Consider the following 288,358-nt stretch of genomic DNA (forward strand, 5'->3'; position numbering starts at 1 on the left):
GAGCGATCGGGATCGAAAAAGATTGGATCTTGATCGGCGATCGAGCAAATTTCACAATCGGGAGCAGGGTTAGCTGGAAAATGATCGAAAATCAGATTTTAAAAATGATCCTGAAATCTCAAGATCAGCTTAACCCCAGCCGCAGCACCTTCCACGTCTGGAAGTTCGCAGTCAGGACAATATATTTTCCAAAATTCCTGTCTGTCTCCATCATTTCTCTACTTGATAGCAACATCCTGGTAGAATCTGGTCTGATAACATTGGTCACTATGTGTTGCGGCAGCTTAGATGTGATGTCTGAGATGTGGTTTTTGCTTCACAGTGCCGCTTACTTCATGGCCTACCTCCATGGGGACGTCCTTCATACTCAGACTCAGTTTCCAAGTCATCTCTTGCACTCGCATTCAGACTCAGGCATCAGCTAACACATCATCTATATAGGTTATTTTCGTTGCCTATGGAGTATGACTCTCATACACTCTGGCAGATGGGCCTGTATAGAGGTTTAATGCAAGAGGTGTAACATATGTTATTAGAAGATGCTTCACTATTCACGGAGGTGGCATAATTGTCAGTGTATGTCTTGGCATCCTTGTTGGTGGTTGCAATTTGTATGATATTACATTAAATTACATTGGCCAGAAATTTTACATTTATGGCTTAGATTAAGCAAAAAAAATATTCGACCAGTGGAGGCCAACAGGTTCAGCCACTTTCAAGGTCCGTATTGTACACTGCACAGAGCCAGAAGCAGTATATACTAAGAACATGTCATATATAAGAGATTCCTGTCCAAACCCTTTAAAAATACAAATAAATATAAAATAAGAAGCAAATAAATATATAGGGATGTAAATCCAAATGTATATATTAAGCCTACATAAAATTTGCTGTTTTCATCATATATTCTAGATACTGGCCATATTCTTTAAGAGATCTAATCCCCAGAAGAACATTTTTCAGTATTTTATTGTTTCAGTCTTTTTATTTTTATTAAAGTATTGCCATAAAAATAGAATCTATAGATAGGATTACAAAGGTAATTCAGTCTATCTCAGTAGGTTAATCAATACAGAACATTGGTAAGTTAGTATTGTTGTAACAACATAACTGCCTGGTACAAACTTTGCAGGAAAACATAAAAACATCATTTTTTAATGCGACATTGGGCAATTTACGTAAATCGGTTTTACCTTACTGTTATCTGCTACTATATAGAATTTAGCTTTATAAAGAGAACCAACACTGCCCTCATGTGGTTGCATGTAATTCTGCAAGGCAAGGGCTGAAAGACCTTGTTCACATCACATTTCTGCTATAAGATGTATACAACTGGCTCTAAAAAGAAATGTACTAGTGGAGGTCTATGGGCAAATATATATCAGAAGCAGTGGAGGAACTAACGCTGCTATGGGGCCTGCAACTTTAGGGGGCCTGGGGGGCTCTTGCTGCTATTTTTTTCATTTTTATTAGGCTGTCACCTGCTGGAGTTATTTCTACAGGTAACATGGATCCTCACTCCTGCCCACAGTATCAGTCTTCCAAGGGGCCCTGTGTATCCCATATTACGTCACTCATGCACAGGGCCCCCTGGAGGATAGACGAGGAAGCGGAGGTGGCTGTGGACAGGTAAGTAAGGCTGCAGCAAGATTTAACTGGTAAGGTTCACCTGGCATTCGAATCGAAACTGCTATTATACTCTGGGGTCTCTTAGGGAACCCTTTTTTTGGGTTCGCCACCCACAAACTATAATTATAGTCTGGGGTCTCTTCAGACCATGTAATTCAAGGTTGTGTGCCGACAGAAATGAATGGGATAGTGTGGTATTTGGGAAAAACCCGGATAGCACACTGATACATCCCATGGTCACCTGCAAGGGGCCTTACACAAATGCTGGGTATTTCCAACCTCTAAATCTGCTTGCAGGTCAATTTCCACTGGTATCCAATGCAGATTTTCTGAAAGGAAATTTAGTACAGAAATTGCAGGAGCATTCCCTGACAGAGCCAAACATCCTAGAGCATAACCTTCCCATGAAGCCAGGTTCATACCAGCAGTAGGATTAGGAGGGATTCTGTTCCCCTCTCCACTAGCGCTTTTCTTTCCGCATTTTTTGCCCTTTTCGGGCAGAAACTACATGGACCCCATTATAGCCTAAGGGGTCTGCGGGTTTTTGAGGGTATCTGCTTTTTCAAGCGGATTACGTTTCCATTCAGGGGGTCCCCGGGCAGACCACCTGAATGGGAACCCAAACACAGATGTGAACTTAGCCTGTGTCCCTTTCTCTCCCAACATATCAAGGCCTCCAATTTCAGACATGCACTGACTACTTTATGTCTTTGCATTATACTTGGTATTTTGTGTAGTTGGATCAATCACTATTTTCACTGCTACGTGTACATTTCACCCCTTCCCTCAGGAGCCATTTTTCGTTCTCCTCACCTTCTAAAAGCTTTAACTTTTTTATTTTTCAATTTAAGAGTTGTGTTAGGGTTTATTTTTTGTGGGACAGTTTGTACTTCATAGCGGTGCAATTTGATATTTCATACAAAAAACTGGGAACCTGTAAAAAATTTTTAGAATAGAGGGGATTTAGAATAAAACTGCATTTGCAGCATTTTCTTATGGGTTTTGTTTTTATACTGCTGGAGTTTCCATAGATATAACTGACCTGATGCAATTTCCAAAACTACAATGGTTTTGGAAATTGCAACATTTCGACTGCATGCATTTTTCTACAATGTGTTGATCGGATTTGCTAGAATATAACAGTAGGAGAAAGTCCAACCTTTCCAAACCTTTGCAGACTTTCTATGAAAAGCGCTGCAGGAAAAAATGCAATGCTTTGCCAAGGCAGTTTTGAGATGTAAGGAAAGGATAATGAATTAAAATTATATATATATATATATATATATATATACAGTATATATATATATATATATATATATATATATATATATATATATATATATATTTATATTTACATTTTTTAAACCTTTTTTATTTTATTCATAAACACAATAGCGGAGTTGAACCCTAGGGGTATCTGATTTCCAGTACAATATACTGCAATACCAATGTATTGCAGTATATTGAGAAATCCATTCACTTCTTTTACAGGCTGCCTATGTTTGTCATCAAGGAGTTAAACACCATGCAATGTGCTGTACTATTGGAATCAATGGACGAGGAGCTCACTGAATAAGAAATCAATGCTGCTTATTAACATTCTTGCCGAGTCATTGATGCAAGTGTTAATGCCTTGCCTGCCACCCACACAGGACAGTATGTGACATGATGACTGGTGACAGTGCTGACTGGTACTGATGCTGAACTGTAAGGCACACAAGTAAGATAATACTATCACGTCCCAATGACATAATTCATATGCACAACCGGCATCACTTATCCATTGGCTTTTTTTGTATTTCTTTAAAATTATATATAAATGTATGTGTGTGTGTATATATATATATATATATATATATATATATATATATATATATATATAAAATGTATATATATATATATATATATATATATATATATATATATATATATATATATATATATTTTGCACATCGGATGAGCACTGGCTGAAACTGATACCTCCTGCTTGACCCATGAATGTATATGAGAGTTTCCTGAACATGTCAGATTCCAAAATGATTGATCCTTTGCTCTCAGCATTATCACTGGCAGCGGCTTATTCCACTCTACCCATAGGGAACATACACATGCATGCTCAGCCTGGGTCAACATGCATATAAAATGACGCTGTCGGGAGAACTCTAAGGTTTATGGCTACCTTTGCAATGGTCTTTCCTGAGTCCTCATAACTTGAGACCACTTTAAACTTACAATGTCTCAGGCAGTGTATATCTGTGGAGCATGTGAGATGCAAGACCCCTGTTAGATGCAAGACCCCAACCCTAAAAGAGGCTGCAACTGGAGACATATAGAATAGATGAGGGGCAACACGATGGCTCAGTGGTTTGCACTGCAGCATTAGAGTCCTGGGTTCAAATCCTGCCAGAGACAACATCTGCAAGGAGTTTGTATGTTTGCGTGGATTTCCTCCCATTCCACAAAGACATACTGATAGGGAAAAATATACATTGTGAGCTCTATATGGGGCTCAAATCTACATACAAAAACCATATAGAATAGATGGCATATTACCCGGTCATCCGGTTTTAGACAAAGTGTGGCCCTGAGCAAAACTAAAAATGGGGTCTCCATATCCTTACATACCAACACCATTATATTCAGTCATTTCAGAGGTCAGGGCTGCACTTCCAGCGGCAGTGATATGCTCTCAAAAGATAAGGAATAAAAAAAAATTGTAAAGATATATATAGTTGTGAAACTGCTGTTTATGTACCGCTATACTGGGGAGAATTATTACCGCTATACAGACAATTACCAGACAATACACATCATGTATAGACCAACACCATCTATATACAAGGACCAGATGGTACACGACCTCCATACTGTGACGAACGACATTACATTGTATAGGGAATCATAAGACCATGGCCAGTGGCGTAACTAGGAATGGCGGGGCCTCATGGCGAACTTTTGACATGGGGGCCCCCCCCGACCGACGCCAAAGACCTCAACCAACTGACCCCCCCCCACACACACACACACATTTCTGTACACAGTATTATTGCTCATAGTGGCCCCAGTACACAGTATTATGCACCATAGTGGCCCCAGTACACCGTATTATGCACCATAGTGGCCCCAGTACACAGTATTATGCCCCATAGTGGCCCCTGCACACAGTATTATGCCCCATAGTGGTCCCTGCACACAGTATTATGCCCCATAGTGGCCCCTGCACATAGTATTATGCCCCATAGTGACCCCTACACACAGTATTATATCCCATAGTGACCCCTGCACACAGTATTATGCCCCATAGTGGCCCCTGCATTCAGTATTATGCACACAGTATTATGCTCCATTGTGGACACCCATGAGCAATTATTATAGTCTGGGGTCTTTTCAGACCCCAGAGTATAATAATCGGAGACCCAGGGGGGATACAAACATAAAAAAACACTGTTATTTACCTATCCCTGACTCTGCCGCTGTCGGCCATCTTCAATGACGTCCGGGACATCATGTGGATGCAGGTCCCAGTCATGTGATGTCAGGGACATCACACAAGTAGTCCTGAAGCCTGCCTGGATCCCAGAGAGGTAAGTAATACTGTTTTTTAGGTTCCCTTACCTCTCCTGGGCATCCGATCATTATACTCGGGGGTCCGAAAATACCCCCAAGTATAATAGTGCTTGTGGGGCCCGCAGCGTCACTTATCGATCCCGGCCCCTGCCAGGATCGGTAAGTAAGTAGGGCCCATTATCGGATGAAGTAACTCCAGCCAGTAATGGCCTATTAAAAAAAAACAAAAAAAAACCAAACCCACAGCAGTAGCGGCTGTCGCCGGGCCCCCTAATGTCCCGAGCCCTGTGGCAGCCACTACCGCTGCTACCTCAGTAGTTACGCCCCTGTTTGTACATGTGTTGTCTTGCTATCATGCTAAATATGTTATATTGTTCTCTCACTATACTCTATACTACATGGAGAAAAGTATTGGATTGCCTCTACATTACACCTACAGAAGCTTTTATGGCATCTCATTCTAAATCCATAGGGATTAATATAGAGACACCACCAACAGCTAAAATAGTTTCCACTCTTCTTGGAGGGCTGTCTACAAGATTTTGGAGTGTGTCTATGGAAATTTTTCCCTTTCATCCAGAAGAGATGAAATATATGAGGTCAAACACTAATGTTAAATGAAATGGCCTGGCTCACAATCTACATGCAAGACAAGCAAGCAAATACTTAAAGGGATTCTATCATTAGAATCCCATATTTCACTACTAACACAAAGGAATAGCTTTAAAGGGATTCTACCACTAAAATTTTTTTTTTTTCTATTTACCACGTCGGAATAGCCTTAAGAAAGGCTATTTGTCTCCTACCTTGCTCAGTCACCTCTGGACCGCCGTTCCGTAGAAATACCATTTTTTACCGGTATGCAAATGAGTTCTCTCGCAGCCATGGGGGCGGACCCCAGCACTCAAACGGCAATGTTCAATGCTGCCAGAGAACTCTCTCCAGCGACGCCTCCATCTTCAGCTGAATCCTCCCCTTCTCTCATTGTCTTCCGTCTGGGTCAACTCCGACGCCTGCGCAGTCGGCTCTACTTGTGTCTCACTGGCAGAGCTCACCAGGAATATCTACCAAACAGCGGCACAGAGAAGACTTCTAAAGGTAGGAGCCTTTCCTAAGGCTGTTCCTGCATATTAGTAGTAAAATATGGAATTCTAATGATTGACCTACGAGCAGTACACAATGAATACCATTGAGTTCAATGGGTTCCTTCTCACAGGTGCTACACATTGAAATCAATGAGTAAAAAAGCCTCCCATTGAGTTCAAAGTGTAGCATAAGACTGAACCCATTGAACTCAATGGTATTCAGTTTTACAGTGCTGCTTCTTTACATGAGTTTTGTGGCAAAAACAGCGCCACAAAACTCCATGTGAATGCACCTTCAAAGTCACCATGTTCTGACACCCATAACTTTTTTATACTTCCATGTACAGGGATGCATAGGGTGTCTGTTTTGCAAGACCAGTTGTGCTTTTCAGTGATACCATTTTGGGGAATTTCTATTGCTTTGATCACTTTTTATTCAAATTTTATTTAAAAAAAAGCAATTTGGCACTTTTGATTTGTTTTCCTGCTACAGCGTTTACTGTATGGGAAAAATATAAAAATATTGTTATAGATTTGTAGAGCGGGCATTTTCAGACACAGAGATACCTAATGTGTATGTGTTTCACAGTATTTAAGTACTTTTATATGTGTTCTAGGGAAAGGGGGGTGATTTAAACTTTTTTTTTTTTTACTTTTAAATTTTTTTTATGCATTTATTAAACTCCCTAGGGGCGTTGAACCCCAGGGGGTCTGATCATGAATGCAATGCATTGCAAAAAAACAGCAGTTCTATTGCAGGCTACATAGAGTAGCCTGCAATAGAATCCATTGAATGACAGGCCTGGAGGCCTTCACAAGGCTTGTGGTTATCATGACAACGGGATCCCAGCCCCAGAGCTCGCTCCGGATGCTGGGGAACACCGGGAAAATGGTGGCACCCACACGACGCTGGAAAAATGGCGTTAATGGGCACCGATGGCGGACATTAGCGTTGTGTGTATAAAACAGGGGACACCTAGCGGCTATGGCGGTCGCCCGGCTCTCGAGCAGACACCATCTTTAAACACCCAGCATCTGCCGAACTAGTATGGCGTATGTTGGGAAGCGGTTAAATAGAACCTTTCACGGCCTTCAGCTCTTTGCATTCTTTTTCAGACTCTGCTCCATGTGTGGGGTCTTGTTGCCTGCTGTCGTTCATCTTCTAGATGACACTTTGTAATGAGTGGTGTGACCCCCTTATCACTGCACCAGCCACCATCATCCTAACAGTGACGGACTACTACTACTCCCATCTTCACCCCACTTCTCCATTGAGCTGCTCATATGGGGGATAGTTACTTATCCATGTAGTTAGAGATTTATGTAGAAATGGTTAGCAAAAAATATATGTTTATGTATTTTATTTCTCGATATACTTTACTCCTGCATATGAGCATATACAAGGATATATACATAGAAATAACACAAAAAAACATCACACCCAGCATAGGACACTTGTTACTGTAAGACATTAATACTCAGCTTATGTAAAGTTTCCACAGCACTTAGTATTATATACCATGAAGAAAAGCTGCAAGTCCTTGGGTCCTTGGGAAAGTTCCTGGCAGCAGTAAAGCCACAGATAGTTTTATATACGGATGCGTCAGGATTAGGATGTGAGCGACAACAAGAACAAAATATTAATTCACGGTTCAGGACTTGGGTGTGGGTTGATAATAGATAATCCTGGAAGCCAAGTTCATTTTAGTTCACCACTGGAGTCAGATGGTTTGTGGGGTTAATGGGGAGACGCTGCTATCACAGACACAGAAGTCATCGGCTATAGACAAAATAAGTGACAAATAATATTGGTGTTTGATGAGTTTCTATAAACTGCGGGTGGTTGGGTTTATACGAGTACAGAGAATGTTACGTAGCACAGGGTTCAGGAGACTACGAAAGTAATACACCAGAAGAGGCAGACAGTTCTTCAAGAACTTCAGTGCCCTTAATGTAAAACTCCGCTCTAGGAGACATAATGCAGTAGTATTTTATATACAGGTATAGAGACCTAGCGTGCTTGCTTCAGGTCTAAGATGGTAGCCTCAATGGACACGGTGGATTTTGTTGCCTAAATCTAACTTGTCCTGAGGTGGTACCGTGATGAGGGGTCACACTGGCCCGTACTGAGCTTGGTTCTTGTACTGTATTGATGTGGTGGTTAGAGATGGGAGAACGTATCAAGATTTTTTTTTTTTTGTATTCTATCAAGAATATGTAATAATAAAAATTATTCTTGATTGAATAATATCTTCTTTGTGATATGGCCTACAAGACATGACCGCCTCAATGGTGGCAGTGATGGTAGGCACTAGGCAGTGTGGCAGGGTATAATATGATGGACCAGATCACAAGACATGTCTGAGTTAGTGGTGACAGAGGTGGTACTGGTAGCTATTTAGGAGTAGCATCAGTAGCAGAACAGTAAATGGAAGATGATGATAAAGGAAGACGATGACACCACTATTCAGAGGCATCAGTCAAAGGAGTTTGAAAATCATCAGGGAACCATGCATGATTTATTTTAATAAAAGTAATTTTTTCCATGTTACCTGTGGACAGTTTCATCATTTTAGGTGTTACAATGCCACTAGCAGCACTGAAGACACTCTCGATCATAACACTTGAGGTTGGACAAAATAGAGCTCCCATGGAAAAGTGGGCCATATCCTATCCCTACTATATTCTATTGGCCCAGAATTCCATGGGGTCAGAGTTATCTGCTGGACTATAGGTGCACTGTAAGTACAACTGTACATGTGGATGCAGTCGGTGGGTGTCAGTTGCCTGTTGTGGCTCCGGTTGGCAAAAAAATTTTGGTTTAGCAAATTTGAGATACTGTGCGGGGCCTGGCTGCTGCTTATTCTACTCCTCCTGCACATGTGGCACTGGCAGAAGAGATGGAGCACTGGTGGAGTGAAGAGGACTGAGAGCAGGCAGAGGCAAATGTTTAATGAATGTGTTATGTGTATTGAGAAGAGATGACATTATTCTATTACACTAAACAGTCAGACAACATAGATTATTACCTGGCAATGAAAGGGTTAACAGCAGTAGTGCAGACTCACTGACTGAACTTATCCTATGTCTATCTATGACCGTCTCTGTTATAGCACTGCACTACTAATCTGCCTTTGTATTATTGCTTAATAGAGATGAGCGAACACTAAAATGTTCGAGGTTCGAAATTCGATTCGAACAGCCGCTCACTGTTCGAGTGTTCGAATGGGTTTCGAACCCCATTATAGTCTATGGGGAACATATACTCGTTAAGGGGGAAACCCAAATTCATGTCTGGAGGGTCACCAAGTCCACTATGACACCCCAGGAAATGATACCAACACCCTGGAATGACACTGGGACAGCAGGGGAAGCATGTCTGGGGGCATAAAAGTCACTTTATTTCATGGAAATCCCTGTCAGTTTGCGATTTTCGCAAGCTAACTTTTCCCCATAGAAATGCATTGGCCAGTGCTGATTGGCCAGAGTACGGAACTCGACCAATCAGCGCTGGCTCTGCTGGAGGAGGCGGAGTCTAAGATCGCTCCACACCAGTCTCCATTCAGGTCCGACCTTAGACTCCGCCTCCTCCGGCAGAGCCAGCGCTGATTGGCCGAAGGCTGGCCAATGCATTCCTATGCGAATGCAGATACTTAGCAGTGCTGAGTCAGTTTTGCTCAACTACACATCTGATGCACACTCGGCACTGCTACATCAGATGTAGCAATCTGATGTAGCAGAGCCGAGGGTGCACTAGAACCCCTGTGCAAACTCAGTTCACGCTAATAGAATGCATTGGCCAGCGCTGATTGGCCAATGCATTCTATTAGCCCGATGAAGTAGAGCTGAATGTGTGTGCTAAGCACACACATTCAGCTCTACTTCATCGGGCTAATAGAATGCATTGGCCAGCGCTGATTGGCCAGAGTACGGAACTCGACCAATCAGCGCTGGCTCTGCTGGAGGAGGCGGAGTCTAAGATCGCTCCACACCAGTCTCCATTCAGGTCCGACCTTAGACTCCGCCTCCTCCAGCAGAGCCAGCGCTGATTGGCCGAATTCCGTACTCTGGCCAATCAGCACTGGCTAATGCATTGTATTGGCGTGATGAAGCAGTGCTGAATGTGTGTGCTTAGCACACACATTCAGCTCTACTTCATCGGGCTAATAGAATGCATTGGCCAATCAGCGCTGGCCAATGCATTCTATTAGCTTGATGAAGCAGAGTGTGCACAAGGGTTCAAGCGCACCCTCGGCTCTGATGTAGCAGAGCCGAGGGTGCACAAGGGTTCAAGCGCACCCTCGGCTCTGATGTAGCAGAGCCGAGGCTGCACAAGGGTTCAAGTGCACCCTCGGCTCTGCTACATCAGAGCCGAGGGTGCGCTTGAACCCTTGTGCAGCCTCGGCTCTGCTACATCAGAGCCGAGGGTGCGCTTGAACCCTTGTGCACACTCTGCTTCATCAAGCTAATAGAATGCATTGGCCAGCGCTGATTGGCCAATGCATTCTATTAGCCCGATGAAGTAGAGCTGAATGTGTGTGCTAAGCACACACATTCAGCACTGCTTCATCACGCCAATACAATGCATTAGCCAGTGCTGATTGGCCAGAGTACGGAATTCGGCCAATCAGCGCTGGCTCTGCTGGAGGAGGCGGAGTCTAAGGTCGGACCTGAATGGAGACTGGTGTGGAGCGATCTTAGACTCCGCCTCCTCCAGCAGAGCCAGCGCTGATTGGTCGAGTTCCGTACTCTGGCCAATCAGCGCTGGCCAATGCATCCCTATGGGAAAAAGTTTATCTCACAAAAATCACAATTACACACCCGATAGAGCCCCAAAAAGTTATTTTTAATAACATTCCCCCCTAAATAAAGGTTATCCCTAGCTATCCCTGCCTGTACAGCTATCCCTGTCTCATAGTCACAAAGTTCACATTCTCATATGACCCGGATTTGAAATCCACTATTCGTCTAAAATGGAGGTCACCTGATTTCGGCAGCCAATGACTTTTTCCAATTTTTTTCAATGCCCCCGGTGTCGTAGTTCCTGTCCCACCTCCCCTGCACTGTTATTGGTGCAAAAAAGGCGCCAGGGAAGGTGGGAGGGGAATCGAATTTTGGCGCACTTTACCACGCGGTGTTCGATTCGATTCGAACATAGCGAACACCCTGATATCCGATCGAACATGTGTTCGATAGAACACTGTTCGCTCATCTCTATTGCTTAATTCTCTCTATAACTATTGTGTAGCTTTCAGTTCTGACCTATAGGCTAGCTTTTAGGCGGTCAGCTGTAAAACCCATTCATAGGACATCTGTGAGATGCAACGAGATAGAACACAGATGTGTGTGTGCATGTCTACCATTACACCAACTAAAGGCTGATATCATGAGCACAAGCTTGGTTCTTGCACTGTATCGATGTGATGAGAACCTATAAGGATTTGTTTTGTATGCGGCTTGCGTTCCTGGTTAGGGTTGAGCCGATCTTGACTTTTCAGGATCGATTTTAAAATCCGATTTCCGATCATTTTTCATTCGAACCCGATCTCGATCCCAATTCCGATCCCAATGCAAGTCAATGGGATTTTTTTTATTAATCAGAGATCGGATTTTAAAAGCAATCCTATTCACTATACAGCATGGAATATAAGAATTGTTAGAATCCACGCTGTGTAGTGAATCACTAAGTAGCCAGAGGATTTCTTTTTAATCCTCTGGCTACTTAGTACCCCCTGGTGTCCACTTACCTCCAGAGATGGCTGGTCCGGTGCTCCGAGGTTCTTCTCGCTGCCGCTCCACGCTGCAGTCTTCTTCGCCTCGCTGCTCACTGCCTCCCAGGTTAGGAGAGTGTGGGCGGGTACTGGTAGGGGAAACGTCACGTCTCCCCGCCCTGTACCCGCCCACACTCTCCTAAGCTACAAGCCCCGCCTTCCTAGCTCTTTAAACACTAACCAGGGAGGTGGGGCAGTGAGTCAAAGAAGACTGCAGCGTGGAGTGGCAGCGAGAAGAACACCGGAGCAGCGGATCAGCCATCTCTGGAGGTAAGTAGCTACGAGACATGTTAGTTTAGTCTCCCTTTAGAATGAATGGAGGCAGCCAGCACGCAGGGGGTCAAGGCTGTGTGCCAGCTGCTTCCATTCATTCCTATGGAACCGCAGCGGAGCCTTCACACTGAGTATACACTACATACTCAGTGTGAAGGCTAAGGGGAAATAATCCTCGATCTCGAGCCCACCTAAATAGATCGTGTTCGGAATTCCGATCGCGATCGTGAAATTTTCTCGATCGCCGATCGGAATCCGATCTTTTCTGAACACGATCGCTCAACTCTATTCCTGGTTCATTTTTGGGGCAAATAAGTTTGGTATGAGCCACACTTTAAATTGGCTTAAAACATAGTGCAGAATACTCTTAGGGATGCTAGGAACCTATCTATGTCATTTCTAGCTCCCTAAGGCAAACACAGCCAAAGGCAAATATAGCACCGCAGGCTTCCATATCAAGAACCCATATTACCCAGTAGAAGCTCACAGGTCCTTAGCTCATAATAGCCTCACCAAAATACAGCATTATCAGAGAATTACAACATTTAGGGGGCGTTCACACTACTGCCACTGTCCACCCCAGGGTTTCTGTCCTAAACCCTGGGGAAACTGAACAGGGGACGGCTTGCCAGTGGTCAGCTTTAAAACCCATTCATTTGAATGGGTAACCGCTGGTGTCCGTATGCGGCCTCTCCACCTGGAAACCGTTTTTTTTGCACGAACACAAAGTCCTGCATGTACGACTTTGTGTCTGTGCAAAAAAAACTCTGTTTCCAGGGCAAAAAAATAAAAGTTTTAAAAGAGACAGTGCATGTGCTGGGTTTCACACCAGACACACAACTAGCAACAGAAGAACCCCTTTCTAGAGGTCTAGAAGCTCATCTGGGAAGTAAGTACCCGAAAGTACAATTTACACCATCCCTGATTATATTATATTATATACAAGTGTCTCTGTAATGAAGGGATACCAAAGTACAATATACTCCTATTGGTTTTATGAAAGCATAATGTAATGTGTTGGTTAGGGACTGCCATTTTACATGCACTAAAGTTTACTTTTTATTTTTGTACCTTTAAATATGCCCCCCTGTTTTTTGTTTATTTCTGTTTTGACTGCATAGGGAACTCTGTTGTTTATATCCCACTTGAAAAAGGGGTTAAACCCCGAAACGCTCTGACAGCGTCATGTGTGTATTTTATCGGTTTCAATAAAGCTACCTTTTCCTGAACATTCTGGCAGTAAGCGCGGTGCCTCTTTACTGGTCCAAAATCCTGTCCATTTTTCGTCCCTTGTGGATGTTAAGGGCCCCAGCAGCTACTTACTACTCCACCCTACTTCTCCACATAGTGGAATCATCTTCCAGCAGAATACAGATTTACAACTGTGCGCTCGGACCCCCCATCTGTATACAGATAGCCTGTGAAATTACCTATTGTGTTTTAGGAGCAACCTGTGATCATCAGTGTGACTGGGGGGTGCAAAGAAAACATGAAGTTTCACCAGATTATTTGGTTTACTAACCAGAATCAGAACCACCAGAGTTTTGGGATTTTTTTTTTATATACTTAACATACTGTAGAAATCTTTTAAAATATGTTTAACATAAAACCTGATTTTAAAAAATCTAGGTCATTTTATAGCGACACATTCCCTTTAAGGCAGTGCGTGCTCGAATCACAGCAAAATCGTGGTGGAAAATTTTGGCTCAATTAATGAAGCTTTTCATCTTTGACTAAATAGGGTAAAAAAGATGTCAGATTTCTCATTCAGCAGAAGCAGCTGTGATAAACACGGACATTATCGGACTGACAGCCGCCGTTGACAATGTCTATTAGTAAATGTGAACCAATGTTCTCAGGTAAAAACGTGCTTAGTGCCGTCTATTGAAAAGACTGTTTAGAATAACATTCCAAGGTCTTCATTCATTCTCCGCCATGATGCAGAACATACAAAGAGTAGATTTACCAGATAAAAAACCACAAGACAAAAAGCCACTAACACAAGGTTTATTATAAACATCAAGGCACAGACAATGGCATGTCATTTCCCTTTTGCTGGTTGTTTAGGCTTATAAAGAACACCGCACATTCATACGTTATCCAGTTCTCAGCAGGAAAAAAAAGCAAATAATACTTTTTAAACCAGAATTAAAACATCTATAATATATATCTTTCCTGTATAAAGTGCATAACATTAGAACATATACAATCTAATACACAAAATAAACTTTTTTTTTTCTTTTCGTCACAGTAGATTTTTACCCAAAAAAGTACACTTACATACAAATAGAACAGCAAATCCTTCCAGGATTGTGAGACGCGTCCTGCATTTGTAGAAATAACATGACATTGTTTGCATATAAAGTATTTTATAATAATGGCACAGGGGGGACAGTCATCTTTTTAGTATGGTGAATGCAGCACAGGAGCTGTTATATATATATTTTATATATATATATATATATATATATATATATATATATATATATATATATATGGCCTTTAGGTGAATTTTATGACACTCATTGTGAGCTGTGACTACCAATAGACACCGCAGATCTACCTATATATATGTGACGTTATTTATGTATTACATATTGGTCAATCATTGACAGATGTGTGTATGTGAGTCTGGATGTCATCTTCTATACCATCTCAGATACAGATTTACGCTGGGTTCACACTAGCATTCAGGTCTCCGTTCCCAGCTTTCCGTCTTCTGCAGAAAGCTGTCAGAGCAGGTCCGGCCGTGAGCGCCGGTGAGCGTTTTATGCTCTCTGCCGCGAAACCGTTTTTTTAAAACCGGACACAGAGTACTGCATGTCCGACTCTGTGTTCGATTTTAAAAAACCGGATTCGCAGCGGGAGCATAAAACGCTCACCACCGCTCACGGCCGGACATCTCTCTCACCCATTCAAATGAATGGGTATGAAAGAGTCCTGCAGGTTTCCGTCTCCTGCCTCTGTTTTGTGCAGGAAACGGAAACCTGCAGAACGGAGACCGGGCGCAGATGTGAACGAGCCCTTACAGGCACAATATTAAAAATAATCATGTCTGAACCTTGGTCTGCAAGTAGCGATTTATGTAGGATGACAATAAAGAAGTTACTAGCACAACAGATCCATCATATGAAGACACCTCCAAATCAGCATCTATTAAAGAGAGTCTGTCAGGTCCAAAATGTCTCCCAAACCGATAATAGCGCAGTGTATGGGATTTTATTAGGAGCAGAAACATACATATGTGACTATAACCTAGTGAAGCAAAGCAGTGATTATCATCTTTTTAAGGATATGCAAATTAAGTTCACTGGGGGGTGGGACTGATTTACCAGATTTGCATATAGACAACTTTAATCTTAAGTCACTTCCGAATACCACTTTAGGCTAAGGCCTCAGGTAGCGAGCCGCAACAAAATAGCGCTGCGGGAAAAAACGTTGCGATAAAGTGCTTTTCATAGAAAGTCCACAGAGCTTTCCTCTATAGACTTTCTGTTTCCATTATACCTATAGGGAAACTGCCAGCATTTCCGTAGGTATAATTGACATATGTCACCACAACGGTTTTGGACATAGAAGAGTGTCCACTGCGGCGTGTATTTTCCCGCAAAGTGTGGACGAGATTTCTGCCACGGCCAAACTGCTGTGTTTTCACCACGTGTTGCCCCAGACTTAGCCATGACATTTATGACTGTGTAGAAGCTGTCTGTAGGCAAATCTGGTAAATCAGGCCCCACCCCTAATGCACTTACATGCTAATTTGCATATCCATGAAATGAATATTATCTCTGTAATACTGCATTGGTTTGTGGCTCCTATTAAGGGCCATTATACCCCACTATTATTAGATTGAGAGCCAATTTAGACCTCACAGGTCTTTAAAGAAAAGGTCTATAGTTACACTTACAATTAAAGGGGTATTGCCATCTATGTCTATAGACGGTTCCTTACACCATCTTTGGCTAATGTTGCACTACCTGAGGGGAAGAGAAGACTGCACAAGCTCTTACCTAAGCTGAATTTACATGAATATGATGATAATGGACATTTCCACAGATTGCACTATGAAGAAGACCGCAGAAAACTAGGAACTTGGGTGAAGAAAAGATAGCTAGAGATGGTGCACACATATCAAGACAAAGAAATCTGTTGTTACTATTGTTCTATGTAGATACACAGTTAATGTTATGCGTGAAATTTACTGGAGCTTAACTGCACAGCTAGCTAGTGTGTCGCGGTGTCACCCAACTATCCTGTGAATCTGAGGATATCCCATTATTTGCTCCTATGCACTATCCATGGGGTAAGGATGTGTGATCTCTAGAGGTATGACCACTGGGACCTTTAGAGATCCCAACAATATGGGTCCACAATTGCCCCCTGTGAATTGAGCGGCGGTCCCTTTAATCGGATTCTTCTAGTTATTAGGATGCTCAGTGACTAAAATGTGGATTTAGGAATTCGTCTGTAGATCATTGTGTATAGACAAGGCCTACACGAAGGCACAGATGGTCGCCATGTGGCTCTGCTTTATGATATGATTATTTCCAAAAAGCAAAATACTTCCATAATACAGAATCTTCTGTAACATGCCACAATTTTCTTTCTGTGAGTTGTAAAAGTAATCTAAGAAAAAAAAAGTAAGCTATAAGAAGGTTCACTACGACTGTACAGAATTCTATAGAAGCTTCATTATGGCGACTCTGGGATTAACAGAGGTTTCTGAGAAATAAAATATCTGCGGAACAAAAAAGATCAGTCAACAGCTTCATCACAATTAGACTTAGTTCAGGTCATTATGGCCTCTATACTGTATGTTCCCATGCTCCATATGGCATACGTCTTCTGTAACTGCTTTTGTGAATGAATATCATGAGATTTGCCAGTTCACATAATCGTTGCAGGAAATATTCATTTTTAGCACAGGCAAGGTTAGATTTACAGCTAGGTGCATTAGGCTGGGTTGATATCTACGATCAATTTCAATTCGGGGAGTCCGTCCCCCCACTCAGCTTGAAAAGTCCTGAATGTAGGACTTTGTCTTCACATATTTCAGGCGGAAACTGGGAAGGAAACCCAGCAGACCCCATTACCGTCTATGGGGTCTGTGGTTTCCGCAGGTTACCACTTTTTATGCGGATTGGGTTCCCTTTTTTCGGTGGGGAAGAACGGAAACCCAGCGCAGGTGTGAACCTTAAATTTAGAGGTTCTCTTACCTTTTCATGTTGCAGCCTATACACAGAGACAGGAAAACATGAGGAATGACATTTCAGATACCTTGTAGCTTATCATTTTTGTGGAGGTATAAGCATCTTGGACATTTATGGCAAATCCACAGCATATGTCCTAACTATCCAAAAAATACAGGTCTCACCTTTGGGATCCTAACTTACATATAGCATGCATGCTCTGCTCTCTCCATTCACCAAAAAGCATGTACTATAGTGAACTGGAGCAATTCATACATATTACAGAAGTTTCCTTAATCAGAGAAGAGGAAGATTTTGATTTTTTTTTAGTTGCTATGATTCCTAGGATTTCTCTATCTGCCATGAGCTTCTATGTGTTTCTCTCTTGTTATATACTACTGTACCATCTATGAAACTGTATCACTGAAATTTCCCCATTGTGGGACTATTAAAGGAATATCTTATCTTATCTTATTTAGAACTGACGGTGTCAATTTCACTCTATTCTACTCAATATTGTGTCTTTGTAATTATTGGTTTATAAGATCTTCCAAATGATGTTACATTCTTTACAATGAACAATTAAAGGGGTATTTCCATCTCAAAGATCATATCTATACTGCTAGTTTATTTCAATTCAAGAGTTTTCCTAAGTATATTGCTTTCGGCCTGGTCTATCTATTGCTGATAAGGGCTTAAATGTAATATAAAAATGTAAAGTTGTTTTAAATGTAATATACATTTACTGTGCATATTACTTGAACTGCATTATTATAGATTTTTAGTGATTCTAAGTAATCTCTCATGGTAAAGGTAATGTCTATATCTACTAAAGTACTTCATATTGTCCTGTCCATAAACAGACAAGGCTTGCCCACCGGCTTGTTGAAGAATACAGGAAGTGAGATAAAGAGACAACAGGCAAACTACTGAGGGAGGAAAATATGAAAACCCCTTTAAGTGCCTTGTTTATTCTTTTTGATAGATAACTGGTTTTCTTATACATTTCCACATGCACATGTAGAGGTACAGTAGAGGTACTAAAGAAAATGTTATTCAGAAAAATAATGTGTGGCACATTACCGGCACACACTTCCTTATATACAGTGCAACAAGGTGTGTGTGTACTTTATGGCAGCCACAATGAATGTATAGTTGCCAATGATCCTGATTTGTGCCACCTATTCAAAAACAATCCTAGAAAATTCAGATACATCCTGGCAAAAAAGAAGCAAGGCTTGCAAAAACCTCTGCCTAAAAATGGGGGTCACATTCTGTTTTTAGTCAGGACTTAGATGCCATTTTATTACCAATTTAAATGTCGGTAAGGATTTGAATGACATTAAAAGCAGATCAGTCAGTTTAATATTCTCCCTTATGTACGGGCAGCATTTTACAGGTACAGGTCCATATTCCTACAGATATTTCCATGTTTAACATTGCTCGAATTTGGTTAAAGGGGATATGTGGTCATACAAAAATTTTTTACAGCCCATTCATGACACTGTATAAACATGCTTACCATTTAGAAGACTATGACTGTGCCCAGAAGATTAGTTTTGTGGACCACAGCAAGGGGCATACATCTCATGTAGAGATGAGCGAATATGATCGATAGAATACCTTGGCCGCATAGCTCCCGATGCAAAAACACTTCTGAGGCTTCAAATTTTTACTGCCCCTCCCACCTTCCCTGCTGCCGGGAGCTATGCGGCCAAGGTACTCTATCGAGCATATTCGCTCATCTCTAATCTCATGCCTTAGCATCCCCTGACTCCCTGTGACACCACTCTCTCTGCTTTACTCAGTCTGCAGGTCTATAAAATAGAGCAGAGTCGGTCGTGTGACCAAGTGTTTAAGGGTCAGCAGAGGAATAAGACCCACAGGAACAGATTATATTCTGAACATCATGATGGTGATGACATGCATGTTCCTAATTTCTTGCACCAGTTCTAAGTCTTATAAATTCCACTTACGTTACATCACATGAACAAGTGAAAGAAGAAATAGGTTTTATTTTACTGTCAGCTGTTCCATCTGCTGAATACTATAAACTTACCTTTATAGTATGTCGTGTGCACATCACTGAGTTAGGCCCCAAATACCCAAAAATGGAATGGACCCTATCAATAGATGAGATGAGACTGAGCTGTTCTGTAATGTGTGGCTCGATCCGACAGATCCATTCAAGACAGGGTCATGTGAATGGGGCCATACAAATGAATGGGTAGCAAACAGACCAAAAATACTGCCATGTGAATGGGGCTTAACATGTATATTTTGCCTTATGTTTTCACAGACAATTGCATTGCAAAGAGAAAAACTCCATGGCACAGTCAGAAGAAATCTGCAGCAGAATGGGCGTAGCACTGTCCCAAAAATCTGTTTATGCCCTTAAAATTGGACCGATTTATTCCATGGAGTGTCATGGGGTTTTGTAAAATCTTTTTTCACTGGCATTGTCCAACCTGAAAAATCTTCAATGTGTATACTATAAGTTCAGAAACAAAAAAAAAAATAGCCTGACCAACGTGACCAAACTGAGCAAAGTGCAAGTGTGATATACATAGAGTGACTGATAAGAGTCTGCTGATGGCTAGGGCACAAGGTTAAAGAATAACCTACAGTATATGTACTATAAACATCTGCTGTACTTCATGATCCAGGCTCTGGCTATATGGAAGCTACACGTAATGGAGGCCACTATGTATAGAGTATAGATTCAGTCTAGAAATTCACTTAGTTCTTCATTTAATGCTCATTTAAAGCCTGACACGGGGTATTGATTGACGACACCTAGCTGACACCTCTCTTCCTGCCCCACCGAAAAAAGTTAATATTAAAAAGAAACAAAAAACCTGAGCTATGACCTACCAAGAATAGTGTTATTAAACCCCGTGAGCGCTCACCATTTGTCATGTAGATAGCTGCTGTGTGAGCGTGTGCATTGTCTATACAAGGATCCTCTTATATACACAGTCTGCTGCTGAATTTTTGGGCTAAACCCATATGACTGATATACTGTGAGAGGAAATACCAAATAGATATAAAAAGAGTTGGCACTATATACTTTTTAATAATGTATCATTCTATATATACAATATTCTATTCTTCATCAGATTAAAGGTATGTTCACACATGTCAGTTTTACCTTTGCTTTGGCACACTTTTTGAACAATAACAGCAGTGAAAGTAGGTTATATGTGAATAGACCCTAAGGGCACATAGCATGCTGACACTAATACAGCAACCTGTGTATAGGGCATTCCTGTACCTCTGTAGGACTCACATTACATTAGGAGGTTTTTCCTGTTTGATTTAGTAAGAATCTGAAAGTATGTACGGCTTATGTACAGAGGGTAAATACATTATATGCAAGGTATGGGGATTGTACAGTAGCCCATCAAGTCAAGTTCTGTACTGGTATGTAAGCACTCCATACAGTCCACGCTATACTGGACTACATAAGGCTGGCTAAAAATGAAAATAGGTATATGTGAATAGACCCTACATACACTAGATAGCTCAGGCAGCCATCAGATATCCCTCTCGATCTCCACCATACACATGATTAGGAGAGATCACCTTCGCAGATGTATGGAGTCTTACAAAGCCTTTTTTGCACCACTGGGGGATTATGGGAAAATATGCAAATCTGTTTTCCAGATGTCAATAGGAAAACAGTGTCTCTGCTAGTGAAAGCCCCCTTAAACATCACGCACTAGTCTTTTTATGCTATGATGCGAGGTTTAGCCAAACCAGTTCCCAGCTGTGGACAGTGCTGTTTCAATCCGTTGGATCTCTTCAGCACAGCGTAGGGATACTGGTCTGGCAGAATGAGAGACTATAATCCAGGATTAGGGGATAATATTTCTCCTTGAGGAGAGATCACCTTCACAGGTGTATGGAGTCTTACAAGAGCATGCCACTAGAGGGCAGCGAGCAGAGGCACTGTTTTCCTATTTACATCTTGGTAAACAGATTTGCATATTTTTACCATACACATGCTCACTCAGCTCAGCAGAGCGTGAATGAGTTATGAATAGGAAGAGAGGAATAAGCTGTAGTCAAATTCCTATGGCAGTGACTTATCCCTCAGTAAAACAAAAGGATGAGCATGTTGAAATCTATATGACCAATCCTTCATCTGCCATTGCGGGAGAGTTGGCCTGTCTCTGTAAATGACTGTCTATGTGATCTCAAGTCCTACTAGTACTCAATCTGCATAAGAGTATGCGTATACTTGATATAGTGAGATATTCCTAGATCACCTTCCCATACCTCTAAATAAGGTTATTTCTGAGACATGTGTACAAACTGCATTCAATTGTATGGAATAGTTACAGAAATGTCTGCAACAAATCTGGTGTTAGTTTGTGAATTTACCTTTAGAATACATTGAAAAGTACAACCAGGATGCACAAAATTCCAATTTTACTGACAAGATTTTGTCTTTTCATGTACAAAATGTTGCATGCAGGCTGGACTCCACATTATCCAGCATCAGTACAAATGTGTCCACCCTTATCTTATCTTACCTTACGTTGAATTTGACTCCAATTTCTCCTTAAACAAATTCAATATAATATTACAATACAGTAGCAAAATTCTTGACAGGCTGCAATTCACAATATAAACACTAGGTGGCTACACAAACATATAGGATGACGGATCTCATGACGGAGTAATACAAAATCATGTTGTTTTTTAAAGCTGGTCATCCTGTGACAAATATCTCAGGAAATGTTGAACTGAGAGGAAATTTAAGGAAGGACACATCTGTAAGTCAAGCTCAAGTGTCATGTGCACAGCAGCATCTGACTATAAAAATATGAACATGGCTTTTTTTTTTAAAGGCGTATATATTAAAATATAATTATTTGCAATCTGAAAATATACATTTCTCACAATTACTTTTACACCCAATAAAATATACCAATAACCGATCTTGAAGAATGAACGCAGCAAAATTCTCAACACTCGGCAAAACATTTCTTTTCTTGAGCTGCCCAAACAGGTTTTATATTTGATAAAAGGTGTTCACATTCTGCAGATTTCTTGTAGATATTTCTGAAACTGTTAGGGTAAGTTCACACGGAGGTTTTTGGTCAGGATTTTGAGGCCGTATCCGCCTCAAAATCCTGACCAAAAAGACGGCTCCCATTGAAATCAATGGGAGCCGCTCAGGTCTTTTTTCCGGGAGCCGTTTCTTCCGGCGAGATGCTGATTCTTCAGGCCGAGTTGCCTTGTGATTCAGCCTGAAGACACTCCCTCCTCCGGACTAGGCCCATTCATTGGGCTTAATCCGGAGCAGAGTGCACGACTGGATGCCGCAGCAGTGCAACGGCTTTCAGTCGTGGCTACCCGGCCTCCGGACCGAAAAACTCTGTCTGAACCTACCCTTACATAGCTCAGCATGGATTTAAAAAACAACCCTGCGTGTGCTAGAGAAGCAACACCATTCAGATGTATAGGGCGGTGTTTGAGATTCAGAAATTTCTGCAACGTGTGAACTGCTATATAAGGAGAGAAAGCGTCATCATCTCTCGCTGAGGAAACCAGTAGACCGGGCTTCAGTAGCAAACATGTAAAACTGCCCAGATGAGAGCAGGTAGGTAGGTGTCTACACTTACATTACACACATATGGGAATATACTTTGGTTAATTATTCTCTCAATATATTTACATGTAAAGTATCATTTAAAGACTTTAAGGCTTGTACAGTCCTTCACAATTTGGCACATGCGATTGTCAAGTTTTAGATTTAGCAAACAATGGCTTGGACTCAAAAACCCCCCAAAAAGGCTAACTATAGCAAAGATGACACCTCAACATTTGCTGTCTAAAAGGCACACAGCATGGCAAAGCTTCTTACACCGGAACATTACATCGAGAGCATGGCGAGGGGACTTACCCCGTTTGGTAGCAGAATTACAGAAAGCAAGGTAACCATCCATTTTATTGTTTCCAGGTGGGTCTTAAACAGTACGCCCTATATACAACTGCATCTGGTTACCTCCTGAATCAAGACCCACAGTCATTTCCAATTGCAGAAAACATTATTAAGACCCTACTAACTTTTTACACTTTAGTATATTCACACCGCTTTTTAAGTGAAAGTCAGTTTAAGAAATTTCATTGCCAAACACCTCCAATACAAGTGGAGTGAGCTGCATACTGTGCTCGGGCTGGAAAGAGAGAAAGCGATACTGTTTGGAATGTTCCTCGTTCAGGCTGCGCAGGTCTGCCAGCTTCTGGATCATCTTCGGGTACAGGAGACGACTTCCTGGGGGTGGATGTTTGCAGAGGATGTAGGTTTGGAGGGTAGAGGAGAGGCGATCCTGGATCGCTTCAACAAGTGCTTTGTCTTGGACGCCTGGACGGTCTATAAATCACGCAGAAAAACAGTCAACATCAGTGTGAGGAATCCAAATAAATATTTCATCAGCTGAGCAAGTTTTACTGAAATACTCAACTCCACAGGTTTAGAAAGATTATTAAAACTCTTCCAAAGATTATAGCTCAGTGATGCCAGTAAGTACAGCACATGAGCACCTATCGTCACTGAGCCGCTTGTACAGGAGGGCAGTAGATCGGGGGAAGCTGAAAAGGTAAATAGTGGTTTTCGTGATTTTACAGCATTTGCTGCTCCTCTTGATTTCAGGGATTGGGAGTTATGATAACTAGACATATTGTGGGCAATTTATTAACCCCATTTACACCAGTTTTTTGGCTCCGAATAGTGTCAATGTGGTGCCTCTTTGGTGCATGGCCTCATTTTGTGTGTTGCTTTCCACTTTTTGTGAAATTGGAAAGAGCAGGGACACCTTGTCAAGCTTTCCCACAGTATATGACAACAGAATGTTGTAAATGTGATATGAAATGAGCCTTACCTGCAGTGCTATGTAAACCACTCTTAAAATATTTGGACAAGATGTCCCACAACCCCACTCAAGGGTTTCAGCTATGAGATAGTAGTCAGAGGACAATAAATGTCTAAGATAGAGAAACCCCATTATGACCAACCATATAATACAAAGACTGGTTGAGTCTATAAAAGAAGGAGCCACTCTTGTTTATGATCTCTGGTTTATTGAGTGGGTCCTCAATGATATCCATGTGTGCTAATTGTGGGCATATGGACAAGGGAAGACTTTATGACACAACCCCTTTAATATATGGGCAATGTCTACTTGGTAGTACTGACCTGGTGAAAGAATACAGATAGCCATTAACAGTACATGCTCTTCTTCATGAAGATTCAGTTTCTTCAGTCCAACCTGGAATTTCACCAGTGGCTCCAGAAGTTCCATATTATGACCAGCTATGGATGACAACATGTAAAATAGGTAGATTAGCCAGAGTTTTATCACAAAATCACCATGTATCCTTCCGTATTATGACAGAGTCCCTATACCCAGAACTTGATGTGACGTGAAGGCATTGGATTGGGGTACCTTGGCTCCACCTGATAAAATAATTCTGTAGGACTACCCTCAAAGAACCTGGACCCAACACTGCTCAACCCCAATCAACCCCCTTACCTTTTGCCCCCAAAAAACACATAAAATCAAGAAAACAGTGTCAATTACTAATAGAATGAGTGTAATCCGTATAGAATATAGAATACAGATGGCTGAGCTAGCCATTACTGGACATATTATATGACTAAGGGGAGAGAAACCCTGAATGCGATGGTTGGATAAATATACTGAACACTTATTTTATTTCAACTTGTTTTGGAGCCACAAACTATTTTTTAGCCTTAAATGGGTTATCCAGCTTCCAGAAATGATCTGCAAATACATCCACAGCAGTGCTAAGGACTGACTGTTCCCTTGTGCACCCTTTGCTTGGCTTCACTTTACTTGAGACTCCTTGTGTCTGTTACTTACATGCAGTGAATCTGTGAACACACTACATTTCCCATGATTCATCTGTCTATTCTCACTCTCACTGCAATGAAACCACAGGTAATAAATCCCTCCTAAATCTGTGCTCACATGATGCGGTGATGTTTCTTTTGCTGCTCACAGGGAGTAGGGATCGTGTAAATGAAACATCACCGCATCATGTGACTATTTAGCAGTATTTGCAGTAACTTTTAGGAAGCTGGACAACCCCTTTATATTTTTCTCTCAGTTCAAGTACATCTTGCTCAGTAAGTAAAGAAGTAATCACCACAATGATAGAAAGATGTAGCACTAGATAACGTGCATCGTATTCCCAGAAGCTTAAAGGGTATGTGTCACCAGAAAATGTAGCTGAGTGACCGACATATGTTCCCTTTGCTTATCGGCGGGCCGTGTGCTTTATTATATCTTTAGGTCTGGTAATGACGGGCAGTAGTATAAATTGGCCACTTAACAACGCAGCTCCATTACACGTATTTTCCCGCAGGGTCGAGGTTAAACTTGTACAAAGTGGCAATTACAGGAATAGGTAGAACATTTGGTTTACATCTAGTGATGAAGAAATAAGGACCTTACTATACCTTGAGTTACATCATCTACTTTGTACTTAAAGTCTGCGCTGCCGCATGTCCACGACATGTCTTCCAGGGTAAAGGATTGGTTGGACCGCAGCATTATAACTTCAATAACCGATGACTTTAGCAAGGCAATTTGGTCCTCGGCAGTAAGATCCCTAGTGGTGAAAAAGAAACAAAGCGGTAATGTTAGGCTTTTAATTGAGGATGAGGACCCTGCAGTCCCTTAACTATTACTTTTTAACATATTTTCCTGGGTTTCCTTTCAGGACTTTTCTTTCTGACAATTTTAAGTGGATTCTGCACGGCGCCACCTATGCAGGTGTGAATCCAGCCTTAGGTGCTGCCGGCAGTATTGACCACAGCATTCTGGGTGGCTAAATAGCCAAGATAACAGTTGTATCCGACCTCAGCCTGAACCGCGTTGTGCTAATAAAAGGTGTTCCAATGATTGCGAGCGCTGTACTTCTTGCCGATTACTTTAGGGAAGCTGGTCCTTTCCATCACATTACAAAATTTCTCATCTTGCCTTTTACTGACTTATGCAAACTTTTGGAAACCTTAGTGACGATTTCAAGGAAAACTACTGTCCTTATCCTGGGACTGGGTCTGTCCACGAGGCGATAACTAAAGATTACACCAGCAGTTTGTTGCTAAGCAATGTCATTGAACAATCCAAGCAGCTGCTTAGCAAACAGTGTGGCTGAAAAATGAGCCTTTAAAGGGTACAACGAACGCCACATGAAAAAGTGATCGCTTACTGCTAGGATATGTCATCATGTTAGGGTCCGACTGGGACTCCCACTGACGCTGAGAACATGTTTCGGTAAATGTTTTAATCGCACAGTAGCACTACCGTACGGTGAACTACAACACGTTCCCATTCACATGGTGCCACTGGGCAAAGAAACATTCTTAAGGGGCTGCAGCGCCCAACCATTGCTGAGTGAGGTGGTGGTGGTTCAGATTTGGAAATCACTTCATGGGATTAACCCTATAAGGAGTCACGGAGATAAGTTTGCATGAAAGCTTGAGAAATACTGTACAATGCTATAAAAGGTAAAACGTAAGCATTTATATGTTGTTCGCTTAGTTTCTACTAGTAAAAGAAGTCTTACCGGAATCCAGGTATCATCTTGGCAAATCCAATAACTTTCTGTATGCTGTAACTGACCAAATCTGCAAGGTGAGGGAGCATTGAGAGCTCAGGGGAACCTTCAGGTGAACCAGCGCTGGCAAACTGGAACAGTGAACTGGAGAAAAAGCTACTTAAAGAAGAATCTGTAAAATAAAAGAAAAGATAGATTCTGAAGACAACATAGGAAAAAAAACATAGATTGTGTAAGACCAGATAGTGACATTTTTGGTGTAGTGTGGCTTTTTGTGCCACCCTAGCACTTTTCAGAAAATGAGCAGGGCAAGGGCAGGGTCATCGCCAGCAAAAGATAAATGATTACTTACAGTCCTATGAAAAAGTTTGGGCACCCCTATTAATCTTAATCATTTTTTGTTCTAAATATTTTGGTGTTTGCAACAGCCATTTCAGTTTGATATATCTAATAACTGATGGACACAGTAATATTTCAGGATTGAAATGAGGTTTATTGTACTAACAGAAAATGCGCAATATGCATTAAACCAAAATTTGACCGGTGCAAAAGTATGGGCACCTCAACAGAAAAGTGACATTAATATTTAGTAGATCCTCCTTTTGCAAAGATAACAGCCTCTAGTCGCTTCCTGTAGCTTTTAATCAGTTCCTGGATCCTGGATAAAGGTATTTTGGACAAACAATTCAAGTTCAGTTAAGTTAGATGGTCGCCGAGCATGGACAGCCCGCTTCAAATCATCCCACAGATGTTCAATGATATTCAGGTCTGGGGACTGGGATGGCCATTCCAGAACATTGTAATTGTTCCTCTGCATGAATGCCTGAGGATTTGGAGCGGTGTTTTGGATCATTGTCTTGCTGAAATATCCATCCCCGGCGTAACTTCAACTTCGTCACTGATTCTTGAACATTATTCTCAAGAATCTGCTGATACTGAGTGGAATCCATGCGACTCTCAACTTTAACAAGATTCCCGATGCCGGCATTGGCCACACAGCCCCAAAGCATGATGGAACCTCCACCAAATTTTACAGTGGGTAGCATGTGTTTTTCTTGGAATGCTGTTTCTTTTTGGACGCCATGCATAACGCCTTTTTTTTTATAACCAAACAACTCAATTTTTGTTTCCAAAATGAAGCTGCCTTGTCCAAATGTGCTTTTTCATACCTCAGGCAACTCTATTTGTGGCGTACGTGCAGAAACGGCTTCTTTCTCATCACTCTCCCATATAGCTTCTATTTGTGCAAAGTGCGCTGTATAGTTGACCGATGCACAGTGACACCATCTGCAGCAAGATGATGCTGCAGCTCTTTGGAGGTGGTCTGTGGATTGTCCTTGACTGTTCTCACCATTCTTCTTCTCTGCCTTTCTGATATTTTTCTTGGCCTGCCACTTCTGGGCTTAACAAGAACTGTCCCTGTGGTCTTCCATTTCCTTACTATGTTCCTCACAGTGGAAACTGACAGGTTAAATCTCTGAGACAACTTTTTGTATCCTTCCCCTGAACAACTATGTTGAACAATCTTTGTTTTCAGATCATTTGAGAGTTGTTTTGAGTAGCCCATGATGCCACTCTTCAGAGGAGATTCAAATAGGAGATCAACTTGCAATTGGCCACCTTAAATACCTTTTCTTATGATTGGATACATCTGGCTATGAAGTTCAAAGCTCACTGAGGTTACAAAACCAATTTTGTGCTTCAGTAAGTCAGTAAAAAGTAGTTAGGGGAATTCAAATCAATAAAATGATAAGGGTGCCCATACTTTTGCACCGGTCAAATTTTGGTTTAATGCATATTGCACATTTTCTGTTAGTACAATAAACCTCATTTCAATCCTGAAATATTACTGTGTCCATCAGTTATTAGATATATCAAACTGAAATGGCTGTTGCAAACACCAAAATATTTAGAACAAAAAATGATTAAGATTAATAGGGGTGCCCAAACTTTTTCATAGGACTGTAAGTAATCATTTATCTTTTGCTGGCGATGACCCTGCCCTTGCCCTGCTCATTTTCTGAAAAGTGCTAGGGTGGCACAAAAAGCCACACTACACCAAAAATGTCACTATCTGGTCTTACACAATCTATGTTTTTTTTCCTATGTTGTCTTCAGAATCTATCTTTTCTTTTATTTTACAGATTCTTCTTTAAGTAGCTTTTTCTCCAGTTCACTGTTCCAGTTTGCCAGCGCTGGTTCACCTGAAGGTTCCACCTGAACAGAAAATGTGCAATATGCATTAAACCAAAATTTGACCGGTGCAAAAGTATGGGCACCCTTATCATTTTATTGATTTGAATTCCCCTAACTACTTTTTACTGACTTACTGAAGCACAAAATTGGTTTTGTAACCTCAGTGAGCTTTGAACTTCATAGCCAGATGTATCCAATCATAAGAAAAGGTATTTAAGGTGGCCAATTGCAAGTTGATCTCCTATTTGAATCTCCTCTGAAGAGTGGCATCATGGGCTACTCAAAACAACTCTCAAATGATCTGAAAACAAAGATTGTTCAACATAGTTGTTCAGGGGAAGGATACAAAAAGTTGTCTCAGAGATTTAACCTGTCAGTTTCCACTGTGAGGAACATAGTAAGGAAATGGAAGACCACAGGGACAGTTCTTGTTAAGCCCAGAAGTGGCAGGCCAAGAAAAATATCAGAAAGGCAGAGAAGAAGAATGGTGAGAACAGTCAAGGACAATCCTTAGACCACCTCCAAAGAGCTGCAGCATCATCTTGCTGCAGATGGTGTCACTGTGCATCGGTCAACTATACAGCGCACTTTGCACAAATAGAAGCTATATGGGAGAGTGATGAGAAAGAAGCCGTTTCTGCACGTACGCCACAAATAGAGTTGCCTGAGGTATGAAAAAGCACATTTGGACAAGGCAGCTTCATTTTGGAAACAAAAATTGAGTTGTTTGGTTATAAAAAAAAAGGCGTTATGCATGGCGTCCAAAAAGAAACAGCATTCCAAGAAAAACACATGCTACCCACTGTAAAATTTGGTGGAGGTTCCATCATGCTTTGGGGCTGTGTGGCCAATGCCGGCATCGGGAATCTTGTTAAAGTTGAGAGTCGCATGGATTCCACTCAGTATCAGCAGATTCTTGAGAATAATGTTCAAGAATCAGTGACGAAGTTGAAGTTACGCCGGGGATGGATATTTCAGCAAGACAATGATCCAAAACACCGCTCCAAATCCTCAGGCATTCATGCAGAGGAACAATTACAATGTTCTGGAATGGCCATCCCAGTCCCCAGACCTGAATATCATTGAACATCTGTGGGATGATTTGAAGCGGGCTGTCCATGCTCGGCGACCATCTAACTTAACTGAACTTGAATTGTTTGTCCAAAATACCTTTATCCAGGATCCAGGAACTGATTAAAAGCTACAGGAAGCGACTAGAGGCTGTTATCTTTGCAAAAGGAGGATCTACTAAATATTAATGTCACTTTTCTGTTGAGGTGCCCATACTTTTGCACCGGTCAAATTTTGGTTTAATGCATATTGCGCATTTTCTGTTAGTACAATAAACCTCATTTCAATCCTGAAATATTACTGTGTCCATCAGTTATTAGATATATCAAACTGAAATGGCTGTTATAAACACCAAAATATTTAGAACTAAAAATGATTAAGATTAATAGGGGTGCCCAAACTTTTTCATAGGACTGTATGCCACTTTTGTTGAATTTGGAAGGAGCTTGATAGATTTTCACCTAAGGGTGCATTCACAAGGAAAACGGTGAGGAATTTGGTGTGGAATTTCAGCGCTGAAAAAAAGCCTCCCATTGACTTCAATGGGTTGCTTTTTTGCTAGCGGAAAAGGAACCCATTGAAGTTAATTGGGGGCTTTTTTTTCAGCGCTGACATTCCACACCAAATTCCTCACCGTTTTCCTCCGTGTGAATGGACCCTAAGACTTCAAGAGTCAGCACCTAAGCCATGACTTTGTGCAGTCTCATCAGAAATTAAAGGGGGCCTTTCACCATATCCACCAACTGCTTTTCCTGCATGCTTTTATAGGCACTGCCCCACTGATTCTGCCACAGATGGGATTTTTTCCCTAACCCTCACCATTCCTGAGCAATCATTGAAGTTTTTTTTGGTGCCTGATATGATCAAATCAGGAGGGTGGTGTCAGGCAGGAGCTCTCTAAAACTGCTCATTCAGAGGTGGACAGTTTCGGAAACTTCAGAATCATGTTGCTTCCTTTTCCCCACCCACATGGCAGTATAGAATCCAATTAGCATATCAGACACTAAAAGTAATTGCACTGATTGCTTAGGAACAACACTTATTAAAGGATGCCAAAACCTGGAGTGTAATATTACGATCTTTATCAACCCCCCCCCCCCCCCCCCCCCGCCTCCAATGGATCCATGCTGCAGAAATTTCAGGGTCTTGTTCTAGGAAAAGTGAAGCAGTACAGAAGTCTTAGACAAGCCCATTCTGACTAGTAATACTGTAAGGCCCAGTTCACATCTGCGCATGGGTTTCCATTCAGGGAGTCTACTTGGGGACCCCCCCGAACGGAAACCTAATCCGCATAAAAAAGCAGCTACCTTCGGAAACCTACGGACTCCAAAGACTATAATGGGGTCTGTGTGGTTTCTGCTCAGTTTCCGCACCAAAAATGCAGAGGGAAAAGTGCTGCTTGCAGGGCTTTTCTCTCTGCATTTTTCATGTGGATAGGGGAACAGAATGGCCCGAACACAGATGTGAACTGGGCCTGAGCTGTAATTTGACTTAATTGTGCTGTACTGGTGTGGTGAGACATTACAAACTACTGGTCAACACTCATTGGTTCACCAGCAGAGTTGGACTGGTCCACCAGAATACCAAACAAACCCAGGCTCAAAATAATGGTCCAGCAGAAGACACCCACACTTGAAGGGCACTATGGTCTATTTCTGAGGGGTATTGGGAGACGAGCCCCATAATCATTTTATCTGGTGGCAACAGGAAAGCTTAGTCCAACACTGTTGACCAGTAGATCATAAAAGTTATCACGCGATGTAGTGGGGAACATATATATTTTTTATATATTATCTGTCAAGTTGCCAGTATGCAGTGGGAGAATATCTTGTCGTGCACAAGGGCATGTGCTATTCTCATATAGAAAACTGACCAGAGGGGAACCACTTGAAAAAACTGAGGTGGACATGGCCGTGATAACTAGTAATGGGTCTGTGTGCTGTCTAGTATATGCCTCATTATCTCATAATTCTACAATATTCGGAAACAACAGGGGTTTCTTCAGGGCTCGGAATAGTACACAGTATAATATGGTACACACTGTATAATATAGAAATACACAATTACATACACAAATTGTAATGTACTATATATTACTACAGTGTAATTATCCTGGTGATAGTAATGACTATAATGTGGGAAATCTACAAGCTGGATCTATAGTGATCCTTAAATGCCACAATCGGAATAACAAGCTAACCCATCTGGTTATGGAGTTCAGGGAACATACTGTAAATCATTAAGAAACTTTCAGCATATGGCGAGGTACAATGACAAATTGAATGATATAACCATATTACTGTAAATGGTTATTGCCGATGCATTAATGTTTATTTTTACGTATAGCTGCCTACTTCATCTTCATGTGGGGCGGCTGAAATGTCTAAAATGCATGAATCAGAATGCTGTGCCACTTATATATAGCCATGTAGTATATGAATGGAATAACCACAACTGAGCAATCTAATCTATTATTTGGAAAGCTTGGGGCATACAGTAGCAGTGTTTAGATGCTATTTGTAAAGCACTATTGTCCTGAGTATATGTAATATACCATGGCAGTAACTCCACCATTGAGGTGCTCATTGAAGAGGCACAGATTATAATGTCTGACTATGTATTCAGTATTGTTAACAACTTTGTCGGCACTGAATAGACAGGGCCAGACACCCCTCTGACAAGGAAAATAGTACCATCCGGTTCTCCATTCGTTCATATATTTCTAGAAAGAATAACACAGGCACAATGCAGAGTTCTAAAAAAAGATGCTCTACCCATTAGTATTTTACGGTGAATACAAATATTAAGGTAGTAGTCATTCACATCACGGTACATTATGCTATTGGAATCAACCTGTGTTCAGTAGTAGACATGAAGAAAACGATGATTCCAGCAACAAATCAAGATGAAAATCTTCTTGTAAATTAAGACATAGCTTTTAATAGAAAATCAAAAACACATCATGTGACCCTCCCTTACTCACTCCCGAAACACGTAGGCTGCAGTGTTTGTGGACACATGATGTGTTTTTAATTTTCTATTAAAAGCTATGTCTTAATTTACAAGGAGATTTTCATCTTGATTTGGTGCTGGAATCATCGTTTTCTTCATGTCTGTTAACTTTAAGCCTTGGTCCTTGGCACAGTCTCCTGCACCTGCATTTATCCATTGCTACATAGTGATGAGCGGTTGGAACTTTCCTGTGTTCCATAGTGGCGTGATCTAACGATTCATATGAATTGCCAGGCGCCTCCTGCTTTTATTTGAATTACAGGAGCCATCCATCAATTCAAATGAGTTGCCAGAACTCACTGCCTCCCCTAGGAAACATACAAACAATCACAGCTGTAGTAAGCTTCTAGTTGCTTGTGTGACTACTGTATGTGACTGGTTACCTTCGGTCATTCCCCTGGTTTTGAAAGTAGGTTAATGAAAACTAATAACTCATCCCATCCCAGTGCAGAGAGTGCTTTTTCAGCTGAAGGATTCCCCACAGTCTTCCATTTTCTGGTGCACAGATCACCTAAGATGAACTACAATTATTAATAATTTGGGCACATTGCAACGGATTTGTGTGCCGTAAGTAGTCTGGGATGGGTTACTTATTGTCATTTACCTATTTCTATGGTGCACCAATGAATTAGTAACCTGAACCACGTAGAGAAGCCACACAGGCCTGCTTGACTACTATATATAGCCTTGGGGAAGGGGGGGGGGCAGTCAGCACCAACAATTCAAATAAGTTGCTGGGTGGCTCCTGCCTTTACAGTCACGTTAATTGGAAACATTCCCTGAACGCATCTCACTCCCTTTGAAGTGAATGGGCGCAAACTGTGATACCAAGCAAACTGTGATACAATGTACAGAGCTGGACTCGCTTTTCTGTGAACAGGATGCAGCCTCACCTAAATGCTGATCAGGACTGATCCCATGCTGTTCTTCCATTGATGACCAAGGATAAGTCATGAACTGATAACCCTGTAACAACGGCTAGTTAATAACTTCACAGTAATAAATGTACCTGGTGAAGAGCTAAAGTTTTCTGAGTCTGAGGAATAGTTCTGGGTTTGGACTGATGAGGATCTTGTAATTCTTCTACACACATTTTCTCTGACTGGTGGCTGTGTGAAACAAAAAAAGCACAATGTTCAGAACTACAAAGAAAAAAAAAATGCTGGCCATAGTGCCAATAATACCTGTGATACAATACAATAGTGCATGAAAAAAAGAAGTAAGCAGTTCAAACAAAGCAATCTTTTGGAAAATTAAAATTTAATTAAAATGAACTCTTGAAATCTTTGATGCATTATATTTATGTGATCAGGTAGATGGAACAAGCTGGAAGGTGCCAAACGTAACACAAGTTTATTAACTAATCACTAAGAAAACACAGTCTTTTTCATATTGGGTAACAGGGGAAAGAACAAGTAGGGTTAAAGAAAATGTAACCTAGCTGCACATCTTTTATATGTGTATAAGTATTATTATTGTGTAGTATGTATGCCTGACGAAGACACCAGATTGGTGTCAAAACGCATAGCCCTTTTACTGCCATTGGACCCAATAAAATCCTTATTGCACTCAGAGGCAACGTGGTGGCTAAGTGGTTAGCATTGCAGTGATGGAGTCCTGGGTTAGAATCCCTCCAGGAACAGCATTTGCAAGGAGTTTGCATGTTCTCCCTGTGTTTGCGTGGGTTTGCTCCCATTCTACACAGACATACTGATAGGAAAAAAATGTACATTTTGATCCCTATATGGGGCTCACAATCTACATTAAAAAAAATCCTCATTGCACTCAAATTGATTCTGGCAATCTATTATCTCCAGTAGCGCTCTGCATTTTTCTTCCCTTTATTGTTGGCCTCTTTATTACTGACCTGGCACAGCACTATACACTGTATAATGGCACTTAGTACTGCAACGCAGCCCATTCACTGGAATGCGACTAAGTTGCAAATAGGTCATGTGACCAATAAACAGGACATCACCAAAGTAACACCACTGCTTCAGGCAGCTGTGGAAGGATCTCCATAAATCAGATATAGGTTAGGTCATCAATATTTAAGTCCTGCAAAACCCATTTTATTCACAGTTTCCAAGATGCAGATTTCAATCCATATAAATAACTACTATTAATAATCCTGATCTAATGAAATGATCTAATACTAATGCTACAGCAATGGGGGAGACCTGACAATCTCTTTACAATGACAGTAATGTCCGTTGTACTTTTACTGTAATAGTTACAGTATTCCTGTGCTTCACATTTTAGAAGAATTACACTTTTAGAGACCATTAAGGGAAACCTCAGTAATATTTCACTGTATACCAAAAAAAAACTGCCATTGAGTCCCATTGGGAAACGACGTAAAGGGGTTGTCCACTTTCCGACCAATATTGAGAGACCAAAGTTATTGTTTGTATAATAAAAAGTTGTACAATTTTTCAATATACTTTTTGTATCAACTCCTCATGGTTACCTAGATCTCTGCTTGCTTCCACTGTATAAAAATCAGTCCATGGTCATGTGATATACAGTCTATGGTCATGTGATATACAGTTCATGGCCATGTGTTATACAGTCCATGGTCATGTGTTATATAGTCCATGGTCATGTAATATACAGCCCATGATCATGTGATATACCGTCTATGGTCATGTAATATACAGCCCATGATCATGTGATATACAGTCCATGATCATGTGATATACCATCTATGGCCATGTGATGTACAGTCCATGGTCATGTGATATACAGTCCATGGTCATGTGTTATACAGTCCATGGTCATGTAATATACAGCCCATGATCATGTGATATACCGTCTATGGTCATGTAATATACAGCCCATGATCATGTGATATACAGTCCATGATCATGTGATATACCGTCTACGGTCATGTGATATACAGTCTATGGTCATGTGATATACAGTCCATGGTCAGGCAGCACAGGTGCACAGCTCGTATCTAGCAGGTGTTTCATTCCTGTGCTGTGACTATAATGAGCTGTGCACCTATATGTCCATCACATGACCACGAACTGACTGTTATCCACTGGGAGTAAGCAGAATGAATGACAGCAAGCAGAGATCTAGAAGAACCATGAGGAGGAATTGATACAACTTTTTATTATACAAACAATATAGGTCTGAAAGTAGGTAAGGTAGGTAAGGTTTTGCCACCAAAGTCGCCGCTTCATGTCGCAAAACAGTGGAGCAATGTTCAACTTGAAGTCGCAGTTACTCTTGGCATCACAATGTGACTCTATCCACTAATATAAGTGAAGGAAATGCATGGCAACCAAGCAATCATGCAATGGGAACAGAGTATGACTGTGTCCAAGAAGGGACAGAAGCAACACAATAAATAAAATGACAATTTTATTAAGTGATAATCAATATGAAAACATAAATTACACATAGACAACAGGGGTAAATGCTTCACAAAAAGGCGGGTGGTTTGTGGTAATAAATAGTATATAGGTCTACGGTGAAAAAAGTATGTACATCACAGTCAAATAATAAGGGTTCACATGTTGTTGCAAGTGTGACAGTTCCAAAGCAGATAAAAATATCCCATCAGTAAGAATGCACAACAGAGACATGTGTGAAAATTATATACATAGAAGGTAAAACACCAACCCTAAGACCATAGTTATAATATAAAGCACCTACCACCCGTACCGCGCCCCGACGCGTGTTTCGCCCAACGGCTTCGTCAGGGGGACAGAGTCCAAAATCACTGTGTAACTTTAGCTTTATACTGTGGAGAATGTTTTTTATCTTTTAATCTGCTTGTATTAGGAAGAATATTGGACTGCACTTTTCACTACTCTTACAGGCATGTCGAATGAATGCTAAAAGCTCACTCTGGATGTATAGTAAATGCTTTTTAGAAGTCTATCAGTAGAAATAAGAGACCCCTGGCTCCATCTAGTTTGTGCTTAGATTCCTTTCATTTATCTCTTAGGATAGCTACTGTATCTGGTTATATCCACAATCCAATTTACTTACTGTCCATTTTCCAACCATGTTTGCTAAGAGTTTGTTCTAAGCATTTCTACCTTTAATAAATGATATTTCTGACGCTGCTTCTGATCTTCCTCCCTATTTATTTCACATTGCACCCCTAGCTCTTTTGCATTTGGTTTCATTTATAAGAAAGCTCTTCAATCTGAACCTTATTTAAGCCTTTAACACATATAAAAGGTTTCAGTCGTGCTCATGGCCGCCTATTACTTTCAAAGTCTAAATGTCAGATTTCAAGTGGTCTAAGGAAATGTCATGTTATTGTGTGATGAAATTCCAGGTTATGTTAAATGTAATGTGACAAATAAGATCTGCTCTTCTTGCCTTAATCCAATATACACTTAAAGCATACCTGTCAATCTGAAAAACATAACATGGCTTGTTGCTTACGTGCTGCTCATTACTTTCATAGTTTTTTTTTGCTCATCGCTCACCTTTAATTTCCCATTGGGATAAAGGAAGTTTCTATTGACTATGTGCCAGCATACACATTACAGTATGATCTGTCCTAGAAACACAGCCTGGAAATACATGTGCTAATCCATCTCTGCACATTGCATTATTATTACTATTACTACTGTTTATAGCACTGGTTACTCACTGAAGGACTGCCGACTGCCAGCAAAGTAGATGCTGAAATGGAGTGGGTAACATGAGATACAGCCTGGTATGCCGTGGATCCAGTTGGTGGCGCTGCCTCCTGTAACTGTTAGTATGGGGCACTGTGTCCACGTCAGACCAGGCAGGTTAGGGTTTCATATAGGAGAGGCATAGTTGCCCTCTACTTTTACGGCACGGCACTTACTCGATCCACGTCACACTTTATTTAAAGGGGCTCTATCAGCAAAATTATTCCTCCGGCGCTCGCGAACTGCCATTGATAAAAAAATGGCGCGGGTGCATGCGCAGTAGCAGTAGTAGTAGCAGCATGCTACTGTGCATGCACCCGCGCTATTTTTTATCAATGGCAGTTTGCGAGCGCCGGAGGAAGACGGGAAATCGCTGGAAGAGGAGGCGTGGCTGAAGATGCCGTCGGACCCTGAATGCCCGCCCACCGTGCACGATAGATAACTACAACATATTCTTTTTAAGGGTTTTGTTTTAAACCGGGGGGGGGGAATAGTTTAATATAACATTAGCAGTGCCTGAATAGCCTTTTAAAAGGCCATTCACGCATATGTGGGGCTCATACAGCATAATTTTGCTGATAGAGCCCCTTTAAAGCATTCCATTCTAGATTATCCTTGCTAGTAATTCTACTTGTCAATAATCTACAGGCTCTGCAAAATGACCAATGATGAAGTCAGTCACATACAGGGGTGCAACTTGTTCTTCAATAATAGTTGTATTGTCTAAACCAAACCTGGGCAATATATGGCCCGCGGGCCACATCTGGCCCTCTGACTGGTTATGTCTGGCCCATATAGCTTGTGGGATAAAAGTAGATGCTGAATGGGAAGTTCGCTAAAGGGCCTGTGATGACATCATCACAGGTCCTTTAGCTCACTAGGATAGGTTAAGACTCGTTAGTGGGCGGAGCCACATAGGACAGTGTGGTTGCTGTTACATAGAAAAAGCAAGCTGCTTGGAATGAAGAAGAGGAGAGACAGTATGTGTGAGCAAGAGGGGGAACTGGAGGCTGATGTAGGGGGCAGTTAAACTGAAGGCAGATGGAGGGGGGACATTAAACTAGGGGGCAGATGGAGGGTGACAAACTGGGGGGCAGATGGAGGGGGATATTAAACTGGGGCATCTGGAGGAGCATATTAAACCGTGGGGGTATCTGGGGGGGGTACATGTCTGCCTCTATTTGCCCCCAGTTTAATGTTCCCCTCCAACTAGCCATACTGTTTAATGTCCCACTCCAGCTGCCCCAGTTTCATGTCCCCTCTAGTTTCCCCCAGTTTAAACTTGGGCACCAGGAGAGGGACTTAATATTGTGGGACATTTGGAGGGGAACATTATAATGTGGGGCATATAATGTTAGGGTGACTGTAGGAGTATTATACTTTGTGGGGGTACATAGAAAATGGATGAGAATGGGCGGGGTCGGCATATAAGTGGGTGGAGCTAAATTTGCCGCAGCACGCTTAGCCCTCTAGAACCGTTTCAATTTCTCATGTGGCCACATGGGAAAATTACCGCGTATAAGCAGACCCAAATATAAGCCGACGCTCCCAATTTTACCACAAAAAAACTGTGAAAACTTATTGACTCAAGTATAAGCCGGGGGGGGGGGGGGGGGGGGGTAATGCAGCAGCTACTGGAAAATTTCAAAAATTAAAATGGTCGGAGTTTTGGGGTGCAGTAGTTGCTGGGTGCTGGGAAAGGGGACGGGGTGTTTTGGTTGTCTGTCTGCCCCTTCCCTGAGCTTGAGAACTGTTTTTTTTTCCCCCAATTGTAATTCAGCCTGGCTGAATATAGGGTATCCGCAGTGCTCCTATTAACCCCTTTCCGACGGGAGAGGAGCACTGCGGATACCCTATATTCAGTAGACCGGGCACTGTCAGACACAGGGATACCTAATGTGTTTGTGTTTCACAGTCATTTTCTACTTTTATATGTATTCTAGGGAAAGGAGGGATTTACAACTTTTATTTTTTAATTTATTTTTTTTTAAGATTCTTATTTTTCCCCACCATTCTATACATTGTTATCACGGCTGGTCATAGAACCCCCCCTCCCCCCCCCCCCTAAAAAAAAATGTTAAATTTTTTTTTTTTTTGCTTGACTCGAGCATAAGCCGAGGGGGGCTTTTTCAGCACAAAAACTTTGCTTACAAATTCGGCTTATACTCGAGTATATATGGTAATTGCCAACCCCTGGTCTAAACTGAAAACTTTCATTCCCTATATTTTTACATTACATTATTTTGAAAGTAATTTTTAAAATATGAAATGTGGTTTACATTTATTCAACCAACGTTAGATTGACACATTATTCATATCATCTTCAAATATCCATGCTAATAAATAAAACATATAGCTCCTTCTATATCTCCACATCATTATACTAATACTGTTGAGTCTGAATGATAAGCAGCCTACACCACATCATTATGTGATATGTCCATTAAGATAAGTACTAGCCTCTATGCTATATTGTTCTATCATCTTGACGTAGTAAATTTGATTTCTGACATTTGTCTGATATACTGTATATATTACTGCATACATTTCTTCCCACGCTGTAATTGTTTCATCTGAATTCTGAGTCATCCAGTTCCTGGGCCGCTGCTTACGAACCTGATATCTAACTTTTGAGGAAGAGGTTTGTGGTCACTAAACATGCAGCAGTAAAACAGTAAATGTCATTTAATTTCTTTTTTTTTTTTTGTTAAATGAATAGTTCAGATGAATATAAGAACATTCATAATATATCTTATCACAGGAAAAAGCTTTTATTTCCTGTTATCAGCTCCTCTACCATCTGTCTACAAGGAAATAAGACTGCACTTCATAGAAGTCTATGAAGAAGGAAGAAGGTAGGAGGAAGAAGAGTAAGTGAGAAGCAGAGAGAAACAAGCATTCTGTAGTAGATTATAATAAGATATCCCTCTCACCTGAGCTTTACTCACATATCAGTCCTGCTAAGACCTGATATAAAAAGAGCAAGAAAGTAGTAAAAATCTTGCGGTTTCCAGCTTGTTTCTGTGTTAGTTGCTCACTCACTGGGCTCCTCTTCCTGCTTCCTCTCCTTTTCATAGACTTTTATGTAATCTAATCTTTCAGAAAACCCCTTTAACTTTGATTTTCTCAAGAAACTGTTTTACATTGAAATTAGCTGTTGATGAAATATACCTGATCTGTCTGAATTGTAACCATTGTGGGAAAGGTAGCTCGGTAGCAGCAGTGGTGCGGACCCAAAGAGTCAAGAGAGGGACACAAAATATGCAGGAAACAGGTTTAGGGAGCGTTCACACTACCGTCTGTGTCCGACAGGTAGTGTCCGCCCCTAGTATCCGCTCAAAATCTGGCACTAGCTGTGTCCGTGATACCTGTCATTTATTTAAATGGGCATCGGGTGCGTTCTTTTGAACTCCGTGCCCTTCCTTCACTGTCCGCTTGTAAAGATGTCCGACTTTTCAAGCGGACAGAAAAACCCGACATGTAGGCAGATACTACCTGTCGGACACAGACGGTAGTGTGAACGCCCCCTTATTTAGAAAAAACACAAGAAAAAAAAAAAATAACCCTTGACTTCAGGAACAAAATGAGCAAAATAAAGTACAGTCCTAACTTCAGGCAAAACAATAAGAAACAAAATCCTGCTCGTCTGAGCCACTAACTAAACAGTGCTAATAAACTAACTATACGTGTGGCTTACTAACAATACAGCACAATACAGTCTCACCGGATTCAGAGTAACAGGACAGACCCAGACGCCTTCTCTCACTCCTTGGATCTGCCCTGAAGTGCAGGCTCTTCAGCCTTTTATGGGACAGTCATGAACCTTTGACCCACACCAGGGCTGAAGCCTACTCTAGACCTGCCCTGGACCACGCATAGGTCAGACACCTGGGGCTGATATAGCGAGACTTCAGCACTTTGCCTGTTACCTTCTCACACCATCTTCATACTGAAGACAGATCTCAGTGAATGAAGCAGTTTAGCAGGCAGAAGAGGAGCTGATAACAGGAGACAGGAGTATTTTCCTCCTAAGAAAATATAATACAACCTTTCTTATATTCATCAGAGTGAGGTGCTTTTATCTCCTGTTATCAGCTCCACTCCTGCCTGCTAAACTGTTTCATTCACTGAGTGATCAGTCTTCAGTGTGAACATAGTTACAACTCAGACAGATCAGGCGTATTTCATCGACAACTATTTTGAATGTAAAACAGTTTCTCAAGTAAATCAGAGTTAAAGGGATTTTCAGGAAGCAAAGTCACATTTTCAAAACCCTTGTAATAATTTTGCTCAGTTGTCCTAGTATGTCCTAAATACCCTTTCCCACTTTTTATCCTTCAGGTAGACCTGGAGACAGCATGATCACGGTTTACTTTTTGGATTCCTGTCCACAGCATTTCCTACAAATACCATAACTCCCTGCTTTGTCCGAGCTGCAAGAAGAAGCTCCTCACAAAAGATTCACTTGCAAGCTGTCATGGCTCTGCTCATTCCTCCTCTGATCTTCTTATGTCCTCATCCCCAAACAATCTCAGCAACCAATTCGGTAGCTGCACAATTTTTTGTATAACAATGCAGAGTTATGTTAATATCTGTGGTGTATATATAGTCAATGGACGGTCAGCAGGGGGTTAATTAGCAAAACAGTGTTCTTAGAAAAATGTATTGTGGTACTTTCTGTATATCATTCTTTTCTTTTGTTACAAAAACACCACAAGTCCCTTCCAGGCATGTGAAGCTTTGTACTTGTGTGAGTCATCGATAGCCCTACCTATGCTGGTAAATTAGGATGAGTCACAGAAAATAATAGTTATCAGGAATTATATAAAGCGGGATACTTTCCATACATAGTGAGATTGTTTATCGTTCCTACAGTGCATGTTCTGTAACAGTATTGTTATGTATTGCACATGTAACATACATGAATGTTTGATGCATCCCAATCATAGATTACCATACCGTAGGCAAAATATAATAACATATAAAGACACGGCTGAGAAGAATCGTACTGACCCGGAACTGAGCAAAATCCGAGTAAGTTTCATCATAAGTCTTGTGATGTGCTTCTAAGAGAATATCAATCATCTTCTGTTGTTCTTCTGATATTTTGGGCCTTTGAGACTCTCGCAGAGCTTCTTCTTCTTTACGTTTCATTATCATTTCCCTCTTTCTCTGGACTTCTTCATCGGTTAGGATAACTACGACAATAAAAAAATATAATTTATGCTCATTTACCTAGAATAACGGGAATTTATTATTATACGTTAATGTTAGTTTAACAGTGGCATGTCATAACATGAGCTGAACCAACACTCAACCAAACAAGACATCTATGAGACCATCATCAGATTCTTTAGTTGGGGAATATTATATTTTAGGACTACATTTCGGACAAAAATCACAGTGATACCCAGTTAATATTTACACAGAAGTAGGACTCAATAACAGCATGGTGGCTCAGTGGTTAGCACTGTAACCTTGCCGCACAGTCCGGGGTTCGAATCAGTTTGTATGTTCTCCCCGTGTTTGCGTGGGTTTCCTCCCATAATCCAAAGACATGGTGATATAGGGACACACACAGTCCAGTCATATTAATGTGACCACCGCCTACTTTTGACATCAACGTTAAATAACCAATCACAGAAGGCACGTGGCAATGTGGAAGACACGATGGATCCACACAAGTATGCATCTATCCTTGCGGACCATGTTCACCCCTACATGCGAATTGTTTTTCCTCAGGATGATGCATCTACCAGCAGGACAATGTGACGTGTCATAAAGCTCGCAGTGTACGTGCGTGGTTCGAGGAGCACCAGGATGATTTTACCATACTCCTTTGGCCAGCAAATTCCCCGGACTTGAACCCAATCGAGAATCTGTGGGACCACCTTGATCGGGTTGTTCGTGCCATGGATGCTCAATCATGTAACCTAGCGCAGCTGGCCACGGCACTGGAGTCGGCATGGCTCAACATCCCAGTGACATCATCACAACATCCCCTCTCTTCCTGCATGTCTCGCAGCGGTCCGCTCTGCCAAAGGTGCTTATTCTGGATTTTGACAGGTGGTCACATTAATGGGACTGGACTGTGTAGTTCATTTGCTGCTGACAGACTCCCTTTAAGTCAGAATAAACATACATTATCTTTATTGAAGAAACAAGTCTATTGTATGTCTTTTACAATTGTATTCTATGGATAATTTGTTATGGGTCCCTATAAATCAACTGCTTCATACTTTACCCACCCTTAAAGGGGTTTTTAACATGAACATAACCTTACATAGATTTGTAGGCAATTCAAAGTTAAACATTTTAAAGAATTACTAATTTTGCAAAGTTTTAAGGATTTTCTCTAACTGTCTTAACTGGGAATAAGATCTTTCTGCACTGTGTAAGGACACCTAGTAATATAAATCCCGATCCCCTGCCATGTGGATTCCTAGATTATCACTTGCCTGTGTGCCTAATTTTGCCATTTCTCCTACCCTGAGGGGGCATTCAAACGGCTCTGATTCTGGCACGATAACTCATGTAAGAATCAGCGCTGCAAAACAGAATCCCATTGACTTCAATGGGTTCCGTTTAATGTGCGTAACACATTGAAATCAATGAGAGTCTTTTTAACCCACTGATTTCAATGTGTTACGGGTGTTAAACGGAACCCATTGAAGTCAATGGGCTGCTGTTTTGCAGCGGTGATTCTTACGTGAGTTATCGTGCCAGAATCAGCGCCATGTTACTCCGTGTGAACTCCCCTTTTGCATGACGGTCTTGCACCTGAGGGTTACCCATTTTCATGGATCCCCCATACATTTGAACATGTGGAGGGATCCATGAAAACAGGATATGACCTATACTTTGACAGTCTGTGGCAATGGATCGTCAAAATAATTGTCATGTGAATAGCCCCAATCACTGACAGATGTCACATGGCCAGACCGACCCAGTTCTTCTCCTGCTACTTGTACCCAGATGAAGAATTGGGCACATATGTCAGAGGAGTCAGATAGACATGTCTTCTGGCCCCTTGCAGTACTATGAAATCCTAAGAATCAGGTGTAATGGGGGCTGGGATGTAAATAGATAGTACACTGAAGACAGAATGTATTTCCCACATAACCCTTTAATGTATACCTCGTTGAACACAGATTATTTAGTCAATTAAACTTAACATCCTCCAATGTTTTCATTTTGAGTTGTTTGTCACATCGGACAGTTTCTTCCTTGTTGGCGATGTCTAATATAATCTTTTTTTTTTTCTTCTTCTTCTTCTAAATTTGTTCAGCAAACTGGCAAAAGATTAACACTATAATTATAGGCTGCCGGTTGCCTCTTCATTATCTATTAGAGGTTGAGGATGAAATTTTGGAAAGCCATACACACAGCCATGTAATTTCCTTTATAAGACAGAAATCATTGATTTTTTTAGAACTTAGAAATGCTTACGTAAAATCACAGGCCATATAGTTTGGCTGCAGATAAGTCACAAGGGGTGTTTGTTCTCTTCTAATTAAAGACTCCTAATAGAAAACAGAAACTCGACATCATCTGCGTGCCTATTAGATGTGGTTTGGAGGGATGATAGGAAGCTTTCTAATCAGGAAGGGAAAATGATGTTCACAAAGAACTGTTAATGGAATTATTATTAAACTTCTGGGGGAACCACCCGCATCCTTTTAGGGTACTGTCCCTGCATAGTAAGCCCCCGTTTTCAGTGTGGTTTTGGCCTTTAATTTGTAGTTTCTATGTAAGTAACTTTATTCTTGGGGTCCTTAAGATTACAGTGCTAACCTCCAGAAACCACAGCAAGCGACCTATGGATGTGGACTGGAAAACAGAGCCAGCTTTTCCCTCCTTAGGTGCCCGGTTGCTCTTCATAAAGTACAATATGTGAATGTATCACTTATCTGTAGCCATTTTTCTGCCTGATTATCTACGTTTGGACTTGGCCAATTTCCCTGGATCATTTATGTAGTGTTGTGTCACCAAGGGCATTGCTAAAACCTGTGTTGTGGGCATGGTATTGGGTTTTTTTTTTAGCATGTTACTTTATTTTTTATACTGTACCCCCAATAATGTCATAATAGACTTTTGGGGTGCACAATATAACAGTCCAATTTTCTTTTTTTTTTTTTTGGCTGATCTGCCCTGTAACCGGGACTGATACATTTATCCCCAGTTACAGGAAGAATGCAGCCTAACATAAACTGCAAAGCTGATCCAGATCCTCTAGGACCAAGAAGACCGTACAGTTCCTGGTCCGCTGGGTCAGAGGGGAGCCTCATCACAGCAACTCCCATAGTGCTCACTGATCAAGAAGGCAGAGACCGCACTATACCATCCCTGCCTTCTCTATGGGATCTACAGCTGTAGTTACAGCTGGCCTCCCACCATGTTGTGTATCTGCTCATCACTGCATGGACATATGGATACGTCAAGAGTGGACCATCCAGACATCTAAAGTCAATAGGCAGAGCACAACTTGTTAAACTATAGCTGAATAGACACATTAGACCATCTCTGGCAGGAATGACCAACCATGCAATGTGCATCTCAGCAGGAACGGCCAACTACCCATTAGCATGTTAAGTTCGAGTGACATTTGTTCCAAAGATATTTCAATATTTCAACATGCTTGATCTTTTTTTTAAGGCGATGAGCGACCACCAGAGGTGTCAGCCAGTAACTTATTTCCCACTCCCCAGTGTGTATGGGAAGGTCAGAGGGAATTGCTGTGTGTTCAGCCGACAGCTATTAAAGATCTATGGATATCTTAAACAGGGACAGGGAGGGGAAGCTGTAGCAGTAAAATTCCCTTAAAGGGAACTTCTCATGTGGTTTTTCCACCCTAAGCTAACTGCACTGACTGCTCAGTAACTGTGGGAGCTAAAGAAAAAAGTCCAACCAGTGGAGCAGAACCTGCACAGGGGCAGAGTCATCTAGCAGTTATAGTGACACTGCACAGTGTGGGAAAAATAGACAAATCTGTTTCCCAAGATGTAAATAGGAAAATAGTGCCTCTGTTTGCTGCCCTCTAGGGGCAGCCCCCTTAAACATCATGGCCAACTTTTTCAACAAGCCTTAAAGGGGCTCTATCACTAGGAAAAGTCATTTTTAACTAATCACACCTTTGCATAGCCTTTAGAAAGTCTATTCCACACCTACCTTTAGTATGTAGATTGCCTCAGTGGTTTCTGATTAAGTCCGTTTTTATTCATATGCTAATTAGACTGTTGCATGATACATCCTCCACTCCTCTCCTGTTGTTTCCTATGGGAGACTGCTGCTGCTGACTTCCTGCTTCCTGTTTGCCTCACACACATAGAAGATAATAGCAGAGACAAGTGCTGCTGGGAACTTCCTGTACTGGCTGGAAGCTCATTAGCATATGAATAAAAACAGACTTATTTAGAAACCACTGAGGCAATTTACATACTAAAGGTAAGTGTGGAATAGACTTTCTAAAGCCTATGCAAGGATGTGATTAGATAAAAATGACTTTTCCCAGTGATAGAGCCCCTTTAATGCTATGATACGGGATTTAGCCAAATAAATATCCCAGCTTTGGATAGCTCTGTTTCGATCTGGTTGGATGTCCTCAGCATAGGGAAAACTGATTTGGCAGAGATGAGAGACTTCTAGACCAGGTTCTGGGGATATTATCTGAGGAGATCCAACCAGATCAAAACAGCGCTGTCCACAGCTGGGATATTGATTTGACTAAATCCCGCATCATAGCATTAAGGCTTGTTGAAAAAGTCGGGCATGATGTCATGGGAAACATATTTGCATATTTTTCCCATAATTCCCCCCAGTGGAGCGAAAAAGGCTTTTGAAGTCTCCATATGTGATCTCTCCTTAAGCAGTGATAATATCTCCAGAAACTGTTCAGTGTGTAATGTAGTGCAATGACTATAGGAAGCTGTCCCATCCTCCCCATAACCAGATATAGAGACTAACTAGATGAAGCTGCTCTTTGCTCCTGTGACTAGTTAATGTAAATTTGCATTTGTATTTATAAGCTTAGAATTTGACTTTTTCAGCAGCAGAAAGCTTAGTGAGCGGCACAACTGGGAACGGTTCAGGTTGGGAAAAGAACCTGACAGACTCCCTTTAATTTCTGTAAGAGACGTATGATGCTAGCTTCAAGCATACATAGAGAGAAAATATACATTTACAGCAACCAGCAGAGGGGGGAAATCTGCAGATTAGCCCTATTTCTGCACTGCAAGTAATGTACTACTGTTTATAATCTATGGTAGAGTTTCATTCTGCAGATAGGAAAAGTGCAGGGAAATAGGATTATCTTCATCTTTAGCTCACAAGATACTGCTGGATAATTCTTGTATGATCTTCCCGACATAAAATTTGGCACAAACACCAGCACTCCGGCAGTATATATATTTGTAATTTGGTATTTTTTCCCATCTACTAAAGTCTTCTTTGGTCGCACGGTATTTAGAAAAGATGCAGTGACCATGTGGTGACCCCACTAGCTGAGATTGTAGCCATGATGTAATGAGTATGTCCTTTAGCTATTTACCTCCCCTATATCTGATGCTTCAATTTTCGCTTATCACTTGTTTTAAATCTGAGTCAGCACTCAGAATTGGCCAATATTTACTTGGTATCGTCTATCCTCTGTAGATTACGTGTTCCATGTTTCAATGAGGGCTGCTTTGTCCTATTACTCAATCGTTCCTTTCTTTCCCAAATTCTACCTTTTTATATATAGGCCTTCTTTGGATGTCAAATTTGAAATGTTATGAAGGGATTATAACACTCCTTATGGAAGCCATCTTCCTCCAAGTAGCTCTTTGTGGTCTACAACCTTATACAATTACTAGTGATGCCTACTGTATAAGCAATGCCCCCCCTGCTACCTCTTGTGTCACCCCTCTACCTCATAGATTGTAAGCTCTTGTGAGCAGGGCCCTCAGTCCCATTGTGTGAAATGACGTTCTTTGTTATGTATCTGTCTGTATCTGAACCCTACAAATTGTACAGCGCTGCGGAATATGTTGGCGCTATAGAAATAAAATGTATTATTATTATTATGTCAGTTGGTCCCATGCATAACCTTATTGGTAGAGCTTGGCTTCTTGAAAACATGAGCTTGGATATTTTCTGATTCATCATTACTGATCTTAAAAAAATCATCTGTCGATCCAAGATTTTAAATGTACATTTTATACCTCTTTTCTTGTTGATAGTCTTGGAAAATGGGTCAATGCAAAAAAAAATCAAAATGTCATTTTTGAATCAGCCCTAACCTAAAATGTGACTTGTGTAATATGCATTTCTAATACGTCTTCAGCTGCCTAAATTTTTTATAAAGTTGTTTTTTTTTTTTGTTTTTTTTTTAAGGCCCAGCTACGTGAGGAACTGAACAGATGGAGACTCATGTATACTGCATGTATAAATCCAGTGGGCACCGACCGGGGGCATTAGCGCTGGATGTCTACTGTATAAAGAAGTAGACACCCGGCGGCTATGGCGGCCACCATAGTTAAACACCCGGCGAGGTTAAACAATATGTGCTATTTAGAGATGAGCGAACACTATTCGAAACAGCCGTTTCGAATAGCACACTCCCATAGACATGAATGGATGTAGCAAGCAAAATCTGCGTGCCGGCTGCTTCCATTCATTTCTATGGGAGCGTGCTATTCGAAACGGCTGTTTCGAATAGTGTTCGCTCATCTCTAGTTCTATTTACTTACAGTATGTTGCCTATATTTTACATGCCTAATTTACAAATTTCTACAAAAAACAGTTCATGCATTTATTTGTATAAGCAAGTAAAAGATAATTCCACCTTGGTGAAGAAACATAGATTAAAAGAAGCACTCGATGACCCAAGGACAACTTTGTTTTGTGGGAGGGTGGGGTGTTGTAGTTTGTATGCTTATATCTCTCCCAGTGGAATACATTTCACAAGCATCACATTTAATACAAAGCTAAAATGTAAAGCTTTAAAGGGTAACTGTTACATGGGTGGATGAAAAATCTATAATTAGATACATTTGTGTTCTTCAGAGATTCCATAGGGACATTACACCATATTCATATGATACTGCCCTTCTATAAAATTCAGATTTGTATGCTTTTACAATGAAACTAAATAGTATTATTTCTGTATACGGATTATACGTATGCATTTTCTGCCGTAAAATTAACTATAACCTTCTACTCTAAGGCCTTATGTACATGACTGAATCCAGATATTTAATGTGTAGCACGACTGACCAATTCATGGCCCCATGTACATGACTGTGAATTTTACAGATTTGTATAGGGTCTATGAACCCAGGCTGCAAAATTCTTTGCAGCCCGGGCTCATTCATTGAAATCTATGGGTCTGTGAAAAACATGGATAGCACAGAGCTCCACATGGTGACCAAAAAGGTTGCAAATGCAACTGAGCATAAGCAGATGCACCCAAAACTTCTCAGTCTAGGCACCATTTGCAACTAGCCCCACCGCAGCCCTTCCTATTTAAAGGGATTCTACCATTAAAATCGAATTTTTTTGTCGGTCGCATGTAGGAATAGCCTTAAGAAAGGCTATTTTTCTCCTACCTTTAGAAGTCTTCTCTGCACTGCTGTTCGGTAGAATTCACGGTTTTTGTCGGTATGCAAATGAGTTCTCTCACAGCACTGGGGGCGGTCCCCAGCACTCAAACAGCACTGGGGGCATCCCCAATGCTGCGAGAAAACTCTCCAGCGTCGCCTCCATCTTCTTCAGAATTGGCCTCTTCACAAGTTTTCTTCTGGTGCCGGGGCTCAAACTTCTAGGCCTCGGGCACAGCTGACTGTGCATGCCCACAGGCCACAAGAAAATAGCCTCTTACTTACTGTGTAAGCGGCCATTTTTTTGTGGCCGCGGACATGCGCAATCAGCTCTGCCTGAGGCCTACAAGTTTGACTGCCTGCGCCGGAAGAAGACGCGTGAAGAAACCGGTCCTGAAGAAGATGGAAACGGCGCTGGAGAGTTCGCTTGCATTATTTCTACTGGGATTTCTACCAAAGAGTGGCACGGAGAGGACATCTAAAGGTATGAGAAGAATAGGCTTTCTACGTGCGACTGACAAAAAATGTGATTTTAATGGTAGAATCCCTTTAAGCAGACACATGTATAACATGTCCTCAGGATACTGATAGAGTTGAATACAATACATTCAGCTTCCTGCTCCACCATTCAGGCTGCCACTAGTACTGCTTGCAGATCAATGCAATATGTTTGAAACAGGGTCATAAGTATATACTCATAAATATATGGACCTTCCCGTGTCAAAACATTTCTGCAATGAGGATCATAATATCACCGATGACATGAAAATTTTGGTTTTAAGAGGGAATTTTAAATCAAGGAAAGAGCGTCAGATTTATGAGTATAAACTTAAGACCCTGCTTCAAACACTGGAGAAGGGGTTAAATCTGTCACATGGGTTTATGGCATCCTACAGAAATCACTGACCTGAGACCCTGTGAACTGATAAGAACCTGAGAAACTGGAATTGTTTACATTGTTTCTACCAATAACTAATAACCCTCTTCCTCCCTCCTCGAACTCTATCCCTATGTGCCCTTTTGTATATAAATATGCAGCCTTCAGAAATGGTTTTAAATTTACTTGAGAAAGGAGCCGAGAGTTCCGAAACGTTGTAATCTGTCATCATTATTAGTTAGCCATTAAAAAGGTATCAACTACTGAAGACTATCAAGTTTTCGGGGTTTTTTTTATATTTCCTATCAAAAACATGAATTAATAAAAAAAAAAATGATCAAAAAGGCTTATGCACCCACACCAAAAAGTTATCAAAGCAGGAATGTAGAGAAGGATAGAATGTTACTGGATTAAAGCTAAAATCCATTGAAGGGTTAAGAAGTTCATAAAGCACCAGAGATGTGTGTCAGTAATATATATATATGTGAACTCCAAATTCTAAATCTTCAATAGAAAGTGACATTTTCAGGAGGGTTCTTACACTTTTAATGAGACTGTTAGACAGTTAAAAAGAGATCATTGTTCCACTTATGCCAGATGAAAAAGTTGTGCTTGCAGGACTTTTCATCTGGCAATTTTTGATGGAAACTTTAAGTGAAGAATCTACGCAGATGTAAGCATAGCCTTAGGGCTCGTTCACACTGAGTTTTTTGGCAGCGGATTTTGACGCAGAATCTGCCTCAAAATCCTCTGCCAATATCGGTAGTACCTAGTAGCGGAAAAAAGAAGCGAGGTGACTCTTCTTGCCACGGATTCCGCGGCTGAATCAGCTGCGGCGTCCGCGATGCAAGACTCCCTCCCAATTAGGCCCATTCATTTGGGCCTAATCCGGAGCGGAATACCGGGACAGGATGCCGGTGCTAGCCACGCGGAATGATCACATGCGGAATACAAATTCCATCGTGTGAACATACCCTTAAGCTGCAATACCACATGCGACCAGTAGACAGGTATGGCACTGATTTTGGAAGAAAGTAGTTACCGTATATACTCGAGTATAAGCCGAATTTTTCAGCACAGTTTTTGTGCTGAAAAAGCCCTCCTCGGCTAATACTCGAGTCAAGCAAAAAAAAAAATTTTTTTTTCCTTTTTTTGGGGGGGGAAGGGGGGGGGGAGGGGTTTTGGGGTCTATGACCAGCCGCAATAGTAATGTATAGAATCTCTCATTAAATAGTGAGAAAAAAAAGAAGCTTTAAAAAAATATATAATAAAAAAATTAAGTAAATGTTGTAAATCCCTCCTTTCCCTAGAATACATATAAAAGTAGAAAATGACTGTGAAACACATACACATTAGGTATCCCTGTGTCTGACAGTGCCCGATCTACTGAATATAGGGGATCTGCAGTGCTCCTGTTCCGTCGGGAAGGGGTTAATAGGAGCACTGCAGATACCCTATATACAGCCAGGCTGAATTCTAAGTGGGGAAAAAAAACCCAGTCCTCAAGCTCAGGGAAGGGGCAGATAGACAACCAAAACACCCCCTCCCCTTCCCCAGCAACTACTGCACCCAAAAACTCCGACCATTTTAATTTTTGAAAATTTCCAGTAGCTGCTCGGCTTATATTTGGGTCGGCTTATACTTGAGTATATACGGTATGTATTTTTCTCAGTGCTTGCTTCTGATTTTTTTCTGTTGTGTTTGTTTTCTACGGTGCCCCCTGTCTGAGGTGACACACCTGGCTGCTGCTCTCTCTGATCTGTGCAGGGTCCAGGTTTTGCTACCATCAGTATGGACCATGCATGCAAAACCCCTTTAAATTCTCATTTATACATAAAGTAGGTCATCAATATCAGATCTGTGGAGGTCCATGAAAACCCTTTTATTGCAGAAGGTATTATCATGTTCAGAGATTGCATGTACTGAGTGGAAAAACACATATTTTCCCTTTTTACATTGAGAACAGCTCAGATGGATATAGGAGTTTAGTAAATCCTACGCTACAAAGGCAGAATATGGTGAAATATTTACTAACCTGTTCACTGTAAGTTGCTTGTTTCATTGAAATCTACAATAGGTAACCAAGACCTGTGTAGATACGCTCAAAACATGGATTTTTGGCAAAGGGAATATTCATTGTCGGTTTCTATTTTTATTTGTCTAGAGTATGTTCTTTAATAAATGAGGTTTACTAATTAACTTGTAGGAAGCGTCTGAGTGACTCCGGTCTGGGAGAAGGACACTGAAGTGTTTTAATATGGTCAGAGTGAATGACTGGTAAAGAATGAAGCAGATCACTTGTTAACCCCTTTTAAAACGAGTCAACCATAGCCAAAACGACTTACAAGCTGTAGTAGTGCTAGTTACAGGCACAGTGAACATAACTTTTTTGTGTCATAGTGAAATTTTGCTGTTAAGGGTGCATTCACATGGAGGAAAATGGCGCCGAATTTGGTATGGAATCCGCGTCAGATTCAGCGCTGCTAGTAGAAAAAGGAACCCATTGAAGTCAATGGGAGGCTTTTTTTTCAGTGATGAAATTCCACACCAAATTAACGCCGTTTTCCTCCATGTGAATGAACCCTAAGGCTTGTTTATTGCCCTTTTGAACATAGCTGTAAGCCGCGGGGCTTCCTTTAAGATGTTTATACATGTTCCCTATGGCTACACATTTTGCTATACACTTACTCAATGCAGATATAAATTTCTCCCACTTTCTGTATCACTATCTGACAATATCTATATTCTGAAGTGTAGCCCTCAACCCTGGAAAATTTGTCTTTTTAACATTGGCAACATTGAAGGATTTTGCTTTCCCAACATTGTTTTTAACAAATTATGTGGACTCTGATTAGATTATGGTCACAAGTCCAATCAATATCCGGATAGTTAAAATCTCCCATCAAGACCACCGTACCTGCCTATGTCATCCACTCAGTTTGCTTGTATAACTGATCTTCTATCTGTTCCGATATGTTGGGGGGGGGGGGGGGGTATAGATTATGCCAAGAAGTACAGATGTAGCAGAGTTAATCTGAACCTCTGCAGCTGGATGAACGGTTTCAGCGTTATATCTTATAACAAAATTAAATGAAAATTCATTGTTTTTCTAATTACTTTTATTGGTTTTGTCGTCTTCTATGATAAGATATCACACCACATCGGTTTAACCAATTGCATCCTCACAATCTTTACCAACATTCGCCTTTTTCACACTCAGGCTGCGTTCACATGTAGTAACGCACCGCTCATTTTGACACGTAAACACGTGTCAGAGTGAGCACAGTAAAACAGAATCCCATTGACTTCAATGGGTTCGGTCTTACGTGCGCTACCCATTGAACTCAATGGGAGGCTTTTTTACCTATTGCTTTCAATGTGATACGCACGTAAGCCCGAACCCATTGAAGTCAATGGGATTCTGTTTTACTGTGCTCACTCTGACACGTGTTTACTTGTCAGACTGAGCAGAGCGTTACTCCGTGTGAATGCAGCCTTGCTTTCATTCTATTACTGACATATATACGCCCTTATCTTCCCTTCCTTTTAGCCTGTCTCTGTGTAAAACCCTGAATATAAACAGCCTGAACATTTGAGGAGTCCTACCACATCTCAGCCACGCCAACTACATCAATGTGTTCTTCAAGAGCCTCAAGAACCCCAGTTTGCTTGCAGGACTTTTCTCTCCGCATGTTTTGTGTGGAAACCACACGGACCCCATTATAGCCTATGGGGTCCGCAGGTTTTCCAGGTAACCGCTTGTAAATGTGTATAGGTTTCCGTTTGGAGGGTCCCCAAGCGGACTCTCCAAACGAAAAACCGGACGCAGAAATGAAGAAGGCCTCAGAAAGAGAGAGCAGCAGCCAGGTGTATCACCTCAGACTCACTGAAGGGGGCACCGTAGAAAACAAACATAACAGAAAAAAAAACAGCAGCAAGCACTAAGAAAAATACATACCGTATATACTCGAGTATAAGCCGACCCGAATATAAGCCAAAGCCCCTAATTTTACCACAAAAAACTGGGAAAAATTATTGACTCGAGTATAAGCCGAGGGGGAGGGGGGGGAGAATGCGGCAGTTACTGGAAATTTTCGAAAATTAAAATGGGGTGTTTTGGTTGTCTGTCTGCCCCTTCCCTGAGCTTGAGGACTGGGTTTTTTTCCCCCACTTGGAATTCAGTCTGGCTGAATATAGGGTATCTGCAGTGCTCCTATTAACCCCTTCCCAACGGAACAGGAGCACTGCAGATACCCCATGTTCAGTAGATCGGACACTTTCAGACACAGGGATACCTAATGTGTATGTGTGTCACAGTCATTTTCTACTTTTATATGTATACTAGGGAAAGGAGGGAGAAACTTGGCTTATACTCGAGTATATACGGTAACAAGAAATCATTCTCTGTGGGTACTGCCATATCATTTTTGAGCCTGTAACTAGAACAATTTTTCAATTCCATTATTATACTCCCTGGATAAAACACAAAAAGAGACAAATAAGGTAAATCATCACAAACTAACTGAATTTGTTGTCATCAGTTTTTTTCTCCGCCTGGCCTTCAAATCTTTGTATCCTTACAAATATAATGCAGTTATAATTCTCTGACACATTGTTCTGATCTAAATGACAGGTCCCATAAAAGCAATGCTATTATAGGACATATTAGACTATGTATTCACATGAATGCACCCAGTGAGAGGAGTACTATCCCTTGGCCTATGACCATCTCAACTACATAAACATTTTCTCAAGGCTTGCATTTATGCTAACATTTCAATAAAGGCATAATAATATTTTGTGAGTGCCGCTGAGATTTTATTCCACTGCTTCGCATCATCTCTACCTCTTACGTTACTTATTTTCATTTTAATATCAACTATTGCTTTTCTCTCTTGTTCCTTGCTAACAATGGAGCAAATTTACAAGGACGACCCTATATCTTCTAGACGTGAAAGACTCGACGTTTTCATGCCGCCAGTACTGGAACAAGGCCTTTTTCAACCATGGCTGTATGAATCAAACAAGTAGGACATGGAAGAACATGGGGGGGGGGGGGGGGAGTCACACTAGCAAGGTAAACAACAAGAACATCACTAAAATGCACTAAAATAAATGTGTACTTACACTCCTTCATCATGCCTATGTCAATGCAACGCTTCAGTCGACAGGACTGGCAGTGCCGTCTGTTATCTTTGGTTATTCTACAGTCAGCATTAAAAGGACAAGTGAACACTGCTTTTCTCTTCATGCTTCTCCTACAACACAAAGGGAAAAAAAACGTTCTGTATATATTCTTTGTGCAAAGGGCAACCTTACTGTAAAATATTGCAAATAAATACTGAATATTAAAGCAAAAATGCCTAAATTTGAAACAGCTGGAATAAGTTACCCATCAGTTATTGATATAAAAATAATAACAATAATAATAACACATTTTACGTATATAGCGCCAACATATTCCAACTTATTCGATTAATTCCCTGTACATGTCAGGCTTAGGAGTCCAGTGGGTGGTCTTAGCCAGTGACGGAAAGCTATCTCTATTAGTGCTCATTGAGATGGCTAGCAATCATTTCGTTACGTTATCCTTTCCATCACTTTTCAGAGAATACTATCCTATGTTATCCCATGCCACCATTTTCAGAGAACGCTATGGTACATTAATACTTTTCCTTCATCACTTTTTCAGAGAATGTGACTATATATTAAAGGGATTCAATCATTAAAACTGCATTTTTTCTCACTAACACATAGGAATAGTCTTAAGAAAGGCTATTCTTCTCCTATCTTTAGATGTCTTCTCTGCGCCGCCGTTTCGTAGCTATACCGGTTTTCATTGGTATGCAAATGAGTTCTCTCACAGCACTGGGGGCGGTCCTCAGTGCTTAAACAGCACTGGGGGCGTCCCCAATGCTGCAAGAAAAATCTCCAGTGACGGCATCTTCTTCCTCTGGAACGCCCTCTCCGCGACGTGTTCTTCGGATGGCTTCTTCTGGCTTTAAGTGGGACGCATGCGCAGTCGACGCTGTCATGCCTTCAGCCATTTTCTTATGGCCGTTTACACAATACGCTCGTGTAAGTGGCCACAAGAAAATGGCCGCAGGCAAGTGCATTTGGCTCTGCACTTGAGAAGACATCTAAAGGTAGGAGAAGAATAGCCTTTATTAAGGCTATTCCTACGTGGTAGTGAGAAAAAAAATGCTGTTTTAATGGTAGAGTCACTTTAACCATTTCCAGCATGCTATCCTAGGTTATCCCTTTCTGTTGGTAGTCTAGTGTATTGAATATGGTTTTCTGTAAGACTAGGTATTTAGTAAAAGTAATGATTTGAGCACCAACATAAATTGGTATACAATGGCTCTGAATTCACCAATCTTCACCAGCGAGTGAATGGCTCTGAATTCACCATCTTCTGCTGAGTGTTCTGAGCCCCTTACCATTATCCATGAGCCCATTACCATTATCCATGAGCCCATTACCATTATCCATGAGCCCATTACCATTATCCATGAGCCCATTACCATTATCCACGAGCCCATTACCATTATCCATGAGCCCATTACCATTATCCATGAGCCCATTACCATTATCCATGAGCCCATTACCATTATCCACGAGCCCATTACCATTATCCATGAGCCCATTACCATTATCCACGAGCCCATTACCAGCTCTACTGGTTCTATGTTGTGCCGTCCAACCCTGAACCTGTTGCTTCTTAGTTTTATATTTCCAACAATGACACTGCTGTAGTATAATCCAGCCCGTGGCTTTTATAGTCTGTAGTGACATCAGAAATTTGATCAATTGCTATAAACTACTGTAGAGTAAAATTGTTCACTGCTACAGAGAATAGGTAGGAATGTGAATTGTTTCACCGCACATCAAAGCCAAAAACGATTCTTGTCCACATTTGTGGCTAAGTGGTAAAGCATGTCCTCTGCATGAACAAATACCCAAATGAATAAATACAACTAGTATGTGAGGGGCACGGAGGAAAGCCAGAGGTTACAATACTATATATATATATATATATATATATATATATATATATATATATATATATATATATATTGCACTCATAACAAAGGACAAAATGTATTTGGCACTAAAACATAAAGTACTATGTTAATGGTTTATCATAAATGAAAAGATGAAAAATGTTCCCTTGTTAAAAATAAAATCAATAATAATATACAGCAAATAAAAAAACAGGAAAAGGCGCCCACACACAAACAAGGATATGGCAGGACGGCTAGCTTCTATTTCAGAGCATAACAAATAATCTAGGACGTCAACCATAAATTCTGACAAAAATGACTTTGGCCCAATGAGAGAAGAAGGTTTGGTTTTACAAACTACTATGAAGGTGCCACATGAATTTCTAAAAATGCTTCAGCTCTGGAAATCGTGTTATTCATAATAACCACGAATGTACTTGGAGAGAAGATACACCGCAACGAGGAGGAAAAATATTGGTTATTTAAAGCAAATGCTATTACATTTTCCATTCTGGCACTAGAGTACAACCTCTTTTTATGTGTGTGTTGAACCACAAGATTATAAATAAGCACAGTGTAAATTGTATGTTAGGATCTACACTGACTTACATTGTTCCAAGACAAATCCACGGAACTGAAAGCTCTTAAAGAAAAACTTCACTCAAAAAGGCCAAAGTAAGAAGCTATAAAAATAAAGATAGAAATGTAAATGCATTTACTCATGTGTCTACGGTATGTGAATCCTAGTAACCATCCACTGGGAATGGAGAAAAAAACACTAGGACCAACAAATATTTGTATAATTGGGAAAAAAAACTCGAGTACGGCGTCACCTTCATTACACAGGTACAGCGCTGTACACATAGCGGTGGCTGTGCCTGGTACTGCAAATACATTGGGTGTAATTTGCCATTAGTCAGATTAGTTGGGAGTCTGCATTGACGTAATTTGCTCCAAATGTATTAAATTTCACAAAGTATTTTTTAAACTGAGCAAACCTATGAATGAAGACTGGCATTATTAACACCCCATCATCGGTGGGTGGTGCATAAGATGCATGCTTATTAATCTGGCGGGGGCTATGGCCCCTACCCTCTGCACACCCTTGCCACAACCTATTTTTGGTAATTTTTTGAGAATTTTTTTTTTGCACAAAACTCGAATTTATACAAAAAAACGTGTGACTTTTTAATCCTTGTAAACCAGAGAGCTGGCATATTAAGCGCTAAAAATCTGCTCCTATAAGTCTAACACATCTGTTCCCGAAATGATACTCCATTTTCTACACCAGGCTGCGTTCACACGTAGTAAAGTGGAGCGCAATCTGGCACATATACGGTGTGTCAGAGTTTGCGCACTCAAAAAGATCCCATTGTTTTCAATGGGAGTTACGAGCGCATACGCCGCGTAATTTTGTGACCGCCGTATATGTGCCAGATTGCGCTCCACTTTACTACGTGTGAACGCAGCCTTACTGACTGAAGTGAGTTTGTGGAAATAAGAAAGAGGACCTGTCAGCGGTCCTGACAACTCTGCTTTAGTGTATACCTGTATTTACCATGAAAAAACTATTCAGCAGCACTTTTGTCTACACACGTTTCTTGCGGAAATGGAGCGGAAACCACACGGACCCCATTATAATCTATGGGGACCGTGGGTTTCCCAGGTAACTGCTTTTTTTATGCGTATAGATTTCTGTTCGGTGGGTCCCCAAGTGGACTCCCCGAATGGAAACCCAAATGCAAATGTGAACCCGCCTTATTCTAAATACACAGGGCTGTGGATATGGTAGATGCTAGAATAGAGTGAGTACTATCAGGGGCTGAGGGTATGCCGTGGATCCAGTGGGTGGTAGGAGATGCCTCCTGTGACTGTCAGTATGAGGCATCATCTGCTGTATCCATGTCAAACCAGGTGAGGTAGGGTTGAATATAGAGGAGGCATAGTTAACCCTCTACTTCAACAATTCAACACCCCAAAATGCAGAGTCTCTGGGTGTGTTAGCTAACACTCTCAGAGCCAAGGCTACTGGATGCAAGACAAACCTAATTTACACCACTCCATTCTAGTCTCAATCCTGTGGATATGTATGGGTGCGCTATACGGATTGACAAAGCTCTGATGTGATGCGCAAATCTCTGAAGATTCCTTTCAAGTTTGGTACAAAGATTCATTTCAGGTCGAATAAGTTTGTCATAAACCAAAGTTTAACTTGGCTTAAAACACTGTGCCTTACAGAGCTAGAAATGTCATACAAAACACATAATGATGTCAGTGTCAGTGACATGTATGGTTATGGTAGGCAGTGGACCTAGACTGCTAGGTTAACCATACATTGCTGTAAACACCAGCCTGTTTTGGGGAAACATGTTTTCCAGTGTTTTTTTCATACACACTTCATCCTGCTGTAGCTCTTCTTGCACCTCCCCAGGGTGGTGACAATGACTAAAGTTTGTTATTCTTCCATCTCTCACTGCCTGACTATGTTTCCTGTAAGACAGATACCAAAGGGATGACATCACTGATGCCGCAGTTTTCCCTGCTGCTGACACATTTGGTGGTCTGAGTATCCTAAAAGAGCTTCCTACTTCCCTCATGAGCCTCCAATGGAGGATTTTACAATTAGACATTGACCCTGAGGTTTGCTGTATGAAGTAGTCATTGACTGACTTCTGCTGCTCAAATTCTGCACCATGTACCACGCCATGTGAGCTTCATCTTACAGCCATGAAATGAGGGAAGAGGAATGGAAGCAATGGCTTTCTATGGTGAACCCGCCCTCAGCTTGGATTTTTGCAGTTATGGCAGCTTTTTTTGTATTGTTTAAAAAAAAAAAAAACTCTATTGCTAAAAATACTCTTAATAAAATGAGACTTGAGATTCAATGAAAGGATTGACTTTGTCATTCAAAGCAATGTAAGGCACTCTGTGGACAGTCACAGATCACAGTGCCGCAACACTAATGGTAGATGTAGCGCTGTATTGTGTCTGCTAAACTGTGCTCCACCAGTGCTCCTCCTATAATTCTATAGCCCTATGGCAATACCACTCTGGATAGTGCCTGTAGTATCACAAAATGGCTCCTCTTCTTCCCGCCCACATCAGCACTGTAACCTCTGCACCTGATTGGCTGAGAAACTGTCAGGTGATGCCGAAAGCCCGCCTAAGTCACAGAGACCACTCGATCCTCCTCCCTCTCTGATATTCTACCTCAGGTTACGTGTGACCTTGGCCATTTTAGTTCCTCAGAGTTGAATCGTGAAAAACCCAAACTTTTGAGAAATTCGGGTGGAATTCTGATTCCAAATTGGTTTGTTCATCTCTAATAGGTAAGACGACAACATTAATAAAGATATATGAGAGAGTCCCTCAACAGATGTAAAATGTATGGTGTATTTCCTACCACAATCTTCTATTGTATGGTTCTATAATACTGCCCTCTTGTATATAAACTGTGGGCCTAATAGTCTTATTGGTAACCATAATGCATTTAATAATTTATTTCTAATAATCAGAAATATATATATATATATATATATATATATATATATATATTTATATTTATTATAACATTCATCGATTTACGCACTACAATACATTCCTGCACTTTGTGTCAGTCTACTACTCCCTTCCAAGTCATATTACAATATTAATGGTGCTGCCTGCTGCTGTCCTTGTGGAACTAATACAAGGGCAAACTGGTGCAGGTAGATCATCCCTTCAATGTGATACTAGTAGCAGACAGCAGCATACTATAGAGGTCAGCCTCCCAGATTTATGTGACAATGGATAAGTGAGGAAGGAGGAACTACCAACATGTGCCAAAACAGAATCTTAAAGAGTAAAAATATTATTGCCCTATCCTAAAAATAAGTCCCTAATATCAGATCTGTGAGGGTCTGACACCCCGCACTTCCATCAGTTCACTGATGTACAGAGAATGGTGCAGGAAGCAGAAAGCTCTATTCTCTGTGTAGTGGTAGAATTGAATCACTGCATCTTACATCTGATTTAACTGAATAGGAGCTTATTTGCAGTACCAGATCTGACCACTAAGAGGAAATAGAGCTAACTGCTTCCTGCTCCATTCTTTGTATATCAGCTAATAGCATACTTTAAAGGGATTCTATCATTAAAATCACATTTTTTCTCGCTAACAAGAAGGAATAGCCTTAAGAAAGCCTATTCTTCGCCTCCCTTTAGAAGTCTTCTCCGCGCCGCTGTTCGGTAGAATCTCGGTTTTCGTCAGTATGCAAATGAGTTCTCTCACAGCACTGGGGGCAGTCCCCAGTGCTCAAACAGTACTGGGGGCGTCCCCAATGTTGCGAGAGAAATCTCCAGTGACGTCTCTATCTTCTTCTTGAATGCCTTCTCCCTGTGTCTTCTTCCTTCCTGTGTTTCAATCTTCTAGGCCTTGGGCAGAGCAGACTGCACATGCCCGCGGCCACAAGAAAAATGGGTGCTTTCGAGGCTGAATTCCAAGAGGGGGAAAAAAACAGTCCTCAAGCTCGGGGAAGGGGCAGAAGACATCCCCTCCCCTTTCCCAGCACCCAGCAACTACTGCACCCAAAAACTCTGACCATTTTTATTTTTGAAATTTTCCAGTAGCTGCTGCATTAGTCCCCCCCCCCCCCTTGACTTATACTCGAGTCAATAAGTTTTCCCAATCTTTTGTGGTAAAATTAGGGGCCTCGGCTTATATTCGGGTCGGCTTATACAGTAAATAAAATTTCACCTGTATTGTGGTTTAAAACAGTTGAGGTAAATGGTACGTTTCAATGAACCTTGCAACAATGAAGTCTTTTCGCCCTCACAATGTATATGGATTGGGGTTGCTGTCATAAGATAACTCCTTTAACAAACCCAGTACAGGGTGCCACCTATCTTGCTCCGATGAGCCTGATAATGGGTCCACACAACTTTCCTAGAATTTCTTCTACTAATCTGCCTTTTGTCTTACCACTTTACATGAAACACTTGCAGCAAATTGATCTGTAAGATTAGTAAGGTGAAAAGCTTTCAAGCGTACATAAATTCTCAATATCTCAATTACAGCCAAATGATTGCGTCGCGTCTGAAACCTGGTTGATTCGAGCAGGTTAATGGGTTTCAGCGTGGCAGACAGGAACTACTCTACACTTGTCACAAACACATAGCAAAGTAGCATTGGACTGACTGCAGAATACCTAAAACCTTTTAAAATAATAAGGAAAGTCACTTACTGTGGCATATTATTGAAGTCAGGCTTAAATAATATGTTTGTTCATCTATCATTACCATTTTATAGTTTGCATACAGAAAAGATGTCTCAAGTGCATCAAGTAAGTTTTTTTTTTAATTATTTTGGAAAACTTCTTTAAAGGCCTCCTTCACATAGCCGTACTTTTGATCTGCAATTGTGGATCCGAAAGTATGGACACGTGCAGCTTTGTGTCTGGGCCATAGCCAAGAGCCGCAAAATATGGAGTGGGTCCGACACCTGTAATTGCGGCTCGTTGCATTCACTTTATTGTATAGGTTAGTGAAAAACATGGATGACAAACGGATACCAATCTGTGTATCACCCATGCCGTTTCCACTGACCCATACACTGAACATGGTCATGTGAAGGAGGTCTAAAATGTTCCTTTAAGTAAAACAAGTTGTCTCTTTTTAATACCCAAAAAAGAGTAGAGATTTAAATGTAATAACAGGAGATAATATACAGAATTTTATTTTGCATTAATTCCCGTTTTTATCAAGTGTGGGGAAAAGTAAAAAATGAAGTAGAAATAACTAAGGAAACATCTTATTCAGAACGTCACTTTGCTGCAACAGAAAGATTACAGAGGGCACCGATGGGAAAGTAAATACTTCACCCTGCACATGATGGGACCAGTTTGTGTTGGTAAAACCACCTGACAGATCACCTTTAAATACACAAATAGTTTTCTTTCTACTGTATTTGACATGTTCACTACTCGTTAATTAGAGTAATAAGCATTTTTAATGATGTATTATCAGTAATAGATATTTACAGACATGTTTTTGCCACACCTTGCATGCCCTTGCGAGTCTAAACCCAGGGTTGGGTTAACATATGGCACGTAACATGAATTGGTTTTTATTGACGTGCTCATCTAATAGTTTTTACGTATAACTATAATAAACTTACATTTTTTTGATAAAAAGTGTTTAAAATCTATAACTTGCCATTCACAATACATTACTATTGCCTGAATCAGGTGACTTCAGTGAGATCAGACCATCAGCAGATGTCAGGGCAAACAAGAATCGGGCAATTGGAAGTCAACATGCCTGATACGTTAATTCTCAGGGAGATAAGCTCCAGCTAGAATTGTCTGCCAGCACTTTACTACCCTCTCCATAATGAGAAAACATGCTTGACCAAGCATGCACTAGTATGGAGGGGAGGGGGTGAAAGGAAAAGCTGTCGGCCAACCAAATGTTCAGCCAATGTGTATGGCCATTGGTCAGCCTTACTTTTTATGCAACTATTCATGTTGTCTATAGAACATAGACACTAAGGATTGTGTAAGGATAAGTTCACACAAGGTTTTTCGGACCGGAACCTGAGGCGGCCTCTGGCATCCAGTCGCGCACTTCGCTCCGGATTAGGCCCAAATGAATGAGCCTAGTCGGGAGGGAGGTGTCTTCAGGCGGATGTCACTTCTATTTCCGGGAGCCAGAACAAACTGGCTCCTGGAAAAAAGAACTGACCAGCTCCCATTGATTTCAATGGGAGCCGTCTTTTTGGTCAGGCTTTTGAGGCGGATACGGCCTCAAAATCCTGACCAAAAAACTCTATGTGAACTTACCCTAATATCTCCTTGGGCAGAAAGACATTGAAAAAAGACTATCTGCATTTACCCCATGGAGTGGACAAGTTGCAAATAAAGGTGGCTGGATGGACCAACCATAACATTACTTGAGGTGAACTTTTTATTCAATAATACAGTTGTATAAAAAAAAAAAAAAAAAAGCATTTCCCCTCTAAAAATTGCAACTACATTGAAAAAGGACATGCAATGTTGATGCCTTATTCCTGCACTTCATCCATATTGTGTGAGTACACAATTATTCATGCGGGCAGTGTGTGGCAAGCGCACGGAAGACCATTATATGCTATGGGGTCCGTGTGCTTAACTGTCCAGTGCTTGCAGTTGCGCTGATATTCTGTTCGGGGGGTCCTCCTGCGGACTCCTTCCGGACAGGAGGCGAGCGCTAATCTGAACCGGCCCTTACTCGTCCTACAGAACCAGCATTGATTGGCTGAATGCTATACACTGTAGCACTGCAGCAGGCTCATCTTTGCTAGTCGGGAGAGCTGGAAGTTTGCGATATGCAGGAGCTGACTTTTTCTCATAGGAATGCATTGACCAGCGTTGATTGGCCGAATGCTATACAGTGTACACCATTCGGCCAATCAATGCTGGTTCTGAATGGAATCATTACTGCGAATAGCAGTAGTATTCGATAGAGCACGAGTATTTTGAATACCCTAGTATTTGTTCGAATGCCTACTCGATCAAGTACTACTCGCGCATCTCTAGTATCAACTAATGAAGACTCTCAATTTTTTATATTTCATATCCACTGGCTAACACAGTACAAAGATATTTTTCCTTATACAAAACGAAGGTTGCAAGAAGGTGGTGGAGGTGATGAAGCTTCTCTTTAAGGTCACTAACTAAATGATGTCTACATTACGTGAAAAATACCTTTAGTAATAGACATTTCTGAATAAGAATACATTTGTTCAGCATAAGAAACCATTTTTAACATTGAAACAATAGTATGTCAGGCAAAGGCTTTAATTTTCCCTTATTCTATATGAGAGCTAGACGGGCCCTCTATTTCCATGTAACTAATTGACCCTGACGCTGTGCCCGCATGAGAGGTTAGCATTTTCCTAAACAATCATTTTTAATGTGTACAGACACAGCAAACACAACCATTTGTAGTAAACAAATTCAATGACATATTAAGTAGTCTATAAATAACCCCGGTCACATAGAAACAACCTTTTAGATGAATTGTGCATCCACCCAGCATTTCCAGGTAAACAACATTTACTATGCTTGCACCACAAAGCCTTCTAGGAGGGCGAGGCATTACCCAATCTAGGCACGCATTTTCTACATGATTACTACTGTAATGTGCCAAGTGAACTGCTGAGGGTAAATGATCCAAAAGGGCGTCCGCTGGTGTACTGCAAAATACAGCATAGGGTATTTGCAAAGTCATTGATGCCATCATAAAATAGAGTTTAGTTTTAATTTTAGTATAGTTACTCTATGGAAGAATTGTGGTTTTCTACTTTTCACAAGAGCTAAGAAGTCAGCCGGAATGGCTGTATGTAGGTAAGAATAAATACATCTATGTGATACACCAGACTACATGGACCAAAAATATTGCCTTAAATGGGGAGCCCATTGATTTTTGAATTGAGAAATTAAATATAACAATGCACAACGTGTCTATGAATGGCACGCAGCTCTGCGCTGTAGAAGAAAAACTGCAGGATGAACATTTTTAATAAAGGCACAATGTAATAATAATAGAAAAAAAAAATACTCCCAAAAAGTGCTGATCGTCTTTAGAGGGGCTGTACAGGATTTACGGTAGTTTTTTATGGACTATTTTTAGGATGTGCCAAAAATATCTGATTGGTGGGGACTAGAGATGAGCGAGTAGTATTCGATCAAATACCATTATAGTCTACGGGAGTAAACGGGAATGTTGTTCCAGGTTCCATGGAAATCAAAGTTCGACACATTGGATCCTCCAAGTTCAGGAAGTAGCAGGACGAGGAGCATGAGGAGGTTTTGGAATTGAATTCAATGGAATTTTCCTGCGTGGTGTTCGACTGATACGAGTATTCAATCGAATAGTAGTATTTGATCGAATACTATTCGCTCACCTCTAGTGGGGACTAATAGCCAGCCCCCACACCGATCAGCTGTACGAGTCCGCTTCTGATGCCTGTACTATACACAGAACAGCACCACAAACAATTAACTTCATGCCCTATATGGTGCCCATGAGCCGATACTACAGATTTGTTCCTATTGACGTCACTAGAATATTCTAAAATATTTCAGCATAGTGTAAGCAGGGATCATTACACTGTGTTTGTGTTAATATTTTTTTCCTTATTCACATTTTGTGCAATTTTGCATCTAATTTGATTTAACAAAAAATAAAGCTCACAATAACGTATATATGTTTGGTGCACTGAAGGTGTATTTAACTTTTTTACCTATTTCTCTTAAAGACAGTTGGATCTGACAACGAAAACTCAACCTACCCTTTAAATGTTTTTATTAATATAGTCCACTATGGAGAGTTTTGTAACACTGGGTTGTCAGCCGGGCCACCAAAGGATCAGATAATTAAATGTATTTACCGTAGGTAACCTTGATGTGTTTACATAAAGAGTGAATATGTGCCATTTTATAACATGCAGGTCTATTCATCCTTACTCGCCTCACATTGATATGCGTAACGTGAAAAATATAGCCATGTTTTACCTGAAAAAGCCTTTGCAGCCCTCACATGTCATGGCGTTAAAGTGGAAACCGGTGGCTTTGTCCCCGCAGACTCCACATATACGGGGTACATTCTTATCAAACTCCATGTCAGCATCGGAAAAAGATGTACTAGCTTGCATGTAATCCATGTCTGAAAGAAACAGAAGTAACACATTACTATAAGGCCAGTACAATACATATCCAGATTTTCCATTTTGATAGAGATGTCATCCATTGTACAGCTTAGACTTGCATAAAATTGTTACATACATTTGGCAATATGTCTAATAGAAAGAAAACCGTAATTGTAAAAACGACATATAGCATCATAGCTAGATACGCACAGGATGGATGTAAACCAATGGAGGTCCATGAGACAGTAAGCATACTGTAAATCCAGAAAACGTCGTCAAGAGACTGAATAGCGAGGAGCGTAACATTTCCAAATACAATAATTATGTATTACATAAAACATCAATCCCTCGAAGCATCTCCGACAGACTGTAAATTTACTGATAACCTGTTTAGGCTGGAGAAGGTTTTAATACATCGTTCACACACCACAACCTACAGGAGTGACATGGCCCAGATTTACTGGTATTGGGGTTGTCATGCCAATACAAACAAACTGAAGTTACCCTGTTATTAAAAAAATCACCAGTTTAAGTCTCTGCTCACATCACGCTATGGCCCCGATTGCCTCCGACAGGTGACACGGATAAGGATAAACAGGTAAATTATAATATGGTCAAACAATGATTACAATCACGCCAGAATATAATAAAATAATAAGTGTTTAATAAATAAAAAGAGATAATACTTATCTGCAGTTCCAGGTATTACAAATGATGAATAAGGGTTCACATGATGGATGGAGGGCCCATTGCCCATCATGCTCTTATATACACACATCTCATTCAATGACATCTATAAGGGTAAGTTCACACAGGGTTTTTTGGTCTGGAACCTGAGGCGAAGGCTGTCTCAGGTTCCGGACCAAAATACAGGTAGCTGCGACTGGATGGCGATGCAGTGCACTGGCATCCAGTTGCGCGCTCCGCTCCGGATTAGGCCCAAATGAATGAGCCTAATCGGGAGGAGGGAGTGTCTTCAGGCCGATGTCGTGAGACGAATCCACCTGAAAGAATGAGCAGGTCGCTTATTTTTTTCTTTTTTACCTTATCATTGGGCAATGACAATTACAACATTGGCTAAAGCTCCCATAAACATTACATGAACCCACCAATTTTGACATGACATCTAACTACTAAGGTATAGGGTTCATCCGGACTGTACGTCAGATAGCAGGTGAAATATATGGCATCCACATACTCCATCCTTTGTTCCCACAGGAGATCACAGAGAACTGCCTGGCAGTGGCGATTACTCCTCCCCCATGAAAAACACATGCTATGCCATGCTCGTGGTCCATGTTTCTCATCTTCTGTACATATAACTTTTCAATATTAAGGCTAAGGCAACGGTTTTGGAAATCACCGCACGTCCGCACTGCATATTTTCCCACAAAGTGGGAATGAAGTTGCTAAAATCCCATTAACTTTGCTGTGACTGCAAAACGCCGCGTTTTTTTTTTTCCTGCAGCGTTTACGCCACGTTGGGCTTCGGCCTAAAAAGGGGTTACATTGCGGAAATGAATTTTTAAAAAAAATCCAGACACCAAATAGGAAAATGTCATTTTCCTTTCTTTTTGTGCAGGCCATTTGCCAATTGTTCCAATTCATTTTTTTTTTCGTTTCTGTCCTTCATGACTGAAAGTTTTTAAATTGACATAATGTTCAACCACATAACCCCTTGTCTGTAACCATGAAGCCACTTCTTCTTTCACAATGTCACTTAAATCGCTGCAAATAATATTTAGAGGCTTTTGTCATGATAACACATTGCATTAAGCGAAAACCATAAATTAGTCCAAGCGAATTGTCATAACAATCGACCACTGGTGCCGGCCTACCGAGCCACAGGAGTGGGGGATTCGATTTCCGTCTCCAGAAAGTCCCCCAGACTTACATCAACAATCCTTGGTAGCACATCCAATGAATAAGCAATATATGCATTTGTCTGAGCCAACGGTATAATCTATAGATGTAGCAGAGTTATCCCTAATGTCTGCAAATGGTTAAACTGCTGCAGCAGGATAAAACCCAATGAAAAGTCATTGCAACATGTTTTCCACAACTTTTCATTGTTTTGTTATTGTCTCCTTTGATAAGATAAGTCTGCAGCAGGTAAACCAATTGCAGAAGTTCGGGTGACCTCTGCTCCATCTGTACAATAATATAACTATTAATATAATAATAAAACATTTTAATTATCTTATTTATTCCAAGCTATTAAACAGAAGTCTCCAGCTTTTCTTTCTATCTCTCTACAACATCCCCCGATTCAGCACTCTATAGGCCGAGGCCCCACATTGCAGAAATGCAGCTCTTTTGTTGCAGATTTTGCTGCGGTTTTTTTAACCAAAATCAGGAGTGGATTGAGCAGTAGGTAGAAGTATAAGAACTTCCTATAGATTCCCCATACCTTTTATAGTCATTCTTGACACTGGCTCAAAAACCTTTAAAATCTTAATGTGCCGTCACTCGGTCAAGAAGTTTGGTGCCAGGAAAAGGCTTCTCATAGCCATAGCAAATAGAAATAAATTTCCTGCACTCAAATTAATGCTTCCAAAATATTGTGAACTTTTATTTACATCCGACAAAAACGTTTCGGTCATATATAGACCTTCTTCAGTTTGTCGGTGGGGTATAGTGGAAAGTGGAAGCTTGGAAGTGTCCTCCTGACCTGGACACTTCCGAGCTTCCACTTTCCACTATACCCCACCGACAAACTGAAGAAGGTCTATATATGACCGAAACGTTTTTGTCGGATGTAAATAAAAGTTCACAATATTTTGGAAGCATTAATTTGAGTGCAGGAAATTTATTTCTATTGGCTCAAAAAACCGCAACAAAAAAAGCTGGGTTTCCGGAACATGGGGCCTCAGCTTTAGGCTAAAACCCCACTGGACGTCCCGCAGCATGTTATTGCGGAGGGAACACATTGTGGTTCTTCCCACAGCGCTTCAAGGCCCGTTCACACGGAGTAAACGCGTGTGTATTTTGGCAAAATACACGTGTAAAAATAAGACTCCCATTGATTTCAACGTAATTTATATACACGTGTCAAAATACACGTCAAAATACACATGTAAAACGTCATTGAATTCGATGGGAGTCTTATTTTTACACGTGTATTTTTTACACGTGTATTTTGCCAAAATACATGCGCGTTTACTTCGTGTGAACAGGCCCTTAAATAGAAAGTTTGCAGACTTTCCATCATTTCCGTAGGTATAATTGACATTCTGCGATTTCCAGAACCGGAAGCTTTGGAAACCGCGGCATGTCTGCACGGCAGTATTTCTTCGCAAAGTGGGCATGGGATTCGCTAGAGACCCATCCACTTTGCCTATACTGCGCAAACTGCGGCATTTCCATCCCGTGGGACACCGGCCTAAGACAGCTTTTGGTTTTCCAGCACAGATAAATTGTAGAAGGGAGTCTGTCAGCTACATAAATTGTGGGAGACCACTGGCAGCACTTTGTAGGAGACATTAATAGTACCCCCACATACCGCTAATGTAAGAAATCCGCAGACAAAGAAGTTTTTATCAGTATGGAATTTGGGAAGGAATTGGCAACATGGAGTGCCAAAGCCTACCTATAAGACTAAGGCCCCACGGGCCGTATCCGCAGCACTAAAGCGCTGTGGGAAGAACCACTGCGTGAACGCACTGTGGTTCTTTCCACAGCGCTTTCAACAGAAAGTTCGCAGAGTTTTCCTCCGCGGAGTTTCTGTTACAATTATACCTATGGAGAAGCCTCCAGCGTTTCCGTAGATATAATTGACATGCTGCGATTTTCAAAACTGCAACAGTTTTGAAAATCGCAGCATGTTTGCACTGCGTTTTTTTCCGCAAAGTGGGCATGGGATTTGCATGAATCCCATCCCCTTCGCTTGTACTGTAAAACACCGCCATTTTTCCCACAACGTTTCTGCCGCTGGCAAATTGCGGCGTTTATGTCCCGTGGGGGCCCGGCCTAAATCATCGCCAAAGACTGCCGTATATGACTGACTGATCTTCACTCCTTGTAGCTGTGTCATGTCTCTATTCAGTCAAACCCTTTCGTTTCACTGCCTGTGCAGTGTGCATACACCAGGTGAGACATGAAATACACCCCAAAACGTATATACCTATAACTATAAAGACCATTTCTGAATGACTGAAGTCATGTACAAATTATACCAATTATACCATATACCGGAACTGGCCTATAAGATAAGATAAGATAAGATAATCCTTTAATAGTCCCACATTGGGGAAATTTCAGATTTTTTTTTTTTTCTATATGCCAAGAACAAGAGCTTAAAGGGGTATTCCCACGTCACATACTCACCAGTCTTCACTCCTGTAAAATCTTCTTTCTTCCTGGTTTCTTGCATCATTTGGTGGATGGAGTTTCACATGCAACCTGCCGTTTAGCTCCGCCCACCCATATTGGACTATGACGTACAGGCAGCAGCAACTCCATTCTGTGTTACATACAGAGACTGCCTGTCTCAGCCATAATGAACACAATTGAATTAGCTAGCCAGATAACTGGAAGAACAGAAGAAATGAAAGCAGCTCCTCTCCCCTATCTGATAGCAGGAAGCTAGGTCACATGGTGTAGACACAGGAATAGCTAGAAACACAGGCTCACTCCCTGCACTTAGCCCCTCCTCCCTCCCCCCTCAGAGCAGCAGATACATCACTTGACTTTTGAGCAGATAAGTCAAGGGCTGTGTCCACAATGAATTGAATAAAGTAAGATAGTGGACAAACAAAGCAGTTTTGCTGAAGCAATGTATTTAGGAAAAGTCTTACATTCACATTAACAAGCAGTATAGATAGGATCCTTGTGATGGGACAACCCCTTTAATGCCTTAACTAGAACGCAACATGACAGCTGTATAACAGGAGTCCTGTCTACTGGGACAAAGCAAGCTAAAATCTGTCGCATCTTGTATATGTCACTGTGTAAAGCGTCAGATGTGGGGGAAGACATTTGTGATTTTAGCATTTAATCTGTGACCTATAAAAGTGTAAAATAAAATTACACAAGAAAAAAAATGGCAAATGGAAAAACCCACTGAAGTTCTAGTGTCGCAGCAGCAGCATACTAAGATAATTCTCAGATCTTCAGAGCATGGGTGGTGATGACAAGTTATCTTGTGGGGACTATTCACTGGGCATTACAACATATATTAGCCTTAGTCAATTTTGGTTCATTTGTGAGTCAATTCACTTTTCACTTGGAATTATATTTTTTTTAGTGAAGGGTCTTTAGCCAGTGACTCTCTGAGCAGGATTTCCTGTGTCTTGAGGGCGAAGATTTCCCAATATATCCCTCTGCTAGAAGACTATAGGCATAGAGTGGTATATAAAAAACCTCAATGTATAGGAAAGTGAAGTTTACTATGCCTTCCTGTATAGTGGAAAAAAGGTTCTCAAACGTAATAGAGCAAATTTATTAAGTCTGGTGTTTTGTAAGCCTGTCTTAAGAAAGGGCCCATACCATTTCAGTTTGCTATTTTTTGTCCTTTTCCAGGGACAGGCACTCCAGCGCTTTCCGGATGTGACATAGGACTCTAGGATTATAGAACAAAACTACTATGTCATGTACTTGGGCAAAGCAAGAAGGTAAAAAAGTAGGAAAGGACTATAACTGCACAGAACAACTCAATTTTAGGCCGGAACTCATGTTGTGTTTTATATTACCTGCAAAACGGATGGGATTCTGACAAATCCCATCCACACATTGCAGAAAAAAACTGCTGCAGAAATGCTGTGAGTTCAAAAACACTTGCTTTTCTGCAAATGGCAGCATGTCAATTACATAAGTATAATAGAATCATAAATATGGGAACGCTGGTGGCTTTCCCATAGATATAATTGTAACAGAAAGTCTGTGGAGGAAAACTCTGTGAACTTTCTGTTCAAAGTGATGCGGGAAGAATCGCAATGTGTTCACGCCACAGTTGTTCCCGCAGCGCTTTAGCCTTAACCAAGCAAAACAGTGAGTTTTTGTCTGCAGATTTTGATGCTTTTCCGCGGCGTTTCTGCGGAGTCCCCGTAACACATTTATTATGCTGCATTTTTGCTGCGGTTTTTCCACTCTCCATAGAAATGTATGGAGGGAAAAACTCAGCGTTTCCGCAACTATAATCTACATGCTGCGTTTTTCAAAAACGCAGCTTTTCTGCAGCATTTTTTTCCGCAGTGTGGGGCTAGGATTAGACAAAATTGCATTCACGATGCTGGTACTGTAAAACGCAACATTTTTTTTCCCCTGTTTTTCCGCAATGCCCAAAAACACTCCATTTCCGCCCAGTGGGGCTTTATCCTGAAAGTAGAAATGATTAACTGGCTTTATGTCCTCTGTGCGGTCTGATCCAGTATATAGCATGCTGTATATGAACTACCATAAGGCCATCTATTTGCATGGACTTTGTCAGCTGCCTGAACACTCAAATGACTTGTTCCTATATTGAAGGGTGGGGCGTTTGCTGACTCTGAAGAATTACTAGAAAGTGCACAGTTCATACATGAAGATAAACAAAGCAAGGCCATTTCTCACCGCCCGAGGTAAAAGAGCTTTATATGTTTACCCTCTAGCAGAAAAACAGCATCATTTAGTCAGTCGGTAAGAAAACAACAAATATTGGCAAAGAACTACATAGCATATTTCCACTACAAGGCAGGAGTCACACTCGTTTTTAAGGCTGGTCTTACACGGCAGTAATGTAAGTCCGCAAATGGTCCACAAATTGAGGATTTTCAATTGCGGACCATTTGTGGACACATTATATTCAATGCAGCCTCTTACACCACCGGATATTTTATCCGTGGTGTGGCTGGTCCGCAATTTATAGAACATGTTCGTAATGGCTGTGAATTGCGGCACTGCACGGACTCTATGGGCGAGTGCGGCAGGACACGGACATCTGCGGAGTCTATGTTGCCGATCAGTAACTAGTGTTGCCGATCAGCAACTTGCAGACCGTACATTCAATACGATCGTGTAAGACCAGCCTAAGATTAAAGCTGAATAATAAAAAACTTACAAAAATACCTGCCGTTACCCAGCCAAAGGGTCCATTCACACGAAGGAAAATGGTGAGGAATTTGGTGTGGAATTTCAGCGCTGAAAAAAAAGCCTCCCATTGACTTCAATGGGTTCCTTTTTCTGCTAGCTCTGTATCCAATAAAGGACAAAAAGAGCACTATAGGAAGACTCCACAGAAAATACTTCAAATACTTAAAAAAAGCAACTTCTAATGCTCCTGACAGCAGCATTAAAAAAAAGTCAGCAAAACTGATGTGTGTATTATGCCAATAACATAGGTAATAGCTTGGGGGCAACACGGTGGCTCAGTGGTTAGCACTGCAGCCCTGTAGCACTGGGGTCCTGGTGCTCAAATCCCACCAAGGGCAAGGAGTTTGTATGTTCTCCCCGTGTTTGCATGGATTTCCATCCCATATTCCAAAAAAGACATACTGATAGGGAAAAAAATACGTACATTGTGAGCTCTATGTGGGGCTCCCAATCTACATTAAAACAAAACAAGTTCCTTAGTCATATGCTGTGTGTTGTTGTTTCCTGAACAGCTGTACTGGATGCAGTGTGAACAGTGACCGTGTTTTAGCTTCTGTGTTGGAGCCTGAAAACGTGGTTGGCATTCATTATTGGTCATTACTATAAACAATGCGGAAAGGACAAGTTTCTTTTCTGTGAAGCCATTATTCATTTATAGTGGAAATTACATTTAGAAACGGAAAAGACTATAAAGTAGAACACCGCCTGGAATTAATTGTCCTGGGATAATAAGAGAGGAGAAATGTAACCAATATAAGACAGGATTTATGAGATTTGGCTCATCAGTTTACTCTGTAATACATCTTTATGTCAAGTGAATCAGCCAAGTCCCATATTATGGATACGGCATTCCCATGTGTGCTTTTTCCATTTCTTCCATCCAAACAGATATCTAAGTATATCCCTTGTACATACACTACGTTACCAACCAGCGTACAAATGTGTACTGAGCCACAAGCACCAAAACTGAGGTGCTGTTTTTCTAGTGGTGTATTACTTATTATTGTTTATTTATTATTATTGTTTATTTATATAGCACCATTAATTCCATGGTGCTTTACATTTGGGGGTTACATACAATACACAAAATATACAGGTAGATATAATACTAACAGTGATCGGCTGGCACAGTGGGGTAGAGGGCCCTGCCCGCGAGGGCTTACAATCTATGAGGGAAGCGCATGTGCCCGAGGACGTGAAAGGTCCTCTTTAAGAACTATATATAAGTGTACCTAGAATAATTGATGTAATGCCCTGTACACATCTACGTTGGTATTCCGTCATGAGGAGCCCCCTGAACGGAATACCGAACACTAGCGGTGTGCAGTGAAAGCAAACGGACCCAATAGAGTATAATGGAGTCTGTGTGCTTGCGCCAGATCTCCACAGGGATCATACGGACAGTAAAGTACTTCACAATCTACTTTCTTGCCCGCATGATTCGTGCAGGCAGCACATGGCCAGCACACGGACCCCAATATAGTCTATGAGGTCCGTGTGCTTTTACTGACTGTCATGTCTCCTTTAAGACACTCTGAAAGATATGTCAGCTATAGTGTATCAGTCACTCAATGTATACGGACTTATCTCACTGAGCACACAATAACAACCTTGGTGAGTTGCATAAACTGGTCTTTCCAGTCTTTACTTGTTTTGTCAAAATTTCATGTGTGTGTTTCCAACATGAGCTAACCTATAGAGACTGATGTTGTCATTCCAATATTTAGTGTAACTCCATAGTTAGCCCTATATGGCCCTATACAGCTGAAAGAGTTTGCAGAAATTCAAGTACTTGCTGCTGGAACAGCCTAATTCAGATAAACCTCGAGGCTGAGGCCCCACGTTGCGAAAACGCAACTTTTTTGTTGCGGTTTTTTGAGCCAAAGCCAAGAATGGCTGCGAAAGGAATGAGCAATATACTGGAAGTTCTTCTACTTCTATCTTCTACTCAGTCCACTCCTAGCTTTGGCTCAAAAAACTGCAACAAACTCTGCAACAAAAGAGACTGCATTTCCGCAACGTGGGGCATTAGCCTAAGGGTGCATTCACACTGAGTAAACGCTAGCTTATTCTGAACGTAAAACACGTTCAGAATAAGCGGCGTCTAAAGCAGCTCCATTCATTTCTATGGGAGCGGGGATACGAGCGCTCCCCATAGAAATGAATGGGCTGCTTCTTTCACTCCGTGCAGTCCCATTGAAGTGAATGGGGAGTGCCGGCGTATACGGCAAGCTCTGCTCATGCCGGAGCGTACACGCCGGCACTCCCCATTCACTTCAATGGGACTGCACGGAGTGAAAGAAGCAGCCCATTCATTTCTATGGGGAGCGCTCGTATCCCCGCTCCCATAGAAATGAATGGAGCTGCTTTAGACGCCGCTTATTCTGAACGTGTTTTACGTTCAGAATAAGGGTGCATTCACACTGAGTAAACGCTAGCTTATTCTGAACGTAAAACACGTTCAGAATAAGCGGCGTCTAAAGCAGCTCCATTCATTTCTATGGGAGCGGGGATACGAGCGCTCCCCATAGAAATGAATGGGCTGCTTCTTTCACTCCGTGCAGTCCCATTGAAGTGAATGGGGAGTGCCGGCGTGTACGCTCCGGCATGAGCAGAGCTTGCCGTATACGCCGGCACTCCCCATTCACTTCAATGGGACTGCACGGAGTGAAAGAAGCAGCCCATTCATTTCTATGGGGAGCGCTCGTATCCCCGCTCCCATAGAAATGAATGGAGCTGCTTTAGACGCCGCTTATTCTGAACGTGTTTTACGTTCAGAATAAGCTAGCGTTTACTCAGTGTGAATGCACCCTAAGCTAGCGTTTACTCAGTGTGAATTCACCCTAATGGTGCATTCACACGGAGTAAAATAGAGTGTAATTTGGAGCGTTTACGGAGCGTATACGGAGCGTTTACGTAAACGCTCCGTAAACGCTCTGTATACGCTCCGTAAACGCTCTGTAAACGCTCCGTAAACGCTCCAAATTACACTCCATTTTACTCCGTGTGAATGCACCCTAACGCTGTATTCACACAGAGTAACGCCAGGCGTTTTTTGTGTGCTTTTTGCACATAGCGCCGTTAACGCCGCGCTATTTTGCGGTGGCGTTGACCGGCGTTAATGCGGCGTATACACGGCGTTAACGCAGCGCTATGCGGCGCTATGTGCAAAAAGCACACAAAAAACGCCTGGCGTTACTCTGTGTGAATACAGCCTAAGGGTGCATTCACACTGAGTAACGCCGGGCGTGTATGAGAGCCGTACACGCCGGCATTACAGCAGACTGCCGAACACTTCCCATTCACTTCAATGGGAGCGCTCGTAACAGCGGCGTTTACGAGCGCTCCCATTGAAGTGAATGGGAAGTGTTCGGCAGCCCTGCTGTAACGCCGGCGTGTACGGCTCTCATACACGCCCGGCGTTACGTAGTGTGCATGCACCCTAAGGGTGCATTCACACTGAGTAAACGCTAGCTTATTTTGTAGAGTAAAATTACACTTGTAAATTTTGCTATCCCATTAACTTCAATTACATTTTACAGGCGTATTTTTTACAGGCGTATTTTTTACAGGCGTATTTTTACACTTGTAAAAAAATATCATTGAAGTCAATGGGATAGCAGAATTTACAAGTGTAATTTTACTCTACAACATAAGCTAGCGTTTACGCTGTTACGAGCGTTCCCATTGAAGTGAATGGGAAGTGTTCGGCAGTCTGCCGTAACGCCGGTTACGAGCGCTCCCATTGAAGTGAATGGGAAGTGTTCGGCAGTCTGCCGTAACGTCGGCGTGTACGGCTGTGATACACGCCCGGTGTTACTCCGTGTGAATGCCCCCTAAGGCTGAAGCCCCATGTTGCAAAACAGACAGCGTTTTGGCCTTGGCAAAAATGCTGCGGCAAAAAAACACTCTGTTTTTTAGTACCTGCAAAGTGTATGTGATTCTGTCTAATCTCATCGACACATTGCAGAAAAATATCCACAGCAGAAAAGTTGTGTTTTCAAAAACGCTGGTGTTCTTGAAAACCGCAGCATATTAATTAGGCTGGGCCGGAAATGCTGCGGGAAAAATTGGGATTGGAAGCTCATTTGAATATTTCTGGTGCATGCTGGGAAGAGGAGAAGAGTCGCCTTAATCTCATCGATTGCTGGGAATTGCTGGGTCTCGCTGGTTAGAGGACATCTAACTAACGGCGCGCGAGTTTCTACACTTCGTAGACGGCGTCAGACGAGGAAAAAAAAAAAAAAAAAAACATATACAAGATCATTCATCCAAATTTAATGAGCAACATGGAAGAGGAGAAAACCCACATGGTGAGCTGCAACACTTGCTATATGTTTACAGATCTGCCGGACCATAAAGCCAACTTCACCCGTATGAAATGTAAACTAGTGGCCCTTTTAGAAGAAAAAGTGCAGAGGTTGGAAGAAAGAATAGTGACGTTGAGAAGCATCAAAGAAAGTGAGGTCTTCATTGATGAAGCTGAAGCAAGCCTCCAGAACACAGTGGGGGATGAAAGGGCTAGAGAGCCTACAGTTGCAGAGACTGATGCAAGTCCCCCGAATACAGTAAGGGAAGAATACTTGAGAGAACCTACAGAGGCAGAAAACTGGACACATGTGACCAAGGGATGCAAATGGATCACAAGGCCATCACCACTCACACAGCTAAGTAACCGATATGAAACTCTCATGCAGGTGGATGAAAATGACAAAAATAACCTATCAGCAAAAAAAGAAACAAAAGTCACCCAGAGACAATCAGGAGCAACAAGAAATGGTGTTGCAAGGAAGAAAAGAAGAGTAGTGGTTATGGGTGACTCACTGCTAAGAGGCGCAGAGGCAGCTGTCTGCAGGCCAGACTTAACCGCACGAGAAGTATGCTGCCTCCCAGGAGCAAAAATCAAGGATGTGGCCGATAGGATACCAAGCCTCCTCAGCTCCAAGGACGACTACCCATTCCTACTGATACATGTGGGTACAAACGACACGGCAAAAAATGATTTACCAACTATCTATAAAGACTTTGAAAATTTGGGGAAGACAGTGAAGGAACTGGATGCACAGGTAGTATTCTCATCAATCCTCCCAGTTGATGGTCATGGCATCAGGAGATGGAATAGAATACTAGAGGTAAACACCTGGCTTCGACGGTGGTGCCGAGAGCAAGGATTTGGATTTTTGGACCATGGCGTGAATTACCTCTACAATGGACTCCTTGCTAGAGACGGGATACATCTCACAAAACCTGGGAAAAACATATTTGCCAGAAGACTTGCCACACTCATCAGAAGGGCTTTAAACTAGAAGAAGAGGGGATGGGAAGAAAAAAGATAGACAAGAACATACAGCTAAAAGACATACTAAACAAGTTTACTAGATGTGGTAAAGAGGACCCAAGACAGGATACTCAGAAGGAAATTACGAAAAAGGATACAACAGAGCACAATCTGAAATGTTTTTACAGAAACGCACAAAGCATGGGAAATAAACAAGGAGAACTAGAGCTGATGATACACAAGGAAAGCTATGACGTCATCGGCATCACAGAAACCTGGTGGAACGACATGCATGATTGGAACATACAGATGGAAGGATACAACTTATTCAAAAAGAATAGAACTAATAAAAGAGGGGGTGGAGTTGCATTGTATGTTAAAAAAGAACACATCTCCACAGAAATTACAGTTTTACAGAATGATAATCTACTGGAAATTATTTGGGTAGTAATTCAAGGGAAAAACAATGATAAGGACATCATACTAGGCGTTTATTACAGACCACCAGGACAGACAGAAGACATGGATGAGATTTTTTCACAGCAAATGACCACGCTCTCAAAGAAACATGAAATAGTGATCATGGGAGACTTCAATTACCCTGACATTCATTGGGAAACCCACACAGCCAAGAGTAAAGGCGCCATCAAATTTTTATCCTCTCTAGCAGACAACTTCATTGCCCAGCTAGTAGAAGAAAACACGAGAGGAACATCCATTTTGGACCTAGTCCTAACCAACAAAGAGCACATGGTTAAGGGACTACGGGTAGCAGGGACACTGGGATTCAGTGATCATGCTATACTTGAGTTTGGGGTTGCAAGAAGAAGAAGAAGACCTGAGAAGACACAGACTTCAAGGCTCGACTTTAGCAGGGCAGACTTCAAGAGCCTGAAGGCAAGGGTTAGCAGAATTCCATGGTGCAAAATTCTTAAGCACAAAAATGCACATGAAGGGTGGGAAATCTTCCGTAGGGAAATCATTAAAGCACAGGAACTAACAATACCTAGAAGGAAGAAAAATGGGAAGCACCTAAAAATATCAGGATGGATGACCAAAAAATTACATAACCTGCTAAAAAGGAAAAAGAAACATACAAAAAGTGGAAGATGGGAACTATACCTAAGGAAGAGTACACAGCAGTCTGCAGACTCTGCAAGACAAGCATCAAAGGAGCTAAGGCTGAACACGAATTGAAGCTTGCAAAAGAGGCAAAGAGTAAGGTAAAAGGATTTTGGGGATATGTTAAAAGCAAAAGAAAAGTGAAGGAGACCATTGGAGTCCTGAAGAATGACAAAGGAGAAACAGTTAACATGGTGGAACAGCAGGTGGAGCTACTAAATTCATATTTTGTATCCGTCTTCTCCCAAGAAACTAATGGAAATATCAACATTAATGGTGATGTAGATGAGGGGAAGGAGGACTCCAAGCTGACTATAAGCGAAGGTCTGGTAAGAGAGCACTTAGCCAAGTTACAGGAAACCAAGTCCCCAGGACCAGATGATTTACACCCTAGAGTCCTGAAAGAGATAGCAGAGGAAATAACAGAACCCCTTGCTATAATCTTCGGTAAATCATGGGAAACAGGAGTGGTCCCTTTAGATTGGAAAAGGGCAAATGTTGTCCCCATCTACAAAAAGGGGAAAAGGGACGATCCAGGAAATTACAGGCCGGTAAGTCTGACCTCGATAGCAGGAAAAATCTTTGAGCAAATTGTCAAGGAACATTTACTTCGGTACCTGGATGGGAAGGCATTAATTAACCAGAGCCAGCACGGCTTTATGACCAATAAATCTTGTCAGACTAACCTGATTTCCTTCTACAACAAAATCACTGAATGGTTGGACCAAGGGAATGCCGTGGACATAGTATATCTTGACTTCAGTAAGGCATTTGATAAAGTATCACATAACCTTCTTATTGAAAAAATGATTAAGTATGGCTTTGACAAAAAATCAGTTCGGTGGATTCACAACTGGCTTAATGATCGGGCACAACGAGTAATACTAAATGGCTACACATCCAACTGGAAGAAAGTCAAAAGCGGGTGCCGCAGGGCTCTGTTCTGGGCCCAGTACTTTTTAATATCTTTATAAATGATCTGGACGATGGAATTATTGGGGAACTCATAAAATTTGCAGATGATACGAAGATAGGAGGAATAGCCAACACTAGAGAGGAGAGAGAGTGTATTCAAAAGGACTTAGACACACTGGAACAATGGGCTGAGGAGAACAAAATAGTATTTAACAGGGACAAATGCAAAGTTCTACATCTGGGTAACAGAAATGTAAAAAACATATATAGTATGGGAGGAATAGAACTAAGTGATAGCATAGGGGAAAAGGACTTGGGCATAATAGTAGATCACAAATTCAACATGAGCCAACAGTGCGGTGCTGCTGCAAAAAAGGCTAATAAAATTCTGGGATGTATTAAGACAAGCATTGAATCTAGATCAAGAGAGGTCATTATTCCGCTGTACTCTTCCCTGGTCAGACCACACCTGGAATACTGTGTACAGTTCTGGGCGCCTCAATTCAAGAAAGACATCGATATATTGGAGCAAGTCCAGAGAAGAGCAACCAAAATGGTGGAAGGTCTGCAAACCATGTCCTATGAGGAGCGGCTAAAAGAACTGGGACTGTTTAGTTTGCAGAAGAGAAGGCTGAGGGGAGATTTAATAGCAGTCTACAAATATCTGAAAGGTAGTCACAGTGCAGAGGGATCTACCCTATTCTCATTAGCACAAGGAAGTACAAGAAGCAATGGGATGAAACTAAAGGGAAAGAGATACAGATTAGACATTAGGAAAAACTTTCTGACAGTGAGGGTAGTGAGAGAGTGGAATAGGCTGCCACGGGAGGTGGTGGGCGCTCCATCAATGGAAATCTTCAAGCGGAATCTGGATAAACATATAGCTGGAATGATTTAGGAAAACCTGCACTCGCAGGGGGTTGGACCCGATGGCCCTTGAGGTCCCTTCCAACTCTACCATAAGAATAAGAATAAAAATTGTGGCGTTTTACAATACAGGCAAAGTGGATGGGATTCAAATGAATGCCATGGCCACTTTGCGGTAAAAAACGCCATGTGGACTCGCTGCGATTTCCATAACCGGCATGGTTTTGGAAATTGCAGCATGTCAATTATATCTATGCCGGGAGTTTCCCATAGATATACCGTAATTGTAACAGAAAGTCTGCACAGGAAAACTCTGCAAACTTTCTGTCTAAAGCGCTGCGGGGCGAACCACAATGCATTGCCGCTGCGGTTTTTCCTGTAATGTTTTATTGCTGCAGGACGTCCCTTGGGGCCTTAGCTTTATACCTACGGAAACTCTGGTATATTCCATATAGGTATAATAGGGGCAGAAAGTCTGCAGAGGAAAACTCTGCGGACTTTGTGAAAAATGTTCCGTAGAAAAACGCAATGCGTTTCTGCTGCGGTCTTTTTCGCAGTTTTTTTTTTTTTTTTTCAGCTTGCTACTTGGGTCCTTAGCCTTAGGGCCCGTTCACATGGAGTAAACGCGCGTGTATTTTGGCAAAATACACGTGTAAAAATAAGACTCCCATTGACTTCAATGACATTTTACAAGTGTGTTTTGATGTGTATTTTGACGTGTTTTTTTACACATGTAAAAAATGTCATTAAAGTCAATGGGAGTCTTATTTTTACACGTGTATTTGGCCAAAATACACGCGCATTTACTCCGTGTGAACGGGCCCTCAAGGCACAATCACATAATTGAGTTTCATCTGTGAAACTCAGTCTGTGTGTTACCCGGATTTACCAGCCGGAATAGTATGTCAGGAGAGGGACTCCGAACAGTATAGTGATCTATACTGGCCACATGCTATACTGTATATCGGTAACTATACCGCTAGGAGTCCACCACCAGGCACACTATTCAGGCCAGTAAAACCGGCAAACTGACTGAGTCTCACAGCTGATATTCAGTCGTGTATGCATCCTAATGCTAGCACTACACCTAAACTTTTCATATCTGACTGTAAAAAAAAATGGGAAATCAATATGCCAATATGCATGATTTACATAATACTCATGCTATGACTATAAATATTATTGGTGGTTTTCCTCACTTCTTTGCTTGAGAAAGGTTCAGATAAGAACCGAAACGTCGCTGCTTGGAATAAACCCACACTTTTTCTAAATATTGAAGTGCTGCCATTTTTTCCATTTTCTATAAATATTATTGGCTACAAGGGACTTTAGGTGTATATACCCTGATGAGTGACAAAACACATTATGGGTAAATACACACAGGGTTTTGGGTCAGAATTTTGAGGCCGTATCCACCTCAAATCCTGACCAAAAAGACGGCTCTCATTGAAATCCATGGGAGCTGGTCAGTTCTTTTTTCCGGGAGCCGTTTGTTCCGGCTGAATCAGCCACGGAATCCGCCTGAAGAAAGGGCAGCTCGCTTCTTTTTTTCCTTTTAGTGGGAACAAACCGCTATCGCAAAAAACGCTAGTGGTCTACATACACCTCTATTGTGAGGGGGCAGATTTTGAGGTGGATTCAGCGTCGAAATCCGCCACCTCTTTTGCCATGTGAACTAGCCCTTAGAGCCCACACACAGAGATCACAGCACAGGAAAATTGTTCTCAGAATATGGCAACATGAAAACAAGTTATTTTTTTAAATTACTTTTATAGTACAAAAGTAGAAAAAAACAAAAAGTTGCATTATTTTTACAACCCCCCCCCCCCAAAAAAAAAAAAAACTTAATAAACACTTTTCAATATATTATATGTACATAAAAAGACGTAACTAATAAATATAAGGCATCCCACAAAAAACAAGTCCCCATACAGCTGTGTTGATGGAAATAAAGTTACAAAGTTTGCTGGGATGAAAACATGAAAAAAAGCAGCATGTTTGCCAAAATTAAGAACATAGCCTTAAGGAATGAATGTTTTTTGTTTTTTTTTTCATGCAGTTTTGGAGACATAATGTGTAGAGATGAGCGAACACTAAAATGTTCGAGGTTCGAAATTCGATTCGAACAGCCGCTCAATGTTCGTGTGTTCGAACGGGTTTCGAACCCCATTATAGTCTATGGGGAACAGATACTCGTTAAGGGGGAAACCCAAATCCGTGTCTGGAGGGTCACCAAGTCCACTATGACACCCCAGGAAATGATGCCAACACCTCTGGAATGACACTGGGACAGCAGGGGAAGCATGTCTGGGGGCATCTAACACACCAAAGACCCTCTATTACCCCAACATCACAGCCTAACAACTACACACTTTACACACTCAATACCACCTCTCTGACAGTAGGAAAACACCTTGAAACATGTGTATTTGGCACTTGCAGTGAGGAGAGCTTGTCACCAGCAGTGAATTTGGCCCTTGTAGTAAGTTGAGGTTGGCACCAACATTTGTTTTGAAAATCAGGGTGGATTGAGCCTCTAACCAGCAGAGTTTGGGCAAATTCATGGTGGAGGGAGCCTCTAAAAACCCCAGTTTGGACCAATTCATGGTGGAGGGAGACTCTAAAAACCCCAGTTTGGACCAATTCATGGTGGAGGGAGACTCTAAAAACCCCAGTTTGGACCAATTCATGGTGGAGGGAGCCTCTAAAAACCCCAGTTTGGACCAATTCATGGTGGAGGGAGCCTCTAACCAGCCCAGTTTGGACCAATTAATGGTGGAGGGAGCCTCTAAACAGCCAAGTTTTGGGAAATTCATGGTGGAGGGAGCCTCTAACCAGCCCAGTTTGGACCAATTCATGGTGGAGGGAGCCTCTAACCAGCCCAGTTTGGACCAATTCATGGTGGAGGGAGCCTCTAAACAGCCCAGTTTGGGCAAATTCATGGTGGAGGGAGCCTCTAAAAAACCCAGTTTGGACCAATTCATGGTGGAGGGAGCCTCTAATTAGCCCAGTTTGGACCAATTAATGGTGGAGGGAGCCTCTAACCAGCCCAGTTTGGACCAATTAATGGTGGAGGGAGCCTCTAACCACCCCAGTTTGGGCAAATTCATGGTGGAGGGAGCCTCTAACCAGCCCAGTTTGGACCAATTAATGGTGGAGGGAGCCTCTAAACAGCCAAGTTTTGGGAAATTCATGGTGGAGGGAGCCTCTAACCAGCCCAGTTTGGACCAATTCATGGTGGAGGGAGCCTCTAAACAGCCCAGTTTGGGCAAATTCATGGTGGAGGGAGCCTCTAAACAGCCCAGTTTGGGCAAATTCATGGTGGAGGGAGCCTCTAACCAGCCCAGTTTGGACCAATTAATGGTGGAGGGAGCCTCTAAACAGCCAAGTTTTGGGAAATTCATGGTGGAGGGAGCCTCTAACCAGCCCAGTTTGGACCAATTCATGGTGGAGGGAGCCTCTAAACAGCCCAGTTTGGGCAAATTCATGGTGGAGGGAGCCTCTAAACAGCCCAGTTTGGGCAAATTCATGGTGGAGGGAGCCTCTAACCAGCCCAGTTTGGACCAATTAATGGTGGAGGGAGCCTCTAAACAGCCAAGTTTTGGGAAATTCATGGTAGAGGGAGCCTCTAACCAGCCCAGTTTGGACCAATTCATGGTGGAGGGAGCCTCTAAACAGCCCAGTTTGGGCAAATTCATGGTGGAGGGAGCCTCTAAACAGCCCAGTTTGGGCAAATTCATGGTGGAGGGAGCCTCTAAAAAACCCAGTTTGGACCAATTCATGGTGGAGGGAGCCTCTAATTAGCCCAGTTTGGACCAATTAATTGTGGAGGGAGCCTCTAACCAGCCCAGTTTGGACCAATTAATGGTGGAGGGAGCCTCTAACCAGCCCAGTTTGGACCAATTAATGGTGGAGGGAGCCTCTAACCAGCCCAGTTTGGACCAATTCATGGTGGAGGGAGCCTCTAACCACCCCAGTTTGGGCAAATTCATGGTGGAGGGAGCCTCTAACCAGCCCAGTTTGGACCAATTAATGGTGGAGGGAGCCTCTAAACAGCCAAGTTTTGGGAAATTCATGGTGGAGGGAGCCTCTAACCAGCCCAGTTTGGACCAATTCATGGTGGAGGGAGCCTCTAAACAGCCCAGTTTGGGCAAATTCATGGTGGAGGGAGCCTCTAAACAGCCCAGTTTGGGCAAATTCATGGTGGAGGGAGCCTCTAACCAGCCCAGTTTGGACCAATTAATGGTGGAGGGAGCCTCTAAACAGCCAAGTTTTGGGAAATTCATGGTGGAGGGAGCCTCTAACCAGCCCAGTTTGGACCAATTAATGGTGGAGGGAGCCTCTAACCAGCCCAGTTTGGACCAATTAATGGTGGAGGGAGCCTCTAACCAGCCCAGTTTGGACCAATTAATGGTGGAGGGAGCCTCTAAACAGCCAAGTTTTGGGAAATTCATGGTGGAGGGAGCCTCTAACCAGCCCAGTTTGGACCAATTCATGGTGGAGGGAGCCTCTAAACAGCCCAGTTTGGGCAAATTCATGGTGGAGGGAGCCTCTAAAAAACCCAGTTTGGACCAATTCATGGTGGAGGGAGCCTCTAATTAGCCCAGTTTGGACCAATTAATTGTGGAGGGAGCCTCTAACCAGCCCAGTTTGGACCAATTAATGGTGGAGGGAGCCTCTAAACAGCCAAGTTTTGGGAAATTCATGGTGGAGGGAGCCTCTAACCAGCCCAGTTTGGACCAATTCATGGTGGAGGGAGCCTCTAAACAGCCCAGTTTGGGCAAATTCATGGTGGAGGGAGCCTCTAAAAAACCCAGTTTGGACCAATTCATGGTGGAGGGAGCCTCTAATTAGCCCAGTTTGGACCAATTAATTGTGGAGGGAGCCTCTAACCAGCCCAGTTTGGACCAATTAATGGTGGAGGGAGCCTCTAACCACCCCAGTTTGGGCAAATTCATGGTGGAGGGAGCCTCTAACCAGCCCAGTTTGGACCAATTAATGGTGGAGGGAGCCTCTAAACAGCCAAGTTTTGGGAAATTCATGGTGGAGGGAGCCTCTAACCAGCCCAGTTTGGGCAAATTCATGGTGGAGGGAGCCTCTAACCAGCCCAGTTTGGACCAATTAATGGTGGAGGGAGCCTCTAACCAGCCCAGTTTGGACCAATTAATGGTGGAGGGAGCCTCTAAACAGCCAAGTTTTGGGAAATTCATGGTGGAGGGAGCCTCTAACCAGCCCAGTTTGGACCAATTCATGGTGGAGGGAGCCTCTAAACAGCCCAGTTTGGGCAAATTCATGGTGGAGGGAGCCTCTAAAAAACCCAGTTTGGACCAATTCATGGTGGAGGGAGCCTCTAATTAGCCCAGTTTGGACCAATTAATTGTGGAGGGAGCCTCTAACCAGCCCAGTTTGGACCAATTAATGGTGGAGGGAGCCTCTAACCACCCCAGTTTGGGCAAATTCATGGTGGAGGGAGCCTCTAACCAGCCCAGTTTGGACCAATTAATGGTGGAGGGAGCCTCTAAACAGCCAAGTTTTGGGAAATTCATGGTGGAGGGAGCCTCTAACCAGCCCAGTTTGGGCAAATTCATGGTGGAGGGAGCCTCTAACCAGCCCAGTTTGGACCAATTAATGGTGGAGGGAGCCTCTAACCAGCCCAGTTTGGACCAATTAATGGTGGAGCGAGCCTCTAAACAGCCAAGTTTTGGGAAATTCATGGTGGAGGGAGCCTCTAACCAGCCCAGTTTGGACCAATTCATGGTGGAGGGAGCCTCTAAACAGCCCAGTTTGGGCAAATTCATGGTGGAGGGAGCCTCTAAAAAACCCAGTTTGGACCAATTCATGGTGGAGGGAGCCTCTAATTAGCCCAGTTTGGACCAATTAATTGTGGAGGGAGCCTCTAACCAGCCCAGTTTGGACCAATTAATGGTGGAGGGAGCCTCTAACCACCCCAGTTTGGGCAAATTCATGGTGGAGGGAGCCTCTAACCAGCCCAGTTTGGACCAATTAATGGTGGAGGGAGCCTCTAAACAGCCAAGTTTTGGGAAATTCATGGTGGAGGGAGCCTCTAACCAGCCCAGTTTGGGCAAATTCATGGTGGAGGGAGCCTCTAACCAGCCCAGTTTGGACCAATTAATGGTGGAGGGAGCCTCTAAACAGCCAAGTTTTGGGAAATTCATGGTGGAGGGAGCCTCTAACCAGCCCAGTTTGGGCAAATTCATGGTGGAGGGAGCCTCTAACCAGCCCAGTTTGGACCAATTAATGGTGGAGGGAGCCTCTAAACAGCCAAGTTTTGGGAAATTCATGGTGGAGGGAGCCTCTAACCAGCCCAGTTTGGACCAATTAATGGTGGAGGGAGCCTCTAACCAGCCCAGTTTGGACCAATTAATGGTGGAGGGAGCCTCTAACCACCCCAGTTTGGGCAAATTCATGGTGGAGGGAGCCTCTAACCAGCCCAGTTTGGACCAATTAATGGTGGAGGGAGCCTCTAAACAGCCAAGTTTTGGGAAATTCATGGTGGAGGGAGCCTCTAACCAGCCCAGTTTGGACCAATTCATGGTGGAGGGAGCCTCTAAACAGCCCAGTTTGGGCAAATTCATGGTGGAGGGAGCCTCTAAACAGCCCAGTTTGGGCAAATTCATGGTGGAGGGAGCCTCTAACCAGCCCAGTTTGGACCAATTAATGGTGGAGGGAGCCTCTAAACAGCCAAGTTTTGGGAAATTCATGGTGGAGGGAGCCTCTAACCAGCCCAGTTTGGACCAATTAATGGTGGAGGGAGCCTCTAACCAGCCCAGTTTGGACCAATTAATGGTGGAGGGAGCCTCTAACCAGCCCAGTTTGGACCAATTAATGGTGGAGGGAGCCTCTAACCAGCCCAGTTTGGACCAATTCATGGTGGAGGGAGCCTCTAAACAGCCCAGTTTGGGCAAATTCATGGTGGAGGGAGCCTCTAACCAGCAGAGTTGGTGGAAATCAGGGTGGAGGGAGCCTCTAACCAGCAGAGTTGGGGGAAATCAGGGTGGAGGGAGCCTAGTATTAGCAGAATTGTGCAACGCTTATGGTGGATGAGTATGAGGATGTGGAGGAATTGGAGAGGTTGAGTACAGACATGGAGTTTCATGTTGGGGTGCTTTACACAGGTGGGCACAAAAATGACGGCTCTACCCAGTGGTGGTTCATTTTTATCAAAGTGAGCCGGTCGGCACTCTCAGCTGACAGACGGGTGCGCTTGTCAGTGATGATGCCACCGGCTGCACTGAACACCCTCTCAGATAGGACGCTGGCGGCAGGACAGGACAGCACCTCCAAGGCATATAGGGCAAGTTCAAGCCACAGGTCCAACTTCGACACCCAATACGTGTAGGGCGCAGAGGGGTCGGAGAGGACAGGGCTGTGGTCGGAAAGGTATTCCCGCAACATGCGCCTATACTTCTCACGCCTGGTGACACTAGGACCCTCCGTGGCGGCACTTTGGCGAGGGGGTGCCATCAAGGTGTCCCAGACCTTAGACAGTGTGCCCCTCGTTTGTGTGGACCGGTGAGAACTTGGTTGCCTACTGGAGGAACTGCCCTCCCTGCCGCCAACGTCACATGCTGGAAACATCTCCATCATATTCTGCACCAATTGCCTGTGGCAAGCATTGATGCGATTGGCCCTCCCCTCTACCGGAATAAAAGACGAGATGTTGTTTTTATACCGGGGGTCAAGGATAGCAAAGATCCAGTACTGGTTGTCCTCCATGATTTTGACAATACGCTTGTCGGTTGTAAAGCACCCCAACATGAACTCAGCCATGTCTGCCACAGTGTTAGTTGGCATGACTCCTCTGGCCCCACCGGAAAGTTCAATCTCCATTTCCTCCTCATCCTCCATGTCTACCCATCCGCGCTGCAACAATGGGACGATTCGAAGTTGCCCGGAAGCCTCCTGTATCACCATCACATCATCGGACAACTCTTCTTCCTCCTCCTCCTCCTCCTCCTCCATTAAACGCAGTGAAGCGGACAGATGTGTGGACCTACTCTCCAGCTGTGACGGATCGGATGCTATCCCTAACTCCTCTGTGTGATCTGAGTTATCCCTGATGTCAATCAGGGATTCTCTCAGAACACACAAGAGCGGGATTGTAAGGCTCACCATCGCATCCTCAGAGCTCACCCTCCTTGTGGACTCCTCAAAGACCCGTAGGATGTCACAAAGGTCTCTCATCCATGGCCACTCATGGATGTGAAACTGAGGCAGCTGACTTTGTGGCACCCTAGGGTTTTGTAGCTGGTATTCCATCAAAGGTCTCTGCTGCTCAACCACTCTATTCAACATCTGAAACGTTGAGTTCCAGCGTGTGGGGACGTCGCACAAAAGCCGGTGTTGTGGCACATGCAGGCGTTGCTGGAGAGATTTTAAGCTAGCAGCGGCTACTGTCGACTTGCGAAAGTGGGCGCACATGCGCCGCACTTTCACCAGTAGCTCTGGAACATTGGGGTAGCTCTTTAGGAAACGTTGCACCACTAGGTTGAAGACGTGGGCCAGGCATGGAACATGTTGGAGTCCGGCAAGCTCCAGAGCTGCTACCAGGTTCCGGCCGTTATCACAAACGACCATGCCTGGGCCCAGGTGCAGCGGCTCAAACCATATTGCCGTCTCATCGAGGAGGGCATCCCTCACCTCGGAGGCAGTGTGCTGTCTGTCCCCCAAGCTGATCAGCTTCAGCACAGCCTGCTGACGTCTACCAACGCCAGTGCTGCAACGTTTCCAACTCGTAGCTGGGGTCAATCTAACAGCGGAGGAGGAGGCGGTGGCGGAGGAGGAGGCGGTGGCGGAGGAGGAGGCGGTAGAGGAGGAGGAGGAGGGGGGTGTTCTTCTCGTGTCCCTGCCAGGAATGTTAGGCGGGGAGACGAGGTACACCGGGCCAGTTTGGGAAGCAGTCCCAGCCTCAACTACATTCACCCAGTGTGCCGTCAGTGAAATGTAGCGTCCCTGTCCGCATGCACTTGTCCACGCGTCGGTGGTCAAGTGGACCTTTGTGCAAAGCGCGGAACTAAGGGCCCGCCTGATGTTGAGTGACACGTGCTGGTGCAAGGCGGGGACGGCACACCGGGAGAAGTAGTGACGGCTAGGGACGGCATAGCGAGGTGCCGCAGTTGCCATCAGGTCCAGGAAGGCGGGAGTTTCAACAAGCCGGAACGCCAACATCTCCTGGGCCAGCAGTTTAGCGATGTTGGCGTTCAAGGCTTGCGCGTGTGGGTGGTTAGCAGTGTATTTCTGCCGCCGCTCCAATGTCTGAGAGATGGTGGGTTGTTGTAAAGAAACGCCTGATGGTGCCTTTGATGGTGCAGGAGAAGGAGATAAGACAGGACCAGGGGAGGATGAGGTAGAAGTCAACAAAGTGGCGGAGGCAGATGAAGTGGTGTCCTGGCTCGTCCTCTGGAGTGCATCGCCAGCACAGTCAGCAGTGGCAGTGGCAGAGGCAGAGGCAGTGGCAGTGGCGTGAACGGCAGGCGGCCTTTGTCCTGCCGTTGCTGCCTGCCACTGATTCCAGTGCTTGGATTCCAAATGACGGCGCATTGAAGTGGTGGACAGGTTGCTCTTCTCAGAGCCCCTAATCAATTTCGAGAGGCAAATTGTGCAGACAACACTATATCTGTCCTCGGCGCATTCCTTGAAAAAACTCCACACCTTCGAGAAACGTGCCCTCGAGGTGGGAGTTTTTCGGGGCTGGGTACGAACTGGAACATCTTGGGAGATTCCGGGTGTGGCCTGGCTTCGCCTAAGCTGCTGACCTCTGCCTCTGCCTCTAGCTACCCTTTTTGGTGCTGCACCTGCCTCAACATCCACACTACTTTCCCCGCTTGACATCCCCCCTGTCCAGGTCGGGTCAGTGTCCTCATCATCCACCACTTCCTCTTCCAACTCCTGTCTCATCTCCTCCTCCCGCACAATGCGCCGGTCAACTGGATGCCCTGACGGCAACTGCGTCACATCATCGTCGATGAGGGTGGGTTGCTGGTCATCCACCACCAAATCGAACGGAGATGGAGGAGACTCTAGTGTTTGAGCATCTGGATACAGATGCTCCTCTGTTAGGTTCGTGGAATCGTGACGTGGAGAGGCAGGTTGAGGGACAATGAAAGGAGCGGAGAACAGCTCTGGGGAGCAGGGACAGTTTGGGTTATTGTTCTGTAAAGCTTCGGAATTTTGGGAGGAAGGAAGACAAGACTGTTGGGTAATAGGAGGAGAGGAGGCAGAGTCTGACTGGCTGCTGGACAATGTGCTGTAAGCGTTCTCTGACAGCCATTGCAAGACCTGTTCCTGGTTCTCGGGCCTACTAAGGTTTGTACCCTGCAGTTTAGTTAATGTGGCAAGCAACCCTGGCACTGTGGAGTGGCGCAATGCTTGCTGCCCCACAGGAGTAGGCACGGGACGCCCTGTGGCTTCACTGCTACCTTGCTCCCCAGAACCATTCCCCCGACCTCGCCCACGGCCTCGTCCACGTCCCTTTCCGGGAGCCTTGCGCATTTTGAATTCCTAGTTAGAAATTGGCACTGTATACCAGTAGTAAAAATTGTGGGTGCACGTAACCCCAATATATTCTTTGAATTCCCAGTCAGAAACTGGCACTATATGGCAGTAGCAAGAAATGAGGGTATTTATAACCCCAATATATTCTTTGAATTCCCAGTCAGACAATGGCACTGTATACCAGTAGTAAAAATTGTGGGTGCACGTAACCCCAATATATTCTTTGAATTACCAGTCAGAAACTGGCACTATATGGCAGTAGCAAGAAATGAGGGTATTTGTATTCCCAATATACTCTTTGAATTCCCAGTCAGACAATGGCACTGTATACCAGTAGTAAAAATTGTGGGTGCACGTAACCCCAATATATTCTTTGAATTCCCAGTCAGAAACTGGCACTATATGGCAGTAGCAAGAAATGAGGGTATTTGTATTCCCAATATACTCTTTGAATTCCCAGTCAGACAATGGCACTGTATACCAGTAGTAAAAATTGTGGGTGCACGTAACCCCAATATATTCTTTGAATTCCCAGTCAGAAACTGGCACTATATGGCAGTAGCAAGAAATGAGGGTATTTATAACCCCAATATATTCTTTGAATTCCCAGTCAGACAATGGCACTGTATACCAGTAGTAAAAATTGTGGGTGCACGTAACCCCAATATATTCTTTGAATTACCAGTCAGAAACTGGCACTATATGGCAGTAGCAAGAAATGAGGGTATTTGTATTCCCAATATACTCTTTGAATTCCCAGTCAGACAATGGCACTGTATACCAGTAGTAAAAATTGTGGGTGCACGTAACCCCAATATATTCTTTGAATTCCCAGTCAGAAACTGGCATTATATGGCAGTAGCAAGAAATGAGGGTATTTGTATTCCCAATATACTCTTTGAATTCCCAGTCAGACAATGGCACTGTATACCAGTAGTAAAAATTGTGGGTGCACGTAACCCCAATATATTCTTTGAATTACCAGTCAGAAACTGGCACTATATGGCAGTAGCAAGAAATGAGGGTATTTATAACCCCAATATATTCTTTGAATTCCCAGTCAGACAATGGCACTGTATACCAGTAGTAAAAATTGTGGGTGCACGTAACCCCAATATATTCTTTGAATTCCCAGTCAGAAACTGGCACTATATGGCAGTAGCAAGAAATGAGGGTATTTGTATTCCCAATATACTCTTTGAATTCCCAGTCAGACAATGGCACTGTATACCAGTAGTAAAAATTGTGGGTGCACGTAACCCCAATATATTCTTTGAATTCCCAGTCAGAAACTGGCACTATATGGCAGTAGCAAGAAATGAGGGTATTTGTATTCCCAATATACTCTTTGAATTCCCAGTCAGACAATGGCACTGTATACCAGTAGTAAAAATTGTGGGTGCACGTAACCCCAATATATTCTTTGAATTACCAGTCAGAAACTGGCACTATATGGCAGTAGCAAGAAATGAGGGTATTTGTATTCCCAATATACTCTTTGAATTCCCAGTCAGACAATGGCACTGTATACCAGTAGTAAAAATTGTGGGTGCACGTAACCCCAATATATTCTTTGAATTACCAGTCAGAAACTGGCACTATATGGCAGTAGCAAGAAATGAGGGTATTTATAACCCCAATATATTCTTTGAATTCCCAGTCAGACAATGGCACTGTATACCAGTAGTAAAAATTGTGGGTGCACGTAACCCCAATATATTCTTTGAATTACCAGTCAGAAACTGGCACTATATGGCAGTAGCAAGAAATGAGGGTATTTGTATTCCCAATATATTCTTTGAATTCCCAGTCAGACAATGGCACTGTATACCAGTAGTAAAAATTGTGGGTGTATATAGCCCCAATTCTATTGCTAGGGGACTTGCAGGGTATTTCTGGGGTGAAGGTGGGGGGGCACATCGTTGGAACGGGTATCGGGGTATATATCGGGTATACGGGAATACACTGACAGTGTATTCCATTCAGGATCCTGGGAAAGCTGGGTTGCGGCGATTGAGCCCGTCAGTGCCACGTTACACTGACAAGCTTCTCCCTGGAATTTAGCTCTTACAAGAGCTGTTGGTTGTCTTCTCCTTCCTATCCTAGCCTGTCCCTGCCTACCCAGAATCTAAGCCCTAGCTAGCTGGACGGAAACCTCCGTCCTCGGTGAATTGCAAGCTCAGAATGACGCGAAGCTGGGCGGCGCTGTTCTTTTAAATTAGAGGTCACATGTTTTCGGCAGCCAATGGGTTTTGCCTACTTTTTTCAACGTCACCGGTGTCGTAGTTCCTGTCCCACCTACCCTGCGCTGTTATTGGAGCAAAAAAGGCGCCAGGGAAGGTGGGAGGGGAATCGAGTAATGGCGCACTTTACCACGCGGTGTTCGATTCGATTCGAACATGCCGAACAGCCTAATATCCGATCGAACATGAGTTCGATAGAACACTGTTCGCTCATCTCTAATAATGTGGCATTTGAGCCAAACTGCAATGAAAAACTGTGCGAGTGGAAGCACCCTTAGGGTAAGTTCACAAGGGGGTTTTTTGGTTCGGAACCTGAGGCGGCCGCGTGTAGCCGCGACTGGATACCAGTGCACTGCAATGAATGGGCCTAGGAGGGAGGAGGGAGGTGTCTTCAGGTGGATGTCGCAAGGCAAATCGGCCTGAAGAATGAGCATCTCGCTTCTTTTTCCGAGAGCCAGAACAAAACGGCACCTGGAGAAAAAAAAATGACCGTCTCCCATTGATTTGAATGGGAGCCATTTTTTTGGTCAGAATTTTGAGGCGGATACAGCCTCAAAATCCTGACCAAGAAACCCTGTGTGAACTTACCATTAGAGGTGTGGTGTTTACTGTGGCACTGCTATAATATTATTAGAACCGCAACGCTACCTCGATTTCAGGGCTGTGATTTATGCACAATACAGGTTTACGCGTCTGTGCACTGAGGTAGTAAAGTAGGAGCATAACATGCAATATCCGTTTCACCTGGGACAGGGTTAAATAGTGACACCCCTTCATTCATTTTCTAGAAATGACAGATATATAATTATTGTTTTCACAATCCCTATGTTTACTAATTAGTTTTATTGCAAATATATTCATACCGAAAAGTGCAAAACAACAAGGAAACAATGATATTGTCCCTGACATGTCTGTATCAAGGTAAGGTAGAAGAATATGACACAGCATGAAACATGACTCACGTGTGGAGAAGGCTCGCCAAGGGCAATTACAAGTTATGTCTGATTTTCCAATAGATAAACACTTTGCCGACCGTAATGTTGTTATTATTATTATATATTTACAGTGTTGGCCAAAAGTATTGGCACCCCTGCAATTCTGTCAGATAATACTCAGTTTCTTCCAGAAAATGATTGCAAGCACAAACTCTTTGGTATTAATATCTTCATTTATTTTGCTTGCAATGAAAAAACACAAAAGAGTATGAAAAAAAAGTCAAATCATTGATCATTTTACACAAAACTCCGAAAATGGGCCGGACAAAAGTATTGGCCCCCTCAGCCTAATACTTGGTAGCACAACCTTTAGACAAAATAACTGCGCACAACCGCTTCCGGGAACCATCAATGAGTTTCTTACAAGGCTCTGCTGGAATTTTAGACCATTCTTCTTTGGCAAACTGCTCCAGGTCCCTGAGATGTGAAGGGGGCCTTCTCCAAACTGCCATCAAGAGATCTCTCCACAGGTGTTCTATGGGATTCAGGTCTGGACTCATTGCTGGCCACTTTACAAGTCTCCAGGGCTTTCTCTCAAACCATTTTCTAGTGCTTTTTGAAGTGTGTTTTGGGTCATTGTCCTGCTGGAAGACCCATGACCTCTGAGGGAGACCCAGCTTTCTCACACTGGGCCCTACATTATGCTGCAAAATTTGTTGGTAGTCTTCAGACTTCATAATGGCACACGGTCAAGCAGTCCAGTGCCACAGGCAGCAAAGCAACCCCAAAACATCAGGGAACCTCCGCCATGTTTGACTGTAGGGACCGTGTTCTTTTCTTTGAAAGTCTCTTTTTTTTCCCTGTAAACTCTATGTTGATACCTTTTCCCAAAAAACTCTACTTTTGTCTCATCTGATCAGAGAACATTCTTCCAAAATGTTTTTGGCTTTCTCAGGTAAGTTTTGGCAATCTCCAGCCTGGCTTTTTTATGTCTCTGGGTAAGAAGTGGGGTCTTCCTGGGTCTCCTACCATACAGTCCCTTTTCATTCAGACGCCGACGGATAGTACGGGTTGACACTGTTGTACCCTCGGACTGCAGGGCAGCTTGAACTTGTTTGGATGTTAGTCGAGGTTCTTTATCCAACATCCGCACAATCTTGCATTGAAATCTCTCGTCAATTTTTCTTTTCAGGTCTTTGGAGATAGACTTGTAACCTTGAGATTGCTCATGCTTCCTCACAATTTTGCTTCTCAAGTCCTCAGACAGTTCTTTGGTCTTCTTTCTATTCTCCATGCTCAATGTGGTACACACAAGAACACAGGACAGAGGTTGAGTCAACTTTAATCCATTTCAACGGGCTGCAAGTGTGATTTAGTTATTGTCACCACCTGTTAGGTGCCTCAGGTAAGTAACAGGTGCTGTTAATTACACAAATTAGAGAAGCATCACATGATTTTTCAAACGGTGCCAATACTTTTGTCCACCCCCTTTTTTATGTTTGCTGTGGAATTATATCCAATTTGGCTTTTTGACAATTCTTTTTGTGGTTTTCCATTGAAGACAAATTAAATGAAAGATAACAACACCAAAGAATTTGTGATTGCAATCATTTTCTGGAAGAAAATGAGTATTATCTGACAGAATTTCAGGGGTGCCAATACTTTTGGCCAACACTGTAGCACCATTAACCATCAAGATATGGGTCTTAAGGGGTACTATGTTTCATTAAGGAGATATCGCCCTAAAATGGCTGCTTTGTAGTTTACATGGACTTATTCGACCATGCATGCAACAATGGATGAACATTGGCTAATCCTACAAATTTTGTAAGAAACAGCCAATGCCCCAACATTACCCAAGTCAGGATAAAGAATAAGGGTAAGTTCAGACGGAGTTCTTTGGTCAGGATTTTGAGGCTGTATCCGCCTCAAAATCCTGAAGAACTACTACTACACACACACAACAAGTATACAATTTAAGTAACTTGTATACTGAAGCGGTAACATCATACAAAGTCGCTAGTACACAATGCAGCAAATATACAGAACTAGTCTGTAGCAACTAGTACCCAGACATAGTAACTAGTATACAGATACAGTAGTATACAGATACAGTAACAACTACACAAATGGAGCAGTTCTGTGACTTCTATAAGCACCAATGTTCTTTTCCATTGGTGACACATGCAGGTAGGCAATATAAACTTAGTTCAAAGATACCAAGTAGGTGGTGTGAGCAGAGATTTGCTGAGTCATTGACCTAGAAGATAAGGATCTTGCAATTTGTTCCAGAATTATAAACTCATAAAAGAAGTTGCAAACTGTACACAACAGTGTATTTAAGTGTGATCAACAGGCTGAAAACAGCATAAAAGATACTGAAGGGGTTGTCTGGCCAGATAAAAAGTTATTTGACTACGCTTGAAATTGACTGCACTTACTCATACACATACAGTACCATAAGCTGTCTCTATACCCGGCTACTCTTCCAAGTTGTTATTAAAAAATTTTTAAAAATTCACCCGGTAGGTGTCCCCCTGCCTAGGAAAGCACATTACACTACAAACATTCACATACCCCAAATTAACAAAAGGTAAACCAATACATTCCTGTCCTGCCTATGCCAAACAGACAGTCTTTTGATGCAGATGTGGTCAAGTCTACGTAAGTCAGTCAAGCTTAAATTTGGCAACTTCTTATTTATCGTATTTTTACATCTGGAGTTATTCCAAAGAGCTGCATTGATGTTTTTTTAGCCTAAATTAGATCCCCCACTATAATCTGCTGTAATAAGGGCAGAGCTATTAGTCGGGGTCCTAGCATCTACAGTGACCAACAGTCCAAAAATACATTTTAGGCCCGACGTAGTGACTAAACTGATATGACAGTAAATATGTAGCAAATAGAGATGAGCGAACAGTGTTCTATCGAACTCATGTTCGATCGGATATTAGGCTGTTCGGCATGTTCGAATCGAATCGAACACCGCGTGGTAAAGTGCGCCATTACTCGATTCCCCTCCCACCTTCCCTGGCGCCTTTTTTGCTCCAATAACAGCGCAGGGTAGGTGGGACAGGAACTACGACACCGGTGACGTTGAAAAAAGTAGGCAAAACCCATTGGCTGCCGAAAACATGTGACCTCTAATTTAAAAGAACAGCGCCGCCCAGCTTCGCGTCATTCTGAGCTTGCAATTCACCGAGGACGGAGGTTTCCGTCCAGCTAGCTAGGGCTTAGATTCTGGGTAGGCAGGGACAGGCTAGGATAGGAAGGAGAAGACAACCAACAGCTCTTGTAAGAGCTAAATTCCAGGGAGAAGCTTGTCAGTGTAACGTGGCACTGACGGGCTCAATCGCCGCAACCCAGCTTTCCCAGGATCCTGAATGGAATACACTGTCAGTGTATTCCCGTATACCCGATATATACCCCGATACCCGTTCCAACGGTGTGCCCCCCCACCTTCACCCCAGAAATACCCTGCAAGTCCCCTAGCAATAGAATTGGGGCTATATACACCCACAATTTTTACTACTGGTATACAGTGCCATTGTCTGACTGGGAATTCAAAGAATATATTGGGAATACAAATACCCTCATTTCTTGCTACTGCCATATAGTGCCAGTTTCTGACTGGTAATTCAAAGAATATATTGGGGTTACGTGCACCCACAATTTTTACTACTGGTATACAGTGCCATTGTCTGACTGGGAATTCAAAGAATATATTGGGAATACAAATACCCTCATTTCTTGCTACTGCCATATAGTGCCAGTGTCTGACTGGGAATTCAAAGAATATATTGGGGTTACGTGCACCCACAATTTTTACTACTGGTATACAGTGCCATTGTCTGACTGGGAATTCAAAGAGTATATTGGGAATACAAATACCCTCATTTCTTGCTACTGCCATATAGTGCCAGTTTCTGACTGGGAATTCAAAGAATATATTGGGGTTACGTGCACCCACAATTTTTACTACTGGTATACAGTGCCATTGTCTGACTGGGAATTCAAAGAATATATTGGGGTTATAAATACCCTCATTTCTTGCTACTGCCATATAGTGCCAGTTTCTGACTGGGAATTCAAAGAATATATTGGGGTTACGTGCACCCACAATTTTTACTACTGGTATACAGTGCCATTGTCTGACTGGGAATTCAAAGAGTATATTGGGAATACAAATACCCTCATTTCTTGCTACTGCCATATAGTGCCAGTTTCTGACTGGTAATTCAAAGAATATATTGGGGTTACGTGCACCCACAATTTTTACTACTGGTATACAGTGCCATTGTCTGACTGGGAATTCAAAGAATATATTGGGGTTATAAATACCCTCATTTCTTGCTACTGCCATATAGTGCCAGTTTCTGACTGGTAAATCAAAGAATATATTGGGGTTACGTGCACCCACAATTTTTACTACTGGTATACAGTGCCATTGTCTGACTGGGAATTCAAAGAGTATATTGGGAATACAAATACCCTCATTTCTTGCTACTGCCATATAGTGCCAGTTTCTGACTGGGAATTCAAAGAATATATTGGGGTTACGTGCACCCACAATTTTTACTACTGGTATACAGTGCCATTGTCTGACTGGGAATTCAAAGAGTATATTGGGAATACAAATACCCTCATTTCTTGCTACTGCCATATAGTGCCAGTTTCTGACTGGTAATTCAAAGAATATATTGGGGTTACGTGCACCCACAATTTTTACTACTGGTATACAGTGCCATTGTCTGACTGGGAATTCAAAGAATATATTGGGGTTATAAATACCCTCATTTCTTGCTACTGCCATATAGTGCCAGTTTCTGACTGGGAATTCAAAGAATATATTGGGGTTACGTGCACCCACAATTTTTACTACTGGTATACAGTGCCATTGTCTGACTGGGAATTCAAAGAGTATATTGGGAATACAAATACCCTCATTTCTTGCTACTGCCATATAGTGCCAGTTTCTGACTGGGAATTCAAAGAATATATTGGGGTTACGTGCACCCACAATTTTTACTACTGGTATACAGTGCCATTGTCTGACTGGGAATTCAAAGAGTATATTGGGAATACAAATACCCTCATTTCTTGCTACTGCCATATAGTGCCAGTTTCTGACTGGTAATTCAAAGAATATATTGGGGTTACGTGCACCCACAATTTTTACTACTGGTATACAGTGCCATTGTCTGATTGGGAATTCAAAGAATATATTGGGGTTATAAATACCCTCATTTCTTGCTACTGCCATATAGTGCCAGTTTCTGACTGGGAATTCAAAGAATATATTGGGGTTACGTGCACCCACAATTTTTACTACTGGTATACAGTGCCAATTTCTAACTAGGAATTCAAAATGCGCAAGGCTCCCGGAAAGGGACGTGGACGAGGCCGTGGGCGAGGTCGGGGGAATGGTTCTGGGGAGCAAGGTAGCAGTGAAGCCACAGGGCGTCCCGTGCCTACTCCTGTGGGGCAGCAAGCATTGCGCCACTCCACAGTGCCAGGGTTGCTTGCCACATTAACTAAACTGCAGGGTACAAACCTTAGTAGGCCCGAGAACCAGGAACAGGTCTTGCAATGGCTGTCAGAGAACGCTTACAGCACATTGTCCAGCAGCCAGTCAGACTCTGCCTCCTCTCCTCCTATTACCCAACAGTCTTGTCTTCCTTCCTCCCAAAATTCCGAAGCTTTACAGAACAATAACCCAAACTGTCCCTGCTCCCCAGAGCTGTTCTCCGCTCCTTTCATTGTCCCTCAACCTGCCTCTCCACGTCACGATTCCACGAACCTAACAGAGGAGCATCTGTATCCAGATGCTCAAACACTAGAGTCTCCTCCATCTCCGTTCGATTTGGTGGTGGATGACCAGCAACCCACCCTCATCGACGATGATGTGACGCAGTTGCCGTCAGGGCATCCAGTTGACCGGCGCATTGTGCGGGAGGAGGAGATGAGACAGGAGTTGGAAGAGGAAGTGGTGGATGATGAGGACACTGACCCGACCTGGACAGGGGGGATGTCAAGCGGGGAAAGTAGTGTGGATGTTGAGGCAGGTGCAGCACCAAAAAGGGTAGCTAGAGGCAGAGGCAGAGGTCAGCAGCTTAGGCGAAGCCAGGCCACACCCGGAATCTCCCAAGATGTTCCAGTTCGTACCCAGCCCCGAAAAACTCCCACCTCGAGGGCACGTTTCTCGAAGGTGTGGAGTTTTTTCAAGGAATGCGCCGAGGACAGATATAGTGTTGTCTGCACAATTTGCCTCTCGAAATTGATTAGGGGCTCTGAGAAGAGCAACCTGTCCACCACTTCAATGCGCCGTCATTTGGAATCCAAGCACTGGAATCAGTGGCAGGCAGCAACGGCAGGACAAAGGCCGCCTGCCGTTCACGCCACTGCCACTGCCTCTGCCTCTGCCTCTGCCTCTGCCACTGCTGACTGTGCTGGCGATGCACTCCAGAGGACGAGCCAGGACACCACTTCATCTGCCTCCGCCACTTTGTTGACTTCTACCTCATCCTCCCCTGGTCCTGTCTTATCTCCTTCTCCTGCACCATCAAAGGCACCATCAGGCGTTTCTTTACAACAACCCACCATCTCTCAGACATTGGAGCGGCGGCAGAAATACACTGCTAACCACCCACACGCGCAAGCCTTGAACGCCAACATCGCTAAACTGCTGGCCCAGGAGATGTTGGCGTTCCGGCTTGTTGAAACTCCCGCCTTCCTGGACCTGATGGCAACTGCGGCACCTCGCTATGCCGTCCCTAGCCGTCACTACTTCTCCCGGTGTGCCGTCCCCGCCTTGCACCAGCACGTGTCACTCAACATCAGGCGGGCCCTTAGTTCCGCGCTTTGCACAAAGGTCCACTTGACCACCGACGCGTGGACAAGTGCATGCGGACAGGGACGCTACATTTCACTGACGGCACACTGGGTGAATGTAGTTGAGGCTGGGACTGCTTCCCAAACTGGCCCGGTGTACCTCGTCTCCCCGCCTAACATTCCTGGCAGGGACACGAGAAGAACACCCCCCTCCTCCTCCTCCTCTACCGCCTCCTCCTCCGCCACCCGCCTCCTCCTCCGCCACCGCCTCCTCCTCCGCTGTTAGATTGACCCCAGCTACGAGTTGGAAACGTTGCAGCACTGGCGTTGGTAGACGTCAGCAGGCTGTGCTGAAGCTGATCAGCTTGGGGGACAGACAGCACACTGCCTCCGAGGTGAGGGATGCCCTCCTCGATGAGACGGCAATATGGTTTGAGCCGCTGCACCTGGGCCCAGGCATGGTCGTTTGTGATAACGGCCGGAACCTGGTAGCAGCTCTGGAGCTTGCCGGACTCCAACATGTTCCATGCCTGGCCCACGTCTTCAACCTAGTGGTGCAACGTTTCCTAAAGAGCTACCCCAATGTTCCAGAGCTACTGGTGAAAGTGCGGCGCATGTGCGCCCACTTTCGCAAGTCGACAGTAGCCGCTGCTAGCTTAAAATCTCTCCAGCAACGCCTGCATGTGCCACAACACCGGCTTTTGTGCGACGTCCCCACACGCTGGAACTCAACGTTTCAGATGTTGAATAGAGTGGTTGAGCAGCAGAGACCTTTGATGGAATACCAGCTACAAAACCCTAGGGTGCCACAAAGTCAGCTGCCTCAGTTTCACATCCATGAGTGGCCATGGATGAGAGACCTTTGTGACATCCTACGGGTCTTTGAGGAGTCCACAAGGAGGGTGAGCTCTGAGGATGCGATAGTGAGCCTTACAATCCCGCTCTTGTGTGTTCTGAGAGAATCCCTGATTGACATCAGGGATAACTCAGATCACACAGAGGAGTTAGGGATAGCATCCGATCCGTCACAGCTGGAGAGTAGGTCCACACATCTGTCCGCTTCACTGCGTTTAATGGAGGAGGAGGAGGAGGAGGAGGAGGAGGAAGAAGAGTTGTCCGATGATGTGATGGTGATACAGGAGGCTTCCGGGCAACTTCGAATCGTCCCATTGTTGCAGCGCGGATGGGTAGACATGGAGGATGAGGAGGAAATGGAGATTGAACTTTCCGGTGGGGCCAGAGGAGTCATGCCAACTAACACTGTGGCAGACATGGCTGAGTTCATGTTGGGGTGCTTTACAACCGACAAGCGTATTGTCAAAATCATGGAGGACAACCAGTACTGGATCTTTGCTATCCTTGACCCCCGGTATAAAAACAACATCTCGTCTTTTATTCCGGTAGAGGGGAGGGCCAATCGCATCAATGCTTGCCACAGGCAATTGGTGCAGAATATGATGGAGATGTTTCCAGCATGTGACGTTGGCGGCAGGGAGGGCAGTTCCTCCAGTAGGCAACCAAGTTCTCACCGGTCCACACAAACGAGGGGCACACTGTCTAAGGTCTGGGACACCTTGATGGCACCCCCTCGCCAAAGTGCCGCCACGGAGGGTCCTAGTGTCACCAGGCGTGAGAAGTATAGGCGCATGTTGCGGGAATACCTTTCCGACCACAGCCCTGTCCTCTCCGACCCCTCTGCGCCCTACACGTATTGGGTGTCGAAGTTGGACCTGTGGCTTGAACTTGCCCTATATGCCTTGGAGGTGCTGTCCTGTCCTGCCGCCAGCGTCCTATCTGAGAGGGTGTTCAGTGCAGCCGGTGGCATCATCACTGACAAGCGCACCCGTCTGTCAGCTGAGAGTGCCGACCGGCTCACTTTGATAAAAATGAACCACCACTGGGTAGAGCCGTCATTTTTGTGCCCACCTGTGTAAAGCACCCCAACATGAAACTCCATGTCTGTACTCAACCTCTCCAATTCCTCCGCATCCTCATACTCATCCACCATAAGCGTTGCACAATTCTGCTAATACTAGGCTCCCTCCACCCTGATTTCCCCCAACTCTGCTGGTTAGAGGCTCCCTCCACCCTGATTTCCACCAACTCTGCTGGTTAGAGGCTCCCTCCACCATGAATTTGCCCAAACTGGGCTGTTTAGAGGCTCCCTCCACCATGAATTGGTCCAAACTGGGCTGGTTAGAGGCTCCCTCCACCATTAATTGGTCCAAACTGGGCTGGTTAGAGGCTCCCTCCACCATTAATTGGTCCAAACTGGGCTGGTTAGAGGCTCCCTCCACCATTAATTGGTCCAAACTGGGCTGGTTAGAGGCTCCCTCCACCATGAATTTCCCAAAACTTGGCTGTTTAGAGGCTCCCTCCACCATTAATTGGTCCAAACTGGGCTGGTTAGAGGCTCCCTCCACCATGAATTTGCCCAAACTGGGCTGTTTAGAGGCTCCCTCCACCATGAATTTGCCCAAACTGGGCTGTTTAGAGGCTCCCTCCACCATGAATTGGTCCAAACTGGGCTGGTTAGAGGCTCCCTCCACCATTAATTGGTCCAAACTGGGCTGGTTAGAGGCTCCCTCCACCATGAATTTGCCCAAACTGGGGTGGTTAGAGGCTCCCTCCACCATTAATTGGTCCAAACTGGGCTGGTTAGAGGCTCCCTCCACCATTAATTGGTCCAAACTGGGCTGGTTAGAGGCTCCCTCCACCATGAATTTCCCAAAACTTGGCTGTTTAGAGGCTCCCTCCACCATTAATTGGTCCAAACTGGGCTGGTTAGAGGCTCCCTCCACCATGAATTTGCCCAAACTGGGCTGGTTAGAGGCTCCCTCCACCATGAATTTCCCAAAACTTGGCTGTTTAGAGGCTCCCTCCACCATTAATTGGTCCAAACTGGGCTGGTTAGAGGCTCCCTCCACCATGAATTTGCCCAAACTGGGCTGGTTAGAGGCTCCCTCCACCATGAATTTCCCAAAACTTGGCTGTTTAGAGGCTCCCTCCACCATTAATTGGTCCAAACTGGGCTGGTTAGAGGCTCCCTCCACCATGAATTTGCCCAAACTGGGGTGGTTAGAGGCTCCCTCCACCATTAATTGGTCCAAACTGGGCTGGTTAGAGGCTCCCTCCACAATTAATTGGTCCAAACTGGGCTAATTAGAGGCTCCCTCCACCATGAATTGGTCCAAACTGGGTTTTTTAGAGGCTCCCTCCACCATGAATTTGCCCAAACTGGGCTGTTTAGAGGCTCCCTCCACCATGAATTGGTCCAAACTGGGCTGGTTAGAGGCTCCCTCCACCATGAATTTCCCAAAACTTGGCTGTTTAGAGGCTCCCTCCACCATTAATTGGTCCAAACTGGGCTGGTTAGAGGCTCCCTCCACCATTAATTGGTCCAAACTGGGCTGGTTAGAGGCTCCCTCCACCATGAATTTGCCCAAACTGGGCTGGTTAGAGGCTCCCTCCACCATGAATTTCCCAAAACTTGGCTGTTTAGAGGCTCCCTCCACCATTAATTGGTCCAAACTGGGCTGGTTAGAGGCTCCCTCCACCATGAATTTGCCCAAACTGGGCTGTTTAGAGGCTCCCTCCACCATGAATTTGCCCAAACTGGGCTGTTTAGAGGCTCCCTCCACCATGAATTGGTCCAAACTGGGCTGGTTAGAGGCTCCCTCCACCATTAATTGGTCCAAACTGGGCTGGTTAGAGGCTCCCTCCACCATGAATTTGCCCAAACTGGGGTGGTTAGAGGCTCCCTCCACCATTAATTGGTCCAAACTGGGCTGGTTAGAGGCTCCCTCCACCATTAATTGGTCCAAACTGGGCTGGTTAGAGGCTCCCTCCACCATGAATTTCCCAAAACTTGGCTGTTTAGAGGCTCCCTCCACCATTAATTGGTCCAAACTGGGCTGGTTAGAGGCTCCCTCCACCATGAATTTGCCCAAACTGGGCTGGTTAGAGGCTCCCTCCACCATGAATTTCCCAAAACTTGGCTGTTTAGAGGCTCCCTCCACCATTAATTGGTCCAAACTGGGCTGGTTAGAGGCTCCCTCCACCATGAATTTGCCCAAACTGGGCTGGTTAGAGGCTCCCTCCACCATGAATTTCCCAAAACTTGGCTGTTTAGAGGCTCCCTCCACCATTAATTGGTCCAAACTGGGCTGGTTAGAGGCTCCCTCCACCATGAATTTGCCCAAACTGGGGTGGTTAGAGGCTCCCTCCACCATTAATTGGTCCAAACTGGGCTGGTTAGAGGCTCCCTCCACAATTAATTGGTCCAAACTGGGCTAATTAGAGGCTCCCTCCACCATGAATTGGTCCAAACTGGGTTTTTTAGAGGCTCCCTCCACCATGAATTTGCCCAAACTGGGCTGTTTAGAGGCTCCCTCCACCATGAATTGGTCCAAACTGGGCTGGTTAGAGGCTCCCTCCACCATGAATTTCCCAAAACTTGGCTGTTTAGAGGCTCCCTCCACCATTAATTGGTCCAAACTGGGCTGGTTAGAGGCTCCCTCCACCATTAATTGGTCCAAACTGGGCTGGTTAGAGGCTCCCTCCACCATGAATTTGCCCAAACTGGGGTGGTTAGAGGCTCCCTCCACCATTAATTGGTCCAAACTGGGCTGGTTAGAGGCTCCCTCCACAATTAATTGGTCCAAACTGGGCTAATTAGAGGCTCCCTCCACCATGAATTGGTCCAAACTGGGTTTTTTAGAGGCTCCCTCCACCATGAATTTGCCCAAACTGGGCTGTTTAGAGGCTCCCTCCACCATGAATTGGTCCAAACTGGGCTGGTTAGAGGCTCCCTCCACCATGAATTTCCCAAAACTTGGCTGTTTAGAGGCTCCCTCCACCATTAATTGGTCCAAACTGGGCTGGTTAGAGGCTCCCTCCACCATTAATTGGTCCAAACTGGGCTGGTTAGAGGCTCCCTCCACCATGAATTTGCCCAAACTGGGCTGGTTAGAGGCTCCCTCCACCATGAATTTCCCAAAACTTGGCTGTTTAGAGGCTCCCTCCACCATTAATTGGTCCAAACTGGGCTGGTTAGAGGCTCCCTCCACCATGAATTTGCCCAAACTGGGGTGGTTAGAGGCTCCCTCCACCATTAATTGGTCCAAACTGGGCTGGTTAGAGGCTCCCTCCACAATTAATTGGTCCAAACTGGGCTAATTAGAGGCTCCCTCCACCATGAATTGGTCCAAACTGGGTTTTTTAGAGGCTCCCTCCACCATGAATTTGCCCAAACTGGGCTGTTTAGAGGCTCCCTCCACCATGAATTGGTCCAAACTGGGCTGGTTAGAGGCTCCCTCCACCATGAATTTCCCAAAACTTGGCTGTTTAGAGGCTCCCTCCACCATTAATTGGTCCAAACTGGGCTGGTTAGAGGCTCCCTCCACAATTAATTGGTCCAAACTGGGCTAATTAGAGGCTCCCTCCACCATGAATTGGTCCAAACTGGGTTTTTTAGAGGCTCCCTCCACCATGAATTTGCCCAAACTGGGCTGTTTAGAGGCTCCCTCCACCATGAATTGGTCCAAACTGGGCTGGTTAGAGGCTCCCTCCACCATGAATTTCCCAAAACTTGGCTGTTTAGAGGCTCCCTCCACCATTAATTGGTCCAAACTGGGCTGGTTAGAGGCTCCCTCCACCATTAATTGGTCCAAACTGGGCTGGTTAGAGGCTCCCTCCACCATTAATTGGTCCAAACTGGGCTGGTTAGAGGCTCCCTCCACCATGAATTTCCCAAAACTTGGCTGTTTAGAGGCTCCCTCCACCATTAATTGGTCCAAACTGGGCTGGTTAGAGGCTCCCTCCACCATGAATTTGCCCAAACTGGGCTGTTTAGAGGCTCCCTCCACCATGAATTTGCCCAAACTGGGCTGTTTAGAGGCTCCCTCCACCATGAATTGGTCCAAACTGGGCTGGTTAGAGGCTCCCTCCACCATGAATTTCCCAAAACTTGGCTGTTTAGAGGCTCCCTCCACCATTAATTGGTCCAAACTGGGCTGGTTAGAGGCTCCCTCCACCATGAATTTGCCCAAACTGGGGTGGTTAGAGGCTCCCTCCACCATGAATTGGTCCAAACTGGGCTGGTTAGAGGCTCCCTCCACCATTAATTGGTCCAAACTGGGCTGGTTAGAGGCTCCCTCCACCATTAATTGGTCCAAACTGGGCTGGTTAGAGGCTCCCTCCACAATTAATTGGTCCAAACTGGGCTAATTAGAGGCTCCCTCCACCATGAATTGGTCCAAACTGGGTTTTTTAGAGGCTCCCTCCACCATGAATTTGCCCAAACTGGGCTGTTTAGAGGCTCCCTCCACCATGAATTTGCCCAAACTGGGCTGTTTAGAGGCTCCCTCCACCATGAATTGGTCCAAACTGGGCTGGTTAGAGGCTCCCTCCACCATGAATTTCCCAAAACTTGGCTGTTTAGAGGCTCCCTCCACCATTAATTGGTCCAAACTGGGCTGGTTAGAGGCTCCCTCCACCATGAATTTGCCCAAACTGGGCTGTTTAGAGGCTCCCTCCACCATGAATTTGCCCAAACTGGGCTGTTTAGAGGCTCCCTCCACCATGAATTGGTCCAAACTGGGCTGGTTAGAGGCTCCCTCCACCATGAATTTCCCAAAACTTGGCTGTTTAGAGGCTCCCTCCACCATTAATTGGTCCAAACTGGGCTGGTTAGAGGCTCCCTCCACCATGAATTTGCCCAAACTGGGCTGTTTAGAGGCTCCCTCCACCATGAATTTGCCCAAACTGGGGTGGTTAGAGGCTCCCTCCACCATGAATTGGTCCAAACTGGGGTTTTTAGAGTCTCCCTCCACCATGAATTGGTCCAAACTGGGCTGGTTAGAGGCTCCCTCCACCATGAATTTCCCAAAACTTGGCTGTTTAGAGGCTCCCTCCACCATTAATTGGTCCAAACTGGGCTGGTTAGAGGCTCCCTCCACCATGAATTTGCCCAAACTGGGGTGGTTAGAGGCTCCCTCCACCATTAATTGGTCCAAACTGGGCTGGTTAGAGGCTCCCTCCACCATTAATTGGTCCAAACTGGGCTAATTAGAGGCTCCCTCCACCATGAATTGGTCCAAACTGGGTTTTTTAGAGGCTCCCTCCACCATGAATTTGCCCAAACTGGGCTGTTTAGAGGCTCCCTCCACCATGAATTTGCCCAAACTGGGGTGGTTAGAGGCTCCCTCCACCATGAATTGGTCCAAACTGGGCTGGTTAGAGGCTCCCTCCACCATGAATTGGTCCAAACTGGGCTGGTTAGAGGCTCCCTCCACCATGAATTTCCCAAAACTTGGCTGTTTAGAGGCTCCCTCCACCATTAATTGGTCCAAACTGGGCTGGTTAGAGGCTCCCTCCACCATGAATTGGTCCAAACTGGGGTTTTTAGAGGCTCCCTCCACCATGAATTGGTCCAAACTGGGGTTTTTAGAGTCTCCCTCCACCATGAATTGGTCCAAACTGGGGGTTTTAGAGTCTCCCTCCACCATGAATTGGTCCAAACTGGGGTTTTTAGAGGCTCCCTCCACCATGAATTTGCCCAAACTCTGCTGGTTAGAGGCTCAATCCACCCTGATTTTCAAAACAAATGTTGGTGCCAACCTCAACTTACTACAAGGGCCAAATTCACTGCTGGTGACAAGCTCTCCTCACTGCAAGTGCCAAATACACATGTTTCAAGGTGTTTTCCTACTGTCAGAGAGGTGGTATTGAGTGTGTAAAGTGTGTAGTTGTTAGGCTGTGATGTTGGGGTAATAGAGGGTCTTTGGTGTGTTAGATGCCCCCAGACATGCTTCCCCTGCTGTCCCAGTGTCATTCCAGAGGTGTTGGCATCATTTCCTGGGGTGTCATAGTGGACTTGGTGACCCTCCAGACACGGATTTGGGTTTCCCCCTTAACGAGTATCTGTTCCCCATAGACTATAATGGGGTTCGAAACCCGTTCGAACACACGAACATTGAGCGGCTGTTCGAATCGAATTTCGAACCTCGAACATTTTAGTGTTCGCTCATCTCTAGTAGCAAACTATACATGGAATTAATTACACAATAATAAAAATAAAAATATATCATAAAGTTCAAAATTATTTATTATTTTTTTGTCATACTGGATTCAGTAATTTTTTTCTCCAACTCCACCCAAAATTGGTCCTGATTTTTAGGCCCCATGGGAAGGAAATGCTAATGGAAAAATCGCGGAATTTTACAGTCAGGGTAAAGTGGATGGAATTGTAGAGAATTCCATGCCCACTATGCGGTAAAAACCACCGTGCGGACACGTCGCGATTTCCAAAACTGGTGCGGTTTTGGAAATTGCAGCATGTCAATTATACCTACCGTATGGAAACGCTGGCGGTTTCCCCACAGGTATATTTGTAACAGAAAGTCCGTGGAGGAAAACTCAGCAAACTTTCTGTTTATAGAGTCACAGGAAGTGTTGCCGCCGCGATGTGTTGCCGCCACAGTTTTTCCCACAGTGTTTTTTCGCTGTGGGACGTCCTGTGGAGTCTTAGCCTTACTCCACAACCTTGGTAGTGTGACATTCTCCACTGCTGTCAGCTGGTCCATCCAACAGCAGGGAGAAAGGTGTCTACAGGTGTCAACTATAACTATCAAAGCCCAGTATGCATAAAAGGTATCTAATACCCCCTCTTCATTCTTGGAGGGAGCCAAGAATTTTAGGTTTTTTACTTGCTTCATTACCATTTATCAAAAGAAACAAAAAACCATTTTAGTTAGTCGCTTTAAAATTGGTAGGTTTTTTTTTTAAGTTACGATACGATTCTCGCCCTTTTCTTTATAGTCTTCCTGAAGCGTACCAAACTAAACATTCCAACTATACACAGAAGTTGCAGTTCAGTGAAATGATCTGACATATTGACGCTGGGTTCACACCAGCACTTGCACTACGTTTAGGAATTCTGTTTCCCTCTCCACGTGAAAAACGCGCTGAGAAAAGCACTGCAAACAGCTCTTTTCCCTCCACATTTTTCGCCCATTTCAGATGGAAACCGAGCGGAAACCACACGGACCCCGTTATAGACTATGGGGTCCATGGGTTTCCTAAGGAAACTGCTTTTTTATGCAGATTAGGTTTCCGTTGGGGGGGGGGTAATTATTTGGGGGTCACTGCTTAGAATAATAGGCAAATATAAACAAGAGAAGCAACAAGAAACAGTCACCGAAAGGTCCATGACTGCAGGCGTAGTTTAATGCCAGGTGAGTCCCTGCTCTGTGTCATCAGAACAGAACGGATTGGAAATCTCACTTTGCTGTGAATGTATAATGCAACTTTTTTCTATTGTATTTCCACAATGCTTCATTTGACACAAAGGTTGAGTTAATAATGTGACATATTTAGATCTTTGTAACCTGGAATAGCATTGATTTATTTCCGTCTCTTTTATATCTTTATTGTAGTTGGATGTATAAGGTGATATCATATGAGCAAAACTCAAAATGTTTTCTACAATATAATCCAATTCATTTCAAGTGTTCTAAAAACTGCCAAGTAATATCCGCCCAAGGGCCAAGAACATTCTGACCTTAAAAATCAAGGAAATGTTCTTATTTATGCTTCTCTGAATGTAGTTTATTTTGACTGAAGACTACCCTGTTATTTGAAGCCTTGTTTTTTGTGGGAGACATATTTTTTTTTCTACAGAAATAATTCTGGACCAAATAAAATTGTACATAAAATTTTTTTATCACAGCTTTGTGTTATGGCTGAGACTTGTTAGGGCCTACTGATATCAATAGGAGCTGAGCCACAGTACGAGCCGGCTACTATACAAGGCCCACAGTACTCTGCTGTGTATAGTATGGGCATCAGAAGGAAACCTAAACAGCTGATATGTTTGGAGGACAGCTGGGGACAGCTCAACAATAAGATATTTATGGCCTATCCTAGAGCCGGGACAGACTTTGGAGGAGGGGCAGTTTTAAAGAGGTGGGACCCACATCTATAAGATATTTATGGCCCACTATCAACCATACTTGCCAACTCTTCTGCAATGTCCAGGAGATGCCTCTCAAATGTCTGGAATTGCTGGCAAATATCCTGGACCCAGTAAATTGCTCCTACATCTGCTGTACAGGCTCTCTTTGTATACAGGATACAGGAACATATTTATCCACATCACAAAAAGGGGGTGTTGGTCCTGGTTCACATCTGCGTTCGGTATTCCGTTCGGGGAGTCCGCATGTCGAACACATCAACAAGTGATGAGCAGTGAAAGCACATGGACCCAGTGGCGTAACTAGGAATGGCGGGGCCCCGTGGCGAACCTTTGACATGGCCCCCCCCCCCGACCGACACCGATACCGAAGACCTCGACTGACCCCCTCCTACGCATTTCTGCGCGTTCTATTATGCCTCATAGTGGCCCCTGCACACAGTATTATGCCCCATAATGGCCCCTGCACACAGTATTATCCCCCATTTATCCCCCATAGGGGCCCCTGCACACAGTATTATCCCCCGTAGGGGCCCCTGCACACAGTATTATCCCCCGTAGGGGCCCCTGCACACAGTATTATCCACCATAGGGGTCGCTGCACACAGTATTATCCCCCATAGGGGCCCCTGCACATAGTATTATCCCCCATAGGGGTCCCTGCACACAGCATTATCCCCCATAGGGGCCCCTGCACACAGTATTATCCCCCATAGGGGCCCCTGCACACAGTATTATCCACCATAGGGGCCCCTGCACACAGTATTGTACCCCATAGTGGACACCCATAAACAATTATTATACTCTGGGGTCTTTTCAGACCCCAGAGTATAATAATTGGAGACCCAGGGGGGAGAAAAACATAAAAAACTACTGTTACTTACCTGTCTCCGGATCCTACGTGGTCTTCTCCACTGCCTTCTCCTCTGCCATCCTTGTTTAATGACGTCTGACGTCACATGACCCGGGACGCAGGCCGGGTTCATTTGACGTCAGAGACGTCAGAAAGAACGTCAGGCAGGATCGTGGAGAGGTAAGTAACATGTTTTTTATGTTTCTTACCTCTCCCGGTGCGCCAATCATTATACTCGGGGGTCCGAAAAGACCCCCGAGTATAATGCTAGCAGCAGTAGCAGCTGTCACCGGGCCCCTAATGTCCCGGGCCATGTGGCAGCTGCCTCTGCTGCTATGGCGGTAGTTACGCCACTGCATGGACCCCATAGACTATAGACCTCATAGTCCATGTGTTTTCCACGCGGTGTCGGCATGAGTCATGCGAGAGAAAAGTACTTCATAAACTACTTTCCTCTTCGCATGACTTGTGCAAAGACCACACGGAAAACACACGGACCCCATTATAGTCTACAGAGTCCGTGTGCTTTCAGAGGTTCACCGCTTGTCAATGCGTTCTGTTCTGTTGGGCTGGATTGATATACTGGGTCCTAGTTCATATTGCCAAAAACTGAGATGTGCACTGGTTTCCTTTTGGCTGAGGCTCCAAGTTACAGAAACGCAGCTTTTTTTGTTGCAGATTTTGTTGCAGTTTTTTGAGCCAAAGCCAAGAATGGCTACAAAAGGAATGGGAAATATATAGGAAGTTCTTATACTTCTACCTTCTGCTCATCCATTCCTGGCTTTGGTTCAAAAAAAAAAAAAAAAAAAAAAAAGTAGGGTAATCTGCAACGTGAGGCCTCAGCCTTAATATGTTCTTCTGATTCATCCTAGGATCAGGACAACGCACTATAAAGTCAATTAGTCAGAATTATGACTATAGATGGAGCATATGCTGCTTGAATCCGCTGTCATTCGCTAACGTGTATAACACAAAACAGAAGCTTTCTTCCTTATTGTCGGTGTACTTTTTCGAACAAAAGCTAAATTCCTGCCCGCACTATTTTATCTTCCATCTAAAACGAGAAACAAAAAAATAAAGCTTTTATTTTATTTTACATTCCAGTGAATGCAGGCAGAATGGGCTCCATCTCTTATTTTAATTTTTCAATCCATTATTCGGATCCAATAACGTGAACTTTGACTAAAGCATGGCATATAAATGGCGATGTAATAACATGTAAAAGATAGTGGCGCTGCGCTTAACATTAGGTATAAAAGAAATACTTGTATTCACTTAACACAACATCCATCTGGATGAACAGTAACATGCAATGATTATAAAGCTAAGCGATGAACAAAAATACTCACAAAGCCAGAAGGCAAATAAAAGTATACAACAGTACATGAAGTCACATACAGGTTCGGTACACCGTTTTGTCTCGCTAGATGCGTCCAAACATTATGTGGCGGCTATGAACACCGAATCATTTGTGCGTCTTTCAACTAAAAATATAATAAGGAGCAATGTTTCAATGGATGAAGCGCGGCTAGGAGACGCTAACCACTCTTCAGATGAGATGTATTCTCACAGAGCTATTACTGAGGACACACATGGGGCCCTAGTGAAACAAATGAAATACCCTTGTATAGCAGACACTAAAGGACATTTACAGATCGTATAGCTTCCCATTATTAACTCTTAAACTTACGCGGGGCTGCATGGAATTGTAGTGCTACCAAAAGAAGAACTACAGGCACAAACACCATCTAAGTGAATCATAACTCTGCATATTGCAAAATGTGAGCCACTCCCTTCACTGCCGATAAATGTCAGCAATATAAGCAGATAGAGGCCTATGAGGAAAAGTGATTAACTCTTTATTTGTTTCCAATTGAACCATGGCCTGATAAATGGGGATGAGCTGTATTTAAAGGAGCCCTAGACCTAGAAACGAACGACAGAAACAGATAAACTTGTCCTCACTGTAGGTATATCTGACCATTATTGGAGTATAAAGTGGAACAAACTGCAGAGAATGCTGGGCATAGGTTCTTGCCGATTACCTACATTTCTTCCAGGGAATAGGTAAGGCACAGCTTAGCCAAGGCAGCATGTCTTAAAGGGATCCTATCATTGGATACCCATTTTTCTGACTAACTGCTACCTTTAGATGTTTTCTCTCCGTTCGGTAGAAATCCGTGTTTTCTTTGGTATGCAAATGAGTTCTCTCGCAGCATTGGGGACGCCTCCATAGAACTCTCCAGCAACACCTCCATCTTCTTCTGGAATGGCCTCTCCCTGCGTTTTCTTCCATTCTGGGCTTCAATCTTCCAGGACTTGGGCAGAGCCGACTGCACATTCCCGTGGCCACAAGAAAATGGCCACTTACACAGCTTACTTAGTAAGCGGCCATTTCTTGTGGCCGCGGGCATGCACAGTCGGCTCTGTGCGAAGTCTAAAAGGTTGAAACCCAGGACAGAAGAAGACGCAGGGAGAGGCCATTCCAGAAGAAGATGGAGGCAGCGCTGGAGAGTTCTCTCGCAGCACTGGAGACGCCCCCAGTGCTGCGAGAGAACTCATTTGTATACCGAAGAAAACCGGGATTTCTACTGAACAGCGGTGCGGAGAAGATATCTAAAGGTAGCAGAAGAATAGCCTTTCTTAACGCTATTCCTACATGTTAGTCAGAAAAAAAGGGTATCCAATGATAGGATCCCTTTAAAGGGGTTATAAATAACTGAGCTTCTGCAAATCATTGTGTTAAACCTAGCAATACTAGAGACTTATCAATGTGTATCAAGATGATAAGATAGCTGGCCACATGGTTCCATCCTCAGTATAGTTTGTGGTGCTGTAATGTAACATCCTTTCCTCTCATCATGACCAGCACAAGATTCGGTGTCTTAACATGAACAGTTAAACGTCTATTCTATACCATAGACAGTATAAGCACCGGGAGGAAGAATGGGGCTCATAACAAAGGCTATGGGGAACACGGTCCTCGCCTTGAGATCCAGGATTGGACCACTAATGACAAAACATACATGGCCCAGAGAAATGTCTTATATCTTCCTGGATAATCCAACTTCAGACTAAGGCTCCACTCAGTGGGCTGCAGCGAAAAATGCTGCGAGAACAAAATGTGGTGGAAATGCATTGTATTTTACCTGCAGCACTTTTTACAGAGTTTTCCTCTTGGGATTTTCTGCTTCCATTATAACCATAGGGAAACTGATGGCGTTTCCGTAGGTATAATTCGCACACTGCGATTTCCAAAACCACAACGTTTTACAGTCCCTGCATAGTAGCTGGGATTCTGGCAAATCCCATCCACACTGCGAAAATGCTGCGATTTCCAAAACTGTTGCGATTTTGGAAATCCCAGCATGTCACTTATACCTACAGAAACGCCGGCGGTTTCCTTATTGGTATAATTGAAGGAGAAATTTTGCAGAGGAAACTCTACAGACTTTCTGTGAAAAATGCTGCAATGCATTTCCCCTGAGGGTTTTCCTTCAGCGCTTTCTTGCTGTGATCCGCCATGTGGGGCCTTAGCCGAAGAATTGCCTGCATGCAATGTCTTCAGTGTTGCACCTTGAGATGTTCTAAAGGTTTACAATTATCAGTTAGCAATAACTTCGATTTTATTTTTTATTTTTTTTCAAAAGAACAAAGTGCAAAGTTTAGATCATTGCATAAATATCATATACATCTCCTTACGGTAACAGAACAAAAATGAACCTTACTCCCTGGTCCACAGACCTGATGTAAGATAAACTAGCATCTACAAGTCTGGGGAAATCCTGCTTTGTCTTTTTTGGGCAAATAAATAAACTTTATTTGGTTAAAAAAAAAAAAAAAAACTCTTATTGGAACCAAAACAGCATGGCTTTAACTGAGAATAGATAAAGTCAAAACAATCTTAAGAATTTTTTTCACAAAAGTGCTGAATAATGTTGTGACTACTAAATACCTGAATTTCAGGAAAGCTTTTTGCACGGTTGCACATGAAGAGCTGATAAATAACTTTTTGGACTCACAATTGACTGAATGATAGATATTACAGCATTGTTGCTGAAGGAAGTCTGTCTCTAAGGAGCCTTCACACGGAGTAAACGCGCATGTATTTTTGCAAAATACACGTGTAAAAATACACATGTAAGGGTAAGTTCACACGGAGTAACGTGCCGCGTGATGTGGCACGTATACGGCGTGTGAGACTTTGCGCGCCATAAAAGCTCCCACTGATTTCAATGGGAGCCAGGATTGTATACACCGCGTTATTTTGCGGACATGATTTTGGGGCCGCAAAATAACGCGGCGTATACGATCCTAGCTCCCATTGAAATCAATGGGAGCGTTTATGGCGCGCAAACTCTCACACGCCGCATACGTGCCATATCACGCGGCACGTTACATCGTGTGAACTTACCCTAAAAATAAGACTCCCATTGACTTCAATGACATTTTACAGGCGTATTTTTAGAGGTGTATTTTTACAGGCGTATTTTTACACGTGTAAAAAAACATAATTGAAGTCAATGAGAGTCTTATTTTTACACGTGTATTTTGCAAAAATACACGCGCGTTTACTCCCTGTGAAAGCTCCCTAAGGCCTCGTTCACATCTGCATTGGTATTCCGTTCGGGGAGTCCACATGAGGACCCCCCACCCGCCACCCCGAATGCAATACCGAACGCAACGACAAGTGATGTGCAGTAAAAGCACACGCACCCCTTAGACTAGTGTCAAATGACATCAGGTGCGGAGACAGGGAACGATGTGATGTGGTGGCATGTGACATTCCATAAGAAAAACCCTTGGCACAACCCTCAGGAATGGACTCAGCGAGGATCACCACTGTGCCTATATTCTGCTCGGGGTTTCCATCCCCGAACCCACTTACAAAATGCGGAGAGAAAATTCCTTCCAGCAGGACCTCTCTCTCCGCATTTTTCTGCATGTTTTGGGAGTAAACCAGGCGAAAATACATTATAGTCTATGAGGTCTGCAAGTTTCCACAGGTAACTGCTTTTTAAGCAGGTTAGAGTTCCATTCTTTGGGACCCCAAGCAGACCTGAAGAGCGGAAACCCAGGCCCAGGTGTGAACCTAGTGTAACCTGTTCAACAGTATATTACCTAATGCTGCCACAAGTCATATAACTAACAGGCGGGGTAACCAAAAATACCAAACCTTCCAGATTAACCAGAGCACCTGGGGCTTACATTAAGCCAAACATTACAAGCTTTCCTGCTGAACACAATGTCCAAACCTGGTTTTAGCCTCTGAAAAAAAAATTCATGGCTTATTTATCATTCTGTGAAAAAAGAATGGAAGTACAGAACCACAGTCCATCAATAAATACGCTGGCACGAAATACATATCTAGGGCCGAGGACAAGTTATAGTGCTCATAAAGGGAACTAGATAATAGTACAGTACGTGATATTTAACAGCAGTGGAATGTGAAGTAATAGCGCTGCCTACAACGTGGTAACAGGAAGGTTACTGAATGACGTCTTTAGATGTTTTGCAATTATGTTATAGCAGCATCTTCATACAGAAAACCAAGCCTATGAATCATGTCACCCAGAATGTCTATGGAGCCTGAATATAATAATAACTTATTGTTCTAAACTATATGTAGGAAGCAGCTCCCCACACATTATACACGATCTGTCCATGGGATCGCCAGGAGACATTTCTCTAAGGATGCTGGGAGTTGTAGTTTCACAACAGCTTGGCCCGAGCCTACAACTGTACATAGGCCACCTCAGACATTTCCCACCGAGGCCTCACCAGCCAGAACACGATGACCCCGGAGTCACGAGGGATTATATAAATGACAAACATTTAATTTAGCTTGCCTTCTGAATCTAATATTACATTGAGATAAGCACAGAAGACATTACAAGGTACCTAGACTCTCAGGTGACTGTTCAAGATAAGATGTTACACTTAAGTACATGAGAAATTGCTTTATTTCTATCCATTATACAACTTGTACTCCACATTTTCTAGCAGACTACCTCTAATTCTCAGTTGTCCCTCAGCCAATACATTATACATTATTATAGGGCATTATAGAGAAGCACTGACCACTACTGATCTGTATAAAACTCTGGGGGTCAGATAGAAAACTTACAATTAGCAGCAGCAGTGTAGCTCTACTTCTTTCTCATTCCTCCTTCTTCCTTAAATCCTCCATAAATCACTGGTTCTCAACATGAGGTATGCCATAAAGTCTCTGGGGCTGAGAACCAATGCTCTGCTAGTGATAGATTTAGCAAGTGCTCAGGTTCTGAGGTTCCTGGGGGTAATACCACGATCCAAACTACCCATCATCTTCAAATACTGAAGCACAGTGGCTACCATTCAAGAGTAGAATCAGAAGACGTCGGGTCAGGGTGAAGGGAGTGGTCTCCTCTGCAGTGACGGGTAGTCTTTGCTAAATGTGACAAATAGCTTCTGATCTATGATCTGATGGGTGAAAAGCTGATCAGATACTCAAAGACCCACAGAACTTTTAGTTTGTGCTTACCACAAGTTCCCCCATCAGCGAAAGGATTTGCTTGGCAAACTATGTGCACCAGTTCTTCTTCCCCACTTGAGATCAGAAGCAGAATTTGTCACATGAGTTGGGGGTACTTGGATGGAAGTTTTTTTGTAAGGGGGCACTTGGCTTGAAAAGATTGATAAAAGACTGCCATAAACGTCTAAGAACAGTCATTACCTCTCTGAGCTCTCAATCTATGCAGACCAAAAATGATTCAGCAGACAAAGAGTGAAGAGTGTAGGTGGGAAGGAGCCTGAGAGAAGTTTCTTATAATTGTATCTACTGTAGGGCTGAGCCGATCTTGAGATTGATTTTAAAGGGGCTCTATCAGCAAAATCATGCTGATAGAGCCCCACATATGCGTGAATAGCCTTTAAAAAGGCTATTCAGGCACCGTAAATGTTATATTAAACTACCCCCCACCCCCCCACCGTTTTAAAATAATAACCTAAAAAAGAATGTGATCTACTTACGCATCGTGCACACTGGGCGAGCCTTCAGGGTGTGTCTTCATCTTCATCCACACCTCTTCTTCCTCCGATGTCCTCGGGTCCCGTCCTCCTCCGGCACTTGCAAACGGACATTAATAAAAAAAAATGGCCTGGGGGCATGCGCAGTAGCATGCGGCTTCTACTACGGCTTGCGCATGCTCCCAGGCTATTTTTTTTATCAATGTCCGTTTGCGGAGCGCCGGAGGAGGACGGGACCCAAGGACATCGGAGGAAGAAGAGGCGTGGATGAAGAAGACGGCGCACTCTGAATGCCCGCCCAGCGTGCACGTTCCATAAGTAGAGCACATTCTTTTTTAGGTTATTATTTTAAAACGGGGGGGTAGTTTCATATAACATTTACAGCACCTGAATAGCCTTTTTAAAGGCTATTCACGCATATGTGGGGCTCTATCAGCATGATTTTGCTGATAGAGCCCCTTTAAAATCTGATTTCTGATTATTTTCCAGCCAAAACAGATCGTGAATTTTGCTCAATCTCCGATCAGGATCCGATCTTTCCCGATCCCGATCTCTCAACCCTATTAATGATATATACAAGAATATAGTTGAGCCGATCTTGAGATAACCTCTGACCTCGATCCCGCCGGAAAAGATCAGGATCGGAATTCCGATCGCAATCGTAAAATTTACTCAATCGCCAATCGGAATCCAATCTTTTCCGGTCCCGGTCCCTAATCTACAGTAGATTTATGGAAAGTTTGTTGAAACATTAGTAACCATTTAAATGATGGTTTTAACAATCTGAAGTATCTGAATAAAAACTATACTTACTATGTGTAGTCATTCAGCAATCACTATTCGGTCAGGTTCTATAGCTTCTCTCACTAGAAGTAGTTCCCCACCAGCGACCACTACTTTTCAGCAATTTCCTGCTCCGTTCTGCGCCTAGATACAAAAACACCTGTTGTAAGTTTATGTAATATGAGCCACGGTGCCTAATAGTGTCCACATATCAGTCTTAGGCTCTGTTCTCACGGAGTAACGCTCTGCTGATTTAGACACATAGACACATGTCAGAGCTCGGCGCCTCAAAACAGATCCCATTGATTTCAATGGGTGCCGGCTTACACGCTTAACACGTTGAAATCAATGGGTTACAAAACCTCCCATTGATTTCAATGTGTTACGTGCGTAAGCCGGCACCCATTGAAATCAATGGGATCTGTTTTGAAGCGCCGCGTTCTGACACGTGTATACGTGTCTAAATGAGCGGCGCGTTACTCCGTGAGAACGGAGCCTTAGAGTCCTGACACAATGTCCAGTGCCAGCCATTGCCAAATGATAGCATACCACAGCGTACAGATATACATTCACATTCACACAGAGCAAACATCTGACTTTGAGAAAGATGTGGAATGGTTGATCATTCCGAAAAACCGCATCTTTAATGACATTTTTGTAAAAAGTGTCAAATGGATTAAATATACACCCAACTTTTCTATCTACAAAAAAGGTAGGAAAAATGTGTGTAAGATGATATCACGTTTCCACTAAATTGGTTGTATTAGTTCTTGCACCAAAATAGACATTCACATATACTTGGATGTTTCCAATGGAAGTCAATACATATATTCAACTGCCTGGACATTGACAAGGGCAAACTCTGGCATCCGTTTGGAAAATAAGTTATTTTGTGATGGTTTTACGGTATTGCCAAAACCTACTGTAGTCTGAACTTATCCTTTTGTTTGTGGCTTTAACACCAGATTTTCAGCATTTTTTTTTATTTGTCAGAAGTTTTTTTTTGTTCGTTTGTTTTTACTGGAAACAGGAAGTAGAAAAACAATGCAGCAGGAAAACTTTTTTTTTTCACAATTACATTCATAGCAATATGGTCACTGCAGAGAGAAAAAAACTGGCATAGGGACTTACACTCTTAGACTTTCCAAAGGTAACTATATAGTTTAACTATTTGCTAGGGTCATAAATATCATTGCCCCAGTGATAAATAACATTACCTTGGCCTTTGTCCAACAAACTGTGAAAGCACATTAAGGGTCACGTTAGTATAAGGATGTCAGTGCAAGAGTTTACCGAGCAAATTCTCTATCTTCTGATGTGTCAGAACACAGGACCACAAAAACACCCTGAATGGAAGGACAATGGCACTTAGAACAAGCAAAAACGCACTTTAAAGACTGGATTCACACGACCGAGGTGCAAAACATGGATTTTTCAGGGTCTTTTTGCACCCAAGGGGCACCTGTTTTCACGGATCGCCCATACAATTCAGTGAAAATGGGCAAAAATAAGACAAGACCTATATTTAGATGGTCTGTGAAAATGGACAGACAAAATAATGGTTATATGGCTAGCCCCCATTCACTGACATTGAAACGAATGCTGCCGTAGTCTAACACTGATAAATGATTATTTTAACCTAGAATTTCTAACACTGTCTCTAAAAAAGAGTAAGGGTGTAAACACGCGCTCATTTTGGCAAAATACACGTGTAAAGAATACACGTGTAAAAATAAGACTCCCATTGACTTCAATGACCTAATTGAAAAGGGTTCATGTTTTAGTGTGACCTAGTATCTGTATTTATGTGGGTCTGAGATCTGTATTTTTAGAGGGAATGGACTGGAGTCTTCATTTATTGTGAGTATCTGGCCTGGACCTGTATGTATTTATGGTGTCTATATGTATTCTGAGTGGATCTGTATTGTTTTTGGGGTCTGGCAATGATGTAATTATAGGGGTGCAGAGGTAGTAGTTGCTACAGCGCCTGGGACCCTGAAAAGGCCCGAAAGGCCCCTCTGCCCAATAAAATACTACTGTTTTAACTTATATCAGGTATTTAGGGGTTCCATTACAAAATTTGCATTGGGGCTCAGGAGCTTCCAGGTATGCCTGTGGGGCCTGGTCTGGTGTCAGTACAGTATATTGGGGTTGTGGTAAGGGATCAGTATTAAGGCAGGTCTGTATTTCTTATGTCCTCTGTTTTGGGGTCTCTAATTATTTGGAATTCTACCCTGAAGTCTGAGGTCTGCATTTGTTTATGAGGTCTGACAGGGTCTGTACTGTTTAGGGGCCTGGTTTAGCATATCTCTAGGGGTCTATGTTCATTATTTAGGCGGTCTGGTCTTGGGTCTGTATTCATTTAGGGGGTCTAGTGTATGGTTTGCAGTTGTTGAGAGGGTCTAGACCAAGGGGCCTGGGCTCATTTTTGGGAATGATGAAGGGCGTCAAGCTAACAGAATTGCACAATTTTCATATTAAGAAGATTCCATTGTGTAATAGAAAAACAATAAGAAAGAAACCTGAAAACAGTTCATGGGAATGAACACTGCAACCTCAAAATAGGGTTACCTGTAATAAGGGCAACATGTTTTGTAGTAAGAAATTCCTTGCCCGCAAGGTAAATCAGGAGCTCTTCCCTCATACATTACACACAAGTTCAGACACATTAATGGATATACGTCAAAATATTCTGACTTTGCAAGAATATTAAGTAGCAGGAGATGTATATACCTAAAAACTAAATCTTTACAATGAACCTTGTTTTTCTATTACACAATAGAATCTGCTTAATATGAAAATTGTGCAATTCTGTTAGATTGACGCCCTTCATCATTCCCATAAATGAGCCCAGGCCCCTCAGTCGCAGCTACCCATATTTTGGACCAGAACCTGAGGCGGCCTCCGTCTCAGGTTCCGGACCAAAAAACCCCATGTGAACCAGGCCTTATACTTCTACCTTCTGCTCAATCCCCTCTTGACTTTGGCTCAAACAACAGCTGCAAAATCTGCAACAAAAAGCAGCTTTTACGCGGCGTGGGTCCTTAGTCTTAGATTGCCACAGATCCCTGTATTGATCTAAGATTCGTTCAGGTAAAAATGTTTCCATGTTGTGGTTGTAGAAAACGGTTGGTGACTTCGTTCTTCCAAACCAATGCTCCCAACCCCTTTTAAATGCAGTTAATAGCGGCCAAACAATCCTCCAAGTTTGCCCTTGTTTTCATTTAGCCCGCATTATGTTCCCAATTTCCAAAATTGAAAGAAGCCCTGAGAACACGGTGTTGTGCTACAGCAATGCGCCACTACCATTAACAAGCGGCTCCATTAGGACGTTCTTTGTGTCTGGTCATGTGTATTTGCTTTGATCTACATTTCGGTACTAAACTCTACAATGAAAACAAGTCCTCTACACATTATTAAATATTTAGTAAGCGAGGTCCTGGGGGGCGCTGGATAATTATATTCTGGATTATTAGGTAGTCATAGGAAAGCACACAAAGCTTGAGGTAGACAAGTAACCCAAAATAATAGATCTGTGTACACAACCCAGATCTTTGTATCTTCGGGAGTTTTTTATAGTCTGTCCAGTCTGCAGCTTAAAGATGATATATGTAAGTCAGTTCCGACATGGAATCAATACATGCTATTTATTTTTCTCTGAAGTATTTGCTGCTTGGCTGCATTTTAGCTGAGCTCCATTTGGACATAACTGTGATCTTTGTTATAGTTACCTACAGAGACTACAGAGTGAGATATTTCGAGATCACCCCCTTGTTTCATCATAGGTACAGCCCGCTGCTTTCTGCCTTCTCCCTGGAGCTTTGCCTCCACAAACTAGCTGCTCTGTATTAGCACAAGGAACGTAATAAATGGATAATGGACTTCCATTACAGCGATGAATGAATGATTATTAAGTACAGACTACTGGCACACATATAGTAAATGTAGTAAGAGAGATCCCGGAGAGTCACTTTAGGAGACCATGTGTGAAGCGCCCTGCTAATGTGTTCTCTACACGTGAGCCTAGACATGACTAGAGATATGCTCATGGTGTAGACCTTCATTCTTTGGGTTACACAGATACATTTTCAACTTCACGTCTTCACCACCGGAACCATGAATGTTCATCTAAATTAAGAGTGTCCTATAAAAGCCTTTGGCCATGTTCACAGATGACATATTTACCAAAGGTAGAACAACTCATGGATGTGAGGGCATGCTATAGATGAGGTTTAATAGAATATCCTACACAAAGCAAATTGGTTCAGATTTGCAGCAAATTCTGCTCATTATAAAGAACAGTGTCCAACAGCCACCAAAGACATTAACCAAGCTGAAGTTTACTCGTGGTTCACCCGCTTTAAAAATGGTGAAATGTCAATTGATGATCAACCGCGTTCTGGAAGTCCGTCAACTTTCCAAACGGACGAAAGTGTCCAAAAAATCAACGAGTTTGTGCATGAAGATTGACAACAAACCATTGAGGAACCCGAAGAGTTGTCTGGAGTGAGTTGGAGCTCGATTCAGCGGATTTTATCGGAGGATTTGGGCATGTCACAGGTCACAGGTTGACTGATCAACAGAAAGATCATTGCATCGAAACATGCCGTGCCATGAAAGAACATGCCGAAACCGACCCAGAATTTTTTTCTAAAATTATTACGGGAGATGAGTCTTGGTGCTATGCTTACGACCCGGAAACCAAACAACAATCAAGCCACTGGACGACGCCATCCTCTCCCCGCCCCAAAAAGGCTCGTCAAGTGAAGTCCAATGTGAAGACAATGGTCATTTGTTTTTTTGATGCAAAAGGGATTGTGCACTCAGAATTTGTTCCAACAGGTCAGACCGTCAACCAGGTTTTCTACTTGGGGGTTCTCAAGAGGTTGCACAACAGTGTGCGGCGAAAAAGGCCCAAAATGTAGCAGTCTGGTGATTGGTTTTCCCTCCACGACAATGCCCCAGCCCACATCGCCATCTCGGTGACCACTTTCATGGCAAGAAATGGCATGGCTATCTTGTCCCACCCACCTTATTCACCCGATATGGCTCCCAGTGACTTTTTTGTATTCCCACGAATGAAGAGGAACCTCAAGGGGAAGCGTTTCTCCGACGTGGAGGAGGTGAAGAGAAAAACGACGGAGGTGCTTGCACACATCAAAGTAGATGAGTTTAAAAAATGTTTTGAACAAAGGCAGACAAGATTTGACAAGTGTATTGCCGCTAAAGGAGAGTACTTTGAAGGAGGTTGAAGGAATTTTGTACAAAAAAATAAATACACGCTTCAAAAACAACTTTTCTGGAAACTTTTGGATACCCCCTCGTATAAGGGTGTGGGGAAGGTAGCTCGGTAGCAATAGTAGTGCGGCCCCAACCAGTCAGCGACAGGGACACGATGTCTGCACCAAACAGGTTTATTTGGAAAAACAGCAAAATAAATAAAGCTTCACGTCAGGCATAGAATAAATTAAATAAAATACAACCTTAACTTCAGGCAAAGCTTCAAACAAATTCCTGCTCGTCCGAGCTCTAACTAAACAGTCAAAACTAACTATACATGTGGCTTACTAACAATACAAACAAAATAGAGTAGCACGGTACAGTCTCACCAGAATCTCAGTGTGTCAGGACAGACCCAGGCGCCTCCTCTCACTCACAGCATCTGCTCTGAAGTGCAGGCTCTGCAGCCTTTTATGGCCCTGTAATAAGCCTAGAATCCACACCTGGGCTGAGGCCTACTCAAGATCTGCAATGGACCATACATAGGTCAGAAACCTGGGGGAGATATACTGGGACTCCAGCTCTCTGCCTGTCACCTTCTCGCAATGGCCAGAACAATATTTATCAAAAACTGTCCAGCTATCAGGGTCATATCGGGTCATCCATCCTGCCAAGGACTGTGCTCTAGATCGATACCCCAGATAGGAGCTTGTAAACTCTCATGTGCAAACTAATAATTGCAGGGATATCAATATCAAAAGGACTGCAGACCGGGAGTAACCTGAAACAAATTACTTTATGTTCAACTGTAAGACACAGGATAATAAGAAGTCCTAACCAATAGAGCGGTGTTCAGGGTTAAAAAAAAAAAAAAAAAAAACATATGGTACCATGTAAACCCTGAAGGGACTATTCAGTAAATTGAATTAGTTAAGTTAGTTGCATACACATTGGTGGTGCTGCTAGTTTCAACATACTAACGCTGAGCGTGAGAGGTATCCAGTCTAGTGCCCATTTATCTCCCAACCTCAGGGGAGACCCCTTGTAGGACGGGTGCACGCTATCCATGTAGTGATGATATGCTAGTCACTGCACTGACTCCAACTGCTGTCCCTGGCTAGCGTTAAAGAGGACAAACCTAATGTTATGACCCTGTTAGGTTCCTAAAAAGGACAAGCCTATTAGTATCCATAGATCAACCTCCCATCTCCAGAAATCTGGTTCCAAAAATGTATGATTAGATTGATTATAGCCCTCAATTTAACTTGTTATTATATAACCATCTTTCTAAAAGGGAATTATTATATGGCATGTAGACTTTGCAGCTTCTAAATTCCAAAGTATCATAGACAAGTCCACAAAGTATACATTAACATGCTAAATATAACATCCATATGGCCTGTGCCTGCCTGTTTATCACAGAGGCCCTGCTGCAAGTTATCTGACACTTATGATTAGAAGGGCACACATTTTAACCCTTTACTGGCGTGCAAGCACTAATATGAGAAACAATGTAAGGAATGTATTGTAACCAGTGTCCTACGCACCGTCTTAGTCTAATCCTTGCCAGCGTTATTAAGAGGCCCAGGCATTGATTTAACCTTTTTTACAGATCACGCCATACATTTACGGCACCGGGCTGATTCTTAAGGCTAAGGCCCCACTGAGCGGAAACGCAACAAAAAAACGCAGCGTAAAAAAACCCGAAAACGGCGTGTTTTCTGTCGTGGAAAAAAACACGCATGTACATGCGTTTTTCATCGAGTTTTTCAGTTTTGTGCTGTGGAAATTCATATGTTTTCTGTTGAGTTTTCCATCGCGTTTTTGCTCGAGTTTCTCATGTGCAATAAAGGTAATTGAAAGCCTATGTTGAAAATCCTAAGGAATTCTGGTCCTCTGCTATTTAGGCTGGGGCTCCATTTGGCCGCGGAGGAAACGCCACGATTCCGTTGCATATTACAATACTTGCAAAGTGGATGGGATTCATGCGTATCCCATGCCCACTTTGCGGAAAAAAATCGCAACGTGGACACACTGCAATTTCCAAAACCGTCGCGGTTTTGAAAATTGCAGCATGTCAATTATATCTACGGAAACGCCGAGAAGTTTCCCATAGATATAATTGTAACAGAAAGTCTGTGGAGGAAAAACTCTGTGAACTTTCTGTTCAAATCACTGCGGGAAAAACCGGGATGCGTTCAGAGCGGCTCCGGCCCGTGGGGCCTTAGTCTCAACCAAGCAAAACAGTGAGTTTTTGTCTGCGGATTTTGATGCTTTTCCGTGGAGTTTATCATGCTGCGGTTCTCACACTTTCCATAGAAATCTATGGAGGGAAAAATTCGCAACTATAATTGACATGCTGTGAACGTTTTTGAAAAACGCAGCTTTTCCGCAGCGTTTTTTTCTGCAGTGTGGGGCTAGTATTAGACAAAATTGTATTCACTATGCTGGTACTGTAAAACGCAGAGTATTTTTCTGCTGCTTTTCCGCAAAGCCTAAAAACACTACGTTTTTGCCCAGTGGGGCCTTCCACATTGCGGAAACGCAGCTTTTTTTTGTTGCAGATTTTGTTGCGTTTTTTTGAGCCAAAGCTAGGACTAGACTGAACAGAAGTTAGAAGTTTAAGGCCGGGGCCCCACGGGATGTAAACACCGCTGCGGGAAAAATCGCTGCATTTTACAGTGCAAGGAAAGGGAATGGGATTCATGCGAATCCCATGCCCACTTTGCGGAAAAAAATGCAGTGCGGACATGCTGCGATTTGCAAAGCCGTTGCGGCTTTGTAAATCGCAGGATGTCAATTATATCTACAGAAATGCCGGCGGCTTTAGATATAATAGGAAGAGAAAGTCCGCAGAGGAAAACTCTGAACTTTCTCTTCAAAGCGCTGCGGAAAGAACCGCAATGGGATCACGCAGTGCTGCGGATACGGCCTGTGGGGCCTTAGCCTAAGAGCTTCCTATATATTTCCGATTCCATTTGTAGCCATTCTTGGTTTTGGCTTAAAAAACCGCAACAAAATCTGCAACAAAAAAAGTTGTGTTTCCGCAATGTGGGGCCCCAGCCTAAGGCCGGGGCCCCATGGGACGTAAACACCACAATTTGCCCGGGAAAAATCACAGCGTTATACAGTGCAAGCAAAGTGCACTTTGCGGAAAAGATCGCAGCGCGGACACAGTGCGAAATGCCAGCGGCTTTCCCATAGATATAATGTTAAGAGAAAGTCAGCAGAGGAAAACTCCGTGAACTTTCACTTAAATGCGCTGCGGAAAGAACCGCAATGCATTCACGCCACTGTTCTTCCAACAGCGCTTTATCACTGCGTTTACGGCCCGTGGGGCCCCGGCCTAAAAGGGGTTTTCCAGGCTATAGATACTGATGAACTAAGATGGGTGCTAAAAGTAACACAAAGAACAGAGCTGGAAGCCCAGCTGAAATCCAGACATGTACGACATGGCAAAGGTTCAGAATCCAGGCGGTTGTCACCCTGTGGTACATACATGCAATCCTGGGCATTTAACCCTTTTCACGCCATAATCAATTGTGATGGTGACGTCAAAGGGGTTTGTCAATGTGTGTTGACACTCTCATTGCTTCTGCCTATAACACAATGGTCAAAATGGTATTTTCAAAAATATTTTTAAAACATTTTTAATAGCCTTTTTCCTCTATGTAAAAATTATAATTATGTAAAATAAATAAATAAATTTTAAAAAAAAGAACTATTAAAAATGACATAATTGGTATCACCAAGTCAATAATAACTGTATTATTCGGCATTAACTTAGACAGTGAATTTGCTGGGAGAAAAAAAACATTCCAGAATTGCCTAGTCACATATGTCGATGACACACATAATCCAGATTCGCCAGAGTGATGAGTGGACGACTAAATGGACTACCTCAGAATTTAGTCATGTTTGCCAAAATACATCAGACCCAAAGTACCTTTGTCCTTATGGAGTTATACAGGGGTGTCGCTATAGGGTGTGCAAAGGTGGCGACCATTGGAGATAAAAGATGGCCATATGCTTCAAAATACTCTGACGTTTCTACTTTTTGCTCAAACTACTGTAATTCATATAAATACCGCCTAACAAGGTCTCCTGTAAAAGTACAACTGATATATAAAGAATAAGTGCACTATACGGCATTTGTGCACATAACGTAGGAGGAATCAACATCCAGCCTTTAGCAGTTAATGATGAGAAGTGTAAAATGAGAGCGATGGTTTGGAAATTCAGACAATTTACTATAAGTACATCATCTCTATATATTTCTATAACACTGAATATCAAATGACAAATACACCAGTCAAACATTAGAATTACGAGCATCAAGCATGAAGAACAGAATACAGAAAATGGATCACATTTCAATACAATCTTTGATACTTGGATGATTTCATTTAGTTGACTTTAAAGATTGGTCTACTCTTCACATCCGAGAAATCAGAATATACTTATCAACATCCTTGTTTTGCACCCATGATACACTCTAGAAACCGCTGTAGTCCACTATATCTGCACCACGAACATCTGACTCTGGGTCTGAGAAATGCAAACATGGCAGAATAACCCGTGTCTCCCTTATACCCATGTTAAGCAGGGGAAGATGTATTTAATATTCTCTTAAATTTAGACCACATTATACTAGAGGAGAGCAGCAGAAGCAGCAGCAAATTTATCACAGGGTGCCCTAAGTGTGATATATTTATAATAGGCTAGACCAGGGTTAGGCAAACTTTGACACTCCAGCTGTTGTAAAACTACAACTCCCAGCATGCACACTGGTTCTAATGTTCTTGGAACTTCCATGGAAGTGAACAGAGCATGTTGGGAGTGGTAGTTTCACAGCAGCTGGAGTGCCGAAGGTTGCTGAGTTGAGTACTATTCAAAACGGCCGTTTCGAATAGCATGCACCCATGGGAATGAATGGAAGCGGCCGGCACGCAGACTTTGCCAGCGGCCGGCTGCTTAAGCCCCTGTGTGCCGGCTGCGTCCATTCATTCCTATGGGTGCGTGCTATTCGAAATGGGAGTTTCGAATAGTACTCGCTCATCTCTATTGCTGACCCCTGGGCTAGACAGTGCTGGAGACAGCCAAAGCTACATCCCATTCGGAATAAATGCAGTGGAGTACCCTGTCCAACAAGCTGCTCCATTCAGAACTGGCAGGGCTGTGGAGTCAGAAGGCCAAACCACCGACTCCTCTATTTTTCACAGCCTAAGGGTGCATTCACACTACGTTTCCTGAAGCTTATTCTGAACGTAAAACACGTTCAGAATAAGCAGCGTATAAAGCAGCTCCATTCATTTCTATGGGAGCCGGCATACGAGCGCTCTCCATAGAAATGAATGGGCTGCTTCTTTCACTGCGAGCAGTCCCATTGAAGTGAATGGGAAGTGCCGGCGTATACGGCAAGCTCTGCTCATGCCGAGCCGTACACGCCGGCACTTCCCATTCACTTCAATGGGACTGCTCGCAGTGAAAGAAGCAGCCCATTCATTTCTATGTTTTACGTTCAGAATAAGCTTCAGGAAACGTAGTGTGAATGCACCCTAAGGGTGCATTCACACTGAGTAAACGCTAGCTTATTTTGTAGAGTAAAATTACACTTGTAAATTTTGCTATCCCATTGACTTCAATGATATTTTTTTACAAGTGTAAAAATACGCCTGTAAAAAATACGCCTGTAAAAATACGCCTGTAAAATGTCATTGAAGTCAATGGGATAGCAAAATTTACAAGTGTAATTTTACTCTACAAAATAAGCTAGCGTTTACTCAGTGTGAATGCACCCTTAAATCTAACTTCTGCTCCAAGTCTTTCACAAGTGGTTGAGAGCCATGGTCGGACATAAACAGTAAATCCTGTAATTTACTAAATAAAAAAACCTGGGGATTGTATATCTACGAAATTAAATCATAACAAATTATGTATCTAGCTAACTATACAATAACAATAACTGTATAATATAGCTTAATATAATGGGTCATTTCATTTTGAAGGGTCGGAAACATTTTTCTGATTTCAACTCCACCCAAAACATGTCTTGTGCCTAATCACATAATACATTTGGTACAAGGCATGTTTATTTTTTGCAGCTTGAGTCTGAACTCTCGCACATTTTGCCTAGGTACTCTCTTCCACTATGTCCATAGGTATCCTAATAAACTAGAAAAAAATGTTTCCCTATAGTTGTCTCACTGAAGCACCAACTTTATGATCGATGCCTTTCAAGATTCTGGTTCTTCTGGAAATTTCACAGATCTGCCCGTAGTTGAGCAACAATCTATTTGGCTACAAGCTCTGGCAAAGCCACTACAAATGTTTTCTATGAATACACAAAGCACTTGTGAGCGCCTCCTAGTTTGTCATCTTCATGTAGAAGTGTCATTGTGCAGCTTCCGTGTACAAAAAATTGTCACGGCACTCTGATTTTTTTCTGTAAAAAGTGTTTATTCACAATTTGTTGTAAGGTGAAACGTTAACGATTTGGGAACTTGTCCCTTCATCAGGCATCAATTGTGGTGAAATACCATTGGTCCAGGACATGCGTGCAATCCTCACCACACACCACCGCTTCTTCCCATATTACCGTATGACGTCACCTGATTAGCCCACCCATCTCTGGACCAATGGTATTTTACCACAATTCATTTTTTTTTTTACATGGTTTCCACTCGGGAGTTGGTCAGTTCCTCGGTGATCGTGATCGGAGTCGAGTGCCACCCTGTAACCCATTTCCACAATTGTACAGCTTCCAAAGATCGGTCAGCCCAAGCAACAAGCGAAGTTTTGATGCCGGATGTGCTATTTAGACTCTGTAATGTCAGAAGGGGATTGACTTTAAAAAATTTCCTCATGAAAAGTCTCCCGCATTGTGCATTAATAGGTTCCTTTGCCATCTTGTTCTGCTTCATAAAAGACCCACAGTCAACACTAGAGATCTGAGGAACAATACACTTGTCTTCCTACCGATATTGGCTTCCTTATCTGTCCTTGGACAAATGAATCCATTTTCTCAGCACCTGCATGTTCCTGCTTCTCGGCACATTCCTCACTGGTATTCTGTACATCTTTGCTGAGCCCTGTGGTGCTGAGTCACTGCTTGCACAGTAAATAATTGTACACTAAAGTCTACTGGAAAGACTTTGTTCCAGAGGAGAGAACTTGGTAGCCTGGACAGAACTTTGATACTCCAGCGCTCTCCAACAGCTTCCAACTCTGAGTTCCTCGCAAGCTCAAGAAGAGGAAGTGGAGGAGAGGAGGTATTGTGCTGGAACGCAAGACAAGTACCCATCCGCCTTGCCAGAAGGCGCACTCTCTGCATCCATTTTTTGTGTTTTCAGAATTTTCTAGATTGTCAGATTTGATTTTATTGAAATACGTTTATCACACAGAAAAATTTACAGTTACGAAAAAAAAAAAAAAGAAAAATTTACAGTTTTACGAACAAAACAAATTAAACATGTCATACCATTAGCAGGTTACTGTCCAACAATGAGGCGGTGAATCAGGACTGTGCAGGCCCATAGTTGAAGAAAGTACTCCAGAAAGTACTTATGTGCTCCAGAAAACAGAAGTACAAGTAGAGTACAAGTAAAAAAGTATAAAAAGTTGCAACTGCTATCACAAGTCACAATTTTTGCACAAACATTGTGACTTTTTAAGATTTGCACCCTGCACAAGGGAGGTTTGGGAGCCGTATAGTCATGGTGGGGGCAGGGACATCATCCCTATTAGATTGTTCATTGATGTGAAAAATCTATAAGAGCAAGGAGATGTCGCACATTTCTGTTTAGACACGTGATTTGTGTACCTTGTCATAAATTACAAGTGCATCTCAATAAATTAGAATATCATCAAAAAAAAAATTATTTTCTTTACTAATTAAATTGAAAAAGTGAAGCCCCATATATTATATTGAGTCATTACAAACAGAGTGAACTTTTTCAAGTGTTTCTTTCTGTTAATGCTGAAGATTGTGGTTTACAGCCAAGGAAAACCCAAAAGTCATCTCAGAAAATTAGAATTATTAACCCAAAACAGCTGCAAAGGCTTCCTAAGCGTTCAAAAAGGTCACTTAGGGTAAGTTCACACGGCGATTTTTGGTCTGGAACCTGAGGTGGAGGCCACCTCAGGTTCTAGACCAAAAGCCGGGTAACCGCGACTGAAAGCCGATGCACTGTACTGGCATCCAGCCACGCACTCCACTCCGGATTAGACCCAATGAATGGGCCTAGTCCGGAGGAGGGAGTGTCTTCAGGCCGAATCGCAAGGCGACTTGGCCTGAAGAATGAGCACCTCGCTTGTCGGCTCCTGGAAAAAACTCCTGAGCAGCTCCCATTGATTTCAATGGGATCCGTCTTTTTGCTCACAAGCAACTGGGATAACTGCAGCCTTGATAGGATACTTAGCAAAAGGCCATTCAAAAATTTGGGGGAGATTCACAAGGAGTGGACTGCTGTTGGGGTCAGTGCTTCAAGAGCCACCAAATACAGATGTATACAGGATATGGGGCTGCAAATGTCACATTCCATGTGTCAAGCCACTCATGACCAATAGACAACGCCAGAAGTGTCTTACATGGGCCAAGGAGAGAAAGAACTGGACTGTTGCTCAGTGGTCAAAGGTGTTTTCAGATGAAAGTAAATTTTGCATTTAACTTGGAAATCACGATCCCAGAGTCTGGAGGAAGAGCGGAGAGGCGGCTGCACACAATCCAGGCTGCTTGAGGTCTAGTGAGAGGTTTCCACAATCGGTGATGGTTTGGGGAGCCATGTCATCTGCAGGTGGAGGTCCACTGTGTTTCATCAAAACCACAGTCAATCCAGCCATCTACCAAGAAATTCTAGAGCACTTCATGCTTACCTCTGCCCACAAGTTTTTTGGAGATGGAATTTTCATTTTCCAACAGCACTAGGTCCCTGTCCACCCTGCCAAAAGTACCAAAACCTGGTTTACTAACCACAGTATCACTGTGCTTGACTGGCCAGCAAACTCGCCTGACCCTAACCCCATAGAGAATCTATAGGTTATTATTAAGAGGAAGACGAGAGACCCCAGACCCAACAATGCAGACGAGCTGAAGGCTGCTATCATATAACCTGGGCTTCCATAACACATGCTCTGCAGTGCCACAGGCTGATCCTTCCATACCACATTGCCACAGTCATTCATGCCAAAGGAGCCCCCACCGAGTATTGAGGGCATTTACTGGACAGACTGTACTTTTCATTTGGCCAACATTTCTGTGTTAAATAATCTTTTTACAGTTATTCTTATATAATATTCTAATTTTCTGAGATAATGACTTTTGGGTTTTCCTTGGCTGTAAGCCAGAATCATCAACATGAACAGAAATAAGAGTTTCACTTTTCAATTGAATTATTAAAAAAATAACTTTTTGATGATATTCTAATTTATTCACTTGTATGTATATATATATTTTTAAATACCATGGGGAGGGCATTGAAAGGGTATCACTTCCAAGGTCCCGTAATCTATCACATCCACCAATTAGAAGAAATCTAAAATTATGGCCTAGACATATTGCCCATGAGGCCATCGTGTTGTATGGGGTCATACAGGAAGGATGTAATACAAATAAAAAAGAATATAATGGTGCCTAACAATGGCATATTAATATGCACATATGTTGTGGACCATAACAGGGAATTAGGGTCCACAACATATGATTAGGAACCATCTATAATTTTTCATCCTCTATCTACCAGGAATTTTTGACCAGACTAGTGCCCTTCTTAGGTAATATGGACATGGTGACTACTACAATGTGGCCATCAAATGACAGATGGATATAATTCCATTATATGGCAAATGGAAAATGTCTTTAAAAAGCCCTAAGAATATGTGTATATAGTGTACACTATGATGTGTAGCTAAGGGCTAGTTCACACAGGGCAAAATGGTCAGGATTTGGATGTGGAATCTGTGTCAAAATCCTGCCGCCTCCCATTGAATTCAATGGGTGCTGGTCATTTTCTTTTTCCGCTCGCTGATTTAGCCGCGGCGTCCGCCTCGCGACACCACACTCCAGACTAGGCCCATTCATTTGGACCTAATCCGGAGCGGAAAGCCACAAAGGAATGTGTTTATGCGGAACCCTGTGTGAACTACTCCTTAGGAAGGCATCTTTCCTAGTGTAAAATTCTTATGGGCTGAGATTTTAAAAGTAATGTTTTCTATCGATTTATTTTGTATTCAGACAGGCTTGCAAAGTGATTCAGGAGTGTACGAAGGTTAGGGAGAGTGTTAGGTAAAGTGTGAGAAGTATGTCATCCACAAGTGTAGCTTAAATTGAATGTCCTTGACTTTAATACTGTGTACATCTGTGTGTGGATGAATAGCAGCCAACAGAATAAATACACAGAGTAAATAGGAGGGGGAAGAGGGGGCAGCCCTAGCCAGTGACATTCTTCATTTCAATGAGCTGGGAACAAATATGGAGTATCATATTTTTGGGACTATAAGACGCACTAAGGTTTTAGAGGAGGAAAATAGGGGGGAAAAAATTGAAGCAAAAAAATTTGTAAAATATTTAATAACATAATAATATGTATTTATTTTATTTATTTATTTTATTTATTTATATGTATGTATTTCACCAATGTAAATAGAACTGGGGGTTTTCGGACACAGGGATACCAAATGTATATGTGTTTCAACAGTAATGTTTTTGTTTTATATGTATTCTAGGGATAATTTTGAACTTGCAATCATTTGATTGCAAGTCCCATAGACTGCAATACAATTGTATTGCAGTCTATGGGAGATGCTCAATATTACTATTGAGGCTGGTCAGGGGAGGTTCCCGCGTGGCACAGTAACAGGTCGGCCGCTCTTGCAGATCGATTGCCATAGCTATTGGGTCTCCTGTACAGCAGAGACTCGGTCGCTATGGCAATTGCTCTGCAGGAGAGGCCGCCATCTTTAAGACCCCCCCCACCCGGTCCGGTCCTCTTTCCTTCACATGTCTTCAGAGCGCCCTGCGCCCCCCGCCTGCCTAGACTAGTATTGTAGAGATGTAGGGAGTAGGCAGGGCTTGGTGCAGCTGTAGAGTGTGGGCGGGGAGACCTGAGTGCATCACTCACATCTCCCCTCCCAGTACCCGCCCACACTCTCCTAAGCCCCGCCTTATCTATAATACTAGTCTAGGGAGGCGGGAGCGGGGCGCTCTGAAGCCACATGAAGGACAGAGGACCAGACCAGCAGAGGGCAGCGGCAGCAGGTAAGTTGAGCGAAGTTCATGAGTAGATAGATATTACTGTACATAGACAAGTCAATGTATAGTAGTATCTATCTACTCGTGAACTTGCCTCGTCGTCCTGCTGCATTCGGACGATAAGACGCACCCCCATTTTCCTCCCATATTTGTGCGTCTTATAGTTCGAAAAATACGGTAACTTATTGCTAGTGGTTGAATTGGGGTCGGACTATAAATTGATCGAAGTTCTATGAAATAAATCAGAGAAACCAATTTAATGTAGCCAATATAAAAGACCCTACAGGTGGTTAAATGTCTTTTTGGCGTCGAAAGTCAGAAGTTTTCTTGAGCCAAAGTCAGGAGTGCATTGAACAAAACGGAGAAGGTCCCACGTAGTGTCCTGCAGCAAAAAAAGCGCTGTGGCAAAAACCGCGGCAGCAACACATCGCAGCTTTTCCTGCAGTGTCCTGCACAGGTTTACTCTACAGACTTTCTCCTTCAATTATACCTAAAGGGAAACCGCTGCCATTTCCGTAAGTAGAATTGACATGCTGCGATTTCCAAAACCACAACAGGTTTGGAATTCGTATCGTGTCCACTGTGCATATTTTACCGCTGTGTGGGGATGGGATTCACTATTTTTCCGCAGCATTTACACCACTTGGGGCCCTGAGGTATAGGAGCTTCCTAGATACTTCCCATTCCTTCTGTAACCACTACAGCAAAATCCGCAATACAAAAACACTGCGTTTCTACAACGTGGCGCCTCAGCCTTACATAGGGCCTCAGGGTGAGTTCACACATTGGAAAATGAAAAGGAATTGGAGACGGACATCCACCTCAGATTCTTGTACATATTCTGCCCCCTCCAGCGGACTGCTGAGACTGAACAGGCCCAGATCGACCTAATCGATTGTCTCGAGCCAGCGACTAGGTGACTGAATCAGCTGCCGAATCCTCAGCAAGCGGGGAGCTTATTTTTTTTTTCAGCCTCCTATTCTGATATACAATGGGAGGCAGAATCACAGCAGAAGGCGTCGCTGGTTTTAGAAAATCAAAATCAGCAACAGATTCTTCTGTGTGAACATACCCTTACACCCCGAGTAACCATATGAAGAATCCAATAGTGATCCAGTGTGTTTCATCCCAGTCCTTTGTTTAGTTTCTGATAATATCTCTTACTAAACTAGACTAGATGAAGTAAACAGAGTTGTACGCTAGTAACAGGTACTACTCATATATCTGCTATCATCCCCTTCCTTCTCCTCACGACAAGCCTTCCATGTTAATCTGGAAGTGTAAAACAATATTTCTATGCTCAGCACGGATTACAGGGTATTGGTTCCTCAATGAACTCTATAGTAGTGTTATGATGTTCAGCGGCAAAAAAGCACTGCAGGAAAAACCACAAAGACAACAGATTTGGAAATCGTAGCGAGTCCACTGTGCATATTTTTCCCTAGAATCCTCTCCACTCTGCTCTGACTGTAAAAAGCCGCTTTTTTTCCACACCGTTTCTGCCACAGTCAAACCATAGCATTTACACCACGTGGGGCACCGGCCTTAGGATAAGGCCCCACGTAGTGAAACACGGGAAAAAAGGAGCGTTTCTGCAAAAGTAAAAATGCAGCGTTCAGCCCTCAGTGTTCTTATAAAGGGCTTTCACACCTTATCCTTCATTTCTTACCTCAGCCAGTAACAAGGTTATCAGTGCATTCAGTTCTAACTGAATCTAGCTGCAATTGCTGTCAATGCAGACGTCCTATTTAACTACTGTAGGGAAGGTAGATCGGTAGAAGCAATGGTGCGGACCCAAACAGTCAGAGGCAGCGACACAAATCTTGTAGTAAACAGGTTTATTTAAGAAAAAAAGCAAAATAAACCTTTATGTCAGGCACAAAAAAATGAGCAAAATAAAATACAGCCTTAACTTCAGGCAAAATAATATCAAACCATAATCCTGCTCGTCTGAGCGCTAACTAAACAGAAAATACTAACTGTACATGTGGCTTACTGCCAGCCACACAAAATAAACGAAAAAAACACTGTACCGTACACAAGACTTTCAGTATCAGGACAGACCCAGTCACTTCCTCTCCTCTCAGGATCTGCCATGAAGTGCAGGCTCTGCAGCCTTTTATGGCCCTACACCTGGGGCTGAAGCCTACTCCAGACCCACCCTGGACCACCCATACGTCAAGAATCTGGGGCTGATATGGCAGGCCTCCAGCACTTTGCCTTTCACCTTCTCGCACCCCTTTGTGACGACTTCTTTTAGGCCTTGATGGGCAAACTATTTTATCATTTTTCCCTCATTACATAACAAGTCCTGTAGCTTTTATTTTTCTGTCAATGTAACAGTATGACAACATGTTTTTCGCAGGACAAGTGGTGATGTTTAATGGCACTATTTTGGGGTAGAAATTCCTCATTGATTAACTTTTAACTCTTTCTGAGAAGCAATAGAAAAAAAAATAATTTAATTATTGCCTGTTTATACTATAAATTTTGCATCATTCATGGCGCAGCTTAAATAACTCGATGAATTTATTCACTGGGTCGATACAATTTTTTCTAATTTTGCAAAGTAAACATATTTTTTCATCACTGCTTTTCAGGACCCATAACTTAATAATATTTTTTGTCAGGATTGTGCAAGGGTTTATTTTTTGCAGGAAGACCTGAAGTTCTTATTGCCATGATTTTTGATCGCTTTTTATAATGCTTTCTCTATGGCCGACAATACTGGTCTTTTTTTTAAGACTTATTTTATGCTCTTCACTGTGCTGATGAAATATCATTACAATTGTATTGTTTGGGTACTTACAGAGCCGGTATTAGTCAATATATGTGTTATGCTTTGTTTTTATTAAAAGAATTATATATATATTTTTTTAGCTTTGTTGCTATTCTTTTGTCTCTCGTAGGAGATTGCTTTTACCTATGTATTGCAATGCATTATACTAATAGACATTCTATTAGGCTGTGACTAATACTAAGGCAGCCCTGGAGGCTTTCACTAGGCCCCTAGCTGCCATTTAAAGGCCTCGAACCCTTACAATGTCGTTTGTAGGGATGCTGATGCTTCCAGGAGGGAACCCCCGCCCTCCAAATCCCCACATATGACGAGGCCACACTTGACTCTAAGCAGTTAAACTCCAATCCCAGGTATTAGGAGCAGGTTCCCGACTCTCATACCTGAGCATCCGGGAGACCCTACATTATTCTGTTGCAACTGACACAGAAAGTCAATTGCAGCGGTCCCATTAGTGACCGACGTAGAAAGTCTATACACAAGTCACTACTGGGTTAAGGCTTGTCTTCTATTGAAGAATATGGTAGACAAATTAAAGGGAATCTGTCATCCTGAAAAAACTGTATATCACCATGCTCAGCTCCTCCTGCTCGATAACATGCTATTAGCCCAAGGGAGTATCAGCCATTTGTGCCAGAAAAAGTGGGTCCAAGGATCCCAAGGGGCCCATGGCAACCCAAATCTCTCAAAAACTTCACATCCTCAGGCACATGCGGTTTTATATACTGAATTCAGTGCACTGTTAGCTTTCCTGTTACGTGCCCTCGGGTTGGAGATATCAGTACCGTTAGTTTTGGCACCAATCTTTGCCCACCATCAGAAGGGCGTTCCTGACAGTCTAGCTGGGCTGTGAGGAACGAACTCCCCCCACAGTGCAAGTCTCTTGAATTCAGTGCAGTCGGCTTTCTAGTGGTATATAAAACCACATGTGCCCGAGAACATGAAATATCCTCTTTAAGCTATACTTCCCAGTATGAATATTAGCTCTGCTGTTCTAAGAACTCCCAAAGAATTGACTACAACACGTAACAGCTCACAACTCCTCTCGCATGTCTGTCTACCACTCTATCCATGCTCTCCGTTCTGCCAGTGCTCTATGAATAACATTCTCCATCCTGAACCTTCAATCTCCAAGACTTTGGCAATCTCGGTGCCAGGAAAATTATTTATTATTCGATATAGAAATGAGCTGTTCAGTGCACCCAAGAAGTGGCCCAGTCTGGCTTCCACAAATCTGCACCTTCCGCACCTGTCAATCTTATGTTAGAGGAGAGTGCTGGGTGGTGAAAATGGATGCCCTGGCAGACAGGGCAACGCCAGGGGGGGCTCTGAACAGCTGAAGTTCATTTTCTTTGACAGTAAGATTGCACTATGGCAAGGTAGGGTCACTATAGCACTATTAGCCCTAGAACATCATATAAGTGGCGGAAATACCCTGTGTTTTACAGTCCCAGCAAAGTGAATGAGATTTTGTTTAAAGGGGTTTCCGGGACTGTTCACTTTGAGAGCTATCTTTAGGACAGGTCATCAATTGAAGATCGGTATGGGTCCGACACCCGGGACCCACCGCAGACCAGCGGTTTGAAGCAGGCGCTTTGTGTTCATTGGTCACATGGTCTGATTGTAGCTCGATTGCATGGGATAAGCTCTGATACTAAGCACAGCCGCCACACAAATGTCCCGGGCTGTGCTTGGTTAGTACAGAAGAGGCTTCAGTGCCAATGTAAGCAGTTCATCGGCCCGGGGGTGTGCGGTCAGAAAAGCGTATGTTTTTGAAAAATGCAGCCTTTTCATTTTACTTGAGGAAATGCTGAATTTTCCCCACAGATGTATATGAGAGAGGGGAGCAAAAAAAAATTGCTACAATTTAGCGATGACTAGAGCCTGTGTCACTTATACTGAGACATGATAGCGCTTGTGATAAACTTGTGATATTCAGTGAAAAATAGATTTCACAGACCACAGTCACAAGGTAGCTAGTCATGCTTACATCCACTAGCCAGTAGATCTGGTGTATATATATATATATATATATATATATATATATATATATATATATATATATATATGGATAGATAGAAAATGAGACCGGAAAGTCTAAAGATGCAGCAGATGTACCACAGCGGCTCTCGCCTGCATCACAGACTAGCGCGTTTCTAGACACTATTGTCTAACTTTACACCACCTATTGTTTGGCTCACTTTAGTCCACTTACTGTTGGTCCATTTTACGCCACGTTGAACACTACCTAACTTTGTCGTATTATATGGCAGGTCATCTATCTTGCAGCATAGCCAACCTCTGAGGCTCTATTCAGATAACCTATGTACAAAACAGTGAAAAACCTAACTTTTGTTTTGCACCTGTGGGCCTCTCGATATAACAAATACCTCAATTTGAGTTTATTGAACAATCAATAAAAATGGGTAAAAATAGGACATTTCCCAATTTTTGGCGGTTCATTAAAATGGACCATCAAAAAAATCAGCCGCGTAAATAGCCCCAGATAAATTCAATGCAGCCGTGTGATGGCCATTAAAAATAAACCATCACACGGCCATGACAATTGTTCATGTGAACAGAGCTTTAACCTAAAACACATAATAGATGTGATGTAGGACAATGTGTGTCAGTTTTTTTGGTTTGGGCTTTTTTATGGTTTAAGCTCTATTCACAATTTTTTATCAGACTTCACAATTCAATGTCTGTGAATAGGAGGCTATTCAGAGACCGTCAAAATATAGGCCATGTCCTATTTTTGTCCGTTTTTACGACCCCTTGATACGCTCAAAGGTATGGGTTGCAAGACGGGCGTAAAAAATTAGAAGTTTTCACGGCCGTTTTGCACCTCAGTTGTTCAGGGCCTGTTCACACGGAGTAAATGCGCATGTATTTTGGCAAAATACACGTGTAAAAAATACACGTCTAAAAATAAGACTCCCATTGACTTCAATGACATTTTTTTTACACGTGTAAAAAAACACGACAAAATACACATCAAAATACACGTCAAAATACGTGTAAAATGCCATTGAAGTCAATGGGAGTCTTATTTTTACACGTGTATTTTGCCAAAATAAACGTGAATTTACTCCATGTGAACGGGATAAACTCTAATATCCACTTTAAGTAAAAAGAGATATAATGTAGGTCTCTGCAGGAATATGTATTGCAGAAATCTACATAGGCAGGAATTTTTAATAGACTTCAAGCAAAAAAAAAAAAAAAAAGAGAGACAAAAACTAGCGTAAATAAGTGAGGCAAGAGCGCAGGCGGCACAAAGCATTTAACATCTCAAGCACTGACATAAAGTGTGACCACATTGTGAATAGTGTAACTAAAGTCAATGAAGCAGTTAATAAGCATCTGTCACACCTCAGTATATATAGCCTTCTATGTAAAGAATCATTCTTATATACGGCAAGTCTATAATCCTTTAGATTGTGAAGAATGGGGCTTAGAGTCGAAAGACCTGCGCAGTCCCTTTACCCAATAATCACACCGCCGCATTAATTTCATTGTTTGTGAATGGGGCACGTCACGCTCTATGTTTGTCCATTTTCACTAAACCCTCCATACATTACAATGTATTAGGAAGCAGGGGACATGTTTGCCCCTCAGGTGCATAACGGCTTGAAAAATGGACGCTTTACACCTTGCTCATGTGAATGTAGGCTTACTCAGGGCGATGGAGTCGGAAAAAGTTATCGACTCCAGATGCAAAATAAAATGATTTTTTTAAAAATTATATTATCTATTTTTAATGATATTATTATGGAAACGTTGGAGTCGGTCGTTAGGGAACAGGAGGATTACAGTGTTCTATAATACATTTGCCACAACTAAGAACTAACCAGTATCCAAGTGGCAAATCCTGACATAACAGCAGGTAAGCAATGCTCAAAGGCACCGACTTACCTGTACTGCTTGCCTCAGCTTTCAGACGTGTTTACACACAGAGATTATAGATGATATCTACCACATTTATAGATCTTTATTACACGTCCACAGTCTAAATGAGTGAAACCATCAACTAAATGTGATAAAAGCAATACTGCAACTGTTTACACATTAACAAATCCGTGCCGCTATCTCTTCCCATTCTGTACGCATTAAAGACATGAAGGGACAAAGCTCCATACCTTTCCTCCTATTGTGGGGGTCCCAGCAGTCGGACCCTAACTCATTTAAAGAGGACCTTTCACCATATCTGGGCACTTGCAGTGTTATATACTGCCGGAAAGCTGACAGTGCGCTGAGTTCAGCACACTGTCGGCTTTCCTGATCTGTGCCCGGTGTGAAGAGCTTACGGTCGGGTACCGTAGCTCTTCTATGGTCAGAAGGGCGTTTCTGACCATTAGCCAGGAACGTCCTTCTGCCTCGCGGCGCCTATCGCACTGTGCTGTGGAGCGGGGAGGAACGCCCCCTCCCGCTCCTGATAATGCTCGTCTATGGACGAGCGCTGTGAGCAGAGAGAGGGGGTATTCCTCCCCGCTCACACTGTGCAGCGCGATAGGCGCCGCAAGGCAGAAGGACGTCTCTGGCTAATGGTCAGAAACGCCCTTCTGACCATAGAAGAGCTACGGTACCGGACCGTAAGCTCTTCACACCGGGCACAGATCGGGAAAGCCGACAGTGTGCTGAACTCAGCGCACTGTCAGCTTTCCGGCAGTATATAACACTGCATGTGCCCAGATATGGTGAAAGGTCCTCTTTAAGTGTTATTTGTGGGAAGACCTTTACAAAGTGCCTTCAGAACTTTGCTACAAAGTTGTGACAAATAGCAGAGACGTAGCAATATAAATAGGGGTCTATGGTGATCCCACGGTCTTGGGGGGTAACAACTACAGAAGAGGACTTCTAAATACAGAGTTGTGATGTGTAAGAGGTCAAATGTCAGGTATGCTATACATGTGCGGGCTGCCTTATACATGCCAGTCCTGATACCCTATACACGGAGCTGACAAAAGACCTACAGTCCTACAAGTCTACAGTATCCCATATTGTATAGGAACCATCTTACCTATGCATTTTGTTTCTCTTATTACATATCGCCCAAAGTGGGACACCTATAGTTTACCAGGAGGGGGATGTGTTTGTATGTCTATACGCTTGCTGATTCATACATGTCAGTATCCAAAATAAAGAGCAAAGAGGAATGGAGGGACTTGCGTCAAAAGTAGGACTGTCCCTCTGTAAGAGGGGCGCGTGGAAGGTATTAGTATCTGACATGAGAATATATATATATTAATATTCTATAAGTCTCTATGGCATAAAAGTAACATTATCGTGAAGGGGTGCAGACAAATATTACCAGATGTGTCCCCAGCCTGAGAGGTTTAATATGTTTAGACAATTCTCTATCAGCTAAATGTATGTTGTATATGTAGTTTTCTCCTCTATCCTGGAAATGGCCACAGTGTATCACTATAGGTAAAATACTAGGACTACCCTGGACTATTGTTTTAAATGAGAGCCCATACACATTATAAAAGTCATCAGAATCTGCTGATTCAATGGAACTTGCTATCTAATGGCTATATACGGGTGGCATGACTCTTCCTTGTCAGCTAATATCAGGGAACAGAAGGATTGGGTATGTTAGTTTTCAACATGCTTAAAGATTCTAGTCCTTAGGATCTGTTAATAGGTCCTGTTCCACTGATTCCGGGACAGTTGGAATTTTCTCTCTAGCCCTTGTCATTCCTGAGAACAAGTGCAGGTAGTTTTGGTGCCTGATGTGCTATGTAAGCTCTATAATGTCAGAAGGGCGGGGTCAGGCAGGGGGTGTAATTCAGAGCTCCAATCAGAGGCAGCCAGTGTCAGAGCTCAGAATCACATCCCTTGTCTGCTCCTGCCTGACACCGCCCACCTAACAGTGCAGGGTCGAAATAGCATATCAGGGACTAAAGATAACAGCACCTATTGCTCAGGAAGGGTGGGAGCTAGAGAAAAAATTCCAATAGTGCCAGAATCAGTGGAGCAGCACCTATTACTTGATGAGCAGGACTTGTTGAGCTAGGTGAAAGGTCCTCTTTAATGGGGACCTGTCACTACCTCCACCAAGTCCAGCTTTTTGCATCCATTAATAGGCACCACGCCTCACATTCTGGCACAATTGGATTTGTTTTCTATGGCCCCCACTGTTCCTGAGCAATAGGTGCTCTTATCTTTGGTGAAGTTGGTGAAAGGTCCTCCAGTTTTACCTACAAACAGCTTCACTGAAGCTGCTTCCCAATGCAACCCTTGCAGTGGTGAAATGAAATTTTCAGCATCTGTCGGTAGTAATATCTCCACGTCAGGCTCCGCCTCCAGTGCACTTGCAGGTTGATTTGTATATCTACGCAAATTTGATCATTTCTGCAATGCTTCATCAGTTTTTGACTACATAGGTAAATTTCTGTATAAAACCCCCTACATGGCACTATTACTGGTTTCAGAGGCAGTTTGGATCTGATAGACCCTCTTTAAAGGAAGTCTGTCCCCGGAAGAGTAGCCATCGAACTATAGGCATAGACATATAACTGGGACTCACATGAATAGAAAACTTTTTTCTGCTTTCTGATTGACCCCTCTTTTCCTGATATGCTAATGAGCTGTTTGGTGCAACAAGGACATCACAATTGCTCTCATTGCACGGAAGAGTTACCTCACTGCTATAAGTGACAGGGACATGCAGCGTACATGTCAATCATAGTAGGGGGGACTGGGTGCTGTTAAGCATAGTGGTGTGATGTGATCAAATGATGATGCCCTCGTTGCACCAAACAACTCTGACATATCAGGGAAATAGTTAATATCTTTGCAATGGAGGCATCAAAAGGGATTTAATTCATGCCAGCCGTGACTTTGCATTTAGTCCCACAGAAAGTGTCCTGGTGACATAGTCCCTATAAGACATCCTAAACTAATATAAACCCAAAATCAGACCCCTTCAACAAACAAATCCCAGACCCCCTAAATACAGACCACAGTCCAGACTACCCCTGAATAAAGCCCCAAACCAAAAACCCTATATAAATACAGACACTTCAGAGTCCCTGAAATAATACAGACCCCAGATAAGAATCCTTCATACAGACCCTAGATCCACTAAGAACCAAAAAAACAAATAAGACTTCTCCTTAGCCCTCCAATAATCTCAAATCACATAACACCAAAAGAAGACTTCACTGTGGGTTCACCGTTTTTTATATCTCCCAGGTAAAGAACCAACCCAAAAAAAAGAACCAGGAGGGGTGAAAAATTCACAAATTTCCTTATTATTTGCAAGGTGAAATATCTGAATACTTCTAGAGCACTAGTACTTATACCGGTGGGAAATATGACAAAGAAATATTTCTCTTTTTTCCTGAGAAAAGAACTGAAAATAAACTTGCTTGTAAAACAATGTGAATGAATACACTCACCGGCCACTTTATTAGGTACACCATGCTAGTAACGGGTTGGACCCCCTTTTGCCTTCAGAACTGCCTCAATTCTTCGTGGCATAGATTCAACAAGGTGCTGGAAGCATTCCTCAGAGATTTTGGTCCATATTGACATGATGGCATCACACAGTTGCCGCAGATTTGTCGGCTGCACATCCATGATGCGAATCTCCCGTTCCACCACATCCCAAAGATGCTCCTCTATTGGATTGAGATCTGGTGACTGTGGAGGCCATTGGAGTACAGTGAACTCATTGTCATGTTCAAGAAACCAGTCTGAGATGATTCCAGCTTTATGACATGGCGCATTATCCTGCTGAAAGTAGCCATCAGATGTTGGGTACATTGTGGTCATAAAGGGATGGACATGGTCAGCAACAATACTCAGGTAGGCTTTGGCGTTGCAACGATGCTCAATTGGTACCAAGGGGCCCAAAGAGTGCCAAGAAAATATTCCCCACACCATGACACCACCACCACCAGCCTGAACCGTTGATACAAGGCAGGATGGATCCATGCTTTCATGTTGTTGACGCCAAATTCTGACCCTACCATCCGAATGTCGCAGCAGAAATCGAGACTCATCAGACCAGGCAACGTTTTTCCAATCTTCAATTGTCCAATTTCGATGAGCTTGTGCAAATTGTAGCCTCAGTTTCCTGTTCTTAGCTGAAAGGAGTGGCACCCGGTGTGGTCTTCTGCTGCTGTAGCCCATCTGCCTCAAAGTTCGACGTACTGTGCGTTCAGAGATGCTCTTCTGGCTACCTTGGTTGTAACGGGTGGCTATTTGAGTCACTGTTGCCTTTCTATCAGCTCGAACCAGTCTGGCCATTCTCCTCTGACCTCTGGCATCAACAACGCATTTCCGCCCACAGAACTGCCGCTCACTGGATGTTTTTTCTTTTTCGGACCATTCTCTGTAAACCCTAGATATGGTTGTGTGTGAAAATCCCAGTAGATCAGCAGTTTCTGAAATACTCAGACCAGCCCTTCTGGCACCAACAACCATGCCACGTTCAAAGGCACCCAAATCACCTTTCTTCCCCATACTGATGCTCGGTTTGAACTGCAGGAGATTGTCTTGACCATGTCTACATGCCTAAATGCACTGAGTTGCCGCCATGTGATTGGCTGATTAGAAATTAAGTGTTAACGAGCAGTTGGACAGGTGTACCTAATAAAGTGGCCGGTGAGTGTAGAATGACATAATAATTCTTTGGAACTAACCACACAGGTTTTTAGTGATCACCCATTACAGGGGTTGTGAAACCACTTTCATTTTATTAAAAACAGGCTAAGAAAGGTGTAAAATAATAATAATAATAATAATAATAATAATAATAATGATGATGATGATGAAAAAATAAGAAGAAGAATAGAGATACTTATGATGCCCCACCAGTCCTATTCCAGAACCAGGGATGTGAAGTCAGAGTCCAGGAGTTGCTGTTAGAAAAAGTTATCTACTCCGACCTCAAAACAAAATGATCATTTGCTAATGTATAATACACAGTTATTGATATTGTTATACTGAACTAGATACATAGTTTATTACTTTTGTACTTTAATAGGAAGTCAGTCACTATCATTTTTTGTGAATTAGAGGAGCTTTGCAGCTTTTCTCTGACTATGGCTGTCATTAATGAAGGAGCAGGAGTCAGATCCTGAGCTTTAGTCTGCTGACCACAGCCCTGCCCTCATGTGTCCTCTCTGGTGTCCACTTTCTGGTACCTCTAGACACACAGGAAATGTTACTCAGCCATTTGGTGGCCATTTAGTGGCTGAGATGGGTCACCGCTGTGGCCAGTAATTGGCTAAACGGTCACTTCCTGTGTGTAGAGGGGGAACAAAATTAGACACCGGCGAGGAACGCCGTATTGTATGGGAATGGTGGGCTTGTAGTGAAGTAACTATCACTTGTCTTATTATTTACACTATTTTTAGGGGGTGTTCACACTACCGTCAATGTCTGCCCTTTGTGAGTCTGTGGAAAAGCCAAAAAAAGTGCATAGGGACGGCTTGCCGGTGGTCAGTTTAAAAACCAATTCATTTCAATGGGTTTTTAAAGCAAACCGCCAGTGTACATATTCAGCCTCTCCGCTGTGAAATCTTATATTTTTGGACACAAAGTAAGACATGCAGGACTTTGTATTCGTACATAAAGACCGGATTCACAGCAGAGAGGCTGAATACGGACACCGGCGGTTTGCTTTAAAAACCCATTGAAATGAATTGGTTTTTAAACTGACCACCAGCAAGCCGTCCCTATGCAGTTTTGCCTGGTTTTTCCACGGTCTTGAAAAAAGGCGGACAGCGGCGCTAGTGTGAACACCCCCCTAAGCCTGTATTAATACACCTTATTGGTTAGACAACCCTTCAAAGTCTCCTGGCCGCTTCATTGCCACCCACTGATCTTGGAGCAATGGCATTCATGTGACAGCCAATCAATTTCCTCAGTAGTGATCCGTGCACGTACAGTGGCTACAGAGGCTAGTGAGTGGCTAGTGTAGTCAAGTGAATGATGTACGCATGGGACGTTATCCCTGAAGGATGGGGACCACTGGAGACTTATTTTTTTTACCATTTAGGCAACTTTCTGAAAATCTTGAACAACCCCCTTCAGACAAATATAGACCACACAACCCCTAAATACAAAACTACCCAACTACACACCCCAATACCAGACTATACCCAAAACCAGATGTGCACATTTTCCCAATTCACCCTCCGCTCTACCCCAGGCTTACTTAGCACTAGAGCGGACATCGGGACACTGTCCATGGTCCATGTCATTGCCCAGTAGCCATAGGTAGAACGGAGATAGGGAGATAGCAAAATGATCACAGCACCCGAAAAATGTGCCTGCTCTTACAAGAGTCCAAGATTTCTCCCCTTTCTCAGGGGTCTATTGGGCAGTCCAGAAGAATCGGCAGCTATATACTTTCATCTCTAGAAATGTCGCCGATATGTATTTATGTTCTGACGCATAAGACAAAAATATTCGGAGTTTTCGGACTATCTTTTGAATGAAGTGCCCAATAAATAGTAGTCACAGGGTGTCATCTATACGGAGAGGGCTCGGGGACGAGATCTATCCTCAGTAATAGAAGCGTCCAGACCATCTGTACAATACGCACATGGGTGAGGGATACATGAATATGCAAGCCATAGGCAGGGTGACGGGAACTCATTGTAATATGGAAGAAATGGAAGATAAATACTGAATATACAATTACTCCCACCAGGCACAACACGCTGAAGGTGACACTCACAGCAATACATGGTCTCAGCACACAGACAGCCACATACAACCTTTGCTCATAGGAAGAAGTGACTGTCAATAACAGCAAAGTGTTTGTGAGCAAGTATAGTAGAGCCCGGGCATGTGAGGGGCGCAGTCAGTCCGTCAGTCAGTCCGTCAGTCAGGCTATGGCTGTCACACACTGGCTGTAAGTTAGTCAGTACCTTGTAAGTGGACACCACGTCCGCAGCCCAGTCTGTACACGCAGCTTCCAGTCAGAGGAACTGGGGAAAAACACAGCGAAGGACGTAACAAGTTTCCCCAGCCGGGCTGTGGGGAGAGGGGAATGTCCCGGCAGTGGGAGGAGAGGAGCTGACGAGGTGGGGACGTCCTTCCCCAGTCAGTGCCCCATTCACAGGCTACACTGTCACAAGCACAGGGGCGGGACCGGACATGTTAACCCTTATTTCGTCTCAAGACATGACTTGCTCAAGGTGTTATTTGTGAAATACTGAAGTGTATGGCACTAGCACTACCATGATATGGACTGACAGGACTTCAGCTATACATGTACACACAGCCCTATGTACACACACCCATACATGTACACACTACACTGCCCACCACAATGGCAGGACTTCACACTACATGTACACATTACACTGCCTACCACAATGGCAGGACTTCAGCCTACATGTACACACAGCCATACATGTACACACAGCCCTACATGTACACACAGCCATACATGTATATACTACACTGCCTACCACAATGGCAGGACTTCAGCCCTACATGTACACACAGCCATACATGTACACACTACACTGCCTACCACAATGGCAGGACTTCAGCCCTTCATGTACACACTACACAGCCATACATGTACACACTACACTGCCTACCACAATGGCAGGACTTCAGCCCTACATGTACATGTACACACTACACTGCCTACCACAATGGCAGGACTTCAGCACTACATGTACACACTACACTGCCAACCACAATGGCAGGACTTCAACACTACATGTACACGTGGCCATACATGTACACACTACGCTGCCAACCACAATGGTAGAACTTCAGCCTAACATGTATGTCCTACACTGCCAGCCACAATGGCAGGACTTCAGCACTACATGTACACACTACACTGCCAACCACAATGTCCTGGGGTCTCCACATATATAAGCCCTGGATCACATCTGCGTTCAGTATTACGTTTGGGAAGTCCGCTTGGTGACACACACCCCCGAACGGAACACTGAGCGCATGAAAAAGCGGTGAACAATGATAGCACTCGGACCCCATAGACAATAATGGGGTCTGTGTGTTTTGCGTGCGGTGTCCGCACGAATCATACGGAGAGAAAAGTACTTGCCGGAGCAATCACGGGCACAGCGCGAGGAACAAGTTCAGCAACGAGACAGTTTAAGAGCTGCCAAAACACTGGAGCAGACAAACCACCGACGGCAGCAATTTGCTGAATATAGGCAGATCATCGACGCCAACAACACGCAGACAAAGTCGCGGGAAGAGGCTAGTATATATATATATATATATATATATATATATATATATATATATATATACTAGAGGGAGGACCCGGCTTCGCACGGGTATATTACATTTTATGTTTGTGTACTGGCCCCATAAGAATTGTCCAATTTTGCACTGGTGTATTTTGTATGTGGTTTGTGTGTATGTCCATAAGCGTCATGTGATTATGTGTATCTCATTTTGGATGTCAGTGAAAAACCTGTGATCAGTTGTTATGGATACCTGGAGTAAAGCTGTATCTAATCCTTCCCCGTGTAGTACTGTGTTTAGATGCAAGTGTCTAATCCTTGTTGGTGTGGTACTTTGTGCAGATGCACATATCTAATCCTCCCCATGTGATATTGTGTGAAGAGGCGCATATCTAATCCTCCAGTAAGTGAAACTGTGTGCAGACGCGCGTATCTAATGACTCTGGTGTGTGGTACTGTGTGCAGATGCACGTATCTAATCCTCCCCCATGTGGAACTGTGTGCTGAGACGCGTATCTAATTCTCTGGCATGTGGTACTGTATGCAGAGGCCTGTATCTAATCCTCCCGTGTGGTACTGTGTTCAGATGCACGTATCTAATCCTCCCCTGTGTGGTATTGTGTGAAGAGGCGCGTATCTAATCCTCCCCCGTGTGATACTGTGTGCTGAGACGCGTATCTAATTCTCTGGCTTGTGGTACTGTGTGCAGAGGCATGTATCTAATCCTCCAAAGTGTGATACTGTGTGCACACACATATCTAATCCTCCCCTGTGTGGTACTGTGTGAAGAGTCGCGTATCTAATCCTACTGCATGTGGTACTGTGTGCAGATGCGTGTATCCAATTCTATGGCGTGTACAACTGTGTGCAGACGCACGTATCTAATCCTCTGGAGTGTGGAACTGTGTGTAGACGTGTGTATCTAATCCTACTGCATGTGGTACTGTGTGCAGATGCGTGTATCCAGTTCTATGGCGTGTACAACTGTGTGCAGACGCACATATCTAATCCTCTGGAGTGTGGAACTGTGTGTAGATGCGCGTATCTAATTCTACGGCATGTGGTACTGTGTGCAGACGCGCGTATCTAATCCTCCCCCATGTAGTACTGTGTGTAGACGCGCGTATCTAATCCTACGGCATGTGGTACTGTGTGCAGACGCGTGTATCTAATCCTATGGCGTGTACAACTGTGTGAAGACACGTGTATCTAATCCTCCCCTGTGTGGTATTGTGTGAAGAGGTGCGTATCTAATCCTACAGTGTGTGGAACTGTGTGTAGAAGCATGTATCCAATCCCCCGGCATGTGGTACTGTGTGCAGACGTGCGTATATAATCCTATGGCATGTGGTACTGTGTGTAGACGTGCGTATCTAATCCTCCCCCATGTGGTACTGTGTGCTGAGACGTGTCTCTAATTCTCTGGCTTGTGGTACTGTGTGCAGAGGCATGTATCTAATCCTCCAAAGTGTGGTACTGTGTGTAGACGCGCATATCTAATTCTACGGCATGTGGTACTGTGTGCAGACGCGCGTATCTAATCCTCTGGAGTGTGGAACTGTGTGTAGACGCATGTATCTAATCCTAAGGCATGTGGTACTCTGTGCAGATGCGTGTATCTAATCCTATGGCGTGTACAAATGTGTGCAGACGCGCGTATCTAATCCTCTGGAGTGTGGAACTGTGTTTAGATGCCTGTATCTAATCCTTCGGTATGTGGAACCGTGTGCAGATGTACGTATCAAATCCATCAGTGTGTGGAACTGTGTGCAGAAGTGCGTATTTAATTCTCTGGTTTGTGGGACTCTGTGCAGACGTGTGTATCTAATCCTCTGGTGTGTGATACTGTGTGCTGATCTGTGTATCTAATCCTCTGATGCGTGTATCTCAGTTTGGATATCAGTGTTGTATTGTGCATGTGGAGTGACCGTGTGTATTGCAGTTGGAATATGAGTGAAAGTCTTGCAGGTTTGTATTGGCTAAGGGGGGGGGCACTGTGTTTGGAATGCTGTATCTCAGCAACGGTACGTCCGAGCGAGTTGGAGTCTCGTCTTAAACCTTCCCGGATATCTGAAGTATCTCTGTACCAAATTTGGTGAAGATCGGTCCAGTTGTTTGGTTCGCATTAGAGCACAGACAGACAGACAGAAATTCATTTTTATAATATAGGGAGATATATTTTACAGTTGTGCTAAAAAGTTAACATACCCCGGCACAAAAGATTTAAAGGTGTCATTGTAGAGCAATACACGGTATTAAGAACTGGGGTATGTGATCTTTTGAACAGGGTCATTTTGATGTTTTTGGTTGTCATTATGATTTAAAAAGAAATAACACAGAAGTGTTTAATAAATAAATGTCTTCAACCAACCACTAACCATCAGTCGACAAAAAAAATTTGTGTTATCATTCATATTCTCTGAAAAAAAAAAGCCAAAAAACACAAAACTTTTTAGCACAACTGTATATTTTATTAGTCCCCACAGGGGGCTTCAATCTGCAAGTCCGACAGACTGCAATGCAACTGTCCAACTTACCATGCAGGAGCCAACCTGCAACATTACAGTTTCTGGGCCGGAAGCGGGGGCAGCAGTGCAGCCTTCATCTTTACAGACCCGGCTTCTGCAGCATGTCAGAAAGAGATTAATACTGCCGAATTGCCCCTTTATATTATGCCCCCTGAGATAAACAATGCACCCATAATGCCTCTTTATAGAAATGATCCCAGTTATATTTACCAAACCCTCTGACTCCTTATATTCCTAATGTCCCCAATAGCCACCTTTTCTAAATTATGCCCCATTTATACATTTATAAATGATCCCTCCCTTATACCCTGTTTCCCCGAAAATAAGACAACCTCTCCCCCCCCCCCTTCACCTTCTGGATCACATACAACCGGCAGTCATGCCGGCGCTCCGCTAAGGAAGCATCAGCATGACTGTTTGGGACGATTGTTCCCCGCTCCAGTCGCTGCATAAGACATCCCCAGAAAATAAGAAAGGTCATATATTTCGTTTGATAATTAATTATAAGAAACTGTCTTATTTTCGGGGAAACAGGGTAGTAACAAAGCCCCCAATGACCTCTTATATAAATAACAATCCTTTTCTTGATCCCTCCGTACATAAATGATCTCACCCATAGTCATAATAACTGCTTATATTTCTATCCCCCTTAAAAAATGATCCCCCCCTATAGCCATAACACCCCCTATAATAGAAGCTGACCTTTAAAATAAAAAAAGGAAAAAAAAAGAAGTTTCCTCTCTGCTTGACAAGGAGCACAAGCACTGACAGGATGTCTGCATCTAGTAGCTTGTGGCTTACAGAATGGCAGAGTAGGAAGGCTAACACTTCGTGCTCTACTTTGCGTTTCAATTGCATCAGTGTCTTGCGCAAAGAGAGTCGCAGCCAAAGTTGTCATGCAGCCCTAGACAAAAGTGAATGCAGTAGTGTTGCTACTCAGAAGCTCACATTCTATACTTGAACAATAATAACAAATAAGGCTGGACAGTGAAATGTTCAGCAATTTATAAGCAAAGTCACCATGGAGCCCTAGCCTTAGAATACAAAAAAACCCAGACATATCACAAGTGAGTTGCAGTTGCATGTTACTTATATTGAATTCTGGGCTGGAAATGTTATCAGTGCACCCAGTTTTTAGCACTGATTTTGGCATTGAATCTGCCTCAAAATCAGCCTCCAAAAAAAGCCCCCCCCCCCCCCCCCGGTTGTGATAATATTGGTAGACCTGAGTTGTGTTTTCTCTTTCCCCCATGTAAATCCCCTAGCTACCCCTCTGGTAGTCTATCAGTACATTTGCACTAGATCTATCTGCACAATAACAACTCCTCTTCCCATGTACAGTCTGCTAATAACTGCTCCTCTCCCGGGTACAGTCTACTAATAACAACTCCTCTCTCAGGTACAGTCTACTAATACCTGCTCCTCTCCCAGGTACAGTCTACTAATACCTGCTCCTCTCCCAGGTACAGTCTACTAATAACTGCTCCTCTCCCAGGTACAGTCTACTAATATAACTGCTCCTCTCCCATGTACAGTCTACTAATAACTGCTCCTCTCCCATGTACAGTCTACTAATAACAACTCCTCTCCCATGTACAGTCTACTAATAACTGCTCCTCTCCCAGGTACAGTCTACTAATAACTGCTCCTCTCCCAGGTACAGTCTACTAATAACTGCTCCTCTCCCATGTACAGTCTACTAATAACTGCTCCTCTCCCATGTACAGTCTACTAATAACAACTCCTCTCCCAGGTACAGTCTACTAATAACTGCTCCTCTCCCAGGTACAGTCTAGTAATAACAACTCCTCTCCCATGTACAGTCTACTAATAACTGCTCCTCTCCCATGTACAGTCTACTAATAACAACTCCTCTCCCAGGTACAGTCTACTAATAACTGCTCCTCTCCCAGGTACAGTCTACTAATAACTGCTCCTCTCCCAGGTACAGTCTACTAATAACTGCTCCTCTTCCCATGTACAGTCTAGTAATAACAACTCCTCTCCCATGTACAGTCTACTAATAACTGCTCCTCTCCCATGTACAGTCTACTAATAACTGCTCCTCTCCCAGGTACAGTCTAGTAATAACAACTCCTCTCCCATGTACAGTCTACTAATAACTGCTCCTCTCCCATGTACAGTCTACTAATAACTGCTCCTCTCCCAGGTACAGTCTAGTAATAACAACTCCTCTCCCATGTACAGTCTACTAATAACTGCTCCTCTCCCATGTACAGTCTACTAATACCTTCTCCTCTCCCAGGTACAGTCTACTAATAACTGCTCCTCTCCCAGGTACAGTCTACTAATAACTGCTCCTCTCCCATGTACAGTCTACTAATAACTGCTCCTCTCCCAGGTACAGTCTACTAATAACTGCTCCTCTCCCAGGTACAGTCTACTAATAACTGATCCTCTTCCCATGTACAGTCTAGTAATAACAACTCCTCTCCCATGTACAGTCTACTAATAACTGCTCCTCTCCCATGTACAGTCTACTAATAACTGCTCCTCTTCCCATGTACAGTCTAGTAATAACAACTCCTCTCTCATGTACAGTCTACTAATAACTGCTCCTCTCCCATGTACAGTCTACTAATAACTGCTCCTCTCCCAGGTATAGGCTACTAATAACTGCTCCTCTCCCATGTACAGTCTACTAATAACTGCTCCTCTCCCAGGTACAGTCTAGTAATAACTGCTCCTCTTCCCATGTACAGTCTAGTAATAACAACTCCTCTCCCATGTACAGTCTACTAATAACTGCTCCTCTCCCATGTACAGTCTACTAATAACTGCTCCTCTTCCCATGTACAGTCTACTAATAACAACTCCTCTCCCAGGTACAGTCTACTAATAACTGCTCCTCTCCCAGGTACAGTCTAGTAATAACAACTCCTCTCCCATGTACAGTCTACTAATAACTGCTCCTCTCCCATGTACAGTCTACTAATAACAACTCCTCTCCCAGGTACAGTCTACTAATAACTGCTCCTCTCCCAGGTACAGTCTACTAATAACTGCTCCTCTCCCAGGTACAGTCTACTAATAACTGCTCCTCTTCCCATGTACAGTCTAGTAATAACAACTCCTCTCCCATGTACAGTCTACTAATAACTGCTCCTCTCCCATGTACAGTCTACTAATAACTGCTCCTCTCCCAGGTACAGTCTAGTAATAACAACTCCTCTCCCATGTACAGTCTACTAATAACTGCTCCTCTCCCATGTACAGTCTACTAATACCTTCTCCTCTCCCAGGTACAGTCTACTAATAACTGCTCCTCTCCCAGGTACAGTCTAGTAATAACTGCTCCTCTCCCAGGTACAGTCTAGTAATAACTGCTCCTCTCCCAGGTACAGTCTACAAATAACTGCTCCTCTCCCAGGTACAGTCTACTAATAACTGCTCCTCTCCCATGTACAGTCTACTAATAACTGCTCCTCTCCCAGGTACAGTCTACTAATAACTGCTCCTCTCCCAGGTACAGTCTACTAATAACTGATCCTCTTCCCATGTACAGTCTAGTAATAACAACTCCTCTCCCATGTACAGTCTACTAATAACTGCTCCTCTCCCATGTACAGTCTACTAATAACTGCTCCTCTTCCCATGTACAGTCTAGTAATAACAACTCCTCTCTCATGTACAGTCTACTAATAACTGCTCCTCTCCCATGTACAGTCTACTAATAACTGCTCCTCTCCCAGGTATAGGCTACTAATAACTGCTCCTCTCCCATGTACAGTCTACTAATAACTGCTCCTCTCCCAGGTACAGTCTAGTAATAACTGCTCCTCTCCCAGGTACAGTCTACTAATAACTGCTCCTCTCCCAGGTACAGTCTACTAATAACTGCTCCTCTCCCATGTACAGTCTACTAATAACAACTCCTCTCCCATGTACAGTCTACTAATAACTGCTCCTCTCCCAGGTACAGTCTACTAATAACTGCTCCTCTCCCAGGTACAGTCTACTAATAACTGCTCCTCTCCCAGGTACAGTCTACTAATAACTGCTCCTCTTCCCATGTACAGTCTAGTAATAACAACTCCTCTCCCATGTACAGTCTACTAATAACTGCTCCTCTCCCATGTACAGTCTACTAATAACTGCTCCTCTCCCAGGTACAGTCTAGTAATAACAACTCCTCTCCCATGTACAGTCTACTAATAACTGCTCCTCTCCCATGTACAGTCTACTAATAAAAACTCCTCTCCCAGGTACAGTCTACTAATAACTGCTCCTCTCCCAGGTACAGTCTAGTAATAACTGCTCCTCTCCCAGGTACAGTCTACAAATAACTGCTCCTCTCCCAGGTACAGTCTACTAATAACTGCTCCTCTCCCAGGTACAGTCTACTAATAACTGCTCCTCTCCCAGGTACAGTCTACTAATAACTGCTCCTCTCCCAGGTACAGTCTACTAATAACTGCTCCTCTTCCCATGTACAGTCTAGTAATAACTGCTCCTCTTCCCATGTACAGTCTAGTAATAACAACTCCTCTCCCATGTACAGTCTACTAATAACTGCTCCTCTCCCATGTACAGTCTACTAATAACTGCTCCTCTCCCAGGTATAGGCTACTAATAACTGCTCCTCTCCCATGTACAGTCTAGTAATAACTGCTCCTCTCCCAGGTACAGTCTACTAATAACTGCTCCTCTCCCAGGTACAGTCTACTAATAACTGCTCCTCTCCCAGAAAGTGTCCTGGTGACATAGTCCCTATAAGACATCCTAAACTAATATAAACCCAAAATCAGACCCCTTCAACAAACAAATCCCAGACCCCCTAAATACAGACCACAGTCCAGACTACCCCTGAATAAAGCCCCAAACCAAAAACCCTATATAAATACAGACACTTCAGAGCCCCTGAAATAATACAGACCCCAGATAAGAATCCTTCATACAGACCCTAGATCCACTAGGAACCAAAAAAAACAAATACGACTTCTCCTTAGTCCTCAAATAATCTCAAATCACATAACACCAAAAGAGGACTTCACTGTGGGTTCACAGTTTTCTTATATCTCCCAGGTAAAGAACTGACCCAAAAAAAAAGAACCAGGAGGGGTGAAAAATTCCCAAATTTTCTTATTATTTGCAAGGTGAAATATCTGAATACTTCTAGAGCACTAGTACTTATACTGGTGGGAAATATGACAAAGAAATATTTCTCTTTTTTCCTGAGAAAGGAGCTGAAAATAAACTTGCTTGTAAAACAATGTGAATGAACAGAATGACATAATAATTCTTTGGAACTAACCACACAGGTTTTTAGTGACCACCCATTACAGGGGTTGTGAAACCACTTACATTTTGTTAAAAACAGGCTAAGAAAGGTGTCAAATAATAATAATAATAATGATAATGATGAAAAAATAAGAAGAAGAATAGAGATACTTATGATGCCCCACCAGTCCTATTCCAGCACCAGGGCTGTGAAGTCAGAGTCCAGGAGTTGATGTCGGAAAAAGTTATCAACTCCGACCTCAAAACAAAATGATCATTTGCTAATGTATAATACACAGTTATTGATATTGTTATACTGAACTAGATACATAGTTTATTACTTTTGTACTTTAATAGGAAGTCAGTCACTATCATTTTTTGTGAATTAGAGGAGCTTTGCAGCTTTTCTCTGACTATGGCTGTCATTAATGAAGGAGCAGGAGTCAGATCCCGAGCTTTAGTCTCCTGACCACAGCCCAGCCCTGCACCTCACGTGTCCTCTCTGGTGTCCACTTTCTGGTACCTCTAGACACACAGGAAATGTTACTCAGCCATATGGTGGCCATTTAGTGGCTGAGATGGGTCACCGCTGTGGCCAGTAATTGGCTAAACGGTCACTTCCTGTGTGTAGAGGGGGAACAAAATTAGACACCGGCGAGGAACGCCGTATTGTATGGGAATGGTGGGCTTGTAGTGAGGTAACTATCACTTGTCTTATTATTTACACCATTTTTAGGGGGTGTTCACACTACCGTCAATGTCTGCCCTTTGTGAGACCAAAAAGACTGCATAGGGAAGGCTTACCGGTGGTCAGTTTAAAAACCCATTCATTTCAATGGGTTTTTAAAGCATACCGCAGGTGTCCATATGCAGCCTCTCCGCCGTGAAATCTTATATTTTTGGACACACAAAGTCAGACATGCAGGACTTTGTATCCGTACATAAACACCGGATTCACAGCGGAGAGGCTGAATACGGACACCGCCGATTTGCTTTAAAAACCCATTGAAATGAATGGGTTTTTAAACTGACCCCTGGCAAGCCGTCCCTATGCAGTTTTGCAGTCTACTAATAACTGCTCCTCTCCCAGGTACAGTCTACTAATAACTGCTCCTCACCCATGTACAGTCTACTAATAACTGCTCCTCTCCCATGTACAGTCTACTAATAACTGCTCCTCTCACATGTACAGTCTACTAATAACTGCTCCTCTCCCAGGTACAGTCTACTAATTACTGCTCCTCTCCCAGGTACAGTCTACTAATAACTGCTCCTCACCCAGGTACAGTCTACTAATAACTGCTCCTCACCCATGTACAGTCTACTAATAACTGCTCCTCTCCCAGGTACAGTCTACTAATAACTGCTCCTCTCCCATGTACAGTCTACTAATAACTGCTCCTCTCCCAGGTACAGTCTACTAATAACTGCTCCTCTCACATGTACAGTCTACTAATAACTGCTCCTCTCCCATGTACAGTCTACTAATAACTGCTCCTCTCCCAGGTACAGTCTACTAATAACTGCTCCTCTCCCATGTACAGTCTACTAATAACTGCTCCTCTCCCAGGTACAGTCTACTAATAACTGCTCCTCTCCCAGGTACAGTCTACTAATAACTGCTCCTCTCCCAGGTACAGTCTACTAATAACTGCTCCTCTCCCAGGTACAGTCTACTAATAACTGCTCCTCTCCCAGGTACAGTCTACTAATAACTGCTGCTCTCCCAGGTACAGTCTACTAATAACTGCTCCTCTCCCAGGTACAGTCTACTAATAACCGCTCCTCTCCCAGGTACAGTCTACTAATAACCGCTCCTCTCCCAGGTACAGTCTACTAATAACCTCTCCTCTCCCAGGTACAGTCTACTAATAACTGCTCCTCTCCCATGTACAGTCTACTAATAACTGCTCCTCTCCCAGGTACAGTCTACTAATAACTGCTCCTCTCCCATGTACAGTCTACTAATAACTGCTCCTCTCCCAGGTACAGTCTACTAATAACTGCTCCTCTCCCAGGTACAGTCTACTAATACCTTCTCCTCTCCCAGGTACAGTCTACTAATAACTGCTCCTCTTCCCATGTACAGTCTACTAATAACTGCTCCTCTCCCAGGTACAGTCTACTAATACAGTATCTGGCACTCTCCTTCAGCAATCAGGGATGACAATAAATACTACATGACCCCAGTGCCGCTGCTAAGCTTCTATTATTTTCCAGTTAAGTAGAATAGCACTGCAATGTAGTTGTGCTTCATTTGTTTCCTAAGAATCATAGTGTAGTTTTTTTGGTTGTCACACCCTACATCAGGCTGAAAAGAATCAGGGTCGCTTTAACCATATGGTAGCGGGGGCCCCTTTGTGACTACAGGACAGTCCGCATTTGCTGTCCTGCCGTTCTGGGCTACTCCAACTTCAACTCAATGGCATCCTGAGAACACCAATGATTTGAAGACAATGATGAAGCAGGAAGCCATCTGCTCCCTGCTTCACCATTACTCTCTTCCCCAGGATCTGCAGGCGCCATGTGATGACATCACTTACACCATCAGCTCCCTGAAGATTCCCGACCAGAACAGCAGGGGAGCGAAGAGAGGTGAGTATGAGTGTTTTTGGGATTTTCTTGGTAGGAGAGGGACATATAACTGTTAGGACAACTGCAGGGTGACTTTAAATTGTGGGAGTAGTTAAAGGGGAGCATTAAACTGTCAGAGTAGCTGGAGGGAGACATTATGCTGTATGGGCAGATGGATGGGGACATTAAACTCTCAGGACAGCTGAGGGGGACATGATACTGTGGGGCAAGATGGATGGAGACATTATGCTGTAGGTGAGGATGGTCGGGGCATTAAAGGGGTTGTCCCATCACAAGGATCCTATCTATACTGCTTGTTAATGTGGATGTAAGACTTTCCTAAATACACTGCTTCAGCAAAACTGCTTTGTTTGTCCACTATCTTACTTTATTCAATTCATTGTTGACACTGCCCTTGACTTATCTGCTCAAAAGTCAAGTGATGTAGCTGCCTGCTCTTAGGGGGGAGGGAGGAGGGGCTAAGTGCACGGGAGCGAGCTTGTGTTTCTAGCTATTCCTGTGTCTACACCACGTGACCTAGCTCCCTGCTTTCAGGTAGGGGAGAGGAGCTGCTTTCATTTCTGAACTCGTCTTCTGTTCTCCCAGTTATCAGGCTAGCTAATTCAATTGTGTTCATTATGGCAGACACAGGCAGTCTCTGTATGTAACACAGAATGGAGTTGCTCCTGCCTGTACTTCATAGTCCAATATTGTGCATATAGTGTTGTTTGAGGACCTTTGATGACATCACAGGCCCTTCAGCCGCCCCATAGGATCACGCTATGCGGTGGGCGGAGCTACACATTAATTTGGGATGGAGCTAAACATCAGGTTGCATGTGAAACCCCCGCCCACCAAATGACACAAGAAACCAGGAAGAAAGAAGATTTTACAGCAGTCAAGACTGGTGAGTATGCGATATGGGAATACCCCTTTAAAGAGGACCTTTCATCAGATTAGGCACAGGCAGTTCCATATACTCCTGGAAAGCCGACAGTGCACTGAATTCAGCGCACTGTCTGCTTTCCCGATCTGTGCCCCAGGTAAAGCGCTATCGGTCCCGTTACTGTAGCTCTTTACAGTCAGAAGGGCATTTCTGACAGTCAGTCAGGAACGCCCTCTCCCCTCCTGATAATACTCGTCTATGGATCAGCACTGTGAGCAGAGGGAGGGGGCGTTCCTCCCCGCTCACATTCTACAGCGCGATAGGCGCTGCTGTGGTGAAGGACGTTCCTGACTGACTGTCAGAAATGCCCTTTTGACTGTAAAGCGCTTCAGTACCGGGACCGATAGCACTTTACCCGGGGCACAGATCGGGAAAGCCGATAGTACGCTGAATTCAGCGCACTGTCGGCTTTCCAGCAGTATATGGAACTGCCTGTGCCCAATCTGATGAAAGATCCTCTTTAAACTGTGGAGATAGCTGGATATTACACTGTGGGTGCACTTGTAGAGGAACATTATGCTGAGAAGGCAGTTGAAGGGGAACATTAACCTGTGAAGATAGCTGGAGGGGTTCAATACATTGTGTGGGGCCACTAGAGAGGCATTATACTGTGTGAGGGCTACCAAGGGGGCATTATAATTTGTGCAAGACGGGTATTTGTAAATGATGGTAATGGGTATTGGGGGCACTTATGAAATCTTTGTACTGATATGAAATAAACATGACTATAGCTCACCATACAAGACGAAAATCTTCAGGGTGCACGACAAAGCTTCTGGACTTGGGAAGCATTCAATGTTCAATGCGTTTCGAGATCAACTGTACCTTAATCATAGCATGATGGACAGTTGTTCTCGAAATGCGTTAACGTTTTTTAATTTACTTTTTGTGTTTTTCAATGTTCCTACTTTCACTTTCTGTATGAGTTGCATCTGTATTTTATATCAACCATGAATTAAAGGTTAAATTTTAGAAAAATCCAGCGAGTTGCCGACTTCTCTCCAGTATACTTGTCTACACTGAACGCTTCCCAAGTCCAGAAGCTTTGTCGTGCACCCTGAAGATTTTCATCTTGTATGGTGAGCTATAGTGAAAATGATGGTATTTTCAGTATTTCTATTAACTCTATAGGATCAGAGGTGACTAAAGTAAATATCCAACCAAATAGTGTCCCTCCCAAAACGAAAAAATATTAAAATATAACTTTTATTGATATATTAAAATTGTCTTAAAATATTGTGTGATTCCCTATAAAAGAGAGCACCAATCCAAGAAGAACTCCACACTAGTGCTAACTGGTCAAGTAGATCAGTATTCATTTACACACTAAACCATATACGGCACTAGAGGGGTTAATACTGCTGCTATCAATACCTAGCAGCCTCTGAACACTTAAAGACAGCACACCTTAGTTCTGGAGAGATTGTTTCCTACTGTCATCTAGAAACACCTATCCCTGTCAGTAATAGCGCTGTCCCTAGGTTCAAAGGGCACCTGACCAATACACTGAATTACTGCCTAGATGATTAGCAGCAATTCACTCCTGTTAAAGCAAGAAGTCTAGTCTCTACGCGTTTCGTTTTCTTATAAAACTCATCAGGAGACTTCACTATCCCTGTCTATTAAGTTCAGGTTCAAATTTTACCACCCAGATATTGGTGTGCGGTCATAACCGCAGTTCACGGGACCCTTGTGGTGGGTGCCGCTACTTTCATAAGGTCTGGTCAGACCTTATGAAAGTAGCGGCACCCACCACAAGGGTCCCGTGAACTGCGGTTATGACCGCACACCAATATCTGGGTGGTAAAATTTGAACCTGAACTTAATAGACAGGGATAGTGAAGTCTCCTGATGAGTTTTATAAGAAAACGAAACGCGTAGAGACTAGACTTCTTGCTTTAACAGGAGTGAATTGCTGCTAATCATCTAGGCAGTAATTCAGTGTATTGGTCAGGTGCCCTTTGAACCTAGGGACAGCGCTATTACTGACAGGGATAGGTGTTTCTAGATGACAGTAGGAAACAATCTCTCCAGAACTAAGGTGTGCTGTCTTTAAGTGTTCAGAGGCTGCTAGGTATTGATAGCAGCAGTATTAACCCCTCTAGTGCCGTATATGGTTTAGTGTGTAAATGAATACTGATCTACTTGACCAGTTAGCACTAGTGTGGAGTTCTTCTTGGATTGGTGCTCTCTTTTATAGGGAATCACACAATATTTTAAGACAATTTTAATATATCAATAAAAGTTATATTTTAATATTTTTTCATTTTGGGAGGGACACTATTTGGTTGGATATTTTCAGTATTTCTATGAAAGAGGCAGAAAGTTCGCAGAAGAAAACTCACTAAATCACAATAAAAAACACTGTGGATTTCTGCCGTGTTTTGTTTTACGCTGTGTTTTTTAGTTGCATTTTGGTATGTGGGGCTTTAAATTAGGATTATTATGTTTCCTATACCTATGTGCTGTCATTCACTTGTGCCAAGATTAGTGTGGCTGTAACGTTATATATGAAAATCAGTCTTTCCAGATGTGAGAGCAAAGAGTACAAGGTACAAACCCAATAAAAGTGCAAGTAAAAAGTTTTGAAGAGTTGTGCGAAATCACTATAATTAATGCCTAAATGCACAAAACACAACAAAGTATAGAGTGCAAACCCAATAACAGTAAAAAGTTGTAAAGAATTGTACAGAATCCCTATAAATAATGTCTTAATGCACAGAGTACACCAGCCAGGACTAACACTACATAGTGATTATAACTACAGAGAAAACAGGAAAGAAACTTCAACTATGTCTGTGATGGCTCAAAGAAAGTCTTCTACCTCCTCCAAGTATATTCAACTGCCACTACCACATTACAAAGCACATTGCAGGTATAACTTTGTGATGTCTGTCACTTTGTTGATTTTGTGAAAAACAAAATTGACATTTTATGCAAATTAGGCAATTTGTGCACTGGAGGCGGAGTCTCAGATCCCCGGCGCACTCCTCTTGCCACCCTGTACAGTGAGAATTCATCTTAGGGGGCATTCACATTACTGTTGGTGTCCGCTCAGCAGTGTCCATGGCTATTGTCCATACAACATTTTAGCAATGGACACTAGCTGGTCTGTTTGCAATTTCCATTCATTTCAATGGGATTTTATTTTGTATCCTTTAGTGTCCGTTTACAACCATGTCCGTTTTTTCAAGAGGACAGTGTTCACACTATCGTTGGTGTCCGACAGTTAGTGTCCGCTGCTAATGTCCGTGCAAAATCTTGTGCGGACATTAGCAGCGGACACTAGCTATGTCCGTGACATTTTGCATTGATTTAAATGGACATCGGGTACGTTCTTTTACAGTCCGTGTCTGTCCTTATCTGTCCGTTCCCAAAGATGTTCGACATTTCAAGCGGACAGCAAAACCAGACATGTAGGTTTTTTCTGTCCGCTTGAAAAGTCGGACATATTTGGGAACGGACAGTTAAGGACAGACACAGACTGTAAAAGAACATATCCGATGTCCATTTAAATCAATGCAACATGTCACGGACACAGCTAGTGTCCGATGCTAATGTCCGAGCAAGATTTCGAACAGACATTAGCAGCGGACACTAGCTGTCGGACACTGACGGAAGTGTGAATGCCCCCTAACTGATACTAATGCGGCCGTTTTTTTACTGATCCATCAAATGCATCAGTTAAAAAAACAGACACATTAACATCAGTTAGGGCTCATTCACATTTGCGCCCCGTGTCTCCATTATGCAGGTTTCCGTTTCCTGCCCGAAACTGGACAGGAGACGGAAACCTGCAGTCATTTTTCAAACCCATTCATTTGTCTGTCCGTGAGCGTCTGCTGCCTCTACGCGTGAAACCGTTTTTTTTTAACTGGATGCAAAGTGCCGATTAAATTTAAAAAAATGGTTTCGCCGCGGAGAGCACAAAACGCTCACCAGCGCTCACGGCCGGACACGGTCTGGCGGATTTCCATCTTCTGTCTGCAGAAGACGGAAACCTGAAAACGGAAATCAAGCGCTGGTGTGAACCCAGCGTCAGTGTCTGTTAATGTCTGTTATGATAGGTGTCCGTTTTTTTTTAATTTAAATGGACTCCTTCCTAACGGAAGCCAACGGTAGTGGGAACCCTGCCTTACTGCTATGACATCACCTATCCTACTTGAGCAGCAAGAACAGTGCTCCCAGAGCTGAAGGTTCACCCCCAGTGCACCAACTGACTCATTTGCATAACACTTCAATGTTGGTCTTCTCAAAATCCACATAAGTGATATACATAGAAAGGTAATGTGCAGCTTTAGTTGTAAGTGTTGAATATCCTTGGGAGAGGTGGTAGAATTCCTTTAATATAGAAATAACTCACAACAGACTATGTGGAAGATGTGCAAAGGCTAGGATGACAGAACAAGGGGACGGGCCTAGGGCATAGCACTTCCAATGGTCCCTGCCTTTCTATTTAATTGTAAAGAGGGAAGGAATACAGGGAGGGCTGTGGGAGGTCTGATGAGTGGTGAAAGCCCGAAGAACCAATCCTACTAGAATATAGAAATGGGAATGGTTCCTGTACAAAATATCTGTGCCAAAAAACATCTCAATGTTGTCTTGCCCACATATCCCACGCTGCAAGAGCATTAGCTCAAATAGAAAAAATAATCATCCTTGTATCATGCACCTTTTGGTGTTTTGAGATGTATGAAGGAAGGCCCCTATAGGACATTGCTACAATGACAGGGGTATGAGTCTGTCTACTGGTTGCTTGTTATGGTTATTTCTACAAGTAGTTGTTCAGGTCCTATATCTGTTCTCACTAATTTGTCATAGATAGTCTGCTCTTCTGTGACATCAGAGAATATGGGGATATGTAAGCCGATGGCTGGTCAGATAATGGAGGGGGTGTACACCTCACTCAGACTACTCAGGTTTGTGAGATGAGAAAACTCCAGAAAGAATGGTTCTCAGCAGATACTTTAGTCTGCTGAGGGTTATTTCAAAGTTCTGTTTATTGGGCTGGATTTTTTAGGAATGGCAGGTAGGTTGGTAGTGGGGCCTGTCATTCCACCCCCTCCAGTCCACACTTTGCGCTTATTCCTGCAGCGACTAAGCTGTTGAGCGTCTCCTCGTCAAGGAGGCTTAAGAAGTCAGCTTCTGCAGCAACAGTTTGGCAGAGCTTGGCTGGAGAGCCAGAGAGGTCATATTTTTGGAGCTGTGTCTTGAATGATTCTACTGGCTTTTGGATTTCTGTTATTCTAGGTGAGGTAACCTATTCTATGTTTAGTTAGAGCCTAGCCGGGCAGGTATTTATTTTGTATTGTTTCCTTTTGTTGCTGCACTACCTTTTTTGAGTGAAAATAAAACTCTACCTTTGTAGAGTCTGGACTTTTGTGTCTATGCCACCCACCTAGCAAACCCAGACCCTGACAATATTCATTAAAGGGGTTGTCCAGGAATTGGGCAAATCACAAAAGAGGCCAGGAACGTGTAACATCAAGAAACAAATCATACTCAACTTTCCCTGGTGCTCTAATGTATGCCACCACTATCCGCATATGTTCATGCCATGCCTTCATCATTGGAAGTCCTATGCCCCACACGACCGCTGAGATTAATCAGTGGCCTTAGCAGCTGCAAAAAAGGAATCAGTGATATATGTGAGCCATGACACTGGTTGTATTCCAGCCACCACTGATTACCCTTAGAAGCAGAGACTACCGGGGGCCCAGGAGCTCCGGTGGCAAAGGCTCAGAGCGTGCCGGGAACATGTAATTGTGATTTATTTTTATTTTTTTAATTTAAATGTTACACCTTCCCTGGCCTACTCTGTGATTTCTCCAATTCCTGGAAAATCCCTTTAAGTGTATTGGGATGTCCTTTTTGAAAGTATGCCAGTGTTTACACGTTATGTTTGTATATAAATTTTTTTGCTGTCTTGTGTATATACAGAGGTACATGTGATATTTTTGGCCTTTGTGTTTGTGGTAGTGCTAGGTTTCAAAAGGCCTTAAGGCAGCATCTGTCAGTGACCTTTAAATGTCTGCTGAGAATGTCTAGAGGGAGCCCTTTATTGACATACTTGACATTCATGTTTTGGATTTGTTGGTTAAATGTGGGAAACAAACTGGAAAATGGGTAGTAACTTGATGAGACTGGGTGCCAAGCTGTATGTGAGTATCTTACAAAATGAGTTACTTCATACACTCGAGTACTATTGGTATGAAAAGGACAGCATAGGTTCACATCTGTGCATGGGTTTCCATTCAAGGAGTCCGCTTGGGGACACCCCAAATGGAAACCTAATCCGCATAAAAAAGATGTGGAGAGAAAAGGGCTGCTTGCAAGACTTTTCTCTCCACATTTTTCACACAGAGTGGGGAACGGAATTGCTTGAACGCAGATGTGAACCGGGCCATAGTGTTCCAACAGGACCACAACCCTGTGGATTAGTGAAGAAATGGTTCAATGACAATGGAGTAGAGGTGCTGGATTGGCCCCCATAGTCCCAAGTCCTCAACCCAATCAACCACTTGTGGGTAGAGTTGAAGAAAAAACTGTATTTGTTCCCAAGTGAGCTGACCAGTATGTACCAACATTGGGAATGTGTAGAAGAGACCTGGGATCAGATTTCGGTTGAGGCATGTGTGAATCTGATTGAGAGCATGTCCAGAATGTCCAGGATTTAGGCAGTGTTGAAAGCCAAATATATGATTTACAAAATACTAATAAAATAATAAAAATTGGAAATCGCAGCATGTCAGTTACACCAATAGAAACAATGGCAGTTTCCCTATAGGTATAATTGAAGCCGAAAGTCAGCAGAAGAAACCTCAGCAGACTTTCTGTGAAAAGCATTGCAGAAAAACCGCAATGTGTTGCTGCTGCGTTTTTTCCCGCAGCGCATTTTGGCTGTGGCCCTCGATGTTGGGCCTTAGTCTCTCTTGTCTCCTCTCCCTTCTGCTTCCTGGTTTTCTCCTCAGTCCAGCAGCATGCTGGTGCTTGTTATAAACTGCATAGTTATATCTGGCACTGATCTAGAAACTTTACAAGTCCTTATTATGGCTTAGCAATTGGAAGCAATATGTAGAGAGTGGGAAAGAAGAGAATACTTGTAGCCAGGAGCCCGGGCTGAGTCATCAGTCAATCCCTAGAGCTAGATAAGAGAAGAGGGCTGATACCTAGGCAATGAGCTGTAAACATTGAGGAGACATGAGCAAGATAGATAAAGCAATGCATTAGGTAAAACAGTTCACTTAGCCTCCACCTTTAAGTTTTGCTTTTAACAAGGCCAGTAATGAGAAATAATCTGCAATTATTCTGTGTTTTATTTATTAGTGATGAATCCTGTGGCTCTTACCTTCATTATTCTGATCCATGCCACCATTACTTAGAAATATCTTCTTTCTTCCTTATTTAAATGAGTTTTCTCGCAGCACTGAGGGCGCTCCCGGTGCTTCTTGAAAACTCTCCAGCGATGGCCTCTGTCTTTTTCTCTGCCTCCCGCCTCTTCTCTCGCACTCCTCTTCTCTTCGTCCAAAACCGCTGACTGTGCATATCTGTCGGCCATTTTCCTGTGGCCGAATGGGAGAGGCGCACCTAGTGCAGGGAAAACCCCCAGTACTGCAAGAAAACTAATTTACATAAAGAAGATATTTCTCAGGAATGGCGGCGTGGATCAGAATAATAAAAATAAGAGAAGAATAGACTTTCTTAAGACTATTCCTATGTATATTTAGTTTAAAGGGGCTCTATCATTGGGAAAAGTAATTTTTAACTAAGCACATCCTTGCATAGCCTTTAGAAAGGCTAGTCCACACATAACTTTTGTATGTAAATCGCCTCAGTGGTTTTTGAATGTGCCTGTTTTTATTCATATGCTAATTAGCCTCTCGATGCACCCATCGTGCACCCTCTGCCTATTCTTTCCTATGTATGTATACAGCACAGGCTGCTGCTGCTGCTGACTTCCTTCTTCCTATTTGCACACATAGATATAGACATAGAATAGAAGAGATGAGTGCTGCTGGGAACTTCCTGTGCTGGCTGGAAGCTAATTAGAATATGAATAAAAATGGACTTATTCAAAAGCCACTGAGGCAATTTACATACAAAAGTTATGTGTGAAATAGCATTTCTAAAGGGTATGCAAGGTTGTGCTTAGTTAAAAATGACTTTCCCAAATGATAGAGCCCCTTTAGGTGTAATCAAATTTTATTGAAAGATTTTTTTAACAAGAAATAAAAACCAAACAAATAAATTGAGCAAATGATGAGGACAGGAGGACCCCAAAATGAAACAGGGGGCCAAAGAGGGCCCCAGGGTAGAGTATACGCAAGGGGGATGTCCTCTCAAAGTGGACACAGTATTCCTAAAAATAACAAACCAAACAAAAGCAAGGAAAGAAGACAGAAAGAGGAAACAGAAGAAAGAAAGAAGGAAAGGAAGAAGGAAATAAGAGAACGGAAAGACTAAGTCCACGTACTAGGGACCAGAAGAGGGGGGGGGGGAGAGATACCAGACAACCATACAAAGCAATGGGGAATGACAAAAACCAGAAACCACCACAGTAAAACAAACAACAAAGACCGGGGAAGAGACATGGTGAAGAGATCAGGCAAACAGGGCAGAGAAGTTCGAGGATTCCTGGAACACCATCCACGGCCGCCAGAGAGCATCAAACTTCGAGGAATTGAGTAGGTCCATCGCCACTAAATACTCCATCCTACGTATAAGGACAAATTCCTGTAACCATCCCAACAGCGAGGGAGGGGTGGTGCTTCGCCAATGGCAGGGGATAACTGTCCTGGCGGCCGTGAGGAAGTGACACAGGAGATCGCCTTTAACACTGGAAAGTTTACCTGGTAGAAGTGAAAGGAGGGCTACCTGCGGGGAGGGTGTCAGAGAACGGCCAGAGACCGTCTCGTACAGGGAAAACACAGACTTCCAAAAGGGTTGAATCTCACCACACTCCCACCAAATATGTAAGAGGGAACCCTCCGCAGTACCACAGCGCCAACACCGGTCAGAGACCGCAGGGTAAATTTTATGGAGAAGGGAGGGGCACCGATACCATCGGGTCAGCAGTTTAAAGTTTTTCTCCTGAGCACTACAGGGCAAAGGCAGCTTGTGTGAGAGTAGGAAACAACGATCCCAATCAGCGGCAGATAGTCTCGCCCCCAAGTCAGAATCCCATGCCCTAACATAAGGGGGTGGGCCCGGGGCAGCGGCTGTCAGCAGGATATCATAGAGGAGGGAGAGGGCCTGGGGGGGGGGAGCGGGTCCCTTCATCACATTCTCCAGAGGCGTGGGGGGGAGGGAGAGGAGAGAAGGGACCGAGCACCTGTGCCAGAAGTCAGAAAGCTGATGATATTCCAGCCAAGAAACTGGAACGTCCGGGTTGGCTGACTGCAGTTGGGCGAATGAAGGAAGTGAAGGGGAAAAGCCCGAAATAGAGCCTAAGCAGACATACGTAGAGGAATCCCATCCCAAAAAGCGACGGGCGGAAACACCCGGTAAGAACATCGGGTTCCTAAACAAGGGACTTAGAGGACCAAGGATCCTTGCTAGGGCGGTGGAACGGCAGAGTCTATCCCATAAGGATAAAAAGTGAGAAGCCAAAGGGGAAGAACGGATGGAGGCTGGACGCAGGTGTGAAGGAATCCAAGGCACAGAGGGGAGATCGGCAGAAGTAAGAGAAGCCTCCAGGGAAACCCATTGCTTGTCTCTATGTCTAAAGCGCCAATCCAAAAGACGAAGGAGAACCGTCGCACGATAGTAAAGAAGAGGGTCCGGCAAACCTGCCCCGCCCGCGGTCCTGCGCCGGGTGAGAGTACGAAAACGCAGCCTACTTCGAGAGGAACCCCAGACAAAACGGCAGAAAAGAGAACGAAGAGCAGAGAAGTAACGACGAGGAACCGGAATTGGCAGAGCCTGGAAGAGGTAAAGAAAGCGGGGGATGACATCCATTTTCAGGACATTAATGCGACCAAACCAGGACAGTCCGAGGGGGGCATAGGAGTTCAAATCAGAGGTAGTCCGCTCCAGTAGAGGAGAATAATTAAGGTCTACCAGCTCTTTAGGGTCAGCAGGGACCTGGATCCCCAGATACTTGATCGCACGGGCCTGCCAACCGAAGGGAAACTGGGAAGCTAGGAGGGCAACCTCAGACGGGGGAAGGGAAATATTGAGAGCTTCGCTTTTAGTGAGGTTAACTTTAAAGTTGGAGACCTCACCAAACCGGCGGAATTCATCCAGGATGGCTGGGAAGGAACGGGATGGTTGAGCGACGTAGAGCAGCAAATCATCTGCATAAAGAGCTGTCTTGACCTGGGTGGATCCAACAGGGAACCCCACCACATCAGGAGAGGCGCAAAGAGCCACAGCCAAATGTTCCATCACAAGGGCGTAAAGAAGAGGGGAGAGGGGACACCCCTGTCGAGTGCCGTTGCGTACTAAGAAAGGGTCAGAGATGATACCATTCGCACGCACCCGTGCAGAGGAGTCCCCGTACAGAGCCAAAACCCTGTGAAGGAAGACTCGGCCAATTCCAATCTGCTCCAAGGAGGCTCTCAAGAAGTCCCAATGGACCCGGTCGAACGCCTTCTCAGCATCAACAGAAAATAAACAGAAGGGGAAAGCACGTGACCGAGCCGCATTCACAAGTAAGAGGGTTTTATTAAGATTATCTCGGGCTTCTCGGCCAGGGATAAAGCCCACCTGATCAGTGTGAACCAGGTGAGGCATCAGGGGGGAAAGACGATTCGCCAGCATCTTAGCATAAAGTTTGATGTCTACATTGAGGAAGGAGATCGGGCGGTAATTGGAGCAGTGAGTAGGATCCCGGCCCGGCTTGGGGATGACGGAAATTAAGGCAGAAAGGGATTGGCGAGTAAACGGAGTGTCAGCGCTCAAGCTGTTGAACACCGCGAGTAGAGAAGAGGATAGTTGATTCTTACAAGTCTTGTAGAAGCGTGGTGTAAAGCCGTCAGGACCAGGGGATTTACCCGACGGAGCCGTCTGAATTGCCAAGGAAAGCTCCTCCTCAGTAAAGGGGGAGTCCAAAGCCACCTGAGCCTCGCGCGATATAGTAGGAAGCGCCGTCGATCGCACATAAGCGCGTATTTTACACAGGACCTCGTCCGAATCCGTGGAGCCACTCAAATCCACAAGGTTATATAAAGATTGGTAAAAGGAGCGAAAGGAGTCAGCAATGTCAACAGGATTGTGAAGAGAGCGGCCAGTTCCATCTCTAATACGGGGGATGTACGTTCCAGTCGCCCGAGGGTATAGACGCTTAGCTAAGGAACTACTGCATTTGTTAGCGAATTCGTAATAATGTCGTCGTTGCTTGTCACGACTTACTACATACAGTTCATCCAGGAAGGCACGCAAGTCCTCCCGTGCGTTGAGGAGCTCGGTGAAGGAGGAAACAGTGGGAGAGCTCTTATGGGCGAGTTCCAGGGAGTGGATCAGCGCTAAACGCGAGGAAATCCAGGCAGAGCGCTCTTTCTTGAGGCGGGAGCCATGTTTAATAAGAACACCCCGAAGTACGCACTTGAGAGCCTCCCAACGCACAGGAAGGGGAGTGGGATCCAGGGCATGGTCGAGTTCGAATCCCCGAATGGTAGCAAGGACGTCAGCAAGGCAAGTGGGGTCCTTAAGGAGGGAGTCATTAAGGCGCCAGGTAAAGGGGCGAGGGACAAGTCCTGGGATCTGCAGGGAGACGAAAACAGGGGCGTGATCTGACCATAAGATGGAGCCTATTCGCGCCGATAGGGACCAGGAGAGAGCGTGATGGCTAACCAGGAAGAAGTCAAGTCGGCCATAAGAACCATGAGCAGGAGAATCATACGTATAGTCCCGACCTTGGGGGTTAAGGATTCTCCAAACGTCCACCAAACGGTGGGAGAGCAATGAGGCTTTAAGCTTTCGGAGTTGGGCAGGAGCACCAGGGGTTCGTGGGGGGAGGGAGTCAACCGATGGATCAAGAACAAAGTTAAAGTCACCCCCCAGGATCACAACCCCCTCACAGAAATCCGCCAACTTGGTAAGAAGGGACCTACAGTAAACCAACTGCCGCTGATTGGGAAGATAACACCCCGCCACAGTCACAACAGAGCCGCCAATACGTAGCTTCAAGAAAACGTACCTGCCCTCTGGATCAAGAACCGAACCCAGAACCTCAGATTGGAGAGAACGATGAAGGGCAATAGAAACTCCCTTTGACTTAGCAGACGGGTTGGCGCTGTGGTACCACGTCGGGTAATAGCAGTTATGGAGCGAGGGGATATGGTCCCTCCGAAAGTGTGTCTCCTGTAAAATCAGAATGTGAGAATGAGATTTATGCGACTGATAAAGAATCTGATTCCTTTTCTGCGGAGTATTGAGGCCCCTAGCGTTGAGGGAACAAAAAGTAATTGAGGCCATCGCAGGACAGGAGGAGGGGCAGAAGGGGGCAAACAGACAGGGGAAGACAAAGAGAAAAGAACGGCCTAACACGAGGACAAAGGACAGCAGATAGAAGAAAATATAGGGGAAGACAGAGCAAAAAAGGAAGAAAAGGGAACAATCAGAACAAACACCACAAAGTGGGGGAGGGAAGGCCTCCCTCGAAAAGGTGGGGAAGGGTGACAATCGCACCAAAAATCGCGTTAAACACTAACGCGAGGACCCCAGGGGGGGAAGAAGAGCCAAGCACAAGACAAAACAAAAAGAAAAAAAAAGAGAAAACGGGAAAAGGCGGCGACTCCCCCCGAAGACCCCGTGCCACAAAAACAGATAAGCAGTACAATTTACTGACGACCGGCCAGGTCTAAAGCAAAGCAAAAAGAAGCAATTGTAGAGGCATGTAGCAAACCAGACAGCAATGTAATAAACAAAGGGACCAACAAGAAGATCAGTTCAGGTTGGAGGAGCATCGCGTCCGGAGAGACCCGGATCAGGAAACCTGGTTCGGGGGCGCTGGCGGGGACGAGCCCTCCGCGGCAGAGCAGGGCGCGGGTAGGTAGCAGAGACGCCACCAGGCGTCGGCCAGCTGGGAATGTCCACAGGAGGGAGGTGGAGGGCCAACATGAAGGCAGGTATCTCATCCAGATGGTGCAGAGTAAGAAGACATCTGTCCCTCCGGACTTGCAGGTGGAATGGGAAGCCCCAGGAATAAGGAATGTGGTTGCGCATCAGGACATCCAGAAGGGGCTTCAGGGCTCTCCGCTTAGCAAGCGTTATACGGGAGAGGTCAGGCATAAGCTGGATCGGGTGATCTTGGAAGAGGACTTGATTTGAGTCTCTGGCTTTCCACATAATCTGCTCTTTGAGTTGGTAGCGATGAACACGACAGATAACATCCCGTGGGTTGTCCAGGTCCAGGACGCGAGGGCCAAGGGCTCTATGAGCCCGGTCTAATTCCAGGGGAGAGTCCAGTGGGAGGCCCAACAGGGAGTTGAAGATAGAGCAAAGGGTCTCGTCCAGGCGTCTCGGATCAACTGATTCCGGGAGACCTCTGACTCTGATATTATTACGCCTATTGCGATTTTCCAAGTCATCCAAAGCATCAGAAAGGCGCTGGAGCTGCTGGGCATGAGTCTGCAGAACTTCAGCGTGAGAATCCAACACGACAGAGGTGGAGGAGGACGAGGCCTCAACTGCTGACACACATTGTTCCAGGTGCTTAACAGAGGAGGAAACAGCTGCTAGTTCGGCTTTATAGGACTGTTCCAGTCTTAGCACATAAGATTCCATGTCAGCCTTGGTAGGGATAGCGCTGATAGTAGCACTCAGGCGGCGTAATTCACTTAGGGCATCACCCAGGGGAGCAGCAGGGCCAGCAGGATCCAGTGTAGGGTGATTGGAGGCCAGGGGAGACCCCGGTGGCTGGTTGTCAGGAGGAACAACAGGGAGGCCCAGGGAGCACGCAGGAGAAGGGACAGTAGTAGGCCATGATAGGGAAGGCCGTGGGGGCAGCACAGGGTGAGCATCCAGGGTGGCAGAGGCCCGGGCCAGGGGGGTAGGAGAGACCATGTCCTTGTGGGTAGGGGCCTGGACAGGAGAGGCAGGGAGTGAAGGCCAGTCCAAATCTGAAGCCAGGATAGGGGCCTGAGGAAGGAGGGAGGCAGTGTCCACAGCTATACTAGTGGTACCTGGTGGAGAGGCCGTCGGTGGGGTACACAGGAGGGAGGAATGCCGGGCCAGCAGGAGCAGAGTGGAGGCCAGGGAGCCGGGTGGAGATCCGTCCGGAGTCCCCTGCTGAGAGGAGGCCGAAGCAGCAGCGCTGCGCTGTGAGTCCTGGGGGATCGCGCACGTGGCGGGCGCCATCTTGGATCCCCCGTCGGTTGCAGCCGCAGAGCCGAAGAGCCGGTGAAGCACCGCTCCGGGAGTCAGGGGAGGCGGCGTGGAGGAGGAACGAGCAGGACCCTTCCTGGATCTGCCCATGGAGCCAAGTGTCGGCGGCCGGTCGGTGCAGGTAAGGGCACGGGAGAGCTGTCAGGCAGGAGCCGGAGTGAAGTGCGACCTCATAGACGCATCGCTAGGCCACGCCCGTGATAGAGCCCCTTTAAAAAGGGTATTCTAATTATATAATCCCCTTAAAGAGCTAATTTCATCCTAAATGCAGCATTTTTGCCCATTGCAGAAACACAACGGACAAAACATCTGCATTTTACAATCCGAGCAAAGTGAATAAGATTTTACTTAATACTAGCCTCTGCCCGTGTCTTCGTCTGCGTGTTGTTGGCGTCGATGACCCACCTATATTCAGCAAATTGCTGCCGTCGATGGTTTGCCTGCTCCAGCGTTTCGGCAGCTCTTAAGCTGTCCTGCTCAACTTGTTCCTCTCACAGTGTCTGTGATTGTTCCGGAATCTCAGCAGCTCACTGGGATGCCATATAATGAACATCTTGTTGGCGTTGATAATCCAGCTGCTCCGGTGTTTCAGCAGCTGTCAAGCTGGCCTGCCGCTAAACTCATTCCTTGCGCTGTGCCCATGATTGTTCTGGAATCTCAGCAGCTTGCTGGGACACCATATAATGAGCGTGTTGTTGGCACCGATGATCCCCCTCAGCTCCGCTTGAGGAGAACTCTGTTGACTTCTGACTACATTCATAGCAGTCATTGTTTTATAATTTTGCAACAAATTAGATTTGTGGTGAGAAGTATCAGTAAGTTGAAGGGTTACCGCTTGACCCCTTCCAGAAGGACGACAGGGCAGGACAGGACCAAAAAACATGGAGCATGTACTCTCGTGGGGACTCTATACCATCAGGACAAGATTTTGTAGCTGGCTTCCTGGTAGCAGGAGCTGATGGAAGCAGTGTGAGAAAGGTGAAAAATACACCTACACTGGTCCTGAGAGAGGGAGAGGGATAGATCAGATTCCCACTTGAACAAGAATGGGGGGACAAAGTCCCCCGGAGGTTCGACCAAGACTTGGTAAGTAAGTGAAAAGGAATGGCGAAGGGAGCCAGCACCAACACAAATCCTCTCCAAAGGAGTAGGTTCACCGCGGAACTCCGCAGGAGCAGGAAGAGAGCGTAGAAAATGATGGAGTTGCATCTCCCGCCAAGCATCCAAAGGAGGTAACTCAGGAGGAGCGGCATGTCTACACCAATCCACGACACAAACCAAATGGGTAGCCAAGTAGTAGGATTTCAAATTTGGGAGGGATAAACCACGGGAGGGATAAACCAACTCTTGGGGCGAAAGAGGAGAGTCTTACTCACTCAGGCAGGCCTGCCCGACTAGATGAATTTTAGTTGAATGGAAATGAGGGACCTAAGAAAGGACAGGGTATGTGAATGGGAGGCGTCTGCATCAGCTAGAGAAGACGAGGAAGAATCTTCATTTTAAAGATGGAGCACCCGCCAAACAAGGTAAAGGCACCAGTGGACCACCGATTGCAATCAGCCCTGATAGATACCAGTAAAATGGGGGGAAGTTGCAGCGAAAGAGATCTTTCAGGTCCTTAGTGAGATAGACCCCTAAATACTTGAGAAGTGGGTGCTCAATGGAAAGGGAAGGACTGACTCAAGGAGGTGGCCAAGGAGGAGGAGAGAGTCACATTAAGGGCTTCCGACTTTGAAAAATTGATAATAAAGTTAGAGAGGGTCGAGTAAGCTTGAAAGGCCGACAGCAAGGCCGGCAGACAGACATAGGGGGAGGAGAGGAAAAATAAGTCGTCCGCTTATGCCGCCACTTTATATAAGCGGAAGAATGAGCAACACCTGAAATGTTCGGGTCCGCTCGAACATGGCGGAGGAAAGGCTCTAGTGTTAGAACGAAAATGAAGACGACAAGGGGCATCCTTGCCTAGTGCCATTGGGAATAGGAAAGGACTGAGACAGCAACCCATTCACCCTGATCATCGCTGCTGAGACAGTACAGTGCCATAATCCAACTCATCATGCGGTCTCGAAGACCAATATGTAACAAGGTTTTTTCCATGAATCGCCAGTTAAGGCTGTATTCACACGGAGTAACGCTGGCATTTTTTTAATACGCTAACGTTACGCTTCCGTAAATTAACGGCCGTAAATCAAGGCAACTCATTAAAAACTCTAGTCAAGCCCACTGGGCCGGCCCAAAAAGAACAGCCCATTATTTAATCAACACACAGCTGTGTATGCTCTGATCACATTTGGTTTGAAATTCACAATGGAAAACCAACCCCACATTGCAGCATCAACCCTGGACAGGGCACTCCTGCTGGGCATAGCGCCCAATCTTGTGAACCAACGCACACTCCAACACGAGGTACGTTCATAAATACATCTTTTGTTTTAATGTTTTTTTCAGGAGGTTGCTGGTACTGTTGCTGATCTATTTTTGCATTTCTCTCCCAGCATCCTGACGATAGCCAAGATGCGGAAATTGTTGCCCAAAGCCATGTCACCCCGCTGCAGCTGGGCCTACTAGCCCATATTATTAATCCTGCCACACTACAAGAGGAGGTACGTTAACAAATAGTGATTTGTTAATGGTTTCTATGACGTGGCTAGGAGTCTTTTTGCACTGACATTTATGGCCATTTCTTTATATTGCTGCAGCATGATGACGAGCTACAGGGGGGGACTCTTCCGCCAGTCAGCCAGGACACTGCCCTACTTGTGTCTGTGGTTTCGAATCTTGTGAACCAACGCACACTCCAACACGAGGTACATTCATAAATACATCTTTTGTTAATGTTTTTTCAGGAGGTTGCTGGTACTGTTGCTGATCTATTTTTGCATTTCCCTCCCAGAATCCTGACGAGAGCCAAAATGCTGAAATTGTTGCCCAAAGCCATGTCACCCCGCTGCAGCTGGGCCTACTAGCCCATATTTGTAATCCTGCAACACTACAAGAGGAGGTACGTTAACAAATACAGATTTGTTTCTGGTTTCTATGATGTGGCTAGGAGTCTTTTTTAACTGACATTTATGGCCATTTCTTTATATTGCTGCAGCATGACGCCAACCCACAGGGGGGGACTCTTCCGCCAGTAAGCCAGGACACTGCCCTACTCCTGTCTGTGGTTTCGAATCTGGTGAACCAACGCACACTCCAACACGAGGTATGCTCACAAATACATGACTTTGGATATGGGATGTCCCTCACTCCTACCTAAAACCACCCAAACTACGGTAAATAATGACTTTGGAATAAATGCACAAAACACTTTATTTTGGTTGTAAAAATGGCCACAGCTTTATTAAACTCACAGAAGTAAAATAATGACAGAAGGAGTCAGGTGAAGTGCTAGACCATTGGGATTCACGAATACTGTGAGATCCCCAGCTGTCTGACATACAGCACCCGGCCAGACAGCAATAAATAAATAAAGGGGGGCAGCACGCTCCGGCTTGCAATTCTAGCAGAGCCAGTACACTTTAAGGGCACCAACGACCCTGTGCTTAACCACTGTGCCCACCTCTGGATGACGTTACTATTACGACATCCTTCAGGCTGGCCATTTCTAAAGCTCAGCCTGTTCACCACCATGAGGTTTAACCTCCTCTATTAGTTCAAATAAGTCTACAATAACTTGCCTGCAACTTCCACCTGACTCCTCAACCGCCACAGAAGAGGCCATTTGACACCTTAAATGGACTCGACCGCCACCAAACTGAGTAGGAATGCACTAGCCTCTAGAAACCTTACATACTACAAGTCCCCATACTACCTGCCCGACAATACCAAGCTATGAATGTGGCTGAAAATCCAACAAAAGTGATCTGGCTGTAGTCAGAAACTAGTAAAGAGAAATAGACTATAACACTGAAATTGCCATAAATCAGTATACATGGGGATACCGCCATACCACAAACATGTAATTGCCAACCATATATGCACAGAAGTACCTACATCCCACTTATGAGGTGTGAGGTTCCACTTATGGTGGTAACTGTATACACATGATACAGATGTATATACCATGTACAAGATAACACCTCTTCAAGGAATACCTCTCCCACTAAAAACTAGAACTGTCGATTTACATACATTGGCAACCCTATACCCACTGATACTGCAAGGAAAGACATAGAGAGTATAAAGAAGGGAAGAGAGAAGTACTTGTGGTGCTGTGGCTTCTCCAGATACTACAGCAACCCCAGGGCACTTACTGGAGTGAAATAACCCTCCATTGTTGTTTGATGGGTCACAGCCACATTAACAGCAAAACAAGCCATTGAATGATGCTTAGCATGATGAGAAGAAGCCCATGATCCGCTTGAGATACCGTAGTCTCTGAAGGCAGTGAGAAGGCTGTAATGTCATCTCTCAATCATTTTCAGAGCACTTGATGACCTTTACCCTTAGCCGCATGCACCGACCCAAGGGAACCAAGACTGAAAGTAGAAGCTGAAATTTTCGTCTTTGCTGGACATGGAACAGCACCATGCTGATGCTGCCCGTTCCGCAAGGAAGGGGGGAGGGGGCATAGGCCTATATAACTCCTGCACACAGAGCATGGGGTTATCATGGTAAGCAGTGCTGGGCTTCATTCACTAGCTGGCTGCGATAGACACTGTACGGCACTGGCCGTATCACACTGTCAGCAACATGAAGAGAAACATGAGTTGGTCAATATAAGTGGTCATATATCTTCACTAAGAAAAGTACAAATCATCAGAAAAGGTCCTTGAAGCCATTAGATTTTTATTAAAACATGTTTTTTTTTTTGTTTTTTTTTTAAACATTTTAAATAAAATGTTTTTCTCTCCCTCCAGCCGCAACCAGCTCCAGCTCGGAGGGTCCTTGAAGCCATTAGATTTTTATTAAAACATGTTTTTGTTTTTTTTTATTTAAACATTTTAAATAAAATGTTTTTCTCTCCCTCCAGCCGCAACCAGCTCCAGCTCGGAGGGTCCTTGAAGCCATTAGATTTTTATTAAAACATGTTTTTTTTTGTTTTTTTTTTAATTTAAACATTTTAAATAAAATGTTTTTCTCTACCTCCAGCCGCAACCAGCTCCAGCTCGGAGGGCTCAATTTAGTGCACAGGCATGTGAAAAATGACAGCCATGACCCTAGGGACTTACCCTAACAGGGTCTTCTTAAATTTAATTAGTTTGGCGTAACCAGGGGGTCTGTTACTCTGACGGTTATCCCTCCACACCCAGGGGGCCATACCTCCGATGGTCACCCCTCTACACCAGGGGGCCATACCTCCAATGGTTACCCTTCCACACTAGGGGGCCATACCTCCGATGGTCACCCCTCCCCACCAGGGGGGTCATACCTCCGATGGTTACCCCTGCACTGGGCTACACCCAAGGTGGTTGCCAATTAAAAGTAACTTCAAGGACCCAGTAAAAAACTTATTTAATGTCAATAGTACGAATTATGATGCACAACAATAGCTATAGTTTAGGATTACATTTAGTATTAAGAAAACCCATTAGTAAATAACTATATTACATTCTGTTATACACGTTTGAAGAAGTGGCAACCTCCCCCCCCCCCCAAAAAAAAAAAAGCAAAACAACTTGTTAGTGTATCGCAAACCACCTGTTACATAGTGGCTTGGAAGCACTTGTATGCATCCCACTCCTAAGCAATCATGTCATTTAGGGTTACATAATAAGGCAAGGCCAGTGACAGTAACAAAGTACAACACTGGCCTAAAAATTGGAGCCCCAGACACACCAGGTCCTCTCTTCTACTCGTACTAGATCACTCAGCTAGTTAGACATTTGTGTACAGTATTGTACTTATGTTGGGACTATGCATGAAAATCCCTTTATATATATATAAATATATGTAACAGCATGAAATTAAAGGTGCTCTAAAAGAAACAATAACTTACATGGCTCACCCTAAATACTGTACAAGCAATAATACTAAGTCATACCAGCTCCAGAATAATCCAGAGTCGGTAATAAGGAAAGACCTAGCAGCTGAATTATACTGTTATAGGACCCCACTGAGAAATATCCCATCATATAGTATATACCATAGTAATGGGACCGGCTGCAGTGTATGATGTAACATAACATAATGGTGATCCATATACTTATCTGGATACAGACTGTAAATGCTCTTAAGACACCGGCTACATGAAGACTAAGAAATACAATAATCCGGTGCAGTATTTGTCTGATATCCATTGTCTAAGTGTGTTGGGCCCTAATACAGAGGTCATAAATAGAGCAGTAGGAATAACAACACAAGCAAAAATCTGTCTGCCAATCTGTTCCATCACACCAAATTACCCCCAGCCGCAAGCACTGGCTCAGGGGAAACTAACCACCATGTTCCCCACTGTTTACAATTTCAACCAGCTCCAAGAACCCCCCACCAATTATAAATGACCTGTATACAGTATGGCCAGTATATACAGTATGACCTGTATACAGGCCTGAGAAAGTACATAGAAATGATCAACTTTAACTTATCCCCAGCATGGCCAGTATTAGCAGAGCTGGAGACATATACAGGGAGTATCAGTGCGGCCTCCATTACCCTCACCACACTGTACCAGGCTGTCTCTCTCTCACCACAGGACCTCCATTACATGTGTCCTCTCAGCTCCACCATAGACAGACCCTCAGTCCGCAGGACTCATGAACAGCCTGTATTATATAGTAGCATATATGAGATATCAGCCATGTCTGCAGTGTCTATGGTAAATACATGTATGGACATGTGTGACTGTATATATCCTGAGGTAATATTGCAGTATATATATATATATATATATATATATATATATATATATATATATATATCAGCAGTGTCTATGGTAAATACATGTGTGGACACGTGTGACTGTATATATCCTGAGGTAATATTGCAGTATACATATACATACACATATACACACATATATAAATATATACACACATATACACATACACACATCAGCAGTGTGCAGTAAATACATGAGGGGACGCTGTAGCTGTATATATGAAATTTCCCCAATGTGGGACTATTAAAGGATTATCTTATCCTGAGAAATATAGTAATATACATATGATATATCAGCCATGTCTCCAATGTGTGGTAACTACAGGAGGAGACTCAGCCATGTCTCCAGTGTGGTAAATACTGTACATGAGAGGACTCTGTGACTGCAGACATCTTGTGGTAATACAGTATAGTTAGTGATACTACACTAGTAGTGCTGTGTAATGTGGTGACACCAGCGCTGTGTGAGGTGATAAATCTCAGTCTTATACATGAGTCCCCCTGCGAACTTCCGGTTGACGCATGCGCAATGGAAGGGCGGCAAGAAAACTTCCGGTTCCTTAGTCAATTAACCAGGGCTGGGTATGTACTTCAGGGTATGGTCCTCGGGTTACGACGAGCCTGCTGCAGAACCTCATTTTCAGAATGCTATACAGTGTATAGCATTCGGCAAATGAAGGCTGATTGTGTAGCAGGCTCGTCCTTGCTACGAGCAGGTAAGTATGCTGTTACCAGTTGACTTTTTTTCATTGAAATGAATAGACCAGCGTTGATTGGCCAGTGGCCAGTGATTTGGCCAATCAACGCTGGTTCTGCCAGAGGCTCGTCTGAGGAGGCGGAGTCTAACATCGGACTATTCATTCCAATGAGAAAAACTCTTGCCTACCCGTAGCAAGGACGTGCCTGCTGCAGAATCAGTGTTCATTTGCCGAATGCTATACATATATATAGCATTCGGCAAATGAATATATATACTGTATAGCATTCAGCAAATGAGGTTCTGCAGCAGGCTCGTCGTAACCACGAAACAGTATGCCTATACCCCTGGCTAGACATGGCAAACTCTCAAAACCGGAAAGAGATCTTCGACCGGAAATAGGAAGGGCGGGACATAATCCTTTGTTATTGTTGTCAAAGGGGGACTCATGTATACTCCCTGATACAGCAGACATGCTTCATCCAGGTCTTGTGATGAGAAAGAGGATGAAGATGGGTGAGACAGGAAGTGACATCTATTCCTAACTCCTCCCTCCCTACAGTAACACACTAAGCACCATATACTAAAGCAGAACATACACAGATATATACTCCTACAACAGATATATACTCCTACACAGAACATACAGATATACACTCCTACAGCAGAACATACACAGATATATACTCCTACAGCTGTATATACACTAAAGCTGAATATACACCGATATATTCTTAAAGCTGACCCAGTCTGTATAAATCTACTCAACTACTGCACAAAGAAGAAACTGCAGGAGTTATTGGTTCCCTCATCCCAAAGTCATGTCCCCCTTTGCTGATGGCTCTGGGGGTGTCTTAGTTTTGGTACGCTTTTTCTGATTCTACCGGCTCTTTTCATCATACTTTTTTATTTTCACTAGCACCAACATGAACAGGAGGAGGAGGTGCTTCAACATGATGTGGAGGACCAAGAGGAGCGTTTTGAGGACCCAGATGCTGGGCCGCTGGACAAAAAACGGCGCTATTGGGTCTACCCCATTAATGAATTTAGGCCATCCAGGGGTGTTTTTGCACAGATGTATCATGAGTTGTTGCTGTAAGTTTCCTTAAAGTTTTCACAATGTAGTTAATTGATGTACATTTCTGTATGTAGTCAACTTTTAAGATTTCAGTGTATAAAGTGTCAAGTGTCACTTTTTTGGTGGATGGTCCTTTTTTTTTTTTTAACATGGTTTTTAATTACAACTTTTTTGTATTTCACTGTGTGGAGGTGAAAGTGCTCAACAATCGAAAACGTAACGCTGGGTTCAATATGAATTGAATTGTATTGTATTTTTGTTTTCGCCAAAAAGGGACTCTCAGAAATTTTTCCGTTTTCTGCGGATGCCTCCAGAAGCATTTGATGTGCTCCTGGAGCACCTGGGCACACATCTGCAGCACCAAGACACCATCATGAGGAAGGCCCTCAGTCCTACGGAAAGGCTGGTCATCACGTTGCGGTATGTGTTATTTGTATTAATTTTTTCATTATTAAATTAGTAGTGTTGAAATCGCGAGTTTTGCCTCTATCAAAAAATGCAACGTGCAAGAACCAAACAAAAAAAATCCTCCAACACAAACATATCAGATACAAACTGTGTGTTTCCCATAGTCTGGACAATGTGTCCATAAAGAAATTTTTTTTCTGTAATGTGTTCTCAATGTTGTCTAGATAGTTTACACTACTGGCCTAATTGACTCTTGATATAGTTTAAATACAACAATACTGTGTGGAATATGGGTCTGCCTACTTTGCATAGTCCCTCAAATGTGGCCATATATACTTAGCAATAGTTTGAACAAATGGTTAGATACAGTTGAGCACACCATTTCTTGATGTCATTGCATCTGTGATTGTGTCCTGATGGTTTTTTTGTTTCTTTTCTTTCAGATTTTTGGCAACAGGGGAGAGTTTTGCATCCCTGCACCTCCAATTCCGGGTTGGTATATCCACTATAGCCGGAATTGTGAGGAGCACATGCCATCTGATATGGCAGCACTTGCAACCCATAGCGATGCCCAGTCCGACACAGGAGATTTGGTTGCAGGCAGCAGCAGGCTTTCAGTCTGTGGCCAATTTCCCCAACTGCATAGGCGCCGTCGACGGTAAGCATATACGTGTGCAGAAGCCACCGCACTCAGGATCACATTTCTTCAACTACAAGAAGTATTTTTCCGTGGTCCTGATGGCGGTCGCTGATGCCATGTACCGTTTTTGTGCTATTGAAGTCGGTGCCTATGGTAGTACTGGGGACTCCCGTGCGCTACTGTCATCGGATTTGGGTCGCACAGTACTGCTAGATCAGGTGACTCTACCTCCATCAAGACCACTTCCGGGTACCACGCATCCAGTCCCGTTCGTCATGGTAGGGGATGAGGCATTTCCCGTCTTGGAAAACCTGCTGCGCCCTTTCCCATGGTCGAGTAGCAAAAAAGTCAATGGTACCGCACACTCTAAAATTATATGTGGTGCTAGCGAAAAAAGGTCCTTCGACCCAAATATACTAGTGAAAATAGATTTTGCTGCACACACTGTTTTGTGATCAAAGGAATATAGAGATTTATTTTACAATATAGTTAACGCCTTTTGACACAATGCAAAATATTGGCATAGAAAGACAGGCTAGATCAATTGGATATGACGTTTCGGTCCTTAGACCTTCATCAGACGCGATCTAGTGTGGTAGCAGGATCAGTATAAGTGTCAAGGCATGCACTTATACTGATCCTGCTACCACACTAGATCGCGTCTGATGAAGGTCTAAGGACCGAAACGTCATATTCAATTGATCTAGCCTGTCTTTCTATGCCAATATTTTGCATTGTGTCAAAAGGCGTTAACTATATTGTAAAATAAATCTCTATATTCCTTTGATCACAAAACAGTGTGTGCAGCAAAATCTATTTTCACTACTTTCCCACGGTCGAGACTAGATGCCCGGAAGAGGGTCTTCAACATGAGGCTGAGCCGGGCACGACGCTTCGTGGAGTGCGCCTTCGGGATCATGAGTAGTAAGTGGAGGGTCTTCACCGGTGCACTGCAGTTGGCTCCCGATACTGTGGACCTGGTGATCAAAGCTGCCTGTGTGCTTCACAACTTTGTCTTGGACTATGACAGGCCGAACATTGGAGTGGAGCCACAGGCAGCATTGGGTCACCCACTATTACCATCTCGGTCCTCAGGTCGGACAGCCAACGCAGCTGCACAGGTGCGAGATGCCTTTGCTGACTACTTCGTGAGTCCCGAAGGTGCCATGCCCAGGCCTTTTTCTCGCCTCAGTGATGAGCAGCCTGACCCGGACTGAAGACCTTCCTCATCGTGGTGTAATTTTTTCTTTGCGTACTGTTGTATGTGATGTATTTTTGTGTGCAAGCTTCTAAGGGCCAAAATTATGTTTTTTTCGGTGCTGCTTATGAATGTTTAGTGTGTGATGCAGCAGTGCTGTTTCATCTGGTCACATATCCTTTCTAAAAATTTACATTTTGCCCATTAAAAAATGTTGTTAACAAAACTGTCATCTTTCTTGTGTGCATTTTTTTTTTTTGTGGAAACAGCAAAGTGGCGGTGAGCGTTTGATGCTCTCCCTCTAGAAAGCTCTTTGGCCAATATGGACACACAGTCGCACCTGTAGTAGTACTGTTTCAGGATTTTGAAATCCCAGTTTGCAGGGGAGAGCAGCAAACGACCACCAGCGCAGAATAGGTGGACCCGCTCTGTGGTTTCGGTATTCTTGCCTGCAGAACACAAAAACCACAGAAGAAGGGAGTGTGGAACTTTATATAGTTGGGAACCTAGCCTCAGTAGTTTCCTTAAATAAATTTCATATCAGTTAACGCCTCGGTCACATTTGCGCCCAGCAGTCCCTTTAATAATAATGCAGGTTTTGGTTTCCTGCATAGAAACTTAGCAAGAGATGGAAATCTGCATGAGCCTTTCTCACCCATTCCTTTGAATGGGTGAGAAAGGTGTCCGGCTGTGAGCCGCGGCCAGCGTTTTTTAAAGGCTCTCTGTGCCAAAATGTTGTTTTGGAATCTCCACACAGAGTCGCACATGCAGTACTCTGTGTCGGCATTTCATAAACCGTTTTTTCAGGGTACAGCATGCAACGCTCAGTGCCGGACCCGGACTGTGTTTTCCGTCTTCGGTCAGGCAGAAGATGGAAAACACAGAACGGAGACCACAACGCAGGTGTGAACCTAGCATAAGTAAATCCATATGTGAACATCATCAGTAGCTTTTTGGTGGGGGCACATAATCATGTGAAAACAGAACACCAATGGCATAAATTCAACACCCTGTTTTTGAATCACATTATGTGGCCCCACCAACAAGTGAAGTGTCACACTCCCCCACTATGTTGAAACACCCGTTTTAGTTGATGGCCCAATGAACACAGATTTGACAGCTTTCTGCCACCAAGAGGTGTTCATTTGAAGGCATGTATGTGATTAATGTAAGCAAGGGGCCATTCACACAGCGTCACGCATCCTTCATTTGGTTTTGGTTTTGGCATGGAGCGCTGTGTTTACGATAACATATATGGCACGTTTGCGCAAGACAATTTACAGTGTGCCTTTAACCACTTGCAAATGCACCCGTATACGTTAGCGTAAGGTGGTGCTCCATGCCAAAACAAGCACTGCATTATGGCGTGTGAATGGGCCCTTCTTTACATTATTAACTCACATTCCTGCCTTCAAATGAACACCTATTGTTGTCAGAAACCTTGCAAATGTGGTTGTGAATGGGCCCTTTGTTAAGGGCGAGTTCACACGGTCTATAAGGTGCCGCGTGATGTGGGCCGTCTAGGACGCGGCTATGGTATGCTATGTGCCAACCTATTTTGCGGACGCATCATCACGTCTGCAAAATAGCACGTGGCTTGGGATCCCCGCTCACATTGAAATCAATGCCAGCGTGTATGGCACGCATAGGCTCCCGCAACGTAGACGTGACACATCACGAGGCAACTTACACCATGACAACTCCCCCTTGAAGGCTTGTTCCCCAAAACATTTTCTCGTTTGGAAAACAGACAGTTCAATGTATGATGATGCCTAAATATTGCTGGAAACAGCACAGTGCACTTACATCAGTGTACTGTGGCGTTTCCAGAAGGATATTGAACTGACTGTGGTCCAAATGATGAAAGGTCTTAATTTTTGCCTGTCCATTCACACAGAGTTGACACCTCACGTGTATCACATGTGGACACGGCGACATTACCGATGGGCTGCCAAGCACTTCCCAGTCACTTCAATGGGAGCGCTAGTTATTGCCCCCGTCATGTTGGTGCTACTAGCGCTCCCATTGAAGTGAATGCGAAGTACTTGTTTAAGCCCTGGTGTAAACGGCGCCGTGTACACATGTGATACAGGCGAGGCGTTTACCTACATGTGAATGGCCCCTTAAGTGAGTGTGTGTTGGGAGTGAATAAAAACAAAAACAACATTTTTGATTTCAAACTAAATTTTTACTTTTTTTTTTTTTTTTTTGGAAAAAAAAAAAAAAAAAAAAAACAAGACCCACACATCCCAAACCCACCCCCACCCACCAGGCCCAAATATAATAACATAAAAGAAGTATGGTACAAGATAAATAATGTCAAGTGTTGGGGTGGGGGGGAAAGGAAGAGGAGGGGTAAAGGATTTATTAAGACTAAACATGGGGAGGAGTTTGGGGAAGGGAAGCGGGACTGGGGCAAAGTGGGGTAGTGTCCCCATCATGCCCATGATCTGCAGAGGAGGACACATACTCCTCTGCAGTCGATATGTGTCCTTGTCATGCAAGCCAGATCCGGAAGCTCAGGAGAGGCCAGAAAGTCAACACCAACAGCATGGATATATGCTTTAAAAAGTTGTTTCCGATGATGTGGCAGCTGCCGGAGGACACCTGCCACGTCATTGGCAAAATAACTTGCATTATCCATGCTGTTGACCCTCCAGAGAAGGGCCAGGGCCTGGCTTTCCAGGTCAACCTGGCTGGCCCTTCCCCGGAGGGTACTCCCTGGCCTCTCCTGGGTGGAAGGTGTGGGTGGAGGAGGGTCCCGACGCTCCCGCCTCATACGCCTGGTGGCTCCCACCAGCTCCTCCTCAGGTGCCTGGCTTGGTGTAGACACCTGGGAGGCTGCTGGGGAAGCCACCCTTGCGGAGGCAGGGACAGGGGATTCACTTTGGGCCCTCCTCTCCGGTTCATGAGAGGGTCCCTCCAGTGGACTCGATGGGGCTCTCTCCTCCGGCTGCAGCTCCTCTTGGCTGGCTGGTGGCTCCCGGGAACCCGTGGCAGGGGTGTTGCCGGAAGATCTGTAAATGAAAAAGAGGAAAACAATAGTATTAAGTATGTCTCTAAATGTTTTGGAGACAAAGGCAAAAAAGTTTGAAAACCAAAAAATTAAATTTTAACCAAAAAAACATCAAACATATGTATATATATAGAGAGAGAGAGGGGGGGGGGGGAGAGAGAGGGAGAGAGAGAGAGAGAGAGAGAGAGAGAGAGAGAGAGAGAGAGAGAGAGAGAGAGAGAGAGAGAGAGAGAGAGAGAGAAAGAAAGGCCAAAATGTTTTAAAAGCCAAACCAAAATATATATATATAGAGAGAGAGAGAGAGACATATACACACTTACCCCCGGGAGGTACTGCCAGTTACAAGGAACTGCAGCTCGTCATGGAAAGCCACTTTTGCGCGTTTTGAAGGAGAGGCCCCACTGGCTTCCACCTTCCTCAGCTCTCTCATGAACCGGTCCCGCACACTCTTCCACCGTGTGCGGACATCATGTTCTGCAATCATAAATCAAAATTAACAATTAAAAATAACACACAACCAACATTATTAAAGGGTCCATTCACATGGATTAATGGGGCACTCATTTTTGTGGTGGCTTTTTGGTGCTTTCAGTTCCTTTTTATCATCAAGTTTGATATGAATAGGGTTCCTGTTTGTGGTTGCGTTAACGGACGGGTTAAGATGACCGCAACATAAATTACTAATGTTCCAAACCCCCCCCCCCCCCCAAAAAAAAGCCACACAACCCCAAAAAGCCAAACCAAAAAGAAGAGCACCGCCTTAACTACATGTGAATGGACCCTTTATTAGGGCTCGTTGACATGGTGTAATGTGCCGCGTGATGTGGCACATGTACGCCGCGTGACCCTTTGCGTGCCCTACATGCTCGCATTGATTTCAATGGGAGCGGGGATGGTATGCACTGCGCTAGTTTGCGGCCGTGCATTTATTCACCGCTGCAAACTAGCGCGCCGCATACGATCAACCCTCCCATTCAAATGAATGGGAGCGTGTACGGCACACAAAGGGTCATGCGGCATACACGTGCCACATCACGCGGCACGTTACACCATGTGAACAAGCCCTTTTAAGCTTTCATAAGAAACCTGGAGAGATATACTCACCAATCTGTGTCTTTTGGCGAGCTGTGAAGCTGGCCCATTGCTCGTGGTAGAGTTCGGCGCACAACTTCAACCACCCGGCATCCCTGGCATGGCGATCCGCATAAAGCGGGTGGGCTTTGTCCCACAATCTTGGCTTCTGGTGAACCTGCATGTTTTCAAGCAAACAGAAAATAAAATTAGTCACGCAAAAAAAAAAAAAAAAACAACCCAAAAATTACTAACCTATGGCCCTTCCTTACTAAAAACATCTGGCCAACATATAGCAATGGCAATGGGTTTCTGCAAACGAATACATTACCAAACATGCTGGACCATAGTTCAAACCCCAATCTCCATACTCTCCCAAATTGCAACATGCAACCAATGTTACGTATTTGTCCAAATGCAACCCCCCCCCCCAAAAAAAACAAAACAAAACACAAAAACACACATGTATGGCATGGCACTTACTAATGTGATGAGACACTTCACATTGATGTCCATGCGGTGGTATGTTGGGGATGGGGTGGGCCCGCTTCTTTTCTGAGCAGTTTGTTTAGGGCGGGTTGACATGTTTGATCTGTATGACAAAATGTTTTCAAAGATTAAAAATTTTTATTCACTATAAAACATGTAATCCAAAAAACAAACCTTGAAATACATGTTGCAACAAAATGGTATGCTACCTGTAATTAAAGTGTATGAAAGGGTCCATTGCAAAGCCATTATAAATAATGTTGCGCTCATTTGTGCCTGATTTGTATGGGGAGCGGCATGTTACAGGAGCGTGTACAGTGCCTTTGCGCTGGGGGTCTTAACAGTCTGCATTTACAGTGACGTTTAGGCCACGTTTAATGGCGGCTACAGACAACCGTAAGCAGCGCGGGATTAAAGGCTGCGTAGATGCTCCTGTAACACGCGACTGGCGGGAAATAAAATGAATACATGAGCGCCGCATCAAACAACAGCTGAATGGACCCAAAAAAATTTGGCAAAAAAGGTGAAAGGATCAAAAAAAAAAAAAAAACATTTGAAATGTTAAAAAAAAAAAAAAAAATGTAAACCCCCCCCCACTAAAAAATAAAAAACCATAAAATATAATATAGTGTGCGCATGACAAAGTGGCAAAAAAAACATGCCATTCAATTTAGAAAAAGGCAGCACACGTTGAAAAAAGCATCCTTTGTTAACATGTGCTAGCATAGAAGTGAATGGCATGTGTTTTGAAGCACTCATGCATATAGGTACAAAGGGACACAGCATCAGCTCCATTACAAAAGGTGCGCTATTACATTTTTCAAAACAAAATGTTTAAAAAAAAATAAAAAATTATGTGAACAGCCTACTATGGGACATTATATACACTGCTATTGGACCATATACTATGTGCAGGGGACACAGTACAGTACACAAGAAATTGTGATAAAATTATTTAAACCAAATTTAGAAAAAAAAAAACCCAAAAAACAAGGTATACTTACATGAACAGACAGCTAGGTGCGTATTGGCACTTTTGAAATTTGGATGCTGGCCGCTTGAAATGTACAATAGGGCCCTTTGACTATGAAATAAATAAAAATATACAAAATTTAACAAAAATACCTTTAAGAAAAAACAAAAAAACATTTGCAGACCCCCCCCAAAAAAATTCTAGACAGCTAGACTTACATGAGGAGACAGGTGCTGTGACATCACTGTGTGTATTATCCTGTACTGTGACATCACTGTGTGTATTATCTCTGTCCTGTGACATCACTGTGTGTATAATCTGTGTACTGTGACATCACTGTTTGTCTACCCAAAAAAAAAAAAAAATGAACAGGCTACTATGGGACATTATATAGACTGCTATTGGACCTTAGACTATGTGCAGGGGACACTAGAAAGCATTCTACCGTGTGATGGTGTCATGGTACTTACATTAAAAAAGGTGTGGGCATTTTATAATAAAGGCCCTTTGCTTTGGCCCTTCACATGAAATGTGTTGCTATTTTGTGTGAAAAAGCGTAATAAAAATTACACATATGATAACTGCAAGTATTTTTTTAAAAACAAAAAAAAGAATACATTTTTTAAATACCCCTCAAAAAAAAAAAACAACTTACATGAAGAGACAGCAAGGTGTGTCAATGTCAGGGTGGCGGCAAAATTACAATTACCGGCGGTTGACTATTGAAAAGAAATTTTTTTTTTACAAAAAAAAGGTGTAAGAGCAAAAAATATGCATTTCTAGACACAAGAAAAATGTATAGAAAACTATACTTACATGAGTAGACAGGTAGTGTGAGGTGAATTTTCACCACTTGTGAGCAAATTTCTTTTTCACTAAGAAAATACAAAAGTACATATAAGTGCAAGTTCAAAAACACCAAAAAAAACCCCCAAAAATACATTTAAACAACTTTAAAGCCAATACTTATATCAGCAGACAGTTGGAGCTCCTTCTCCCATCAATTGATGTGTGGAAAGATGGATGTGGAAGATTCTAGGTGTCCTAAAATGGCCGCTGGCTTTGGTTGACGCCCACAGCCCAGCCCTTTTGGGCGTTGGCCATGAATATGGGTTAGTTTCATAGGTCGCGTTTTTTACGACCGTTATGGCGCGTATGCGCCGCGTATACGCGGTACGTGTACGCGACGGTACGCGACGTGTACGCTAGTTTACATCCGCAAAAAAATGGCCGTAAAAAAAGATGCGCAAAATCGAAGACGGCAGCATTTTACTACAGAAATCAATGGAAACGTCTTTTTACGGCCGTAAAAAAACACACAAAAAACACACAAAAAACGCCTGGCGTTACTCCGTGTGAATACAGCCTAACACTGTCAAAGGCTTTCTCCGCATCTGTTGAGAGAAGAACAAGAAGAGTGTTCGACCGCCTAGCCCCGTACATAAGATTCATAGTTTTAGTAGTGTTGTCCCGAGCCTCACGGCCGGGCAAAAAGCCAGCTTGGTCCAGGTGGATAATGGCACCTAACAAGGGAGATAAGCGGGTCACCAGGATCTTGGCCAAGATTTTGAGGTCAACATTAATTAGCGATATGGGGCAGTAGCTAGGGCAGAGGAGAGGGTCCTTACCTGGTTTAGGGATAACGGATATGTGCACTCGTAAAGAGTCACGACAAAGGGTCGAGCCATCGGTAAGAGAATTAAAGACTTTTAACAGTCTGAGACGGAGCTCAGGGCAAAGTTTCTTATACTATACCAAGGTAAGGCCATCTGGGCCTGGGGCCTTACCCGTGGCCATACTGGAGATAGCTGAAGAGATCTCTTCCACAACAATGGGATATTCCAAGGCTACTAAGTCCTCCGGGGACAGCGACGGGAGACCTGAGGAGGAGAGGTAGGAGCGAATGCGATCTCGAAATACCATCTCAGGGACAGGGGAGGGTCCGGAGTCAACGGAATACAAAGAGGCATAGTAGTCCTGAAAGGCGGCCGCAATGTCAAGGGGCAAATGTAGTCGAGCGTCCTGGGCAGAACGGATACATGGAACATAGGTGGAGGATTGTTGAACCCGCAGTGTCGTCTGCATTTAGCTAGAGTACCATTTGCCCTATCAGTGACGAGCGTACGCAGTTCTTCCCGGGCGCTGGCAAGCTGGGATTGATGTGACGTTTATGGAGGAGTTCTAGCGAGCAGATCCGCTGTAGCAGAGATTCAATGCAAGCCCAGCGCTGCTTCTTCAAGCGAGAACCATGCTGCAACAGGATACCCCAGATAAAACACTTGTGAGCCCCCCACACTGCTGGAAGAGCAACCCCCGACATCTCCTCTCTCAAAGTACTCCTCCAAATGGGTCTTGACGTCAGCCAAGATAGTGGCGTCATTGAGGAGTGACGCGTTAAGTTTCCATTGACGCTGGAAGGGAATAGGAGAGAGTAACCAAAGCATGTTCAGAAAAGGTAATGTCAACCTCCGCAGCCAGCAAAGAATGGAGGTGTTGGTGGTAGACAAAAAGGGAGTACTGATTATGGACTGGGGAGTTAGTAAGAATAATCTCTGTCCAAGGGGTAGAGCAATCTCCTGGAGTCCACAAGTTGGTGGGAGTGAAGGTCCCTCTTAACCCCGCAAGTAGGAGTGAGAAGAGACACCAGTAGAGGTGTCCAATAAAGGGTCTAGGAGTAAGTTGAAATCACCCCCTGCTACCAGGAAGCCCTCCGCAAAGCCGTCTAATAGCCCCAAATAAGAGCTGAGGGCACGACCCTGTCCCGAATTAGATAAGTACAAGGAGACAAAAGTAAAAAGTTGGGAGGAGATATGACCCTTGACCATGAAAAGTCTCCCCTCAGTATCAGTGCCAGTCTCCAAATGCTCCCAGGGTAAGGAGCGAGAAATCAAAATACTAGTCCCTCTAGATTTTGGGTCAGGAGAAGAGCTGTGATACGCATGGGGGAACCAAGCATTAGTCAACTTATACAGTTTGGTAGAGCAATGGTGAGTTTCCTGCAAAAACACATGAAGGCGCTTACCTTTGAGTAAATTGAAGAGTAAGGAGCGTTTTTCCGGACTATGAAGGCCTCTTACATTGAGGGAGCCCTCTGTAATGGAGGAGAGGTGATCAAGTGGAGGTATGTTGAAAGGCGGGTCCTCCCAAGTCACACCCTAGGAGAAGAGAGAAGAGAAAAAAAAGAGAAGGGAGGGGCGGAGAGGTGGGGAAGTTAAAGGTAAAGAGAAAAGCAAAAAAAGAAAAGAAAGGAGAGCAGAAAAAGTAGGGAGAAAAAGAAAAAAAAAAAAGAGGAAAGAGAAGTAGAACAAATCTAACTACCCCTAAAAAAAATGTGCAAGGGGCACAGCAACAGACAGGGAAGTAGTAAGGGATTGGGAAGAAATGAGTGGGGGAGTGGGCCCATAAGCACCACGAGTGTACCTGGCAGTGAAGACTCCATGCCCCCACCCCAGAAGAGACCCAAAGGGATAGGAAGCACGGGGCCCCAAAATGAATCTAAGGTCAAAGAATCAACATCCTAAAAAGAAACGGCATGTCCAACAGCAGGGACCATTTAGAAGGCCCATCAGGAACAGGAGCAAAAGGAAAAGAGTAATCAGGGAACAAAAGAAACTTTGTGCGAATGTCCACTAACAGTAGAGCGGGTCCTGGATCGCTCAACATACTGCAACAGCATCACTATCCTGTAGGCAGACCAAAGGCCAGCATCATGAGGGATCATATTTTGAGGGGAAGTTGGCTTGAAAGATCCGCTTGGCGAAGAGAAGATCCAGGTGGATCCGGTATCGGGAGATAACGTGGAGATGGGCTTCTCCGGGTTCTCTCACTGGAGGCAACTGAGGAGGGATGTCTGGAGCTGTGATTGCTCCTGGACGTAGTTGGGTGGAGGGAGTCCAAAGCAAGCCAGTTTGAGACAGAAATAGGGGTCATATCCAGAGAGGCAAATAGTTAAGGCAAGTCCACCGGGGAACAGACAACAATTAAGGATGAACCAGCACAGACAATAAGATGGAAGGGATGACCCCATCTATAGGAATCTCCTCTGTCCTTAATGAGAGCCAGTACCGGTTGAAGGGCACAGCTCATGGCCAACGTGCGAGTCAAGACGTCAGGATAGAGTTTGATAGAGGCGTTTCCATTCCGTAGGATGCCGATGAGCTGAATACATAGGCAAAGAGGACCTTTCATGGTCCGGGGCACAGGCAGTTCTATATACTGCTGGAAAGCTGACAGTGCACTGAATTTAGCGCAATGTCGGCTTGTCGGCTTTCCCGATCTGTGCCCCGGGTAAAGAGCTAGTGGTGCCAGTACCATAGCTCTTTACAGTCAGAAGGGCATTCCTGACAGTCAGTCAGGAACGTCCTTCTCCACAGCAGCGCCTATCGCGCTGTGCTGTGTGAGCGGGGAGGAACGCCCCCTCCCCTCCTAATAATACTCGTCTATGGACGAGCACTGTGAGTAGAGGGAGGGAGCGTTCCTCCCCGCTCACACTGTACAGCGCGTTAGGCGCTGCTGTGGAGAAGGACGTTCCTGCCTGACTGTCAGGAACGCTGTTCTGACTGTAAAGAGCTATGGTACTGGCACCACTAGCTCTTTACCCAGGGCACAGATCGGGAAAGCTGACAGTGCGCTGAATTCAGAAGTGCCTGTGCTCCGGACCATGAAAGGTCCAATTTATAGCAGGAGCTGTCACAGCTCAGCTCCTGCTTTAGCGCTGCACTCCGGCATTTGTAGCCGCGATGTGATGATGTCCAGTGGCGGATCCAGGGTTTGCAGGGCCCTGGGCAATTGACTTTGGCGGGGCCCTACGCGCCGCAGCAAATTAGGCCCCGCCCACTTTTATGTTGACTCCGCCCATTCTCATTCATTTTTCATGTGATTCCACACAGTATAATCCTCCTACAGTCACCCGTAAATTATATGTCCCCCTCCATCTCTCCCCCATTTTCATATACACCCTTCATCTACCCCTAGTTTCATGTCCCCCCCTCTATCTGTCCCCAGTTTCATGCCATTCTCCCCCTTTATCTGCCCACAGTTTCACGTCCCCCCCCGTCTCTGCCCCAGTGTCATGCCGTTCTCCCCCCTTCATCTGCCCCAGTGTCTTGCTGTTCTCCCCCCTCTATCTGCCCCAGTGTCATGCCGTTCTCCCTCCGTTCATCTGCCCCAGCGTCATACTGTTCTCACACACATTCACCTTCCCTCGTTCCCCCGCAGCTCTCTCCCTCATACACATATTGTAGGCGCGATGTGACATCATCACATCGCGACTACAAATGCCGGAGCTCAGCGTTAAAACAGGAGCTGAGCTGTGACACCTCCTGCTTTAAACGCCTATGTATTCAGCTCATCGGCGTCCGTTGAAATCGGGACATGCTGACCCAGGGCCGGCTCCAGGTTTTTATGGGCCCTTGGGCGACAGAGCCTCAGTGGGCCCCCTTGTAAAGGAGGCGGGGGAATCGAGACACTGTGCGTCGCAGATGAAGCGAGTGACGTCATGCAGGAGTGTGGCGTCACCAACGCCATACCTCCTAATTTTTAATGAGTAGAAAGAGGGGTAAAATGTGCGGCGCACTCTGCAAATTTGGCTCCACCCACTTTTATGTTGATTCCACCCATTCTCATTCATTTATCATGTGCTCCCACACAGTATAATCCTCCTACAGTCACCCGTAAATTATATGCCCCCCCTCCATCTCTCCCCCAGTTTCATATACACCCTTCCTCTGTCCCCAGTTTCATGTCCCCCCTCCATCTCTGTCCCCAGTTTCATCACGTTCTCCCCCTTCATCTGCCCACAGTTTAATGTCCCCCGTCTCTGCCCCAGTGTTATGCTGTTCCCCCCTCCCCTTCATTTGCCCCCCAGTTTCATTGGGCCCCCTCCATCTTTGTCCCCAGTTTCATGCCGTTCTCTCCCCACCCCCTTCATCTTCCCTAGTGTCATGCCGTTCCCCCCTCCCCTTCATTTGCCCCCCAGTTTCATGGGCCCCCTTCATTATGTTCCACCTTAATATTTAATACAAAACAAACACTTACACTCACCTTCTATCACTCACCTTCCATCGTTCCCCCGACGCTCCTCTCTCCTCTCTCCCACTCCAGTCATATACGCGATTAAAGCAGGAGCTGTGACCTCAGCTCCTGCTTAGCTACGGCCCGGCTTGCGTGTGTAGGCGCGATGTGATGACGTCATCGCGCCTAAACACGCAAGCTGGGCCGGAGCTTTAAAGCAGGAGCTGAGGTCACAGCTCCTGCTTTAATCGCGTACAGTGGCGTAACTAGGAATGGCGGGGCCCCGTGGCGAACTTTTGACATAGGGGCCCCCCCCCCTTCCTGGCCGACACCGAAGACCTCGACCGACTACCCCCCCCCCCACATTCCTGCACGCTCAACTATGTCCCATAGTGGCTCCTGCACACAGTATTATACCCCATTGTGGCCCCTGCACACAATATTACACCCCATAGTGGCCCCTGCACACAGTATTATACCCCATTGTGGCCTCTGCACACGGGATTATGCCCCATAATGAACACCCACGAACAATTATTATACTCTGGGATATTTTCAGACCCCAGAGTATAATAATCGGAGACCGAGGGGAGATACAGACATAAAAAAAAAAAGTTACTTACCTGTCTCCGACTCCGCTGCAGTCTTTGGTAGTGTTGTCCATCTTTAATAACACACTGATGTCACATGACATTTCATACCCTCCCTCCATCTGCCCCCAGTTTCATGCACCCCTCATCTCTACCCACATTTTTATGTCCTCTCCTCCATCTCTGCCCCTAGGTTACTGTTGCTCCTCACCACACATACATACACACTCACACACACTCACACACACTTACACACAGACACTCTCCATCCTGCATCTCCCTTCCCCCTCCCCTTCATTACCTCGCAGCAGATCTCTCCTTCTCTTCCCAGGACTGTACGGGCTATAGACACGCCCACCCAGTCATGTGACGGATGACGTCACACAAGGTCCTTTCAGCTTTCCCCCGCTCTTAGCACAGTTAAAACAGTTTGTCTGTGATAAGAGCGGGGGTAGCAGAGGTAGCTGTCGCCGGGCCCCTTATGTGATATGTATTCCAGCTCATCGGCGGACGGACGCCGATGAGCTGAAATCGTGACAGGCAAGTGCCGGGGGGCCCCCAGAGGCTCTGTGGGCCCCGGCACTTGCCCGACTGCCGAGCTGACCGGGACCATTTTGTTAGGGCCGGGCCGCGGGGCCCCGCTAAGCGTTGCCCGGCTCGCCCGGCCCTGGATCCGCCCCTGATGATGTCACATCGCGCCTACAACTATGTGTATGAGGGAGAGAGCGGAGAGAGCGGCGGGGGATCGATGGAAGGTGAGTGTTTGTTTGTGTTAAACATTAAGGTGGAACATAGTGTAGGGGGCCCATGAAACTGGGGGCAGATGAAGCAAGGGGGGGGGGGGAACGGCATGACACTGGGGCAGATGAAGGGGGGGTAGAACGGCATGACACTGGGGCAGATGAAGGGGGGGAGAACGGCATGACACTGGAGCAGATGAAGGGGGGAGAACGGCATGACACTGGAGCAGATGAAGGGGAGGGGAGAACGGCATGACACTGGGGCAGATGAAGGGGGGAAGAACGGAATGACACTGGGGCATATGAAGAGGCGGAGAACAGCATGACACTGGGGCAAATGAAGGGGGGGAGAACGGCATGACACTGGGGCAGATGAAGGGGGGGGAGAACGGCATGACACTGTGGAAGAGACGGAGGGACATGCAACTGTGGGCAGATGAAGGGGGGAGAACGGCATGAAACTGGGCAAAGACGGGGGGCATGAAATTGGGGGGATATGAAACTGGGGACAGAGATGGAGGGGAGACATGAAACTGGGGACAGAGATGGAGGGGGGACATGAAACTAGGGGCAGATGAAGGGTGTATATGAAACTAGGGAAGAGATGGAGGGGGACATATAATTTACGGGTGACTGTAGGAGGATTATACTGTGTGGGAGCACATGAAAAATGAATGAGAATGGGTGGAGTCAACATAAAAGTGGGTGGAGCTTAATATGCTGCGGCATGCTGTGCGCGCCACACATTTTGTCCCTCTTTCTGCTCTTCAAAAGTTGGGAGGTATGAGTATCAGATACTGTAGCTGAGGTTCCATCCCGGGACAGGAAGCTAGACATGGATGGTGAACGTGTGAGAGAACGGCCCGGTGTGCGGGGAATAACAGTAGAGGTGTTAGCATGTCTTCTGGACATATCACAGCGGGAAGTGACCATAGAAGGTAATGGAGGTACACTCACGGTTTCACCAGGCCTTACATGAGGCGGTCACACAGTTCCAGAGTCAAACCCGGTATCCGGGAGGTGCAAAAAAGGTAACAGGACGGCTACCAACTGAGGAAAGGCACTTTGCAGAATGCACACCATGCAGCAAGTGGGGGAAGGTAAGGAGTAGGGGCTCAACACTCCCTTCACCCCACCACAACCCGCAGCAGTAAGGAGGCCTCTTATAGGAATGTCTCTGAGGGAGATGTATGGGGCCAGGTAGCAGATGAGAATACCCACTACGCTTCTACAGTGCTCCCACAGTCAGTGTCAGTGCAGTCCACTAGCTGTAGGTTTCCCTATTGTACATGCAGATTGCCTCTATTTTTCTTTAATAACAGAAAAAACAAATGAGCATGAATGTATTTCCTTTAAAAGCACCTTTGCAATCACTGGTGTAAGCAATTTCTAAGCCTCAACACAAGAGAGTTCTTTACAAAAAAAAAACAACCATGTGAAAATCACATGTTATGCACATAGCTGTCAAATCTCCTGCTTATGTTATAAGGAATTTTATGGAAATTCTGTGTACGAGTGCGTTTGTACCTGCCCATTGTGTTTTGCGCTAACAGTCAAAAGATGGCTGCATGAAATTCACTGTATGTGAATGGGGGATAGTCACATGACTGATTTTTTTGACTGTGTATTTTAATGGGCCATCAACAAATAGTTCATGTTTCATTTTTATATTTTTTCACTAAAATGTATGAGGAATGAGTGCAAAATGGTGCAGATATTCTGGGTAGAACCACCTATATTCACATAACCATGGTGCAGAATGGCCAAGAAAAATGTCCATTTTTCATAGCCATTTTGTACCCTGAATTGCATTTATTTTGTGGTTTGAAGCTAAGTTTTCCTCTGCAGACTTTCTGATTTAACTATACCTATAGGGAAACAGCCAGTGTTTCCATAGATAACTGTGAGGTGTAGGTGGGATTTGCTAGAATCCCTTTCACTTTGCAGGGACTGTAAAACACTGCACGTGGGGCCCCGGTCTAAAGCCCCACATTGACGAAGGTTGTAGATTTTGCTACAGTTTTTTGAGCCAAAGCCAGAATTAGATTGAGCAGAAGGAGGAAGTTTCCTTCATATTTTCCATTCATTTTGTAGCTACTCCTGGGTTTGGCTCAAAAAAACCACAGCTAAATCTTTAACAAAAAGATTGGGAATTTCCTAATTTATTTTTATAAATATAGTAGTTTTGCTATGTTTGGATTCTATTTCTTGCATATCCCTGCATTACAATACATGTAGCTCATAGCTATTTATTAGAAAATGTATCGGACTGGCAAATATTTAAAAGCAAGTATACTTTTCCATCAATTTCTGTTATTATTGACTTATTTTTATTTTGTGCTATATTATGGCTTGGTCTCCAGTTTGTCCCTTACAAAATGTGCTTTAGAAATGTAACTCCTATTAAAAAGCAACTGCATAAATGAATAATGCAGGTGAATATAACAAACTTATTAAGCTGAGTGACTTTTTACATATTAGTCTATGGAAAGGGGAGGGGGAGGAGATGGCTACTGATAAAGGCACACTAATAGCAGCTGCTACACTCTGCTAGTGAGGGAGCCCTAATGAAACTCCTGTATCTTCAAGATGAAACTTTACCATTGCAGAGAATGACTCACTAAATCAATTAACATTCTACCCCCCCCCCCCTCCCTTCTCTATAGAGTTCTGTGTGTTTGACAAATATGGATACAGGTTCTATGTAAAGAAACAGACTGAGTGAAAATAACCAGGAGGAAATTAGCCCAATAAGTGGAGCGGGCGGGCATGCACGGTCCGACGTCATCTTTAGACATGCCTACATCGTCTTTCTTGTTGCAGCTATGTCCTCGGGTCTTGTCTTCCTCGTCTTCTTCTTCTTCCGGCGTCATTGTTTGTAATCCCGCGCCGGCATCTTCAATCCCGCGCCAGTGCAGTAGCAGAGGAACAGTAGCAGGGGAACTGAGCATACTCAGTTCCCCTGCTACTGTTCCCCTGCTACTGCGCTGGCGGGATTACAAGCAATGACGCCTCAAGAAGAAGACGAGGATGACTGAACCCGAGGACATAGCTGCAAGAAGAAAGAAGATGTAGGCGTGGCTAAAGATCACGTCGGACCGTGCATGCCCGCCCAGCGTGCACGATACGGTATTATTATCAAATCCTTTTTTAGGGTATCATTTTAAAAATGGGGGGGGGGGGTGTTAGTTTAATATAACATTGGCAATTCCTGAATGGCGTATTCACGCATATGAGGGGCTCTATCAGCATAATTTTGCTGATAGAGTCCCTTTAATAAGATATAGAAAAAAGTTTCTTATATACACTTATATACTATTAATTTACAAAAAGTGGTTTTATAATTTAAGGTACGCTTTCAGTTAGAACGACATGCAATAGAGGAAAGAGAAGAGCTGGAGAATGAGCCATCAGACAACATAAAATGTATCAAATTCAATAATAAAAATCATATTGATACAAAGGTGTACACAGCTTTACATATATAGCTGAGTGTGTCTTCCTATGGAAACTACACTCACCAGCCACTTTATTAGGTACACCATGCTAGTAACGGGTTGGACCCCCTTTTGCCTTCAGAACTGCCTCAATTCTTCATGGCATAGATTCAACAAGGTGCTGGAAGCATTCCTCAGAGATTTTGGTCCATATTGACATGATGGCATCACACAGTTGCCGCAGATTTGTCGGCTGCACATCCATGATGCGAATCTCCCGTTCCACCACATCCCAAAGATGCTCCTCTATTGGATTGAGATCTGGTGACTGTGGAGGCCATTGGAGTACAGTGAACTCATTGTCATGTTCAAGAAACCAGTCTGAGATGATTCCAGCTTTATGACATGGCGCATTATCCTGCTGAAAGTAGCCATCAGATGTTGGGTACATTGTGGTCATAAAGGGATGGACATGGTCAGCAACAATACTCAGGTAGGCTTTGGCGTTGCAACGATGCTCAATTGGTACCAAGGGGCCCAAAGAGTGCCAAGAAAATATTCCCCACACCATGACACCACCACCACCAGCCTGAACCATTGATACAAGGCAGGATGGATCCATGCTTTCATGTTGTTGACGCCAAATTCTGACCCTACCATCCGAATGTCGCAGCAGAAATCGAGACTCATCAGACCAGGCAACGTTTTTCCAATCTTCAATTGTCCAATTTCGATGAGCTTGTGCAAATTGTAGCCTCAGTTTCCTGTTCTTAGCTGAAAGGAGTGGCACCCGGTGTGGTCTTCTGCTGCTGTAGCCCATCTGCCTCAAAGTTGGACGTACTGTGCGTTCAGAGATGCTCTTCTGGCTACCTTGGTTGTAACGGGTGGCTATTTGAGTCACTGTTGCCTTTCTATCAGCTCGAACCAGTCTGGCCATTCTCCTCTGGCATCAACAACGCATTTCCGCCCACAGAACTGCCGCTCACTGGATGTTTTTTCTTTTTCGGACCATTCTCTGTAAACCCTAGAGATGGTTGTGCGTGAAAATCCCAGTAGATCAGCAGTTTCTGAAATACTCAGACCAGCCCTTCTGGCACCAACAACCATGCCACGTTCAAAGGCACCCAAATCACCTTTCTTCCCCATACTGATGCTCGATTTGAACTGCAGGAGATTGTCTTGACCATGTCTACATGCCTAAATGCACTGAGTTGCCGCCATGTGATTGGCTGATTAGAAATTAAGTGTTAACGAGCAGTTGGACAGGTGTACCTAATAAAGTGGCCGGTGAGTGTAAATGCACATTAAGGCTGGGGCCCCATGGGGCCGGAAATGCCACATTTTACAGTATTTGCAAAGTGGATGGGATTCATGTGAATCCCGTGCCCACTTTGCTGAAAAAATTGCAGCACGGACACACTGCGATTTCCAAAACCGTTGTGGTTTTGAAAATCGCAGCATGTCAATTATATCTATGGAAACGCCGGCGGCTTTAAATATAATTGTAACAGAAAGTCCGCGGAGGAAAACTCTGTGAAGTTTCTGTTGAAAGCGCTGCGGAAAGAACCGCAATGTGTTCACACTGCGGTTCTTCCCACAGCGCCTTAGCGCTGCTTTTCTGCCCAGTGGGGCCTTAGCCTAAAGGGGGTTTCCTGCCCTGTAGGACTTTTAGGATGACAGTAATTGGATGAGGTCTGGTTTCTAGCATATCTAGTACAGTGATGGCAAACCTATGACATGCAATGATCGCAGCTAACAGGGGCTACACACATCAGGTGCATACTAAGTGCAGTGTCCTTAGCAATAGGACATTGCACATGATAATGATGTGATCAAATACGCCCATATAACCTTAATAAATGTATAAAAAATACAGCTTTTTTTTTAACTAGAACTACAAATATCACAAAATTATGGATATTTCTAGATGTGACAGGCACCCCAGATAAGCTAGTTTTTTTTTATGAATTTTGACACACCGAGCTCAAAAGGTTAGCCATCACTGCGCCTAGTATGACGGCATTACAGCATCATCACAACATCATCTTCAGACGTTTCTCCACAAAAGCCTTATTTCTGTCCTATTAGCATCTCCAAGAGGTCAGAAGTCCACTCATTAGTAAGCCATAGAATATTCAGACAATATACAAAATAAATAATGTAGCGGCACTCAAAGGAGATTGTTAAAAATCCTCCATTATTGGTATCCTTATGTTATACCATATATTATACCATTATATCTACATGAACTATTGTTCTGCTGGTAAGATATATGAGAGCTTGCTGAGAGTAAATAATAAATCCATGGAATCCATTCATATTAAGCCTGGTTCACATCTGCGTGCGGTATTCCGTCTGGGCAGTCCGCATGGGGACCCCCCCCAAACGGAATACCGAACGCATTGACAAGCGGTGAGGTTATGAAAGCACATGGACCCCATAGACTATAATGGGGTCCGTGTGGTGTTTTCCACACAAATGATGCAGAGAGAAAGGTACTTCATGAACTACTTTTTTCTCCGCATGACTTGTGCAGACACCGCACGGAAAACACACGGACCCCATTAAAGTCTATGGGGTCTGTGTGCTTTCATTGCTCACCATTGTCAATACATTCAGTATTCTGTTCGGGGGGGTCCCCATACGGACTCCCTGAACGGAATACTGAACGCAGATGTAAACCAGACCAACGTCATCGCCATCATGATTATTTTTGAAGCACACACAGCTTGTGCGGGTTAGGGTCATTTCACATTGTACTTTTTCTCCATTGATCATACCCTAAGGCGGGGTTCACACGGAGTATTCTGGCTCGTCATTTGGTACGTAGACGCCGCCGGAGGATTTGCGGGCCGTATACGCTCCGATTGTTTTCAATGGGAGCCGGTACCGTACACGCGGCGCTATTTTGCGGCCGTGATTTTGCGGCGGCCGCAAAATAGCGCCGCGTGTACGGTACCAGCTCCCATTGAAAACAATGGGAGCGTATACAGCCCGCAAATCCTCCCGCGGCGTCTACGTACCAAATGACGAGTCAGAATATTCCGTGTGAACCCGGCCTAAGACTTATGTTTTTTTATGATATGGAATGGCAGAAAATTCTGTAAAAACGTACACCACATGGTAAATAAATATATCATTTTACATGGATAGCTTTGTGTGCCGGCTTCCATGCATAAGTGTACATGCAATGCTTCAGAAACCTCAAATGGACACTAAATCGCAGTGTGATAATAGTCTCGCTCTTATTATTATCATAATTTTAATGCAAATACCAATAGTGTGTTTATGGTAGTTATTCATTTACATACATAGATTACCTTTAACCATTATGATTTATTCTTGGTTTTCCAATTTACAAAAAAAAAAAAGTTAATTTGTGTGTAGTTTTTGCCCCAAAAAATAAACCCAGTAAATGAAATTACTGTTGAATTACTGAATTATTTCACATTTATTTCTTTTTTGTGAAAGGTTAGAATAATGTATTTCTCTTTTCTAATTTTAGTAATTTTGTGCGATTCATTTCTTACCACACTTTGTTGCGCTGGAAGCCGAATCTGTGATACACATAGAACTAGTGATAAAACTGTCAACGTGGCAGGGTCAAGATGTTGATATACATAGTATGTAGAATCTATGGACTGCTGTGGTCAGGAGTGAAAAACATTGGTCAATGCTAAGCCTCATAGGATTGAAATTTTGCCAGTACAAATTTTCTATAAACCACACTTTTGCCCAACATACTTTCATTTAACAAGGGAAACAGGCACCTTCGGCTTTGGTTAAATGACAATATTTAAAATTTGCCTAAATAATAATTAAAGAGATAAAAAAGTCTTGTAAAGTTCACACAAACCAGGAAAATAATAGAGTATACGCAATAAATAGTTTTTTCACTCTGCACTAACTCTAGACTCACACAACCTACTGAAGTGCTCCACCTTTCTGGTGTAGGGGCGATGCCAATGCAATGCCACATTTCCTTGCAACATGCCGACCGCGGCTCCAGCTGTAGAATCAAGTCCCGCTGTTTTCGCCTTCCAGGAACCTATAAAGGGAATCTGCTCCGTAATTTTCTTGCTTGTTATCAACTCTAATTACTTCTTTTCCTGCCATTTTCCAGGCCATTTCTTTACACTCCTTTTTGTCCAGCCCTTCTTGCTCTAGCTCCATATTGTTTCTTCCATCTACTGAAAGTCTGTTTTAGCAACATGCAATATCATGGGGAAACCAGGGTGGCTAATCTGACATTCTCCTATTATGTGGCTACGGCAGCTAATCCCCTTGCAGGCCCAAAGGAAGCACAATGATGAGGATGACACACCTTGGTGGTAGATGGTATAAATATACCCCAGGGTACTACCTGTTATGGTTCTTCTGACTATTGGTGTTTTGGGGTGGCCTGATGACATAAGTAAAACCAGTGGCATAACTAGGAATGGCGGGGCCCCGTGGCGAACTTTTGACATGGGGCCCCGCCCCCAACCAGACCTCTACCAACCCCCTCCTCCGCACTCTATTATGTCCCTTAGTAAGCCCTGCACACAGTATTATGTCCCTTAGTGGCCCCTGCACACAGTATTATGTCCCTTAGTGGCCCCTGCACACAGTATTATGTCCCTTAGTGGCCCCTGCACACAGTATTATGTTCCTTAGTGGCCCCTGCACACAGTATTATGTCCCTTAGTGGCCCCTGCACACAGTATTATGTCCCTTAGTGGCCCTTGCACACAGTATTATGTCCCTTAGTGGCCCCTGGACACAGTATTATGCCCCATAGTGGCCCCTGCACACAGTATTATCCCCCATAGTGGCCCCTGCACACAGTATTATAGCCCATAGTGGACACCCATAAACAATTATTATACTTTGGGGTCTTTTCAGACCCCAGAGTATAATAATTGGAGACCCGGGGGAATAAAAACATAAAAAATTACTTTTTCTTACCTGTCCCCCGGCTCCTATGCTGTCTTCTCCGCTGCCGTCCTTCTTCTATGACTTCGGACGTCACATGACCCGGGAAGCAGGCCGGGTTCATGTGATGTCAGAGACATCAGACAAGTAGGAAGGAGGCCTAGCAGGATCGTGGAGAGGTAAGTAACAGTGTTTGTTACGTTCCCCTACCTCTCCCGGTCCGCTGATCATTATACTCGGGGGTCTGCAAAGACCCCCTAGTATAATGATAGTATTTGTGGGGCTCGCGGTGTCACTTACCGATCCTGGCTGGGCTGGGTAAATAGGGCCCGTAACGGCCTATTAAATGGCCTATTAAAAAACAAAAAAACACAGCGGTAGCGGCTGTCACCGGGCCCTGTGGCAGCTACCTCTGCGATTGTTATGCCACTGAGTAAAACAAAGTTGTTCATGGCACAGTTTACTTAGGCATATTAACTAGCCAGAAGTAACAGAGACAAGAAACACAGATTCTTTATTCACTCACACACTCAAACATCAATGGATAGAGAAGATGTCTGCTCTCCACTACCTCCTCTAGTCCTCTCTCCCTTTCTAGTGCGTCACCCACTATTCAGGAAATGCAGGGCTTGTTTCAACCATGGCTTTCAGTTTTCCTCACTGATAATTCAGTAGAGACTTTCAGGACAGCAATAAGCTTTATTTTTGCGAGCTGTGGGGCTTGGTGTGGAGGGACAGGCCACAGGTCTGAATGCCACTAACTAGAAACTAAAGATGGACTCAGGAACATGTCTACGTCTACAGTTACCCGATTGTCCGTGCATCTCTCTACTGTGGAACCACGAAGTCAGTGCCAACTTGAACTACAACTGGGATTACCGTGAGTGGGCTGTGTTTCTTTCTGTTTCTTGAATATTTCTATAAGACCATTGCTTTTTGTAATATAACTGCCAGGTGTATCTAAAAAAAACCCCACTGGCAAGCACCTTTTCTCCTAAAAAGGTTACTTTTTGAAGTGTGTTAAATGTCAAATGTGTAAAAGTGAGTATTAGTGCAATGTATGGTTAAGCTTAGTTTGTATCCTCTGCTTACCATCCATTTTTCCATAGACATACATGGCACTTCAATTTGACATAATTTCAGCTGTGTTTGCCTAAGGCCTGTTCACATCTGTGTCGGTAATCCATTCAGGGGAGTCCACATGGGGACCCCCTGAATGGACTACTGAATGCATTGGCAAGCGGTGTGCCAGTGAAAGAATACGGACCCAATAGACTATAATGGGGTCCGTGTGCTATCCTCACGGTCTCCGCATGCAACATGCAGACAGAAAAGTTGTTCACAAACTACTTTCCTGTCCGCATGACTCATGTGAAGACCATGCGGAAAGCACATGGACCCCATTATAGTCTATGGGGTCCGTGTGCTTTCACTGTACACCGCTTGCCAATGCGTTCAGTAGTCTGTTCGGAGGGGGGGGGGATCCTGTGCGGATTCCCCCGAATGGATTACCAATGCAGATGTGAACGAGGCCTTACAGGGCTAAACATTGGATAGATAGGCTTCTAGGAACCTAACTAGTGTTGTACACAATGTTTTAAGCCAAAGTAAGCAGTGATTTGTAACAAACATGTTGGACCTGAAACAAATCTTTGTCTTAAACCACCCAAACCTGAAAGGAAATGAATCTTGAGAAGTTCGCCTATACTGCTAACTAACTATCCCAAACCGGCTAAAGGTGGTATTGGTAGTCTATCAGTAACTGCTCCCACCTTCTAGAAACCACAGAGAAAATGATACAGAAATACACAACAACATAGGAATGATTGGGCTGTGCTTTTGGAAGGGAATTGTACACCAGCTCCCCCACATTTCCCACATAACTTATGTCAAATTCTCAAACCTGGTGAGACCAATGGGCCTGTCCCCTGTCTGCCCACATCTTGCACCCATTTTGAGGAAGTGGTAAACGTGGTGCAGAAGTAAAAGAGTAGCATTTTATGTGCAAAATTTGTGTAAAAATTTGTGATTTTTTTTATGACTTGTATGCCAGAAAACTGTACAAGTCCTAATAAATCTGCCCCAGTATTTACAAACTGAAAATGATTATTTTTATTTGCAAAAGTCAATTTGACATATTTATCAAAGCAAAAGCTACATTCTATATTTGTATAATAATACACCATTTTTATTCTCGTACACTGTGCGAAAAACGTGAAAGTGTCAGTGAGCTATGATAAATAAAAGCCTTTGGTAGAATAAAGAAATGTGTTGTAGCCATATGTATCAATGCCTTGTGCATCATTTAACCAGTTCTGGACACATTACTGCCTTTTCGTGTTCAAATAAACAACATTTCTCTTTATGGGGCGAAATGTAGGAACATTGGCAGGTAGTGGTGTGAAAACATCTGAAAAAGTGTGCACCGACAGGCATAGCCTTACTAATTTGCATAAAGATAAAAACTCCAAAGCAGAGGGACAAAGCTAAGGTATATGTGTAAACCTTTTAGGCTGGGTTCACACAGGGATTTTTGGACCAGATTTTTGACGCGGAGACCATTTCAGAATCTGATCCAAAAAACCGCTAGCCACGATGGGATGCCGCTGCAGTGCATCCAGTCGCGGCATTCCACTCCGGATTAGGCCCAAATGAATGGGCTTAGTCGGGAGGGAGTGTTTGCGCCGCAGACTCTGTGGTGGATTCCGCCGTGGAATCCATGGCAAGAAAGGGCAGGTTGCTTCTTTTTTCCAGGAGGAGCACAAAACCGCTAGCGGAAAAAATAAGTGGATGGGTCCCATTGAAGTCAATGGGAGGTGGTTTTTTGAGCTGGATTCTGACGCGGATTCCGGATTCCACAAAACCACGTGTGAACCCAGACTTATAGTGCATCACAGAAAACTGCTACTACACTGCTACCTACTTTGGGGGTTATTGTGGAGCTTGTAGATTTCCTTTAAAAGAAAGAGGAAACAAATAAAAGGGAAATAAAAGTGTACAAAAAGTCTAAACCTGTACCGAACTTCATAGGGGTTAAGTGCCCTCTATATAAATTTTATAAAAAGCTATTTGCACCAAACCAGAGGCAACAAATGATAATCTTAAGCAGAACTGTGTTAGGCTAAGGCTCCACGTAGCAGAGTGAAGCAAAAAGATATGATGGAAGTGCATTGCAATTTCTTCTACAGCGTTTTTCATTGTGATTTTGGACAGTTTTCCTATGCGGACTTTCTGCCCTTATTATATACTAGCAGGAGGACCCGGCATCATGCGGGTAGATTTCATTTTTTGTTTGTGTAGTGGCCCTATAAAAATTGGCCCGTTTTGCATTTATGTATTTTATATGTCGTTTGTGTGTGTGTGTCTCTGCCCACGACTTCGTCTGCGTGTTGTTGGCTGCTCCGGCGTTTTGGCAGCTCTTAAGTTATCCTGCTGCTGAACTTGTTCCTCATGCCGTGTCTGTGATTGTTCCGGCATCTCAGCAGCTCGCTGGGACACCATATAATGAGCATGTTGTTGGCGTTGATGATCCGCCTGCTCCGGTGTTTCGGAAGCCGTCAAGCTGGCCTTCCACTGAATTCATTCCTAGCGCTGTGCCCGTGATTGTTCCGGCATCTCAGCAGCTCGCTGGGACACCATATAAAGAGCATGTTGTTGGCATTGATAATCAGCCTGCTCCAGCATTTCGGCAGTTGTTAAGCCGGCCTGCTGCTCAATGCATTGCTCGCGCTGTGCCTGTGATTGTTCCGGCATTTCAGCAGCTTGCTGGGACGCCATATAATTAGTGTGTTGTTGGCGCCAATGATCCCCATCAGCTCCACTTGAGGAGAACTCTGTTGACTTCTGGCTACCTTCATAGCTGTCGTTGTCTTAGAATTTTGCAACAAATTAGATTTTCTTTTTCCCGGCATGTTTAAAAGTAGCAAACTGCCAATTTGGATTAAAGGTGTTTTCCTATCTAGTGTGTGAGCACTGCTGGAGCTGGTTAGATAATATGCAAATGCATGTACAGAATCCCTGAGGGTTAGCTGAGGGTTTACATAGAGAGATAACAGACCTGGCTGAGATAAGGCTGCTGCAGGAGCAGTGTAATATAATATGTGAACATAAATTCATAACAGTCATGAAGCCATGTCATTTACTGGGATAAAAAGTAGCCTATGTGTTAATCGAGGTTACAATCTATCTATGTGACGAATTTCATTCAAATCCGTTCAGCCATTTTAGCGTGATTGACCAACAAACATCCAAACCCACGAACACACAAACTTTCACATTTATCATATTAGTAGGATATATGGAAAATGCCAATATTTTTGAAAACTCAGCTTCTTTGCTGCAAATTGTTTTCTGCAGTGTGTGGATGGAATTAACCAGAATCCCATCCAGTCTGCAGGCACTATAAGAAGACGAAGAAAGAAGACGACAGACAAGGAGAGGAGGCAGATGAAGAAGAAGGACGCTCCCATTGCTGCCGAGACCTCATTAGCATACCAGTAAGTACCGGTATTTCTAAGGAACGGCGCGACGGAGACCACATCTAAAGGTAGGAGACGAATAGCCTTTCTTAAGGCTATTCCGACATGGTAATTAGAAAAAAAGTTGCTTTAATGGTAGAATCCCTTTAAGGATTAGAATCCAAACATGTTGGTTTTTGACATCCTACGGAATAATAATAATAGAAAGAAGGTTTTTAGCATTCACATTTATTTGTGTTTTTCCGTAGATGCACTGAATTTCCTATTTATCTGTCATAAGTATCTAACGTATCTATGAAAAAATGATAGTAAATAGTCCTGAATGACTCTTGAGTGGATTTTGCTTTAATCAGTTGCCTTTGTGTGTGAACAGGCTTTAGACCATTACTGAGAAATATGACAACATGGCATTAAACCAGATTGATAGAAAACAGCAGCCACTCCACTATAATGCAGCCAGCAATTTCCATCCAGCATCTAAAATATGAAACTATGTATTTTTACCATCATCACTAGAAGTAGCGTACTAGCTTACCTACATACACGTACTCACTTACCCATATATGAATTACAAATCAGTTACAATACCAATCCCTACAGTTTCTTTCCAAGAGTCTTCAGTTCATACAATACAAAGTTTTCTTCATATAGCAAAGAATGAAAAAAAACAAAACCTTTTATAATGAGCTATATGATATGACCAGAACTGGATAAAATGATGCACAAGGTATTGGTGCATATTCTGTCTGAACTGGTACTTGGTAATACTGGTATTGGTAATACTTCCAGTACCTGCAATGGTGCCAACAGAACGTGGTATTCCATATTATTTTTTTATTTCTATAACAACAAACCATATGGGTGCGCAGACCCTCAACAGCAGCCATTATAAGCATGGGGATGTTTATGCTCGAAACAATGTCACCAGTCCCTCCCAAAACAGAAAAGAAAATACAAAGAGATGCTAAGTTTCTGCGCAAACAAAATGCGGAGCCTCACGTTGCAGAAACGCAGTTTTTTTGCTGCAGATGTTGTTGTGTTTTTATAAGCTAAAGCCAAGAGTGGCTGCAAAAGGAATAGGAAATATAAAAGAAATTCCTATACTTCTACCTTCTGGTCAATCCACTCCTGGCTTTGGCTCAAAATAAAGCAACAAAATCTTCAACAAAAAATAATGAGTATCCGCAACGCGGGATCTCAACCTAGAAACGGAAATATAAATTCCGTTCTTCTAGGTCACGTTCAACTGGCCCAGGCTACCCTTTAACACCTCTAGCAAGTACTGCTCAGTGAGAGTCAAGGTGCTGATTTATTTTTTATAGAATTTTTTTAGGGAGACACAATAGCATCTGTTTATACAGTAGTGCATATCATTATGTAACATAGGTTCCTGACTGGTTTAATAAGTGACCTTACGTTATCTGTTACAGACCATATCTACATGCTTGCCACCCTTTGCTTTTGTTGCTCCTGGTTTCCTATTTGGTGTTATTTAGCGCTTTCGTCTCAGGCCTGGTTCACATCTGTATTCAGTAATCCGTTCAGGAAGTCCGCTTGAGGACCCCCCCCCCCCCCCCCCCCCGAATGTAATTCCGAACACATTGGCAAGCGGTGAGGTTATGGAAGCACATGGATCCCATAGACTATAATGGGGTCCATGTGCTTTCTGCGCGATATCTGCACGAGTCATGCAGAGAGAAAAGTACTTCATGAACTACTTTCCTGTCCGCATGACTCATGCACACGCGCACGGAAAGCACACGGACCCCATTATAGTATAGCTCACCACTTCTCAATGCTTTGGTATTCCGTTCGGGGCAGTGGCGTAACTACCGTGGTAGCAGTGGTAGCAGCCACAGGGCCTGGGACATTAGGGGCCCAGCGACAGCCACTACCCCTGTTTCCCAGGGTCCCCACACCCTCTCCTCACACACCTCAGGGGCCCCATACTTTCCCTACCATAAGGAGAAGATCGGCAGCAGAGAAATCATCTGCTGATGCAGGGGCTGATCGCTTCTTGTAAAGTTTCCTGCACACAGCAGATTCCTGTGCCACCCATCCCCCTCCTCAGCATCGCAGTGTGAGAGGAGAAGTCGATGTAGCTGCTCTCTTCACTGCCAGGCAGAGCTGCACAGAAGTTTCCTCCATGTCCTGGGCACCCAGCCATTCAGTAAAATGTAAGTATATTTTTGGGTAAAATATGTATAGATGTGTATATGTGTTATTATTATGTGTCTTATATACTGTGTGAGTCCTGTATGTGTGTAGATAGGGGTGTATATGTTGTATATAGTGATTGTGAACACCGTTCGATCAAATAGGTATTCGATCGAATATCAGGTCGTTCGAGGTATTCGTTCCCACTCGACTATCACGCGGCATACTCAGTAAAAATTCTTCTTATCATTCTCCCCGTTCTGCTCTTCTTCTTCCCTTCTTCTCCTTCATCCCTACTCTAGATAATGTCTATTTTTTTCCTTGCTGACCATCGTTGCCATTTTTGGTTTTCTCCACTGGTGGCTTCTGGTTCACATTGTTTGTAATGTATTTTTTGCAAGTTTTTATTTGGTGTTAATCTTTATATTCTTGAAAATCAATTTAAAACATTTTGAATTAAAAATAAATAAATAAATAATAATAAAATAAATATATATATATATATATATATATATATATATATATATATATATATGTACCGCTGTTCTCTTATGAGACCAGTGGACCCCTCAGACTCTTGGAACCAGGAACATGTAACTTATTGATTTGTCTTTTATTAATTTTAGAAGGTAGGAGATAAGTTGAAAAAATAAGCAATTCTGCCTGTAAGAATTCATTATGAGTTCCATTTCATAACGTCTGGGTATGAGAGCAGCAATGCAGCTGGATCAGAGTAAGAGGATACTTTGCCCTTGAAACTTATAATCCCAATATCGCATTGCTATCTGAACAAATTCTAATTATCTTCACATCAATACTTGACCCTTGTCTTACCTCCTGCTTAAGCCATCAGTCCATATATTTTTGTGAGCTTCACATTTTTTCATGGGACCTTCATCTCAGTCTTTATTGTTGAGCAGAACTGGCCACTAGACTTCTCAGAATAGAAAGAGCAGAGACTTAAAGGTACACTCTATTGATTTTTTTTTTTTGGTTTACAAGCATTTTGTCTGAAAGACCAAAAGACCAACAACAACCAATAAAACGACTGAATAGCAAAAAAAAAAAAAAAGACCAAACCCATCAGTTGTTTAGTTATAATGCTTTTTCTTACCCTGCTTTTCACCAATTTCAATAAGTCATACGATCATAGTGTGACCTCTTGTTATAGCATAGGTTCCTGTGCAAACATGAAGGCTCTCTCTGCTGCCTCCATATACTATTGCAAGCTACCAAGCTACTATTACCTTGGATTCATCAAATCCCATCCCCAACCCTCGGTCATTCCTCTTCTGTGAAAATGACGCCTCTACCTCTCAGTCTGCTCCATATACCGTCCTCTATCATATACTGCCCGTAGTCCCTCCTTCTCTCACATTCATATCAACATGCCCCTATTACTCAGTGATATCAGCAGTTGTTTCAACTTTCAGAACCAGTTTAAGGTCCTGGAAGATAAATTTTAGTATCAGGGCCCCTTCACACGGCGTAAGCGCTCGGCTCATTCCGAGCCGTACACGCGAGCGCTTCTAAACACTTCCCATTCACTTCAATGGGAACACGCGTAAAGCCAGCTTTACAAGCGCTCCCATTGAAGTGAATGGGAAGTGTGTAGAATAATAATACATTTATAATAATACATTTTATTTATATAGCGCCGACATATTTCGCAGCGCTGTACAATTTGTAGGGTTCAGATACAGACAGATACATAACAAAGAACTTCATTTCACACAATGGGACTGAGGGCCCTGCTCAAGAGAGCTTACAATCTATGAAGTGTAGAAGCGCTCGCGTGTACAGCTCGGAATGAGCCGAGCGCTTACGCCGTGTGAAGGGGCCCTTAGCTCAGCAGTGTTTTACAGAAAATAGATATAAATACTCAACATAGGTACAGGTACTAGACATACTGTAGGTACAGCTACTAGACATGGATACAGATATAGACATGGATGACTGTATCAGTAAATCTATATATAGATCTGCTCAGCTCCTTCTGCTCTATAACATACAAGTTACAAATTGAGCTACATTTTTCATATGTCAGGTTCACTTTAAATCTGTATATCTACCTTTATTATGAAAGTACATAATAATCCTTTATACAAACCTAACAGAATTATAGTGATGGGAGCAGCACATTATACTGACATATCTGCTCTAAAGGCCTAATGATAAGTGTGATATTTTAATTGTACAAATATAGCTATGAAAAGACTTAGACAATGATGTTACACAAAACCTTACATTTTTGTTAGAGTGCAGAATTAAGCTGAAATTCCATTCACAGATAAATTGCTGGGTCTGAGAAGACAAATAGAAAGTGTGATTACATGATACAAATGTAAGACTTTGTTCTACCTTACAATGGCTGCAGTTTTATATCAAAGTATGGTTATTTTTAAAGGGATTCTACCATTAAAATCAAATCTTTATCTCACTAACACGTAGGAATAGCCTTAAGAAAGGCTATTCTTCTCCTACCTTTAGATGTCTCCTCCGCGCCGCTGTTCGGTAGAAATGCCGGTTTTCGTCAGTATGCAAATGAGTTCTCTTTAACCATTGGCGGCGGGCCCCAGCGCTCAAACAGCATTCTGGGCATCCCCAATGCTGCGAGAGAACTCTCCAGTACTGCTTCCATCTTCTTCAGGAACGGCCTCTTCACGCGTCTTCTTCCGGCGCTGGGGGTCAAACTTCTAGGCCTCTGGCCTCGGGCAGAGCCGACTGCGCATTCCCGCAGCAACAACAAAAATGGCCACTTATACCATTTGACAATACTGGATTGACATCAGAGGCATGATAAGATCCATTGGATACCCTCAGTTTGAGTTCACACCGGCTATGATCTTCTTGTCCACATCGTCACCTGAGTATCACCCCTCCAAACACATCCTTATTTCTCACCTCTTGGCTGCTGCGAAGACTCTTATTCCCCTTCACTGGCTACAAACCATCCTCCCAACTGCCCAAAATTGGATTCATAAAGTAAATCTCATTGCACGGTTCGAGGAACTCCTTAGTTGGGCCAATAGGTCACATGATAGGTTCTGTCAAATCTGGTCACCTTGGCTGGACTGTTCCACTTGATCTTCCGTACCTTTCCCACCCTCCCCTTTCTCCTGCTGTTCGGCGATTAATAAACTCTGATACTAGGTGTCCTCTGGTGAGTTCCCCATATTCTCCCTTGATTCTGCTCCCCATCTCCGACTCCCCTTTTTCCTCTCTCCCCCCCTCTTTCCTCTCTCTTCTCCGCCTGTTTTCCCCTCCTCACTCACGATGGCCTACTTTCTCTCACACACACCCTCCCCTCCTCCCTCCCCTTCTTTCTTTCTTCCATACACAAATTTTAATGGGGGGGTGCCGCGGGGCCCGCGTCCCCCATTCCTGATTGTCTTCTTTCCAGTGATATGTTATTTACATACCTCATTTTCCTACCCCGCTTCTCTTACTTCTACCCTTTGCCCCTCAGTACCCATCATTGCATTCCCCTTTTCTATGTGTTATAATGCACGTTTGTATAGGTGTTGATTAACACACTTATTTAAAAGTTACTTATTGTTTACTACCCGCACCCTCAATCTGTTCACTGTAGTATGTTATTTCATCCTTAATTTTGCTGTACTTTTCTATGTATGCCATATATTATTCAAAACTCAATAAAACTTGTTGAATTTTTTTTTTAAAATGGCCGCTTATACAGTAAGTAAGCAGCCATTTTCTTGTGGCCTGTCGCAGTTTTGATAATCGCAGCATGTCAATTATACCTATGGAAATGCCGGTGGCTTTCCCATAGATATAATTGTAATAGAAAGTCTGTGGAGGAAAACTCTGTGAACTTTCTGTTCAAAGAGCTGCGAGAAGAACCGCAATGCGTTCACGCCGCGGTTGTTCCGGCAGCACTTTAGCGTGGCATTTCCGGCCTGTGGGGCTTTAGCCTGGATGGAGTACTTTGTAATATGTTTTTTTTTATATACCAGGTAGCTCAGTGGTATATTGTGCCTTCTGATTTTATGACCAATCCAATAAAAGTTATATTTTAAGTGCCTTTTTAGCACATCAGTAACATCGAAACCATTAGCATTATCTGCATTATATCTGCACGGCAGTGAATGGTGACACGAGAGCTATTTTTCATTTTTCTATCATGAATAACCTGTTTGTACAAATTCTCATTCGACAGAGCAAAGGAATCTGCAAACACTGTATACGTATCCTTTGTGTTACTGACTAGAGATGAGCGAACAGTGTTCTATCGAACACATGTTCGATCGGATATCAGGGTGTTCGCCATGTTCGAATCGAATCGAACACCACGTGGTAAAGTGCGCCAAAATTCGATTCCCCTCCCACCTTCCCTGGCGCCTTTTTTGCACCAATAACAGCGCAGGGGAGGTGGGACAGGAACTACGACACTGGGGGCATTGAAAAAAATTGGAAAAAGTCATTGGCTGCCGAAATCAGGTGACCTCCATTTTAGACGAATAGTGGATTTCAAATCCGGGTCATATGAGAATGTGAACTTTGTGACTATGAGACAGGGATAGCTGTACAGGCAGGGATAGCTAGGGATAACCTTTATTTAGGGGGGAATGTTATTAAAAATAACTTTTTGGGGCTCTATCGGGTGTTTAATTGTGATTTTTGTGAGATAAACTTTTTCCCATAGGGATGCATTGGCCAGCGCTGATTGGCCGAATTCCGTACTCTGGCCAATCAGTGCTGGCCAATGCATTCTATTAGCTTGATGAAGCAGAGTGTGCACAAGGGTTCAAGCGCACCCTCGGCTCTGATGTAGCAGAGCCGAGGCTGCACAAGGGTTCAAGCGCACCCTCGGCTCTGATGTAGGAGAGCCGAGGGTGCACTTGAACCCTTGTGCACCCTCAGCTCTGCTACATCAGAGCCGAGGGTGCGCTTGAACCCTTGTGCACACTCTGCTTCATCAAGCTAATAGAATGCATTGGCCAGCGCTGATTGGCCAATGTATTCTATTAGCCTGATTAAGTAGAGCTGAATGTGTGTGCTAAGCACACACATTCAGCTCTACTTCATCGGGCTAATAGAATGCATTGGCCAGCGCTGATTGGCCAGAGTACGGAACTCGACCAATCAGCGCTGGCTCTGCTGGAGGAGGCGGAGTCTAAGATCGCTCCACACCAGTCTCCATTCAGGTCCGACCTTAGACTCCGCCTCCTCCGGCAGAGCCAGCGCTGATTGGCCGAAGGCTGGCCAATGCATTCCTATGCGAATGCAGAGACTTAGCAGTGCTGAGTCAGTTTTGCTCAACTACACATCTGATGCACACTCGGCACTGCTACATCAGATGTAGCAATCTGATGTAGCAGAGCCGAGGGTGCACTAGAACCCCTGTGCAAACTCAGTTCACGCTAATAGAATGCATTGGCCAGCGCTGATTGGCCAATGCATTCTATTAGCCCGATGAAGTAGAGCTGAATGTGTGTGCTAAGCACACACATTCAGCACTGCTTCATCAAGCCAATACAATGCATTAGCCAGTGCTGATTGGCCAGAGTACGGAATTCGGCCAATCAGCGCTGGCTCTGCTGGAGGAGGCGGAGTCTAAGGTCGGACCTGAATGGAGACTGGTGTGGAGCGATCTTAGACTCCGCCTCCTCCAGCAGAGCCAGCGCTGATTGGTCGAGTTCCGTACTCTGGCCAATCAGCGCTGGCCAATGCATTCTATTAGCCCGATGAAGTAGAGCTGAATGTGTGTGCTTAGCACACACATTCAGCTCTACTTCATCAGGCTAATAGAATACATTGGCCAATCAGCGCTGGCCAATGCATTCTATTAGCTTGATGAAGCAGAGTGTGCACAAGGGTTCAAGCGCACCCTCGGCTCTGATGTAGCAGAGCTGAGGGTGCACAAGGGTTCAAGTGCACCCTCGGCTCTCCTACATCAGAGCCGAGGGTGCGCTTGAACCCTTGTGCACACTCTGCTTCATCAAGCTAATAGAATGCATTGGCCAGCACTGATTGGCCAGAGTACGGAATTCGGCCAATCAGCGCTGGCCAATGCATTCTATTAGCCCGATGAAGTAGAGCTGAATGTGTGTGCTAAGCACACACATTCAGCACTGCTTCATCACGCCAATACAATGCATTAGCCAGTGCTGATTGGCCAGAGTACGGAATTCGGCCAATCAGCGCTGGCTCTGCTGGAGGAGGCGGAGTCTAAGATCGCTCCACACCAGTCTCCATTCAGGTCCGACCTTAGACTCCGCCTCCTCCAGCAGAGCCAGCGCTGATTGGTCGAGTTCCGTACTCTGGCCAATCAGCGCTGGCCAATGCATTCTATTAGCCCGATGAAGTAGAGCTGAATGTGTGTGCTTAGCACACACATTCAGCTCTACTTCATCGGGCTAATAGAATGCATTGGCCAGCGCTGATTGGCCGAATTCCGTACTCTGGCCAATCAGCACTGGCTAATGCATTGTATTGGCTTGATGAAGCAGTGCTGAATGTGTGTGCTTAGCACACACATTCAGCTCTACTTCATCGGGCTAATAGAATGCATTGGCCAATCAGCGCTGGCCAATGCATTCTATTAGCGTGAACTGAGTTTGCACAGGGGTTCTAGTGCACCCTCGGCTCTGCTACATCAGATTGCTACATCTGATGTAGCAGTGCCGAGTGTGCATCAGATGTGTAGTTGAGCAAAACTGACTCAGCACTGCTAAGTCTGCATTCGCATAGGAATGCATTGGCCAGCCTTCGGCCAATCAGCGCTGGCTCTGCCGGAGGAGGCGGAGTCTAAGGTCGGACCTGAATGGAGACTGGTGTGGAGCTATCTTAGACTCCGCCTCCTCCAGCAGAGCCAGCGCTGATTGGTCGAGTTCCGTACTCTGGCCAATCAGCACTGGCCAATGCATTTCTATGGGGAAAAGTTAGCTTGCGAAAATCGCAAACTGACAGGGATTTCCATGAAATAAAGTGACTTTTATGCCCCCAGACATGCTTCCCCTGCTGTCCCAGTGTCATTCCAGGGTGTTGGTATCATTTCCTGGGGTGTCATAGTGGACTTGGTGACCCTCCAGACACGAATTTGGGTTTCCCCCTTAACGAGTTTATGTTCCCCATAGACTATAATGGGGTTCGAAACCCATTCGAACACTCGAACAGTGAGCGGCTGTTCGAATCGAATTTCGAACCTCGAACATTTTAGTGTTCGCTCATCTCTATTACTGACACATTAGTTGTGGTTGCTGACATCTTCTACTGTAGGGAACTGAAACAATTATATTCAGCTTCTACATTATTCAGATAAATTCAGATGTCATACTCTGGAATATTTCACATTAACTACTAGTGTTGACAGTCTTTTGTACATCTGTCTTCTTTCCTCTGCAAACCAGGTACTTTATATTATGCAATAAAATAGGTGTTTGTGGTTGGACAGCAGAAAACCTGTTTACCCTGTTATATGGCATGAGTATTTTGTGATAAGTCAGTGAGGGAAGGGCTGCAAAGGGAAGACAATTCTTGAGCCTGTCGCGTTTCTATGACACATTTATATAGAATGCAATGTTGCTATAATACTTTACTCTTGTTTCCTATAAATTAGTTCAGCGCTGCATTTTGTTTGGAAGCTGCATGATAATATAACTTGTATTTGTCATTGCAAGAGTAATGAGTAATAATGTACCCAGCACACCAGTAATATATAGAAATGTCAGGCAATTAATGGTAGTTCACAAAGGTATATTTAATTGTAACTAATATGCAATATTCCTTCGTCATCCATAAAAGGATATCTAATCTGTGTGCAAAATTCATGTCTTCTACTTTACCAGTAAGCCCATCTGACAGATATACTATACACAGACAACAATTAAAGAGAAGCTGTCAGGGCGATTTAGAACACTAAGGGTACGTTCACATGGGATCACATGGGAACGTTCATGTTCATATGTTCACATGGGATTTTTTGGACCAGATTTTGACACGGAATCCGCCTCAGAATCCGGTTCCCATTGATGTTGACGTCAATGGGAGCCATTCACTCCTTTATTCCGCTAGCGTTTTTTTACTGCTTGAGGAAAAAAAGAAGCGAGCTGCCCTTTCTTGCCGCAGATTCTGTCATTAGCAGCAGATCTGTGCGGGTCTGAATCCCCTCCCCATCGATTAGCTGTTTTTAGCAGTTGCTTTACAGAGAATGGAGCAGGTGGCAGACAGCCTGATATTAGCGACATCAATACTTTTAGCCCATAAAACCCTTTTCAGCAGTATAGCTGTTGGATGGGCAAATATTTATGCTAGCGGCTACTCCACAATTATGGTATCATGCACATATAGCTTTCCTAAGAATATATGGATGGTGATGGTCCATGTATGTAAGTACACATGTGTTCCCTTTGGATGTCCACTCAGTGGTGTCCTAAAAAACTGCCTTCTGCCCTAGAAATAGGGAAGAATGGGCTATATGAAATATGATCAAATCTTTGAAGCCAATACCTTACTGCCGGCAAAGAAACTAAAACTGTGAAAAAGCTTGATTATTATCCAATTATAAGTTACCAGTTCTATGGCCCATTTCACAACTGCGTTCGGTATTCTGTTCGAGAAGTCCACTTGGGGACCCCCCAAAGGAAATCTATACGCAATAAGAAGCGATTAGCTAATGGCTATAATGGGGTCTGTGTGGTTTTCGCTTGGTGTTTGCATGAATTCACACTGACCCCATTGTACTTTATGGGGTCTGTATGGTTTCTTAGCTAACCACTTTTTATTGCGTATAGGTTTCCATTTGGAGGGTCCCCAAGCAGACTCCCCGAACGGAATACCGAACGCAGATGTGATCTGGACCTGTTTCATATGAAATAATTGCTTCTAGATAGACACAAACTCCTACCTAAGAAAAGAACAGTGAATTACAAAGGGGAGCTATTTTAACAGTTCCAATCCCAAATACAAAAAAAGTTCTAGCGTTCAACAACAATAATATCCAAAATAATAAAAAATAACTTTTAATGATACAGTCCTATGAAAAAGTTTGGGCACCCCTATTAATCTTAATCATTTTTAGTTTTAAATATTTTGGTGTTTGCAGCAGCCATTTCAATTTGATATATCTAATGTGTGAGGGGAGAAGTCAGGCAGAGCTGCACAGGAGTTTCCTCCATGTCCTGTGCACCCAGCAATTCAGCCAAAGGTAAGTATATATTCTTGGGCAAAATATGTGTATATGTGTTTACATTATGTGTCTAATATACTGTGTGAGTCGTGTATGTGTGTAGATAGGTGTGTGTGTATGTTGTATATGACTGTATGTGTGTGAGTAGATGGGTATATGTGTAAGTGTATACAACTATCTATCTATCTATCTATCTATCTATCTATATGTCTATCTATCTCCTATCTATCTATCTATCTATCTCTCTATCTATCTATATTTGCTTCTATACATGTCTACCATTATACATACTAAAATTGTATTTTATAATGTGATACTTAGGCCCAGTTCACATCTGCGTTCTGGTTTCCGTTAGGGGAGTCTGCTTAGACACTCCCCAAACAGAAACCTATAGGCACCCCCTGCGTCATACCTTCAAACCGCCCCGTCTTGCTTGCGCTCCAAAAATTCCTCTTTCTCTCTCCCTGTAACCGCCTCCGGCGTCTCTCATCACCATTTCTTGCATGCTTTCTTCGTCTGTCCACAAGAAAATGGCGCACGGGCATGTGCAGTAGCGCTCAATTATAAAAGGAATCCGAGAGCCATGAAAACAGCCTACATGTTTCAGCGCATATTGCCCCTTGCTCATATGAGTAGGCATTCCTTAGCATTCAGACACGTGAGTCAATCCATGTGTGAATACTGGTGAACTAATAGACACATTTTTTCGCGTGTCTTGTTTATGCTATGTTAACAGTCTCTACAATCCAGTTTGTTTATATGTAGATAAAATAAGGATAGTAGTGCAATATTACATATAATAGGAGCACACACATAACAGCTCACATGAAGCATAATCAAAGAACAATATAATTCTTTAGTCTTGTGGAAATAATAGTTCTTTGTATTCCCTGAATGAACTGACATTGGCTTTATTCATACATTAGAGACAATATACAATGCTCATCATCAGATAGACGATTATTAGATGTATTACTAGCTCCAATAATTATGGGAGTGTAGCATCTACCACCATTCACTAGATAGGAGTGATGTCATCAACACTGGTTTTTTTTTATGTCTGACTGCCTCTTATCTCTGTACTGGAATGGGTCCACTTTATCATTTTTGCAAGTATCTATAGACTGTGATTGAAGCTTTTACAAAAAAAAACAGTCATAAATTTACTTTCTAATATATAATTAATTTACAGGCAGATCCTTGATTATTTAGATAGAATCAGATGATTGACCTCTGCTTTCTGTATCCTATCCCATGGGGATAATGAGGACCTTCCTCTTGTAGCCATAAGAGATTGAAATATAAAAAAAAAAAAAAAAAAAAAAAAAACTTGAGTCTTCAGTAGATGATACCTTTTTTAATGGCTAACTCATAATGATGACAGAATATAACGTTTCAAATCACTGTATCAGAAACCAATTGACCGCCCTACCTACCTAAGATGGGATAGCTTTCATCCGAAACACATAAAGAACTCCGTTGTCTACAGCCAGGCCATCAGATATCATCGCATATGTTCAAACCCTGCAGATAGAGACAAACACCTTGGAGACCTCAAAAACACATTCTTGAGGCAGGGTTACCATCCAAGAACAGTTGAAAACCAAATCACCAGGGCCACCAGAATACCAAGATTGGATTTATTAAAATACAATACCAAACAGGAAAATAATCGGGTGCCCCTTGTCGTCACATATAACCCACACCTGGAAATGCTGAGAGGAATCAAACGCAAATTACATCAACTACTGCAAAAAGACCACCGTCTATCATCCATATTTCCAAACCCCCCTCTCCTGTGCTATAGACAGCCACCAAACCTCAGGAATATGGTTATTAGAGCTCACTGTCACCTCCAACTAATACAGGAACATTCCCATGTGGACAGAAAAGATGCAAAACTTTCCCTCACATACTGACCACTGACAAGATAGAGATACCGAACTCTAACAGGGAATATCAAATCCAAGGTACGTTCACCTGTAACACACCTAATGTAGTGTATTTAATAATGTGCACCAAATGTTTCACCGAAAATCTGTATGTTGGAGAGACCTGTCAGAAGCTCAGAATGAGAATTAATTCACATCGCCATTAGGGTTGAGCAATCGGGATCGGAAAAGATCGGATTCCGATCGGCGATCGAGTAAATTTCACGATCGAGATCGGAATTCCGACCCGATCTTTTCCAGTGGGATCAAGATCGGAGGTTATCTCAAGATCGGCTCAACCCTAAAAGTGACTTTTCCCATAGAAAAGCATTGACTAGGGTTGAAGATCGGGATCGGAAAAGATCGGAGTCCGATCGGCGATCGAGCAAATTTCACAATCGAGATCGAGATCGGCTGGAAAATGATCGGAAATCGGATTTTAAAATCGATCTTGAAATCTCAAGATCGGCTCAACCCTAATCGCCATACAATTAGAGAACAAAGGATGGACCTTCCCATGCCAAAGCATTTCTGCAATGAAGATCATGAATATCAACAATTACATGAAAATTTTGGTTTTAAGACGGAATTTTAAATCAAGAAAAGAGTGACGGATTTATGAGTACAAGAGCATAAACCAATTTAACACTCTGGAGAGTGGAATGAATGTCTCACATGGGTTCATGTCATTCTATAGAAATCACTGAACTAAGACAGCCATAAAGATAAGAACCTGGGAACTGTGAATTGTTTACATGTATATACTAATAAGCCTCTTTCCCCCTCCCTCCTGAAATTCTATCCCTATGTGTCCTGTTGTACATAAATATGCATCCTTCAGAAATTGTTCTTAGTTATATCTGAAGAAGCCAAAGAGCTTTGAAACGTTATATTCTGTCATCATTATGAGTTAGCCTTTAAAAAAGGTATCATCTACTGAAGACTCAAGTTTTTTTTTTTTTTTGTTTTTTTTTTATATTTCATACCCACTGGCTTTTTTTCGGTGTGGCCTGCTGGGGAAGCAGTATATCAACCAGGGACAGAAATAGACTTGACAGGCTGATCAGGAGGGCCAGCTCTGTCCTGGGGAGCCCCTTGGACCCAGTACAGGTGGTGGGTGACAGAAGGATACTGTCTGTGGTGACCTCCATGCGGGAGAACAAATCCCACCCCATGTATGGGACCCTGATGGGACTTGGCAGCACTGTAAGCGACCGTCTGCTTCACCCCAAGTGTGAGAAGGAGCTATCGCAGGTCCTTCCTTCCAACCGCGACCAGGCTGTATAATCTACATCAGACCAAACGAAGAGCTCTCCGCACAGAGAACTAATGATTATGAGGATGACCATGAGGTCTTCCTCTTTCTCTTCTGTTTTTCCTTAGCCGCCATGGACTCCTAGTATATCTTCTCTTCTCAGCTTATCTGTGTCTACGTCTGTAACATATTACTCTGTATTATCCTGTATCTGTATTACTATGCTGCTGTAACACGCTGAAATTTCCCCAAGGTGGGACTATTAAAGGATTATCTTATCTCTTATCTTATAACACGGTACAAAAACAAGCATAAGAGATTGACACAGAATAGGTGTCCTGTGATACACATTGCAGGGGTAATACAGTATGCAGCTTCCTCTGACAATAACGGGAGATAGTGAGATGGTTTAACACTGCACAGCAACAGCAAGACCATCCCAGCTGTGTTTTCGCACAGACTTTGTGGTATTCTGAAGCATTAGCAGACATTTACTTAGGTCCTCATTAAAGTCCTCATTTAGTCTAGTGAGACAAGCTATTAATTTCTGAATTAGACTGCAGCATAGTTTAATGTGAGCGCTGGGAACATGTTATTTACTTTATCTTCTTAATAAGAACCTGCTATTGGGTTTAAGCATATTTTAGTTTGTCGTCATCACATCCCCAAACAGCAGCCACTCCATTACTTGTCAGTATTGGAAATTCTGGACCTCATATTCAGAAGTTCATTTTTCACTTTAATAAACTGAATTGGGAAAAAAAATGTATGAGTGGTTAGCTCCTTGTCTAATTAATCTAATGTACATGTGTATAGTCTAAGGCTCTATTCAGACAACAATTAAGTAAAACGGCCATGAAAAATGGACATTTTTTTTTCACGGCCATATTGCTTCCATGGGATGCCTGTTTACATGGTTCCTTTACAGAATTGAGTCGATTGAGGAATCTCTGAAATCATCTGAGATATGTCCTATATTCTAACAGATAAGAATTGATTTTAGTCTAAGGCCCAGGTAGGAAAATGCAGCAAAAAAAAACAGTTTTCATTAGGTTTTTTCTCAGCATTTTTTTCTTCCAGTATTGAATCTAATAGGCAAAATGTTTGTGATTCTGCAGCTATTAGTATTATTATATATATAGCACCAGTAATTCTATAGTGCTGTACATTATTATATTAATTCCATGGTGCTGTACATTATTATATTAATTCTATGGTGCTGTATGTTATTATATGAATACCCTGGTGCTGTATATTATTATGTTAATTCCATGGTGATGTACACTATTATATTAATTCCATGATGCTGTACATTATTAAATTAAACCCATGGTGCTGTACATTATTATTAGAGATGAGCGAACACTAAAATGTTCGAGGTTCGAAATTCGATTCGAACAGCCTCTCACTGTTCGAGTGTTCGAACGGGTTTCGAACCCCATTATAGTCTATGGGGAACATATACTCGTTAAGGGGGAAAGCCAAATCCGTGTCTGGAGGGTCACCAAGTCCACTATGACACCCCAGGAAATGATACCAACACTCTGGAATGACACTGGGACAGCAGGGGAAGCATGTCTGGGGGCATAAAAGTCACTTTATTTCATGGAAATCCCTGTCAGCTTGCGATTTTCGCAAGCTAACTTTTCCCCATAGGAATGCATTGGACAGCGCTGATTGGCCAGAGTACGGAATTCGACCAATCAGTGCTGGCTCTGCTGGAGGAGGCGGAGTCTAAGATCGCGCCACCCCAGTCTCCATTCAGGTCCGACCTTAGACTCCGCCTCCTCCGGCAGAGCCAGCGCTGATTGGCCGAAGGCTGGACAATGCATTCCTATCAGCGCTGGCTCTGCCGGAGGAGGCAGAGTCTAAGGTCGGACCTGAATGGAGACTGGTGTGGAGCGATCTTAGGAGACTCCGCCTCCTCCAGCAGAGCCAGCGCTGATTGGTCGAGTTCCGTACTCTGGCCAATCAGCGCTGGCCAATGCATTCCTATGGGAATGCAGAGACTTAGCAGTGCTGAGTCAGTTCTGCTCAACTACACCGTGTGCCGGTCAGCCCATCTGATATAGCAGAGCCGATTGTGCACACTCGGCTCTGCTATATCAGATGGGCTGACCGGCACACGGTGTAGTTGAGCAGAACTGGCTCAGCACTGCTAAGTCTCTGCAGTAGCAGGCTCTGCTACATCATATGTAGCAGAGCCGAGTGTGCACACTCGGCTCTGCTATATCAGATGGGCTGACCGGCACACGGTGTAGTTGAGCAGAACTGGCTCAACACTGCTAAGTCTCTGCAGTAGCGGGCTCTGCTACATCAGATGTAGCAGAGCCGAGTGTGCACACTCGGCTCTGCTATATCAGATGGGCTGACCGGCACACGGTGTAGTTGAGCAGAACTGGCTCAGCACTGCTAAGTCTCTGCAGTAGCAAGCTCTGCTACATCAGATGTAGCAGAGCCAAGTGTGCACACTTGGCTCTGCTACATCTGATGTAGCAGAGCCGAGTGTGCACACTCGGCTCTGCTATATCAGATGGGCTGACCGGCACACGGTGTAGTTGAGCAGAACTGGCTCAGCACTGGTAAGTCTCTGCAGTAGCAGGCTCTGCTACATCAGATGTAGCAGAGCAGAGTGTGCACACTCGGCTCTGCTACATCTGATGTAGCAGAGCCGAGTGTGCACACTGGGCTCTGCTATATCAGATGGGCTGACCGACACACGGTGTAGTTGAGCAGAACTGGCTCAGCACTGCTAAGTCTCTGCATTCCCATAGGAATGCATTGGCCAGCGTTGATTGGCCAGAGTACGGAACTCGACCAATCAGTGCTGGCTCTGCTGGAGGAGGCGGAGTCTAAGATCGCTCCACACCAGTCTCCATTCAGGTCCGACCTTAGACTCCGCCTCCTCCGGCAGAGCCAGCGCTGATTGGCCGAAGGCTGGCCAATGCATTCCTATCAGCGCTGGCTCTGCCAGAGGAGGCGGAGTCTAAGGTCGGACCTGAATGGAGACTGGTGTGGAGCGATCTTAGACTCCGCCTCCTCCAGCAGGGCCAGCGCTGATTGGTCGAATTCCGTACTCTGGCCAATCAGCGCTGGCCAATGCATTCCTATGGGAAAAAGTTTATGTCACAAAAATCACAATTACACACCCGATAGAGCCCCAAAAAGTTATTTTTAATAACATTCCTACCTAAATAAAGGTTATCCCTAGCTATCCCTGCCTGTACAGCTATCCCTGTCTCTTAGTCACAAAGTTCACATTCTCATATGACCCGGATTTGAAATCCACTATTCGTCTAAAATGGAGGTCACCTGATTTCAGCAGCCAATTACTTTTTCCGATTTTTTTTTTATGCCTCCGGTGTCATAGTTCCTGTCCCACCTCCCCTGCGCTGTTATTGGTGCAAAAAAAGCGCCAGGGAAGCTGGGAGGGGAATTGAATTTTTTTGGAGTTTGCCACGTGATGTTCGATTCGAATCAAACACATCGAACAGCCTGATATCCGATCGAACATGTGTTCGATAGAACACTGTTCGCTCATCTCTAATTATTATATTAATTCCCTGGTGCTGTACATTATCATAATAATTCTATGGTGCTGTACATTATTATATTAATTCCATAGTGATGTACATTATTATATTAATTCCATAGTGCTGTACATTATTATATTAATTCTATGGTGCTGTATGTTATTATATGAATACCCCGGTGCTGAATATTATTATGTTAATTCCATGGTGATATACACTATTATATTAATTCCATGGTGCTGTACATTATTAAATTAAACCCATGGTGCTGTACATTATTATGTTAATTCCATGGTGCTGTACATTATTATATGAATTCTATAGTGCTGTACATTATTATATTAATTCCATGGTGCTGTACATTATTATTAGAGATGAGCGAACAGTGTTCTATCGAACACATGTTCGATCGGATATCAGGGTGTTCGCTATGTTCGAATCGAATCGAACACCGCGTGGTAAAGTGCGCCAAAATTCGATTCCCCCCCCCCACCTTCCCTGGCGCCTTTTTTGCACCAATAACAGTGCAGGGGAGGTGGGACAGGAACTACGACACCGGGGGCATTGAAAAAAATTGGAAAAAGTCATTGGCTGCCGAAATCAGGTGACCTCCATTTTAGACGAATAGTGGATTTCAAATCCGGGTCATATGAGAATGTGAACTTTGTGACTATGAGACAGGGATAGCTGTACAGGCAGGGATAGCTAGGGATAACCTTTATTTAGGGGGGAATGTTATTAAAAATAACTTTTTGGGGCTCTATCGGGTGTGTAATTGTGATTTTTGTGAGATAAACTTTTTCCCATAGGGATGCATTGGCCAGCGCTGATTGGCCAGAGTACGGAACTCGACCAATCAGCGCTGGCTCTGCTGGAGGAGGCGGAGTCTAAGATCGCTCCACACCAGTCTCCATTCAGGTCCGACCTTAGACTCCGCCTCCTCCAGCAGAGCCAGCGCTGATTGGCCGAATTCCGTACATCAGAGCCGAGGGTGCGCTTGAACCCTTGTGCACACTCTGCTTCATCAAGCTAATAGAATGCATTGGCCAGCGCTGATTGGCCAATGCATTCTATTAGCCCGATGAAGTAGAGCTGAATGTGTGTGCTAAGCACACACATTCAGCACTGCTTCATCACGCCAATACAATGCATTAGCCAGTGCTGATTGGCCAGAGTACGGAATTCGGCCAATCAGCGCTGGCTCTGCTGGAGGAGGCGGAGTCTAAGGTCGGACCTGAATGGAGACTGGTGTGGAGTGATCTTAGACTCCGCCTCCTCCAGCAGAGCCAGCGCTGATTGGTCGAGTTCCGTACTCTGGCCAATCAGCGCTGGCCAATGCATTCTATTAGCCCGATGAAGTAGAGCTGAATGTGTGTGCTTAGCACACACATTCAGCTCTACTTCATCGGGCTAATAGAATGCATTGGCCAATCAGCGCTGGCCAATGCATTCTATTAGCGTGAACTGAGTTTGCACAGGGGTTCTAGTGCACCCTCGGCTCTGCTACATCAGATTGCTACATCTGATGTAGCAGTGCCGAGTGTGCATCAGATGTGTAGTTGAGCAAAACTGACTCAGCACTGCTAAGTCTCTGCATTCGCATAGGAATGCATTGGCCAGCCTTCGGCCAATCAGCGCTGGCTCTGCCGGAGGAGGCGGAGTCTAAGGTCGGACCTGAATGGAGACTGGTGTGGAGCGATCTTAGACTCCGCCTCCTCCAGCAGAGCCAGCGCTGATTGGTCGAGTTCCGTACTCTGGCCAATCAGCACTGGCCAATGCATTTCTATGGGGAAAAGTTAGCTTGCGAAAATCGCAAACTGACAGGGATTTCCATGAAATAAAGTGACTTTTATGCCCCCAGACATGCTTCCCCTGCTGTCCCAGTGTCATTCCAGGGTGTTAGTATCATTTCCTGGGGTGTCATAGTGGACTTGGTGACCCTCCAGACACGAATTTGGGTTTCCCCCTTAACGAGTATATGTTCCCCATAGACTATAATGGGGTTCGAAACCCATTCGAACACTCGAACAGTGAGCGGCTGTTCGAATCGAATTTCGAACCTTGAACATTTTAGTGTTCGCTCATCTCTAATTATTATATGAATTCTATAGTGCTGTACATTATTATATTAATTCCATGGTGCTGTACATTTGAGGGTTTACATACGGTACACAAAATTTACAAACAAATATAATTATAACAATGACTGGCTGGCACAGTGGGATAGAGGGCACTGCCCACAACAGCTTACAATCTATGAGAGAAGAGGGGTAGAGACAGTAGGTGAGGGGAGAGAATGTTCAGATGGTGGTTTGGTGACAGTAGTGTTATTGGGGGTTGTAGGCCTTCCTGAATAGGTGAGTCTTCAGGGTCTTCTTGAAGCCTGTGATTGTGGGGGTCAGTCTTATGTGTCTTGGCAAGGAGGCCAGCCAGTGAGAAACCGCTGGAGCAGAAGTACCAGAAAGCGCTGGGAGGACATCGGAGCATCGGGGACAGGTGAGTATGATTTAAAAATTTTCATCGGTTGTCCAGGCATTAAAAAAAAATGCCTGGACAACCTCTTTAAGCTGATACACAGAAGTTGGAGCAAGGGACAATGCCAAGAAAATGCCTTCTACTACTACTACTTTATTGGCAGGAGTATATTCCACTATTTTATTTACTTATTACTAAGGGAACTAGTATTTTGAGAAGGGAAGGTGATTCCGGAATTTTTCTGTTACTGTATTTGGAATTCCAAAGGAATTGTTGGCATATGTTTCCACAAGATCAACATAAAAGGATTACATGATGGTTTTGTGCTTTTATGCAACCTTGTGAACTTTTTACCAGTTAATGTGTTACTAAAAAGTAAATTTGGTGCAGTTTCCAAAGATATTAGTCTGGTCCACCATTCATGTGCACCATTTTTCCAGATTCCCTTCAACTTTCTGTGTCACTACATTTTTTCAGGATTCTGTTACCAAATGTACAGTAGAATGAGTAAGATTCAGAGGAATACACAAAACATTTTAAGCAGCTGTAGACTTTATATTGGGTGCTAAGAAACTTCAGCCAAAATGTAGCAAAATATGTGGAAAAAGAGTCATTACATTTTTTCTCTATGAATACTGCTGCTCATTTCCTTTTGCCCATACTGAATAATTTTTTGGGAACGTTGGATTTTCTGAGAGATGTTATTATCTGTGAACTTTGTGAGCTGGAATGCTTATCTTCCCTAGCAAAACGGAAAAAGAAAAAATGTATGCCAAAACACAAAGAAGTACTACACAATAACTATAGCAAAACTACAGTCCTATGAAAAAGTTTGGGCACCCCTATTAATCTTAATAATTTTTAGTTCTAAATATTTTGGTGTTTGCAACAGCCATTTCAGTTTGATATATCTAATAACTGATGGACACAGTAATATTTCAGGATTCAAATGAGGTTTATTGTACTAACAGAAAATGTGCAATATGCATTAAACCAAAATTTGACCGGTGCAAAAGTATGGGCACCTCAACAGAAAAGTGACATTAATATTTAGTAGATCCTCCTTTTGCAAAGATAACAGCCTCTAGTCGCTTCCTGTAGCTTTTAATCAGTTCCTGGATCCTGGATGAAGGTATTTTGGACCATTCCTCTTTACAATACAAGTTCAGTTAAATTTGATGGTCGCCGAGCATGGACAGCCCGCTTCAAATCATCCCACAGATGTTCAATGATATTCATGTCTGGGGACTGGGATGGCCATTCCAGAACATTGTAATTGTTCCTCGGCATGAATGCCTGAGTCGATTTGGAGCGGTGTTTTGGATCATTGTCTTGCTGAAATATCCATCCCCGACGTAACTTCAACTTCGTCACTGATTCTTGAACATTATTCTCAAGAATCTGCTGATACTGAGTGGAATCCATGCGACCCTCAACTTTAACAAGATTCCTGGTGCCGGCATTGGCCACACAGCCCCAAAGCATGATGGAACCTCCACCAAATTTTACAGTGGGTAGCAAGTGTTTTTCTTGGAATGCTGCTTTTTTTGGATGCCATGCATAACACCTTTTTGTATGACCAAACAACTCAATCTTTGTTTCATCAGTCCACAGGACCTTCTTCCAAAATGAAGCTGGCTTGTCCAAATGTGCTTTTTCATACTTCAGGTGACTCTGTTTGTGGCGTGCTTGCAGAAACGGCTTCTTTCTCATCACTCTCCCATACAGCTTCTCCTTGTGCAAAGTGTGCTGTATTGTTGACCAATGCACAGTGACACCATCTGCAGAAAGATGATGCTGCAGCTCTTTGGAGGTGGTCTGTGGATTGTCCTTGACTGTTCTCACCATTCTTCTTCTCTGCCTTTCTGATATTTTTCTTGGCCTGCCACTTCTGGGCTTAACAAGAACTGTCCCTGTGGTCTTCCATTTCCTTACTATGTTCCTCACAGTGGAAACTGACAGGTTAAATCTCTGAGACAACTTTTTGTATCCTTCCCCTGAACAACTATGTTGAACAATCTTTGTTTTCAGATCATTTGAGAGCAGGCTGTCCATGCTCGGTGACCATCAAACTTACCTGAACTTGAATTGTTTTGTAAAGAGGAATGGTCCAAAATACCTTCATCCAGGATCCAGGAACTGATTAAAAGCTGCAGGAAGCGACTAGAGGCTGTTATCTTTGCAAAAGGAGGATCTACTAAATATTAATGTCACTTTTCTGTTGAGGTGCCCATACTTTTGCACCGGTCAAATTTTGGTTTAATGCATATTGTACATTTTCTATTAGTACAATAAACCTCATTTGAATCCTGAAATATTACTGTGTCCATCAGTTATTAGATATATCAAACTGAAATGGCTGCTGCAAACACCAAAATATTTAGAACTAAAAATGATTACGATTAATAAGGGTGCCCAAACTTTTTCATAGGACTGTATATCAAATGTTTAGCAATAAAAAAAAAAATGCATGTAAAATACAGTACCGAACAAAAGTTTGGACACACCTTCTCATTCAATGAGTTTTCTGTATTTTCATGACTATGAAAATTGTAGTTTCACACTGAAGGCATCCAAACTATGAATTATCACATGTGGAATTATATACTTAACAAAAAAGTGTGAAACAACTGAAAATCTGTCTTATATTCTCGGTCCTTCAAAGTAGCCACCTTTTGCTTTGATTCCTGCTTTGCACCTCTTGGCATTCTCTTGATGAGCTTCAAGAGGTAGTCACCAGAAATGGTTTTCATTTCACAGGTGTGCCCTGTCAGGTTTAATGGGGAATTAAGTGGGATTTCTTGCCTTATAAATGGGGTTGGAACCATTAGTTGTGTTGTGCAGAAGTAAGGTGGATACACAGCTGATAGTCCCACTGGATAGACTGTTAGAATTTGTATTATGGCAAGAAAAAAGCAGCTAAAGAAAAATGAATGGCCATCATTACTTTAAGAAATGAAGGTCGGTCAGTCAGTCCGAAAAATCGGGATGACTTTGAAAGTGTCCCCAAGTGCAGTTGCAAAAACCATCAACGCTCCAAAGAAACTGGCTCACATGAGGACCGTCCCAGGAAAGGAAGACCAAGAGTCACCTCTGCTGCGGAAGATAAGTTCATGCGAGTCACCAGCCTCAGAAATCGCAGGTTATCAGCAGCTCAAATTAGAGACCAGGTCAATGCCACACAGCAGGCACATCTCTACAACAACTGTTAAGAGGAGATTGTGCAGCAGCCGGCCTTCATGGTAAAATAGCTGCTAGAAAACCACTGCTAAGGACAGGCAACAAGCAGACGAGACTTGTTTGGGCTAAAGAACACAAGGAATGGACATTAGACCAGTGGAAATCTGTGCTTTGGTCTGATGAGTCCAAATTTGAGATCTTTGGTTCCAACCACCGTGTCTTTGTGCAACGCAGAAAAGGTGAACGGATGGACTCTACATGCCTGGTTCCTACCGTGAAGCATGGAGGAGGAGGTGTGATGGTGCTTTGCTGTTGACACTGTAGGGTATTTATTCAAAATTGATGGCATACTGAATCAGCATGGCTACCACAGCATCTTGCAGCGGAATGCTATTCCATCCGGTTTGCGTTTAGTTGGGCCATCATTTATTTTTCAACAGGACAATGACCCTAAACAGAGTGATGGGGTGCTACGGCAGATGACCTGGCCTCCACAGTCACCAGACCTGAACCCAATAGAGACGGTTTGGGGTGAGCTGGACCGCAGAGTGAAGGCAAAAGGGCCAACAAGTGCTAAGCATCTCTGGGAACTCCTTCAAGACTGTTGGAAGAACATTTCAGGTGACTACCTCTTGAAGCTCATCAAGAGAATGCCAAGAGTGTGCAAAGCAGTAATCAAAGCAAAAGGTGGCTGCTATGAAGAACTGAGAATATAAGACAGATTTTCAGTTTTCACACTTTGTTAAGTATATAATTCCACATGTGTTAATTCATAGTTTTGATGCCTTGAATGTGAATCTACAATGTTCAAAGTCATAAAAATACAGAAAATGCTTTGAATGAGAAAGTGTGTCCAAACTTTTGGTCTGTACTGTACATAGACAAAGACAAACAGTGTAGAAAAAGAGGGTGCCTGGTCCACAACGGATTCATGGTGCATAACATAAATGAAATAAGGTCATAAAGACCTCAAGAATATAAAACATATGTAAGAATAACAATGTGTAACTTCAGGGTGTGTATAAAAAGGAAAAGTGATAATGCTACATCTATATAGTAACATGTATATGTGCACATATACGTATCATTAAATGATTGACACTTAAAAAAACAGCAAAAAACACCTTAATAAATATAAAGTACAGTATAAGCAATAGAGATGATCGAATATACTCGATCGAATACCTCCGTCACATAGCTCCTGTTGCAAAAACACTTCCGGGACTTCGAATTTTTACTGCCCCAATCGAGTATATTCGCTCATCTCTAATAAGCAAGGAACATTACCCATAAGGAAACAGATACTCCGGGGGCAACACCAGACACCATCACCCGATGCGCATTTCGGCGTATGCCTTCATCAGGGGGTCATCATCCTTTCTTTTGTATATTAAAAATGTTTTAATAGTTTCTGTCTCCATAAAACATTTGTTGATAGATTATGTTCACAATCAGGAAAGAAGGGAATTTTCTGTTCTGCAGAGGACTGTGGGACATATACATTAAATAGAGTGTACCTGTAAGGTAATTGCTAGTTGGGCTGGTGGGAAAATGGAAGAAGGGAAAACAGAGAACACTAAGCTGAACCCCCTGCTGCCTCTGCCTACTTGCCTCACTGCCCTAGACAGCAGAGGACAACTGGTCGACAAAACCCTTCCTAGATATACGTGGCACACAGAACAAGACAAACAGCACAGAAGAGGAGTCAGCAAGTCAGAGGTCAAAGCCAAAGAGACAAAGCAGTACAAAATCGTAATCCAAAAGAGTAGTCACAAGGGAAGTCAGAGGTCAGTAATACAATAGAAAGAGAAGTGGGAAGCTAGCAAGGACAAAGTCACAAGACAGAGTCAAAATAGCCAACAAACCTGTGTGGGCTGATGACCTGTATATAGGAAGCCCAGGACAAGCCCCAGACTTGATTGGTAGACAGGCTGTCAATCACACAGGATGAGGCTAAGATTAACTATTAGATGGACAGAGGGAAACAAGGTGCAGGAGATGGCTGTGGTGGAAATAGGACAGTGTTCTAACAGAGCAACAAAAAACTCTGAGCAAAGAATCAAACTGAACACGCCTCTTGTGCCACAGTGCGCGAGCGGAGGGTGGCTCAGAGATCCACACAGGCAGAGACGTTACAGTACCACTGTCAAAATCACTTCTAAACCCCGTATATTATATGAAGTTGTAGCAACTGTGACATAGGCTAGATTCACACTTGTGCCTGCTGTCTGCTGGGGAATTCAGTTCTCCATTCTGCTTGAAAAATAGGGAAAGAAAAATGCTGCAAGGAGAACTTTTCTCTTTGGATTTTTCACCCTTTTTGGGTGGAAAGCGGACAGATTAGGTGTAAACCCAGCGTTAGTGAGCAAATTGTATCAAAGTACAATCTTGCTGCTGAGAATACCAAAGTAAGCTACATGCACATGAGTAGGTTGCTGTATCTAAGGGGTGACGCTTGCCAAAGTTCCCGTTTTGAGCTGTGGTCAACACCAAGCACCTCCCCTAACTTATTAGGTCCCAGTGTATAGACACTGCAAGCAAATATGAGTGCTCAGAATTCATCTCTTACTTTAGCTCTTCTCTACAAGAATAATAGTTAAAGGGATTTTCCAGTTTACAAAAGCTGTACAATTTGTAGGGTTCAAATACAGACAGAAAGATACATTACAAAGAAAGTCATTTCACACAATGTAATTTTATGTAAAGGAAATATAAAACAGTAACATTAAATAAATTACATGATATGTTCAGAAGATAAACCTCTTCTTAGGCATCCTCACCCACATCCTGCTGTAGCAAAATTTGGCAGCATAAATACTGCTTGACATTCTTTACCTAGAGTCCTCCTGCTACCATGCATATGTTTTATGCAGGTGTGGTAAAAATGCTGCAAAGTAGGAACGCTTTTCAAAAATAGAACTGTTAATGATTTATATTTGTCAATTAAAAATGCAACATGGATTCAAGAACGCACACAGGTCTACTTCACCACATTCATATCTGCCCTTTCCCACAACCCCAAACAGTTATTCACTACATTCATTTCCCTTTTCCGTCCTCTGCCCCCTCCAACGTCACTTATTTCAGCTGAAGACTTTGCCTTTTATTCAAAAGCAAAATTGACACTATCAGAAATGGTCTTATCCTACACTCCTGGTAACCACTCTACCCAAATGCTCAGTGCTCTTCATGTTTAACCTGTTTCTTCACCATCACTGAAGAAAAGCTCTCCACCCTAATCTCTAAATCCCACCTCACCTCATGTGCGCTGGACCCGATCCAGTCACATCTCATCCCCAAACTCACTGAAGTCATTACTCCAACCCTAACCCATCTCTTCAATGCTTAACCAATGGATCCTTCCCCTCCACCTTCAGCATGCTACCATCACACCTATATTTAAGAAACCGTCCCTCAACTCATCCTCTCCAGCCAACTATCGTCCCATGTCACTGCTCCCGTTCGCCTCAAAACTACTTGAGCAACACGTCCACTTCAAACTATCCTCCTATCTCTCATCCAACTTACGCTTTGACAGACTACAATTAGACTTCAGTCCCCATAACTCCACAGAAACTGCCCTAACCAAAGTCACTAATGACCTTCTAACTGCCAAAGCCAAGCGTCACTACCCTGTCCTCCCTGTCCTCCTCCTCCTTGACCTCTCCTCTGCCTTTGACACAGTCGACCACTCCCTCTTGTTAGAAATTCTCTCATCCCTTGGCATCTCAGACCTGGCCCTTTCCTGAATCTCCTCATACCTCACCGACCGCACATTCATCGCCTCCTACTCGCACACCATCTTCTCACCGTGCACTCTCTCCGTTGGTGTCCCCCAAGGCACCATCCTAGGAACCCTCCTCTTCTTCATCTATACCTTTGACCTTGGCCAACTCATGGAAACTCATGGTTTTCATTACCATTGCCAAGCTGGCGACCATTGCTCTGCTCTTATCCGCTCCTCACACAACCATCTCCAAGATTTCTCCCATGCATTCCCCATACTCTGTAACTTCTATCCCGCTGTGCGTGTCAGTCATTGTTAGTATTATATTTGTTTGTATATTTTGTGTACCGTATGTAAACATTCAAATGTAAAGCAAAATGTAATTATTGGTGCTGTATAAATAAATAAATAAATAATAATAAAAGAGAAATCAAAATCGAATCAGTATTTGGTGTGGATGTAGACTTACTGAAATCCTTCTGTCACTTCATGTAATCCAAGATAGGCTCAATATTGAGAAAGGGCTCTGTAGTGGTCATATCTTCACTTCCAGGACTCCTTATTTCAGGACTTTTTATTTATGCCGACATTAGCTATATGTTTAGGTTGTTGTCCTGTTGCAGAAGCCTCCCTGACTCTACAAAATGCCTTCTGCTATAGCCAAATCTGAAGAAGCAGGAAGAAATGGGCACCACAGAGGACCATAGACATAGTGGTTGGCCAGGGGGAGTTAGTGCAGCAGACGAGAGACATATCATGCTGACTTCCCTTTAAAATGAAAAGCTGTCCAGTAAAGCCATGACACAACTGTAAGAAACAAGTGGGGCCTAGGTACAACCAGAACTCTGGCCAGAAATGCAGCCAAAATGTCATGCCTTTGAGGACAAGAGACACAACTTTGCAGGGTCGGACTGGGATGTCTAGGGCCCACCAGTGGAATTGTTTCTAGGGGCCCACCGCCAGGACCCTGCAGATCAGCGGTACCGAGACAGGGCGGTTAAAGGTAATAACATGTTGGGAGCCATGCTACTCACGCACTATACCATGTGCACTACATATACCTACTGCTACAGCCTGTATGGCAAGTGAACAGCATGGCTCCTAGAAATGTTACCATTACCCGTAGCTGAAGTGTCCTGGAAAAGCTGATCTGCAGAGGTCCTGGCTGTTGTATCATCGCTGTGAGCGGCGGTGTGCGTTTTATGCTCTCCGCCATTAAACCGATTTTTTAAAATCGGACACAGAGTCGAACACGCAGTACTCTGTGTCCGATTTAAAAAAAAAAAAAAAAAAAAAACGGTTTTGTGGCGGAGAGCATAAAACGCACACCGCCGCACCCGGTCTGACAGCTTTCCATCTTCTACATGCAGAAGACGGAAAGCTGAGAACGGACTGCCGAACGCTAGTGTGAACCTAGCGTCAGCCTAAAGCCCCATGTAGCCAGACAGGAAAAAGCGCTGCGGGAAAAACCCCGGCGGCAACACATCAGTTTTTCCTGCAGCGCTTATTGCAGAAACTCCGCAGAGGTTTCCTCTGAGGACTTTGTTTCCTTTAGGGTAAGTTCACGCAGGGATTTTTGGTCAGGATTTTGAGGCCGTATCTGCCTCAAAATCCTGACCAAAAAGACGGCTCCCATTGAAATCAATGGGAGCCGGTCAGTTCTTTTTTTTCCAGGAGCCGGTTTGTTCCAGCTCCCAGAAAAAGAAGCGTGGTGCTCATTCTTCAGGTCGTTTCGCCTCGCGATTCAGCCTGAAGAGACTCCCTTCTCCCATCTAGGCCCATTTATTGGGCCTAATCTGGAGCAGAGTGCGTGACTGGAGGCCGGTGCAGTGCACGGGCATTCAGTCACGGCTACCCGATTTTTGGTCTGGAACATGAGGCGGCCTCCGCCTCAGGTTCCGGACCAAAAAACCCCGTGTGAACTTAGCCTTATACCTATAGTGAAACTGCAGGTGTTTCTGTAGATATAAGTGACATGCTGCAATTTCCAAAATCGCAACAGTTTTGGAAATTGCAGTGTGTCCGCAGTGTGTGTTTTTCTGCAATGTGTGGATGGGATTGCACTCACTGCGTTCAGTAATGCATTCGGAGAGTCCGCATGGGGACCCTCCCAAACAGACTACCGAACGCATTAGCAAGTGGTGTGCAGTGAAAGCACACATAGACTATAATGGGGTCCATGTGCTTTCCGTGCGGTGTCCGCATAGAACATGCGGACAGAAAAGTACTTCACAATCTACTTTCCTGTCCACATGACTCATGCAGACACCGCGTGGAAAGCACACGGACCCCATTATAGTCTATGCGGTCCGCGTACTTTCACTGCACACCGCTTGCTAATGCGTTTGGTAATCCGTTCGGGGGGAAGGGGGAGGGGGTTCCCATGCAGACTCCCCAAACAGATCACCGAACGCAGATGTGAACCAGGCCTTAAACATATACCATATACAACTTATATGCAACTCTGAAATTTCCCCAAGGTGGGACTATTAAAGGATTATCTTATCTCTTATATACTCACACATATACAATACAATATACATATACAATACTATGGCACATATACATTTATATACATTCATATACCATATAAGTCATATATACTTGTATGAATACTATATATACACACACATATATACATACACATTGTAGCATACTGTATATACTCACACATACCTGTATACAAACATACAGTACTCACACAGTATACAAGTCACATACTTTACACAAATGTACACATATATACATATTAAACATACAGATTTTACAAAAAGAGTTTACTCACCTATTCCAGCAGTAGTCGGCTCCCCACACGCTGCGATGTAAGAGGACTCGGTGTGAGGAGGAGGGGGGAGGGGGAGGAAGTGCGTGCGTGCGTGCAGCAGGGGAGACCTCACAGGAGAGCAGCACAGCAGCTGCAGGTAAGTGAAGGGAGAGCTGATGCTGAAGAAAGACACGTTGTCCTCCGATGTGTACTTCTTCAGCATCAGCTAATGGGGGCCCCTGTGTGTGGAGGCAGATGCATTGGCCAGGTGCCCGGTTGGGGCCCCTGGCCATCCCGATCGGGCCCCGACCAATGCATCTGCATTGGTAAAAATCAAAACTTTAAGTCAGGGCTCGGGGGCCCACCGGGATTTCCCGGTACACCGGTGGGCCAGTCCGAGCCTGCAACTTTGTATGAATACATAGGAACTAGGGTGCAGAAAAATAGCAGTGGGTGTTCTGGACTGTTTTGGTTGTAACAGAAGGCAGTTTATTCACTAAAAGGCTGGAGAGCGGTACAATAATGAGTGTCTGCAGGCAACAGTGAAGCCTGCAGGTTTTTTGCAAGATTGGAGCTGCATTTAAGCACAAGGAGTTAGGGATTTAGTTAGGGTTAAAGGTGTCCTCAGACACTTAAAACAGGCTGATACTTGCAAATGAAATGTCACAGATGTTCATATGATCTAAAGGTAAATCAGATAAATAGAGCCAATTTTAACTTAATGAATATTAGAAAGTTGATTATATTAGGGAATCCTATGTCATGAATAATATTTTAATAAACCAGATAATCCCTTTAATGTCTGCCATCTCATTACACCTATTAGGTTTTGCCAAAGACAGAAGTATTCCTGTACATTATACCTTAGTTCCTGTGTAGAGATATGAAAAAGTAACAAAAGATAAAAATCTATTTTTCCCTATTAAAAATGCTTTGCTATGCAAAAAAAGACAATTATATGTAATCCGTATTGGTGCATCTGTGAGGCTAGGTTACATCCCCCATTCCGCTTTAAAAATGCAGAGAGAAAAGTCGGGTGGAAACCGAAATCACTTTTTAAGCAGATTGGGTTTCCATTATTCAGGTCCCCAAGCGGACACGATGAACAGAAATCCAGTCGCAGATATGAATCTAGGGTAACCTGAAATTTTACATTTTCATTTTATTTTACCTGCCTTGTAAGCAACAAGAAACAAAACCAAGAAGTTTCTTACCTCCTTTGAAAAAAACTAAACAAAAAGCTACCAAATATTCTCATGTAGTGTAGAGTAGTATCAAAGAAAGTGTTAGCTCATCCCACAAAGAACAAGCCCTCATGTGGCTACATAGATGAAAAAATACAAAGTTATAGTTCTCAGAACTACAGTAATGAAAAGACAAAAATATCACAGCATCCTGAAAGTGAAACCAGTCATAGCCTATAACAAAATATATGAACTAAATTATATAGAAAGGATTTTGTTTTGTGTTGTTTGTAGTGTGCTTTCCAGAACACCACAAGTTACTATACACACATACAGCCAACCTGCAGAAGAGGGGAGAAGAGGTGTCCTAAAGGGGCATTATCATAAGGAGAGGTCTTTAAAAATAAGTTGAAGTTGGGAAGGAGAATGGCGACACTTTTTATCCTCTGAATATTATTATGTGTTGGAGATTATCCATCTACTGTAACAAAAATCCTTAACTAAGATTATTATTATTATTATTATTATTATTATTATTATTATTATTTATATAGCACTATTAATCCCATGGTGCTGTACATTATTATATTAATCCCATGGTGCTTTATATTATTATATTAATTCTATGGTGTTGTACATTATTATATTAATTCCATGGTGCTGTACATTATTATATTAATTCCATGGTGCTGTACATTATTATAAAAATTCCATGATGCTGTACATTATTATATTAATTCCATGGTGCTGTACACTATTATATTAATTCCATGGTGCTGTACATTATTATATTAATTCCATGGTGCTGTACATTATTATACTGTATTAATTCCATGGTGCTTTACATTATTATATTAATTCCATGGTGTTGTACATTATTATATTAATTCCATGATGCTGTACATTATTATATTAATCCATGGTACTGTACATTATTATATTAATCCCATGGTGCTGTACATTATTATATTAATTCCATGGTGCTGTATAGAGATGAGCGAACAGTGTTCTATCGAACTCATGTTCGATCGGATATTAGGCTGTTCGGCATGTTCGAATCGAATCGAACACCGCGTGGTAAAGTGCGCCATTACTCGATTCCCCTCCCACCTTCCCTGGCGCCTTTTTTGCTCCAATAACAGCGCAGGGTAGGTGGGACAGGAACTACGACACCGGTGACGTTGAAAAAAGTAGGCAAAACCCATTGGCTGCCGAAAACATGTGACCTCTAATTTAAAAGAACAGCGCCGCCCAGCTTCGTGTCATTCTGAGCTTGCAATTCACCGAGGACGGAGGTTTCCGTCCAGCTAGCTAGGGCTTAGATTCTGGGTAGGCAGGGACAGGCTAGGATAGGAAGGAGAAGACAACCACAACAGCTCTTGTAAGAGCTAAATTCCAGGGAGAAGCTTGTCAGTGTAACGTGGCACTGACGGGCTCAATCGCCGCAACCCAGCTTTCCCAGGATCCTGAATGGAATACACTGTCAGTGTATTCCCGTATACCCGATATATACCCCCGATACCCATTCCAACGGTGTGCCCCCCCCACCTTCACCCCAGAAATACCCTGCAAGTCCCCAAGCAATAGAATTGGGGCTATATACACCCACTATTTTTGCTACTGCCATATAGTGCCATTGTCTCACTGGGAATTCAAAGAATATATTGGGCTTACATATAACTTCAATTCCAGGGAGAAGCTTGTCAGTGTAACGTGGCACTGACGGGCTCAATCGCCGCAACCCAGCTTTCCCAGGATCCTGAATAGAATACACTGTCAGTGTATTCCCGTATACCCGATATATACCCCCGATACCCGTTCCAACGGTGTGCCCCCCCACCTTCACCCCAGAAATACCCTGCAAGTCCCCTAGCAATAGAATTGGGGCTATATACACCCACTATTTTTGCTACTGCCATATAGTGCCAGTTTCTGACTGGTAATTCAAAGAATATATTGGGGTTATAAATACCCTCATTTCTTGCTACTGGTATATAGTGCCATTGTCTGACTGGGAATTCAAAGAATATATTGGGGTTACGTGCACCCACAATTTTTACTACTGGTATACAGTGCCATTGTCTGACTGGGAATTCAAAGAATATATTGGGAATACAAATACCCTCATTTCTTGCTACTGCCATATAGTGCCAGTTTCTGACTGGTAATTCAAAGAATATATTGGGGTTACGTGCACCCACAATTTTTACTACTGGTATACAGTGCCATTGTCTGACTGGGAATTCAAAGAATATATTGGGGTTATAAATACCCTCATTTCTTGCTACTGCCATATAGTGCCAGTTTCTGACTGGTAATTCAAAGAATATATTGGGGTTACGTGCACCCACAATTTTTACTACTGGTATACAGTGCCATTGTCTGACTGGGAATTCAAAGAATATATTGGGAATACAAATACCCTCATTTCTTGCTACTGCCATATAGTGCCAGTTTCTGACTGGTAATTCAAAGAATATATTGGGGTTACGTGCACCCACAATTTTTACTACTGGTATACAGTGCCATTGTCTGACTGGGAATTCAAAGAATATATTGGGAATACAAATACCCTCATTTCTTGCTACTGCCATATAGTGCCAGTTTCTGACTGGTTATTCAAAGAATATATTGGGGTTACGTGCACCCACAATTTTTACTACTGGTATACAGTGCCATTGTCTGACTGGGAATTCAAAGAATATATTGGGAATACAAATACCCTCATTTCTTGCTACTGCCATATAGTGCCAGTTTCTGACTGGTAATTCAAAGAATATATTGGGGTTACGTGCACCCACAATTTTTACTACTGGTATACAGTGCCAATTTCTAACTAGGAATTCAAAATGCGCAAGGCTCCCGGAAAGGGACGTGGACGAGGCCGTGGGCGACGTCGGGGGAATGGTTCTGGGGAGCAAGGTAGCAGTGAAGCCACAGGGCGTCCCGTGCCTACTCCTGTGGGGCAGCAAGCATTGCGCCACTCCACAGTGCCAGGGTTGCTTGCCACATTAACTAAACTGCAGGGTACAAACCTTAGTAGGCCCGAGAACCAGGAACAGGTCTTGCAATGGCTGTCAGAGAACGCTTACAGCACATTGTCCAGCAGCCAGTCAGACTCTGCCTCCTCTCCTCCTATTACCCAACAGTCTTGTCTTCCTTCCTCCTAAAATTCCGAAGCTTTACAGAACAATAACCCAAACTGTCCCTGCTCCCCAGAGCTGTTCTCCGCTCCTTTCATTGTCCCTCAACCTGCCTCTCCACGTCACGATTCCACGAACCTAACAGAGGAGCATCTGTGTCCAGATGCTCAAACACTAGAGTCTCCTCCATCTCCGTTCGATTTGGTGGTGGATGACCAGCAACCCACCCTCATCGACGATGATGTGACGCAGTTGCCGTCAGGGCATCCAGTTGACCGGCGCATTGTGCGGGAGGAGGAGATGAGACAGGAGTTGGAAGAGGAAGTGGTGGATGATGAGGACACTGACCCGACCTGGACAGGGGGGATGTCAAGCGGGGAAAGTAGTGTGGATGTTGAGGCAGGTGCAGCACCAAAAAGGGTAGCTAGAGGCAGAGGCAGAGGTCAGCAGCTTAGGCGAAGCCAGGCCACACCCGGAATCTCCCAAGATGTTCCAGTTCGTACCCAGCCCCGAAAAACTCCCACCTCGAGGGCACGTTTCTCGAAGGTGTGGAGTTTTTTCAAGGAATGCGCCGAGGACAGATATAGTGTTGTCTGCACAATTTGCCTCTCGAAATTGATTAGGGGCTCTGAGAAGAGCAACCTGTCCACCACTTCAATGCGCCGTCATTTGGAATCCAAGCACTGGAATCAGTGGCAGGCAGCAACGGCAGGACAAAGGCCGCCTGCCGTTCACGCCACTGCCTCTGCCACTGCCTCTGCCTCTGCCACTGCCACTGCTGACTGTGCTGGCGATGCACTCCAGAGGACGAGCCAGGACACCACTTCATCTGCCTCCGCCACTTTGTTGACTTCTCCCTCATCCTCCCCTGTTCCTGTCTTATCTCCTTCTCCTGCACCATCAAAGGCACCATCAGGCGCTTCTTTACAACAACCCACCATCTCTCAGACATTGGAGCGGCGGCAGAAATACACTGCTAACCACCCACACGCGCAAGCCTTGAACGCCAACATCGCTAAACTGCTGGCCCAGGAGATGTTGGCGTTCCGGCTTGTTGAAACTCCCGCCTTCCTGGACCTGATGGCAACTGCGGCACCTCGCTATGCCGTCCCTACTTCTCCCGGTGTGCCGTCCCCGCCTTGCACCAGCACGTGTCACTCAACATCAGGCGGGCCCTTAGTTCCGCGCTTTGCACAAAGGTCCACTTGACCACCGACGCGTGGACAAGTGCATGCGGACAGGGACGCTACATTTCACTGACGGCACACTGGGTGAATGTAGTTGAGGCTGGGACTGCTTCCCAAACTGGCCCGGTGTACCTCGTCTCCCCGCCTAACATTCCTGGCAGGGACACGAGAAGAACACCCCCCTCCTCCTCCTCCTCTACCGCCTCCTCCTCCGCCACCGCCTCCTCCTCCGCCACCGCCTCCTCCTCCGCTGTTAGATTGACCCCAGCTACGAGTTGGAAACGTTGCAGCACTGGCGTTGGTAGACGTCAGCAGGCTGTGCTGAAGCTGATCAGCTTGGGGGACAGACAGCACACTGCCTCCGAGGTGAGGGATGCCCTCCTCGATGAGACGGCAATATGGTTTGAGCCGCTGCACCTGGGCCCAGGCATGGTCGTTTGTGATAACGGCCGGAACCTGGTAGCAGCTCTGGAGCTTGCCGGACTCCAACATGTTCCATGCCTGGCCCACGTCTTCAACCTAGTGGTGCAACGTTTCCTAAAGAGCTACCCCAATGCTCCAGAGCTACTGGTGAAAGTGCGGCGCATGTGCGCCCACTTTCGCAAGTCGACAGTAGCCGCTGCTAGCTTAAAATCTCTCCAGCAACGCCTGCATGTGCCACAACACCGGCTTTTGTGCGACGTCCCCACACGCTGGAACTCAACGTTTCAGATGTTGAATAGAGTGGTTGAGCAGCAGAGACCTTTGATGGAATACCAGCTACAAAACCCTAGGGTGCCACAAAGTCAGCTGCCTCAGTTTCACATCCATGAGTGGCCATGGATGAGAGACCTTTGTGACATCCTACGGGTCTTTGAGGAGTCCACAAGGAGGGTGAGCTCTGAGGATGCGATGGTGAGCCTTACAATCCCGCTCTTGTGTGTTCTGAGAGAATCCCTGATTGACATCAGGGATAACTCAGATCACACAGAGGAGTTAGGGATAGCATCCGATCCATCACAGCTGGAGAGTAGGTCCACACATCTGTCCGCTTCACTGCGTTTAATGGAGGAGGAGGAGGAGGAGGAAGAAGAGTTGTCCGATGATGTGATGGTGATACAGGAGGCTTCCGGGCAACTTCGAATCGTCCCATTGTTGCAGCGCGGATGGGTAGACATGGAGGATGAGGAGGAAATGGAGATTGAACTTTCCGGTGGGGCCAGAGGAGTCATGCCAACTAACACTGTGGCAGACATGGCTGAGTTCATGTTGGGGTGCTTTACAACCGACAAGCGTATTGTCAAAATCATGGAGGACAACCAGTACTGGATCTTTGCTATCCTTGACCCCCGGTATAAAAACAACATCTCGTCTTTTATTCCGGTAGAGGGGAGGGCCAATCGCATCAATGCTTGCCACAGGCAATTGGTGCAGAATATGATGGAGATGTTTCCAGCATGTGACGTTGGCGGCAGGGAGGGCAGTTCCTCCAGTAGGCGACCAAGTTCTCACCGGTCCACACAAACGAGGGGCACACTGTCTAAGGTCTGGGACACCTTGATGGCACCCCCTCGCCAAAGTGCCGCCACGGAGGGTCCTAGTGTCACCAGGCGTGAGAAGTATAGGCGCATGTTGCGGGAATACCTTTCCGACCACAGCCCTGTCCTCTCCGACCCCTCTGCGCCCTACACGTATTGGGTGTCGAAGTTGGACCTGTGGCTTGAACTTGCCCTATATGCCTTGGAGGTGCTGTCCTGTCCTGCCGCCAGCGTCCTATCTGAGAGGGTGTTCAGTGCAGCCGGTGGCATCATCACTGACAAGCGCACCCGTCTGTCAGCTGAGAGTGCCGACCGGCTCACTTTGATAAAAATGAACCACCACTGGGTAGAGCCGTCATTTTTGTGCCCACCTGTGTAAAGCACCCCAACATGAAACTCCATGTCTGTACTCAACCTCTCCAATTCCTCCGCATCCTCATACTCATCCACCATAAGCGTTGCACAATTCTGCTAATACTAGGCTCCCTCCACCCTGATTTCCACCAACTCTGCTGGTTAGAGGCTCCCTCCACCATGAATTGGTCCAAACTGGGCTGTTTAGCGGCTCCCTCCACCATTAATTGGTCCAAACTGGGCTGGTTAGAGGCTCCCTCCACCATGAATTTGCCCAAACTGGGCTGTTTAGAGGCTCCCTCCACCATGAATTGGTCCAAACTGGGTTTTTTAGAGGCTCCCTCCACCATGAATTGGTCCAAACTGGGCTGTTTAGAGGCTCCCTCCACCATGAATTTGCCCAAACTGGGCTGTTTAGAGGCTCCCTCCACCATGAATTTGCCCAAACTGGGCTGGTTAGAGGCTCCCTCCACCATGAATTGGTCCAAACTGGGGTTTTTAGGGGCTCCCTCCACCATGAATTTCCCAAAACTTGGCTGTTTAGAGGCTCCCTCCACCATTAATTGGTCCAAACTGGGCTGGTTAGAGGCTCCCTCCACCATGAATTTGCCCAAACTGGGCTGTTTAGAGGCTCCCTCCACCATGAATTGGTCCAAACTGGGTTTTTTAGAGGCTCCCTCCACCATGAATTGGTCCAAACTGGGCTGTTTAGAGGCTCCCTCCACCATGAATTTGCCCAAACTGGGCTGTTTAGAGGCTCCCTCCACCATGAATTTGCCCAAACTGGGCTGGTTAGAGGCTCCCTCCACCATTAATTGGTCCAAACTGGGCTGGTTAGAGGCTCCCTCCACAATGAATTTGCCCAAACTGGGCTGTTTAGAGGCTCCCTCCACCATGAAATTGCCCAAACTGGGCTGGTTAGAGGCTCCCTCCACCATGAATTGGTCCAAACTGGGTTTTTTAGAGGCTCCCTCCACCATGAATTGGTCCAAACTTGGCTGTTTAGAGGCTCCCTCCACCATTAATTGGTCCAAACTGGGCTGGTTAGAGGCTCCCTCCACCATGAATTGGTCCAAACTGGGTTTTTTAGAGGCTCCCTCCACCATGAATTTGCCCAAACTGGGCTGTTTAGAGGCTCCCTCCACCATGAATTGGTCCAAACTGGGGTTTTTAGGGGCTCCCTCCACCATGAATTTCCCAAACCTTGGCTGTTTAGAGGCTCCCTCCACCATTAATTGGTCCAAACTGGGCTGGTTAGAGGCTCCCTCCACCATGAATTTGCCCAAACTGGGCTGTTTAGAGGCTCCCTCCACCATGAATTGGTCCAAACTGGGTTTTTTAGAGGCTCCCTCCACCATGAATTGGTCCAAACTGGGCTGTTTAGAGGCTCCCTCCACCATGAATTTGCCCAAACTGGGCTGTTTAGAGGCTCCCTCCACCATGAATTTGCCCAAACTGGGCTGGTTAGAGGCTCCCTCCACCATGAATTGGTCCAAGCTGGGTTTTTTAGAGGCTCCCTCCACCATGAATTTGCCCAAACTGGGCTGGTTAGAGGCTCCCTCCACCATGAATTGGTCCAAACTGGGCTGGTTAGAGGCTCCCTCCACCATTAATTGGTCCAAACTGGGCTGTTTAGAGGCTCCCTCCACCATGAATTTGCCCAAACTGGGCTGGTTAGAGGCTCCCTCCACCATGAATTGGTCCAAACTGGGCTGGTTAGAGGCTCCCTCCACCATGAATTGGTCCAAATTGGGGTTTTTAGAGGCTCCCTCCACCATGAATTTGCCCAAACTGGGCTGTTTAGAGGCTCCCTCCACCATGAATTGGTCCAAACTGGGTTTTTTAGAGGCTCCCTCCACCATGAATTGGTCCAAACTGGGCTGTTTAGAGGCTCCCTCCACCATGAATTTGCCCAAACTGGGCTGTTTAGAGTCCCCCTCCACCATGAATTTGCCCAAACTGGGCTGGTTAGAGGCTCCCTCCACCATGAATTGGTCCAAACTGGGTTTTTTAGAGGCTCCCTCCACCATGAATTTGCCCAAACTGGGCTGGTTAGAGGCTCCCTCCACCATGAATTGGTCCAAACTGGGGTTTTTAGAGGCTCCCTCCACCATGAATTTGCCCAAACTGGGCTGGTTAGAGGCTCCCTCCACCATGAATTGGTCCAAACTGGGTTTTTTAGAGGCTCCCTCCACCATGAATTGGTCCAAACTTGGCTGTTTAGAGGCTCCCTCCACCATTAATTGGTCCAAACTGGGCTGGTTAGAGGCTTCCTCCACCATGAATTGGTCCAAACTGGGTTTTGTAGAGGCTCCCTCCACCATGAATTTGCCCAAACTGGGCTGTTTAGAGGCTCCCTCCACCATGAATTGGTCCAAACTGGGGTTTTTAGGGGCTCCCTCCACCATGAATTTCCCAAAACTTGGCTGTTTAGAGGCTCCCTCCACCATTAATTGGTCCAAACTGGGCTGGTTAGAGGCTCCCTCCACCATGAATTTGCCCAAACTGGGCTGTTTAGAGGCTCCCTCCACCATGAATTGGTCCAAACTGGGTTTTTTAGAGGCTCCCTCCACCATGAATTGGTCCAAACTGGGCTGTTTAGAGGCTCCCTCCACCATGAATTTGCCCAAACTGGGCTGTTTAGAGGCTCCCTCCACCATGAATTTGCCCAAACTGGGCTGGTTAGAGGCTCCCTCCACCATGAATTGGTCCAAGCTGGGTTTTTTAGAGGCTCCCTCCACCATGAATTTGCCCAAACTGGGCTGGTTAGAGGCTCCCTCCACCATGAATTGGTCCAAACTGGGCTGGTTAGAGGCTCCCTCCACCATTAATTGGTCCAAACTGGGCTGTTTAGAGGCTCCCTCCACCATGAATTTGCCCAAACTGGGCTGGTTAGAGGCTCCCTCCACCATGAATTGGTCCAAACTGGGCTGGTTAGAGGCTCCCTCCACCATGAATTTCCCAAAACTTGGCTGTTTAGAGGCTCCCTCCACCATTAATTGGTCCAAACTGGGCTGGTTAGAGGCTCCCTCCACCATGAATTTGCCCAAACTGGGCTGTTTAGAGGCTCCCTCCACCATGAATTGGTCCAAACTGGGTTTTTTAGAGGCTCCCTCCACCATGAATTGGTCCAAACTGGGCTGTTTAGAGGCTCCCTCCACCATGAATTTGCCCAAACTGGGCTGTTTAGAGGCTCCCTCCACCATGAATTTGCCCAAACTGGGCTGGTTAGAGGCTCCCTCCACCATGAATTGGTCCAAACTGGGTTTTTTAGAGGCTCCCTCCACCATGAATTGGTCCAAACTGGGGTTTTTAGAGGCTCCCTCCACCATGAATTTGCCTAAACTGGGGTGTTTAGAGGCTCCCTCCACCATGAATTTGCCCAAACTCTGCTGGTTAGAGGCTCAATCCACCCTGATTTTCAAAACAAATGTTGGTGCCAACCTCAACTTACTACAAGGGCCAAATTCACTGCTGGTGACAAGCTCTCCTCACTGCAAGTGCCAAATACACATGTTTCAAGGTGTTTTCCTACTGTCAGAGAGGTGGTATTGAGTGTGTAAAGTGTGTAGTTGTTAGGCTGTGATGTTGGGGTAATAGAGGGTCTTTGGTGTGTTAGATGCCCCCAGACATGCTTCCCCTGCTGTCCCAGTGTCATTCCAGAGGTGTTGGCATCATTTCCTGGGGTGTCATAGTGGACTTGGTGACCCTCCAGACACGGATTTGGGTTTCCCCCTTAACGAGTATCTGTTCCCCATAGATTATAATGGGGTTCGAAACCCATTCGAACACACGAACATTGAGCGGCTGTTCGAATCGAATTTCGAACCTCGAACATTTTAGTGTTCGCTCATCTCTAGTGCTGTACATTATTATATTAATTCCATGGTACTGTACATTATTATATTAATTCCATGGTGCTTTACATTATTATATTAATTCTATGGTGTTGTACATTATTGTATTAATTCCATGGTGCTTTACATTTGAGGGTTTACATACAGTACACAAAATATACAAACAAATATAATACTACCAGTGACTGACTGGCACAGTGGGGTAGAGGGCCCTGCCCACAAGGGCTTAGAATCTATGAGGGCAAATGAATAGAGACAGAAGGTGAGGGGAGAGGCTGAACAGATGGTGATGTGGTGACAGTAGTGTTATTGGAGGTTGTAGGCCTTCCTGAATAGATGAGTCCTCAGGGGCTTCTTGAAGTTTGTAATTGTGGGGGGTCAGTCTTATGTGTCTTGGTAAGGAGTTCCAGAGTATGGGGGATGCACGGGAGAAATCTTGGAGATGGTTGTGTGAAAAGCGGATGAGAGCAGAGCGGAGTAGGAGGTCATTGGAGGATCTGAGTGGGAGATTATGAGGGCTTGGACTAGAATATTTGTAGTTTCAGGGGTGAGAAAGGAGCAGATTTGATGGATGTTCTTGAGTTGGAGGTGGCAGGAGGTGTTGAGGGTTTCGATGTGTATGCAGAATATGACTGCCGATATGTGCCCTGTACTTGTATTTGCACTGTACTTTTAATCTAAGAATAAGGAGCATGAACATATGTCCACACATATCATAGCTTTAAATTGGTTTAATTAAGCCAATTCAATAACATATTGCGATATACTAGTTAAATTTTTGAAAAGCTGCAATTCACAAAACAAACACTGGGTGAATACAAATAGACATGGATAGATAGCATATTACTATGCGAAAAAGCAGCTCATCCCATGATAAAAAGTATCTGGATATGTCCTGCTAAGAATGAAGGTAAGGAAGGAAACATTTGTACTTTATGATCATATTACTCGGGTCAAATCTGCAGTCAGCACTTAACTGTATGCACAGTATAGAAGATGCGCATGAATGAAATGACAGAGCACTATAAGTTCCCCGGTAAGTCCCAGGCTGGTTTAGACCCATGGCAGGAAATAACACGATCATGCAGCCATGTTGCCTTCCCTGTGTGAGGTCACTGAACTGCCCAGAATGAGGTCAGGAAAGTTTCTTTTTTAGTTAATGGTACAAATGGAGAGAGCATTCTAACTATATAGGGACATAAAGTGGAGCATATAGGTGTGTTATACTGTATGGGCACACATGGGGAAACATGGAGGAACGTTATACTATATGGGGGCAATTGGCGAACATTATATTTTGTGGGAGCAGATGGGGAAAATTATACAAGGTAGGATAACATGGGTAGCATTAGATTATATCAGGGCATAGAAGGAGCATTATACTATATGGAAACACATAGTGGAGAATTACACTATACTGGGGTACAAAAAAGAATTAAACTATATGGGGCAATGGTAAGCATTATTATGTTATAGTATGTATATATATATTATGTTATAATTATGTTATATGTGCTTGAGTCACAATATATCTCCCCCAGATTCCTGACATATGAGTGGTCCAGTGGAGGTCTTGAGTAGACCTCAGCTCCAGTTGTGGGTCCTAAGGCTTATTACTGAGCCATAAAAGATTGCAGAGCCTTCAGGACAGATCCTGGGAGTGGGAGGAGGTGTCTGGGTCTGTCCTGGAGAGCTGTGTTTTGGTGAGACCAAACTAGGACTTGAGCTTTGTTTGATCATGTGGTTAGAAGCAAGCCACACATACAGTTAGCGTATTCTGTCTTTATTATTCTGTATGTTGTCTGACACTGCAGTACAGTACTATCTACTGCAAAAAGGCAAAAGCAGCATTTTCCTTGACTGACTTGTATATAATAGTCAATAATAAAGATATGCAGAGTAGGCTGCTGTAAAAAATATCAGTACCCAGAGCAATTACAAAACGGTAATAGACGGATAGACCACCGAGGGAATATTTTTTTAATGTAATTTTATGTAGTTTATATTATAAAAACTTTTAGTGCTCATTTATAAGCAAGAAAATTGTTTAAATAAAGAACCTAATGGATTTAATGGTTTTCTGATTATTTTGCAGGAGGCTTTTTTTTTTTTAAAGTTAGTCTTTTTCATAGAGCAAGTACAAACATGAAGGTTACATAATATGATGCCTGTGGAACAAATGGCAAAAGAACATAATGTAAATGACATCCCTGCAGGTTATTAACCCCTTATTGGTGCCATACTAATATATATACTAAACATGTAGTTAACACTGTGCCTGCTACATAACTTCTGGGTCCCATGTGTATTATTCTTGCATGTCTGACTTTGTGTCTGTGCATAAAAAGCGGTTTTACGATGGAGATGCTGTACACAGACACTGGTGGTTTGCTTTTAAAACCCATTGAAGTGAATGGGTTTTTAAACTGACCATACGTGAGCCATCCCCAAGCTGTTTTTCCTGCAATTTCGGTGGAATCACGGCGGGGGGACAGTGGCGCCAGTGTGAACGGGCCCTTACTTGTTTCATTTGACTTTTCAGGATAAGCTGCCATGTGTGTACATGAGATGAGTTTAAGGATAAGAGATAACATACATAGCTCTTCTACGGGTAAGTTCACATTGAGTTTTTTGCACCGGATTTTGACGTGGAATCCGCCTCAGAATCCGGCTCAAAAAAACGCCTCCCATTGTCTTCAATGGGAGCCATTCACTTATTTTTTCCGCTAGCGGTTTTGTCCCGCTTGCGGAAGAAAGAAGTGAGCTGCCCTATCTTGGCGCAGATTCCCTATCTTGCCACGGCTCGACACTTCCTCCCAACTAGGCCCTTTTATTTGGGCCTAATCCAGAGCAGAATGCCGCAACTGGATGCATCCAGTCGTGGCTAGCCACTGGAGGCGTTTTTGGTCCAGATTCTGAGGCAGCTTCCCGCTTCAAAATCTGGTCCAAAAAACTCAATGTGAGCTTACTCTTCTACTGCACCACCCCAGGTTATTGAGGGGTATGGCAGAAGGAGAAGGTAGCTGTCAAAGTGATCAAAATTGCTGCCCCTTGTTTGGGGCCCCACCTCTCCTAGTTCTGAATTAGGTCCAGACAGTTATATATGTCTATGAGAATCATCAGGACACTTAGAAAGAAGTTTCTATAATCTTACTTACATATCTGTTGCTAAAGAACAAAAAAAATCTTCTGACAAACTTCTCTGTCCCAGGCCCATAATATGTCTAAATATCTAAGCATAGCTTCATTCTATGAGTTTGTTCATTCCTTCTCCAAAAAAGCTGTCTTTATTAACTCTCATTAATGGGGTTGCCCAACACATAAAAATATATTTAGCATGACTCAGAAGGGTATACACAAACATAAATGGCATACTGACCCCATAAACATGAATTTTGTTTTTGCTGAACAATTCTTTCAGGCACTTACAGACCACCATTACGTCCGGATAGTGGCTCTCTTGTTCTGCAAGAAGGTACTGAATCAGAGCACTCGTCGGCTTTGTGCCCCGGTGCTGGAGATATGAGTACCGTTAATTTCAGCACTGATATCTCCCCCGTGTCAGAAGGGCGGGTCTGACAGCCTAGCATCATCACTGGGCTGTGAGGAACGGCCCTCCCAATTATACATAGCCTTGTACTGTCAGACAGGGAGTCCTTATCGCAGAGGGAATCAGATGGTTTGCAGCTGGGTTTTGTTGGGGAAGAGCTGTGTTGGCACAGAGTGCAGAATATGAGTTGGCTACAAGTTTTGCCAGAGTTGGTGGTGGCCAGCAGATCCTCCCAAGTCCTGGTGGTGATGGTGATACATTGCTTCGAGAGGCTGTCCAAATTCATTGTGCTTATCTGTTCTGATGTTGACAGCTTTCCAGACTTTTTCCTGCCTATGGTTACAGTCCGGTTCGAGGTGGATCCATGTGCTCATTGACGCAATGCTAGGGATTCTCCTTCCATTGAGAAGGCTAGGCGTATGTTGAACATATGTGTCTCCCACCATGTTGGGAGACACATATGGGTGGTATCGTGATACAGCATTGACAGCTGGAGAACGATAATAGGGGTCTGCAAGTATAAGTAGCTCCCACTTCAACCAATGATGACTCTGGTTCTACTGGGGCTACAGGCATGCAAAACATAGTTCTAAGCTAGAACTATTATAGTCACTGCTTTATCTGGAGTATCACTGCCCTTCTCCTGCTTCAGCTGAACTGTTAGATACTTTCATCAAAGCCCTGTTAAGAGGTTAAACTGTGTTTTGTGGTGGCACGGTGGTTAGCACCGGGGTCCTGGGTTTGAATCCAACCAGGGGCAAAATTTGCATGGAGTTTGTATGGTCTCCATGGGTTTACTGATCGGTAAATTGACTTTCTGTAAAACAACTGATGTTTGTTAGTTCTGGGAATGAGAGCCGGTAAGGCAACCACTAACTCCACCAAGCTCCCTGAGCTTGGAGTTACCTGTGTGAGAAAACCACATTACAAATATTTGCTAGAGTCATTGTCGTCACCTTACTTAGAACCCACCATAAAATGTTCTGTTATCAGGTCACAATGCTGTATCGAATTGTTTTATGACAAATTGGAGTCAACCAAACTCAAGGTAAGTTGGACACTTCTGTAAGTGTATGCCCCAGCACTGAGACTCAGAACTATCAGACATTTATTGCATATCATGTGCATTTGTTATAGATGTCTGAGGTGGGAATACTCCTTTAAATATGATGTAGTGGTGCAGGACATAAATATGTAGTTAGGATGTGTTCTAAAGGAAATTTGGTATGCTACGCTATTTGTAAATCATATAATTTGTGTTGGCAGCAAAACGCATAATTTACTAACTTTAGGGTTTTAGTATTTGTTCCAGAAGCCTCTGAAAGGCTAGTCATAAGATTTGTGGACATGATGTCCCAGATGTAGAACTGATGTTTAGAGATTAGTTTGTTTAGTATAAACCTACATTATCACAAATACTGAAGAACGTCAATGAAGAACTGAATCTAAGAACGTGTGTGACAAACAATATCTGTTTGTCATTCAAAGTGTATATTAAGATAAAAATTATGTCATTAAAACAAAACACACCAGAAATGAGAAATTATACAGGACTAAAGAATTACGGTTGCACTCTTCCAAGAACAGCACCACACCTGTCCAGAGGTTGTATCTGGTATTGCAGCTCAGCATATTTTTTGAAGAAAAATGTACAACCATTTAAAGACCTAAAATCAGAATCAGAAGTCCCAGAAGAGATACCTAAAGTATAACAAGTGTACTGTATATTCATATTTGACAGCTGGATAGAAATGTATGTGACTAAAGAGTTATTACATGCAAATATTCTGCATATTAACATATTTTAGGATTAGTATATTTTTGTTGTAGTTTTTGATACAGTTTTTAGCTAAAGTAAAGAGTGGATGATAAAGGAATGGAGAATTTATGTGGTTGTCTTTTTGGATACATTTCTATCTTTAGTTAAAGGGAAAGCTACATAAAAAAACAGACTAAAACTGCCTATGTGAATCCAGTCTAAGGCCCCACGGGACGTCCCGCAGCAATAAAGCGCTGCAGGTAAAACCACAGTGGCAATGCATTGCGGTTCTTCTCGCAGCGTTTAAACAGAAAGTTCACAGAGTTTTCCTCCGCAAGCTTTTTGTTACAATTATACCTACAGGGAAACCGCCAGCGTTTCTGTAGGTATAATTGACAGTCTCGGGTATAGGGGGTGTAACACAAGGCACCAGCGAGTATGTGGACGAGATACTACGCCCGTTCGTCCTGGCACTTCCCTCCTATGTCCGGGACATGATGGATGTCCTCCGCCACCTGGAGGGCATCCTTATACCATCTGGGGTGTCTCTTGCTACCCTGGACGTGGAGGCGCTTTACAGCTCCATCCCCCATGATATGGGGTGTGGAGCTGTGGGGCACTTCCTTGGGACCCAGGGGTCATGTTTCGGAGACCACGGAAATTTCATACTTGAATTGCTACAATTCATCCTCACACATAACATCTTTTTATTCAATGGTAAGGTTTACCATCAGCGGCGGGGCACCGCGATGGGGTGCCCCGCTGCACCTACTTATGCTAACCTGTACCTAGGGTTTTGGGAGGAGACGGTGGTCTTCGGAGAACCCTGTGAACAGTGGGCAGAATACATCATTCTCTGGCTTCGTTATATTGACGATTTCATGATTGTTTGGTCGGGCTCACAAGAACAGTTTAATCAGTTTGTCGGTTTTTTGAACGTGAATAATCTCAATTTGCATTTTACCTCCACAGTAGACGATAGACAAATTTGCTTCTTGGATATCACAATTGCACTTACAGAGCAGGGGACACTTGAAACTAGCCTACATAGAAAAGAGACTGCCACAAATTCATTGTTATCCTGGGACAGTCATCACCCATTACCTCTTAAACGAGGCATCCCTAAGGGACAGTTTCTTAGGTTGCGAAGAAATTGTTCATCAATAGGGGAATATGAAAAATATAGTGAAGCTCTGGTACGGTACAGAGATTTGTATCTAGGGGTTACCCTATAGGTCTTTTAGAGAAATCCAAAGAAATAGCCAGGAAAACCCCGAGAGAAACCCTCCTGACCCCGAGAACAAGAGAGAATGACCCGAAAGTGGTCCGCATGATAGGAACATACAACAAACACGCTGGCGAAGTGACACATATCTTTGACAATTTCTGGGGGATTTTACATCAGGATGATTATATCAGCAAGATCATCACACCCCGTCCCTCAATAACATTCAGAAGAGGCAGGAATTTAGCAGATGTAGCAACTAAAAGCCATCTTGCCCCTCTTCCATCAGAAAGTACCTGGCTTAACAAGACACCAGTAGTGGGCACCTACAAATGAGGTTCCTGTAGTGCCTGTGCATATATACAGAAGGGCACGGAAGTAAAAGCACACGCCACAGGGAAAATTTTCAAAACTAGACAATTCTTAAACTGTCGTAGCGAGGGAATTGTCTATGCTACTACTTGTTCGTGCAATCTTAACTACATTGGTAAAACAAAACGAGAACTTCGCCGGCGTATCTTGGACCACATCGGAGATATTATTCATCAACGAGATACCCCAGTGGCAAACCATATTTGGGCATGCCACTCGGGGGATCCATTCTCCATCAGATTTCGGGGGTGGAAAGAATCCCTAGATCGATCAGACGGGGTGATTGGGATGGGTTGATTTTAAAAAAGGAAACGCAATGGATTCTTAGATTTAAGTCCGTAAAACCGGGAGGGCTAAATTAAACATTGTCCTTTCTACCATTTTTGTGAACTGTCTTATGTGGTCCACGACTGTACATGCATGTGTATATATACTTACCCCACGGTGTTCAGCTTTGGATCCAGACAGATACAATCATTAACACTCTGGGTGCAATTTGTCCAGTGGGACATTTCAATTCAATATCTATTGACACATGTCATTTGTATGGATACACCTATGTGGAGCTTAGGGTAGAACTTAACATCGCTGTGGTATGTTCCCCTGTCTCGACAAAGGGATACAAGGTTGCACATCACTGAACAATGTACTTTTGATGTTTATCAACTATGATGCATGAGTGATATCTCAGACATGGATACATACACAGTGAGTGGAGCTGTTGTGAGTAACTCGGAGTTCTATAACTCAGGGAGCTCCATTGTCTAGGTTCATGTATATTAGTTGGCTTGGATCTAGCATTTAAAATCGGGTACGTTGTAACTATGAATAATAAAGGTTACCGATATAGACATCGCCTTGATAGAGACTAGATGAACAATAACCCGGCTGTTGATACTTACCCACAAGCTGAATGTCAACATACAATTAAGTGTATCGAGATACAGAGAAACGACCTGTACGTTTATTAAGAGATCGCGAATGCGCGAAAATAGGACGTCAGCCCGATCGGACATAGGCCACGCCCACCCCAGTGGTGTTTGTCCTCCGCGCTCATTGATTGGGGCTCGGAGGAGCTGGGCGTGATAGGAGAGGGCAGGGAGCTCCGTGTTTTAGGTATTTAAGACAGGGGATCGTCAGAGAACAGCGTCAATCCTTCTAAGTAGCGGGGCCAACCTCCATGGTCCCGTGAACTGCGGTTTTCACCGCACATCCATTATTTGTATTTACCTCCTGATGAACACTGATAGGGAAACGCGTCGAGCTTTAGAATCATGATAGGGGGGGCTTTTGCAATGTAGGCAGGGCGAGGGTGTTTGCAGCGGCACTCTGGCTTACAGAGATTGACGGCCAATGTAGTTAGCCCTAATCTGCAATCTACCTAACTCGGCATTACCAGTGAACCTACAGGTTTCCACCCCTCCCCTTCCTTACCATTTTTTTCAGTATTTAATGGACACAATAATTGGGCCAGTTCAGAAAGAAAGACAATGTGGCGAAATTGACAGGAGAGATACCCTTCATTTAGGTGGTGTGGGTGTATCAGGGAGCCCTTATCCACACGCCTTCACCTGTGCTGAAGGGATCTACAGTCACATATGTATGAGACTCAACTATTACATGTACATTTAGAATTTAATATATTGGATCTACGTTTTTAACAGTATAAATAAAGGTTATATTTTATATACTCAGTAGGGACTTTAGTGTAGATGTAATTGAGTTTCCTTACACCCTGTGTATTATGTATAATTGACATGCTGGATTTCCAAAACCGCACCGGTTCTGGAAATCACGGCATGTCTGCACAACAGTTTTTATCGCAACGTGGATATGGAATTCACTAGAATCCCATCCACTTTGCCTGTACTGTTAAAGACCACAATTTTTCCCACTGAAGCATGTACATGAAGCAGCAACTAACCAATTGTGACTACACTACATGTATCCCAGGCCTTGAAGAGGAAACCGAAACCAATGCAATCCACAGATATTAAAGAAGTCAATCACCAAAGTCTCTTTGAAACCGGTGTTTCTTAACTTTTTTAAGTGACGTACCCCCTAGTGAGACAACATCCCAACCGAGTACCCCAAAGTAGCGATCTCTTAGAAATGCTAATAAAATAAGGTTTTGCTTAAAGCCTCTGTCAACAGTTATGTAATGGCTCAGTGCCTCCACATGTAATATAATGGCTCCCTCAGTGCCTCCACATGTAGTATAATGGTTCCTTCAGTGCCTTCATCCTTGGCAGAGGGGACTAATAGGTCTCACTTTCAACATGAAAAAAAACAAAAAAAAAAAACAGAATGTGAATGACCCCTCTCACTATAAAGGGGCTATGTAATGTCCATTTTTTATGAATAGTGTTCGGACATAAAAAACCAATAGTGTGAAAGGACCCTTAGTCTTAATTTGAATAAGGTACTTGATAAGGTCTCATGGTAATTCCTTTGAAAAACCACAATTTTATTCCCTGGCTCAACATCTCAATGATGAAGCTTACAAGATGCATAGAATTAAACATGGCTAATTCATTTTTGAAAAAATTAGCCCTAAAAATGCGTTTTTCAAATGCGATTCATATTTTCTGCCATTACATTCTGACATTACAATAAATACAATGCAGTAATAGTCACAGGAGACGTCTTCCTACATTTCCAGTCTCTTCCCTTTGGACCGCCACTTCTTTCAGCTGTGACTTGACTCTGTAAACTTTGAAACACAGACATCTTTGACTCCTCACTTCTCCACGCACCCAACCCATATATATATATCCCACAGCGGCCCCTGCAGCCTATATTATGCCCCACAGTGGCACAATAGACTGTGGGGCATAATAGAGGTTACAGGGGCCACAGCGGACCCTTCAAGCTCTATTATTATACTCAGGGGTCTTTTCAGACACCTGAGTATAATAATCGGAGCCCCAGGGGGATAAGAGAACATAAACACTGTTACTCACCTCTCCGGGATCCGATGTTAAAGAGGACCTTTCATGGGTTTGGGCAAAGGCAGTTCTATATACCACTGGAAAGCTGACAGTGTGCTGAATTCAGCGATATATAGTACTGCCTTTGCCCAAACCCATGAAAGGTCCTCTTTAACCCTTTCCCACCGATGGCATTTTTTAATTTTCGTTTTTCGTTTTTGACTCCCCTCCTTCTAAACCCCATAACTTTTTTATTTCTCTACTCCCAGAGCTATATGAGGTCTTTGTTTTTGCGGGAAAATTTTTTCTTCGTGATGCCACCATTAATTATTCTATATAATGTACTGGGAAGCAGGAAAAAAATTCAGAATGGGGTGGATTTGAAGAAAAAATGCATTTCTGCGACTTTCTTACGGGCTTTGGTTTTACGGCGTTCACTGTGCAGCCAAAATTACATGTCCCCTGTATTCTGTGTTTCGGTACGGTTCCAAGGATACCAAATTTATATGGTTTTATTTACATTTTGACCCCTTAAAAAAATCCAAAACTATGTTAAAAATATTTTTTTCTAAAAGTAGCCATATTCTGACAGCCGTAACTTTTTTATACGTCAGTGTACGGAGATGCATAGGGTGTCTTTTTTTGCAGGGCCGGGTGTACTTTTTAGTTCTACCATTTTCGGGAAATGCTATTGCTTTGATCACTTTTTATTCAAATTTTTATCAGAATCAAAACAGTGAAAAAACAGCGGTTTGGCACTTTTGACTATTTTTGCCGCTACGGCGTTTACCGAACAGGAAAAATATTTTTATAGATTTGTAGAGCGGGTGATTTCGGACACGGGGATACCTAACATGTATGTGTTTCACAGTTTTTAACTACTTTTATATGTGTTCTAGGGAAAGGGGGGTGATTTGAATTTTTAATACTTTTAATATTTTTTAATATTTTTTTTTACTTTTTTTATTTTTTATTTTTTGCATTGCAAAAAATCATCCTTTCTTTTGCAGGCTGCATAGACCAGCCTGCAAAAGAAAGAATTTGCAGACAAGCCTGGGAGCCTTGTAAAGGCTCCTGGCTGTCATGCCAACGTGACGTCGGCCCTGGAGCATCATCTCCGGTGCCTTTGACCATGGCGCTGGAGGGGTTAATGCCTCCGATCGGTCCAGGGACCAATCTGAGGCATCAGAGCCGGTTGTCTACTGCTTAAAGTAGTAGACACCCGGCAGGTATGGCGGCCGCCCGGCTCCCAGGCAGTCGCCATAGTTACACACCCGACATGTGCCGTACTCTTACCACGCATGTTGGGAAGGGGTTAAAGGGATTCTACCACTAAAGCAACATTTTTTCTAATTACCACATTGGAATAGCCTTAAGAAAGGCTATTCATCTCTTACCATTAGACGTGGTCTCCGCGGCGCCGTTCCTTAGAAATGAAATGAGTTCTCCGCAGCAATGAGGGCGGGCCCTAGCGCTCAAACACCGATGGGAGTGTCCCCATTGCTGCCCGAGAGCTCACTCCAGCGCCGTCTCCATCTGCAACCACACCTCTTCTGTCTCCCGTCTCGGTCCAACTTTCGACGCCTGCGCAGTACGCTCCTGTATTGAACTACAACAGCAAGAGTGGCCTTGGAGTGGAGGCCGCTCTTGCTCTTGTAGTCCAATACAGGAGCGTACTGTGCAGGCGTCAGAAGTTGGACCGACAGAAGAAGACAGAAGAGGCGGGCAGCTTTCTGGCAGCAGTGAGGACGCCCCCATCGCCGTTTGAGTGCTGGGGCCTGCCTGCTGCAGAGAACTCATTTGCATATCGGTATTTCTAAGGAACGGCGCCATGGAGACCACGTCTAAAGGTAAGAGACGAATAGCCTTTCTTAAGGCTATTCCGACGTGGTAATTAGAAAAAAATGTTGCTTTAGTGGTATAATCCCTTTAATCCTAGTAGGCTTCAGGCCTACAGTATATGGTATTGCTAGAACAGGTTTTGGGCCTATATGGTAATATACCTGACCCGAAGCCAATTTATCCCAGTATAGACATATATTACACATACATTGTACACTTTCATACATGCCATATCCCTCAAAGCCATTGCTAGTAGTAGAGTGTTGTATTCAATTGTTGGATTGATGTATTGCACTAAAGCCCCACGTTGCGGAATCACAGCTTTTTTTGTTGCAGATTTTGTTGAGTTTTTTGTTATGTTATGGTAGTGTTATGTTAGTGTTATGTTATGGTAGTGTTATGTTATGGTAGTGTTATGTTATGGTAGTGTTATGTTAGTGTTATGTTATGGTAGTGTTATGGTAGTGTTATGTTATGGTAGTGTTATGGCAGCTCTTCTGTGATATTGGACCAGATGGACCACACTTAGACTTCTTAAAGTAACCATTGCATACTAGAAAGAAACCCTACAAGACCTGACATTTGGATGTTCTCTAACCTAGTCTTCAAGCCAATCATAGTTTGGTGCTTGTCAAAGTTGCTTAGATCCTAATGTATTCCGAATTTCCTGCTTTCAACACATTAACTTCAAGAACAAACCATTCACTTGCTGCCATTTAATAACTATGGATTTTTACTGGATCAATTATGTGCGAGAAGACATGAACATTTGTGATAAAATATTTGTATGTATACGATGGTCATAATAAAATTAAAAAAAATCAATGAAGTCCAATCCATTCAAACTTTACCTCGAATAAACTGTAAGTCAATATTTTCTTTTTTTTATTTTTAAATTGAGAAAATGTAACATCAGATTGACATCTTCATGTATTTCAGTATAAACTAGATTTTGATAAAAAAAAGAAAACGGCATGCAGATTTTTAGTTTTAACATTTTTGATAGACTGCACTTCCACTCTGGCCACTGCATATGTTGTCTTGCACAGTTCATTAACCCCTTATGGACAAAACCTAAAAGTGCGTTAAGGACCAGGCCTCTTTTTTAAAACTGACATTTTATATGGCAATAACTTTGAGACGCTATAACTTACACAAGTGATTTTGAGATTGTTTTTTCGTGACACATTGTATTTCATGTTAGCGGTAAACACTAACCAATATTTTTGTATTTATTTATTAAAAAAATAGGAAATTTGATGGAAATTTTGAAAAAAAAATCTCAATTTTCAGAGGGATAGTGATATTACCCAAATACATGAATAAATATTATCTACCATTTCTCTGCTTCATATTGGCATCATCTTTTAATCGTCTTTTCATTTATATTGGATATTAGAAAGCTTACAAGTGTAACAGCGATTTTACAGATTTAACAGACAATTTCCCCAAAAAAAATTTTTAGGGATCAGTTCTGAAGGGGATTATAAAAGGCCTAATATTAGAAACCCCTCATATATCATGCCATTATCCAAACTGTCTCCCTCAAATAATTCAAAACAGCATTTGAGATGTTTGTTAACCCTTTAAGCATTTCACAAGAATTAAAACAATATGGAGGTGAAATTTAGACATTCAACATATCAAGGGATATAGCGAGCATTTTTACCCTACAGCTGTTTCACAGATTTGATTAACATTGGGCGTTCGTGGGCGTTCGGCCCACAAATGCTTATGAAGTTGGGCAATTTGTGATGTTACTTTGTCATTGCTTTTTCACCCAGCACCATGAGCGATTCAGAGGACTCTAATACAACGTTCATGTGTTTCCCACACAACCAGTGAGCTGACATCAGGCTGACATCAGGGGTATTGTTTGCTAATATCTCAATCTCTGCTCAATCAAAGATCGTTTCATTCAGGCGCCAAGTCCATTCCAGCCAAGGCAAAGGAGAGAAGAGAATTGTATGCGACACTAGAGCATGGTCTGATATTGAAATCAAACCTATAGAAGATTTCCGGCAGTGTGACAATAAGTCGCGAGATACTAGCAGATAGTCAAGTCGTTGGTATGGCAATCTTGGATTAGAATAAAAAGAATAGTCCTTTGTGTTGGGGTGGTGAATCCACCAAACATCAACTAGACACAGATTTTGAAGAGCCAGGTGAAGCTTTTGTAGAGCTTCTGAGATATCTGGGATTTGCCAGTAAAAGAGTCCAGAGCTGGGTTTAAAGTCAAGTTTAAATCTCCACCAATGATTATTGTACCATTGGAGAAGAATTGGAGTGTCTCAAATGTGAATTTTTCAGAGATGATTGTACCATTCAGAAACCAGGCTTTACCCTCAGCATAGCAATGTTCACATTTAAAAGGAATGGAGTGATGAATAGCTGTTGTGACTCAGTCTGACGCAGAGGAATCGCTTCCACTGTGAAATCACTGAGAGAAATAATTAGTTGGGAGTTTTGGGGATTTTGCCAGTTTTAAAGTGCAGTTCTTGAAGAAAAAGTACCTTTGTCTGTAATTGTTTTCAAAAGAAGAAGGACGCAATGCCTTTTTTCAGGTGAGTTAAGGCCATGAACAAGGTAGCTTTAGTCATAATGTAATTGAGTGCGAGAACTAGACCACCAATTCCTAGAAGGACTGCGGAAAGAAGAAACGGTAGATGGAGAGCAAAAAGGAAGGAATAAGAGATGGGATAAGAGTATGCTACAATTCAATACAGCAAAACAAGTGCTCTAGCCTGTATGAGCACAGCAAAGACAATTGCCCCAAGTAAAGAGTGGGGAAGGTAGCTTGATAGCAGCAATTTTGTGGACCCAACCAGTTAGGGACACGAAAACAACTGTAGCATACAGGTTTATTAAAAAAAAAAAAAAAAAAAACCAGCAAAATAAATAAACCTTCATGTCAGGCACAAAAGAAGAAAAATAAAATACAGCCTTAACTTCAGGCAAAAACAATATGAAACAATACCCTGCTTGTCTGAGTGCTAACTAAACAAATAAGTACTTACTGTACGTGTGGAATGCTACCAGCCAGATGAGTCACCCAAAAAAGAGCACAATACCATCTCAGCAGACTCACAGTATCAAGACAGACCCAGGCACTTCCTCTCCTCCCAGGATCTGCCCTAAAGTGCAGCCTTTTATGGCCCAGTAACAAGCCTGGGCCCTTCTCCTAGGACTGAAGCCTATTCAAGACCAGCCCTGGACCTCACATAAGTTAGAATTCTGGGGGAGATAGACCATGATTCCAGCACTTTGCTTTGCATGTAACAAACTAGGGTCAGAGGCCGCAACCATTAGTCTGCAAATGGGGGCACAGCTAAGGCGCCATAGACTGATAAATTAGGTAGGAAAAACATAAATGCGCGCGTCAAGGCATCCCAGCTGCAAGCCAGTGGGGAAAATGCAGAATATGCAGGAGCAATGAAACCAGCACATTAACCTGGGTGAGATAACCTGACATATAGTGAACCACAAACCACCCAAAGAGTCTCGGGCACCTCAGTATCAAGTAAGATAGTTACTGTGGAGTCAGCAGGACTTCGTGCAGGGACCTCCTGGATTTTGACGATTTAGAACACTGGCTCTATTTCCATCTGTCACAGGTCGATAGCGGCGGTAGCACATCAACTTCTGGGGTCGGCATCCATGATGGAATTTACAGTGGTGTGATGTTAAGTTGTTCCCAAACAGAAGGTGAGATCTGCCAGAGTACGCACTGTCAAACGTCATCCCTTGTGCTGAATGGAGAGGTCAAAAGGGTATGTCCAGGAGTATGTGACGTCCATGGCTCGCAACATTTCTGAGAGAGGTTTTAATAAATGTTTCTTAGCCAAAGTGAAAGGGGCTAAATCCTGGTAGAAAGATTATCAGTGCTGTGGGTAAACCCTTTATTATTCCTGGCAGCAGCTAGGACGTCCTGAGTATCAACAAAGGATAAGAGAGTACAAATTATATCCCTAGGCGGGTCATCAGGTCATGGTTTAGGCCTCAGCGTCCTGTGAGCTCTTTCTATGACAAGTGTGGTGGCACGGTCTGAGCTCAGGAGTGAAGGGAAAATAGTAGCGATAGTGTTTTTGAGCTCTGGCTAGTCACGGGTTTCAGAAAGCCCTTTTATACGGACATTACCACACGGATGTCTTCCAGGTTAAGGTCCTTTCAATTTGTTTTTTCTAGTGCGACATTAGATTTGCCACAGCACTGGAATGAGCCAATATGCCGATGCAAGCTTCTCCTACCACTCCTACCCTGCGGCCAAGAAGGGTAAGGTCTGACTTAATGTTCGCCAGTTCAGAGAGGACCTGGTGAATGGCCTGGGATAGTGCCTTCCTAAGAAACAACTTAGATATTTGTGAAGATGCTGGTTCTGTGCTCTCACCTTCTCCGCAGATCAGACTCTACTGCGGGATCTTGGCCTCTTGGCCCAATCTGGTAGCATCTTAGAGGAGCTATTCCGGCAATGTGGTCTCCCTTTTCTCCCACCCTTCTGCTGCTGAGCTGTTCTGGGCATATCTCCACCCTTGTCGCTTTCGATTTTTGCCATATTTGTTGTAGAAGCGCTGTGGTGTCAGTCTCTTAAGGCCTCTATGCAACAGAGCTACAGGTTCATTCTACCATCGCACTCAGAGGTCAAGCTCTGCCCCTTGAATTCTTTAACACCGTAACAGTCAAATTAAAATTGCAAAAGCCATCCTGAAAATGTCACCTTTTTATTGCAGATTTGGGAATTATCTCTTAAATAAATGATGCTGACACATATCTCCGGTGCGTTGTGTACATTTTAACCCATTAGCAACACATTTTATCCCTCTCTGCATTCCCACGTTCATAACTTTTAACATTTTATTTCAATGTAGCTTTATGAGACCTTGTATTTTGTGGGTACATAAGACTTTGTACTTTATTTTTGATAGGTGAGAGAATCAGTAAACATGAATTCTGGTATCTGAATAATAAAGTTTATGGCATTTATCATGTAGAATAAATAAAATATTTGGGGCCACACGGTGGCTCAGTGGTTAGCATTGCAGCCTTGCAGCGCTGGAGTCCTGGAGTTCAACTCTCTCCAAGGGCATAAAACCATCTGCAAGGAATTTGTATGTTCTCCCCATGTTTGCATGGATTTCCATCCCATATTCCAAAAAGACATACTGATAGGGAAAAATGTACAATGTGAGCTCTATGTGGGGCTCACAATCTACAAAAAAGAATAAATCAAATATTTTATTTTAGGCATTGTTATGGATGTGCTAATACCAATTTAGTGTTTGTTTTTCATTAAAAGTCAATTTTACTTTAGGTGTCTGCATATAGCAACCAGAAAATCCAGCTACACAAAAATAAATAATTTTCAATAATATAGAGGAAGATTTTCTTCCTGTGCAATGTTTAGTTGTCTGTTTCATGTTCTGCTGTTTGGACACATGTCTTGATATCTGAATGTGTGCGTTATGTTTCTGTTTGATGCCAGAGTCATGTCTGTAGCCAGTGGCATAACTAGGAATGGCGGGGCCTCGTGGCGAACCTTTGACATGGGCCCCCCTCCCTCCCGACGCCGAAGACCCCGACCAATCCCCCCCACACACATTCCTGCGCGCACTATTATGCCCCATAGTTGCCCCTGCACACAGCATTATACCCCATAGTGGCCCCTTCACTCAGTATTATGCCCCATAGTGGCCCCATCACCCAGTATTATGCCCCATAGTGGGCCCATCACCCAGTATTATGCTCCATTGTGGACACACATTAACAATTATTATACTCTGGGGTCTTTTCAGACCCCAGAGTACAATAATCGGAGACCAAGAGGGGGATACAAACATAAACACTGTTACTTACCTATCCCTGCGCTCCCCGCTGTCGGCTATCTTCAATTACGTCAGGGACGTCATGTGACCGGGGGCCTGCGTTGTAACGTATAAGGACGAAGGCCCCGGTCATGTGAAGTCTGAGACATCACACAAGTAGGCCCCGAAGCCTTCGCGGAGCATGGAGAGGTAAGTAACACTGCTTGTTATGTTCGCTTACCTCTCCCGGGCCTCCAAGCATTATACTCGAGGGTCTGAAAAGACCCCTGAGTAAAATAATGATGTTTGTGGGCCCCACGGGGGCCGGGATCGGTATGTAAGTAGGGCCCGTTACCGGCTGGAGTAACTCTATTAAAAAAAACAAAACCTGCAGCGGTAGCAGCTGTCGCCGGGCCCCCTAATGTCCCGGGCCCTGTAGCAGTTGCCTCCGCTGCTTCCCCGGTAGTTACACCCCTGTCTGTAGCTCTGTGGATGTATTTGCCCTTCTGTCCTATATCCCACTGAACAAATGTGTCCTATTGTAATTCTGCTACCTGTAGCCTTTAGGCTTCCACCATGTATGTTTCTTCACTATTTGTGGCCTATGAGCTCCTGCTATGAATAATTGACTTTTGGGATTCCATTATGTCCGTACTTCTTACATAATGTTTTTCGGCTGCTGCTATAAACCTCTATTACTCGTAGCCTTTGGACTTCTGCTATGGATGTTTAGGCAACAGACTTTCATTATCTTAGTACCTCTGGTACTAGTGGCATTTGGGTTTCTGCGATAAATATTTGGCCTACGGACTTCCATTTAGTTAGCACTGCTGCTACCTGTGATCTTTGAGGTTCTTCTATGTATGTACCTCTGCTATCTATGCACTCTGGGCTTCTTTTATGTATGCACCACGCTAACTGTGGCCTCTGGGCTTCTTTTATGTATGCACCACGCTAACTGTGGCCTCTGGGCTTCTTCTATATATGTACCGTACTACCTGTGGCCTCTGGGCTTCTTCTATATATGTACCATACTACCTGTGGCCTCTGGGCTTCTTCTATGTATGTACCATACTACCTGTGGCCTCTGGGCTTCTTCTATGTATGTACCGTGCTACCTGTGGCCTCTGAGCTTCTTCTATATATGTACCATACTACCTGTGGCCTCTGGGCTTCTTCTATGTATGTACCATACTACCTGTGGCCTCTGGGCTTCTTCTATGTATGTACCGTGCTACCTGTGGCCTCTGAGCTTCTTCTATATATGTACCATACTACCTGTGGCCTCTGGGCTTCTTCTATGTATGTACCATGCTACCTGTGGCCTCTGGGCTTCTTCTATGTATGTACCATACTACCTGTGGCCTCTGGGCTTCTTCTATGTATGTACCGTGCTACCTGTGGCCTCTGAGCTTCTTCTATATATGTACCATACTACCTGTGGCCTCTGGGCTTCTTCTATGTATGAACCATGCTACCTGTGGCCTCTGGGCTTCTTCTATGTATGTACCATGCTACCTGTGGCCTCTGGGCTTCTTCTATGTATGTACCATGCTACCTGTGGCCTCTGGGCTTCTTCTATACATGTACCGTACTACCTGTGGCCTCTGGGCTTCTTCTATATATGTACCATACTACCTGTGGCCTCTGGGCTTCTTCTATGTATGTACCATGCTACCTGTGGCCTCTGGGCTTCTTCTATACATGTACCGTACTACCTGTGGCCTCTGGGCTTCTTCTATATATGTACCGTTCTACCTGTGGCCTCTGGGCTTCTTCTATGTATGTACCATGCTACCTGTGGCCTCTGGGCTTCTTCTATACATGTACTGTACTACCTGTGGCCTCTGGGCTTCTTCTATATATGTACCGTACTACCTGTGGCCTCTGGGCTTCTTCTATATATGTACCGTACTACCTGTGGCCTCTGGGCTTCTTCTATATATGTACCGTACTACCTGTGGCCTCTGGGCTTCTTCTATGTACGTACCATGCTACCTGTGGCCTCTGGGCTTCTTCTATACATGTACCGTACTACCTGTGGCCTCTGGGCTTCTTCTATATATGTACCATACTACCTGTGGCCTCTGGGCTTCTTCTATGTATGTACCTCTGCTATCTATGCACTCTGGGCTTCTTCTATATATGTACCGTGCTACCTGTGGCCTCTGGGCTTCTTCTATGTATGTACCGTGCTACCTGTGGCCTCTGATCTTCTTCTATATATGTACCGTGCTACCTGTTGCCTCTGGGCTTCTTCTATGTATGTACCTCTGCTATCTATGCACTCTGGGCTTCTTCTATGCATGTACCGTGCTACCTGTGGTCTCTGGGCTTCTTCTATGTATGTACTGCGCTACCTGTTGCCTCTGGGCTTCTTCTATGGACTGCAGTACCAATGGCCTTTGAACTTCTGTTACATATGTTATATCTCTGCAGCCTGATGCTTTGCTTGATTTTAGACCCAGCCTCTATTATCTGTATGTTCTGGCCTGATGCGGAGCTCTGACCACCTCTTTTTATACTGTGCATGTATTCTGTCTACCCTGATTTTAGCCTGTGTTCATACTATGCATTTGCCTGATACTTTGGTGTACTCCTATTAACACCAGAACCATTTTAGGGTAAGTACACACGTAATTTTTTGGTCAGGATTTTGAGGCCATATCCGCCTCAAAATCCTGACCAAAAAGACAGCTCCCATTGAAATCAATGGGAGCCGCTCAGGAGTTTTTTCTAAGAGCTGTTTCTTCTGGCTCCCGGAAAAAACAAGCCAGATGCTCATTCTTCAGGCCGAATCACCTCACGATTCGGCCTGAAGACACTTGCTCCTCCGGACTAGGGCCATTCATTGGGCCTAATCTGGAGTGGAGTGCGTGGCTGTATGTCGGTGCAGTGCACCGGCTTTCAGTCGCAGCTACTCGACTTTTGGACCGGAACCTGAGGCAGCCTCTGCCTCAGGTTCCAGTGCAAAAAAACCCGGTGTGAACTTATCCTTAGAAAGTAGCGACTTGGTATACTCCCGACAATGAAGTCCAGATCCCTGTATAAAGGATTAAAGTGTCGACAGGAGGGGTTATTCTTCTAGACAATGCCCTTTGAGGTTGCCCAAAGTCATATCGGTATAGTAGCGCAGTGAGCCTACAATTCTCATTACAGTTGGTGCATATCGACACAATTTACTGTGCATATAGTTTTAGATGCTAAAAAATAGCCATGACTCCCACTGAAATCAATGAAACAGAGAATTCAGACATTTTGTGCTTTCATTGTTTCTAAAACTTCTAAATCAGAGCTAAAAAGCAGTGTGAATATGCCCTGAGACAGAATGAGCTGACATTACAACTAATCACGATCTCTATGCGTACATCCTTGTACGACTACCACTCAAAGCTTTACTGTCGCTTCACGGTTTTTCTTTTTACTATTGTGTAAGGGACCTTTGGTGAACATTTGTGTAATGTACTATGTTAACCTATTGAACTTCCTTTTAGTAGAAACATCTCTAAAGTTCTCCTTAACAATGCTCTAAGTGTTGGCAGGGATATGTCTACTATTCAATGTCAATTCAATTCAATTAAATTCAACAGACCTAACTTTACCAAAGAAAGGGGTCACTGCAAATAGCTTCATGTCTGGATTTATACAACCTAGTAAAGTGTTTATGGTGACATTTGAACTATTATAAATTTATAGAGCCCCCTGTGTAACGGCAATACCCAAAAACAGAAATATAGGACAGATCTCTGTAGCAATACTTAAAGGGATTCTACCATTAAAAACTTTTTTTTTTTGTAGATAAGACATCGGAATAGCCTCTAGAAAGGCTATTTGTCTCTTACCTTTAGATGTGATCTCCGCCGCACCGCTCCTTAGAAATACCGGTTTTTACTGGTATGCAAATTGGTTCTCTCGCAGCGATGGGGGTGGACCCCAGCGCTGGAAATGCGATGGGGGCGTCCCCACTGCTGCTCGAAAACAGGCTCCAGCGACGCCTCTATCTTCTGCTGGATCCTCCCCTTCTTTCTTCGTCTTTCTTCAGCGTCACCTCCGACGCCTGCGCAGTTGGCTCTGCCAGTGAGACACTAGTAGAGACGACTCCGCAATTGCACTCATGCGCAGTCGGCTCTACTAGTGTCTCATTGGCAGAGTTTTTTAATGAAGGGAAGTAAAATAAGGTCAAATTATATTACAAAAATGTTCATTAATGTCCACTAATCTCTCAGTAACAAAAAGTGAAATAAGAATACGCGATGAAGAGGTCGCTCAGGCTCTCAAGTCCATGAAACCCAGCAAGGCCCCTGGTCCTGACAGTCTTCCTGCTTCTTATTATAAGAAGTTCTCATCCTTGCTCTTGGGCCCCCTGACGCGTGCCATTAACTCCGTTGCTCAAGGCTCGCCCCTCCCTCAGGACATGACTAGGGCCCACATTGCTGTTATACACAAGAAAGGTAAGGACCCGGCGTTGTGCTCTAGCTATAGGCCCATTTCCCTCCTCAATGTCGATTTAAAGATTTTCTCTAAGGTTTTAGCTTCACGTTTGGCCCCACTCCTTCTTGACCTAGTGCACGCCAACCAGGTTGGCCTCATTCCTTCCCGTGAAGCCAGAGATAATATCGTCAAAGTTATTAACGCCATTTACTTCGCCCGCACTCGGGACCTCCCGCTCTGCCTTCTCTCCACGGATGCGGAGAAGGCTTTTGACCGGGTTGGTTGGCCTTTTCTCTTTGCGGTCCTGGATCATATCGGGCTCGGCCCGGTTATGAAATCCTGGATCTCCTCGTTGTACTCCAATCCGTCGGCGTCCACTAGGGTCAATGGGATAGTATCTTCTCCCTTCCCGATTAGTAACGGCACGCGTCAGGGTTGTCCCCTCTCTCCTCTAATTTTCGTCCTTACCCTTGAACCTATGCTCCGGAGACTTAGGGCCAACCCTGCCTTACTGGGCCTCGAGATGGGGAGGATCCACCTCAAGATTGCGGCGTACGCGGACGACCTTTTATTTTTTCTTCGTGACCCAGCTACTTCCCTTCCCGCTTTGATGTCCGAGCTAGACGAGTTTCATCGCCTCACTAACTTTAAAATAAATTTTCAGAAATCCGAGGCATTGGACGTCTCTCTCCCATTGGGACTTCGGCCTGCTCTTGCTCTTGCCTTTCCCTTCCGCTGGTCTGGCTCGGCCATCAAATATCTGGGAGTGTGGATACCGGGTGATCTCAATGAACTTTTTGCTAAGAACTACTTACCTCTGCTCCGTACTGTTCGCTCGGATTTGAAGAGATGGTCCAGGGGTACTTACACTTGGTTTGGCCGTTGTGCCATATATAAGATGAATGTAATGCCGCGTTTTCTTTACTTACTGCAGACTCTGCCGATCCATGTCCCTCCCAGTTTTTTCAAGTTACTGTACACTGATCTTGTTCGCTTTGTTTGGCAGGGTGGACGAGCACGACTTGCCCGTTCTACCTTGACTCTCCCGAAGACGGGGGGAGGCCTGGGTCTTCCTGACCCCCGCCGTTATTATGAAGCTGCCCTCCTGCAACGTGTGATCGATTGGTGCCGCCACTCCTCCTTCAAGCAGTGGATCCTCTTAGAGGGCTCCTTCTCCAGTGTCCCGCTTCATCTGCTCCCCTGGTATGACTCCACCTCTCTCCCCTCCGTGTCCGCCCATCCCATGATTGGGCCCACCCTCAAGATTTGCAAGGTACTCCTACGGAAGGCTTTTCTCTCCCCCTCCCCGTCCTCCCTCTTTCCGATCCTGGGCAATCCTTCTTTTCCTGCTGGGCTATCTCGAGGTCTGTTCTGGACTTGGTTTGAGGCGGGCTTGCAGAGGGTTATGCATTTCTGTTCTGGTGGTGAGTGGTGCTCCCTTGGCGACCTCCACGTGGGCTCTGACCTTCCTCCTCTTGACCCGTGGACGAAGTTGCAACTGTCTCATTTTCTCTCCTCCCTACCTGCTCCCGGTGACTTCGATAGGCCCCTCACGGGCTTTGAGAAGGCCTGTACTGGCACTGGCCTCTTACGCCACTCCTTATCAGAACTTTACACGCTGTTGGTTTCCCCCTCTCCTGACCACAGACTCCCCTTTTTGTCTAAGTGGGAAAGGGATCTCAACTTGTCCTTCTCGGATGCAGAACGTGCCAGGGTCTTGGAGTTTGCCCATAAGAGCTCTATGGCTTGTAAGTATCAAGAGGCGGGCTATAAGATCCTGACCAGGTGGTATCATGTCCCATCCCTGTTGCACAAGTTCTTCCCAACGTCTTCTCCACACTGTTGGCACTGTGGTTTGGGGGAGGGGACACTCCTTCATGTGTTCTGGAGCTGCTCGGCTCTGAGGGAGTTCTGGGATGGTGTCCACCATTTGACCTCTCAAATCTTCCAGATTACGCTTCCGAATACACCGGCCTGTTTTCTCCTGCACCTCTCTGGTGTTCCCCTCCGGGTATATCGTAAGTCAGCAGTACGGCACCAGATTAACGCTACCAGATCCTGTGTTCCAGCTCTCTGGAAATCCCCCATTCCGCCTTCCCTTCGCCACTGGATCCGTAAGGTAGAGGACATCCAGTACATGGAGGATCTCACGGCGTCTCTCAGGGACGCCCACAAGGTTTTCCTGGGGGCCTGGACTCCTTGGATCTTGTTCCAGGGATCCCAATCCTACAGGGATATCATCGGCTGAGATTCGGCCTGACTCTTGGGCTCTGTTTGTGGTCCGTTCCCGGGCCCCCTCTTCCCCCCATTTTTCTCCTCCTTCTTTCTTTCTCCCTCTCTCCTTCTTCTGCTATCTCTTCCCGTTTATCTTCTCCCTCTCTCACTTCATTTTCTCCCTTCTATACTTTTTCCCTTCCCTAGCTCTCCCCCTCCTTTTGTCGCCCTGTGGCGGCGCTGGTTCCTCTCCTGGTCTACTTGAGAGGTCCTGTGTCCGCTCCCTGTGACGTATTTATGGGTTTTGGGCCTTTGTTCCCGTTTTTGGCCCTCCCTGTTTTGTTGTTTTGTGACTTATGTTGCATTTTGGTTTTGCCTGTTATATTCTCTTTGCTTATAAATAAAGAATTTATAAAAAAAATAAATAAATAAGAATACGCTTTAAACTTACATCATTTGTCCTATCCTACTAATATTATACATTGTGGGTTTGGAGGTTTGTGTGTTTGGATGTTTGTTCCTCAATCACGCAAAAATGGCTGAACATATTTGCATGAAATTTGCCACATACATAGATAGGAACCCCGATTAAAACATAGGCTACTTTTTATCCCGGTAAATGACGTCACTACATGACCGCAGTGAAGGAATTTAGGTTTGCACAACACTAAAGGACCTGTGATGACTAGAGATGAGCGAACACTAAAATGTTCGAGGTTCGAAATTCGAATCGAACAGCCGCTCACTGTTCGTGTGTTCGAACGGGTTTCGAACCCCATTATAGTCTATGGGGAACATATACTCGTTAAGGGGGAAACCCAAATCCGTGTCTGGAGGGTCACCAAGTCCACTATGACACCCCAGGAAATGATACCAACACCCTGGAATGACACTGGGACAGCAGGGGAAGCATGTCTGGGGGCATCTAACACACCAAAGACCCTCTATTACCCCAACATCACAGCCTAACAACTACACACTTTACACACTCAATACCACCTCTCTGACAGTGGGAAAACACCTTGAAACATGTGTATTTGGCACTTGCAGTGAGGAGAGCTTGTCACCAGCAGTGAATTTGGCCCTTGTAGTAAGTTGAGGTTGGCACCATTTGTTTTGAAAATCAGGGTGGATTGAGCCTCTAACCAGCAGAGTTTGGGCAAATTCATGGTGGAGGGAGCCTCTAAAAACCCCAGTTTGGACCAATTCATGGTGGAGGGAGCCTCTAAAACCCCCAGTTTGGACCAATTCATGGTGGAGGGAGCCTCTAAAAAACCCAGTTTGGACCAATTCATGGTGGAGGGAGCCTCTAAACAGCCCAGTTTGGACCAATTCATGGTGGAGGGAGCCTCTAAACAGCCCAGTTTGGGCAAATTCATGGTGGAGGGAGCCTCTAACCAGCCCAGTTTGGGCAAATTCATGGTGGAGGGAGCCTCTAAAACCCCCCGTTTGGACCAATTCATGGTGGAGGGAGCCTCTAAACAGCCCAGTTTGGGCAAATTCATGGTGGAGGGAACCTCTAACCAGCCCAGTTTGGACCAATTCATGGTGGAGGGAGCCTCTAAAAACCCCAGTTTGGACCAATTCATGCTGGAGGGAGCCTCTAAACAGCCCAGTTTGGGCAAATTCATGGTGGAGGGAGCCTCTAAAAACCCCAGTTTGGACCAATTCATGGTGGAGGGAGCCTCTAAAAACCCCAATTTGGACCAATTCATGGTGGAGGGAGCCTCTAAACAGCCCAGTTTGGGCAAATTCATGGTGGAGGGAGCCTCTAAAAACCCCAGTTTGGACCAATTCATGGTGGAGGGAGCCTCTAAAAACCCCAGTTTGGACCAATTCATGGTGGAGGGAGCCTCTAAAAACCCAGGTTGGACCAATTCATGGTGGAGGGAGCCTCTAAACAGCCCAGTTTGGGCAAATTCATGGTGGAGGGAGCCTCTAAAAACCCCAGTTTGGACCAATTCATGGTGGAGGGAGCCTCTAAAAACCCCAGTTTGGACCAATTCATGGTGGAGGGAGCCTCTAAAAACCCCAGTTTGGACCAATTCATGGTGGAGGGAGCCTCTAAAAAACCCAGTTTGGACCAATTCATGGTGGAGGGAGCCTCTAACCAGCCCAATTTGGACCAATTCATGGTGGAGGGAGCCTCTAAAAACCCCAGTTTGGACCAATTCATGGTGGAGGGAGCCTCTAAACAGCCCAGTTTGGACCAATTCATGGTGGAGGGAGCCTCTAACCAGCCCAGTTTGGACCAATTCATGGTGGATGGAGCCTCTAACCAGCCCAGTTTGGGCAAATTCATGGTGGAGGGAGCCTCTAAAAACCCCAATTTGGACCAATTCATGGTGGAGGGAGCCTCTAAACAGCCCAGTTTGGGCAAATTCATGGTGGAGGGAGCCTCTAAAAACCCCAGTTTGGACCAATTCATGGTGGAGGGAGCCTCTAAAAAACCCAGTTTGGACCAATTCATGGTGGAGGGAGCCTCTAACCAGCCCAGTTTGGACCAATTCATGGTGGAGGGAGCCTCTAAAAACCCCAGTTTGGACCAATTCATGGTGGAGGGAGCCTCTAAACAGCCCAGTTTGGACCAATTCATGGTGGAGGGAGCCTCTAAAAACCCCAATTTGGACCAATTCATGGTGGAGGGAGCCTCTAACCAGCCCAGTTTGGACCAATTCATGGTGGAGGGAGCCTCTAACCAGCCCAGTTTGGGCAAATTCATGGTGGAGGGAGCCTCTAAAAACCCCAATTTGGACCAATTCATGGTGGAGGGAGCCTCTAAACAGCCCAGTTTGGGCAAATTCATGGTGGAGGGAGCCTCTAAAACCCCCAGTTTGGACCAATTCATGGTGGAGGGAGCCTCTAAAAACCCCAGTTTGGACCAATTCATGGTGGAGGGAGCCTCTAAAAAACCCAGTTTGGACCAATTCATGGTGGAGGGAGCCTCTAAACAGCCCAGTTTGGGCAAATTCATGGTGGAGGGAGCCTCTAAAAACCCCAGTTTGGACCAATTCATGGTGGAGGGAGCTTCTAAAAACCCCAGTTTGGACCAATTCATGGTGGAGGGAGCCTCTAAAAACCCCAGTTTGGACCAATTCATGGTGGAGGGAGCCTCTAAAAAACCCAGTTTGGACCAATTCATGGTGGAGGGAGCCTCTAACCAGCCCAGTTTGGACCAATTCATGGTGGAGGGAGCCTCTAAACAGCCCAGTTTGGGCAAATTCATGGTGGAGGGAGCCTCTAACCAGCCCAGTTTGGACCAATTCATGGTGGAGGGAGCCTCTAAAAACCCCAGTTTGGACCAATTCATGGTGGAGGGAGCCTCTAAAAACCCCAGTTTGGACCAATTCATGGTGGAGGGAGCCTCTAAAAACCCCAGTTTGGACCAATTCATGCTGGAGGGAGCCTCTAAACAGCCCAGTTTGGGCAAATTCATGGTGGAGGGAGCCTCTAAAAACCCCAGTTTGGACCAATTCATGGTGGAGGGAGCCTCTAAAAACCCCAATTTGGACCAATTCATGGTGGAGGGAGCCTCTAAACAGCCCAGTTTGGGCAAATTCATGGTGGAGGGAGCCTCTAAAAACCCCAGTTTGGACCAATTCATGGTGGAGGGAGCCTCTAAAAACCCCAGTTTGGACCAATTCACGGTGGAGGGAGCCTCTAAAAAACCCAGTTTGGACCAATTCATGGTGGAGGGAGCTTCTAAACTGCCCAGTTTGGGCAAATTCATGGTGGAGGGAGCCTCTAAAAACCCCAGTTTGGACCAATTCATGGTGGAGGGAGCCTCTAAAAACCCCAGTTTGGACCAATTCATGGTGGAGGGAGCCTCTAAAAACCCCAGTTTGGACCAATTCATGGTGGAGGGAGCCTCTAAAAAACCCAGTTTGGACCAATTCATGGTGGAGGGAGCCTCTAACCAGCCCAGTTTGGACCAATTCATGGTGGAGGGAGCCTCTAAAAACCCCAGTTTGGACCAATTCATGGTGGAGGGAGCCTCTAAACAGCCCAGTTTGGACCAATTCATGGTGGAGGGAGCCTCTAAAAACCCCAATTTGGACCAATTCATGGTGGAGGGAGCCTCTAACCAGCCCAGTTTGGACCAATTCATGGTGGAGGGAGCCTCTAACCAGCCCAGTTTGGGCAAATTCATGGTGGAGGGAGCCTCTAAAAACCCCAATTTGGACCAATTCATGGTGGAGGGAGCCTCTAAACAGCCCAGTTTTGGCAAATTCATGGTGGAGGGAGCCTCTAAAAACCCCAGTTTGGACCAATTCATGGTGGAGGGAGCCTCTAACCAGCCCAGTTTGGGCAAATTCATGGTGGAGGGAGCCTCTAACCAGCAGAGTTGGTGGAAATCAGGGTGGAGGGAGCCTCTAACCAGCAGAGTTGGGGGAAATCATGTTGGAGGGAGCCTAGTATTAGCAGAATTGTGCAACGCTTATGGTGGATGAGTATGAGGATGCGGAGGAATTGGAGAGGTTGAGTACAGACATGGAGTTTCATGTTGGGGTGCTTTACACAGGTGGGCACAAAAATGAAGGCTCTATCCAGTGGTGGTTCATTTTTATCAAAGTGAGCCGGTCGGCACTCTCAGCTGACAGACGGGTGCGCTTGTCAGTGATGATGCCACCGGCTGCATTGAACACCCTCTCAGATAGGACGCTGGCGGCAGGACAGGACAGCACCTCCAAGGCATATAGGGCAAGTTCAAGCCACAGGTCCAACTTCGACACCCAATACATGTAGGGCGCAGAGGGGTCGGAGAGGACAGGGCTGTGGTCGGAAAGGTATTCCCGCAACATGCGCCTATACTTCTCACGCCTGGTGACACTAGGACCCTCTGTGGCGGCACTTTGGCGAGGGGGTGCCATCAAGGTGTCCCAGACCTTACACAGTGTGCCCCTCGTTTGTGTGGACCGGTGAGAACTTGGTCGCCTACTGGAGGAACTGTCCTCCCTGCCGCCAACGTCACATGCTGGAAACATCTCCATCATATTCTGCACCAATTGCCTGTGGCAAGCATTGATGCGATTGGCCCTCCCCTCTACCGGAATAAAAGACGAGATGTTGTTTTTATACCGGGGGTCAAGGATAGCAAAGATGCAGTACTGGTTGTCCTCCATGATTTTGACAATACGCTTGTCGGTTGTAAAGCACCCCAACATGAACTCAGCCATGTCTGCCACAGTGTTAGTTGGCATGACTCCTCTGGCCCCACCGGAAAGTTCAATCTCCATTTCCTCCTCATCCTCCATGTCTACCCATCCGCGCTGCAACAATGGGACGATTCGAAGTTGCCCGGAAGCCTCCTGTATCACCATCACATCATCGGACAACTCTTCTTCCTCCTCCTCCTCCTCCTCCTCCTCCATTAAACGCAGTGAAGCGGACAGATGTGTGGACCTACTCTCCAGCTGTGACGGATCGGATGCTATCCCTAACTCCTCTGTGTGATCTGAGTTATCCCTGATGTCAATCAGGGATTCTCTCAGAACACACAAGAGCAGGATTGTAAGGCTCACCATCGCATCCTCAGAGCTCACCCTCCTTGTGGACTCCTCAAAGACCCGTAGGATGTCACAAAGGTCTCTCATCCATGGCCACTCATGGATGTGAAACTGAGGCAGCTGACTTTGTGGCACCCTAGGGTTTTGTAGCTGGTATTCCATCAAAGGTCTCTGCTGCTCAACCACTCTATTCAACATCTGAAACTTTGAGTTCCAGCGTGTGGGGACGTCGCACAAAAGCCGGTGTTGTGGCACATGCAGGCGTTGCTGGAGAGATTTTAAGCTAGCAGCGGCTACTGTCGACTTGCGAAAGTGGGCGCACATGTGCCGCACTTTCACCAGTAGCTCTGGAACATTGGGGTAGCTCTTTAGGAAACGTTGCACCACTAGGTTGAAGACGTGGGCCAGGCATGGAACATGTTGGAGTCCGGCAAGCTCCAGAGCTGCTACCAGGTTCCGGCCGTTATCACAAACGACCATGCCTGGGCCCAGGTGCAGCGGCTCAAACCATATTGCCGTCTCATCGAGGAGGGCATCCCTCACCTCGGAGGCAGTGTGCTGTCTGTCCCCCAAGCTGATCAGCTTCAGCACAGCCTGCTGACGTCTACCAACGCCAGTGCTGCAACGTTTCCAACTCGTAGCTGGGGTCAATCTAACAGCGGAGGAGGAGGCGGTGGCGGAGGAGGAGGCGGTAGAGGAGGAGGAGGAGGGGGGTGTTCTTCTCGTGTCCTTGCCAGGAATGTTAGGCGGGGAGACGAGGTACACCGGGCCAGTTTGGGAAGCAGTCCCAGCCTCAACTACATTCACCCAGTGTGCCGTCAGTGAAATGTAGCGTCCCTGTCCGCATGCACTTGTCCACGCGTCGGTGGTCAAGTGGACCTTTGTGCAAAGCGCGGAACTAAGGGCCCGCCTGATGTTGAGTGACACGTGCTGGTGCAAGGCGGGGACGGCACACCGGGAGAAGTAGTGACGGCTAGGGACGGCATAGCGAGGTGCCGCAGTTGCCATCAGGTCCAGGAAGGCGGGAGTTTCAACAAGCCGGAACGCCAACATCTCCTGGGCCAGCAGTTTAGCGATGTTGGCGTTCAAGGCTTGCGCGTGTGGGTGGTTAGCA

The 288,358-nt window shown here is 44.0% G+C and overlaps 1 protein-coding gene across 1 annotated transcript; it reads right to left on the bottom strand.

Moving 5' to 3' along the window:
* Positions 1-15,339: 15,339 nt before the first annotated feature.
* Positions 15,340-152,838, bottom strand: VDR (vitamin D receptor). The gene is made up of 10 exons (XM_075265835.1): positions 152,714-152,838; positions 122,584-122,697; positions 68,029-68,179; positions 56,619-56,749; positions 43,053-43,237; positions 34,400-34,499; positions 27,121-27,283; positions 26,009-26,160; positions 24,722-24,838; positions 15,340-23,899 (listed from the first exon to the last, which is right to left on the bottom strand). Exons 2-10 carry the CDS (start codon positions 122,594-122,596, stop codon positions 23,640-23,642), a joined length of 1,272 nt encoding a protein of 423 aa, XP_075121936.1. The 5' UTR covers positions 122,597-122,697; positions 152,714-152,838; the 3' UTR covers positions 15,340-23,639.
* Positions 152,839-288,358: the final 135,520 nt, after the last annotated feature.

This window comes from Leptodactylus fuscus, chromosome 2 (genome assembly GCF_031893055.1).
Source record: "Leptodactylus fuscus isolate aLepFus1 chromosome 2, aLepFus1.hap2, whole genome shotgun sequence".
In the NCBI taxonomy this organism is placed as follows: Eukaryota; Metazoa; Chordata; class Amphibia; order Anura; family Leptodactylidae; genus Leptodactylus; species Leptodactylus fuscus.

Bases quoted from the DNA above. Each gene is read 5' to 3' on its own strand.
- VDR (XM_075265835.1), bottom strand. The intron at 27,284-34,399 runs GTACATTTATTA...TTTATTTTACAG, and splicing joins AAACTTTAGCTCTTCACCAG to ATTCTTCTTTAAGTAGCTTT. The intron at 26,161-27,120 runs GTAAGACTTCTT...TTTCACCACTAG, and splicing joins AAGATGATACCTGGATTCCG to GGATCTTACTGCCGAGGACC.